This window comes from Gorilla gorilla, chromosome 1, assembly GCF_029281585.2.
Source record: "Gorilla gorilla gorilla isolate KB3781 chromosome 1, NHGRI_mGorGor1-v2.1_pri, whole genome shotgun sequence".
Classification (NCBI taxonomy): Eukaryota; Metazoa; Chordata; class Mammalia; order Primates; family Hominidae; genus Gorilla; species Gorilla gorilla.
In genome coordinates, this window is record NC_073224.2 from 100,845,715 (window position 1) to 101,093,638 (window position 247,924).

General features: G+C 45.9%; 7 protein-coding genes, 1 long non-coding RNA gene, 2 other non-coding genes and 2 pseudogenes across 49 annotated transcripts in view; 6 read left to right on the forward strand and 6 right to left on the reverse strand.

Moving 5' to 3' along the window:
- Nucleotides 1–37,720, forward strand: part of ARHGEF2 (Rho/Rac guanine nucleotide exchange factor 2) — a 62,137-nt gene extending 24,417 nt beyond the window's left edge. For 2 of the 21 annotated variants that reach the window (XM_063694169.1, XM_055361751.2), the window contains 24 exons: nucleotides 220–337; nucleotides 1,217–1,256; nucleotides 2,450–2,543; nucleotides 16,365–16,509; nucleotides 18,774–18,841; nucleotides 19,182–19,245; nucleotides 19,896–20,025; nucleotides 20,244–20,353; nucleotides 20,524–20,667; nucleotides 22,451–22,701; nucleotides 22,916–23,041; nucleotides 23,412–23,529; nucleotides 23,721–23,969; nucleotides 27,238–27,314; nucleotides 27,748–27,917; nucleotides 29,607–29,674; nucleotides 31,759–31,959; nucleotides 32,352–32,471; nucleotides 32,601–32,668; nucleotides 32,811–32,846; nucleotides 33,054–33,104; nucleotides 33,315–33,758; nucleotides 34,105–34,318; nucleotides 36,555–37,720. In XM_063694169.1, coding sequence (XP_063550239.1) covers nucleotides 274–337; nucleotides 1,217–1,256; nucleotides 2,450–2,543; nucleotides 16,365–16,509; nucleotides 18,774–18,841; nucleotides 19,182–19,245; nucleotides 19,896–20,025; nucleotides 20,244–20,353; nucleotides 20,524–20,667; nucleotides 22,451–22,701; nucleotides 22,916–23,041; nucleotides 23,412–23,529; nucleotides 23,721–23,969; nucleotides 27,238–27,314; nucleotides 27,748–27,917; nucleotides 29,607–29,674; nucleotides 31,759–31,959; nucleotides 32,352–32,471; nucleotides 32,601–32,668; nucleotides 32,811–32,846; nucleotides 33,054–33,104; nucleotides 33,315–33,758; nucleotides 34,105–34,318; nucleotides 36,555–36,628 — 3,126 coding nt within the window. In that variant the 5' untranslated portion in view covers nucleotides 220–273 and the 3' untranslated portion in view covers nucleotides 36,629–37,720. Of the gene's footprint in view, nucleotides 1–219; nucleotides 338–1,216; nucleotides 1,257–2,237; nucleotides 2,285–2,449; nucleotides 2,544–6,328; nucleotides 6,739–7,049; nucleotides 7,287–7,488; nucleotides 7,585–15,178; nucleotides 15,697–15,749; nucleotides 16,132–16,364; nucleotides 16,510–18,773; nucleotides 18,842–19,181; nucleotides 19,246–19,895; nucleotides 20,026–20,243; nucleotides 20,354–20,523; nucleotides 20,668–22,450; nucleotides 22,702–22,915; nucleotides 23,042–23,411; nucleotides 23,530–23,720; nucleotides 23,970–27,237; nucleotides 27,315–27,747; nucleotides 27,918–29,606; nucleotides 29,675–31,758; nucleotides 31,960–32,351; nucleotides 32,472–32,600; nucleotides 32,669–32,810; nucleotides 32,847–33,053; nucleotides 33,105–33,314; nucleotides 33,759–34,104; nucleotides 34,319–36,554 lie in introns of those variants that run through there. The other 19 variants (XM_031010803.3, XM_031010807.3, XM_031010813.3 and 16 more) reach the window with 19 other exon arrangements.
- On the reverse strand, nucleotides 2,662–7,012 carry LOC109026329 (uncharacterized). Its single transcript, XR_010129381.1, has 3 exons — nucleotides 6,957–7,012; nucleotides 3,866–6,331; nucleotides 2,662–3,758 (listed from the first exon to the last, which is right to left on the reverse strand). It is a non-coding gene; the product is annotated as an uncharacterized lncRNA (long non-coding RNA).
- On the reverse strand, nucleotides 37,355–42,878 carry RXFP4 (relaxin family peptide/INSL5 receptor 4). The gene has a single exon (XM_004026936.4). It carries the CDS (start codon nucleotides 42,876–42,878, stop codon nucleotides 41,754–41,756), a length of 1,125 nt encoding a protein of 374 aa, XP_004026985.1. The 3' UTR covers nucleotides 37,355–41,753.
- Nucleotides 42,879–51,901: 9,023 nt separating this feature from the next.
- On the forward strand, nucleotides 51,902–73,642 carry KHDC4 (KH domain containing 4, pre-mRNA splicing factor). 2 transcript variants are annotated; one of them, XM_031001551.3, is made up of 14 exons: nucleotides 51,902–52,015; nucleotides 52,502–52,718; nucleotides 56,512–56,640; nucleotides 56,977–57,056; nucleotides 59,177–59,229; nucleotides 59,495–59,658; nucleotides 60,490–60,701; nucleotides 62,658–62,718; nucleotides 64,147–64,204; nucleotides 64,437–64,690; nucleotides 68,875–69,048; nucleotides 69,809–69,921; nucleotides 70,585–70,676; nucleotides 72,366–73,642. In XM_031001551.3, exons 1-14 carry the CDS (start codon nucleotides 51,978–51,980, stop codon nucleotides 72,563–72,565), a joined length of 1,845 nt encoding a protein of 614 aa, XP_030857411.1. In that variant the 5' UTR covers nucleotides 51,902–51,977; the 3' UTR covers nucleotides 72,566–73,642. The 2 variants fall into 2 exon arrangements, with proteins under 2 accessions (XP_030857411.1, XP_055217672.1); XM_055361697.2 differs by having other exon boundaries at nucleotides 69,837–69,921; nucleotides 70,585–73,642.
- On the forward strand, nucleotides 60,247–60,375 carry LOC115932360 (small Cajal body-specific RNA 4). The gene has a single exon (XR_004068649.1).
- LOC115932352 (small nucleolar RNA SNORA42/SNORA80 family) lies at nucleotides 66,022–66,158 on the forward strand. The gene has a single exon (XR_004068640.1). It is a non-coding gene; the product is annotated as a small nucleolar RNA SNORA42/SNORA80 family (small nucleolar RNA).
- Nucleotides 73,643–75,266: 1,624 nt separating the features above from the next.
- RIT1 (Ras like without CAAX 1) lies at nucleotides 75,267–87,959 on the forward strand. Of its 4 annotated transcripts, none has more exons than XM_019024057.4 (6): nucleotides 75,267–75,419; nucleotides 75,888–76,036; nucleotides 76,186–76,242; nucleotides 81,868–81,941; nucleotides 82,170–82,361; nucleotides 86,086–87,959. In XM_019024057.4, exons 2-6 carry the CDS (start codon nucleotides 75,931–75,933, stop codon nucleotides 86,314–86,316), a joined length of 660 nt encoding a protein of 219 aa, XP_018879602.1. In that variant the 5' UTR covers nucleotides 75,267–75,419; nucleotides 75,888–75,930; the 3' UTR covers nucleotides 86,317–87,959. The 4 variants fall into 4 exon arrangements, with proteins under 4 accessions (XP_018879602.1, XP_063550284.1, XP_055217689.1 ...); XM_063694214.1 differs by having other exon boundaries at nucleotides 75,346–75,443; XM_055361714.2 differs by lacking the exon at nucleotides 75,267–75,419 and adding an exon at nucleotides 75,435–75,456.
- A 4,398-nt stretch (nucleotides 87,960–92,357) lies between these two features.
- Nucleotides 92,358–92,463, reverse strand: LOC115932081 (uncharacterized; annotated as a pseudogene).
- Nucleotides 92,464–101,579: 9,116 nt separating this feature from the next.
- Nucleotides 101,580–127,278, reverse strand: SYT11 (synaptotagmin 11). 2 transcript variants are annotated; one of them, XM_019024042.3, is made up of 4 exons: nucleotides 126,957–127,278; nucleotides 118,006–118,832; nucleotides 106,160–106,280; nucleotides 101,580–105,582 (listed from the first exon to the last, which is right to left on the reverse strand). In XM_019024042.3, the coding sequence occupies exons 1-4, from the start codon at nucleotides 126,988–126,990 to the stop codon at nucleotides 105,272–105,274; spliced, it is 1,293 nt and encodes a 430-aa protein (XP_018879587.1). In that variant the 5' UTR covers nucleotides 126,991–127,278; the 3' UTR covers nucleotides 101,580–105,271. The 2 variants fall into 2 exon arrangements, with proteins under 2 accessions (XP_018879587.1, XP_004026984.1); XM_004026935.5 differs by having other exon boundaries at nucleotides 106,157–106,280; nucleotides 126,957–127,265.
- A 47-nt stretch (nucleotides 127,279–127,325) lies between these two features.
- On the forward strand, nucleotides 127,326–237,623 carry GON4L (gon-4 like). 15 transcript variants are annotated; one of them, XM_055361629.2, is made up of 34 exons: nucleotides 133,403–133,518; nucleotides 149,835–149,866; nucleotides 152,621–152,743; nucleotides 154,097–154,215; nucleotides 160,016–160,207; nucleotides 164,688–164,878; nucleotides 165,616–165,690; nucleotides 166,504–166,554; nucleotides 170,899–170,949; nucleotides 171,262–171,357; nucleotides 172,708–172,827; nucleotides 173,351–173,521; nucleotides 182,228–182,420; nucleotides 192,199–192,300; nucleotides 201,955–201,995; nucleotides 203,228–203,331; nucleotides 209,525–209,723; nucleotides 210,879–210,965; nucleotides 212,190–212,361; nucleotides 214,158–214,302; nucleotides 216,159–216,309; nucleotides 219,815–219,931; nucleotides 220,647–222,356; nucleotides 223,781–224,036; nucleotides 224,976–225,160; nucleotides 226,711–226,908; nucleotides 229,302–229,445; nucleotides 230,013–230,156; nucleotides 230,259–230,378; nucleotides 232,854–232,967; nucleotides 233,925–234,135; nucleotides 234,752–235,379; nucleotides 235,470–235,572; nucleotides 236,608–237,623. In XM_055361629.2, exons 5-34 carry the CDS (start codon nucleotides 160,027–160,029, stop codon nucleotides 236,755–236,757), a joined length of 6,210 nt encoding a protein of 2,069 aa, XP_055217604.2. In that variant the 5' UTR covers nucleotides 133,403–133,518; nucleotides 149,835–149,866; nucleotides 152,621–152,743; nucleotides 154,097–154,215; nucleotides 160,016–160,026; the 3' UTR covers nucleotides 236,758–237,623. The 15 variants fall into 15 exon arrangements, with proteins under 15 accessions (XP_055217567.2, XP_055217576.2, XP_030866644.2 ...); XM_055361601.2 differs by lacking the exons at nucleotides 149,835–149,866; nucleotides 152,621–152,743; nucleotides 154,097–154,215 and adding exons at nucleotides 127,401–127,448; nucleotides 129,058–129,265 and having other exon boundaries at nucleotides 132,988–133,518; XM_055361626.2 differs by lacking the exon at nucleotides 149,835–149,866 and having other exon boundaries at nucleotides 133,371–133,518.
- LOC109028224 (26S proteasome non-ATPase regulatory subunit 7-like) lies at nucleotides 141,059–142,291 on the reverse strand (annotated as a pseudogene).
- MSTO1 (misato mitochondrial distribution and morphology regulator 1) lies at nucleotides 237,149–241,499 on the reverse strand. The gene is given in 14 exon segments (XM_055361681.2): nucleotides 237,149–237,419; nucleotides 237,711–237,820; nucleotides 237,911–238,015; nucleotides 238,534–238,717; nucleotides 238,773–238,923; nucleotides 239,196–239,345; nucleotides 239,426–239,560; nucleotides 239,642–239,759; nucleotides 239,915–240,053; nucleotides 240,139–240,193; nucleotides 240,451–240,526; nucleotides 240,633–240,702; nucleotides 241,188–241,323; nucleotides 241,416–241,499. Coding segments are annotated over 14 exon segments (1,728 nt in total). The 3' UTR covers nucleotides 237,149–237,204.
- Nucleotides 241,500–247,924: the final 6,425 nt, after the last annotated feature.

The window sequence follows — 247,924 nt, forward strand, 5'->3', positions numbered from 1 at the left end:
ATATACTAAGAAAGCCTGGGCTTGAACTGCAACAGAGTAATGACTGCAAAACAGCGGAGTAACTTCCCAACTATTTAAAGTGCAATATCCCAATATGGGTTTTGGAAAGGGGTGGGAGGCCTGGATTTGAAGAGAGGCCAAGCTGTGGGGAAGTAAAGAGCATGAGGGGAGGACAGATGAAGCCTGCCCTTGGTGTGAGGACTCTTGACATGATTCCAGGATCAGGATTCCTGTCATCCATCTGCTGGCCCTTTGGACCACTCGGCCACTGGTATGCTTTCCAAGTCTGTACCCGTGAGTGGCATCAACTGTCTCTTGGACCATTCGGATCCAGATGGTGAGCAAAAGTAGGGAGCAAAGCAGGGGTGGCCCCTTCCCCTATACATCTTGTTGCCACTCCTCATAGCTAGCTGTTCAGGGTCCAGATGTCCTGTATTATGTTTAGCCACATACCCTTGGAACTCCTAGAATGGCTTTCTTTTTTTTTTTTTTTTTGAGACCGAGTCTCACTGTGTTGCCCAGGCTGGAGTGCAGTGGCGCAATCTCACCTCACTGCAACCTCTGCCTCCCGGGTTTAAGTGATTCTAGTACCTCAGCATCCTGAGTAGCTGGGACTACAGAAGCGCACCACCACACCCGGCTAATTTTTGTATTTTTAGTAGAGAAAGGGTTTCACCATGTTGGCCAGGCTGGTCTCAAACTCCTGAGCTCAAGTGATTCGCCTGCCTTGGCCTCCCAAAGTGCTGGGATTACAGGCGTGAGCCACCATGCCTGGCCTCAGAATGGCTTTATTCAAATAAGCAATCTGAATTCTGGACTTTGGAATTCTGAAACTCCTACCAATGAAAGCGGACATAGGACACAGTGAGGTTCTCCAGCCTCCCCTGTCACCAGAGATGCAAGACAGTTACCTGCAATATACCTTGTCCTCAAGATGGAGTATTGGGAGCTCTGGGTGAAACCTCTGAAACATCAGTCTCCCAGCCACTGTCTCCACATAACCCGGTGCTCTGTTCCCATGGCTCCTAAATTCTTCAGCTCTGCCCTGCTTAGACCCCGCCCTCTCTCCCTGCTGCTCACTGCCCGCCCTCAGGAATAGCGTCACATGCACCTGCAGCTTGCGAACCTGATCCAGGTGAAGCGGGTGGGGGAGGAAGCCCTGGGCACCTTTGTCTGGCTTTAGCTAGACACTTCTCATCTCCTTTTGTGTTGGCAGGGAATGTATCCCAGTCCTCTGCCATTGACCTCAGGAAACGGTGAGTGTGGGGGACTCAGAATCCTTCAAAAGCCTCTATAGGGGAACAGCAATAGGGTCTAGGCTATGGTTTTGTAGCCCCAGGGGGTTCCCTGCTTCCTGAATCATTCCTCCCCTTAACATTTCTGATCTAAGACCTCCAAATATCCTTCCCTGAGCTGCATAGAATTCACCCTCTCTTCTTTGGTTTGGGTGGGCTCACCAGGTTCCCGGTAGCTGCATGAGATGGGGGGAGAAATTAGGAGAAAAGGAGTATCCAGGGCACAGGGTGTCCATTGAATAATAGAGCATGGGAGTTGCTTGCTGTTGTCAGTGGTATAGGGTGAAAGGGCAGATAGACTGTTGAACAGTCTTAGTGAGGGACAATGACCAAGGACCATGGATCAGCTTAGGATGGCTCAGATAATAGACCAATGGGGATTGGCCCTAAGGAGAGCTGGGCAAGGGCTGTGGAGCTCCCAGCAGAGGGCAGGGCCTGAAGGCAGAGTTCAGGTCTGGAGGTGGAGGCTGGGAGATTTGAATAACTATGTAAATAAGCATGCAAAATCAGCACCTGCTTATTTGGCTCCTATGGCTGAAGCCTGATTAGAATGGGTCAGCCCTCTAAGACAGTGTGGATGTATAAGCAAGTAATGGTCCCTTTAAGATATCAGGCTCTGCTTTGTGGTCCTGAAAATCTCTAGCTGACACATCCTCCTGGCTCTGGGTTTGGGATTAGCTCATGGGATGGGGCTGATGAAATCCCAGGAAATTCAGTCCTTATTGGCTTTAGGCCCAGAGGCCTTCTTCAAACAGCAGAGAGGGTCGTACACAGGGCTCTTGTTCTGAGAGGAGAAAATGCCCCCCGGGAGAGCCTCCGCCCCATACCACTTCCGTTGGGGAGCAGCATGAGGAGGCTGGGCCTCCCATCCTGAGCCTGGATTAGGTAGGAAGGAGGAGTCTGTATTTATCTGGGTGGAGCCTGGAGTTTTCTTCCTAAATAGAGGGGCCTGGGAAACTGAAATGCCCACATCCAGGAAGTCCTAGGAGGTCAGTATGGGGGCTTATCTTTCTCTCCCAATCCTTCCTCTTTCTTCCTTCCCATTCTGGCTCTGCTGGTCATGGCACCTTCATCCACCATCTCTCAGGAAGTTATCTTTTTCTTCATTTCCAACATTACCTCCATCTCCTCATGTCTTCTTTTTCTCTATGCAGCTGCAGCCAGCTGGAAGGACATTCAGGTACCTGGGTAGGCTCCTCCCTGCGACAGACCTTCAGCTTCCTCTCGGGCATGACCAGAAAGGCCAAGGTAGGAGTCAGCTGGGGAAGCAGGAGGCTTGGGACCCACTGCCCTCCCCAGTTCCCTTTCTCCCATCCCACCATCACCACCTCCCACCACTCCCCCTATTAGAAACTCAGAGCAATGGTTCCATTTTTTATTTTTTTATTTTTTTAAGAGAGGGGGTCTCTGTCTCCCAGGCTGGAGTACAATGGTACAATCATAGCTCACTGCAGCCTCTAACTCTTGGGCCCAGGCAATCCTCTTGCCTTGGCCTCCCAAAGTGCAGGGATTACAGGTGTGAGCCACTGTGCCCAGCCAAATGCTTCAAATTTTAAGGAAACACATGCTATCTCTTCCAGCCTGTGTCTCTGTGTCCCAGTAAATCACCTTTTCTCTGCTTTCCCCTACGCCTCCAGCTTAGCAGTCAGCTGTGGACAGATGGAAGGGGAAAAGGGCCAGGAACCTCAGAAGCTGAGGAATGGCCTAGCCCTCCCTCTCTTTAGGCCTCACATAGCTGACAGGTGGGCAGCAGAAACCTCAACCATTGGACATAATAATGATAATAATTACAGCACTACTTTTTACTTCTTCATAGAGTATCAGGGTTTGTAAAGTGCTTTTACACTCATAATTTTATGGGTGGGTACAGCAGCTGAAGGAGTTGAAATTAGACCACAGGCAGAGTAGAAGCTGGGAAAGTATATGATTATGGAAGCACATGCATACCCGTACATGTGTGGCCATGTGCTGTTCTGATCCCAGGAAGTGAAGGCACATTGTTCTCATCCTTATTACCAACCGTTGGGCTCTGGTGAAACCAGGAGCTCTGCCTGCTCCTTGAATTTGTTTCCACTTTCTTCATTTACTGTCAGAGTGAGCCGCCCCCCTTTTCCTACCCTGGCCTCCCCAAGTATGCATGTGCTTTCCAACTCGGGGCGGCTTCTGAGTATTGAAAGAAACCCCAGGGAAATCATCATCATATTCACCTTGAAGAGCCATGAGATTCTCACCAGTAAGGTTGCCTGGGCTCCTCCCAGCCCCACCCGCAGTGCCAGGGTTTTCCCCTCTTCCAGCCTTTTTTTAGCCAAGATTCCCTTTTCTCTGGGTGGGCTGGGAAGGTCAAGACGAAAGCAGGTCATGTTGTTAGCACCTCTCACCACAGGCCATGGGTCAGGAGTTGAGGCTAATGGAGGCATGAGACTGGGTGAGTCTCAGAAGAGGAGCAGCTGGAGAATCTGAAAGCTGATGGGAGGGGAGGGCAGGTGGGACAGTGAGGTTTGTCTCCCATGGGGGAACGGAGATATCGAAGGAACAAAGCAAAAGCAGAAACCTTGGGGTCTGAGTCTCACCTTCCTACAGGCTGTCTCACTGCAGGGTAGGGGAGTCTGCTAGTGGAATCACTCCCTTTTCTTGCCGTGGGAATGGTAGGGGAAGTCAGTACTGCCCAGGGGCCATCCAGATCCCGGTTGGTCTGTTTGTCCACCCTTGACCTAACAGTCTGATGGAGGGTTGAGCAACATGGTGAAGGGGAATGAGGGCAGAGACTCTGGAGCCCAGATGGGAAAGAGGGAAGCGCCAGAGTGAGTCAGGACATTGCCTCGCTCAGCCTTTCCTCCCCACGTCTGTCATCCTGTCTTCCTCTGTTTCCCTCTCCGCCATCTCCTGCTACATCTTCCTTCCACCTTCATGAATGTGTGGGCCTGCTTCACTTAATCTCTTTCTCCATAAGCAGTAAACATCAGGGGGTGGGGCTGGAGAGAAGCTCAGTCAAGCAGTGAGAGAAGGAAGTAGCTTAGTCCCTCCTACTTGAGTAGCATTGCACACTTGATGAAACACTCTCAACTCATTTAATTCTTATAACAATTCTGGCAAAGATAAGTATTTCAATCTCAATTCTACAGACAAATACTTAAAGGTTAGTTACTTTGCCCAAGATCTCACAGCTCATAAGAGGTGGCGCCGTATTAGAAACTCAGGGCTTTGGCTGTGTATTGCCACTGTTTCTCTCAATAGCCCTAACACAACAGTTCATTCCCTCTCATCCTTCCCTTCTTCCAGCTTCTGGCTGGATGGCCACTTAAGGCAATTTGGCCGTAATCACCTCCTCCCAGAATATACAAGGTCCAGACCAATAGAAGAAAGAAGAAAAACAAACCACCTTGGGACAGCGTAGAGCTTGGGCTTGGGTATCCTCGGGAGACCCATCTCTTCTCCAATTGGCCAAGACTTTGGCAACCAGGTTCTTCGCTGGGACCTCCTCCCTACCCCTGAAATGGGAGGGACACATTTCATCAAGTTAAATGGGCTAAAGAAGGTGGTGGCTATTTTTAGATCCTGGTAGAAATGTTTGTTTCTGTGTATCTAAAAAAATTATTTCTGAAAATCTGGAAGATATCACTGGATAGGAGTAGAGGGGACGCTGGAATGAAGAAGGGTCTTGGAAAAGGGGGGCAGGTGACACCAAGGAGAAGGGAAAAGTGTTCATTGTTCAAGAGGATATAGAAAACGGAAACTGAGTCAAGCTGCAGGCCAAGCTCACTAAACACAGGTGTTTTTAAAGGCAGAACACTTTTCTTTTCCCTGTCCCTAGTCCCTTTCCTTGTTATTCATCTCCTAAGGGGAAGAAGAGGGCATAGGGTGAGGGGTAGGGTAACAGCAGGTGGGATGGAAAGTAGACTGAAGGTTGGGGTGGGAGACAGAAAAGAGTTGGAGGGTCGGGTCCTCTTCTTTCATAGAGACCTTCTTAGTTGAGTTGAGGGACCGTGAGGTCGCTTGAAAAACCCCAGGGTTCAAATTCTATGTTTCCTGGGTACCCAGGCTGGAGTGTGGCCCTTTAAGATTCTATCCATAGCTTGCAGCACCCTCCTGCCCCAGGCCTGGGAGAGAAGCTGAGGTCCCACCCTAGATCTTGTCTCTGGGCCTCCAGTGGGTGGAACCTTGAGGCCAAGATTCTAGCCTCTGGCTGTCTGTTTTTAAATTTAGTACATTCCTGAGTCTTGGCTGCCCACCTCAGGGGAGGTGAGTCTGGAGTTCTGGGGCCAGGAGCCTCAGGCCTCTTGGTTTGGGGGAGTTCCTACACCCTCCCCGTAGGTATCCTTGGCAGGTGCAAGCCAGAAAGAACAAGCCGTGGCCCTGCGGAAGTCCTTCCTGCTTTCTAATGTCCATCCAGCCTGAACTGGGCACGGTTTATTTCCTCTCCCTTTTTCCTGGTCTTTGCTATTTAAGGATTCTAAACAGGGGAATGGGTGAAGAAGGAGGTGAAGGAGTTGCTAGGAAGGAGGGGAAGCCGGAGGGACAGTGTGGGGGTAGTGCTGGGGGTGAGGAGCCCAACCAGCTCAGCCAGTGGTGAGGTAGTGGAGCCCAAAAATAGTGGCAGAGGCTAAAATTGGCACCTACAAGAGTGCTGAGTTGGGCTTGAAACCTGCAGCCTGGCCCCACTGCTGAGCCAGGGCAGAGAACTGCTGGATCTAGGTTGGGTCTCCCCTCCCTCCCTTCTTCTCCCATGCCCTTTGGGGCCAGAATCAGGCAGGACCCTGCTAACCCAAGGCTCTGTCCCAGGCCTCTCTGTGCTTCTGGTTTCTCCAGAGAAATGGGAGACCCTGAGAGGCAGAAATGAACTTCATTGTAAGTGATCATAGTTAGACTGGAGGAGGAATTTTCCCGATAGCAGGAAACTCACCCAAAGGCTGGCTCAGGCTGGGGAAAAGGGTCCAGAGAGATGAATGCCCCACCTTACCCTGCTTCTTGTGGAGAGGCTGGTTGGGCCCTAACTTTCTTTGACTAGGGCAGGCTGGTTTCTGGTCTTTCAGTTCCGGCTTAACTTGCAACAGAGAGAACTGGAGTTAGACACATGGAAGGCCTTCGGTAAAAGTGGAGAATCCCAACCTAGTCCCCCAAAGTAGCTGGCAGAGGCGGAGCTAGGAGGAGGGCAGAGTGGGGTCAGGAAGGCCCCAGAAGGGTGGGGCATGTGGGAGAATTCTCTCCTCTCTATTCTTCGACCTCTGGGAGTGAATCCTACCCTTCCCGTGTACTGAAGACCCAGCGTTTAGTTCTCCTTTGATTTCCTCTCCCTCTGGCCACCCGTGTCCCCAATCGTAAAAGGGGTCAGTCTGCTCAGGCCTGCTTTGATGGGACCCCGAAGGCCAGGAAGGAACTGGTCCTGGGTTTTCTAAGAGCTGGGGGCGGATGGAATCCTCCTGCCTGCGGGTCTTTAAAGACTGAGGTAACGCAGTAGGGGAGGGAAAAAGGGAGGGCGAGGGGAGAAGGGAAGAAGGGGAGGGGAGAGGGGAAAGGGCCAACCTGGGTCCGGCGAGGGCTGCGGGGCTGGGTTTTAGGAAAAGAAGAGCTAAGAGGCGGGTCTCTGGGGCTAGAGGGCGCCCCCAGGCGCTGGAGGGGAAATAGGCAGAGGGGCCCCTCAAACCTGTCCTAGGACCCTCGTACCTCTCCGAGCTGCCGCCACACAAACCCTGGCGTCCCGTCCTGCGCGCCGGCACCCCGCCCTCCCTCCGCTCCGCCTCCCCCCTTCCTGAGCTTGGGCGGGGGAGGAGACTCGGGTTTGAGGAACTGGTGCTGGGTGCCGGGCGAGGGGAGTCAGACTTCCTGTCCCTGAGACCAACGCGTGCGGGCCGAACCCCTCCCCCCGCCTTCCCCCCACAATACAGGACGCCGGGGTCCGCGCCGCGTCCTCCCTGGTCCCCCCGTCCGATTATGTCTCGGATCGAATCCCTCACGCGGGCGCGGATCGACCGGAGCAGAGAGCTGGCGAGCAAGGTGGGCTCGGAAACCCCTCTCCTTTCGCCGCGGTCCTCGGGTGCTCCCCGAACCCCGGCACCCGAGGTGTATCTCCTGTCTCCCCGCCTGCTTTCTGGGCGCCAAAATCGGGCGCAGCGGTGGATCAGCGAGCGGCGGGACGGGGTGGGTGGGGACTGCGAGCGAGTGGGTAGGGGTGGGGGGAGCGGCAGACGCGACGGTGCTGGGATCCCGGGAGGGAGCGGAGCGGACCTGGGCTTGGTCGCCTCCAAGCCGGCGGGACCGAGTGCTTTAGGCCGCTCGAAAGAAAGTTGCTCCGGTAAGGGACGGAGCGGGAAGAGGGAGGTGTGTGTCTCGCGGGTGGGGGCGGTGGAAGCTCCGGCACCTCCTCTCCCCCCAGGCCCCACCGGCTTGGGCTTGGCGTGGCGACCCCCCATCACTCCCCAATCGCTGGCTTGGTCGTTCCCCCTTTGTCCCCGCCATCCGGCGGAGGGGACGGGAGGGGGTGGTTTCCTGGCTTCCTCCCACCACCACCACCACCCCTCCAAGACAAAAGTCAGCTCCTCCTCTCCTCGCAAATGGACTTTCCAGCTGTGATTCAGTTCTCCCCTCTGGGTGGGCGGGTGGCTGGGGTCGGGACGGCCGAGGGACGGCTTACTTCCCCCAAGCCATCACCTCTAGGTGAAGGGAGCAGAGGTCTTTGTGTAGCTGGGCTCCTTTCCTCCATCCTGAGCCCTTCTGCCTGGAACATAGGGCCTCCATCCCTATCTGCCCCGCCAGCCTCCTAGCTCCTCCTCCTCCCAACCTGAAACCCTTAGGCTGACACACCTGGCACTGTGCATTGTGTTCCCTGCCCTTCCTCCTCCTCCCCCAGCGCTCTCATTCTCTTATCTGCTCGTCTTGGGGTCCCCTCACCTAGCATTTCATGAGTCTGGGTGTATAATTATCCACACGCCTCCCCCATCATGACCTCTTGGCCACTCCTCTCCAAGTACCCTTTATCCCTGCCTTTGTACCCAGCCCCATTCCCAAGTGCCCTGACCTTTCCACACCCAGACCCCAGGAAATGATGAAGCTGACTTGCAGGTGAATAAGTCAGAGCTGAAAGGAAGGTGGTGCCTGCAGACAGCACCTCCCAGCTCCTTTGGGGCCCCCGCACTGTACCCATTATCAGAAAGGACAGGTCCCAGCCCAGAGCTGGTTTAATCTCTGGCTTCTCTCCGACCTGAGTGCCCTACTACCCTGGTGCCAGCCTATGCTGATCACCAACTTCAGCCAAGGGAGCAGTACCCCTTAGGAGTCCTTAAGGGTGATGGAAAGCCCTCCCCTCCACCTCCCTGGTAGTTCCTAGCCAGGCTACCTGTCTTGATGCTAAACTGGGAGAGACAGAGGTTCCATCCTGGGTTGGGGGTGGAGGGCCAGGGAAAGCAGCTTTAAAAGGACTTTCCTTAGGGGGTTGGGATTAGATTTTGCTATCCGGAAAGCAACTAGGGATTCGAGTAGGGCCTAAGACAAACAGAGGGCTGGGGTGAGGTGGCTGAAGTGTGGTGGAACAGTGGGGTGGCAGACAGGCTCTTCACAGCCTGCGCCAGGCCAGGCCCCAGCTCCAAAAGTCTGTTTATTTTTTCAACCGTTTGAGCTGAGACCCTGGAGTAGAGCCAAGGGGGGCGGGAGAGGTTTTTTGAAACCGCAGAAATTTGGTTCCACCCTAAAAAGGAAAGCCATGGGGGAGCCGGTTGGGGGAAGACCTGGCTAGGGGGTATAGAGAGCAGCTCTGGGGGGGCAGGTAGCTACTGGGATCCCTTTTCCATTATTGTGGGGAGCTGGGACGTCAGACATCTGGGTGTTCATGCTCTGTTTTTGTTTTTGTTTTTGGTGGTGGGGGGACTGGCTCTTCTTTCTACTATGGGGGCTGGCTGTGTGGGGCAGGTAATTTGGGAATCTGGCTGGCAGCAGGGAGTCGGGGGCTGAGTGGGTGGATCTGAGAGGGCAAAGAGGCCACCGGAGAAGGGTGGTTGTCAGTTTGGGCCGGTCGGAAGGGGAGGGCCACCTCCGGAAAACTGTGGTTACGGAAGGGGGAGTTGGTTCTTAGCCAACAAACCCTGGATCCCCTCTCCCCCTCCCCCCAGCACACCAGCTGTCTCCTTTCTTTTTATACTGTGGTGGGAAGTAGAGGGGCACCCGCTGGAAGAGACATTATTTGAAGAAGATGGTCTTCCCTGCTACCTCCTTGGGGGGATGGGTCACAGCTAAGCCCTGACACCTCAGCCCCTCCCCATTCCTTGCCTCATTCCCTGGGAGCTCCTCCTAGGAGGAGGAATGTAAGTTTAACCTGCCCCTTTCTCTGTCCCATCCTCACAGGATCTCTCTGTGTAGCCCCCTCCATGCTTCCTTTTTCTTTTCACTCCATTTCTGTTCTCCCAGGCTGTCTTCAGTCCTCCACCTCCTCTGTTCTCTCTGCTCTACTTCCTACCTCCACAAGCCCCAAACCTCACAGGTCCCCTTTCTCTCTTTAGTCCCCTGTTCTTCCCTTTCTCCTTTCCCAAACCCCAACCATCATATCCCTTAGAACAAAGGGTCCTTTTCTGCCGAGCAGGGACCAGAGGTCCAGGGATGGCTGTGGAGGCTGGGGGTCCCCTTGGAATCTCTGTGGTGGGCAGGTGGAGTGGGGAGTGTGCAGAGCGACTATTTCTTTGTTCTGAGGAATGGAGAGGTGGCCGGCTTTGTGCGCAGGACTAGGAGTGCAGTGGAGAGGAGAGCTGGGGGAGCCCAGGAGGGAGCTGAGAGGGCTGACGGTGTTGGAGGAGAGTGGAAGAATGGGGGGTCCTCCTGGTGGCTGAGGCTTCTGGGGACATAGACAAAAATTCTAGGGGTCGTGGAGGTTAGGGAGAGAGTTGAGGGGGAGGGGAGAAGTGAGGATAGGGGAAGGGAGTCTAAAGCTTAGGGAAGTCACTGAGTGACTTGCAGGAGGTTAGATGGGGCCTAGAGAAGGACCTGCTGAGGCCGACCAGAGGAGTTACGGTGGGGTCTGATCTCAGCCACTCTGGCTGTGGAATTTGACCTTGGAATCAAGGAGGGGACAGATGTGAATGTGTGCATCCCCTGTGTGCATGTTACTGGTGTGCTGGTGTGTCAGTGTGTCTGTCTGCCTGCCTGCCCTCCTATTCTGTACCCAGATGCTCTGGGCTACTGTTTTGAACAGTGGTCAGCAAAGTAGGGGGTTTGTGCTCTCTGGCCACGAGGAAGTAGCTTCATCTTTAGCTTCAGTTTCTGGTTGGAAATATCATCTAGGAGCTGAGTGAGCGGATTGGTCAGGATTTCTGAAGCTGGTAAGAGAAGAGGCTGAGAGGAGCTGGCTGGACCCTTCCGGGTTTGTTTATGTCTCTTTGGGAGAGGGTGGGGGTGGGGTTGCAAGCAGCAGCTGCCCCCCTCCCAACCCAGCCGGCCTGCCTTGTGCCAGGAGGGCAGGGAGTCCTGGCACAGCTATTGTTCACTTGCACAAATGCCTGTCTGTTTGCATCGCTTACCCCCCTCTCTCTTTCTGCTTGTCTCTCTCTCCTGGCCTGACAGGTGTGGCCGGGTAGGGGGCAGGCTGGGTTCCAGGATGCTTGGGTCTCAGGATCCCTAACCTGATTTATTCCTTGTGGCCCTTAGCAATCCTCTTCCGTTTCACCCGTACCCACCCCCATTGCCAGTGTCTCATCTTCATTCACTAAGCAAGCATTTATTAAGTGCCTTTGTGTGTGCAGTGATGTCTTTCTGTGTTGTTTCTGGCTTTGGCATTAGTGTTTCCACTTGGCTGCCTGCCCCTCTGCCTCCTGTCTTCATCTTGTCCCTGGAAGCTCATAAAGGAGCAGGGCCCGGGTGAGACCACCCCAAGCCCTCTTCTCAGTCCCACCCCCAGCAATCCCTCACCTCTTCATTTCCCAGCCCTATAGCTCCTCCTCCAGGACTCAGTGCCCTTCATAGCCAACGGCGCCTCTGCTGTCCAGGGGCTGAGCCACAGGTGATTCGAATCCCGGTGGAATGCTCCACAGGCTCTCCGGTCACTATTACAGAGGGTGTGGACAGAGGTGTCACCATCTTGGGGAAGGGGCTGCTGCCAGGTACAGCTGGAGGAGAGGTGATTCTGAGTACTCTGTGACTCTCCCAGAAGTCTTGATTTGGACATACCTGAGAGAGAAGCAAAGGCAGCTGAGAGAGCTGGGCACAGTGGCTCGCACCTGTAATCCTAGCATTTTGGAAGACCAAGGCAGCTGGATCACATGAGCTCAGGAATTTGAGACAAGCCTGGGCAACATAGTGAGACCTCATCTCTACAAAAACATTAAGTTTTTGAAATCTATTATTAAAAAAAAAAAGTCAGATGAGAGCTTAGGGCTTGCTTGGAGAAGCTCTACCTCACCTGGGTGGATCTGCCTGGCCTTGCTGCCTGCTGGGAGCCCAGGAAGCCAAAATCCTAGCCTTGGCATTGCCTTCCCCTCCATGTACGTCACTGTTTCCTCATCCCTTATTCTGGGAGACAAAGTGGAGAGAAGAGGGGAGACTGTGTTTGCCTTTGAGCTTTTCAGTAGAGATCCACAATGCCCTCTGCCATTGCTCCAATCTTTCTTTCTTTTTTCTTTTCTTTTTTTTTTTTTTGAGACAGAGTCTCGCTCTGTCACCCAGGCTGGAGTGCAGTGGCATGATCTTGGCTCACTGCAACCTCCACCTCCTGCGTTCAAGCAATTCTCCTGCCTCAGCCTCCTGAGTAGTTGGGATTACAGGTGCCCACCACCATACCCGGCCAATTTTTGTATTTTTAGTAGAGATGGGGTTTTGCCATGTTGGCCAGGCTGGTCTCAAACGCCTGATCTCAAGTGATCTGCCCGCCTCGGCCTCTCAAAGTGTTAGGATTACAGGCGTGAGCCACTGCTCTCGGCCTGGCCCTGTCTTTCTTTCCCAAAAGTGACTGAGATCTGGGATGACAGTGGAAGGAAGTTTGGGGTTGGTCTTCTGACTTCCAGAGGAAACCCTCAGGGTCTAAACTCAAAGGAAATAGGAGAGAATGGCTTAGAGCCCTTCAGGAGGAGGGAGAAAAGAGAAACAAGAAGAGACAGAAGGTTCTAAAGCTCTGATAAGGAAGGAAGAGGGTTTCCAGAATAGGGGCCAGGGTGCTACTGAGACCCCATGTCTTGGTGTCCATACATCCTTCCTTGCTTCTTTGCTTCCTTCCTTTTCTTTCATTTTGAGACATGTATTGGGTGCCTATTGTATACCAGGTATTGTGCTAAGGGCTTTCATATTCTTTATTTATCCTTGATGTAGCAGTAGTGTGGATGAAGGTGTGTAGCAAGAACTTCCCATGGGATTTGTGAGAAAGAGACAGAATGACTCTAGGGCTGAGCGTGGTGGCTCACACCTATAATTGTAGCACTTTGGGGAGGCCGGGGCAGGAGGATCACTTGATCCTAGGAGTTCGAGACCAGCCTGGGCAACATAGCAAGACCCTGTCTCTACAAAAAAAATTTAAAAATTAGGTGAGCATCATGATGCATGCCTGTGGTCCCAGCTATTTGGAGGGCTGAGGTGGAAGGATCACTTGAGCCCGGGAGGTCAAGGCTGCGGTAAGCCATGATCATGCCAATGTACTCCAGTCCAGGCAACAGAGTGAGACCCTGTCTCAAAAAAAAAAAAGAAAAAAAAAAGTCTCTAGATGCTGGAGAGCAAAGGACTGAACCAAGCAGGAAGGGCCTCTGAGCACTGGGGTGGGTGTTATGGATTGTGGAGTAATGGGCCCTTTTTCTTGGTGCATAGGTTGGGTCTTGGAGGTAAAGGGCTGTCCTACTTGGGCATGGGTAAATGGGAGACCAATGTGATTATCTTAAGAATACCTGGAAAACAGTAGGACAAAGAACCAAACAAGCCCACTCACTCCACCTCTGGAGCAGGCACCCCTGGTAAGCAGGCCCTATGTCCTTCCATCCTCAGAAGCCTGAGACCTGGGGCGGGCACAGGCAACCTCCGGGACAATAGCACTAGGCAGTGCCAGGGTCGCTTGCTGCTGGGCAGTGCCCGTGCTAGGATGTGCTGCTGCTGTGGCTGCTGCCCGCTGCTGGCCCACCTAGAGCAGGGGTCACTTCGAGAGAGGGTGAGTGTTGGGAGGTGGAGGAGGCAGGGCCCAGAGTACCAGGGCTGTCTGTGGAGCATTGATGCCAGAGAGAGGAAGGGCCACTAGAGACCCTGTTCTCTGGCTGCCCCAGTCTTCTCCCTCCCTTTGCCACTCCATCTGAGCTGGTCAGACAGATGAATGTTTGTGGATGCCACAGGAGGAGGGTGGAGGGCAAAGGACAGAGGTCAGGTGTGGAAGAGAGTACTCGTAGCAGCACTGGGGCAGAGCTGCAGCACTGCCCATTCTGGAGTGACCCTGGTCCAGCCATGTTGTTTTTTTTAATAGTATTTTCAGCTTGCTTGCTTTTATTTATGTGTATATATATATATATATATATATATATATTTTTTTTTTTTTTATAGAGATGGGTCTCGCTGTGTTGCTCAGGTTGTTCTCAAACTCCTGGCCTCAAGCGATCCTCCCACCTCAGCCCCCCAAAGTGCTGGGATTACAGGTGTGAGCCACCTCACCGGCCTCTTGCTTTTAATTCAAATGTAATACATGCTCAAACTTTTGGTTTGTGTTATATAGAAGGCTGGGAGGGCAGGAGAGGAGGAGAAAAGGGAGAGTATATGGCAGTGGGAAGAGATTTTTGGACTTGGTGTTTGAGGTCCTGTGAGGTTATTATTCAAAGGTGAATTTGAACTTTTTTTTTTTTTTTTTTTTTTTGAGACATAGTCTCACTCTGTGGCCCAGGCTGGAGTGCAGTGGCCCAATCTCAACCCACCACAACCTCCAACCTCCCCGGTTCAAGCAGTTCTCCTGCCTCAGCCTCCCAAGTAGCTGGGATTACAGGTGCCTGCCACTACGCCCAGCTAATTTTTTGTATTTTTAGTAGAGATGGGGTTTCACCATGTTGGTCAGGCTGGTCTCGAACTCATGACCTCAGGTGATCCACCCGCCTCGACCTCCCAAAGTGCTGGGATTGCAGGTGTGAGCCACTGCACCCAGCCTGAATTTGAACTTCTAAAGAGGTATAATTTGGTGCAAGATAGGTGGAGGTTAGACCAAAGGGAGCATTTTCTAGTGGTCCGGGTATGTAGGTGCCAGAATAGAAAAAAGGAGGCCAGAACATTTTAGAGGTTTGAGTTCGAGGCTAGAGGCAGCTCAGCTTCCTGAATAAGCCTAGGTAGAGGAGCAGTTGGCCTGCGTGAGGAGGAGGGGAGGAGAGGCTGTGGGCGGGAGAGGAGAACAGTGGCGGAGAAGCAAGGCTGAGAAAGGGAAGGCAGAGCGGGAGGAGCCTAGGAGGGAGACCCTGAGAAGAGAAGGGAGGACAGAGAGAGCAGGAGACAGGAGGAGGATGCGAACAATGGATGATTGGGGATGGGGAGGATGCATGAGGGGAGAAGGGATTGACCCCAAGACCTCTGGGCTCTGGACATCATCAGGCAAACCTGGAGCTTGGGAAGAGAGGCAGGAAAGAGAAGGATCTTGGGCCCAGGCACTGCAGCCCCATGCCCTCTGTCCCTGCACTGTTGACTCAGCCCCTCCACACTTCCCCTTTCTTTCTACCATTTTCTGCCCCAAGCACCAGGCCCGTGCATCTCTTCCCCTCCTCCACCTCTCAGCTGCTGGCGTGGCCTCGTGGCCTCGGCTGAGGCAGTACTGGTCTCCTAGAGTCCGGGCTGAGTGCTTCCCGCTGAGCTGTAATCCTCTGTCCCCAGTCCAGGTCCTCTGACTTGGGGCTTCTACCCTCAGCCATCTGGATCCTGATTTTTGATTTCTGAGAGCCTGGGAAACCTTGGAGGGAGTGGTCTTCTCAGCTTCTAGTCCTGCTCCAAGAGCGGAGGGAAAATCCAGAGATCAGAGTCACAACTAAGGAAGGTCCTAGAATAGTGAGAAGAGTGATATCCCCCTCTTCTCACCTTCTCAGGCTTTTTGGGAATCACAGGGGCTTGAAGAGGGACAGATTGGAGGTCAGGGAGAATGACTTGACTTGCAGAGGCAGGGGCACTGGGGGAAATGGGAGACAGCAGAGATGGAAAATGCGGCTCAGAGGCTCCGAGGAAGGTGTGCGCCATCTCTGCGGAGATCAACACTGAAGGATGGAGGGTAGATGTCAGAAAGGACTTCCTAGGATGGGAGAGACCAGTTGGGTAAGGAGCAATAGAGGAAACTCTCCTAGGTTTTAACTCTGGAAAGTAGTATGAGAGGGATAAAAGTTAGACTGCAGGAGAGATTTTCCGCTGGAAGCAACCAAGATGGCTGGCTGAGCTTCCTTACTTAAAGATCCCAGAGTGGAAGAGTGACCCAAAGGCAGCTAGCTGCCTTTGCCTCAAGGTTAGTAGGGGACATGCTGCCTCCCAGACAGGCCCTGTGTGCCGTGGCTGAGGGTTGGTGAAAACAGTTAGAGGTCTGGGATCCTGACCCCTGGGTTGGGGGTGGCAGGGGAGGCATTCTGCCCCCTTCAGCCAATCTAATAAGGGGATCTCCTGCCCCCCCCACTGTGACTGCCACAGAGACAGCAGATCCAACACTGGTTGTCATGGTTATAAGAGGAGCTAACTCCCATAGATTGGAAAGCGCTGGTGAGCTGGCACCCTCCGCTTCGCCTGCTCTCCCCTCCTCTCTGCGCATCTTCCCCCTAGCACAGAGAAGAGAGTACAGCAGCTCGGGGGCGAGCAGAGCTAGGGCTGGGAAGGTGGAGTGAGGACGCAGAGACCTAGAGCCAGGGAGATGAGTGGCAACAGGAGGCAGCCCAGCCGTAGGGGCCAGGTAGGTCAGGGACCCAGAACCCATCCGGGCTGGCTGCCCCAGAGCCTGGCCTGGTCACTCCCGGACAGCTGCCTCTGACACCCAGTTGCAGGCTCTGCTTTAGGAACTGGTGTCTTTCCAGCATCCTCAGGCTGGCATTTTTTCCTTGCCTCTGCCCCCAGCCTGTCTCTCTGGACTCCAGGCACCCTGGCATTTTCCAGCCTCACTTCCTCTCCCTCTCATCCCTTCCACAGACCCGGGAAAAGGAGAAGATGAAGGAAGCCAAGGATGCCCGCTATACCAATGGGCACCTCTTCACCACCATTTCAGTTTCAGGCATGACCATGTGCTATGCCTGTAACAAGAGCATCACAGCCAAGGAAGCCCTCATCTGCCCAAGTAAGTTGTTTGGACCCTGAGAGTCACCCAGACTCGGTGCCCACTGACCCTGATCTTTTCATCTGTTTTTTCTGCCTGGATCCATGAGGGTCACTCTTCTCTCTGATCCCCAGCTGGGCCCAAATGCCAGGGCCAGTTGCTTGATCCCTTGCTCCCTGTCCTCACTCTGAGGGGTGGTGGCTGTTGGAATATGGCATAAGCCGGACTATCTGGGAATGTGGGGGAGGGGAGGCTGTGCTGGCTCCTCTTGCAGCTGTCATCCACCAGGCACCCCCCTTGCTCCCCGAACAGCTGCTAAGGGTTAGGGGAACTGATTGGAGAAGGAGCAGGAATGTTGTATGTGTGGAGGGGGTGGGGTGGGGGGTGACAGAGGAACTGGGTGGAAAGCTGCCAGCCTTGCAGCTGGCTCTGCCTGTCTTCCTGGGCAGAGCTGGGCATTCAGGACTTCACAGTCCCCTTGCCCCTTTCTTTCTATTGACTATGGGTGGAGCCTGAAATCTCTGCTGTTTCAAGCAGAAGATGTGATTAGGACCCTTCATCTCAAATTTCTAGTGAGAAAGACGGAATGTAGCAGGGATGTGTGTGTTGAGGGGCAGGGGTTAGAATTCCTGCCCTTCATCCACGTCTGAGTGTAGCCCTGTCTTTAGGGAGTATAAGCCAGGAATTCTTTCCTTCCCCAGTATACAGAGGGCTCCTGCTGCCCCCTCTCCCTCAATTCCTCCTGAAGTTATGGCAGAGATGCCTCTGATTAGAGCAGGATTGAAGGTATTGTGACCTGCTACTGAATAGCGGACAAAAGCTCTAGCCTGTAAATCCCTATGAAACTTGGGGAAGGAACCCCCAGAAAGGACCAGTGATGGGCAACCCGCTCGGGTCCCCTTCTACGCTGTGGGAGCTTTGTCATTTTGCTCTTCACAATAAAGCTTGCTACCGCTCAAAAAAAAAAAAAAAAAGAAAGAAAAGAAAATCAGTGAAGCCTCCCTACTTTCCTCACTGTTCAATTTAGAGTTGTGAGGATGAGGAGGGAACCCCAATCTAGATCCCTATAGAGACCTGACAAAATTCCCAATCCGGAAGCTTGTTGCCAGGGGAACAGGGGAGGCGGGCAGCACTATTTTGAGAGCAGGTGGAAAGCGGAGGTTCGATCCAGAGACACTGAGTGTTGGGGGTAGGAGAAGGGAGCTCCAGGGGGGTGGGGGCAGCTGCAACCCCCACTTCTGTCTGCCCCCTCTGCTCCACCCTGTTTGCCTTGTATTTGTGGAAGTGAGCGTGGTGCTGGGTATTGTCTGAAAGAGTTAGCAGAGTTTCCGGTGTTGTTGGATGGGGGAGGGGAAGCTGGAGAGGGCCGGGAGCTGAGGGCATGTCTGGGAAGGGCACGGCCAGGGTCCCAGTGCCTAGGCTCAGTGAATCCTCCTTTCTTCTTCTCTCCTACCCCATGGCAAGGTGGGGTGGAGGATGGCGGAGAAGCAGATGGAGTGTGGGAGCTGTGGATTTGCCTGAGTTGGGGGAACAGGACTCCCTGGGCCTGGAAGGGAGAAGGCCAGGCTTGGTAGGGAGTTGCCTGTCCCTTCTTTACCACTGGAGCCATCAGCCTTGGAGCTGCTGAGGCCCAGCCAGAGTCCAGGGCATGTGGTGCGAGGGAAGGAGCACGGCCTTTGGATTCAGGCCCACCGGAGTGTAAACCCCACCTCTCTCACTGACCGTGTGACCTCTGATGGACGATTTAGCCACTCCAGGACAGGTTCCTCATACATGAAATGAGGATAACTGAACCTCCCTCCACGGGTGGTTAGGATTAAGTAAATGTGGAACATTTACTATTATAAAAGCTCAGGGAATGTAAATTTCCCCCCTGCCCCTAGCCCCCATTCTGGCTGCCTCTGTGCCATCTTCTGTTCTGTGGGAGTCCTCTCTTCCATCTGCCATTCGCAACCACCTTCGTGCTTCTTGAGCTCATCTCTGGCAGCCAGTGACCCCTGTTCCCCTCTGGTCCGCCCTTCAGGCCACCTTGGGGTCAGGATTGCCCATCCCACTTGATTGTTTAATTTCATTCAGCACCTATACCCCCCTCACTTCATTTCCTGCTTGAAGGAAGAGGGAGGTGGGAGGAGAGGGACTGGGGTGTGGTAATGGCCCAGAAGTCGGGGAAGGGGGGAGAGTCCCCGAGGACTGTGTGGCCAGGAGGAGATGGGTGTCTGCATGTGGGTGTGTCCCCTCCTGTACCACCCGGCCCTCCCTTCACCCTCTCTACCCCACCCTCCCAGCCTGCAATGTGACTATCCACAACCGCTGTAAAGACACCCTCGCCAACTGTACCAAGGTCAAGCAGAAGGTGAGACGGCAGGGAGGGCAGAGGGCTGGGGGAGAGGGTAGTGAGTATGTGGTACCCTCATGCCTTTTCCATTCATTCCCTACCCTGTGTTTCTCACCACCCACCTCCTCACCAAGGGGCAGCCCAGACCCTCAACCCCAGGCCTCGGGCCCCAAGTAGGCCAGGCCTGTTGCTGCAGACATGTCCCCGCAGCACTGGGCTCAATCACCCTGATCCCCTTAACCATAGTGCCAGCTTTCTCCTAAGGGGGCCAGCCACCTAGCTCCTGTCCCATGCCTCTGGGGGTGATCCTTGGGTGACAGCCATTCTTGGTATCTCTCTCCTGCTCTCTGTCTCACAGCAACAGAAAGCGGCCCTGCTGAAGAACAACACCGCCTTGCAGTCCGTTTCTCTTCGAAGTAAGAGTGAGTAGTTGGGGAGTGGAGGAGGTCCCCTAAGACCCTGGACCCCAGGCTGCTCAACCCATGGGCTCTGCTGCCCCACTAAGGTTGTTCCCAGGCATAGCACCTTCCTCTTCTCGATTGGAAGCAGATAGTGGGGGCCTAAGGGAGGGTTCAGACTCTTGGACTTAGAGGCAGGAGGGGAGAGTCCGAATGGGGATGAGGGCTGGGGATGGGTGGTCGCCTGAGCCTGGCCACAGCCTGCATTTTTATCAGTTATTTACACTGCATTTCGGGAGTGTTGGTAGCAGCTGTCAGGTGTCAATTCAGACAGCTTTGGTGTAACAGAAAGAGCATGGCCCTTAGGTATAAAGAGCAGAGCCTCAGTCCCTGCCTAGCCATTACCCAAGTCACCCTGGACAAGTCTTTTTGTCTTTCTGAGCTCCTGTTTGTTTATAGGCTTATGTCAGGGAGGAGATAAGTAAGAAAAAGCTCTTTGTGAACATTAGAGTATGGCACAAATGTAAGGTGGCATTCTCATTATCATCTTCTTGACTAGAGGGGCTGAGGTGGAGTGAGAGGATGCCTCATTCCTCATTGAGGAGCCTGGGAGGCCTCAATCCTGGGAAGCACCAGAGTCTGATGTTTGCCTGCTGGGCATCTCTCCCCCACAGCAACCATCCGGGAGCGGCCAAGCTCGGCCATCTACCCCTCCGACAGCTTCCGGCAGTCCCTCCTGGGCTCCCGCCGTGGCCGCTCCTCCTTGTCTTTAGCCAAGAGTGTTTCTACCACCAACATTGCTGGGTGAGCCTCTGTTTGGGGAAAGGGGCAGCCAGAGAGTGTGGCAGTGGAGGCCAAGGGGGTGCTGAGAGGTCCCTTTCCATCCCTGAGTTCAGAACTGTAGACAGACAAATAAGGAGAACTTAGGGGGACCGCCTCTTGGATCCTGGCTTTGGTTCCCTACCTGGGAAGGGATCTTTTGCCCGACTGGGGGTGATGCAGACAGCCTCCACTTTCTTCAGACATTTCAATGATGAGTCTCCCCTGGGGCTGCGCCGGATCCTCTCACAGTCCACAGACTCCCTCAACGTGCGGAACCGAACCCTATCCGTGGAATCCCTCATTGACGAAGGTGAGCAGGCCTGGGCCAGGGGAGCCCTGAGGAACATGAAGAGGGGCTGGGGGATGAGAGGCTGGTGGGAGTAGCCTGGAAGGACAAGAAGGGAAGGGATCTAGAGAAGGGCCAGGGACCCAGGGAAGGGAACTCAAGACCTCTGAGTTGCTTGCCCTGCAAATGTCCAGCAGAGGTAATCTACAATGAGCTGATGAGTGACTTTGAGATGGATGAGAAGGACTTTGCAGCTGACTCTTGGAGCCTTGCTGTGGACAGCAGCTTCCTGCAGCAGCATAAAAAGGAGGTGATGAAGCAGCAAGATGTCATCTATGGTAAGCCAAGACCACCCTAGTCTTCCTCTTCCTTCACCAGGTCCTGTTTATCTACTTCCTTCTTTCTTTTTCTTTTTTTTTTTTTTTTTTTGAGATGGAGTCTCACTCTCTCAACCAGGCTGAAGTACAGTGGCATGATCTCGGCTCACTGCAGCCTCCACCTCCCAGGTTCAAGTGATTCTCATTACAGGCGCCTGCCACCATGCTGGCTAAGTTTTGCATTTTTAGTAGAGACGGGGTTTCACCATGTTAGCCAGGCTGGTTTCAAACTCCTGACCTCAGGTGATCTGCCCGCCTCAGCCTCCCAAAGTGCTGGGATTACAGGCGTGAGCCACCATACCCGGCTGTGTCCTTCTTTCTACCAGCCCCTACCTCTCAAAACCCTTTCCCTCTTGGCCTACAAGACCCTGCCTGGTATCCCACAGGTTGCCCACTAGGTCCCCACCTCTTGATGCTGTTGGTCTCCAACACCCTCTGTTTATCCCTTCTTTATCTCTGTCTTCAGTCTTTACTCTGTGCTTGTTCCATGCTTAACACCGTGCTGGAGACTGTGGGGAGCCTCGACATGTAGAAGACATATGGTTCTTACCCTAAAATAGCTCACAGCTTGAGATGATAAGGTGTAAAGATAAAAAATGGAACTGGGCGTGGTGGCTCATGCCTATAATCTCAGCGATTTGGCAGGCTGAGGTGGGAGGATCACTTGACGCCAGGATTTTGAGACCAACCTAGGCAACAAAGCAAGACCTCTGTCTCTAAAAAAAAAAAAAAATATATATATATATATATATGTATATATATATATATATACACATATATTTTTGAAGCGGAGTCTTGCTCTGTCGCCCATGCTGGAGTGCACTGGCGCTATCTCGGCTCACTGCAACCTCCGCCTCCCAGGTTCAAGCAATTCTCCTGCCTCAGCCTCCCAAGTAGCTGGGATTACAGGCGCCTACAACTACACCCGGCTAATTTTTGCATTTTTAGTAGAGACGGGGTTTCATCATGTTGGCCAAGCTGGTCTCGAACACCTGACCTCAGGTGATGCACCCGCCTCGGCCTCCCAAAGTGCTGGGATTATAAGCATGAGCCACCGCGCCCAGCCGTCTTTAAAAAATATTTTAAAAAACTAGTCAGGTGTGGTGGCATGTGCCTATAGTCCCAGCTACTTGGGAGGCTGAGACAGGAGGATCGCTTGAGCCCAGAGGTTCGAGGCTGCAGTGAGTTATCATTGTGCCACTACACTCCAGCCTGGGCACCAGAGTAAGACCTCATTTCTGGAAAAAAATAATAATAATAAAATTTTTGAAAGATAAAAATGAGGGCCGGGTGTGGTGGCTCATGCCTGTAATCCCAGCACTTTGGGAGGCCGAGGTGGGGAGATCACGAGGTCAGGATTTCGAGACCAGCCTGACCAATATGAAGAAACCCCATCTCTACTAAAAATACAAAAATTAGCCGGGCCTGGTGGCGCGTGCCTGTAATCCCAGCTACTCAGGAGGCTGAGGCAGGACAACTGCTTGAACCTAGGAGGCGGAGGTTGCAGTGAGCCGAGATCGCGCCATTGCACTCCAGCCTGGGCAATACAGCGAGACTCTGTCTCAAAAAAAAAAAAAAAAAAAGATAAAAATGATTAGAAAAGTATCTAAGATCATAATAATGCAGAATATTAACCTGGAAGGGACCTTGAAAACCTCACGTGAACTGTGAGGTCCTTATCCTAGGGCCCCACGAGTTTTAGCCAAGCCAGGGTAGAGGCCAAATGTCCCATTGTCCCCCACAGAGCTAATCCAGACAGAGCTGCACCATGTGAGGACACTGAAGATCATGACCCGCCTCTTCCGCACGGGGATGCTGGAAGAGCTACACTTGGAGCCGGGAGTGGTCCAGGGCCTGTTCCCCTGCGTGGACGAGCTCAGTGACATCCATACACGCTTCCTCAGCCAGCTATTAGAACGCCGACGCCAGGCCCTGTGCCCTGGCAGCACCCGGAACTTTGTCATCCATCGCTTGGGTGATCTGCTTATCAGCCAGGTGGGAAAAGGCAGGACCCCTGGGTGACATTCATGGAAGGAGGTGTGACTGGGTTGGGCATTTCTTGGGTCCAAATTCTAGGGGTTGGAGGGAAGCCAGGGAGAGCTGGAGAAACAGGAAGCCAGCCTGTTTGGCAGGAGGCCAGAGGTGTGTCTAGTGGGTAAAGTGTGGCTTTGGGGGAATGCTGACCTAACGTTACTCGACCAACTTCTAGTTCTCAGGTCCTAGTGCGGAGCAGATGTGTAAGACCTACTCGGAGTTCTGCAGCCGCCACACCAAGGCCTTAAAGCTCTATAAGGAGCTGTATGCCCGAGACAAACGCTTCCAGCAATTCATCCGGGTGAGCGGACCTCTCCAGATCCCATGCTCATGGCCTAAACCCACCCTCCCCAACTCATGGGGGTAGTGCCTGTGAGCTGCACCCACATGGAGGTCAGGCATTCGCCACCCATGCGGACCATCCATACACAGATCCTGTCAGCAGTAACCCCTCAGAATGCTAGAGCACGTTGCGGTAGTTTCCCAAGTACTTTTTGCTCCTTCAGTTGGTCCTCACAACAAACCTGTGGCGTTGTTATCCCCATTTTCCAGATATGTCACCTAGGCAAGCATGAGGTAAATGGCCACGCCAGGGCCAGCACCAGAGCTCAGGCCCCAGGCCTTTCTGTTGCCCTCCCCTCTGGCCCTGAGCCCTGCCTCCTCCCTTGTAGAAAGTGACCCGCCCCGCCGTGCTCAAGCGGCACGGGGTACAGGAGTGCATCCTGCTGGTGACTCAGCGCATCACCAAGTACCCGTTACTCATCAGCCGCATCCTGCAGCATTCCCACGGTGAGTAGGCAGGCCCAGGAGAGGGCCACTGGGAGACGGCCACCTGGGGTGAGGAAAGGCTCGGTATGACCACAGGAAGGGTGGGGTCGGGTGTGAAACCCTGGGCAGCCTCTAAATGTGGAATCAAGACACGATGGGAACTGGGGTGTGAGTGAAACTGAGCCGTTCCCCATGCCAACCCCCGGTGCCAGGGATCGAGGAGGAGCGCCAGGACCTGACCACAGCACTGGGGCTAGTGAAGGAGCTGCTGTCCAATGTGGACGAGGGTATTTATCAGCTGGAGAAAGGGGCCCGTCTGCAGGAGATCTACAACCGCATGGACCCTCGGGCCCAAACCCCAGTGCCTGGCAAGGGCCCCTTTGGCCGAGAGGAACTTCTGAGGCGCAAACTCATCCACGATGGCTGCCTGCTCTGGAAGACAGCGACGGGGCGCTTCAAAGGTCAGACCTGCTCGGCAGACTAGGCAGGAATTCAAAGTCAGATGGAGAGTGGGAGATGCCTGCAGGTCTTAGAATCAACCTCTCTTGGCCGGTTGCAGTGGCTCACGCCTGTAATCCCAGCACTTTGGGAGGCCGAGGCGGGCGGATCACGAGGTCAGGAGATTGAGACCATCCTGGCTAACACGGTGAAACCCCATCTCTACTGAAAATACAAAAAATTCGCCGGGAGTGGTGGTGGGCGCCTGTAGTCCCAGCTACTCAGGAGGCTGAGGCAGGAGAATGGCGTGAACCCAGGAGGTGGAGCTTGCAGTGAGCCCAGATTGCACCACTGCACTCTAGCCTGGGTGACACAGCAAGACTCCATCTTAAAAAAAAAAAAAAAAAAGAATCAACCTCCCTTTATGCAGCCCATACAACAGTGAGACTCAGTGGGAGAGAAAAATAGGATCTCTGTGGCAGAAAAGCCTGAATTCTGCAGTTAACTTTATGGACCATACAGGGTCTTCTCTATCAGTATTTTATAATTTCTTTGGTCCTTGCATGCCCAGAGAGCTACTAGTTTTACTGAGGAAGACAAAGAAGCTCTCAGACTGGAGGACAGGATCAGTTGATTCCCCCAGCTGGAATCCCAGCTACCAGGGATGGGAGTAAGCAAGAGCTTTGGGGAGCGCAGCCAGAGGAGGCCCAGAGGAGGGGACTGAGCCGGTGAAGGACAGGCAGGGAGGAGAAGAGACAGCAGGGCAGAGGGAGCAGATCAGGGGCCAGGGCACACTTTCCCAGGCTCTCTTTCCAGAATTTGTCTGCACTGGCAAAGTCTTTCTCACCTAAATCAAAGCAAGAGAATAGCAGGCCTTGGCTTTGGGGATGAGATGTGAGGGACAATAGGAAACTGTGATACCTCAGGCCAAAGCCTGCCTGAGCCTCTGTACCTGTGTCATGAAATCCCTGCTCCCTGGGTTTGGATATTGTCAGTCTTCACCAGCCTCTTTCCTTTATCCCTTTCTCTCCTTCCCATCCCTCCCACGCAGCAGCTAAGAATATAAACCATGGGGGATTAAAAATAGCAAGGCTGGAGAGTGTTATTTCTGAAGCATTTAGCAAAAGCCCTCCCCTTCTGTGTGCCCACAGTTTAGTAAAATCCCCAAGGGCAAAGGAGGAGTGTATGTTTTCTCTTTTTTTTTTTTTTTTTTTAGAAACAGGGTCTCGCTTTGCTGCTCAGGCTGGGGTGCAGTGGTGCAGTCATAGCTCACTGTAACTCAAACTCCTGGGCTCAAGTGATTCTTCTGCCTTAGACTCCTGAGTAACTGGGACTACAGACCTGCACCACCACACCCAGCACATTTTTAAATTTTTTGTAGAGATAAGATCTTGCTGTGTTGCCTAGGCTAGTCTTGCTCAAACTCCTGGCCTCAAGTGATTCTCCTGCCTCAGCCTCCCAAAGTGCTGGGATTGTAAATGTGAGCCACTATGCCTCGCCCTCTGTGTTTTCTTGATTGTGACATCCAAGTTTTATGGAATTGATCTTTGTTTCCTCCCTCAGTCTTGGAGTGCTGACCCCATAGGATCTGAGAGCTTGGAGTGTGAAGCAGAGAAGGAAATTGAAGCAGGGGCCTGCTGGGGTTGAAGGAGATGGGTGGGTGAGGGATGGTCTTTCAGTCCTCTGCGAGAGGAAGGAAACTTTCTCCCTCCCTACCAAGCTCAAAATTAGAAGTGGGAATATGCCAGGACAGGGAGAATTTAGGTCAGATAGCCGTAAAGGTCTTCCTTAGTTAGATATTAGAAATGGAATTTAAAGGCTAAAAAATGTGGTCCAGGCTGGGCACGGTGGCTCATCCCTATAATCTCAGCACTTTGGGAGGCTGAATCAGGCAGGCAGATCGCCTGAGGTCCGGAATTCGAGACCAGCCTGGCCAAGATGGTGAAACCCCATCTCTACTAAAAATACAAAAATTAGCCGGGCGTGGCAGCATTCGCCTGTAGTCACAGCTACTTGGGAGGCTGAGGCATGAGAATCGCTTGAACTCAGGAGGCAGAGGTCACAGTGAGCAGAGATCACGCCACTGCCCTCCAGCCAGGGCGACAGAGCGATACTTGGTCCCAAAAAATAAAAAATAGGCCAGGCGCAGTGGCTGATGCCTGTAATCCCAGCACCTCGGCAGGCCAAGGCAGGCAGATTACTTGAGGTCAGGAGTTAGAGACCAGCCTGGCCAACGTGGTGAAACCCCGTCTCTACAAAAATGCAAAAAATTAGCCAGGTGTTGTGGCGTGCTCCTTAATCCCACCTGCTCAGGAGGCTGAGGCAGGAGAATCGCTTTTTCCTGGGAGACAGAAGTTGCAGTGAGCCAAGATGGCGCCACTGCACTCCAGCCTAGGCGACAGAGTGAGACTCCGTCTCAAAAAAATAATAATAAAATCAAATTAAATTAAAAATAAATAAAAAATAAAAGTATGGTCCCTCTTGCTCTGGGGAACCTTATGAATCTCACAAAAATCTTGGACCCTGTCACCCAAAAAAATACACGAGTTATGTTAATATGTAAAACTATTTACACACCTTCAGAAGGTTTACAGAGCCACTGAAGCCTGACATCCCAGGGGGTCTGTAGGCCCTAGGTTAAGAAGCCTGAATCAGTCAGGTAGAAAGGGTTTTCTGTAAAGACACTGAGTGATCCCTATGGTTCCTGCTAGCCCACAACGCTGTTTTGTCTGATAGCACATGAATCTTTCTGCACCCTGCCCGCCCCACCCCCCCCACCCACACTGTTTTTAAGCTGTAAGAATGTGTGACCAGGCGCGGTGGCTCACATCTGTAATCCCAGCACTTTGGGAGGCCGAAACTGGTGGATAAACCTGAGGTCAGGAGTTTGAGACCAGCCTGACCAACATGGTGAAACCCCGTCTCTACTAAAAATACAAAATTAGCCGAGCATGGTGGCACACGCCTGTAGTAGTCCCAGCTCCTTGGGAGGCTGAGGTAGGAGAATTGCTTGAACCCGGGAGGCGGAGGTTGCAGTGAGCCAAGATTGCACCATTGCACTCCAGCCTGAACAACAAGAGGAAAACTCTGTATCAAAAAAAAAAAAAAAAAAATAGAATGGGTGAGGTGTGAGAGGTCTGAAAAAGTGCAAGCAGCCAGAGGGAAGAGAGGCCAGGAAGAGGGAAACTGGGAGCTCTAACCTGATGGGATAAGCCTGGTCCTTAGGAAAGAGGGAAACAGCTGCTCAGACCGTCTAGTGCTGACTGTTCTCCCACCTTCATCCCCTTCCAGATGTGCTAGTGCTGCTGATGACAGATGTACTGGTGTTTCTCCAGGAAAAGGACCAGAAGTACATCTTTCCTACCCTGGTGAGACATTCATTCTTCACCTTTCTCAGCACAGACAAGTGTTTTAGGCTCTTCTTGCTTTCCTGCCCAAGCCCACGAGAGCTCTGGAGTCCCCCAGAGTCAAACAGCTATAATTGTTACTATTACCGTAATAATAAAAAATAAGAGCAGCTCACAGGTACTGTTACTGTGCACAGGCACTTTTACACCTGTGGGAAAAGATTATTTTCGTCCTCATTTTATAGATGATGAAAGTAAAGCTTCAAGTCAGTTAAATTGTCAAGGGTTGCACACATTTCTAAGTCCCTTCTGGCTGGCACCAGTGCCTGGCTCTTAACTGGTATTGTAAGATGACTCTTCAGTCCTTTCAGTCCTCATCCAGAAGGATTGAAGGCCTAAATATGCCAAGGGACAGGATTCCCAGGCTTAATCCTTCCTTTCCCCTGACTGGCAGGACAAGCCTTCAGTGGTATCGCTGCAGAATCTAATCGTACGAGACATTGCCAACCAGGAGAAAGGGATGTTTCTGATCAGCGCAGCCCCACCTGAGATGTACGAGGTGCACACAGCATCCCGGGATGACCGGAGCACCTGGATCCGGGTCATTCAGCAGAGCGTGCGCACGTGAGTGTCTGCCTGCCGCCTGCATGTGCTTATGACCTCAGGGTACCTGCAGCATTAGATCCCAACCATAGAACTCCCTGGGAACAGAATCCAGCATTCAGAGGTGGGGGAAGAGGTTGAGGGAGAGACAAAATGGCCCAAGACTGGAAAGGTCACCTATGTTCTTATGTCCTGTAAAGCCACATTTTATACATTGCCAATCTCAACTCCCTTTCAAATTCAGCATGAGCTGACAAGCAAGGGAATACTTTGAGCTGTCACATGGTGGCATACCTGCCAGCCAACAGTACAATTTCAGCTGCATTCACATCTTCATCTGTAGGCAGAGGGCTGTTATTTGGATTGTATTGTATTTTACATTTATTTTTCTAAAAATGAATGAAAAAGAGGATAATGAAAGCATCGATACTAGAGAGGAACAAGTCTCATAAACAAACTCAACACAATAGAAGCAAGAAGGAAATCAGTGTGTCAAAGCAGCAAATCTTTAGCTTCTATTGGACACACATTAGATTTGAGGCAGTCAACTATGTGTCTAATTGTGATGGGAAAAAACATCAAATAAAGCACAGGTAAGATGTTTAAAATGGATTCTGGAAGATTATGCCTAAAGAATGAAGTGTAATTCTAATTCAGATTTTTACAGGTTTTCTTTCTTTTTTTTTTTTAATTTTTTTTGAGACAGAGTCTCGCTCTCAGCTCACTGCAACCTCCACCTCCTGGATTCAAGCGATTCTCCTGCCTCAGCCTCCCAAATAGCTGGGACTACAGGTGCCCACCACGACCCCAGGCAAATTTTTTTTTTTTTTTTTTTTTTTTTGGAGACAGAGTCTCTCTCTGTTGCCGGGCTGCCTCAGCCTCTTGAGTAGCTGGGACTACAGGCTCACTGGACTCCAGCTTGGGCGAAAGTGCAAGACTCTCTCTCAAAAAAAAAATTATAATTGTGGAAATTAATAATATTAATTGTAATTGATTTGTTGAGCTTCTGTTACGTTCAAAGCACTTTAACATTTCATTTAATCCTAATGAAAAACCTATGAGGAAGATATTACCTTCATTTTTCAAATGAGGAAATAGAGAGGTTACCACCTGGTAAACAGTGGAGCCAGGATTTGCATCCTGTTTGCTTGATGCCAAAGCCTGTACTTGACCCTCTGCACTGTGCTGCCTTTCCAAGCGACCTTTGGAGAGATACATCTCAGTAAACGCAGATAATCAGTGCTAAGAAATGGGAGAAGGTCGGCCGGGCGGGGTGGCTCATGCCTGTAATCCCAGCACTTTGGGAGGCCGAGGATCACCTGAGGTCAGGAGTTTGAGACCAGCCTGGCCAACGTGACGAAACCCCATGTCTACTAAAAATACAAAAATTAGCCAGGCATGGTGGTGCGTGCCTGTAATCCCAGCTACTCAGGAGGCTGAGACAAGTGAATCACTTGAACCCAGGAGGAGGTTGTAGTAAGCTGAGATAGCGCCCTTGCACTCCAGCCTGGGTGACAGAGTAAGACTCCGTCTCAAAAAAAAAAGAAAGAAAAGGGAGAAGGTCAGGACTAAATTAAAGCTAGGGTGTGAGGCTGAGGAGTCTTATCACAAGATGGAAGCATAAGGCATGTTTGGGAAGGAGGGAAGGCTGATTCTGGTCTATAACCTAGCTTCTGTCTCTCAATGGCATGCGACCTGTTACCCCTCCAGATGCCCATCCAGGGAGGACTTCCCCCTGATTGAGACAGAGGATGAGGCTTACCTGCGGCGAATTAAGAGTAAGTCCACCCACAAGGAGCTCCTTAGTAATTTATAATACATTCACACAATGGAATATTATGCAACTGTTAAAAAGATGAGATGGCTCTATGAGGGCTGGTGTAGATCCACAACTGAAACATATTAAGTGAAAAAAGCAAGGTTTAAAACAATGTAAAGTGTATACTACCATGTGTGTAAAAATAATATGGAAGACCAAGGTTGGGTGAGTAACTTACTTTTTCACTGTAAGGCCTTATATTAGTTAGGGTATGATTTAACTGCTATACAAAAAGACCACAAAAATCTTCTTCCTTAAAAAAGGAAGTAGATTGGCCGGGCACAGTGGCTCACGCCTGTAATCCCAGCACTTTGGGAGGCCGAGGTGGGCGGATCACGAAGTCAGGAGATTGAGACCATCCTGGCTAACACAATGAAACCCCATCTCTACTAAAAAATACAAAAAAAAAATTAGCTGGGGGTGGTGGCGGGTGCCTGTAGTCCCAGCTACTCAGGAGGGTGAGGTAGGAGAATGGCATGAACCTGGGAGGCGGAGCTTTCAGTGAGCTGAGATCACGCCACTGCACTCCAGCCTGGGCAACAGAGCGAGACTCCATCTCAAAAAAAAAAAAAAAAAAAAAGAAGTAGATTGGCTGGATGCAGTGGCTCACGCCTTTAATCCCAGCAGGATTTGGGAGACAGGAGGATCTCTTGAGGTCAGGAGTTCGAGACCAGTCTGGGCAACAAAACATACATAGCAAGACCCTGTCTCTACAAAAAATTAAAAAAAAAAAAAAAATAGCTAGGCATGATGGTACACACCTGTAGTCCTGGCTACTCTGGAGGCTGAGGTGGGCAGATTGTTTGAGCCCAGGAGTTCAAGGCTGTAATACACTATAATTGCACCACTGCACTCCAGTCTGGGTAACAAAAAAAAAAAAAAACCCAACAAGGTAGAATATTATTGCTGTCAACATAAAAGTTCAAAGTGGGAAGTGCAGAGTAGTGGTGTAGCTCTGCCATCTTTAACATGAAGTTTTCATCTCTATGTCATGTCTGAAGTGGCTACTCCAGCTCCCACTGTCACACCTGTATCACACCTAGCAAGGAGGAGTAAAGGAACAGAGTTTATACCCTTTTTTTCTTTTTCTTTCTTTCTTTTTTTTTTTTTTTTTTTTGAGACAGGGTCTTGCTCTGTCGCCCAGGGTGGAGTGCAGTGGTGTGGCGTGATCTCGACTCACTGCAACCTCCATCTCCCAGGTTCAAGTGATTCTCCTGCCTCAGCCTCCCAAGGAGCTGGGATTACAGGCATCCACCACCACTCCTGGCTAATTTTTGTATTTTTAGCAGAGATAGGGTTTCACCATGTTGGCCAGGCTGGTCTCGAACTCCTGGCCTCAAGTGATCCACCCGCCATGCCCAGCCTATACCCATTTCTTTTAAGAGCAGATCTGGAAGATGCTCATATCCATTGGCCAGAATGTAGTCATGTAGCAATATAGTCACGTGCAAGTCAGGCTGGAAAACATAGTTGTTAACTGGGCAGCCATGTGTGCCCGGATGAAACTTCTATGCATTTTCTCATTAAAGGAAGATGGAAAGAATGAACACTGTTGGACAACCTGCAACCCCTTCCACAAATCTTTTTTTTTTTTTTTTTTTTTTGAGACAGAGTCTTGCTGTGTCGCCCAGGCTGGAGTGCAGTGGTGTGATCTCGGCCTCACTGCAACCTCTGCCTCCTGGGTTCAAGCGATTCTTGTGCCTCAGCCTCCTGAGTAGCTGGGACTACAGGCGCGTGCCACCACACCTGGCTAATTTTTGTATTTTAAGTAGAGACAGGGTTTTGCCATGTTAGCCAGGCTGGTCTTGAACTCCTGGCCTCAAGCGATCCACCTGCCTTGGCCTCCCAAAGTGCTGGGATTACAGGTGTGAGCCACTACACCTGACCAACAGAAAGCTTTTTCTTTTTTATAAATGCCAAAATAACAAAATTAAGTCTTGCCACACTGCCCCACCCTACCACTCTCCCCTAGGGCTGTCCTCTGCTGGCGCTCCTGCATACCCCCTACGTCCTCTCATGTGCTCACTTGTTCCTTATCTGCAGTGGAGTTGCAGCAGAAGGACCGGGCACTGGTGGAGCTGCTGCGAGAGAAGGTCGGGCTGTTTGCTGAGATGACCCATTTCCAGGCCGAAGAGGATGGTGGCAGTGGGATGGCCCTGCCCACCCTGCCCAGGGGCCTTTTCCGCTCTGAGTCCCTTGAGTCCCCTCGTGGCGAGCGGCTGCTGCAGGATGCCATCCGTGAGGGTGAGGGAGCTCCCAGGGAAGAGTCCAGGCTCAAGCACTCACCATCACAGAATGTGGACATGTGACTAGACATGGACAAACACAGACAAGTAGGATGCCAACCCTATAAACCATAAACGGCCCTGAGTGCCTCTTCTGGGCCAGTTCCTGGGAAAGGCAGGGGAGGAGGTGTGGTCCTTGCTGCTGCTCCATATCGTCCATGCTGCATGGACTCTGCTGCCTCGTAGGCATTTACTGCCCTTTACCTCATCAGTGGTTGTGTGAGTGAAATCCCACTGCCAGTACAGGGGGCATTCCCCCAGATGCCCAAGTGTCCCACATGTGGGGGTGAATGGCATTCCCCTCAGGGTCCTGTGTCATTCCTGTTCTCACCTCTTCCTCTTTCCCCACAGTGGAGGGTCTGAAAGACCTGCTGGTGGGGCCAGGAGTGGAACTGCTCTTGACACCCCGAGAGCCAGCCCTGCCCTTGGAACCAGACAGCGGTGGTAACACGAGTCCTGGGGTCACTGCCAGTGAGTACCAGGGCAGGGGACCAAGGTAGTAGGTGGGAGGGGCCAAAGTGAGTGGAGTGGTACCAGGGATCAAGTGGTATCAGGGCCCCAGGGAAGTGAGCTCAGCCATCCTTTTCTCCTTCTCAACAGATGGTGAGGCCAGAACCTTCAATGGCTCCATTGAACTCTGCAGAGCTGACTCAGACTCTAGCCAGAGGGTAGGTCCTCAAGAGGTTCTGGGACTTGGCAAGAGGGTGGGAGAGGGACAGCCAGCCTCTGGATCCTCAACACAAAGCTGTCAGGGGCAGGCACCCAGGATTTGTGTGCCTGCTGACTCCCCATTCTTGCCCATTTCTGCAGGATCGAAATGGAAATCAGCTGAGATCACCGCAAGAGGTGAGATGGGAATTGATGGTATAGGAGACTGAAGGGAGGATGTTCTTAGTCTGAGTAGTTAGAGCCCAGTTTGGAGTGGGGTGGGGAAAGCATCTACATTCAAGTATGTCTCCGGATCCTACTGTCCCCACACCCACCCTTGTTCAACTTTTGGGCAGTTCTCCCATCCTAAAGCTGGGGCCCTGTTCCCACCCTGTCTGTCCTCAGGAGGCGTTACAGCGATTGGTCAATCTCTATGGACTTCTACATGGCCTACAGGTCAGTAGGACAAGGGCTTGAATGGGGAGGGGGAGGAGCCAGGCTAGAGATGCCTGTTTAGGTGGGGCATGGTCATCCCAACAGGCCTTTCTAAATACCCTCCCAATCCAAGCTCTCCAGGAGCGATGACCTGGGCCTTGGAGGGTGAAGGCGAGGGGTAGAAGAGCACAGGGGTTCTGATAAACCCTTCTGCCTGCATTCTACTCCCAGGCAGCTGTGGCCCAGCAGGACACTCTGATGGAAGCCCGGTTCCCTGAGGGCCCTGAGCGGCGGGAGAAGCTGTGCCGAGCCAACTCTCGGGATGGGGAGGCTGGCAGGGCTGGGGCTGCCCCTGTGGCCCCTGAAAAGCAAGCCACGGAACTGGCATTACTGCAGCGGCAACATGCGCTGCTGCAGGAGGAGCTACGGCGCTGCCGGCGGCTAGGTGAAGAACGGGCAACCGAAGCTGGCAGCCTGGAGGCCCGGCTCCGGGAGAGTGAGCAGGCCCGGGCACTGCTGGAGCGCGAGGCCGAAGAGGCTCGAAGGCAGCTGGCCGCCCTGGGCCAGACCGAGCCACTCCCAGCTGAGGCCCCCTGGGCCCGCAGACCTGTGGATCCTCGGCGGCGCAGCCTCCCCGCAGGCGATGCCCTGTACTTGAGTTTCAACCCCCCACAGGTAAGGTGGCCTGCAGTGGTGAATGGACCTGGGGTGGACATAAGGGTCCATGGAGCCCGAAAGAAATTGGGCCATTGGGGATTTGAGCCCAAATGCAATCAGTCAACTGACTTGAAGGATATTGAGATACTGGTTGGAGAACTGAAAAGAAATGTAGATGGGTGCAGGGGTGGAGGAAATTAACTCGGGTCATGGTGCTGAAAGAGGCCAGTTGGTGGTGGATCTCCTGAAGGGGACTCATGGGTGAGCCCCAGCGGGGAGAGCTGCTGCCTTCAGCCAAGCAGAACCTCCAATCTTCACACTACTCAGTCCCTGACCTGCTGTTCTTCCTGCCCACTGTCCACAGCCCAGCCGAGGCACTGACCGCCTGGATCTACCTGTCACTACTCGCTCTGTCCATCGACACTTTGAGGACCGAGAGAGGCAGGAACTGGGGAGCCCCGAAGAGCGGCTGCAAGACAGCAGTGACCCTGACACTGGCAGCGAGGAGGAAGGTAGCAGCCGTCTGTCTCCGCCCCACAGTCCACGAGGTGAGACCCTGGCGGAGACATGGACCAGAGGTAGAGTGCAGCCTGGGTACAGGCCGTTGGGCTGTGGCTTCCAAATGGGCCCTAACTGACCTGTGAGGCTTTTAGTAACTCTAGGGAGGGACTTCCTGTTTTGTCTGATGATGAATGGGTGGTGGAAGTCTAGGAAGCAGGAGGGGCCTCTCTCCTCCAACTGGTTGGTGATTCCCAACCTTTAGAAGTAAAAACAGATTCTTTTTTAAAAAGGCATGGTGGCTCATGCCTGTAATCCTAACACTTTGGGAGGCCAAGGCAGGAGGATCGCTTGAGCTCAGAATTTTGAGGCCAGCCTGGGCAACATAGTGAGACCCACCTTCTCTACAAAAAAAAATTCATTTATTTATTTTTTTATTTTATTTAATTAATTTATTTCACTATTATTTTTTTGAGATGGAGTCTTGCACTGTTGCCTGGGCTGGAGTGCAGTGGCGTGATCTTGGCTCACTGCAACCTCTGCCTTCCAGGTTCAAGCGATTCTCCTGCCTCAGCCTCCCAAGTAGCTAGGATTACAGGTGCCCACCACCATGCCCAGCTAATTTTTGTATTTTTAGTAGAAATGGGGTTTCACTATGTTGGCCAGGTTGGTCTTGAACGGCTGACCACGCGATCCACCTGTCTCGGCCTCCCAGAGTGTTGGGATTACAGGCATGAGCCACCACGACCAGCTAAATTTTTTTTTTTTTTTTTTGAGATGGAATTCTCACTCTGTCGCCAGGCTGGAGTACAGTAGTGAGATCTCCGCTTACTGCAACCTCCGCCTCCCAGGTCCAAGTGATTCTCCTGCCTCAGACTCCCGAGTAGCTGGGACTACAGGCACATGCCTCCACGCCCAGCTAATTTTTGTATTTTTAGAAGAGATAGGGTTTCACCATGTTGCCCAGGCTGGTCTCAATCTCTTGACCTCATGATCCGCCTGCCTTGGCCTCCCAAAGTGCTGGGATTACAGATGTGAGCCACTGCACCCGGTCTATTTTATTTTATTTTATTTTATTTATTTATTTAAGATGGAGTCTCACTCTGTCACCCAGGCTGGAGTGCAGTGGCACAATCTCAGCTCACTGCAACCTCCACCTCCTGAGTTCAAGTGATTCTCCTGCCTCAGCCTCTCGAGTAGCTGGGATTTACAGGCATGCACTACCACACCTGGCTAATTTTTTTTGTATTTTTTAGTAGAGATGGGGTTTCACCACGTTGGCCAGGCTGGTCTCGAACTCCTGGCCTCAGGTGATTCACCCACGTTGGCCTCCCAAAGTGCTGGGATTACAGGTGTGAGCCACCATGCCTGGTCCCCCAAAATTTTTTTAATTAGCCGGGTGTGGTGGAGTGAGCCTGTAGTCCTAGCTACGGAGAGTGAGAGTGAGGTGAGAGGATCACTTGAGCCCAGCAGGTTGAGTTGACAGTACTCCGTGATTGCTCCAGCCTGGGCGACAGAAAGAGACCCGGAGACCCAGACACAGGATCTTGCTCTAAAATTTTTAGAGAGGGTCTTGTGCTGTTGCTGAGGCTGGACTCAAACTCCTGGGCTTAAGTGATCCTCCCAAGTAGCTGGGGCTACAGGTACATACCACTGTGCCTGGGAAGGTATAGTTTTTTGTTTTGTTTCGTTTTGTTTTTTTTGAGACAGTTTTGCTCTGTCACCCAGGCTGGAGTGTAGTGGCACAATCTCAGCTCACTGCAACTTCCACCTCCCAAGTTCAAGCAATTCTTGTTCCTCAGCCTCCCGAGTAGCCGGGATTACAGGCGCATGCCACCACATATAGCTAATTTTTGGCGTTTTTAGTAGAGATGGGGTTTCACCATGTTGGCCAGGCTGGTCTCCAACTCCTGGCCTTAAGTGATTCTCCCACCTTAGCCTCCCAAAGTGTTAGGATTATAAGCATGAGCCACGGGGCCAGTTTTTAAAGTAAAAAAAGTTTCAAAGAACTTCAGGTTTTTACAGTTGGTTCATGAAATAAAAAATTACCAAAAGCTTTAACCTTAAAGTATTTTGTATTTTCCTAATCAAATTGTATCTTTGGATACTGTAAAAGTGTATCCGGTACCTAGGTATGGATACCTTGCTTACTTTGTTGCCAAAGGTTTTCCTGTCACCCAAGAATTTACAGAACCCTGTCATCCCTTCACAGCCCCAGAGCCCCCTGAGCCTGCAGATGGGGAGGCATTAGTCTAGGGGTACAGTTCCTCATGGGAGTCTCTGCTAACTCACTGGCTTTGTCCTGTCCCCCTTCAGACTTTACCAGAATGCAGGACATCCCGGAGGAGACGGAGAGCCGCGACGGGGAGGCTGTAGCCTCCGAGAGCTAAGGGGGCCCCTCCCCCCTGCCCCGTGCCCCACTGAAGAACATTACTGAGGGGGCTAACCTTGGGGACTCCAATTTGCCAATGATGAGGGAACATTTGAAAGAACTGCAAATTGTCCTTGCCAGCTCTTGGGATCCTTGGATACCTGGGGCCATTTAAGAAGCTAGGGGAATTAGGCCACAACACCCCCTGGGACATCCGAAAGCTACACCACAGATGCCAGTGGTTCATGCCTTCTTCCCGCAACTTTAGGAAAATTTATTTATTTATTGTTTATTAGTTATGGGGGGGAGAGGGGAGATTTAAAGGACCAGGGACATGGGAACCAAGCCATAGGGATCAGAGGGCCTTGTCCTTGAACACTACTGGGGTATATTCAGGCTCATCCACGCAGCTGCTGGGTTCTTGCCCTAACGGCCCTCCCCTGCAACATCCGTCTTGGAGGAGAGGCTGCAGCCACAGCACCCTACTGCCCTTTAAATAAAGGAGGGCTGTGGACAGGGCCATGTCCCTTTCTCCTCTCCCCTCAACCTCTTACTGCTGTTCTCCCTTTCTCCGTCCTTCATGGAAGCCCTGGGAGATAACCTGGCTTCCTGCAGTTGATGGAATAAAGGTTGGGGTGGCCATAATGGTTTGTTGGGGGTGAGGGAAAAAACCCACAGGGACCAGAATGTTTTGTTGTTCTTTTGTTTTCTTTTTTGTACCAAAGTCAACTGCACGTGTTTTATATTTTTAAGAGATCGTAGGCAATTAGAGATCGAAGCCTCCTATCTCCACATTTCTGAAGAAGTTGAGGGGTGGGGGAGAGAATGACTTCTGCCTTCATCTGCAGTAACGGGGGGACCTATACTGACCTCTTCCCCAACCATTTAGAAACAAGTTCTAGGGTGGGTTGGAAAATCTCCAAGAGCCCTGACCTCATCTTCCACCTCAGCAACCATGACCTGAAACCTCAGCGTGAATTTGGGGGATTTTTCAGTGGAACCCCTGCCCCCAAATGTCGACCAGCCCCCAAATGTCGAAGAATTTTCTTCTTGCCAATTTTCTTGTTTAAAAAAAAAATTCAGGGAAAATTAAAAACCTGGAACTCCATAAGGTACTGTCTTCCATAATGTCTGCCAATTCTGAGGAGGATGGTAGTAGAGAGCCAGGCAGTGACCTAAGTTCCTCTGAAAGGGGCCTTTTCCTCTCACCGCAAGGACAGCCTCTGCCTCACTGAAGAGAGGGGGCACTAACAAAAGTAACCACTGCAAATCTTTTTTTTCTTTTTTTAATTCACAAATACAAGGATAAAAACAAAGGGGCACACAGGTTCCAATGTTGGGAATTCCGGTATCAGGAAAAGTGTGTTCATCGTATTTGTATGCCATACTCAGCAATCACCTCCACCTATTGCCCCCATCCCCAGTGTCATTCATTGTCAGATCCATCCCCCACTAGGCCCTTGTTGATCTCCATGATGTCGGGCCCTGGGGTTACCCGTCACAGGAGCTGCTCATTTACTGTCCCTCTTTGAGAGGCAGTGAGAGATGAGCTGGTTTCAGTTCTTGGTTTTAGTTGGTTTTACTTCCTGTTCCCAGTTGGTACTTACTTTGGGGCTGTGGGGGAGGGGAGGAGGTGAGAGTCTAGGGTTGTATAAATGCTGGTATGAATTCACATCCCTGTTGGAGCCTGTGGGGTCAGATCAGAAGGGGGCTCAGGCCCTCAGCTAGAAAGAGGAATTGAAGTCACGTGGGGAGCAGGCTGGGGGAGCAGCCAGCACCCTCCCCTTCTGTAACTCATCCACCAGCATCAAGCCTTTACAAGGTGCTTTCTCAGCCATTACGGGGATCCTGAGAATGGGGAATTGTTCTCATTTTATGGGCCGGGAAACCTAGGTGCACGAAGCTTGCCAGGCCAGGAGGGGGCCGGCCTTCTTAGTTCCAGTCCACCACTTTTCTCTCTTGGCTACTCTGCCTAAAAATACCAGGGCTGGCTGGGTGCAGTGGCTCACGCCTGTAATCCCAGCACTTTGGGAAGCTGAGTTGGGTGGATCACTTGAGGCCAGGAGTTCGAGACCAGCCTGGCCAACATGGTGAAACCCCATCTTTACTAAAAATACAAAAATTAGCCGGGCGTGATGGCGGGCACCTGTATTCCCAGCTACCTGGGAGGCTGAGGTGGGAGAATTGCTTGAACCCGGGAGGCAGAGGTTGCAGTGAGCCGAGATTGTGCCACTGCACTCCAGCACTCCAGCCTGGGCGACAGAGCAAGACCCTGCCTGGAGAAAAGAAAAAAAAAAACCACCAGGGCTTCACATTTCACACGCAGGGACACAGGGCTCAGCAGCTGTCTTCCAGGTCAGCTGGAAGTAGCTCCGACCCAGAGCTGTGAGGGTGGCATCTTTAGGTGGGGAAGGAAGGTAGGTGGGGGTAGGGTGAGGATATTAGACAGCATGCAGAGACCACCAAGAAAGGGGAATGCAGGCTCTCCCAGAATGCCCCACAGATCCAATGAGAGATGCTGGTCAGCAGAGAACATGGAAACCTGGAGACACAGCCCAGAGTGGGTGTGAAGTCCCCCGCTGCTTTCTTTGAAGCAGTGCTGTCCCTTCTGCCACCCCGTACCAACCCCCTCCACACACACACACACACACACACACACACACACACACACACACACACATCTTCAGCCCCAGAACATGGGGCACAAGCATTTGTCTGATGTGTCTACTCCTGAGAGCTAGGCCTCTTCCTCACATCTTTGACCGTTGTGTCCCCTGTCCCCTCCCTAACCCACTTTTGGGAACCCACAGCCTTAACCTCTGTCCCTCCTGCTGAAGTTTCAAAGCCATTTGGCTTGGTGTTCCAGGGAGCCAGGGCCCAGGTTCTCACCAAAACATTGCCTTCCCTCCGTTCCAAGGGGAGCTCCAGGCCGCCTGCTCTGCCCAGCCCTCCCTTCTCCATCCTCCACTGCACCCTCCTCGTTCCACTCCCCCACAAGAGTAGGTCTTTGTGCATGTAATTCATCTCTAACTTGGACCTGTGTACACTTTGTCAATATTTACCTCTGGGGCCCATAAAGCAGAGATGCCCCCAGAGGAGCCAATATCCGGAGCCCAGCAAAGCCATCAGAGGGAGCTGCTGGGGTGGGAAGATGGGTGCTTAGGTGGGGAGGGATTTTCCATTGCCTGCATGGGCTAGGAATAGACCTGGAGTTTTGGAACTAGTTTAAACATCATCAAAAAGAGGAAATTAAACAAGAGGCTAATTAAGTTCCTTTCACATTGCTTAATCTGTTGTGAATTGGGTGCCTCTTTGGAGCCTCCTCTGCCCAGCAATTAAAGGAACTGGGACAGGGGGCACCTGGAGGCACTGTGGCCTCCCCCTTCACAGGGCACTCTGCACTTAATAAGGCGGCACTGCTCCCAGCTGCTGCCTCAGGAGCCTGAGCAGCCTGTGTCCTCATAGGTTACAAGTCATGCCAGAGAGCTTGGGGCGGGGCGGGCCGGGGGGGGTTGGGGGGCAGTGGAAGTGGGAGCTCTACCTCATCTTCCCTCTGCCTCCCTCCTTTCTAGGGGCTGCCTCCCAGAGAATCCTTCTGATGGCTAACCTTTATCATTGATGCATCTCAATACAGGAACCAAAGAGGAGCCCCTGTCCTGGAGAACACATCTTCAAGAGGGGCTTAGGGGCCAACCTCTGAGTTCTTTATGTGAGACTTTCATTATACCCCACTTCAGAGCATATACAACCATTCCAGCTGAGACATGGTTCCCCATCCCCATCTCCCAGCTGCACGCTTATTTCCTCCCATCTCTCTGTCTCCATTTTACACAGGGTATAAGAATAATAGCTCGACCGGGTGCGGTGGCTCACGCCTGTAATTCCAGCACTTTGGGAGGCCGAGGTGGGCAGATCACTAGAGGTCAGGAGTTTGAGACCAGCCTGGCCAATATGGTGAAACTCTGTCTCTATTAAAAATTACAAAAAATTGGCCAGGCGTGGTAGCGGGAGCCTGTAGTCCCAGCTACTCGGGAGGCTGAGGCAGGAGAATCGCTTGAACCCGGGAAGCAGAGGTTGCAGTGAGCTGAGATCACACCACTGCACTCCAGCCTGGGCGACAGAACGAGACTCTGTCTCGAAAAAACAAACAAACAAACAAACAAAAAAGAATAATAGCTAACAGTATATTTAACTGTTAAATCTTTAGTAGCCCATTTTACAGTTGAGAACAGTGAGGTACAAAGAGGTAAAGTAATTTGCTGGAGGTAAAGCTGTGAATCCAGGTGCTCTGACACTCAAATTGATACTCTGGGCTTTGCATTTGGGGCAGGGAGGACTAGCACCACTTTCTGAGGTCTCTGCTTTTCTGGCTCTACCTGCAGCCTGTTCTCCCAGCCCCCTCCCCTCTTTAATCGCTCACCTCCCTTCACCCCACCCATGTCTTTGACTTGTCATTATCTTCACTTCTTTCAAATCCTGATTTAAAGGGAGACACACAGGCACTCCCATCAGCACCAGGGTTTTACACCCAGGGCCTGGCAGGTGCTGGAAATTCCAGCAATACCCCACACCTGGCATCTCTTCAGGGGAACTACAGCTTTTGCAGCTGAGGCCTCTGCAGGCAGCAAGTTTCAGTGGTCACCACTGAGATGGTAAGGTGAGGACAGGGGAAGCCGGCATTTTTGGCCTTGATACCGGAGAAAGACAAGGGATACCCTGTTTTGAGGTGGGGGGTGGGTACAGAGAGAGATGGGCACTGACCTCTGATTCATTAGCCTAGAACCCTTAGGGAAGTTTTCCTAGGTATTCTTGCAGAAGGCAGAAATGGAGCAACGAATCCTTTTGTTCCATACTGAACTGGAGGTGGAACTGGGATAAAAGGTCAAGACAATTTGTGGATAATCCAGAGGTTTATTCTCAGATCCTCTTCTTTCCCATCTCCAAATAAAGACTTAAGCTTTGTCACATCCAGCTCTGATCTGAGCCCCCGCCTCCCCCATTCACCACACCCAGAGTTGGGGATCAAAGATCAGACTTTTCCCTGAGGGCACTGCAGCCTGGCAGAGAGGGCAGCTTCTCCCCAGGACTCGAGGATCCTACACTTGGTGGATCTCAGAAAGAGGAGCGTGTTCAGCTTGCGCCCTTCACCCGGGTGTCCCTCTGTCCAGGTTGGTGAGCAGGGTAGAAGGGCGGCTCTCCCGGGGGTTGCTTGCGACCCACCGCCTGCCTACCTGCTTTAGGGCCACCTGTTGCACCCAGCCTCCGCCCTGGGGCCACAGCCTCGACCGCAGATCCCTGAAGGTGTCTGCCAGAGCCTGCCGGGGCTCCCGCCTCAGGAGACAGTACAGCACAGGGTTGAGGCAGCTATTGCTGTGTGCCAAGCAAGTAGTGACAGGGAAGACATACGTCTGGATAGTATAGAAAGTACTGTTCCAGGGCACCAGGTCAAACTTCACCAGGACACCCCAGAGAGTGACCACATGGTTGGGAAACCAGCAGAGGAAGAAGGAAGCCACCAGGATGCGGACAGAGCGGGCCACGACCCTGCTGTCCTGCCGCCGCCATTGCCGCCGCTGCAGGAAGGCCAGCAGCAGCAGGTAGCTGGTGGTGATGACGCCCAAGGGCACCATGAAAGCCAGCACCACCCTCTGCAGCTGGTAGGCCCCCAGCCAGTACCTGCTGGGGAAACGCAGCAGGCAAAGGCGCACACCACACACCTCACCCTCCACCCCGAAGACAGCTGTGGGCACCGTCACCAGGGCAGCCGCCACCCACACTGCCAGGGTGGCTATTCGGGCCCAGAAGAGTGAGAGGTGGGTGCCTGGCCCCGCAGCCATGGCCACCACCCAGTAGCGAGCAACGCTCAGCGCTGTGATGAGGAAGATGCTGGCATAGACGTTGAGGACAGTGGCCGTCAGAACCATCTTGCAGAGGGCACCTCCGAAGGGCCAGTGAAAGTCCAGTGCCGACTCGGCTGCCCAAAAGGGGAGAGTGAGTGCCAGTCCCAGGTCCGCCAGAGCCAGGTTGAAGACGAAGGTGTCTGAAGGTGGGCCAGGGGCTCTCCGGGCACAGTTACTCAGTACCCACAGCACCGCCAAATTTCCCAGCAAGCCAATGGCCCCCACAAGCCCATAGGCCAGGGCAACCATGAGCCTCAGGGCTAGGAATTTGACAGGCATCGGAGCATCATCAGCACTCAGCACACTGCCTCCGGAGGCATTGGCCCAGAAGAATGTGGGTGGAGAGGCAGAAGTATTGAGTGTGGGCATCGCAGGGCATCAGAGATTGGTCGTGCTGAGAAGAGAGGTCTGCAAGTGTCTGCCAGACTGGCAGAGGCCACTGAAGGCTCTAGGAAGGAGGCTGTAGAATTAAGTGCTTCTCTGGGGCCTCTGGTGAGCCCTGGCCCACGCCCACACCTCAGAGGGAGGGGTGTGGAAAGGACAACCCACCACCTTCCTGTTGGTCAAGATTGGTGGTAGGTGGGGCAGGGCGAGGCACAGCCTGAATGCCAGGGTATATGTGCATGTGCCCGCCTGTAAGAGGGGCTCTAAATGGCAGAGAGGGAGGGGAGAAGGGAGAGTTACCCCGCTATGGAGGGCAGCCCCAAGCCTCCACCCCAGGGAGAGAGCTGGAGGTTCCCTGTCCCAGAGATGACAGGAACCAAACTAGAGCTGCCTCTGTTCCTAACAGTGCAGAGGCCTCCCTCCTCTGCAGAAAGTGTTCCCTTGGGGCCCAAAGGAAGGGGCCTGGGAGGTGGCATAGAGGCAGGGAATCAGCATGGGTGTCCAAGAGAGGAAAGAGCGGAGGCTGCAGAGTCCCAGACCTGCTGCTCACTAGCCATGTGACTGGGAGAGTTACTTTACTCCCCTAAGCCTGTTTTCTTGCTTAAAATTTTCAGGTAAGTCTGCTTCACAGGAGTGGCATGATGCAATGAGAGAATACATGTGAAATAGCAATTTGTATGAATATTATTTCAAAGGAGAAGTTTGGGGTGTTTGTGGCAGAAGGGTACTGAGAGGCTATTACCATGCCCAGGGAACAGTGCCAACTAAAACAGGTTGGAATTCATCTCAGCAGCAGTGACCTTGAGGCTAAGAGCAGAGAGGGAAAAGAGAGAGGAAGTCACAGCTTCCTGTTTCCTCCCCACTGGGAACACTGGGCCTATGAGGGCCTGTGTGGACCTGGGCATGCCCTCAGTTCTGTTCCTGCTCCTGATAATTAAATATTCCTGCTAACCTCTATCGCCGCCTTTCCCCCCTTTCCTGCTCTAGTCTGTGGACAGAGCTCAGCGGTCCCCCTACTCTCTCCTGCAAACCCCATGTCAGAGCTAAGGATCCTGAGATACGCCCTCACCACACCTCATCCTGTCTCCCCATGATCTCAATCATAACTGGAAAAAAAAAAAATGCTTCATTGGGCCCTCCCCTTTCATTGCCTACATCTCTACCTACTGCAGAAGGAGCTGAGATGGGGACAAAGAGAAGGCAGGAGGTGGGTAGGTAAAAGAGTAAGGCTTTCTCAAGGATTCCAATATATTCAGCCCCTTCTTGCCCTCTGCCAGCTAATTAAGATAACATTCGATGTTCAGTTCCTTTGGAGTGCTGGGGGAAGAGAGGGGCCCTTTGCGACAATAAATCAGCAGTGGGCTTGTGAACACATAGGAGAAACCCAGAGGTGAGAGTGATACAGGCTGGGTGCCAACATGTTGGGGCTTTCGAACCAGGGATGAGTATAAAGGGGGTGGCAGAAGGGGAGTGCCCAGCCCAAGGTCAGGTGAGCCCCACAGGCTACCTTCTGGCCTCATGGCTGCTCCTGTGTGACTGTGTCATCACTGTCTCTCGGGGCCATGTCTACTCCTCTGCCCACCCAGAATCACCCTGCTAATCTGGCAATCAAGATAACTGCTTGGCCGGACGAGGTGGCTCATGCCTGTAATCCCAGCACTTTGGGAGGCCGAGGTGAGCGAATCACCTGAGGTCGGGAGTTCAAGACCAGCCTGACCAACATGGGGAAAGCCCGTCTCTACTAAAAATACAAAATTAGTGGGGCGTGGTGGCGAGTGCCTGTAACCACAGCTACTCGGGAGGCTGAGGCAGGAGAATCACCTGAACCCGGGAGGCAGAGATTTTGGTGAGCTGAGATCACACCACTGCACTCCAGCCTGGGCGGCAGAGTGAGACTCCGTCTCCCCCCCAAAAATAAATAAATAAACAACAACAACAAAAAACTGCTTAATGCTTTGGACTTATTTTCTTTATTGGCTTAGAGAAAAAGTGGGCCAGAATTCCAGGGTTCTGCTATTCATTTCAAACATCTGGTCCTCCAATCATTTCTTTACCTTTTTATCGTTTCTAGTCCTAAGCCTTTCCCTTAGTCTGAGACTAGCAACACTCCCTTGTGGTTATGTAGAGAGGTGATGCCACCAGCTGGCCTTGTCTAAGAACTTCATTTGTCTAGCATTTCGTTCATTCATTCATTCACTAATCACAGCATTCCCTGAACCTTTACTGTGTGCCAGGCACTGTGCTTAATGCTGGGAGACAAAAACAAAAAATATAGTCACACTCTTCATAGAAAATAATAAATTTTTTAGATGGAAGGGATCTTTCAGACCATCTCGTTCAACTTCTTATTTTATGTAGAATGAGAGTGATTTGCCCAAGACCACCAGGGAGGTGATGGTAGAGTCAGGGTTTGAGATAAAAGTCTCTCGACTCCTGGAATAGGACTCTTTTCCACTACATCGCTAACCCTGAGGGAAGCAGTGCCAGGATGTGGACGGAGGGACAGTGACAACACCTTTCGAGATGATTCTTCACTCACAACTGCTGGGAGATGAGGAGGAACTAGATTCAGCAAAAATGCTTGTGCTGTCCCCTACCTTCATATTACCCTGTAGAGCCAGACTTTGCCAGTGCCATTTTCTTGTCTGGTTGTTTTTACTAACTCATAGGCAGTGCACTCAGTCGGCCACCAGTGCCGTCTCCCATCTCAGAGTCCAAGGACCTGTAGTGGTAGATTATGGTGTCTGCCTTCGATAAAAAGGACTTCTAGGAGCCAAGCCCTCCCCTCAGTCACCTGAATAGCACACCTCCCTCAGCCCGCATCTCTCTCCAGCCCCACATCCCTGTCCCTGCCCTTCACAGCCCAGGCTATGGCATCTCCGAAAAGGAATTGGAGAGGAGGCAGAAGGGACTGAGTTATCACTCTACAGAGCACAGAGAGGAGGGAGTTTGCATTTGCATTTGTAGTAGAGGGGACAGAGACTAAACCCTTGGGGATACTATAAATGGTGGGAATAGGAAACCTACCCCTAATCCAAATCCCTAAGCTCACATCAACCCAAGCAGCCACCATCTCTACTCTGTCATATGTCTGCCAAGGTTCACTGAGGAAAAATCTCCAGTATTGGTAAGGGGTATGGGCAGCTCCAATGCTCAGGGGCAGGTTCTAAATCAGTCTCTCTCTCCCCCCACCACCTTCTAACTTTATGTTTTGGAATAGTTTTAGGTTTACAGAGAAATGGCAAAGGTAGTGAGAATTATATATCTCATTTATTTTCCAAAGTAAAACTGGCAGAGCATTAAAAAAAAAAAAAAAAGAAAAATACAACAAAGATGTGCAATCCCAGTAAACTAAATGACAAAGCATTGCAGAGGGAAATTAAAGAAGGCCCAAATAAATGGCATACTGTGTTCAGGGGTTGGAAGACTTTAAAAACATTTTTTTTTTTGGCCAGGCGCGGTGGCTCACGCCTGTAATCCCAGCACTTTGGGAGGCCAAGGCAGGCGGATCACGAGGTCAGGAGATAGAGACCATCCTGGCTAACACGGTGAAACCCCATCTCTACTAAAAATACAAAAAATTAGCCGTGCGTGGTGGTGGGTGCCTGTAGTTCCAGCTACTAGGGAGGCTGAGGCAGGAGAATGGCGTGAACCCAGGAGGCGGAGCTTGCATAGAGCTGAGATCGCACCACTGCACTCCAGCCTGGGCGACAGAGCGAGACTCCATCTCAAAAAAAAAAAAATTTTTTTTCTTTTTTTCTTTTTTTTTGGTTGAGAAGAGGTCTCACTCTGTCACCCAGGCTGGAGTGCAGTGGCACAATCTTGGCTCAGTGCCTCGACCTCCCCAGGCTCAGGTGATCCTCCTACCTCAGCCACAGGAATGTGCTACCACACAGGCTAATTTTTGTATTTTTAGGAGAGATGGGGTATCCCTATGTTGCCCAGGATTGTCTTGAACTCCTGGGCTCAAGCAACCCTCTCACCTCACCCTCCCAAAGTGCTGGGATTACAGCCATAAGCCACCACGCCTAGCATCAAAAATATTCTTGAAATGACCTCAGGTGATCCTCCTGCCTTGGCCTCCCAAAGTGCTGGGATTACAGGCATGTCAGGAGATTGAGACCATCCTGGCTAACATGGTGAAACCCCATCTCTAAAAAAAAAAAAATACAAAAATTAGCCAGGTGTGGTGGCGGGTGCCTGTAGTCCCAGCTACTCGGGAGGCTGAGGCAGGAGAATGGTATGAACCCGGGAGGTGGAGCTTGCAGTGAGCCGAGATCGTGCCACTGCACTCCAGCCTGGGTGACAGAGTGAGATTCCATCTCAAAAAAAAAAAAAAATCAGCTGGTCATGGTGACACTTCGGGAGGCTGAGGCAAATGGATTGCTTGAGCCCAGTAGTTCAAGACCAGTCTGGGCAACATGGCAAAACCCCATCTCTACAAAAGATAACAAAAAATTAGCCAGGCATGGTGGTTCATGCCTGTGGTTCCAGCTACTTGGGAGGCTGATGTGGGAGGATCACCTGAGACTGGGAGGTCAAAGCTGGAGTGAGCTGTGATCATGCCACCGCACTCCAGCCTGGGTGACAGAGTGAGACCCCCGTCTCAAAAAAAAAAAAACCCACAAAAAAACAAAAAAACACTGGGTAACCTCATGGTAATCCAAGCACATGGCACAAAGTATAGCCAGGCCTCATAGGGGCTAGAAATGGGGCTATATACTCTAATTCTTTTTGAATAGCTGCTCCATTATTCTTTTTGAATAGCTGCTCCATTATTCTTTTTGATAGATTTCCCCTTGTAAGAAAGTGGAAAAATATTTCTAAAACTATTTTTAGAGGTGACATCAGAATTCCTCACAGGAAATCTGCTTGTTTGGAAAAATTATTCAATAAATGCTTGAGGTAGTACCCCTGGGGTGATGTGGTGAATACTGGAGACATTGAGAAAGCCCACCCTCCATCTTTTCTTTTTTTCCCATCACAACTCCTACTGCTGTGAGAAAGAATATTAGGCCAAAAGAGCATGACCCAGTTTGGCATTTTCCAAGGTTGGGCTGATCTAAATGAGTTTGAGGGAGATACTCTGGAGACAGGTATGGGAATGTAGCACCACCATCTGGAGAAAAGGGGACTGAATCTTAGCTAGAAAGTGCCACTGAAACACAGGAGGAGTAGCAAGGAGAGGAGACTGACAGAGAGGTTATGGGACCTAGCTCTATGGATTTTATGTGCTCTCCAAGGTGTCACTGCTTTAGAGTTGGTAGTAAATGACCTAATAATACCTAAATGACCATTAGGAAAGAATAATTGATTCATATGTCAATTTTTTGACCATGCACCCGACAGAAAGGAAAAATGACCTCAGCCTAACATATCTCACTTTAGAGAGAGTTTTTCAATTAACAGTAGAACAAAGTGCTATTGAATTGAGTTTAGAAAATCAGATTCCGTTGTTCAATAGAGAAATGTTTTATTATTTTATGTTTCTTTGCTCTGTCACCCAGGCTGGAGTGCAGTGGTGTGATCATGTCTCACCGTAGCCTCAACCTTCTCGATTCAAGTGATTCTCCCACCTCAGCCTCCTGAGTAGCTGAGACTACAGAAGTGCCACCACACTGGCTAATTTTTATTTTTTGTGGAGATGGGGTCTCACTCTGTTGCCCTGGCCTCAAGTGATCCACCAGCCTCGGAATCCCAAAGTGCTGGGATTATAGGCACGAGTCACCTCACTTGGCCATCAAAAGAGAAATGTTATTGGTGAAATTAAGACTTTTATGAGAATTATAAGGCTGGGCACGGGGCTCACACCTGGAATCCCAACACTTTGGGAGGCCGAAGCAGGAGGATCACTTGAGGTCAGAAATTCACGACCACCCTGGTCAACATGGTGAAACTCCATCTCTATTAACAATACAGAAATTAGCCAGGCATGGTGGCAGACACCTGTAATCCCAGCTACTCAGGAAGCTGAGGCAGGAGAACCACTTGAACCTGGGAGGTGAAGGTTGCAGAGAGCTGAGATAGCACCACTGCACTCGAGCCTGGGCAACAAGAGTGAAACTCCATCTCAAAAAAAAAAAAAAGAATTATAAATAAGTGAACTAAACATTTAACTTAAGAAAATAAGGGGGGCCGGGCACAGTGGCTCATGCCTGTATTCCCAGCACTTTGGGAGGCTGAGGCAGGCGGATCATGAAGTCAGGAGATCGAGACCATCCTGGCTAACACAGTGAAACCCTGTCTCTACTAAAAATACAAAAAATTAGCCGGGCGTGGTGGCAGGCACCTGTAGTCCCAGCTACTTGGGAGGCTGAGGCAGGAGAATGGTGTGAACCCAGGAGGCGGAGCTTGCAGTGTGCCGAGATCGCACCACTGCACTCCAGCCTGGGCAACAGAGCGAGACTCAAAAAAAAAAAAAAAAAAGTAAGGGGGGAAAACAATATAAATTTTCCCAAAAGGAAGGCTGGGTGTGGTGGCTCACGCCTGTAATCCCAGCACTTTGGGAGGCCAAGGCTGACAAATTATCTGAAGTCAGGAGTTCGAGACCAGCCTGGTCAACATGGTGAAACCCCATCTCTACTAAAAATACAAATAATTAGTTGGGTGTGGTGGCGCGCACCTGTAATCCCAGCTACTCAGGAGGCTGAGGCAGGAGAATCACTTGAACCCGGGAGGTGGAGGTTGCAGTGAGACAAGATCACGCCACTGCACTCCAGCCTGGGCAACAAGAGTGAAACTTCGTCTCAAAAAAAAATTAATATGGAATTGATGAATAAAACTAAAAGCTAGGTTCTTTAACAAGGCAAAAAAAAAAAAAAAGAAAAGATACGACACAGGCAAGACTAAGGAAAGTAAAAAGAAAAAAGATTTTTAAAAAATTGAAAATATCAAGGGTCGGGGATGATGTGGAGTAATAGGAACCCTGGTACATTGCTGGTGGGCATGTAAAATAGTGTAGCCAGTTGGTTTGGCAGTTCCACAAAAGTTAAACAAGATGTCCATATGACCTAGCAATTCTGCTTCTAACATGTAAACCCTAAAGAATTAAAAACAGATACTTAAATACTTGTGAATGTTCACAGCAGCACTACTTACAATAGCCAAGAGGTGGAAACAACTCAAATGTTAATCAATGGATGAATGGATAAATTGTGGTCTATACATCCAATGGAAAAGAAATTCAGTGATAAAAGAGAATGAAGTTTATTCAGTGATAAAAAAATGAAGTTCTGACATATGCTACAACATGAATAAACTTTGAAAACACTGTAAGTGAAAGAAGCCAGATACAAAAGGTCACACATTGTATAATTCCATTTATATAAAATGTGTAAAATAGGTAAATCCAGAGAAACAGTAGATTAGTGGTAGCCCATGTCTTGCGGGGCAAGAGAAATGTGAAATGACTGTTAACAGGTGAGGGGTTTCTTTCTGGGGTGATGAAAATAATCTGGAATTAGATAATGATGACTGTGGCATAATCTTGTGGACACACTAAAAAACACTGAATTGTGCACTTAAATTTACTCTTTAAAAAGGGTAAATTTATGGCATAGGAGTTACATCACAAATTTTTTACAATGACAAATATAATAAATAATGTAATTTCAATCAGAATCCCAACAGCATTGTGTTTTGGGGAGAAGAGGAAAAGGGGCACTTTGGGGAGGCCGAGGTGGTAGGATCGGTTGAGCCCAGGAGTTTGAGACCAGCCTAGGCAAAATAGTAAGACACCCCCCACCCCCGCACCCCCTACCACCCCGGTCTCTTAAAAAAAAAAAAAAAAAAGCCAGGTGTGGTGGCCCGTGCTTGTAGTCCCAGCTACTTCAGAGGCTGAGGTGGGAGGATCAGGAGACTCACTGAAGCTCCAAGACATCCTAAAGGTTAGAAACCTTTAGCCTCGGCAGGGCGCGGTGGCTCACGCCTGTAATCCTACCACTTCGGGAGGCCGAGGCGGGTGGATCACCTGAGGTCAGGAGTTTGAGACCAGGCTGGCCAATATGGCCAAACTGTGTCTCTACTAAAAATACAAAACAACAACAACAAAAGATTAGCTGGACGTGGTGGCGGGCACCTGTGATCCCAGCTACTTGGGAGGCTAAGGCAGGAGAATCGTTTGAACCCGGGAGGCGGAGAGTGCAGTTAGCCCAGATCGCGTCATTGCACTTCAGCCTGGGTGACGGAGCGAAACTGTCTCAAAAAAAAAAAAAAAAAAAAAGAAAGAAAGAAAAAAAAAAGAAACGTTTAGCCTACAGAATCAACTCAAACTCCTCAGCATAGCATTCAAGGCCTTTCATCTTCTGGCCTCCCACTCCAGCCAGCTCAACCGTTAAGTACACAGATGCCAGAACAGGGTGCTCCATAACCTACGCTTGATCGCCTCTCCAGCACTCAACCGGCTTTTTAGCGTCCCATTCTTAAACGCTCCAGCAAGATGAGCAGCTTATCTTCTTCGACCTTTGCTTAATATACAACTCTATCATACATATTTGCCTGCGTACCTGCCTTGCCACATTGAGAGTACCAGAATGGCAGGGCCTGCGGCTTATTCATCTTCTTATTTTTATATTCCCTGCTTGGTGCACAGAAATGAAGCAAACAAACAGAGAAATTCTCCAAATGATCTTTGCAACGAATCCTTTTCCTTTTCCTAAGTAACAGAAACGTGAAACGGGCAAAAGCCGCGAGAAGGCTGTCTCCCCAGACAGAAACTAGGACTCAACACAAACGTAGCGGAATTTGAGGAGAAACCTGTTTAATCTCCTGACTCATGCATATTGTCTTCTAGTCTAACAACATGCCCACGATAAAGATGGATTCGGCTAGCCCCGATTCCGCATTTATAGTAGGCATAGCAGCCATCTTTCTTAAGGTTAAGGCGCAACCCGGAAGATCACACCCTACCTGCCTCAGAAACGCCAGATGCCTTTAAATCATCGAGAGTCCAATCGGAATCGACATTTTCACCGGAACCGCTCGGCCCCACGACCGGAAGAGGCTGTGCGTAAGAACGTTGGGGGCGGAAGTGACGAGAAGGTGGTAGTCGGATAGTTGGCGGGTGGTTGAGTAGAACCGGTCGCCATGTCCGCGGGGAGCGCGACACATCCTGGAGCTGGCGGGTACGGCTTCAGGGGCGAGGGCATCGGAGCGAGCACTGGGGCGCAGGAGAGGCGGAGGGACCCTGAGAAGCTGCGTATAGGGTGGAAGGGCCCTTAAGTGGGAAGTAAAGGGCTGGACGTTTGGGGAGAAGGATCTTGAGCAGGCCTGGGGCCCTTAAAGGGCCGGCGGGGATCCGAGGGAGGAGGCAAACGGGGACTTTTGGAAGGGCGAGCCAAGGGGAAGGCGTAAACTAGAGCGTGTAGGATAGAGTGGAGTCTTTCGATATAGGTGACAGTAGAAACGAAAGATTTTGGGGAAGGGTTGAAAGTGGGGGTTTGTTAAATAAGCAATAATTGTCTAAGGAGAGGGGAGTTTTAGATTTGGAAGGTGATTCGGAGGTGTAAATGGAATGTAATAGAGGGAAAATGGGGTGCTAAGGCGTAGTAAGGAAAGAATAACATACATGAAAGCTTTGGGGCCTAATGTTTTCCTTTTTCTCCATGTAGGCGCCGCAGCAAATGGGACCAACCAGCTCCAGCCCCACTTCTCTTCCTCCCTCCAGCGGCCCCAGGTGGGGAGGTCACCAGCAGTGGGGGAAGTCCTGGGGGCACCACAGCTGCTCCTTCAGGAGCCTTGGATGCTGCTGCTGCTGTGGCTGCCAAGATCAATGCCATGCTCATGGCAAAAGGGAAGCTGAAACCAACTCAGAATGCTTCTGAGAAGGTATTTGAAGTTGAAGGGTCTCCACTAATTGCGAATTTAATAGTTGTTTTGCCGGGCGCGGTGGCTTACGCCTGTAATCACAGCACTTTGGGAGGCCGAGGCGGGTGGATCACGAGGTCAGGAGTTTGAGACCAGCCTGACCAACATGGTGAAACCCCGTCTCTACTGAAAATACAAAAATTAGTCGGGCATGGTGGCACGCGCCTGTAATCAGTTACTCAGGAGGCTGAGGCAGAACTGCTTGAACCCGGGAGGCGGAGGTTGCAGTGAGCCGAGATTGTGCCAGTGCACTCTAGCCTGGGCGACCCAATGAGACTCCGTCTCAAAAAAAAAAAAAAAAAAAAAAAAAAGTTGTTTGTAATCCTGTAATCGCATAATAATTTGTGTTAGTAAAGGATAAATGGATATAGTAGTTGGGAGATCATTTAGTTTTGGAATGTTCCAGAACACATTTTGTTACAAATACATATTTACGAGGCGTTTTTGATTGGGCTGATTACATTTATGGACCAAATACCTTGTCTTGTCCTTGTTCACTTAGTTCAGCTTAAGCTGTATTTCCATAGTCATTTAAAGCAACATAACATGTTTTTAATATATGTGCTTTTTCCCTGAAGTCAGAGGAGTTCAGGTAAATCAAGTGAGCCCCATAGTGTCATCTCTAATTAGAACCTGTAGGGTTTTATTTATTTATTTATTTATTTTGACAGAGTCTCACTCTGTCACCAGCCTGAAGTGCAGTAGTGGGGTGATCTCGGCTCACTACAACCTCTGTCTCCTGTGTTCAAGTGATTCTGCTGCCTCAGCCTCCCGAGTAGCTGGGATTACAGGTGCATGCCACCATGCCCGGCTAATTTTTTTGTGTGTTTTTAGTAGACAGGGTTTCACCATGTTGACCAAGCTCATCTCTGCCTCCCAAAGTGCTGGGATTACAAGTATGAGCCACCAGGCGCAGCCTATTGTTTGCAAAGATTGTGTGAGTCAGTCATCCATTTCTAAGGTTTATGAGGAAAAATTAAAAGCATCTTGACAAAGATGTAATGCTCCTTGTATATTAAGATTTTTAATACTGATGTTAATCGTTTAAGCTCTTTTTTTTTCTTAAAATAATAATCTTTAGGTAGTTGCCTCAGCAGGATACATAAACACTGGATTTAGAATCATAAAACCTAAAAACCCAGAATCCACAGTTTGAAACCCAGAATCCACAGTTACTGGTTACATGGCTTTGGCATAACGAAACTCAGCTTTCTTGTTGGTAATATATACCTGCATTGTGTAGTGCAGTAGTCACTAGCTTCATGTGGCAATTTAAATTAAAATTAAGGGGCTGGGTGTGGTGACTCACACCTGTAGTCCCAGCTCCTCTGTAATTCTTCTTGGATTCTTAGAAGGCTGAGGTGGAAAGATCACCTGAGCATAGGATCTTGAGGTTGCATTGAGCTGTCATTTTGCCATTGCACTCCAGCCTGAGCAGCAGAGTGACACCTTGTCTAAATAATACAAATAATTAAATACTCTCAGGCTCCATAACTGTGAGAAATAAATTCCTGTTGTTTAAGCAAAAAGCAAAGCAAAACCAAAATACAATTTAAAATTTAGACCTTTAGTCACATTAGCCACCTGCCAAGTGCTCAAGAGACACATGTGGCTAATGGCTACCATATTCGACTGATAGACTAGAACCCTTGTCACCAAAAGTTCTCTTAGACAACATTGATAAATACTATTAAAGGCGGCCATAAGGATTCATTGAGATGATAATGTAAATGAATACTATAAGGGGTTAAATAAAGGTAAGGTGATATTGCTGAGTTTGTATTTAGTTTTGCCTCCACATTTAAAAAATGTATTTAATGCACAAAGTAAACAACAGTATGTTACCTTCTTGAGCAGATTTTCTAGACATAGGTTGGGGAGATAGGCCCCTGTAGTCCCAGCTACTCAGGAGGTTAAAGCGGGTGGGTGGATCACTTGAGGCCAGGAGTTCAAGAACAGCCTGGGCAACATGGTGAAACCCTGTCTCTACAGAAAATACAAAAACAATTAGCTAGGTGTGGTGCATGCCTGTGGTTCCAGGGTCTGGCTTGATTGCCCAGGCAGTGACTGTGCAGTGGCGCAGTCTCTTCCTCCCAGGCTCAGCCTCCCAAGTAGCTGCGACTACAGACGCATGCCACCATGCCCGGCTAATTTTTTTTATTTTTTGAAGAGATGGGTTTGCCATGTTGCCCACCCTGCTTCAGCCTCCCAAAGTGCTGGGATTACAGGCATGAGCCTGTTTGGTTCCTTCGTTCATTCGTTCTTTCTTTCTTTCTGTCTTTCTATCTGTCTTTTTTTTTTTTTGTGATAGAGTCTTGCTTTGTTGCCCAGGCTGGAGTTCAGTGGCACAATCACTGCTTACTGCTGCCTCAGCCTGCTGAGTAGCTGAGACTACAGTCTCATGCCACCGTGCCCAGCTAATGTTTTGTATTTTTTGTAGAGATGTGGTTTTGCCATGTTACCCAGGCTGGTCTGAAACTCTTGGGCTCAAGCGATCCACCCTCCTCAGCCTCCTAAAGTGCTAGGATTACAGATGTGAGCCACCGGTCCCAGCCTTTTTTTGTAATTTATATATTTATTTTTGAGACAGAGTTTTGCTCTTGTTGCCCAGGCTGGAGTGCGATGGCGTGATCTCGGCTCATTGCAACCTCTGCCTCCCGGCTTCAAGCAATTCTGCCTGAGCCTCCAGAGTAGCTGGGATTACAGGCACGAACCACCACACCTGGCTAATTTTGTATGTTTACTAGAGACGGGGTTTCACCATGTTGACCAGGCTGATCACAAACTCCATGTAGTTTAAATTGAAAGAAACCGGATCAGGTTTTACCATCTTACTGGTTTTTCATTCTTCTTTGTTCTTCTGTAATAGAGTGAGGAATTATTAGTTAGATACAATTTAAGGGTTTTTGAGAGCTTTACAAGGATGGAGTTAGTTGGATTTTATGTTAGGATTATAGGAGTGGCACAAAGACAACTTCCTATTGTATGCATGAGGTATATGTGTTGTAGGCATTGCTCCTCTACCTTCTATTGTGTTTTACTCCATGTACAGCCAACTAACTGAGCTATAGAGTATCATAACTTGGCCCTTTAATTTTCTTTTTGAAGGTTGTAGTTTCTAGTCCCTAGAGCTTCTGTAATTAGGTGATCATAAAAATGCACATAGGGCCAAGGTCACAGAGAAATCTTGATTGTGGCCTTCAAGCAGATTGACTTTATTATTGACTTTATTTAGTGTCATTTTAGTGAGGTTTTTGTTTGCTTGTTAATTCGTTTATGAAGAATGACCAACTGTGTTTACAGGCAGATGAAGGGAAGGGTAGGGAGGTGTGGGACTTGGGAAAGGATAGTTGTACATTGGATGACTAAAAGGCTTTATCTCAGCTGGGCACAGTGGCTCACGCCTGTAATCCCAGCACTTTGGGAGGCCGAGGTGGGTGGATCACCTGAGGTCAGGAGTTCGAGACCAGCCTGGCCAACACGGTGAAACCTCGTCTCTACTAAAAATCCGAAAATTAGCTGGGCATGGTGCTGCACACCTGTAATCCTAGCTACTCAGGAGGCTGAGGCAGGAGAATTGCTTGAACCCAGGAGGCGGAGGTTGCAGTGAGCTGAGATCATGCCACTGCACTCCATCCTGGGCGACAGACTCCATCTCAAAAAAATGAAAAAATAAATAAGTAAATAAATAAAATTAAAAAATAGACTTTATCTCATCATAAAAACTTTTTAATCTAATTTCTCTTTTTTCTAGCTTCAGGCTCCTGGCAAAGGCCTAACTAGCAATAAAAGCAAGGATGACCTGGTGGTAGCTGAAGTAGAAATTAATGATGTGCCTCTCACATGTAGGAACTTGCTGACTCGAGGACAGACTCAAGACGAGGTGAGGAGGCATTGAGACTCTTTGGGGAGGGCGGTGAGTGGATTCAGATAAAGAAGACCTCTAAATAGACAGGCGTCAGATATTTATTAGTGGGTTTGGGTCATAGTCTCTAAAGTCAGGATTGGGTTTAATTTAACTTCAGCGGAAGATAATGAAATGGATATAAATGAATTCTCTGGGTTGGTTTGAGTAAGAAACCATGGAATCAAAATTTCAGATACAGGAGAGAATTCTTTCCTTCTTTACTTGGTTGAATGAATGAATGGGAAGAAAATCTGTCTGCCATTGAAATCAACCAATTGCCACATTTTTTTAATTGAACATTTCCTTTTTTAGATCAGCCGACTTAGTGGGGCTGCAGTATCAACTCGAGGGAGGTTCATGACAACTGAGGAAAAAGCCAAAGTGGGACCAGGGTGCGTATTCTCTTATCTTGTTTATGGAAGGGTTGGGTGTATGACTCACGTTAGCCTCATGTTTTTTATCCTTAGGTAATACGTGTACACAATATTTGATTCAAGGTTTGAGGGGTATGTGTGTGCACACTATAGCAGAATTCTGGATATCAAACAGATACAAGATGTTGGGACCTGTTTTTGGACTTTTATTTCACATTTAATGTTTTTATTGGAGGAAACAAATTATAGGAAAGTGTAAAAGAAGATACCGCTAACATTTAATGTATATACTTTTTTTTCTTCTTTCTGTTCCATATGATCTGCAGAAATAATGTATGTCCTTTTTTTTTTTTTTTTTTTTTTTTTTTTTGAGATGGAGTCTTGCTCTGTCGCCCAGGCTATAGTGCAGTGGCGTGATCTCGGCTCACTTCAAACTCTGCCTCCCAGGTTCATGCCATTCTCCTACCTCAGCTTCCCGAGTAGCTGGGACTACAGGCACCTGCCACCACGCCTGGCTAATTTTTTGTATTTTTAGTAGAGACAGGGCTTCACCGTGTTAGCCAGGATGGTCTTGATCTCCTGACCTTGTGATCTGCCCCCCTCGGCCTCCCAAAGTGCTGGGATTAACAGGCGTGAGCCACCACGCCCGGCATTGTATATACTTCTTAACTTTTTTCTGTGGAAATAGTTCCCCTCACAAATGGGCTCTTTTTTTTTTTTTTTTTTTTTTTGTCTTTATGATGGTTATAGGTTGTGATTATTCAGGTAAAGACTTAATCTGTTTCATTTCATTCCTTCCATCATTCAGTGTTTGAGTTTCTCTTCACTGTCAGTTGATAGGTACTTAGGGAATGCAACATTTTTAACATTAGCTTAAACTACACAAAATAAGGTGGCAAAATTTAATTCCTACCCCAGGCCAAGAATTTATTTATTTATTTATTATTTATTTATTAGAGAAGGAGTTTTTGCTCTTGTTGCCCAGGCTGGAGTGCAATGGCGCCATCTCGGCTCACTGCAACCTCTGCCTCCTGGGTTCAAGCAATTCTCTGGCCTCACCCTCCCGAGTAGCTGGGATTACAAGCATGCGCCACCACACCCGGCTAAATTTTGTATTTTTAGTAGAGATGGGGTTTCACGATGTTGGACAGGCTGGTCTCAAAACTCCTGACCTCGGATGGTTCCCCTGCCTCGGCCTCCCAAATTGCTGGGATTACAGGCATGAGCCACCGTGCCCAGCCCCAAGAATGTATTTAAACTTTCTATATGTGTTGATTGCTGTTTTGAACTTTGTCTTTAAAAAGTTATTTTTACCTGCTACTTTTTATTAACTGTATATGGTTATTGATCACTTTATTGTAATTTAAGTCCTCTTCACATTTAAGATCTAAATTATCAGTTGATGTGGGCCTTAAGGGGTTTCTCTATATGCATGATCAATCTTTCCCCATTAATTTTGTGTGTGTGAGTGTGTGTGTTTTTTTTTTTTTTTGGAGACAGAGTCTCGCTCTGTTGCCCCGGCTGGAGTGCAATGGCATGATCTTGGGTCATTGCAACCTCCACCTCCTGGGTTCAAGTGATTCTTGTGCCTCAGCCTCCTGAGTAGCTGGGACTACAGGCGTGCCACCATGCCCAGCTAATTTTTGTAATTTCAGTAGAGATGGGGTTTTGCCATGTTGGCCAGGCTGGTCTCAAACTCTTGGCCTCATGTCATCCACCCACCTCAGCCTCCCAAAGTGCTGGGATTACAGACATGAGCCACAGCACCCAGCTTGCCCCATTGATTTGGATAGACGAGACTACATTTGTTTATAACCTATTAGACAACCAGCAAAAAGGAATTCTGTTCTTAAATATTGGGTTATCTCAATAGACTGGAAAATAATGGTAGTGAATCCATAAGAACAGATTTGATCTGAGCTCTGTGGGCCAGTTGACTTTTAAGATCAAGAAGTTTATTTGTTCCCCAGCTGTTAAAGCATGTTCTGAGACATTAGCTACCAAAACCCTTCTAATGTATATAGTCCCTTTTGGTTATTTGGAAACTTGAAACATTACAAATTAGATCTGGTGACGCATTTGACTCCTTTTTTGGTTTTGACCACATTGAGATCATCCTTTTTTGTTTCTCTTTATAGGGATCGTCCATTATATCTTCATGTTCAGGGCCAGACACGGGAATTAGTGGACAGTAAGTAATGTTTTTGGCTCACGTAGCACTTTTTGTGAAGAGCAAAGTACAGGGCTCTGTATAGCAAGTTGGCAAAGTGTCCCTGATGGCTGTTCTAACCCTTGTTCATGAACTATACACAAATTTATATGGGAGTTTAGAGGGATTGAGAGCCACATATTTGGGTAACGTATAAAGCAGATTTATGTGTGAGTAATTGAACACTGGCCTGCCTGGGCACTAGTCAGTTCATTCCATTCAGTTTTACTGTCTGTGTTTTTCTAAGGAGCTGTAAACCGGATCAAAGAAATTATCACCAATGGAGTGGTAAAAGCTGCCACAGGAACAAGTCCAACTTTTAATGGTGCAACAGTAACTGTCTATCACCAGCCAGCACCCATCGCTCAGTTGTCTCCAGCTGTTAGCCAGAAGCCTCCCTTCCAGTCAGGGGTATGTTTTGGGGAGGGATCATTAATAGCATTATCATTTCTATAAAAATGATATGTGCTGGCCAGGCACAGTGGCTCATTCCTGTAATCCCAGCACTTTGGGAGGCCGAGGTGGGTGGATCATTTGAGGTCAGGAATTTGGACCAGCCTGACCAATGTGGTGAAACCCCGTCACGAACATTACCTGGGCATGGTGGCAGGCACCTGTAACCCCAGCTACTTGGGAGGCTGAGGCAGGAGAATTGCTTGAACCCGGGAGGTGGAGGTTGCAGGGAGCTGAGACCATGCCACTGCACTCCAGCCTGGGCCACAGAGCAAGACTCCATCTCAAAAAAAAAAAAAAAAAAAAGTGCCAAGTAATACATATAAAGAAAAAAAAAATCGTGAAATTCCAAATTCCAGTCCCGAAAGTTACCTGCCATAGGTATTCTGTTAGTGTGTAATCCAGCTCTCCACGGTATAATGAACACCTGATCACACATTTCTTCATATTGATATATTCTAGAAAGGAGATTGATAGAGCAGAAGGTATACATGTTGTACATTTTGAAGTTAGTGGTTTTAATTTGTATTTGTAAACTCGATGACAACTGGAGGACTAAGAAGGCTGAGTCTGATGAAGTAAGACTTTGCTGATACATTCCTCCTAGAAAAAAGGGTTGGAGAGAGCAGCCTTCACTGAAGAGTATCACAGGGCTGACTGTACTACCCAACACTCTACCCCAGTTTTACAGGAGACTGTCTTTGCTATAATTTCTTATTGACTTATTTCAAAGATTGAGGATTTAATTATATATTCTGTTTAATCTGAAGTATTCTGTTCTTCCTACAGATGCATTATGTTCAAGATAAATTATTTGTGGGTCTAGAACATGCTGTACCCACTTTTAATGTCAAGGAGAAGGTGGAAGGTCCAGGCTGCTCCTATTTGCAGCACATTCAGATTGAAACAGGTGCCAAAGTCTTCCTGCGGGGCAAAGGTTCAGGCTGCATTGAGCCAGCATCTGGCCGAGAAGCTTTTGAACCTATGTATATTTACATCAGGTATGGATGGATAGGGCAGGGGACATGTGAATTCTTGTCAACTTGTTGGTACAGTCAGGAGTGATTCAGAAGGAGCAAGAGAAAACTGGGTGTAATTAATAGTAATGAGGGATTTAGATAAATGCTAGGAGTAATTACTTTATAATTAGTTAAAGAAATTGTAGAATTGGGGCACGGTGGCTCATGCCTGTAATCCCAACACTTCTGGAGGCCAAGGCGTAGGATCACTTGAGCCCAGGAGTTTGAGGCCAGCCTGGGCAACATAGCGAAACCCCATCTCTCCAAAAAAATTTAAAAAATTAGGCGGGCACGGTGGCTCACACCTGTAATCCCAGCACTTTGGGAGGCCGAGGCGGGTGGATCACGAGGTCAGGAGATCGAGACCATTCTGGCTAACAAGGTGAAACCCCGTCTCTACTAAAAATAAAACAAAAAAAATTAGCCAGGTGTGGTGGCAGGCGCCTGTAGTCCCAGCTACTCAGGAGGCTGAGGCAGGAGAATGGCGTGAACCCGGGAGGTGGAGCTTGCAGTGAGCCGAGATTGCGCCACTGCACTCCAGCCTGGGTGACAGAGCGAGACTCCATCTCAAAAAAAAAAAAAAATTAGCCAGGTGTTATGGTGTACACCTTAATCCCAGCTGCTCAGTAGGCTGAGGCAGGAGGATGGCTTGAGCCCAGGAGATTAAGGCTGCAGGTAGCTGTGTTTGCACCACTGCACTCCAGACTGGGTGACTGAGTGAGACCCTGTCTTAAAAAAAAAACCAGGTGCGGTGGCTCACACCTGTAATCCCAGCACTTTGGGAGGCCGAGGCAGGCGGATCACTTGAGGTCAGGAGTTCAAGACTACCCTGGCCAACATGGTGAAACCCTGTCTCTACTAAAAGTATAAAAATTAGCCAGGTGTGGTGGCAGGCACCTATAATCCCAGCTATTCAGCAGGCTGAGGTAGGAGAATTGCTTGAACCCTGGAGGCGGAGGTTGCAGTGAGCTGAGACTGCTCCATTGCACTCCAGCCTGGGCAACAGAGCAAGACTCCATCTCAAAAAAAAAAAAAAAAAAAAAAAAAAAGAGAAATTATTGAATTAGGAGACGGAATTATCTCTTTAGTATTCAAGTCCTTTGGTTTGTACAAGTCTGTACAAAAGTGAATCTTGGCCTGTAATCCCAGCACTTTCAGGGCCGAGGCGGATGAATCAGAAGGTCAGGAGATTGAGACCATCCTGGCTAATACGGTGAAATCCCGTTTCTACTAAAAATAAAACAAAAAAATTAGTCAGGCATGGTGGCAGGCGCCTGTAGTGCCAGCAACTCGGGGGCTGAGGCAGGAGAATGACGTGAACCCAGGAGGTGGAGCTTGCAGTGAGCTGAGATCGCGCCACTGCACTCCAGCCTGGGCGACAGAGCGAGATTCTGTCGCCTCCTGCCTCAGCGTCCCGAGTAGCTGGGACTATAGGCACCCGCCAACATGCCCGGCTAATTTTTTGTATTTTTAGTACAGACGGGGTTTCACCGTGTTAGCCAGGATGGTCTCGATCTCCTCACCTCGTGATCCGCCTGTCTCGGTCTCCCAAAGTGCTGGGATTACAGGTGTGAACCACCACGCCCGGCCAAAAAAAAACAAATCTTAAAGTGAGCTGTGATAAGTCTGAAATAATTTTCATTTAAATGTATGTCAATATTAATACATTTTATAGTAATTTTATGAACTTTAAACATTTTTATATCGAGAAGTACCATTGCTCAGAGAAAGACTAATAAAATATTTGTGGTAATGATAGTGGTTATATCTTAAAAGACTTACGTTTTGTGTTTCTGTTTTGTGATTTTCAGAGGCCTAGATTTGAGCTATAGTGAATGTATTAATGTAGATTTGTAAAATAGCATGGAAAATGAAAGCAGAATTCTGCATCTTTTATTTATTTTTCTCTCCTTTGAATTCCTGGTTATTTCTTTGCAGTCACCCCAAACCAGAAGGCCTGGCTGCCGCCAAGAAGCTTTGTGAGAATCTTTTGCAAACAGTGAGTTGTATTTGTCTGATACTCATTCAGAAGAGCAATTGCCATTTTGGAGTATGTCTTAGCTGTTTCTTTCACCTGTTTAGTTTCCTAGTACTGCTATAACAAGTTATGGCAGTTGGGTGGCTTAAAATAACACAAATTTATTCTGTCACAGTCCAGGAAGCAGAGTCCGAAATCAAGGTGCTGGCAGAATTTGTTCCTTCTGGAGTCTTTGAGAGAGAAATCATCCCATGCCTTTCCTCTCTCCTAGCACCTGGTCATTGTGTTGGTTTTCTTTGGCTTGTATTAGCATAACTCCAGTCTGAAGTAAGGGTAGAACTATAATAATTTAAAACCAGTTAGACATGTTTGGGGGATGATTGCGCATTTGATTATGCATTCTTTTTATTCTATAAACAACCAAAAGTTAAACCTTAGGACTGTCTTTATAGCACTTAGAGGAAATCAGGTTTTGCACTGAATATGTTCAACCTTGTGTTCTCTGGTGCCTTATTGGGTAGCTCATGGTTGGTCTTTTTGTTTGTTTGTTTTTACGTTTGTACTTATCACCTGATTTACCAACCCTTGTACCGGATAATTTTCTTGACTATTTGCCATCTTTGTTGGTACTTGAGGTTATGGACTTAATAATATATAGGAAGGAAGTATGAGGAAAATACGAAACCCTTACTAAATGTGAGCTCCTTGAGGAAAAGTCACCCAGTAAATGTGAATGAATGAGGTCTCACCAGTTATACTAACAACTTGGAAATTTCCTAGTTACTTAATTTCTGTGGCTTTCTAAATGATTCTGTACCCCAGAATTGAGTATGGTTTAGGGGATTCAGGATTATTCTCCTAATTCCCAAAATTGGCTTAATAATTTATAGATTTGCCTTATTAAAATGTTGAGGTGGGTTGGACACGGTGGCTCATGCCTGTAATCCCAGCCCTTTGGGAGGCCAAGGCGGGCGGATAATGAGGTCAGGAGTTCGAGACCAGCCTGGCCAACATAGTGAAACCCCCGTCTCTACTAAAAATACAAAAACTAGCTGGGTGCGGTGGCACGCGCCTGTAGTCCCAGCTACTTGGGAGGCTGAAGCAGGAGAATCGCTTAAACCTTGAAGGTGGAGGTTGCAGTGAGCTGAGACCACGCCATTGCATTGTAGCCTGGGTGACAGAGTGAGACTGTCTCAAAAAAAAAAAAAAAAAAAAAAAAAGGTTGCAGTGATACAAGATCGCGTCACTGCACTCCAGCCTGGGTGACAGAGCAAGACTCTGTCTCAAAAAAAAAAAAAAAATGTAGGTTAAACAAGTTTAAATTTGATTGGAACATTGGTAGATATATTTTAATTCCTAATGGCTTTGGTCCTAGAATTATGTAATCAGACCCTTGTAAATGCACAGCTTTGGCTGTCCCATGTTAATTTGTTTCCCCCTCTCTTTCAGGTTCATGCTGAATACTCTAGATTTGTGAATCAGATTAATACTGCTGTACCTTTACCAGGTGTGTACATCTTGAAGTGTTCAAAAAGTATTTTGCTAGTGATAGTTATGTGTAACTGTGATACTTGAGGCTAGACTGTGCCAGGGCACTATTAATGTTCCCTTTAATTTAGGGTAATTTGGAAAGCCATTCATGCCTCAGTATTTTTCTTCCCTAGATATTAAGTTTAATATTCAGCTAAATTGTCTCATTCTGCTGCAGCTGATTAAACACTTTTTTTCTTCCCCCTCAGGCTATACACAACCCTCTGCTATAAGTAGTGTCCCTCCTCAACCACCATATTATCCATCCAATGGCTATCAGTCTGGTTACCCTGTTGTTCCCCCTCCTCAGCAGCCAGTTCAACCTCCCTACGGAGTACCAAGCATAGTGCCACCAGCTGTTTCATTAGCACCTGGAGTCTTGCCGGCATTACCTACTGGAGTCCCACCTGTGCCAACACAATACCCGATAACACAAGTGCAGCCTCCAGCTAGCACTGGACAGGTAGGATGTCAGGATATGCAACAACATATTACTGAATTTAGGAAAAACTGGGGAAAGAGGGGAAGTAGTGGTATTCCAGAAATAAATCATGTGATGTGGAATGTCTTTTTCCTGCTGTCTTCTGTGTTCCTACCACCAACCTACCTGAATATTTTGGATTAGTGTGTATGTGTGTATGTCATCCTGAAGTTTATATTTTCACAAGTCTTGCACACCAAATAGCTGTTTAAAGTGGGGATGGTGGGCACACTTGCTATAAAGGGTCAGATGGCAAATATTTTAGGCTTTAAGGGCCATACATTCTCTGTCACAACTATCACACTCGGTGGTTGTAGTGCAGAAGCAGCCCGTGGATAATACCTCAATGAATAAGCATAGCTGTTGTACTCCAGTAGAACTTTATTTACAAAACAGGTGGCAGGCCACAGTCATAGTTTGCCATACCCTTTGCCATTGTTTGCCTAACCTTACCTTTGCAGTGTTAACAAAGTCCTCAAGGAGAATGGGGCTACCTTCACCACACCTCTCAGTAATTGGAACTGAGTTAGCATTTCAAATCTTAGAAGGAAACATAATCTCAGCATTTGGGGAGGCTGAGGCAGGATTGCTTTAGCACAGTTTGAGACCAGCCTAGGCAACATAGTGAGACTCCATCTCTACAAAAAAAATTAGCTGGACATGGTGGCACATACCTGTATTTCAGCTACTTAAGAGGCTGAGATGGAAGGGTCCCTTGAGCCTAGGAGGTCATGGATGCAGTGAACCAAGATGGTGCCAGTGCACTCCAGCCTCAGTGACAGAGTGAGACTGTCTCAAAAAAATTTTTAAAAAGCAACATTATGTAAGAGATATATAAACTTTTCAAATGTAAGGATTATAAATGCTGGTATGTTTCTTTTATAACTTAAGAAATGTATACTTAAAAAAATTTTTTTTTTGAGACGGAGTCTCGCTTTGTTGCCCAGGCTGGAGTGCAGTGGCGCATCTCGGCTCACTGCAAGCTCCGCCTCCCAGGTTCACGCCATTCTCCTGCCTCAGCCTCCCAAGTAGCTGGGACTACAGGCACCCACCACCACGCCTGGCTAATTTTTTTGTATTTTTAGTAGAGACGGGGTTTCACTGTGTTAGCCAGGATGATCTCGATCTCCTGACCTCATGATCCAACTGCCTCTGCCTCCCCAAGTCCTGGGATTACAGGTGTGAGCCACCGCACCTGGCCACAATTTCTTAAATCATGAAAGTAGAATTTTAGGAAAAGAGTAGATGTCTGGATAATAATCTGGATGGATTATATATACTGGTCTTGGAGGCAGGGGAGAGACTTAATGAGAGCATGGTAATGGATTTATGGTGGGTCCTTCTCTGTGGGCCTCTCATAGTGTACCCATGCCAGAGTAAATGGCAGCCTTGAACCATTGCCCAGTCCCCTTACCTGTGGGCTGTGAGCACTGAAGGGGGTTGCACAGTGTGTAACAAAAAAGCTATGAACTAAATTTTATTTGTGGTCTCTAGTCAAATTTATTTTATTTTATTTATTTATTTTATTTTTATTTATTATTATTGTTTTTTGAGACAGAATCTCGTTCTGTCGCCCAGGCTAGAGTGCAGTGGCACCATCTTGGCTCAATGCAAGCTCCGCCTCCCAGGTTCACGCGATTCTCCTGCCTCAGCCTCCCGAGTAGCTGGGACTACAAGCGCCTGCCACCACACCTGGCTAATTGTTTTGTATTTTTAGTGGAGATGGGGTTTCACCTTGTTAGCCAGGATGGTCTCGATCTTCTGACCTTGTGATCCGCCCACCTCAGACTCCCAAAGTACTGGGATTACAGGCGTGAGCCACCACGCCTGGCCTTATTTATTTATTTATTTATTTTATCTTATTTATTTATTTTTTTTGGGACGGAGTCTCGCCCAGGCTGGAGTGCAGTGGCGCGATCTTGGCTCACTGCAAGCTCCGCCTCCCGGGTTCAGGTCATTCTCCTGCCTCAGCCTCCTGAGTAGCTGGGACTACAGGCGCCCGCCACCACGCCTGGCTAATTTTTTTGTATTTTTAGTAGAGATGGGGTTTCACCTTGTTAGCCAGGATGGCGTCGATCTCCTGACCTCATGATCCGCCCGCCTTGGTCTCTCAAAGTGCTGGGATTACAGGTGTAAGCCACCGCACCCAATTTACTTTATTTTGAGACAGAATCTCACTCTGACGCCTAGGCTGGAGTGCAGTGGTGTGATCTTGGCTCACTGCAACCTCTACCTCCTGGGTTCAAGTGATTATCCTGCCTCAGCCTCCCGAGTAGCTAGAATTACAGGCACATGCCACCACGCCCAGCTAATGTTTGTATTTTTAGTAGAGATGGGGTTTCACCATTTTGGCCAGGCTGGTCATGAACTCCTGACCTCAGGTGATCCGCGGCCTCGGACTTCCAAAATGCTAGGATTATGGTGCAAGGATTACAGGCATAAGCCACCGTGCCCGGCCAAAATTATTTTAATTTTTATATTTAGCCAGCTCTGTAGGTCTCTACATTTGAGGGTCAGTCCTTTGTAATTGGGAAGCAATACAGCAGAGTGGTTAAAAGCAGGGAGTTAAGGCGGCCGCAGTGGCTCATGTAGCTGTAATCCCAGCACTTTGGGAGGTTGGGGCGGGTGGATCACTTGAGGTCAGGAGTTCAAGACCAGCCTGGTCAACATGGTGAAACCCTGTCTCTGCTAAAAATACAAAAATTAGCTGGGCGCGGTGGCAGGCATCTGTAATCCCAGCTACTTGGGAGGCTGAGGCAGGAGAATTGCTTGAACCCAGGAGTCAGAGGTTGCAGTGAGCCGAGATCGCATCACTGCACTCCAGCCTGGGTGACAAGCAAAACTCAAAAAAAACAAAAACAAAAAAACTGGGAGTTAGAATTAGATTGACAGGGTTGATCTTGCTTTCCCATTTTTGAGCTGTGTGATATTGGGATGTAACTTGCCCTGTCTAGGGTTTGGTTTTCCTTAGATGTAAAATGGGCACAGTGATAAAAATCTCAGAGGTTTGCAAGGATTAAGTAAGATGATCCAATCTGTCAGTAAATGTTAGCTGTGTTATTAATACAGTCAGCCACCTTACAACGTTTTAGTCAGTGATAGACTGCACATATGATGCTTGTCCTGTAAAATTATAGTAGCATATTTTTACTGTACCTTTTCTACATTTAGATACACAAATACTTACCATTGTGTTACAGCATTCAGTACAGTAACATGCTATACAGGATTGTAGCCTAGAAGAATAGGCCATATCGTATAGCCTAGGTGTGTAGTAGGCTATTTTCATCTAAGTTTGTATAAGTACACATTTGTTAAATGACAAAATTGCCTTGCAGTGCATTTCTCAAAACATATTCCTACTCAGCGTAGTGGCTCACACCTGTAATCCCAGCACTTTGGGAAGCTGAGACAGATGGATCACAAGTACAAAAAAAAATTAGTTGTGCATGGTGGCACGTGCCTGTAGTCTCTCGGCAGGCTGAGGCAAGAGAATCGCTTGAACCTGGTAGGCAGAGGTTGTAGTGAGCCGAGTTGGCACCATTGCACTCCAGCCTGGGAGACAGAGCAAGACTGAGACTCTGTCTCAAAAACAAGACAAAACAAAACACGTATTACCATTGCTAAGCAACGCATGGCTGTATAGAGTTTTCTCTTCAGACCTGCCTAGTCCTCTGTAATATATACTGTCTTCTGATACCCCTTATTCCTTTTTGGAACAACATCTTCAAACATTAGACTTAATCTTGACATAGTAGCTTAGTAATAACTAAGGGAGTGGAAGATGAAATTGCTTCTTCCACAAGCATTAACAGCATTTATAAATAACAGAAAGCTTATTACAGAAAGCTAATCACGTTGACTGTCAGTGGTTGGAGTTCTGTTTGTTAATGGTCATGTTTACTCCTAGTAGCCCAAATGCATAACAGAGTTTTCTTAAAAGTTCAAAGCACTGTATATAGGTTGTCAATTTCATGTTTCCCTAGGATGAAGGTGAGAAGGCTTAGGTGATAATGTTACCAAATTATACATGAAGGAAACTAAGGACCTGAAGATGCAAAATTCATATGATACTTATTGATCCTTAAAGTATATTGTAATCATTGTTTACTTATTCCTTGGGCATTCTCACACTTTTTTTCTTCCTTGGTTTGTTTTGGTCCCAGAGTCCGATGGGTGGTCCTTTTATTCCTGCTGCTCCTGTCAAAACTGCCTTGCCTGCTGGCCCCCAGCCCCAGCCCCAGCCCCAGCCCCCACTCCCAAGTCAGCCCCAGGCACAGAAGAGACGATTCACAGAGGAGTTACCAGATGAACGGGAATCTGGACTGCTTGGATACCAGGTTAAATAAAATACCCTGTTTTCTTATCTTCACCTTATTCTTCTACTGTATTCTCCCTTTAAAAAAGATAAATTCACATCATTCTCCCAGTACTAGGATTTCTGCTTTCTGGAATTCATTTTGGTTAGGTTTTTTATCCTATTCAACAGACTCTTGAAAGCCTCTGAGAGTTCTTACTTTCTTATACATCTCACTCAAAGCTCTTGATCTACCAGTATGTGGTTTGTATTTAAAACCTTGGCTTTCAATGGTGCTCTCTCTTTTACCCTCCACCTAAAAAAGAGAGTGATATCTCCCTCCAGTCTCCCCACCCCTCAAGACTGCTAGAAAAGGAGTGATTCTGTACATGTAATTGTAAAGTTAGCCACTAAAGTTAAAAAGATTCTTAATTTGTAGTTTTGGTGCAATTTTATCAGAAATACCTTTCCATTTTGCCAGAATCCTTGAATCATTCTTTAAACCAAAGCATTTTTTTATAGTTTCTAGCTAGGTTTATAGAAACTAGTGGAGCTATGGGCAGTCAGTTAAAAACAGGCCATAGATAGCATAATGAATTATAACACCCCTGTCCAAGTCCTGTAGAGAAAAAAAAAATCCCTACTTTTGACTACAGTTACATAGCAAATCCCAAAGAGCTTTGTAGTAGTTTAACTTACTACAACTTATCAGAAAGATGAGGCACTTGACAGTTACATTAAGGAGCTAAAGTCAATACGGCAGTTGTAGATTTGCTAATGCCACTGTATTTTTCTGCTCATAGCATGGACCCATTCATATGACTAATTTAGGTACAGGCTTCTCCAGTCAGAATGAGATTGAAGGTGCAGGATCGAAGCCAGCAAGTTCCTCAGGCAAAGAGAGAGAGAGGGACAGGTAAGTTGGAATAATTATGCAAATGTATTCAGATGTTATTTGTTTGCACCATTAGTGAGAGTAATGATCATTGCTATGAGCTTAAGTATTCTGAAACTGAAATGAAATCTTTGAATCAAATATGCTTCTGTTTGTTGTAATTGATGCAATGAAGTAAAATATAATGATAGGCCTTTTACAGATTTAGAAGCAGTTATACTCGGCTTTGAATAATTTATTACTTGTTCAGACATCTTTCTTGACTTCCATTGTCTGCATCTTGGCCATTTTCCTAAGGGTAGACAGTAACAGAAATGTTACATAATTCAGCTATTTTTGCTACTTTAGAGTCATTAGAATATCATGGATGGAAGTACATGAATGTGGGAGTTCAGCCTGCCACACAGTGCTTGAATTTTCCTTTCTTATATTAGTATATTAACCTTCATAAGAAAGGAGCTGATATCTTTCTATAACAGTTCATTCGATTTTTGTCATGGCAATTGCTGTGTAGACAGGCCTTATACTTTTATAAAGGGGCTGGGGGAAGGTGGAAGGGATTGAAATTAATGGTTAAAATGAATTTGAAGGATTGTCTGCAGACATAATTGCACTTCTAATCCACTGGATAAGTTAAGAAAATTTAAATTGTCTGAAAGAAAGTTTCATTTTGTTTTTCAATAGGCAGTTGATGCCTCCACCAGCCTTTCCAGTGACTGGAATAAAAACAGAGTCCGATGAAAGGAATGGGTCTGGGACCTTAACAGGGAGCCATGGTGAGTGTGATATAGCTGGGGGAACAGGGGAGTGGCTAACTAAGACTGGTCTAAAGCTATTAGTTTTCTCAGCCGGGCGCGGTGGCTCACGCCTGTAATCCCAGCACTTTGGGAGGCTGAGGTGGGCGGATCACCTAAGGTCAGGAGTTCAAGACCAGCTTGGCCAACATAGTGAAATCCCATCTCTACTAAAAATACAAAAACTAGCGGGCATGGTGGTGGGCGCCTGTAATCCCAGCTACTCAGGGGGTTGAGGCAGGAGAATCGCTTCAACCTGGGAGGCAGAGGTTGCGGTGAGCCAAGATCAGACCACTGCCCTCCAGCCTGGGCAATAGAGCAAGACTCCATCTCATAAATAAATAAATACATAAATAAAGCTATTAGTTTTCTAACCTGATGTTCATTCAGGTGTTTAATCCAACCTCTATAATCTGTTGGCTAGTGAAAATACTTTTGGGCCGGGCACGGTGGCTCGCGCCTGTAATCCCAGCACTTTGGGAGGCCAAGGTGGGCGGATAATCTGAGGTCAGGAGTTTGAGACCAGCGTGGCTAACACGGTGAAACCCCGTTTCTACTAAAAATAGAAAAATTAAGCTGGGCATGGTGGTGCATGCCTGTAATTCCAGCGACTTGGAAGGCTGAGGCAGGAGAATCGCTTGAACTTGGGAGGTGGAGGTTGCAGTGAGCCAAGATCACACCACTGCGTTCCAGCCTGGGCACTAGAGTGAGACTCTGTCTCAAAAAAAAGAAAGAGAAAGAGAAAATAGTTTCTAAAAAATTGTATACAGACAACCTTTTATTTCCAACAAACGTGTGTCGAGAGAGAGAGAGAGAAAATAGTTTTAAAAAATTGTATACAGACAACCTTTCCTTTCCGACCAACGTGTGTCGAGAGAAAATAGTTTTAAAAAAATTGTATACAGACAACCTTTCATTTCCAACCAACGTGTGTCGAGACAGAGAGAAAAAATAGTTTTAAAAAAATTGTATACAGACAACCTTTTGTTTCCAACCAACGTGTATCTAGAAAAGAGTTAGTCGACTTATTTTATACATAGCATCAGTGAATACTAATGAGTGGTAGGTCATTTCAAAATCCTGTTGCCTATATTATGTGAATACCAGGAGGTCATCTGATACGGACTTAATAAAGGTTGATTTTGCTTTATATTGGGAGCTGAGCCACACCTCCCCTTATAACTCTATTGGTCAGTAATGGTCAGTTTGTGGCTGTTAGGAAAATGTTGCCTTTTAGCATTCCAGAACTCTAAATCCTGTAGAGGTACATGGGATATTTTATTCTTTGCCTGTACTCATAAAAATGAACAGAAGAAAATACGTTTTTTTCTTTTCTTAACTTCTTTTCTTTTAACTCTTTAAAAGGTGAAATATCAGCCCTCAAGAGACTCACTTGCTAACTTTCCTTTTTTTCTTTTTTTTTTCTTTTTTTGTGTTTCTTTTTTCTTTCTCTGTTTTCTTACATGGTTCTGGTGGATTCACATTTGCTGATGCTGGTGCTGTTTTTCGTGTGATCTTCAACGTTTTTGGGTGACCATTGACCCTGTGACCTCAAAATGGTGTCCAACTAACCACTTAAAATTAACATCTTTTTTTTAATTAACGAATTTATGGTATTTTTTTTTTTCCCTTGGCGGGGATGGGGTTGGGGTTGTTTTTTCTCTATTCTAGATTATCCAGCCAAGAAGATGAAAACTACAGAGAAGGGATTTGGCTTGGTGGCTTATGCTGCAGATTCATCTGATGAAGAGGAGGAACATGGAGGTCATAAAAATGCAAGTAGTTTTCCACAGGGCTGGAGTTTGGGATACCAATATCCTTCATCACAACCACGAGCTAAACAACAGATGCCATTCTGGATGGCTCCCTAGGAAACAGTGGAACAGAGTTTTGACCCTCAGTGACTCTTTTTAGCAATAATGCATGCATTTGATTTAACAAGACTCTGGGGCCTGTGCTGGGAACCATCTTGGACCTTTGCAGAAGTTAGAGATTCAGTGCCCCCCTTTCTTAAAGGGGTTCCTTAACAACAACAAAAATCCTTATTTCTGCAGTGGCATAGAATCTGTTAAAATTTAATTAGAATCACAAATTTATCTCAGAAGCTTTTTAACAGTTGGTGAAATGTGCTTGTCCAACAAAGCATCCTAACAGGGTCGTTCCCATACACATTTGACCTGGTCAGCCTTTTCCAAGTGAATAGCCCCAATTCTGACATAAAGAAAGTTTTATTTGTATTTTACTACTGTTTGGTCAATTTTGATATATAACTGGTTACAAACAGAGCCTTACTATTTATTAGTGGGGAAATGATTTTAAGACCGTCCTTTTCAGTATTTAATTCTGACAGATCTGCATCCCTGTTTTGTTTTGGATTATTTCTGTTTTGGAAAATGCTGTCTCATTTAAAACTGTTGGATATAGCTGGATCCTGGATAGGAAAATGAAATTATTTTTTCATTGTGTTTTTTAATTGGGGTGATCCAAAGCTGGCACCTTCAGGCACATTGGTCTCATAGCCATTACTGTTTTTATTGCCCTTCTAAGATCCTGTCTTCAGCTGGGTCAGAGAAAACTTCTTGACTAAAACTGGTCAGAACTCATCACAGAAATGAAATACAGTGGTCTCTCTCTCCCAGAACTGGTTGCAGCTAAAATAGAGAGATCTGACTGCTGGCTATAGGATTTTGGACTTAATGACTGAAATTGCAAATTGTCCTTTTTCTTGGCATTACAGATTTTGCCAAAATAACTTTTTGTATCAAATATTGATGTGTGAAAGTGAAGGAGCTAGTCTGCTGAACCAGGAATAGTTTGAGATATTGAATTGTCATTTTTGCACATTTGAATACTTTGCAGGCTGGCTTTGTATAAACTTATCCTCTGGTTTCCTATATGTTGTAAATATTTAGACCATAATTTCATTATAAATAAATCTATAAATATTCTGCTTGTGGTTTCTCTGTTTTCTTCCACAACCCATCCATACACTGAAATTCATAAACTTTTTTACTCATAGCACAATGCAACTATAACATTACCAGAAAAATAAATATACAGACCACAAGGTTTGCATATAGTTCCCAGAGTTATGTAACTGCAAAATGTACCCTTAAAGTTCAAATGAAAAGGTTAAGGATTATTATGCTGGATATTTTCCATTTTCATATTTTAGCCCTCCTTTATTTAACAGCGTATTAAAAGGACTTCATGAATGAAGCAGGTTTTAAAGGAAATACATTATTCTTGGAAAGACATTTTATTTTTTTTTTGAGATGGAGTCTCGCTCTGTCACCCAGGCTGGAGTGGAATGGTGCAATCCTGGCTCACCGCAACCTCCTGGGTTCAAGTGGTTCTCCAGCCTCAGTCTCCTGAGTAGCTGGGATTACAGGCACCTACCACCATGCCCAACTAATTTTTATATTTTTAGTAGAGACAGGGATTCACCATTTTGGCCAGGCTGGTCTTGAACTCCTGATCCTCAAGTGATCAGCCCACTTCAGCCTCCCAAACTCCTGGGATTACAGGCGTGAGCCAGCACGCCTGGCCAGAAAGACTTTTAAATTTTGAGACGGAGTTTTGCCCTGTTGCCAGGCTGGAGTGCAGTGGCACCCTCTCAGCCAGCTAACTGCAACCTCCACCTCCCAGGTTCAAGTGATTCTCCTGCCTCAGCCTCCCGAGTAGCTGGGACTTACAGGCGCATGCCACCACACCCAGCTAATTCTTTTGTATTTTTAGTAGAGACGGTTTTACATGTTGGCCAGGATGGTCTCTTATTTCTTGACCTCATGACTCACCTGCCTCGGCCTCCCAGAGTGCTGGGATTACAGGCGTGAGCCACCGCGCCCGCCCGGCCCAGAAAGACATTTAAAAAGAACAGTGGTAGGCAGAGCTGCATGAGAACAATTTTCGTGTCAGTTTCTTCTAGCACCTGTGCTACGTAAATAGAGGGGAATATGGTTATAGTGGCTGCGCTTCAGTTCTGTATTTAACTCAAGGCCGCTGTTAACTCAGAGCTCTCTTTCCTGCCAGAGTGTGGTACATTTATTTAAAACAAGTTTTTGTGTGTCTTATACGTGTTTAAAATACATACAGAACTCTGATTAGGGAGTGTTGTGAACATCTGGTTTCTGAGAATGAATCTAGGTTTCAATAGCCAAAGTCACTGTGGCCGCTCCTTTAGGAAAGTCATTTTTCTCCTATGAGTAGTCATCCCCGGTAGACTTGACTGAAATCCTGTGTTTTAGGAGGATTTGGGGGGTGCCCCTGTCCTCCCTTCCTCTCATTACATTGGGTCAAATTAGTTTTGGGTTTTTTTTTTTTTCCCACAGCAGCAAACAACCCTCGGTAAGTTGTTAATTTAAGTGTCCCTGCATGTCTCTTATCACGTACTCCCTTCCCTTTTGTGTAAATAATTTACTTTCTACTCGTGATTAAATACCCTTGTCTGTGAGTGCATACACCCTACGTTGGGTAGGTGACCAGAGGACCTTCAGCGGTGAGTCCCGGAACTGGGTTTTAGGGACCTGGGAAGGGCGGGAAGAGGGCGGGGCAGGCTGTGGGCGTCACTGAGTGGCCCCGCCCCTCCTTCCGCGACTCGGGCGCCGGTGGCGCCATCTTACCCGGTTGCGGGAGGGGTCACAGGTCAGTGCCGGAGCCTCCGCGAGTGAAGGAAGACGAAGTGCGTGACCCGACCGGCTGTGGTGTTCCAGTCCCCACTGACCAGTAGGAGCAGCAGGGCGTCGGCTTGTGAGGCAGAGGGGTGGGGAGTCTGGCGGCGGAGCAGCAGCTGGGGGTGGGGAGGGGGTTCGGAGGAGAATGGGGAGGGGGCGGAACCTCCGGGTACCGCAGACGTGAGAGAACCCCTGCGGCCTAAGGGGCCGCATCCCTTTCTTCCCAAAACTTTCTCCTTGTCCCTACTGTGCCGAGACCTAAATTTATTTGTATCTTTTTATTTTTCTCTTTGGAAAAAGTAAAACCTGTGATGTGTCATGTGACTGAACTGTCTAGGAGGGAGGGTGAAGATGTGGGGGGTTTCTTAGGGCCACCCGAAAGGGTGCAGTGGTGAGCAAGAGGGACAGGCCAGAGTAAGAGGGACAGGCCAGAATATGTATGGAAAGGTAAGGCACTGGCTTGAGGGCTGCCGCCGTGGTGTCTCCATCCTGGATTAAGCATTTCCTCCTCCTTTTCTAGGTGGCTTTTCCTCGGGGCAGCCCAGGAAGGCCCCAAGAGGACAATGGATTCTGGAACTCGCCCAGTTGGTAGCTGCTGTAGCAGCCCCGCTGGGCTCTCACGGGAGTACAAACTAGTGATGCTGGGTGCTGGTGGTGTAGGGAAGAGTGGTAGGTAACATTTTCCATTTGACAGGAAGCATGGATGAAAAGTATTTAAATGACCAGATGGGATACTTGCTATCTTGCAATGTTAATACTTAAAATTCTCTCTGTGGGTCACCTTTGTGAGGATTTGACTTTTATTTCTTCTTTTGAAGCCATGACCATGCAGTTCATCAGCCACCGATTCCCAGAAGATCATGATCCCACCATTGGTAAGCCAGATCATCACATATGTTTCCAAATATACCCCATAAAAATATCTTAATGAATATCAGTAGTTTCTAACTATTTATATTTTGAGCCTTTTTTGGAGTCTAATTCAGATTTATTTAGAAACAAGGGTATCAGCAGTTGGTAAGCAACTGAATATTTCTTTTTTTTTCAGACTTTATGTCATAAGCCATCTTTAGTCTTTGTCTCTTACTGAACATTAATGGGACAACTCTCTTTGTTGTATTTTTTTATGGTTGTATACAGGCCACTTAACGAAGCCTTTTCTTGCTGTCACTTCTCTAAGGGTATGACTTGAGACTCGCTCTGTAACTGTGAGTCAGCTGGTTTGAACTTCCACAAAAGGAAGCAGAGAAACAAGTAGAGCCAGGCTGCTGAACTCTTACAACCCAGACATGCCAAGCCTGGACATCTTGCACTTGGAGCTCTTCGTTTACTTCCTTATACCTTAAGTTCATTACGTAGTAATGTCTTCTCCCATGTCTGTTTGTTGTTTTTTTTTTTTTTTGAGATGGAGTCTCGCACTGTCTCCCAGGCTGGAGGGCAATGGCGCGATCTCCGGTCACTGTAACCTCCGCCTCCTGGGTTCAAGCAATTCTCCTGCCTCAGCCTCCTGAGTAGCTGGGATTACAGGCGTCTGCCACCACACCCGGCTAATTTTTGTATTTTTAGTAGAGATGGGATTTCACTATGTTGGCCACGCTGGTCTCAAAACTCCTGACCTCAAGTAATCCATCTACTTCAGCCTCGCAAAGTACTGGGATTACAGGCGTGAGCCACCGTGCCCAGCCCTCCGATGTCTTTTATGGTCCTTAACTCTTGTTGCAGAACGCTAGTAGAGTAAAAAAGTCATTTTGTTTGCTTTGACTTTTTTATTTTTTAATTGCTAGTCTCTACAAAGACTAAGAACATTACTGTCATTCCTAAACCATAAGGAAGCAGGTTTGATTCTAAGGGTTTATATCCTAATATGAAAGAAAAATGGATGTGGGAATGGGAGAGGGCACAGAAAGTCAGCTGTACTGTTATTTTCTTTTTTTGTTTTTTTTTGGAGACGGTGTCTCACCCTGTTGCCCGGGCTGGAGTGCAGTGGCACAGTCTCGGCTCACTACAAGCTCCACCTCCCAGGTTCATGCCATTCTCCTGCCTCAGCCTCCCGAGTATCTGGGACTACAGGCGCCCGCCACCACGCCCGGCTAATTTTTTTTTGTATTTTTAGTAGAGATGAGATTTCACCGTGTTAGCCAGGATGGTCTCAATCTCCTGACCTCGTGATCTGCCCACCTCGGACTCCCAAAGTGCTGGGATTACAGGCGTGACCACTACGCCGGGCCTTGTTATTTTCAGTATGTGACACTCTTTGCCATGATCCTAGTTCTCTAGGAAGGATTTCCATTGGGTCAGGCCTCTGCTGCTCTGTTTCCCGCAAAGCCAATAATGTTTTGTGGTGGCCCAGCTTTGGTATGGTCATTTCATACAGCACATGATTCCAGGGATGGGAAAAATAGAAAAAGTCTTGACTTTTTCATGTACTATATCAAATTTAGAACATTGTTCAGAGATTCAGGCCAGGCGCGGTGGCTCATGCCTATAATCCCAGCACTTTGAGAGGTCGAGGCGGGTGGAGCACCTGAGGTCAGGAGTTCGAGACCAGCCTGGCCAACATGGTGAAACCCCATCTCTACTAAAAATACCAAAACTAGCCGGGCGTGGTGCTGGGTGCCTGTAATCCCAGCTACTGCGGGGGCTGAGGCAGGAGAATTGCTTGAACCTGGGAGGCGGAGGTTGCAGTGAGCCGAGATAGTGCCATCACACTCCAGCCTGGGGGATAAGAGCAAGCCTTTGTCTCAAAAAAAAAAAAAAAAAAAATTGTTCAGAGATTCAAATTATGGCCGGAGTTCTAGGAATAAAATGAATTTAGGGCTTACACGTATTTACTTGAGAACTCCAAAAGCATCTTTTCCTTTCTTTTTTTTTGAGATGGAGTCTGACTCTGTCATCCAGGCTGGAGTGCAGTGGTGCCATCTTGGCTCACTGCAAGCTCCGCCTCCTGGGTTCACGCTATTCTCCTGCCTCAGCCTCCTGAGTAGCTGGGACTACAGGGGCCCGCCACCACGCCCGGCTAATTTTTTGTAGCTTTAGTAGAGACAGGGTTTCACTGTGTTAGCCAGGATGGTCTCGATCTCCTGACCTTGTGATCTGTCTGCCTTGGCCTCCCAAAGTGCTGGGATTACAGGCGTGAGCCACCGTGCCCGGCTGCGTCTTTCCCTTTCTTTAAAGTAAAACTCAAAATACTCGTCTCCTGTAAGAGTTATCTGTTTTTTTTGTTTTTTTTTTTGAGATGGAGTCTCACTGTCGCCCAGGCTAGAGTGCAGTGGCATGATCTCGGCTCACTGCAGGCTCCGCCCCCCAGGGTTCATGCCATTCTCCTGCCTCAGGCTCCAGCGTAACTGGGACTACAGGCACCCGCCACCTCGCCTGGCTAATTTTTTGTATTTTTAGTAGAGACGGGGTTTCACCGTGTTAGCCAGGATGGTCTCGATCTCCTGACCTTGTGATCCATCCGTCTCGGCCTCCCAAAGTGCTGGGATTACAGGCGTGAGCCACCGCGTCCGGCCAAGTTATCTGTTTTAATCAATTTTCCTCCAGTTAACTACTCTCCTGGCAATATTATCTGATTCAACAGCAAATACTTATGTCTTCTGAGTTTCTATTATGTGCCAAGCACTGCTTACCCTCAGGGTACAGTGGTGATCAAAAAGATGAGGTTTCTGTTCTTGAGTTTCTAATTTAGTGCATTTGATTTCAAGCTCTGGCTGTAAACTCAGAAAAACTTTACATTGTAACTGGTAGAAATATAAAAGCATACAAGGCCGGGTGCGGAGGCTTACGCCTGTAATCCTGAGCCTGCAATCCTGTAATCGAAGCACTTTAGGAGGCCAAGGCACCTGCGGTCAGGAGTTCAAGACCAGCCTGGCCAACATGGTAAAACCCCATCTCTACTGAAAATACAAAAATTAGCTGGGCGTGTTACTGCTGCATGCCTGTAATCCCAGCTACTCAGGAAGCTGAGGTGGGAGAATTCCTTGAACCCAGAAGGCAGAGGTTGCAGTGAGCCGAGATTGCACCACTGCACTCTGGCCTGAGCGATAGAGTGAGACTTTGCCTCAAAAAAAAAAAAAAAAAAGCATATGAATGTGTGCATATGTGTATATAAATTATATACACAAGCGCATGTGTATGTGTAGCTAAAATATTATGAAACTTTACCTCACTACATCTGGTGCACTCTGATATTTCTTTTCTTTTCTTTTTTTTTGAGACAGGGTCTCACTCTGTTGCCCATGCTGGAGTGCAGTGTTGTGATCTTGGCCCACTGCAGCCTGGACCTCCTGGGTTCAAGTGATCCTCCCGCCTCACCCTACCAAATACCTGGGACTGCAGGCGTAGGCCACTAAGCCCAGCTAATATTTTTGGTTTTTTAGTAGAGATGAGGTCTCGCTCTATTGCCCAGGCTGGTCTCAAACTCCTGAGCGCAAGTGATCCTCCCACCTGGACCTCCCAAAGCACTGAGATTACAGGTGTGAGAGCCACTGTACCTCACCCACTCTGGTATTTTCTTTCTTTTTTTTTTTTTTTTTTGAGACGGAGAATTTCACTCCTGTTGCCCAGGCTAGAGTCCAGTGGCACAATCTTGGCTCACTGCAACCTCCGCCTCCCAGTTCAAGCGATTCTCCTGCCTCAGCCTCCCAAGTAGCTGGGATTACAGGCGCCTGTGACCACATCCAGATAATTTTTGTATTTTTAGTAGAGATGGGGTTTCACCACATTAGCCAGGCTGGTCTTGAACTCCTGACCTCAGGTGATCCACCCGCCTCAGCCTCCCAAAGTGCTGGGATTACAGGCATGAACCACTGCGCCTGGCCTGGTATTTTCTATTTTTATTTAGGTTTCTGCTTGTTTATTTTAATGCTGGTCCTGGCCCATTAAGTAGATTTCACAACTCACTAATCCTAATGAATAATTGAGAAGCATTGATTTAATGAGCTCTTCATCTTTGAGGAAGAGACAGAAGCAGGAATTCAAGAAAAAATGTTAAAAGGAAATACATTGAGATGTAAGCAGCAGTTGTTAAGTGAATGAAATATTGCGTGGCTTTTTTTTTCTTTTTAGTTTTCTATATTTTCCAAGGTTACTATAGTAATATGCATAAAGAAATTTGCTTTCAGAAAAGAGAAATTACGAAACTGTGGATTATTTAGAAAATAGTCAATTAGACCGGGTGCAGTGGCTCACGCCTGTAATCCCAACACTTTGGGAGGCTGAGGCAGGTGGATCATTTGAGGTCAGGCGTTCAAGACCAGCCTGGCCAACATGGTGAAACCCTGTCTATACTAAAAATACAAAAATTAGCCAGGCAATAGTGGCATGTGCCTGTAATCCCAGCTACTCGGGAGGCTGAGGCAGGAGAATCCCTTGAGCCTGGGAGGCAGAAGTTGTGGTGAGCCGAGATCATGCCACTGCACTCCAGTCTGGGTGATAGAGTGAGACCCTGTCTCAAAAAAAAAAAAAAATAGTGAATTATATATTTTTTTCCTTTTTTGTAGTATTGAGGAGGAAGTATAACACATGGTTAATAATGCTTTTCAGTTCAGCAATCTTGGATTTTAATCCTCATTCTGTCACTAATTAACTGTAATTTAGAGAAGACATTAATATTTTCAAGTTGAATTTTCTTTAGCTGTAAAATGGAGGTAATAATGCCTACTTCATTGGATTATTGTGATCATTGAAGAATTAATATATATAAGTTACTTAGTATAATGTCTGGTAGATAATAACTATTTAATAAATGGTAAAGTTACTTTTCAGGCCTAATTTTTTTTTTTCCCCTAAGAGATGGGGTCTTGGCTGAGTGCAGCGGCCCACACCTGTAATACCAGCACTTTGGGAGGCCAAGGAAGGAGGATTGTTTCAACCCAGGGGTTCGAGACTAGCCTGGACAACATTGCAAAACCCTGTGTCTACCAAAAATACAAAAAAATTAGCCAGACATGGTGGTAGCACGCCTGTAGTTCCAGGTACTTGGGAGGCCAAGGTGGGAGAATCACTGGAGCCTGGGAAGTCAAGGCTACAGTGAACCGAAATTGCACCACTGCACTCCAGCCTGGGTGACAGTGAGACCCTGTCTCAAGAAAAAAAAAAAAAGATGAGCTGTTGCTGTGTTGCCCAGGCTGGTCTTGAACTCCTGGGCTCAAACAATACTCCTGTCTCAGTCTCCCAAGTAGCTGGGATTATAGGCAGTCACCACTGTGCCCAGATAGCCTAATTTTTTTTAAGAAAGACATCTTCTCAGAATCCTTTTTTAGCTTAGAATTGTAGGTGAAATCTTCAGCTGTGAATAAACTATATCATCACCTGTGTGGAAAAAAAAAACTTCAGTTGAAGACTCAGTTTATGTATCTCAGTGGATTTAGCATGCTTCCTGAGAAAATGTGGGCATTTAATGAATTTGGATACAATGTACTACTCTGTAAGATGAGTTTTAAATAGGCATTTCTTCCGGCATTTATGACTTTATAGTACACCTTTCTTCCCTCCTGTAGAAGATGCTTATAAGATCAGGATCCGTATTGATGATGAGCCTGCCAATCTGGACATTTTGGATACAGCTGGACAGGTATTAAATCCCAGAATGTTATGAGTAAAGGCTTTTTTACTCTAGCAAAGGGGAGGGGAAGGCCTACACAGAGAAGATCAATAGTTTATCTCTCTTAATTTTTCATGCACTCTGACTCAGGATAGCAGGTAATTGACATGCGTTTTCTTTAATCTGAAAGAAATAGCTAATTGTGTGTGTAGTTGGGCTAGATTGTGTCAATACATAATGACCCTTGTTTCCCTCTAGGCAGAGTTTACAGCCATGCGGGACCAGTATATGAGGGCAGGAGAAGGGTTTATCATCTGTTACTCTATCACGGATCGTCGAAGTTTCCATGAAGTTCGTGAGTTTAAACAGCTTATTTATCGAGTCCGACGTACTGACGATACACCTGTGGTTCTTGTGGGAAACAAGTCAGACCTCAAACAGCTAAGACAGGTGAGGATAGAGAAGAAAATACTGTCTATAATCTTATACAATTAGTCATTTTTGTTTCTTGGCTTACAGATTCTTGGCTTGGCTTACAGATTTTTTTGCCTTAAAATAGAAAATCAGGCTGGGTGAGGTGGCTCACACCAGCACTTTGCGGGGCCAAGGTGGGCAGGTTGCTTAAGGTCAGGAGTTTGAGACCAGCCTGAGCAACATGGCGAAACCCCATCTCTATAAAAAATACAAAAAAACATAGCTGGGCATAGTGGTGCATGCACATGTGGTCCCAGCTAGTTGGGAGGCTGAGGTGGGAGGATCCCTTGACCTGGGGAGGTGGAGGTTGCAGTGAGTTTGGGGCTACAGCTTACTGCAGCCTCTACCTCCCCAGCTCAAGCAATCATCCCAGTTCAGCTTTGAGGGTAGCTGGGACTACAGGCGTGTGCCACCACTCCCAGCTAATTGTTTTTACTTTTTGTGGAGACAGGATCTCACTATGTTGCCCAGGCTGATCTTGAACACCTGGACTCAAGTGATCCTCCTGCCTTGGCCTCCCAAAGTGTTGGGATTACAAGTGTCAGCCACAGCGCCTGGCTGGAAGTAGTTTGATAGTAGTCAAATTCATAATGCTTCTCTGTTAATCTCCATTGGAAAAAATTTTTAGGGATTTATATATAACATGTTCATTGCAAGACTATTTATGGTAGCAGAAAATGAGAAACAGTCTAACTGTCCAAAAGTAGAAATTATGGCATATCCATAATTAGATGTATCAATTATGGGCTCCTAATAGTTTTCAATATTTTAGTGTAAGCATATATCTCTTTCCCTTCCTTTGTGTTTCTTTTTTTTTTTTTTTTTTTTTTTTTTTGAGATGGAGTCTCACTCTGTTGCCTTGGCTGGAGTGCAGTGGCACAATCTCGGCTCACTGCAACCTCCTCCTCCTGGGTTCAAGCGAGTCTCCTGCCTTAGCCTCCTGAGTAGCTGGGATTACAGGTGCATGCCACCACGCCCAGCTAATTTTTTTTTTGAGACGGAGTCTTGCTCTGTCGCCCAGGCTGGAATGCAGTGGCACGATCTCTGCTCACTGCAAGCTCCGCCTCCCAGGTTCATGCCATTCTCCTGCCTCAGCCTCCTGAGTAGCTGGGACTACAGGTGTCCGCCACCATGCCCGGCTAATTTTTTGTATTTTTAGTGAGATGGGGTTTCACCATGTTAGCCAGGATGGTCTCGATCTCCTGACCTCGTGATCCGCTTGCCTCGGCCTCCCAAAGTGCTGGGATTACAGGCATGAGCCACCGCGCCCAGCCTAATTTTTGTATTTTTAAGTAGAGACGGGGTTTCACCGTGTTGGTCAGGCTGGTCTCAAACTCCTGACCTCATGATCTTCCCACCTCGGCCTCCCAAAGTGCTGGGATTACAAGCGTGAGCCACCGTGCCCAGCTTTCTTTTTTTTTAATTTTTATTTTAATTTTGTTGTTTTGAGACAGAGTCTCACTCTGTTGCCCAGGCTGGAGTGCAGTGGCGCGATTTAGGCTCACTGCAACCTCTCTGACTCCTGAGTTCAAGCGATTCTCCTGCCTCAGCCTCCTGAGTAGCTAGGATTACATGTGCCTGCCACCACATCCAGCTAATTTTTGTATTTTAGTAGAGACCGGGTTTCACCATGTTGGCCAGGCTGGTCTTGAAGTCCTGACATCAGGTGATCCACCTACCTTGGCCTGCCAAAGTGCTGGGATTACAGATGTGAGCCACCACACCCAGCGTTTTTTTGTTTTGTGTTGTTTTTTAGACAGAGTTTCACTCTTATCACCCAGGCTGGAGTGCAGTGGCATGATGTTGGCTCACTGCAACCTCTGCCTCCTGGGTTCAAGCAATTCTCCTGCCTCAGCCTCCCAAGTAGCTGGGATTACAGGCGCCTGCCACCATGCCCAGCTAATTTTTCTTTTTTTTTTTGATATAAAAGCATTTTTAAACTTTATTATTAATACTCAGGACATTAGGAATTTCCAGATTTTTTTCAGTAGCATTTGTAGAACCACTTTTGGTAACAAATACAGTAGTTAGGAATATGCATCCAATTCAGAATGCATAATAATGTTTATCCTGAATCCTTTCCGGCTAAAAACAGGGCTGGCACTGTGATGAGATATAGAACGAGAATCTACAAAAAACACTGTAACATGTTTGTTTTTTCCCAGAGGCTACATCCTCTTTTGCTGGAATACTTTATAAATACATATTAAAAAGCAAGGCAACAACTCCAAACAGTCCAAGCTGTTTGCTCAACTCTTTTCCCAATTAGATTTGCAATCTCGGCGATCAGTTTCATGGTTGTATTGTTTAGTGTTTCTTTCTTATTTTAGTAGAGATGGGGTTTCACCGTGTTGGCCATGCTGGTCTTGAACTCCTGACCTCAGGTGATCTGCCTGCCTGCTTCAGCCTCCCAAAGTGCTGGGATTACAGGCGTGAGCCACCGCACCCAACTTTTTTTTTTCTTGAGACAGGGTCTTGCTCTGTCACTGAGGCTGGAGTGCAGTGGCGCAAACATGGCTTACTGCAGCCTTGACCTCCTGGGCTCAAGTGATCCTCTTACCTTAGCCTCCTGAGTAGCTGGGACCACAGGTGTATACCACCACATCCAACTAATTTTTTTTTTTTTTTTTTTGAGACGGAGTCTGGCTCTGTCACCCAGGCTGGAGTGTGACACCTGGAGTGCAGTGCCGCGATCTCGGCTCACTGTAACCTCCGCCTCCCAGGTTTAAGCGATTCTCCTGCCTCAGCCTCACGAGTAACTGGGATTACAGGTGCTCAACACCATGCCCAGCTAGTTTTTTTTTAGTGGAGACAGGGTTTTGCCATGTTGACCAGGTTGGTCTCGAACCCCAGACCTCAAGTGATCCACCTGCCTCAGCCTCCCAAAGTGTTGGGATTACAGGCGTGAGCCACCGCTCCCGGCCCCAGCTAAATTTTTAAAAATTTTGTAAAAATAGGGTCTCACCATATTGCCCAGGTTGGTCTCAAGTTCCTGGGCTCAAGCAATCCTCCCACCTTAGCCTCCCAAAGTTCTGGAATTACAGGTGTGAGCCACCAAGCCCAGCCTATTTATCTTTCTTAAAATAAAAAGTATGGGGAAAATTAAGATTGTGTATTTGCTATCTAAAACTATTCCCTGTTCCAAAAAGTATCTTAAAAATAGACTAGAGACCGGGCACGGTGGCCCACACCTGTAATCCCAGTACTTTGGGAGGCCGAGGTGGGCAGATCACCTGAGGTCAGGAGTTCACAACCAGCCTGACCAACATGGAGAAACCCCGTCTCTACTAAAAATACAAAATTAGCCAGGTGTGGTGGCGCATGCCTGTAATCTCAGCTACTCAGGAGGCTGAGGCAGGAGAATCACTTGAACCCAGGAGGCTGAGGCAGGAGAATCACTTGAACCCGGGAGGCCGAGGTTGTGAGCCACAATCATGCCATTGCACTCCAATCTGGGCAACAAGAACGAAACTCTGTCTCAAAAAAAAAAGTAGACTAGAAATAGAATCATATCATTTGAAGGCAGAATAAGAAACCTTAGAAGTAATCTAGCCTCCTAAAATTACAAAAATTAGTGCTATATGCTTGAACACCTCCAGAGTTGAGAAGCTTTCTTTGTGTTAAGGTGGTGGTGCATTCAGGTTTTTGGACAATTTAATTGTTTTTCACCGTTATCTTTTCTCACATTTTGCCTTTAAAGGTCACCAAGGAAGAAGGATTGGCCTTGGCCCGAGAATTCAGCTGTCCCTTTTTTGAGACATCTGCTGCATACCGCTACTATATTGATGATGTTTTCCATGCCCTTGTACGGGAGATACGTAGGAAAGAAAAGGAGGCAGTACTGGCCATGGAGAAAAAATCTAAGCCCAAAAACAGTGTATGGAAGAGGCTAAAATCACCATTCCGGAAGAAGAAAGATTCAGTAACTTGAAGAGAAGATGTGAAGTGTTTATCTGTGAACTGCAGTGCTGTATCAAAGCAGTCCAGTAACCTGCAGTACTGAGTATGGTGCTTGCTCTTTCACCTAACTGATAAGAGGGACATGCCTACTAGGAGTTTTTAATGATGTGGTATTTAAAGTATTGTCTCTTAGTTAAGTATGATTTATTAACCCAGTGGAGCACTGTCTGCTTTTAAATTGTCACATTAGAATTTGATCTACCAATGTTTTGGGTTCTGTTGCGCTATTAATTAATGTAAATTTGTTTATACCCAGGAGAATATGATACCATGTGTGTTTGACTAAGTTCACAAGGGAAGTTTTTGGCTCTGCACTCCACATTATCCTTCAATCTCAATTTCCTGGGACTATCCCAGAGAAAGACCTCAGTCTCTTCTATTCACACTATGCTTCCTAGAGACAGAACAAAAATCATGTAGGGAAATTGGGGCTAATGAGATCAGTGCCAAATTTCAGCAGATACCTGTGAGGCTGACACCTGTTGCAGACTATGGAGTGGTGAGATTTGGGGAAGTTGGGCTGTATGTTTGCAGGGACTTAAAAAGGTAGGTTCAGAACAGTATTCTCAGTACAAGCTTCGCTTTTCTAAGAAGTACACATTTGGCCCAAATTCACCAGGATAAGTGAGAACAGCCAGAAGCATGTAAAATGTGATGAAGGGTTCTCCTGGGAACCTTTTTTACTCTTCATTTCAGGGTTTTCTTTTTTTTTTTACCTTCAAAGGTAGACATTTTGGGAATCATAACTGTATTACTAAACGTGTTTAATCAAAATTCATAGTTGGATCAGCCATTGCCTTGTACAGGTTTATTTTTTCCCCACAGATGCACACACCAACACATTTATATTAATTGCTTCCTCCCACTTCGTGCTCTGTAAAACAGCTACAGCTGGCAAGATGTTTTTTCGGCCCTTCATCACTGATTGCATTTTCCATACAGAAGTGACATCAGGGGTAGGGTAAAATTGTGTGTGTGCCTCCTTGACGTGGACAATCACTAGACTCAGTGCTCTGAGAAAATCTGCTATTTCTGTTTAATGGGTCAGTCTTAAAGCTTTAAAATTCACATAGGTGGAGTTTCCCATCTGAAGATTTCTTTACAAGGACTTTGCTAAGTTCATCTCAGGGTTATCTGAGCCTTGACCAAGTTTATCCTAAGGGAATACCACTTCGCTCCCTGTGCATAGTTTAGGAACTGTAGTCCTAGGAGGAAACAGCTTTAAATATTGGTAGTGAGTTGTCTAAGATCAGGACTGTTTTGATATCTGACCTTGTTATATGCGGAGAGTAAATGCAAAAATGCTAAGGGTAATGCATCATGTATTGAATATTAAGTGTCACTGAAGCAATGTTTGTGTCGACTAGAAACGTAAGATGACTTGTGTAGCACCTCTTTATAAGCACACAGCTCATCTTAATATTTTCCATTTTTATTAGACGAAGTAGGACAGAGTTGTGTTTTTCTTTATAAACAAATGATAAACTAGCTTTTTTAAAAAGTGACTGTTAGAACTTTTTTAGCTCTGAGTAGTGGTCCCTTTTTAAACTCCTGGAAACATTTTTGTTACCAAATAAATCATGTTTTATGGTACTCAGCCATCCAAAAGTGAAAGACCTAGAATTTGATTCTGTGCAGGACACAAATCTCACAGGAACTATAGCACTTTGGAAAAGCATCAAAGTAGAAAAGAAATACAGTGCAATTCTATTATGAGAATGTTTTACATTTAAACTGGTTTAGCACCTTTTAAGTTTAAAGCCCATAGCTTCTTATTGCTAGTGACCTAGGGAATTGTTATTAACATTAAGATATATATATATATATATATATATATATATATATATATATATATTTTTTTTTTTTTTTTTTTTTTTTTTTTTTTAAATAGAGATGAGGTTTCACTATGTTGCCCAGGCTGATCTCGAACTCCTAGGCTCAAGCAATCCTCCCAATATGCTGGGATTACAGGCATGAGCCACCACCTGGCCCAAGCAAGAAATTGACACTATATAATTATTTAAGGTAGTCAGGCAGTAGAAACATTGCCAGAAGGATAGAAAGGAATTTGGATTATATATAAGGAAAATAACAAATTGGTGTTTTTAAGACTATCACTGTCATATATTAGATCCTTGTATTAGTCCATCCATTAATATTAGTTCTATTCGTGGTGCTAGGTAGTTTGACAGGTATGATATGCATAAGTCATAGCTCTATTCTTAGTGTCATAAAGTGTAGCTAATTTATAAGCTCTAAGTAATCAGCTTTATCTAATTTGAGGGCATTAAAATTACTGCCTAGAACTTTGAGAAGAGAAAAATTCAGGGATAAGTTGAAAGGCACTGGAACTGTTCATGTCCATACCAGACTGGTAAATTATAAGATCCAGATGTTAGTATCTAGAATTAGCTGTTTAGAATTCAGAGGGGACATATGTTTTAACTTTGTCATATATTAGCAAGAATTGGTCTACTGTGATGTTTGGGGAGGAGGAGGGGGGAAAATTTTTTTAATGCACTTGTATGTGAAGACAGTTTGTATGACATAATACAAAACTTTTAAACAACTTGGGCTTTCCTTTGCTTCCCTATCAGTGGGTAGAGTTTTTGGAATCATTGCAAAAGAGTTGTTTTCAGAAAAACATAACCATGAGATGTGATATTCTGGAAAATATGAATTCAAAAAATTTGAGTGCCCATCATGAACAAGACACCCATGTCAAGTGCTAGGGAGCATGCCATGGAATCCCCCTTCATTTGAAGAGATTACCTCTTGGGAGGAGACAGGAAAAACACATATGGAAAATGACAGCACATTTGCTACCTGATCAAGGGTTACTTAAAGTTGTTATAAGTAAATACACTAAATGAAAAGTGAAAGAATGATTTTTTTTTTTTTTTTTTGAGACAGAATCTCGCTCTGTCGCCCAGGCTGGAGTACAGTGGCGCGATTTCGGCTCACGGCAAGCTCCGCCTCCTGGGTTCACGCCGTTCTCCTGCCTCAGCCTCCCGAGTAGCTGGGACCACAGGCGCCCGCCACCACACCTGGCTAATTTTTTGTATTTTTTAGTAGAGATGGGGTTTCACCATGTTAGCCAGGATGGTGTTGATCTCCTGACCTTGTGATCTGCCTGCCTCAGCCTCCCAAAGTGCTGGGATTACAGGCGTGAGCCACCGCACCCAGCCAAGAATGATAACTTTTTACCTGAAGGTCATTTAATCTCCATTACTGTAAATGGCCACCAGTGTTGGTAGAGAGGACCTAATTTGAACGTTAAACAAATGGATTTTTTTGTTTTGAGACAGAGTCTTACTCTATCACCCAGGCTGGAGTGCAGTGGTGTGATCTGGGCTCACTGCAGCCCCTGCCCCCCAGGTTCAAGTGATTCTCCCATCTCAGCCTCCTGAGTAGCTGGGATTACAGGTGTGCACTACCACGACCAGGTAATTGTTTTGTATTTTTATTAGAGATGGTTTCACCATGTTGGTCAGGCTGGTCTCAAACTCCTGACCTCAAGTGATCCACCCACCTCGGCCTCCCAAAGTGCTGGGATTATAGGTGTGAGTCTCGCCTGTCTTTGGTTTAAAAAAGACAGTCTCCGTCTGCTAGGCTGGAGTGCGGTGGTGTGATCATGGCTCACTGTAACCTTGAACTCCTGGGTTTAAGTGAAAGATCCTCCTGCCTCAGCCTCTTCAGTAGCTGGGACTACAGGCACATGCCACCATGCCGTGCCAAATTTTTACATATTTTGTAGAGGCGGGTCTCAAACTCCTGGCCTCAAGCAATCCTCCTGCCTCAGCCTTCCAAAGTGCTGGGATTACAGGCTTGAGCCACCTCACCTGGCCCAGGAGTGGATTTTTATGTCCTCATTATTATTTAAGTTTTTTTTTTTTTTGAAACAGTCTCACTCTGTCGCCCAGGCTGGAGTGCAGGGACACCATCTCAGCTCAGTGCAGCCTCTGCCACCCGGGTTCAAGTGATCTTTGTGCCTCAGCCTCCCAAGTAGCTGGGATTACGAGCATGTGCTACCACGCCTGGCTAATTTTTTGTATATTTAGTACAGACAGGGTTTCACCATGTTGGCCAGGCCGGTCTCAAACTCCTGGCCTCAAGTGATCCGCCCGCCTTGGCCTCCAAAGTGCTGGGATTGCAGGTGTGAGCACTGCACCCTGCCTATTTAACATTTTTGAATGGTCAGTAACTGTCAGTGTCCACTAGAAACAGGTACTGGAGGAGTGGCATTCCATTTTTCTTTCCGTCTCTTTTTTTTTTTTTCTTCACTTGATTTAAAAAATCATTCCCCTGGTCGGGCACAGTGGCTCATGCCTGTAATCCCAGCACTTTGAGAGGCCAAGACAGGTGGATCACGAGGTCAGGAGTTCAAGACCAGCCTGGCCAAGATGATGAAACCCTGTCTCTACTAAAAATACAAAAATTAGCCGGGTGTGGTGGTGGGCGCCTGTAATCCCAGCTACTCGGGAGGCTGAGGCAGAGAATTGGAATTGCTTGAACCCGGGAGGCAGAGGTTGTGGTGAGCTGAGATTGCGCCATTGCACTCCAGCCTGGGCAACAGAGCAAGACTCCATCTCAAAAAAAAAAAAAAAATTGTTCCCCTCTTTGATTAAATTACTCATACTTAATGGCATTCCATTTTCTAATGTAACCTCTGTTAGAATAAGTAATGGAATTTCAGGTGAAGTATTTATAAGCCTCTTCCATGTATTAAGCACTGTTTTAAAGAGCTGTGAAGGATTCAGAGGAATATAGAATACGGGCTGGCATAGTGGCTCATGCCTGTAATCCTAGCACTTTGGGAGGTGGAGGCAGGCAGTTTGCCTGAGCTTAGGAATTCGAGACCAGGCTGAGAAACATGGTGAGACTCCATCTCTACTGAAATACAAAACAAAAAATTAGCTGGGCGTGGTGGCCCACACCTGTAATCCCAGCTACTCTGGAGGCTGAGGCACAAGAATCACTCGAACCCAGGGGGCGGAGGTTACAGTGAGCCAGGATCGTGTCACTGCACTCCAGCCTGGGCAACAGTGAGACTCTGTATTTAAAAAAAAAAAAAAGTGTGTATATATATATATATATATATATATATATATATATATATATATTTTTGGTACATGTATATTGTATATATATATACACCAAAAATATATATATATTATCCCTGCTGTGGAGCTTAGATAAAATTTATATATGTAGCCAGGTGCGGTGGCTCACGCCTGTAATCCCAGCACTTTGGGAGGCCGAGGTAGGTGGATCACGAGGTCAGGAGATCGAGACCATCCTGGCTAACATGGTGAAACCCATCTCTACTAAAAATACAAAAAAATTAGCCAGGCGCGGTGGTGGGCGCCTGTAGTCCCAGCTACTCGGGAGGCTGAGGCAGGAGAATGGCGTGAACCTGGGAGGCAGAGCTTGCTGTGAGCTGAGATCATGCCACTGCACTCCAGCCTGGGCAACAGAGCAAGATTCTGTCTCAAATAAATAAAATAAAATTTGTATATATAAAACAGCTAGAGGTCAATCTTAAAGTAATAAGTCATATGCTTCAAACTGGAAATGTTATAGGAATTCAAAAAGGAAGGAATTAGTAAATTTAGTAGACTCCTAATAAGTCATTGGTAGTGTTATGCCTTTTCCAGACTCGTACAGAAATTTGAAATCTTGCCAGGCACGGTGGCTCATGCCTGTAATCCCATCACTTTGGGAGGCTGAGGCAGATGGATCACTTATGGTCAGGAGTTCAAGACCAGCCTGGCCAACATGGCGAAACCCTGTCTCTACTAAAAATACAAAATTAGCTGGGTGTGGTGGCATGCGCCTATAATTCCAGTTACTTGGGAGGCTGAGGCAGGAGAATCACTTGAACCCGGGAGGCAGAGGTTGCAGTGAGCCAAGATCATGCCACTGCCCTCCAGCCTGGGCGACAGCAAGACTCCATCTCAAAAAAAAAAAAAAAAATTTTTTTTCCAATCAACTTTTGTTTTTTAAGTTCAGTCTCCATAGAGATTGTCAAAAATTGCCAATGCCAGGGTACTGGGAAAAGTTTTCAATTAGCAATAATCATGCCTCATTGGCTATAATCCTGTCACTGTACAAAGCTGTCCAATCAACTTTTAAACATATGCCAGGCACAGGGCTCACGCCTGTAATCCCAGCAATTTGGAAGGCTGAGGTGGACAGATCACAAGGTCAGGGATTCAAGACCAGCCTGACCAACATGGTGAAACCCCATCTCTACTAAAAATACAACAAAAATTAGCCAGGCATGGTGGTACGCGCCTGTAATCCCAGTTACTCGGGAGGCTGAGGCAGGAGAATCACTTGAACCCGAGAGGTGGAGGTTGCAGCAAGCCAAGATTGCGCCACAGCACTCCAGCTTGTACGACAGAGCGAGACTCCATCTCAAAAACAAACAAACAAACAAAAAACCATGAGCTGGCCTTGAGACAAAATTACTGAAATGTTTTAGCTTTACCTAATAATGTTTGCTTAAAAAAAAACTCATGATGAGCAGCTTTTGGTTCAGTGCATACATTCCACAGCACACGTGATCATATCATGAAGTCACTCAGTTTTTTTAACAAAAGCTGCTGCAGTGGGGACATGTGTCATTTCCTGCCCTTCCTGGAGCTAGTTATTGCCAGAGTTTATTGCAGTTTGCTCTGAGCCAGAAGAAAAACTTTAGCTCCAAAACATCTCCCACAAAATGCTTTCCCTAGTTTCCCGGCAGAGGAGTGTGCAGGTGAGGGGGCAGAGGCAGAGAAATGTATGGCTTTTATGAGGATGGGTCCAAGTGCTCAATAATACACTGCAATCCAACATAAAATCTCTGCTGCCCAGGAAGGCATGTACATCAATCTAGTCAGCCAGAGAATTAAATTGTGCATTCCCACCCAAAACATTCTGGACACTCTTATTTTCATGTCCTTAGACTCCCGAAGAGAAATACATGGGTCTAGTTGCAATTAACACACACCTACCACCATCATCAAAAAAGACAAAACCAAAACCGATCATTATACCAAACTTCTTTTGAAACTCCAACTCAGAATAAGTAGGAAGAAGAGACAGCCTTTTCATGTTTGCTTTAAGTCTGCTTCCCAGACAATATTTTGTTCCCTGCCTGCCTGCCTTTCTTGGGTACCCGCTGCATGCCAAGCAATGTGTTGGCATTGGGAATTCAACAGTGAATTTAAAAAAAAGCTCACAGTTCTTAGAGTCTCAGTTCTTTTCAGTGGGCACCTCTAATTCTAACGTGCAAAATCTGACACAGATTTGGATTGAATGGTGGGAGAATGAGAAGGAGTAAGGGACACATAGCAATTTCAACTGCTTGGTAAACAATAACTAAATGTTAACTTGGAAAAAAGCCTGAGAAGAAGCTGATTTGATGTGAGTGAATGTAAATCATGAAAATATCCAGTTTCATCCGGGTGTGGTGGCTCATGCCTGTAAACTCAGCACTTTGGAATGCTGAAGTGGTACGGTCACTTGAAGCCAGAAGTTCAAGACTAGCATAGGCAACATAGCAAGACCCCCATCTCTACAAAAATTTAAAAACTAGCTGGGTGTGCTGGTGTGTGCCTGTAGTCCCAGCTACTTGAGAGGCTGAGGTGGAAGGATTGCTTGAGCCCAGAAGGTGGATGCTGCAATGAGCTATGATTGTGCCGCTGCACACCTGCCTGGGTGACAGTGTGAGACCCTGTCTCAATAGATAGATAGATGATTGATTGATAAATAGATAGATAGATAGACAGACAGACAGATAGCTACATAGGCTGGGCGTGGTGGCTCACGCCTGTAATCCCAGCACTTTGGGAGGCCGAGGCAAAAGGGTTGCTTGAGCACAGGAGTTCCAACCAGCCTGTCTCCACAGAAAATTTTTTTTAAGTTAGCCAGGTGTGGTAGCACGTGTGTCGTGGTGGTGCATGCCTGTGATGCCGGCTACTCAGCTACTTGGGAGGGTGAGGTGTGAGGATTAACCAAGCCCAGGAGGCTAAGGCTGCAGTGAGCCATGTCACTGCACTCCGGACCGGGCAACAGAGCAAGACCCTGTCTCAAAATGTAAAGAAGAAGAAAGAAAATGAGTTTTTCTCCTTATGGCCCTGTCAGAGGCTTTCAATTAGATTGAGATTTAATGTACTGTCTGGGCATGGTGGCTCATGCCTGTAATCCCAACACTTTGGGAGGCTGAGGTGGGCGGATCACCTGAGGTCAGGAGTTCGAGACTAGCCTGGCCAACACGGTGAAACCCCGCCTCTACTAAAAATACAAAAATTAGCCGGGTGTGGTGGCACATGCCTGTAATCCCAGCTACTCGGGAGGCTGAGACAGGAGAATTGCTTGAACCTGGGAGGCAGCGGTTGCAGTGAGCTGAGATCAGGCCATTGCAATCTGGCCTGGGTGGCAGAGCAGGACTCTGTCTCAAAAAAAAAAGTAGTATTTGAGGTGAATTACCAGCTCCCCAGGCTTAGACACAAGACTTGCTCATGAATTCCCATACTTTTATTCAAAATTTTCTGTTAGCGCATCTAATCCTGGGCCTGTTGAGCCTTAGGACTTCCTTTAGGACTTTGTTTCCTGAAGGCCAAACAGAGTTTTGAGCATTTCTTAGAGGTGTCCAGAAGGTGGTATTGACCCTAGTATAGACAGTGTTAGGCAATTGGGATGTTCACCAGTTTACCGTCTCGTAAAAGTTATACTAGTTAAGAATCGATATTTTCTCAGCTTTCTGAAAAATGATGCCCTATGTGTAAACTTACATTGCTCTTGAACTATTCAAAGAAAAGCCCAGGCTGTTTGCCTTTTCAGACCACAAGGTATGGGGGATGGATGAGAGCAGTACTGGAGGCCCTTACTAGGTGGACACTAGTCCTTTTTTTTTTTTTTTTTTTTTTTGAGACTGAGTCTCACTCTGTTGCCCAGGCTGGAATGCAATGCTGTGATCTTGGCTCACTGCAACCTCCACCTCCCGGGTTCAAGCGATTCTCCTGCCTCAGCCTCCTGAGTAGTTGGGATTACAGGGTGTGCCACCACGCCCGGCTAATTTTTGTATTTTTAGTAGAGACGGGGGTTTCACCATGTTGGTCAGGCTGCTCTCGAACTCCTGACCTCGTGATCCACCTGCCTCGGCCTTCCAAAGTGCTGGGATTACAGGCATGAGCCACCGTGCCCAGCTGATAGTGGGCAACTCTTTTCTGGGAGTTTGTTATAAGGAGATCACATGAAAAAGCACCTTGGAGTGAGAGGTCTATAGAAAACAAGGTACAGTGGCTGGGCGCGGTGGCTCACGCTTGTAATCCCAGCACTTTGGGAGGCCGAGGTGGGTGGATCACAAGGTCAGGAGTTCGAGACCAGCCTGACCCTGGTGAAACCCTTTCTCTACCAAAAATACAAAATTAGCTGGGCGTGGTGGTGCAATGCCTGTATTCCCAGCTACTCGGGAGGCTGAGGCAGGAGAATTGCTTAAACCTGGGAGTGAGCTGAGATCACGCCATTGCACACCCGCCTGGGCAGCAAGAGCAAAACTCCATCTCAAAAACAAAAACAAAAAAGCAAACAAACAAAAATACAAGGCACAGTAGCTCCCGGTTATCCACAAGGGATACATTCATAGATCCCCAGAGAATGCCTGAAATCATGGATAGTATCGAACCCTATGTATACTTTTTCCTATACACATGTATCTATAATAAAGTTAAATTTATAAATTAGATTCAGTAAGAGATTATCAACAATCTAATAAAATAGAACAATTATAAAAATACACTGTAATAAAAGTTATATGACTGTAGTCTCTCTCAAAATAGAGTATTTTATTGTGTTGTACTGTGGGTAAGTGAAACTGCAGAAAACAAAACCCAGGATTAGGGTAGGGTGGACTACTGCAGTGCTCTTGGTTGGCTGCCCGCCCAGCATCTATTCCTCCTTCCAGAAAAACTGACATTTCATTCAAGAATTCACCTTTTTCCCATGCCCAGCTCCAGGACAGTCCTAAGCGATCTAAAGAAAATTCCATCCTCCTTGTCAATGTTTGGTTCAGAAATGACCGTGTTACATTTTGGATCAGGAAAAACAGATGAGAGGATTGCTAGAGGCTTTTCAGAATTTATTCTGGGAATAAGGCTCTCTTATTTTTCTGGGAGAGGTCCTGAGCCATCTCCTCTTTCCACCTGGAGGTGAATGAGGAAGCAAGAAACCTTGGGAGTGGTTCATCAGATGAAAGCCACAGGATGAAGCTGACATTGAATGTCAGGGGGGACCCACGGAAAGAATCTGAGTCCTTGACAGTATTAGTGACCCTTTGCAGAAGTCAACTTGGAAGGCTACCCCACCTTTGGACTTCCAGTTAGGTTAGCTGATGCATTTTCTTAATGTTTAAGCCAACTTGAAATGGGTTTCCTGTTAATTGTAGCCAAAAGTATGCTGAGTGCCAAGATAATCTTACCATCATTGTGATATGATGATGTTGTTATTTTTAAGACAGTCATCTAGAAAAAAGTAATATACAAAATTATATACATACCATGATTGCAATCATAAGTTAAGACAAATTGGAAGATGTGCCAAAATTAGCAATGCTTGCCTCTGAGTGGATTTCCCCCTATTTCTATGACTTCAACTTTATTTTACGTATTTTCTACATTGATTCTGAGTGATGTATCAAGAAAAATATGCACAGGAGATAAGCTCAGAAGACAAAATGGGCCCAGGCATGGTGGCTCATGCCTGTAATCCCAGTATTTTGGGAGGCTGAGGCAGGAGGATAGCTTGAGGCCAGGAGTTCGAGACCATGGTCAATAGAGCAACACCCTGTCTCTATTTATAAAAATAAGTAAATAAATATAAAAAATAAAAAAATAAAGAGACAAAGTAATTATTAAGATTTTGGAATCTTGACTTTTTTTTTTCTTTTCTCTATTTTCCAATTTTCTTTTCTTTTTTCTTGAGACAAGGTCTTACTCTGTCACCCAGGCTGGAGTACAGTGGCACTATGATGGCTTATAGAAGGCTTGAACTCTTGGGCTCAAGGGATGTCCCACCTCAGCCTCCCAAGTAGCCAGGACTTCAGGTACACACCACCATGCCTAGCTAAGTTTTTGACTTTTTGTAGAGACAAGGTCTCCCTGTTGCCCAGGCTGGTCTTGAACTCCTGGGCTCAAGCAATCCTCCTGCCCCAGCCTCCCAAGGTGCTGGGATGACAGCTGTGAGCTACTGCGTCTGGTTCCAGTTTTCTTTTTTTTTTTTTAAACGGAGTCTCGCTCTGTTGCCCAGGCTGGAGTGCAGTGGCACAATCTCAGCTCACTGCAACCTCCACCTCCCGGGTTCAAGTGATTCTCCTGCCTCAGCCTCCCAAGTAGCTGGAACTACAGGTGCGTGCCACCATGCCTGGCTAATTTTTTTGTATTTTTAGTAGAGACAGTGTTTCACCATGTTAGCCATGATAGTCTCGATCTCCTGACCTTGTGATCCGCCTGCCTCGGACTCCCGAAGTGCTGGGATTACAGGCGTGAGCCACTGCGCCCTGCTCCAGTTTTCTTATAATGTGCTTATATTAGTTTATAATTTGAAAATATTTTGTAGTTCCTTCACTGAAACTTTTAAAGAGCAGGAATTGATTCTCCTTCCATTCTCTCTTCCTCTCACAGGGAAGATAAATTACACAGAACAGAAAATATGAAAAGTGAATCACTCCAGACTTTAAGGCATAGAGAAATCCACAAAGAGCAGTTGCAAGGGTCATATTACCCCCAGTATATTACCCTAGAGTGTTGCATTTTCCTGTGTTTCTTTTCTTTCTTTCTTTCTTTCTTTTTTTTTTTTTTTTTTTGAGATGGAGTTTTGATCTTGTTGCCCAGGCTGGAGTGCAATGGCACAATCTTGGCTCACCGCAACCTTTGCCTCCCAGGTACAAGCGATTCTCCTGCCTCAGCCTCCCAAGTAGCTGGGATTACAGGCATGCGCCACCACGCCCAGCTAATTTTGTATTTCTAGTAGAGACAGGGTTTCTCCATGTTGGTCAGGCTGGTCTCGAACTCCCAACCTCAGGTGATCTGCCCGCCTCGGCCTCCCAAAGTCCTGGGATTACAGGAATGAGCCGCCGCACCCGGCCTGTGTTTCTTTTCTTTTAGAGCATTTCCTAATTTGTTATCATATATTTATTAGTGTAATTATTTGATTAATATTGTCCTCTGCTACACTCTACAAGAACGGCACTCTTGTTCACCAATGTATTGTATCTGTAGTGCCTGGCACATAGTAGACACTCAATAAATAAATATTTGTTGACTAATAAATGAATGAGAGGCCATTATCCTAAGCACAGGAACAGAAAACCAAGTACTGCATGTTCTTACTAGTAAGAGGGAGCTAAACATTGAGTACTTATGGACACAGAAACGGCAACAATAGAGACTAGGGACTACCAGAAGGGGGAGGGTTTAAAAACTATCGGCCTACACTTTGGGAGGCCAAGGCAGGTGGATCACCTGAGGTCAGAAGTTCAAGACCAGCCTGGCCAACATGGAGAAACCCCGTCTCTACTAAAAATACAAAAATTAGCCGGGCGTAGTGGTGCGGGCCTGTAATCCCAGCTACTTGGGAGGCTGAGGCAGGGAGAATTGCTTGAACCTGGAGGCGGAGGTTGCGGTGAGCTGAGATCGTGCCATTGCGCTCCAGCCTGGGAAACAATTGTGAAACTCCACCTCAAAAAAAAAAAAAAAAAAAATTAGCGGGATGTGGTGATGCATGCCTGCAATCCCAGCTACTCAGGAGGCTGAGGCACAAGAGTCACTTGAACCCAGGAGGCAGAGGTTGCTGTGAGCCAAGATCATGCCACTGCACTCCAGCCTGGGCAACAGAGCAAGACTCTGTCTCCCGGAAAAAAAAAAAAAAAAAGACCAGCCTTCCCAAGATAGTGAGGGCCACATCTCTACAAAACAAAATTTAAAAATTAGCCAGGTGGCCGGGCACAGTGGCTCAAGCCTGTAATCTCAGCACTTTGGGAGGCCGAGGCAGGTGTGTCACCTGAGGTCAGGAGTTCAAGACCATCCTGGCCAATATGGTGAGACCCTCATCTCTACTAAAAATACAAAAATTAGCCGGGCAAGGTGGTGCGTGCCTGTAATCCCAGCTACTCGGGAGGTTGAGGCACAAGAATTGCTTGAACCTGGGAGGCAGAGTTTATAGTGAGCCGAGATCGTGCCACTGCACTCCAGCCTGGGCGATAGAGTGAGACTCTGTCTCAAGAAAAAAAAAAAAAAATTAGCCAGGTATGGTGGCATGCACCAGTCTCAGTTATGTGGGAGGCTGAGGTAGGAGGATCAATTTAACTCAGGAGGTCGAGACTGTAGTGAGCCATGATTGCGCCACTCTATTCCAGCCTGGGCAATAGAGTGACTGTTTTAAAACAAACAAACGAACAACTGGGTACTATGCTAAGTATCTAGGTGACAGGATCATTAGGATCCCAAATCCCAGCATCACTCAATAAAGCCAGATAACAAAAGCCTGCACGTGTGTCCCCCCTGAATCTAAAATGAAAGTTGAAAAAAAAAATTATGGCTGGGTGTGGTGGCTCACACCTATAATCCCAACACTTTGGGAGTCTGAGGCGGGTGGATCACGAAGTCAGGAGTTTGAGACCAGCCTGACCAACATGTTGAAATCCTGTCTCTACTAAAAATACAAAAATTAGCCGGGCATGGTGGCGCCCTCCTGTAGTCCCAGCTACTCAGGAGGCTGATGCAGGAGAATCGCTTGAACCTGGAAGGTGGAGTTTGTGGTGAGCCGAGATCACGCCACTGCACTCCAGCCTGGGCAACAGAGCAAGACTCTGTCTCAAAAAAAAAAAAAGAAGAAAGAAAGAAAGAAAGAAAATTATTCAAGCCAAACACCAAACATTAACTTTTGCCATTTAATGTTTCACTCAGAAATTAAACTTTCATAACCCAGTGCAAGCTGCATAAAGAAAAAGATAATTTGGCTGGGCGCAGTGGCTCACGCCTATAATCCCAGCACTTTGGGAGGCCAAGGTGGGTGGATCACAAGGTCAGGAGATCAAGACCATCCTGGCTAACACAGTGAAACCCTGTCTCTACTAAAAATACAAAAAATTAGCCGGGCGTAGTGGCAGGCACCTGTAGTCCCAGCTACTCAGGAGGCTGAGGCAGGAGAATGGGGTGAACCCGGGAGGCAGAGCTTGCAGTGAGCCAAGATTGCGCCACTGCACTCCAGCCTCGGCGACAAAGCCAGACTCTGTCTCAAAAAAAAAAAAAAAAAGAAAAGAAAAAGGTAATTTATTAAGCCTTGGAACTGAGAAGGCTCAGATCTGTCTGAAGACACGGCTTCATCTGAGGTCAAAGATGTCATGGAGTCTGATTTCTCTCTCCCCCTGTTTTAGCTGTACTTCTGTGCAGGCTCCATTCTCAGCCTCTCTCCTCTCTGGGGCACAGTGACTACAGAAGCCTCAGCCCCACATCCTCCCATGTTCAGGTCTAGGGAGATCCTTCATAGCTCCTGACAGGCCTTGAGGCCGGGTGCGGTGGCTCACGCCTGTAATCCCAGCACTTTGGGAGGCTAAGGCAGAAGGATAACTTGAGGCCAGGAGTTTCAGGCCAGCCTGGCCAATATGGTGAGACCCCCATCTCTACTAAAAATACAAATATTAGCCAAACTTGGTGGCACGCACCTGTAGTCCCAGCTGCTTGAGATCGCTGGAACCCAGGAGGCGGATGTTACAGTGAGCTGAGATTGAGCCACTGCACTCCAGCCTGGGCAACAGAGCGAGACTGTCTTAAAAAAAAAAAAAAAAAAAAAAAAGTAAATGAATGAATGAGGGAACAGAATTGGCCTGTCTCAGGATTGCTTTTTGGGATAAATATTTCCAATTAGAGGGGCAGATTGATTCTCAGCACTACGAACCATCATCTCTCCCTCTGGTAGTGATGGTCTCAGAAATTACATTTCAAGAGGAAAACAGAAAGACCAGAAGTCCTAACTACAGCAAGCAGCAAACCAACTCACTTGTCAAATGAGAGTATCTAGGATGGGAGCCTGGAATCTGCATTTTTAAACAAGTGCCTCAGATGATTCTGAATCAAGTGGTCTGGGGACCACAGTTTGGAAAACATACCCTAGAACATCCTTTTGGAGTCTGAGTGTTAACCTCACTGAGAGTCCTCCAGCTTTTCAGAGAATCAGGCTGACATCACTGTGCCTATTTAATGTGAATCAGTCTTTATTTTGCACTTGTGTGGTGCATTAACAAATTCAACATACAAGATAGCATTACATATTGTAGATTAGCATTACAGCATTATGCAATTTCACACAATTCATGTTAGCTTTTTCAGTTTTTCTTTTTTTTTCAAAATTTGACACATTTATTTTATTTTTGAGTTTCATTTTTACAAGAGAAGACACAAGGTAAAGAAAGACAACCACTTTGGAGAGGGATCATGGTGAGGGCAATGTCACTGTCATGGCCATAGTACAAGCCTTCCAAGAAAAGGGACCTGTGTTATTCCCTCTCCTGAGCAAGCTGCCCCTGTCCCACAAACCAGTTCTATCTGTTTTCACATCTAGAGCACTGTCCATAAACATGTCCATCTTGGCTGTGCTCCAGTGAGATGAACTGAAAGAAGGAATAACTCATAAAGGGACCTTTGTTATTAAGAAAAATTCTTGTCTTCCCAAAGGAATCAAGATCTCTTCAGAGAAGGAGCAACTGTTGGAAAATCAGAAGTGACCATTCCCTAACCTATTCCTGACCACGAATGCCTTGTGCAAAAGCTAAGATGTGACTCTCTTGTCTTTCTTTCAACTGACTCTTAGGAGAAGGCATTCCTCCTCCACTCTTATCAGTTAGCTCTGGAAAGAACAAATGTGAAAGCCAAAGTCAGCTAAGAAACTTTGAGACGGCAAAGTCAAGGGCACGATGGATCAGGCCTGAGGTAGGAGGGAGGAGCCCTGCACTGTCCGCCTCTTTGCCTTTTTCTGGCAAAGACACTGAGGCAGTTCCTAGGCTACAGAACAACTGGTTCCTCCCCTGTCACCTCAGCACCCACTGCTCAGTAGACCCAAAGAATGCAAGGAATAAAGCTACAAGGAAATGGGGAAGAGAGAGGAGAGTGGGGTGAGGCTGTTTTCCCAGACGTTTGTCAGGAGGAGCTACAGAGGCACACACAGCAGGGCAAAGACCAGACTATCTCCACCTGTTGTTTTGCATTGTTTCTGGGAAGGAAACAAAAGCGGGTTTGCTCAGCGATTTCTGATCTTTAGACATTAAGGCGATGAAGAGGAACCATTTAAATTTTTTCCTAATGGGGCTTCGGAATGCTCCTGTCAGATTTACATTAAACTATCTCAAAATGCATTTTTAGAAAACAAAAATTATTTTCTTCTACTTATGATACAGTATTTACATTTCATGGGGTATAGGACAGAGACTAGTGGTATGACCCCAACTGATGGTGAAGTTGTGAGTCAGATTATGGGGGGTGGGGGTTGGCAGGGACAAGAACAGAGAGTAGGCTTTGTGACTGCTCAGAATTGCTCTGCATTGTCAAGAACATGGGCTGAAATCAAACAAAAGGTTTGGGGGGAGCAGAATGGTTTTAAATCCACAAAAGCTGAGGGAACACTGAAAGCAAGATCACCCCCCCGTCCATAGAGACTCAGCTTTCCGACTCCCTTCGCCAAAGCAAGGTTAAAAGTGATGTTCTTGTGTGGAAGTGAACACTTCAGTCTCAACGAACCTTTCACGCCCTGGATCAAGCTGTTAAGCAACAGCTTGACTGAGTTCCTCCTCAGGTGGGCAAAAATATCTACTGCCTATCCAAGTTTACCTAGTTTATTTTAATTAATTAATTAATTAATTTTTGAGACAGGATCTCACTCTGTTACCCAGCCCAGAGTGCAGTAGCATGATCATGGCTCACTGCAGCCTCTACCTCTGGGCTCAAATGATCCTCCCACCTCAGCATCCTGAATAGCTGGGACCACAGGCGTGCAGCACCACACCTAGTTAATTTTTTGTATTTTTGATAGAGATGGGGTTTCGTCATGTAGCCCAGGCTGGTCTTGAACTCCTGGGCTCAAGCGATCTTTCCACCTCGGTCTCCCAAAATACTGGGATTACAGGCGTGAGCCACTGCGCCCGGCCCCAAGTTTACCTATTATCCATGGAGTCTGTGCCATCTGCAAAGTCTCAACGTTGGAGACACAGCTGCTGTAGGAGTAAAGAGACTTGAATTCTAATCCCAGAAAGATGCTGAATCTCTCTCAACCTCTATTGCCCATTGGTAGAAGAAGAATTGCATCCTGTAGTTCCTCCATCCTTCCACCATGTGGTAAGACATAAATTCCAAGAACTATGCAGCTCGTTTTGAGGAAAAGAATGCTCTGAAAGAATCCAACTTATCTTCATTCACTCAGTCACACTGTTATTTTTTTAAAAGCTAAATTTTTATTGAAAAATTTAAGGAGAACTTCTGAGGGCCCCTGTTTTATGAAGCAAAGCTAACCTCATTACAACATCTAAGCTATTTGAGAAGACTCTAAAGCATCTCCATGGTCGGCATTTCCGGAAAAACAAAGGCCAGTGTAATTCTTCAAACCTCTGATGACTTCCAACCCATCAACCAAGAAATGGCTGTCACTATAGTAGATAGCTGCAAAGGGGAATGGCTGTCATCACTTGTCTCCTCTCCTTGTCCTTATACCTGAAAACAGCTTTTGGGATCAGCTGGATGTGTTCATTGGTACTATCCTATAGCTGAATTTGAAGTTTCCAAAGCTCCTTTTAGAGAAGTCATCAAGTTTGATAAAATCCAAGTTCTGATGTCTTGGATGCATAAGTCTGATGTATTCTCTGTGCTTCAGTTAGGTCTGTCAGTTAATTATAGACTGCCCTTTACTACTTCATAGCAGAAGAGCTGATAGCAAAAATACCCCATTTCTCAATTCCTCTTTCTCCTGCAAACCTTGCCTCATCCACCCCACCTTTGTTTCTTGGCTTACTGCAGACCTCTAGACCTTGAGGTCAAAGAGCAGAGATATAAGAGGCAATAAAAAGAAAAGATGGGAATGACGAAAACATGAGGTTTTATAAGAGCAAAATTTTCTTCTGCAGAGGTGGGGAGTGGGAGAAATTCTCCAGAGAAGCCCAATAAAAAGAAGCCAATTTCAGGTAATCAGCAAATACAATTCAGCACAAAACACAATTTCCATGGATTAAAATCTGCAACTTGATATTGGCAGTTAGGCTAATTTCTTCAGTTTGTATTAGACATGCAAGTATATGGTTACATTGTTATATATAGATTTATAGGGGTCTTTCCCTCTCTTTTGTCCCCCACTAAAAAAAAAAACAAAAAAAAAACCCAGAGGCCGGGCACGGTGGCTCGCACCTGTAATCCCAGCATTTTGGGAGGCCGAGGCGGGTGGATCACCTGAGGTCTGGAATTCGAGACCAGCCTGGCCAACATGGTGAAACCCATCTCTACTGAAAATACAAAAAATTAGCCGGGCATGGTGGTGGGTGCCTGTAATCCCAGCTACTTGGGAGGCTGAGGGAGGAGAATCGCTTGAACCTGGAGGGCAGAGGTTGCAGTGAGTTGAGATCTCACCATTGCACTCCAGCCCGGGCAACAAGAGCGAAACTCCGCCTCAAAAAAAATAAAGTAAAATAAAAGATTCTAGCGCCTTGCAAAGCAGAAAAAAAAACATCATTGCTAAGAACTGATCTGCAGCTGTGGTCATATAGGGTGTTCTTTGTGGAATTTGTTTTGTAAGAAATATTCTTCTACAACTAAAATGAGGTTTTGAGTCCACTTCTCTGTCATCTTTTTCCCCTCCACATCCCTCCCCAGCTTGGCCCCCGGGGATTAGAGGAGAGAAGAACAGGATTAGTACTCGCTCAGACTGTGCCACTTGGCCACAGGCTTGCGGGGGCTCTCGCAGACCTCTCTCCAGTGTTCAGCACCACTGGCTGTGACACTGTGTGCCCCCAGGATCAGCCTCCCCACCACCTCATTCTTGGTGGTGCGATCGAAGTCGATAACGAGGAACTCGATGCTGATATCAGGCAGGAGGTCAGTGGGGATGTCGTAGATGAAAGATTCGTTGAAGATGGGGTTCAAAGTGCACTTCTTCACATGGGTTTTCTTCTTGGCAATGCGCTTTCTGCCGTAGTAGACGTTCACCTTGACATAAGGATCTGGGGCCCCCAAAGAGATAAGAAAAAGGGAGACAGACCTATGACACAGTCCTCTCCTATGTAATGGTAATTTCATGTTGGGAAAGGGGGGGCTCTGTTGTTCGTATCTTTGATGGCCATCCCATGTGTTCTTTAGTGATTGCACAATAAACACACACTGACTATATGTGAGTCTGCCTGCCTGGATGAGGGGCCAAGGAAACCAAGCAGGAATAGAACAGAACAACTTTCTCAGGTTAGGTCTGAAGAAATCCCATGATACCAAGAAGTATATTAAAGGGCACAGAGACAAATGCCTGCAGCCTTTTTGAGAAGTCTCTCTTAGCACCTGGCATGAATATTATTTAGGATACCTTGCCAAATGTAAAGACCCCATTTGTTCAACTGAAGAATCTTCCTAGCCAGGGAAATCTATTGGACGTAGATACTCATCAGGAAGAGAATGTCTACAGAAAGAGGAGCAGATTAAAAGTGAAAGAGGCAAGGATCTTGAAGTGTGGAGGTCTATCTGGGCCACAGGCAAGGAGTCGGGGGTGGTTCAGACAGTAAGAAATAGGTTGAAGTAAATAGCTGCTACCTGAGAGACCGGTGATATCCATCTTCGGCAAGTGTCTGGCTTTGAGGACCACCACTGTCATTCTCTGTGCCACAGGCTGATATGACAGAGACACCTGGAGCTCCCCTCTGCTGATGCACTTCTGTGAGGAAAAAATGGCAGGTGAGAATCCTGGCAGAGGGTGCAGGGCAGAGCACAAAAAGTGTGCAGAGCAGTGGGAAGAGTCTGGGGGAGGACAAGTGCAGGGATGATAAGTTTTTTGGAAAGATGCTCATCCCCTGGAAAGGTGTTATGATTTTATTTAACAAGGAGGGAGAAAGGAAACATTATAACCATAATTCTAATATTAAATAATTTGCATGGAGAGCCCACATAGCCTTGGATTTATGAGCATGACCTCTGGAGCCAGATTAGCCTGGATTCAAATCCTGACTATTTCTCTTTTTTTTTGAGACAGGGTCTCACTCTGTTGCCCAGATTGGAATTCAGTGACGTGATCTTGGCTCACTGCAGCCTCCATCTCCTGGACTCTAGCAATCCTCCCACCTCAGCCTCCTGAGTAGCTAGGACTACAGGTGTGTGCCACCACATCTGGCTAATTTTTCTTTTTTCTATACACAGAGTCGCACTGTGTAGCCCAGGCTGGTCTTGAATTCCTGGTCTCAAGTGATCCTCCCGCCTCAGCCTCCCAAAATGCTGGGATTACAGGCATGAGCCACCATGCCCAGTTGCTATTTCTTATCTGTGACCTTGGACAAGTTACTCAACATCTCTGTACTTCAGTTTCCTCACCTATAAAATGTGGGTGAAAGGTTGTACCTACCACATAGCATTATCAGAAGGATTAAATAAGTTAAAATTTGTAAACTGCAATGGTGCCCAGCACATAGTGTGCACTATAGAAGCGCATCCTCTCATTTGGTTCTTATCCTTTAAAAAGTTCTGAAGACTGTACGGTGGGAGGTAGGAGAACTGGGTTTGAATCTTAACCTTGCCACTTACTCACCACATGACCTTGGGCAAGTCACTGAACCTGTCCCTGCATTTCACAAGGTGAATATCCACACCTGCTCTGCCCACCCCAATGTGCACTCCAGTGTACCTTCTCCAGCCAAGTCAGCTTCCTCCCCAGCACCCTGATCTTTGTTTCTCCATCTTTAAATGTGATGCTAGGCTCCATTTTGAGCTTGAAAAAACCTCTAGTCCTCCAATAACTTTTTTTTTTTTTTTTTTTTTTTTTTTTGAGACAGAGGCTCACTCTTGTCGCCCAGGCTGGAGTGCAGTGGCGTGATCTCGGCTCACTGCAACCTCTGCCTCCCGGGTTCAAGTGATTCTCCTGTCTCAGCCTCCAGAGTAGCTGGGATTACAGGTGCCCACCACCATGCCCGGCTGATTTTTGTATTCTTAGTAAAGACAGGATTTCACCATGTTGGCCAGGCTGGTCTCGAACTCCTGACCTCAAGTGATCTGTCTACCTCGGCCTCCCAAAGTGCTGGGATTACAAGCGTGAGCCACCGTGCCTGGCCCCTCCAAGAACATTTTAAAGAACATTTGCACAGGCACTGCATGCCAGGTTTTGAGGATCCAGAGCTGATGGGACTCAGTTGTTGCTCCCAAGGAGCTTACCACTCAGTAGAAGAGTCAGAGAAGTAAATAAACCTGTACGGGACTTGTCAGAGAAATGAGAAGCCTGTCTAAGTGCTCTGGGCACCTAGAGCTGGGAGATTCAGGGGAGGCTTTTAAAATTAATTAATTAATTAATTTATTTATTTATTTTTTAATTTTATTTTTTGAGACAGAGTCTCTCGCTCTGTCACCCAGGCTAGAGTGTAGTGGCGAGACCTCGGCTCACTGCAACCTCCGCCTCCCAGGTTCATGCCATTCTCCTGCCTCATCCTCCTGAGTAGCTGGGACTACAGGTGCCCGCCACCACGCCCAGCTAATTTTTTTTGTATTTTTAGTAGAGACGGGGCTTCACCATGTTAGCCAGAATGGTCTTGATCTCCTGACCTCGTGATCCGCCCGTCTCGGCCTCCCAAAGTGCTGGGATTACAGGCGTGAGCCACCGCGCCCGGCCATGGAGATTCAGGGAAGGCTTTACCAGCTGATGCCTGGACTGAGTTGATGGGGGTACAAAACCATGAAGCAATGGGCAGAGGGATGATCATATCAGGCAGATTGACAGAAATGGCTGGTACAAAGGAGTTGGGCCTGAAAAGGTAAGCTGTGTTCAGAGAATGGTTGAGAGGTGAATATGCCTGAAGTGGGGGTGGCTGTTAGGAGGGGTAGGTCAGGAACCTGGAAAGGTGGGCAAGGCTAGAGTAAAGGGCTGTTGGGACACTACCAAAGAGCAGAGTCAGCAGCACCCATACAAGAGGAGGGTGGTGAGTATAGGCGTGGCAAAGCTGTCATTTTTTTGAGTCAGGTTCTCACTCTGTTGCCCAGGCTGAAGGACAGTGGTGAGATCTCGGCTTTCTGCAACCTCCACCTCCTGGGCTCAGGAGATCCTCCCACCTCAGCATCCCAGGTAGCTGGGACTACAGGTGTGCACCAACATGCCAGGCTACATTTTGTATTTTTTGTAAAGACAGGGTCTCACTATGTTGCCCAGGCCGATCTCGAATTCCTGGGGTCAAGCAATCCGCCCACCTTGGCCTCCCAAACTGCTGGGATTGCAGGTGTAAGCCACCATGCCTGGCCAGTTGTCATCATTTTATTAAAATGATTATTATTTCAGAGAAAGGTGGAAAATGAGCTAAAGTCGAGGAAGACCAACATCAGAAAGCTCAGTTAAGAGGCCGCTATAGCCGGGAGCAGTGGCTCATGCCTGTAATCCTAGCACTTTGGGAGGCCGAGGCAGGCGGATCACGAGATCAGGAGATCGAGACCATCCTGGCACACGGTGAAACCTGGTATCTACTAAAAAAATACAAAAAAATTAGCTGGGTGTGGTGACTGGCGCCTGTAGTCCCAGCAACTGGGGAGGCTGAGGCAGGAGAATGGCGTGAACCCGGGAGGCGGAGCTTGCAGTGAGCCGAGATTGCGCCACTGCACTCCGGCCTGGGCAACAGAGCGAGACTCTGTCTCAAAAAAAAAAAAAAAAAGAAAATTAGCTGGGCGCAGTGGCGTGTGCCTATAGAGCCAGCTACTTGGGAGGACTGATTGAGCCCAGGAGATCGAAGCTGCAGTGAGCTGTGATTGAGCCACTGCACTTCAGCCTTGGTGACAGAGTGAGACCCTGTCAAAAAGAGGCTGCTGTGGCTGGGCGCAGTGGCTCACGACTATATATTCCCAGCACTTTGAGAGGTCAAGGCAGGTGGATCACCTGAGGTCAGGAGTTCGAGACCAGCCTGGCCAACATGGTGAAACCTCATCTCTACTAGAAATAGAAAAATTAGGCCGGGCGCAGTGGCTCACACCTGTAATCCCAGCACTTTGGGAGGCTGAGGTGGGCGGATCACGAGGTCAGGAGATTGAGACCATCCTGGCTAACAAGGTGAAACCCTGTCTCTACTAAAAATACAAAAAAATTAGCCAAGCATGGTGGCGGGTGCCTGTAGTCCCAGCTACTTGGGAGGCTGAGGCAGGAGAATGGCGTGAACCCAGGAGGCAGAGCTTGCAGTGAGCCGAGATCGCAGTCACTGCACTCCAGCTTGGGCAGCAGAGCAAGACTCCGTCTCAGGGAAAAAAAAAAAAAAAAAAAAGAAATAGAAAAATTAGCCGGGTGTGGTGGCGGGTGCCTGTAACCCCAGCTACTCAGGAGGCTGAGGCAGGAGAATCGCTTGAACCAAGGAGGTGGAGGTTGAGGTGAACCTTGATCACGCCACTGCACTCCAGCCTGGGCGACAGAGTGAGACTCCATCTCAAAAAAGCAGACTCCGTTGTTCTGTAGCAACGTGCTGCAGAAGAAATGATTGGGACTGGAACTAGGGCTATGGCAGAGGAGATGGACATGGAGGTAAAATATGTCTCAGGAAGAATTGTCAGGGGTTTTTAGGCTTGGGCAGTTAATTGGCTGTGAAGCGTAGGGAAGAGGGAGGAAAGGGTGGACTATTTCTTGTGTTTTTAGCTTTAGAAAGTGGGGATGAGGCTGGGATAAAGAAAACAAAAGGAGGTGAGTTTTGGCCGGGTGCAGTGGCTCACGCCTGTAATCCCAGCACTTTGGGAGGCCGAGGCGGACGGATCACGAGGTCAGGAGATCGGGACCATCCTGGCTAACACGGTGAAAACCCGTCTCTACTAAAAATACAAAAAAATTAGCCGGGCGTGGTGGCGGGCGCCTGTGGTCCCAGCTACTCGGGAGGCTGAGGCAGGAGAATGGCGTGAACCTGGAAGGCGGAGCTTGCATTGAGCCGAGATCGCGCCACTGCACTCCAGCCTGGGAGACGGAGCGAGACTCCGTCTCAAAAGAAAAAAAAAAAAAAAAAAAAAAAGGGGAGGTGAGTTTTGAGGAATGTAGAACATAATAAGTTAAATTTGGGACAAAATCATACCCCCACGATCACCCTTATTCCTTGTATTCTTCAAAGCCCCAAAGAAATGTCATCTACTCCAGGAATTCTTAAATTGAGCAAAAATAAACTATGCTCATCACCAACCTTATATACACCACACACCCACAAAAATGACTTGTTAGGCACTTATTAAGTGCCAGGCACTCTCTGCTAGAAGCTAGGGCTGAAAAGATGGATACTGAGGAATCCTACCCTTAAGAAGCTCCCAGGCTAGTTCACTATCTACTCAGGTATGTCTGGTGCAGGAAAGAACAGCGGCAGCAAATATGCCAATTAACTCATCAATAAAAAACAAGAAATAAGCCTAATAGTTTGTGCTTTGATTGTAGGCCTTAAGTCATCTCCAGGAATGAAACTGTGATATTTCACATGATTTTAAAAATTTATTGAGTCTATGTTTCGTCCTAGGAGCATATGGAAATGTCTCTCACAGGGCATAAAAAATAACTAACTAGGCTGGGTATGGTGGCTTACGCCTGTAATGCTAACACTTTGGAGGCCGAGGAGGGCAGATCACTTGAGGTCAGGAGTTCAAAACCAGCCTGGCCAACATGGTGAAACCCCGTCTACTAAAAATACAAAAAATTAGTGGGGCATGATGGTGCACACCTGTAATCCCAGCTACTCAGGAGGCTGAGGCAGGAGAATCGCTTGAACCCAGGAGGTGGAGTTTGCAGTGAGCTGAAATCGTGCCACTGCACTCCAGCCTGGGCGACAGAGTGAAACTGTCTCAGAAAAAAAAAAAATCTAACCAAAGTTTAAACCCACTCCTTAGCTTTTGAAATTGAAATACAAAAGGGGATCAACTTTAAAAATATTTTCATGTTTTTTCTCTGCTAGAGAGAAGCCCCACATTTTGTCCTTATCCATAACATATGTATTGTCAGCTCTTTTTTTTTTTTTTTGAGATGAAGTCTCGCTCTGTCATACAGGCTGGAGTGCAGTGGTGCGATGGCTTACTGCAACCTCCACCTCCTGGGTTCAAGCAATTCTCCTGCCTCAGCCTCCCAAGTAGCTGGGACTACAGGTGCATGTCACCATGCCCGGGTAATTTTTGTATTTTTAGTAAAGACGGGGTTTCGCTACATTGGCCAGGCTGGTCTCGAACTCCTGACCTCATGATCTGCCTGCCTCAGCCTCCCAAAGTGCTGGGATTACAGGCGTGAGTCACCATGCCCGGCCTATTGTCAGCTCTTAATTGTATCCATGGAAAGTATCCTCAGCCAGTTTTATTTTATTTTTATTTTTTTGAGACGGAGTCTTGCTCTGTCACCCAGGCTGGAGTGCAGTGGCGCAATCTCGGCTCACTGCAACCTCCGCCTCCCGGGTTCAGGCCATTCTCCTGGCTCAGCCTCCTGAGTAGCTGGGACTACAGGCACCTGCCACCATGCCCGGCTAATTTTTTGTATTTTTAGTAGAGACGGGGTTTCACCGTGTTAGCCAGGATGGTCTCTATCTCCTGACCTCGTGATCCGCCTGCCTCGGCCTCCCAAAGTGCTGGGATTACAGGCGTAAGCCACCGCGCTCGGCCTTATTTTTATTTTTGAGATAGGGTCTCACTCTCTTGCCCAGGCTGGAGTGCAGTGGTGTGCACTCACTGCAGCCTTGACATCCAGGGCTCAAGTGATCCTCCCAACTCAGCATCCTGAGTAGATGGGACTACAGGCATGTGCTACCAGGCTCAGCTAATTTTTGTATTTTTGGTAAAGATGGGGTTTTGCTATGTTGCCCAGGCTGGTCTCAAACTCCTGGGCTCAAGTGATCTATCCGTCTCAGCCTCCCAAAGTGCTGGGAATACAGGTGTGAGCCACCATGCTTGGTCCCTCAGCCAATGTGTTTTTGTTTTGTTTTGTTTGTTTTTCCCCTCGAGACAGGGTCTTGCTGTGTCACCCAGGTTGGAGTGCAGTGGCACGATCTCAGCTCACGGTAACCCCCACCTCCTGGGTTCAAGCGATTCTGGTGTCTCAGCCTCCTGAGTAGCTGGGATTACCGGCGTGAATCACCACGTCTGGGGTTTCCGCCACGTTGGCCAGGCTGGTCTTGATCTCCTGAGTGGAAGCCATCCGCCCACCTTAGCCTCCTTAAGTGCTGGAATTATAGGCGTGAGCCACCATGCCTGGCCCTCAGCCAGTTTTGAATTACAGTCTGGTTGCCCTTGCCAACCAGTATACTTCTGGGCTTTTTCCTTTTGCCAGAAATCAGAATGTAATCAGTGAATATAAACTCATTTTTACTATTAGTCACATCAAATGAAAAGTAATCCCATATGGAAAAGAAAATTGAATGGATTCCAAAACATTCAGAACTGAGCTATCCAATACAGTAGCCACTAGCTACACGTGCCTATTTACATTTTAATTTAAATTAAATAAAATTAAAATTATAGTTCCTCAGTTACACTAGCCACATTTCAAGTGCTCAATAGCGACATGTAGCTAGTAGCTACCACACTGCATGGTGCAAATATAGAACATTTCTATCATCATTAGACGGCACTGATCTAGAAAGGACTTTTGCATTGTTTTGGCTACTGCTCCCCTCTGTTTCCATGAATAATAATAAAATGTTAGCTAGGTTTGATATATCCATTTCTGGGGCCATCCTTCAATACTGAGTATCTAAATACTAAATATGCAGTCTTTAAATATGATTCTAACTTTATATACAGAGGAAGGATAGGTGAGGGGAAAAGCAACATTTGATTTCTTTTTTTTTGAGACGGAGTCTTGCTCTGTCGCCAGGCTGGAGTGCAGTGGCGTGATCTTGGCTCACTGCAACCTCTGTCTCCCGGGTTCAAGCAATTCTCCTGCCTCAGCCTCCTGAGTAGCTGGGACTACAGGCACGTGCCACCACGCCCAGCTAATTTTTGTATTTTTAGTAGAAACGGGGTTTCACCATGTTGGCCAGGATGGTCTCAATCTTTTGACCTTGTGATCCGCCTGCCTCGGCCTCCCAAAGTGCTGGGATTACAGGCCTGAGACACCGCGCCTAGCCGACATTTGATTTTAAAAGCACAGTTTTATTTGCAAGAATAACACGAATGACAAGATTATAGCTTAGGTTTCCCGAATACTTATTTAAAATTCTGTATCCTAAATCATCCATTCTAGGAAAATCTTCCTAATCAAAATCCCCATGCCTCTTTCCTAGTTTTTTGGGAAAGTTGACAACTTCTGGTTACCCTTTTCATTTTTTTCTCCCTTAAAATCACTCCTCAGGCAACTGTCCTCCATCTGATCCCTCCTTCACCTTGGGCCATCTCACACGGGCAGCATGCCCATCCCCACTCAGCGCCGCTTTGTGATGCCCAAGTCTGTAGCCACAACACCACCTGAATGCCACTCCATTCTGCATTGAAGGCAGTTTAATGTCATTCCCTCAAGCCCCCTCCCTTTCTCTTTCTACCCAATTCCCATTCCAAGTAGCTATGTCAATGGCTCTTTCTTTTGAAAGAGCCATTGAAGGCTGTGAGCAAGCTCTGTTTCCCAGCCCCTTGGCCTAGTGAGGCAAAGGCCCTGTTGGGGGGCAGGCAAGCAGAAGGACAAGGGGGAGAAAGGATTTTCTCATGCCTGACAGAGCTGCGGGGCTCGGCTCTCTGAGGTCAATCTCCTTGCTCCTTCAGTGGAACAGAGGAACAGGAACAGTGGTCCTAAAGAATACACTCAGAAGAAATAATACTTGGGCAAGGGATAGTCTGTTTTCCTATAATTAGCAGAACCTCTTTCAGAGTGATTTTCTAGCCAAGGAGCCCTTGTATTAGGTGGACCATCATAAGCTCAATAAACCCTTCTTGGGGCCAGATGTCCTGAGGGCCACCTCTAGCCTAAATCACAACCATGGGAAAACAAAACCTTAACATTCAATCCCATCCCCCTTTTCCTCCCTGCAATACACATACATGATCTGTTGCCCAGTCTGGAGTGCAGTTTGTGGTAATAGCTCACTGCAACCTCAAACTCCTGGGCTCAAGCAATCTTCCCGCCTTGGCCTTCCAAAGTGCTAGTATTACAGGGGTGAGCCACTGTGCCTGGCCATATTTTCTTTTCTTTTCTTTTTTTTTTTAATTTTTTATTTTGAGACAGGGTCTCATTCTGTCATCCAGGCTAGAGTGCAGTAGCTTTTTCCTGGTCTATGTAATCCAGACCAGGAAAAAGCCCTTTACAGCCAGTGTGGCATGGTCCATGGCAGCTCTAGCTCACGTTCACCAAGGGGAGATCCTACTTTGCTATGGTAGGGAGGATTTGGGATAGACATTCGCAGCCTGCACTTCTAGGGAACCTAGTGGATGAGTGACTAGGGAGATCACAGCCATGGCTCAGATGGAACATAGTCCTGCCTACGGGCGCTGGTTGGGAAAATGGGTTTAGGAAGCCTGGGAGGCTGGAAGGCTCTAGGGTGGGGCTGCACAGGCTCTGGGTATCCTATCTCGGGCCTCCTCCAGGGCATGTGTTGCTCAGGATCCTAGCCCTGGCTTATCCCTCCTCAAGGGAGTTAATAAAGTGGAAAGAAATGTGGCTCTTGCCAAGAGCCCCTGGCAGCTTAGCAAATGCCATTGTCTGTGCTGTGTCCAGTGCCCTTGATTTGAGGCTGTTTTGTTCCCAGCCCAAATCAGTCCCTTTCATTGCCAGTCTCTTCCCAGCTGCAGCTTGGCACAGAGCCATGTTCTACTCCCAGCCTTGGGCTGCAAGTGTATAGCTGTCTGGAGGAGTCCAGCTGGTTGGTGACTTTACCAAGGTTGGAGTCACAGGGAAGGGTGTATTGGAAAGGCTCCTCCTTCAAGGAGAGGTAGACAAGGGAAGGAGTGGAGGATGGGAGCTGCTGTGAAGGGAATACGGAAACAGCAGAATGGGTCGGCAGAGCCCTGAGGAAAAAAGATGGGACAAGGGAGGGGAGAGGAGGGGACGAAACAGGCCACTGCTTCCATTTCTGTTCACACCTTCTGATTCCAGTCTCAGAGGATGCGAAAACCCCTTCAGGGCTGGACTCTGGGATGTCTCATTGTATCCTGGCATTGAGAACCACAAGATGTGGCAGTGTCTTGTTTATGCTCTGACGTTCACCAAGTTTTCCTATAATTAGCAGAACCTCTTTCAGAGTGATTTTCTAGCCAAGGAGCCCTTGTATTAGGTGGACCAACATAACCTCAATAAACCCTTCTTGGGGCCAGATGTCCTGAGGGCCACCTCTACCCTAAATCACAATCATAAATGTGTCTAATATTCTTCAAGATTCTTGGACTTCCCTGGCCCCTGTGACATGGATCTGAGTGTGCCAGGTGGCAGTAGCAGTTCCTTCAGGCAATGAAAGGCAGGACCGGGCTGGCTGCAGGGGGACAGGTGCCTACTACAGAGCAGAGAAGGCAAGAATACACACACACAAAGTGTGCTCCCTGCTGTCCCCCACCCAGACTTGGCACAGTACCCTTCTTCAGCAGGCAAACCTTGTTCCTGGGTACTCACTGCACACTCTGCACCTGCTAACTTAGAAGCCTCTTCTATCCAGTCCTGAGCCTCCTGTCTACCCACTGAGTCCAGTGAGGACTTGCAGGTAAAAAAGGTATCAAGAAATAAGTATGATCTGCCCACAGGCAGAGCTCTTTCTGGGAGATGTGCAGTTGTTTCTAGTGGCCTCGAAATTCTTTCCTAACCTCCTTCACCAATTCCTCCCTTGTCTTCCTTCACTGTGTCAAAACAAAATATAAATATTTACAAACCACATGCATCACCCAGGTATCAAACTTGACTAATAATAGGAATAACAATAATAGTAACGGTCGCAATTTATTGAAGGCTCACTGTGTCCTAGTAGCTATATAAAATCATCATCCTACTCTATTCCCATAAGAAACTGAGACTTAGCAAAAGTGAAGCAGCTTGCCCAAGGTCATTTAGCTGGTAGAATTTGGATTTAAACTCAGGTCTGACTTCAAAGTCCTTGCTATTTTAACCACTTATGTTATACCCTGAAAAAGACATGAAACTCTAAGTTTAAAATTTCAACAACTTCTTTCATAGCACCTACCATACTCACTATACAGTAATTACAAAAAATATTTGTCTTTCTCCTTCAATAAAGTGAAACCTCTTCAAGGGCAATCATATGCCAGGCATATTGTCTCATTTGATTCTCTGTAAGGAAGACAATATTATCAGCTCCATTTTACAAATGAGAAAATAGAGGCTTAGAGGGGTCGAGTAACTCACCCGTGTCACACGGCTGGCAAGTGGTAAGCTGGAGAGTAAAGTCGTGCAGTCCAATTCTGGAGCCCAAGTGTTTAACTGCAGCATTTCACTGCCTCCCCAGTTGTGGAAGAAATAAATGAACTAATGGGGTTGGGTGGGGCTACACTTACTGTGCTCCTGAAATTACAACTCAAGAGCCAATGTCGGTCCAGTGGGAAGAGGGAGAGAGAAGGCAGGATGGAGGGCCCTCGTCCCTCTTCTAATACAAAGAGGGAGGACAGGAGAAATGGAGAGAGGGGAAGTGTCTATGGCAAAGGTTTGGGCCTAGAACTGGGTGAAGCAATTCATTGAATTGCATTGTAAAATGGTCATAAGAAGACATGTGCATGACGGCTGGGTGCAGTGGCTCATGCCTGTAATCCCAGTACTTTTGGAGTCCGAGGCAGGTGGATCACCTGAGGATAGAAGTTCAAGACTAGCCAGGCTAACATGGTGAATCCCCGTTTCTACTAAAAATACAAAAAATTAGCCAGGCGTGGTGATGGGTGCTTGCAATCCCAGCTACTCGGGAGGCTGAGGCAGGAGAATTGCTTGAACCCGGGCGGTGGGGGTTGCAATGAGCTGAGATTGCGCCATTGCACTCCAGCCTGGGCGACAAGAGTGAAACTCTGTCTCAAAAAAAAAAAAAAAAAAAAAAAAGACATGTACATGGTATCATTTACACCCCTAGGTTAGGGTTGGGAAAGGGAAGCTGAGGGAAAAATTACTGAATTATTGTCATAGCTTCTCAGCTGTGAAAAATAAATTCACTGGAGGAAGATCACATCATTTTGGAGAGGAAATTAGCCCCCATATCCCTGATATAATGAAGGATCTACAAATGGTAGGCCAGCCTGTTCCAAGTAAGCTGGACAGCATCAGGATGCCAACCACTAAGTGAAATGGTGAAAGCTATTGGACCTTCTCTCCTCAGGAAGTTGCTTCTTAGAGGAGACCTAATCTGCCAGGCCCTCTGTCTTACTCTGACCACTGCTTATCCTTGACAGCCAAGAACTTCCTCTCTATAGCCCTTCTTTGCCACCCAACCCACTCCCCTCCCCCTTCCATTTATCCCCTGAGATATTTTCTCCCCCAACCTACCATTGCTCCCCAACACACACTTCCTACTCACCTGGATATTCCTTTTGATGATGTCCCTGGTCAGTTGTACCTTGCCTGTGCTGGGGTCCACCCCTGCCAGTGGCACCATGACCTCGCCAATGACATCATCCCGAGAGAAGCGGTCAAAGCTGAGGACGAGGAAGTGCAGCACCAGGTCCTGCAGCTGGCTGTAGGGGATGCCATAGAAGGTGAAGGTCTCGTCAAACACAGGGTCCAGGGTCTTCCGCAGCACTCTGGTCTTCACCCGATGCCGTTTGTCAGGAAGGATGGTCATTTTGATGTAGGGGTCAGATCCCTGGGTCTGGTCATCCATCACTGGCAGCCCGTGGGCCTCCTGGATTGTCACCACCAGGGCTTTTTTCGGGAAGTTATAGTCCACTGAGAAGGTGAGGGATCCTAGCATGACATCCTCCTCTGGAGATGATGGAGAGGTGGTTTTGCTCTCCCCAGGGGTCAGGCTTGTAATAGGGCTCCTTAGTTCTTCCCCATAGTCCATTTTGATGGGTAATTGGTCTATACAAGATCCAGAGCTAGGCCCCCTGGGATCTTTGTCTTGGCTTAGCAGGCCAGCCTCTGCTGCGTCCACCAACAGGTTCCTACGTCCACCTTCCCTCCCAGGACCATCTTTGTCTCTCCGCACTTTGATGATTTTCTTCTTGTTGCTGAGGGTCTCTGGGTATATGCTGATGCCTTTGAGCATGTGAATAAACTTGTATGGTGGGTTCTTGTGCTTCTTCTCTGCCTGCTGGTGGCAGCATGACCAGACAAAGACGGTCACCGAGACACACACCACCAGCACAGAGGCCCCGATGAGGCCGGCCACCACCGGTGACACATCTGAAGGCAGAGATCAGAGATGTGTCAGGGCGGGTGGACTTTACCTCCTGTCTAGATCTCCCCTGCTCATTGCCACCGCTGGAGCCAAGCTAATCTTCAGTCTAGCCTCTAAAGCAAAATGTGCTCATCTGGGCTTCAGAATTTTTCCCTTCTATTAGAGGCACCCTCTCCCAACCTCTCCAACCACTCCACGGCTTTTCCTCCCAGCCTTCTCTAGAAAGCCTTCTCTGAAGCACCCCACTTGACTCTCTGTTCTTTTCTAGACCTTCTCTCAGCACTTATAGACTTGGTTTGCTCATACTGATTTGTGCTTCACATAAAGCTTCTCTGTACGTGTTCTAAGATCACCTTTTTACATGAGCACCTGTTCACTTCAACTGTTACACAAGATGTTTGGTTTCAGGATATTCCATAGCATCCAGAACAGGGCCTGCACTGACTGACTCGCTGTCAGGCTAAGGTGGAAGGGTGTGGAGCTGAGTTTAGATGGTCTTGGTAGGGTGTTCAGGGTAGTAAAAATGGATGGGTGCCAAAAGGAAGAATTCTGGGTTTATGTACTTTTAAAATATGTTCCAAAATTTTAGCTCCCAGGTATATAAAATACAAGGCTGGGTGCAGTGGCTCACACCTGTAATCCTGGCACTTTGGGAGGCTGAGGCGGGTGGATCATTTGAGGTCAGGAGTTCAAGACCAGACTGACCAACATGGTGAAACCCCGTCTCTACTAAAAATATAAAAAATTAGCTGGGCGTGGTGGCATGTGCCTATAATCCCAGCTACTTGGGAGGCTGATGCAGGAGAATCGCTTGAACCTGGGAGGCAGAGGTTGCAGTGAGCTGAGATCGTGCCACTGCATTCCAGCCTGGGTGATGGAGCGAGACTTCGTCTCAAAAAAAAAAAAAGGTATTCCTCCGGGATGAATATATCCATTGTAGGCAAAAAAATAGGTGTGTGTATGTATGTATATATATGTGTGTGTGTGTGTGTGTGTATATGTGTATATATGTATATGTGTGTATATATGTATATATGTGTGTATGTATATATATGTATTTATGTATACATATATTATTCTAAATAGGAAGAAATAGGGACTTTCTCTTTTCATTATTATTACCTTAATAAATCCTTCACTGGAAGAAATAGGGGTTTTCTTCCCTATTAGTGGAAAATGTCAGATCTCTGCTCAAATGTCACCTTCTTAGGCCTTTCCTGACTCACCTACTTAAAAGTGCAATCTTCTCCATCCTCACCACCCACTCTTCCTAGCCTTGCTTAATTTTTTTCAACATGCCCTGTCATTCTCGCTCTCTGATACACACACCCCTACACATGTAAGAAAAAAATATATAAAATACATACACAAATATGTAAGAATAAACACCCACAAGCATATTATTTTACAATTTATTATTTATCTTCACTAGAATATAAGTCTCATGAGGACAAAAATTTATGTCTGTTTTGTTCACTGCTGTACCCTCAGCACTTAAAACACATAGCAGGCACTATGTATTGGATGAACAAATAACTAAACAGAAATAGGCCGGGTGTGGCGGCTCATACCTGTTATCCCAGCACTTTGGGAGGCCGAGGCAGGCAGATTACCTGAGGTCAGGAGTTCAAAACCAGCCTGGCCAACATGGCAAAGCCCTGTCTCTGCTAAAATAAAATACAAAAATTAGCCAGGTGTGGTGACACACACCTGTAATCCCAGCTACTCAGGAGGCTGAGGCAGGAGAATCACTTGAAGCCAGGAGGCGGAGGTTGTAGTGAGCAGAGATCGTGCCACTGCACTCCAGCCTGGGCAAAAGACTGAGACCCCATCCCGAAAAAAAAAAAAGAGAGAGAGAGAAATAGATTTTTTTTTTGTTTCCCTTACCCTAGTCTTATCTTTTCCCACAAAAATTGGACCCTCAAGTTTCTTCGCGCCCTCAAGTTCACTGAGGCTAAGTTGGGTTTAGGCTTTAAAGGTCCAGATTAGGCCTATAGTTTTTTCCACTTTACTTTTTAGGGGACCACTTGGAAGGGAGGGAGAACTAAGGAAATAAATGTAGCCTGGGCAACATGGCAAAACCCCATCTCTACACAAAAAAATTACACAAATTAGCAGGGCATGGTGGCACATGCCTGTAGTCCCAGCTATTTGGGAGGCCAAGGTAAGAGGATCACTTGAGCCCAGGAGGTGGAGGTTGCAGTGAGTTAAAATCGTGCCACTGCACTCCAGCCTGGGCAACAGAGCGAGGAAAAAAAAGAAAAGGAAATAGACATAATTCCAGCATTTCCCCGATTCTTTCTGGAACATTCTTTTTTTTTTTTTGAGACGGAGTTTTGCTCTTGTTGCCCAGGCTGAAGTTCAATGGCGCGATCACGGCTCACCGCAACCTCCGCCTCCAGAGTTCAAGTGATTCTCCTGCCTCAGCCTCCCGAGTAGCTGGGATTACAGGCATGCGCCACCATGTCCGGCTAATTTTTGTATTTTTAGTAGAGACAGGGTTTCTCCACGTTGGTCAGGCTGGTCTCGAACTCCCAACCGCAAGTGATCCAATCGCCTCGGCCTCCCAAAGTGCTGGGATTACAGGCATGAGCCACCGCGCATCAGGCATCTGTGCAGCTCACTGCTTCACTTATTGTGAGCCTCGAACCTCACTGGATGAGGGAAATATTTCCTGTCTGCCCCAAGTAAGATAATGTCCCCATCACCCTTCCTTAATTTTCTTCATGGAGCTTATTATCCTGACATATATTTATTATCTGTCTTTGATCACTAGACAAGCTTAATAAAACAGCAACTTTGTCTGTTTTGTTCACTGCTATAGTCCCACGTCCCAGAACTATGCGGCATGTAGTAAGCGTTGAACAAAAGAGTCAGTGAATCCAAAACAGCCTCCGCAGATTAGAAAGAGAGGATTGAGGCCGGGTGCGGTGGCTCATGCCTGTAATCCCAGCACTTTGGGAGGCCGAGGTAGGCAGATCACCTGAGGTCAGGAGTTTGAGACCAGCCTGGCCAACATGGTGAAACCCTGTCTCTACTAAAAATTCAAAAATTAGCCTGGCATGGTGGCAGGTGCCTGTAATCCCAGCTACCTGGGAGGCTGAGGCAGGAGAATAGCTTGAACCTCGGAGGCGGAGGCTGCAGTGAGCTGAGATTGTGCTACTGCACTCCATTCTGGGTGACAGAGTGAGACTCCATCTCAAAAAAAAAAAAAAGGATTGAGTCAAGATGATTACATATATCAGGGATAAATGTAAATTTCTATTTGGACTCAAAAACCTATTTATAGTCAATAACCTCACTTGATGAGTCAAAAATGACTTAGGAATTTAGGCAACCACAATCTCGGACTATAATTAGTATAATGCCTACTGTTTTCCCTTCTATTAGAGGTATCCTCTCCTATCCTCTCCAACCAATCCATGGCTTTTTCTTCCCTCCAGACCTAGATGAAGGGTTTATCTTCTCTAGAAAGCCTATGAGCATCATGAGCACAATACTATGAGCATAATGTCCAGATTACATGAGAGGCAGGTATAATTTCATCTGCACTGGTCATAATATACATGTAATATTGTGTATAGCAGTGACAATAATAAAATTGCTATTTTTTATGTAAATTTATATGTCCCTGCCAGGCATTGTGGTAGAGCTTACTTTTTTTATTTCTTTTGAGACAGCATCTCATTTTATTGCCTAGGCTGGAGTGCAGTGGCACAAGCTTGGCCCACTGCAACCTCCACCACCTGGGCTCAAGTGATCCTCCTGCCTCAGCCTCCTGAGTAGCTGGGACTACAGGCACATGCCATCACACCTGGCTAATTTTCGTATTTTTTGCAGAGATGGAATTTCACCATGTCACTCAGACTGAAGTGCAGTGGCATGCATGATCGCAGCTTACTGAAGCTTTGACCTCTGCAGTTCAAATGATCTTCTTGCCTCAGCCTCCTGAGTAACTGGGACTACAGGCATGTGCCATCATGCCTGGTTAATTTTTTTTTTTTTTGAGATGGAGTCTTGCTTTGCCCAGACTTGAGTGCAATGGCGTGATCTCGGCTCACTGCAACCACTGCCTCCCTGGTTCAAGTGATTCTCCTGCCTCAGCCTCCTGAGTAGCTGGGATTACTAGCACGTGCCACTACACCTGGCCAGTTTTTGTATTTTTAGTAGAGACGGGGTTTCACCATATTGTCCACGCTGGTCTCGAACTCCTGACCTCAAGTGATCTGCCAGCCTTGGCCCCCCAAAGTGCTAGGATTACAGGCATGAGCCACCATGCCCAGCTAATTTTTAAATTTTTTTTAGAGATGAGTCTTCACTATATTGCCCAGGTGGTCTTGAACTCCTGGGCTCAAGCAATTCTGCTTTAGTCTCCACCAAATTGCTGGGATTACAGGTGTAAGCCACCATGCCTAACCAAGGAAGAGTTACATTTTATTTAAAATATATATTTATTGTTATTATTTTTTTAGAGACGTGGTCTCACTCTGTGGCCCGGGCTGGAGTGCAGTGGTGTAATCACAGCTGACTGCAGCCTTGAACTCCTCGGCTCAAGCAATCTTACTACCCTAGACTCCTGAATAGCTGGGACTACAGGACCATGCCACTATGCCTGGCTAATTAAAAAAAATTTTTTTTTAGAGACAAGGTGCTATGTTGCCCAGTCTGGTTTTGAATTCCTGGCCTCAAGATCCTCTTGCCTCAGTCTCTTGAGTCGCTGGAATTATAAGCATGACCCACTGTACCCGGGTACATTTTAAAATAATATAGATAAGGAGCAAAACATTATTAACAAAATAAACCAAGGTGACCATGTCTATATCCATACCGAATAATAATAGTGTTTAGTCTCAAAGTATTAAATGAAATAGCTTTTAGGGAAAGTTTTCACAAAATGGAGACAGCCTTGGTAGTAAGCTACTTGAAGGCAGGCAGGAACAATATCCTATGGATCTTTGAATCCCTCAAGAGTCTCTTGCTTCTAATAGGAGTTCAGTAAATATTTGGTTGAACAACTAATTGGATTCAGTTGCCATTAAGAATGGGCACAGCCTAAGGAAGTGGCTCTCCATTCATCAATCAGGTGCTTTCCTGCAAATTGTTTGCTATTCATTAGTGAAACTGAACACTGTCTCTATGAGAAGAGGAACACAGGAAACTACCAAGACAGGCATATTTTTTGGAATGATCATAAAGAGGGATCTGAAGGCTTAGATTAAGAGACATCTGGGCAATTCTTTTGGCTCTATCATAGATTTATTCCCTGCAGCAGTGTGGCGGGGGGCGGGTGGGGGGCAACCCACTGCTGCTTACGTATTTACAATGCATCAACTTCTATTGTTAGAAAATGGAGATAGGGTAGAAAAGAGAGAAGATGAAGAATTCTCATATTCAAGGAGGATAGAGAAGGAAAAGAAGAGAAACAGATGAACGCATCTTTGAATTATCTAGTTGTTCCCCCTGGTCTTGTTTCCTATTTTTGCTGTTCTTCATTTTAGTATTTGTTAACTCTTGCCTCTCTCCCTGAAACCAAGACAATGAGCTAGAATCATCAAAGATATTAAAACCTAAAGCTCTCTGTCTTGCTTTAGTCCAAAGCTTGGTGGGAAATGGAAGTTGAAACTAATGGCTGAAGTGAGTGTTTTAAAGTAGCTATAAATTGCAGTGACCTGTGCTTCTCGCTTCTTTTGTCCTCCATGGTCATGGATAATTGAGTGTTGGCTTGGTGTATCACCCAAGTGCTGTGGCATTTGAAATGAAGTACTCTATGAGATGTGAAAAAGTTGGAAGTGGTAGTTCTCTATGTAGGAGATCCTCTGTAATGGTTTAAAGACCTGCAAGACACATCTGGGCTATTGGCCAGCTCCTTCAGCTTCTGACCAGAACTGCTTTTATTGACACCCCCTTTCCTAAACATAGCCTTTCGCAGTCAAGTAGACAAATATAATACAATGGAATGAGAAGAAATTTTGGCTTCAGCCAGACATTGGTTTAAATCCTAGCATTGGCCAGGTGCAGTGGCTCACACCTGTAATCCCAGGACTTTGGGAGGCCAAGGTGGGCAGATCACCTGAGGTCGGGAGTTCAAGACCAGCCTGACCAACATGGAGAAACCCCATCTCTACTAAAAATACAAAATTAGCCGGGTGTGGTGGCACTTGTCTGTAATCCCAGCTACTTGGGAGGCTGAGGCAGGATAATCGCTTGAACCCAGGAGGCAGAGGTTGTGGTGGGCCAAGATCACGCCATTGCACTCCAACCTGGGCAACAAGATCGAAACTCCGTCTCAAAAACAAAAACAAAAACAAACTAGTGCTACCTTTAGTCATTTGTTTGGCTTTAGCCAAGTTATTTTATTTCTGAGCCTTGGTTTCCTTGTCTGGCAAGTATATATAATAATACATACACTCGAGGGTATTTGTTAGGATTAAATAAAATGTAGTATGTAACAGGCTGATATAATTTATTTTCCCTTTCCCAATAATAGTCCCTCTAAGAGAAATCACTATATTATGTTCCACACCATCTCCTTTTTTCAAGGATTCTGGAACTGCAGTTAGAGAAAGGAATCTGTTGGAAGGGAATAAGAAGAAAAAGAACAGGAAGAAATCATGGATTGCTCATGTGATCATGAAAGGGACTTTTGTTTTGGAAACTTAGAACTCAAAGAATAAAGATGCGGAAGGTGAAGTGGAAGAAAAAATACAATCAAGATTTAGCCTTGGGGAATAAGTGAGAACAAGTAGTTAATGAGTGTGAAGATCAGTTATCTGAACACATCTGATTTGATTTCTTCTTCCTTATTCTGAGGGGATAGAGCACACTGGATTCTGCTCATTTCACTGTACCTCTTATTCAGGAATGAGAAAAGCCATTTCCTAGCTGGATTGTGTCTCCACCCTAAAAACTGGAGTCCCGATGCTCAAACCTTCTGGATTGTCTGAGGGATAGAATCCCTGAAGGAATAAGAAGGTTCTTTGGCAGCAACTCTCACTGGCTTCCCCCATCTAAACTGAATCAAGGAGAAGCAGGGCAATTATATTTTATTTATTTGATCAGGAAAGCATAACACAGGAAGTTTGCTCCTTTAGCATATACTGCAGGAGTCCCCAAAGAGGAAAAAACTTCCTTCTCAAGCTTGTCTTTGCCACCTTCTTCCCTATTTTCCACTCCACTTTCTGCTCCAGGGAGTGTAAAACTAATCTTGGAGCCCACAGGGCTGGGTCGGGGACCAGCCGCTCTGAAATGACGTAATGCTTTCTGCGGTACACAAAGCGGCCTCCCCCGGGCTGGGCCTCTTTTGCCCCTCCCCCTCCGGCCTGGATCGCGCCCCCGCCAGCATCAACGCTGGTCAGTCCCCCTTTTTGAAAAGGCGGCCCAGGGAAACAGGGAACAAAGGCCCCGGAAGGAGAGCCTCGGCGCTGCCAGGAGGCCCAGAAATAGACATCACGTCATCCCCCAGCCCAGCAGCGCCAAGCGCCATTTGGTAGCATCGGATGGACCCCACCATTACGATGCGGAATGGAACTTGCAGGGCTCACGTTTCCTCCTAGCCCCAGCATCCAGCTGACCGGCTTAAGGAGTGGCTTCCTTTTTGCTCCCCACCCCCGCACCCCTCTTTCCCCAGAGGCCGCCGCCTCCCCTGGCTGCCAGCCACACGGCCCACAGTCTCCAAGCTGCCATCTTGATGCCCCATCCCCCTTGTCACTTCCCTCCCCCGCAGCCCTTAGGAATGGGAGGGGGAGGAAGGGGCACCGCCCTGTGTGCCCCAAGGGGGAGGGCTTGGCCTACCCCACCTCTCCTCCCCCAGAAGGAGGGGTTCACATCCTCCGCACGCTTGCTGTTTCTCACCTCCAGCAGTGCTGACAGTGCACCATACAAGGTTTTAGCATCCTGGACTTCCCCACCCTCGGTGTGGCTCAGGCCCTGCCAGTCCCTGCAGCCCATAGCTCAAGTTCATGCACTGTCAACTGCCCACTACCCACTACCCACCACCACAGGCCCGATTTTAGTGGGGCTGGCATTTTGAAGGCTCTGGTCTGGGCTGCATTCTCTGCCCTGCCGCTGGGCCCCCTTGGCCTTGCAACCGTTCTGACCACCTCAAGCTCAGTTTTCCCGAGTCTACTTACCAAAGCTAGGTCGGATATTGGTGATCTCAGCCATGTCGTAATCAGAGGCTGTTGCTATAACGTTTTTGCAATGGTGAGACAGCTCTGGGAACCCTCGGTCAGTACCGAGGCAGCAGCTGTAGAGCTCTAGGTCAGGGAAGGGGGAAGGTATCCAGCGGACGCCTCCTGCGGCGGTCCGGCCCCTAGTTGTCAGCTGCGCTCAGCTCTTAAGATGCTCCGGGGATGCTCTGAGCTAAGGATGCAGGTGCAGTCAGACTGGTCCTGATGCGAGGTAGGCTCCGCCTTCTTCCGAATGGTCCTCGGAAGAAGACTCCGCCTCTTCCGAATGGTCCTCGGAAGAAGACTCCGCCTCTTCCGAAAGATTACGGAAGTCAGGCCTCGCCCCCTTCAGGAAGCTCTCCCGGAGGGGACTCCTCCCACCGCCGAGTTTTCCCGAGAATGAGGCCCCGCCCACTGACGCGCTGTGGTTCCAAAACGAGAAAGTACTGAAGGGTAAGAAGCATAGGTAGATTATTATATGAAATCCTCTGATTTCAGTTTTCTGGGCTTTAATACAGCAGCAAAATGTTCTCGGTCCTGAGTTCCAGAATTTTGGGAAAATAAAATTCTGTACTGCCTGGATTTCAGTATCGACTGCCATCATTATGCATTTCTGAGACCGCTAAAGGTTATTACGGAACTTTTTTTTAGGCTTATATTTCACAGTGGATGGAAACTGTCTTAAACCTCAGAAACTCTGATGAAAGACCAAACCTGGGGATGGTTGCACAACTCTGAACATTTACTAATTTAAAAAAAACAGCCGGGCACGGTGGCTCATGCCTGTAATCCCAAACCTTTGGGAGGCCGAGGCGGGCAGATCACTTGAGGTCAGGAGTTCGAGACCTGCCTGACCAGCATGGTGAAACCCCCGTCTCTACTAAAAATATAAAGATTAGCCGGGCGTGGTGGCACACGCTACTTGGGAGGCTGAGACACGAGGATCGCTTGAGCCCAGGAGGTGGAGGTTGCAGTGAACCGAGATCGCGCCACTGCACTCCAGCCTGGGCAACAGAACAAGACTCTGTCTCAAAAAAAAAAAAAAAAAAAAAAAAAATTTGGTTGTACACGTAAAACAGATGGATATTGTGGTATGTAAAGCTGGGTTTTTTTAAAAAAACAAAAAACCAAAAAAACTAATGAAAAGTGCCAAAGTTAATCAGTGTTGAATTTTTTTCGTGAACCTCAAGTGCTTAGGGTTTCGTATGAGAGAGGCCAAACCGAAAGATCTGTGTATTCTGTAGGTCAAAGAACAACACACATGAAACTCCGAGCTTCTGGAGTCTTCCTTGGTATTTGGGAGAGTTGGTGTGATTCAGGTTAGAGTCAGACTACTGCCATGTTTGCATAAATTTCAACCTTCATTTTGGCTGTGGATAATTTCATCCGTTGGATTCTGTTTACAGATAGGATTAGTTCAAATGTATAAATCTGTGTTTGTGGTTTACCTGTAAAATGAGGGGGTTGAAAGTATTTTTCCACCTTTTGACATTCTGTTTTTATTTTAGTATTTTTTTAATCTCCGTGGATTCCAGACATTCTGTTTTTCTAGAAAAGTGGAAATAACATCATTTTAGAAGTCATTCATTCATTCGCTCATTCAAAAAGCACGTATTGAATTATTGAACATCTGTTACACCCCAGGCAGCCTCCTGGACACTGGGTCAATGCATTATTAGCTAGAGTTAGGAGACTTAATACCTGATTCTCCTTGATAGCTGTCTGTGTACCGTTGTGAAATCACCTACTCAGCTGAGCCAGAACTTTGTCCTGTGCAAACTGGAATATGATATAATAATCTTACAGTCTATTGTGGAGACCAAGTCACCTAAGAAAATGTGAGAGCGTTTTGTAAAATGCAGAATATTGTACATATATGAATAATTACTATAGCCTGAGTCCAAGAGTGCCTTAGTTTTAATCAGGAGCCTGCACTATTTGTAATTTAGAGACTTCTTTTTCTGGCATTTTATGACTTCTTCAGTCCCTTGGTCCTGTGTTCCAGGTGACTCGTAGGGAGAAAAATTAGTTGTTAATTTTTTTTTTTTTTTTTTTGATACAGAGTCTCACTGTCGCTCAGGTTGGAGTGCAGTGGCACGATCCCGGCTCACTGCAACCTCCGTCTCCCGGGTTCAAGCGATTCTCCTGCCTCAGCCTCCGGAGTAGCTGGGATTACAGGCGTGCGCCACCACGCCCAGCTAATTTTGTATATTTAGTAGAGACGGGGTTTCACCATGTTAGCCAGGCTGATCTCGAACTCCCGACCTCAGGTAATCCGCCCGCCTCCGTCTCCCAAAGTACTGGGATTACAGGCGTGAGCCACCGCGCCTGGCCCCCAAATTAGCTGTTAATCTAAACCACTGAATCTTAACCTCAGTTTTGAGTAGGATAACTCCATGGGCAGAGAAAGCCAAGTAGTGCCTTTAAATTTTTTTGCCAATAACTGACGCACTAACGTTGTGGCTTCACTCTGCCCTAAAATGGGATGGCGCATAGTGTTAGGCGCATGCTCCTTGATGCCCTGCGGCGCGGCGCTCCGAGGCTCGGGGACGCGCACGCAATTCGCTGTTGTTGGCTGACTTCCGGTGGTGCCAAAGCCGTTTCCGTGGAATCAGGCCGGCTGGTGAGGGTACAGGTTTGTGTGTGGTGGGGTGGGAAGAGGCAGGTGGGAGCTGGGACACCTGGACGAACGATGTCCAGGATGAGAAGGTCGGGTCTGAGGGTGGGCACTGGGTGCGTGGCGGAAGTTAAGGGCGTGAAGTCCAGTGTCTAGTTGGGAATAGGGACTGGAGCCAGCCCTGGGCACCGAGGTGGAAGCGCGGTTGGGACCCCTTTTGAAAATGTTTTCCTAGGAGAGGGCCGTGCCGGGGCTGCCTCCACATTGGCATTCATTCATCCTGCTGGTCCGACTTGGGTTCCCAAAAAAGTGGACTCTGTCGAGCTACTGCTGTGTTTGAGGTGCCTGGAGCTGAAGTAGCTGTCTTTCTTTCCTTCTTTTTCTTTCTTTCTTTTTCTTTTTTTCCCCTTTTTTTGATCTCAGTAATTATCTGTGAAATAAAAGAGCTGCCCTGGCTACTCCTATTCTATTTCTTATAAGGTCACCACCATCTCTCACAGGAATCAACGAAATCTTCATGTTTTATTGAGCTTTAATTACTGAGTTTTAATTACATCAGTTGATTGAGGGGATGGAGAATCTCCCCTAATGTCTTGGAGAAACAGAAGGGAGGTTTAAAACTAACTGTAGGTCGGGTGCGGTGGCTCACGCCTCTAATCCTAGCACTTTGGGAGGCTGGGGCGGGAGGATCGCTTGAGGCCAGGAGTTTGAGACCAGCCTGGGTAACAAATCGAGACCCCGTCTCTACAAAAAAAAAAAAAGAAAAAAAGTCGTTGAGGGTGGTGGCAAGTGCCTTGTAGTCCCAGATACTCGGGAGGCCGAGGCCAGAGGATCATTGGAGCCCAGGAGTCTGAGGCTGCAGTGAACTAGGATCTTGCCACTGCACTCCGGTCTGGGCAACAGAGCGAGACCTTGTCTCTGGAAAGAAAGAGAGAAAGAGAGAGAGAGAAAGAAAGAAAAGAAAGAAAGAGAAATCTAACCTTAGACGCTTAGAGTTACAAAGAACTTTTATTTTTCAGTTCTCTAGTTCAGGCTTTCATCTAGTACTCTGATAAGTGGACATTCAGGCTTCGCTTGAACATTGCCAGTGATCTAACACAAGGCGGCTTATTCTATTATTGGATCTATTTATGACAGTAAAGTTTTCCTGGGTAATAAGATGCCCCCCCCCCCTTTTTTTTTTTTTTTTTTTTGACAGAGTCTCCCTCTGTTGCCCAGGGTGGAGTGCAGTGGCATGATCTTGGCCCACTGCAACCTCCACCTCCCGGGTTCAAGCGATTCTCCTGCCTCAGCCTCCCAAGAAGCTGGGACTACAGGTGCCCACCACCACGCCCGGCTAATTTTTGTATTTTTTAGTAGAGACAGCGTTTCACCATATTGACCAGGCTGGTCTCGAACTCCTGACCTTGTTATCCGCCCGCCTTGGCCTCCCAGAGTGTTGGGATTACAGGCGTGAGCCACTGCACCAAGCCACTATCAGTTTTTATATAATGCTTAACATTTGGCCCAAATGCTGCACAGAATAAGTTGTTTAACCTCTGTTTCATTTATTATTCAGGGAGCATTCATTGAGTATCTACAATATTCAGTGACACATTGAGTATCAATACTCAGTGATACATTGAGTATCTACAATACCCAAATACTGAACTGGTGCAGTGGCTTGGACGGGACCGTAATCCCAATGACTTGGGAGGCTGAGGTGGGAGCATTGCTTGAGCCCAGGAGGTCGAGGCTGCAGCGAACTATGTTCGTGCCACTGCAGTGCAGCCTGGGGGACAGAGCAAGACCTTGTTTCAAAAAAAAAACCCAGATACTGCTGGATATTAGGGATATGAGTTGAAATAATCCTGTTTCTCGAAAAGCTGATAGTTTTGGAGGAAAGAGATGAGAAAGAGAAAGATGAGAGACCATTACAAAACTGATAAGTACTGTAAAAGAGATTTGCAAACAGATACTAAAAGAACATAGAGGATACCCTCTGGTTTAGGTCAGTAATGCCCTTAAAATGTGGTAACTAGAATTGAAGCAAAAAGCTGAGAAGTAACATAGCGCAGAGGATAGTAGGACTCTTATCTTCCTTGTTTCAACACAAAGTTTGTTGTTAATATAGCCTAACCTTTTTTTTTTTTTTTTTTTTGAGATGGAGTTTCGCTTTTGTTGCCCAGGCTGGAGTGCAATGGCGAGCGATCTCGGCTCACTGCAACCTCTGTCTCCGGGTTCAAGTGATTGTCCTGCCTCAGCCTCTGGAGTAGCTGGGATCACAGGCGTGTGCCACCACGCCCGGCTAATTTTGTATTTTTAGTAGAGACAGGGTTTCTCCATGTTGATCAGGCTGGTCTCGAACTCCTGACCTCAGGTAATCTGCCCACCTCGGCCTCCCAAAGTGTTGGGATTACAGACGTGAGCCATCTCGTGCCCAGCCAACATAGCCTAACCTTTTAAACAATCACACTTTGCTTTTGATTTGTTTCTATTAATGGAAATAACTGTTTATGAAAACAGCAATAGCAAACATGTATTGATCATTTACCATCTAATGAAGTAGATGCTACTATATTCCATTTTATAGCTGAAGAAACTGAGATTCAGGTTGAGTAACTTCCACAAGGTCATAAAGCTGGAGAGAAGGTGACTTGGGAAACATCCAGACAGTCTGACTCCACAGTTTACTCTCAGCATCATGCTAGTCTACCACCCTGATGGTAATAATAACAATGTTTGCTGGACGCGGTGGCTCACGCCTGTAATCCCAGCACTTTGGGAGGCCGAGTCAGGTGGATCTCAAGGTCAGGAGTTCGAGACCATCCTGGCTAACACGGTGAAACCCCATCTCTACTAAAAATACAAAAAAAATTAGCCAGGCGTAGGTGATGCATGCCTGTAGTCCCAGCTATTCAGGAGGCTGAGGCAGGAGAATGGCGTAAAACGCGAGAGGCGGAGGTTGCAGTGAACCGAGATCGCGCCACTGCACTCCAGCCTGGGAGACAGAGTGAGACTCCGTCTCAAAAAAACAAAAACAAAAACAAAAAAACACAAAAATTAACCCACAGTGTTTATTAATCACTTACTCTTTAATTGTAACAATTCTATGAAGTAAGAGCAATTATTTTTTACTGTTGAGGGTACTGAAGACTTGCGAGGTTAAATCACTTGGCCTAGGTAACAGTAGTCCATCAGTAGTAATCAGTAGAGTTGAGATTTGAACTCAGTCACTTAACCACTGTCTCTCAACTTCCACCTAAAGGGAAATTGTGCATTTGGTGTGAAGTATTGTGTTCATGATCGAACATGAATAAATGAAAAGATAATTGAGTAAATGTTATTACTTTTAATTAATATGAAGGCAGTAAGAACTTGTTTTTATTCTTTCAGAATGGAACAAAAGTGGGACTTTTAAAATGTTGCCCTGTAAGAAGAGAAGAACTACAGTGACAGAGTCCCTACAGCATAAAGGCAATCAAGAGGAAAACAACGTAGACCTAGAATCAGCCGTTAAACCAGAATCTGACCAGGTTAAGGACTTGAGTTCGGTGTCACTATCCTGGGATCCAAGTCATGGCAGGGTAGCTGGCTTTGAAGTACAATCTTTGCAGGATGCAGGAAATCAGCTTGGTATGGAGGATACATCTCTGAGCTCTGGGATGCTCACCCAGAACACAAATGTACCAATTCTAGAAGGTGTTGATGTGGCCATCTCTCAGGGAATCACCCTACCTTCCTTGGAGTCTTTTCACCCCCTTAATATACACATTGGTAAAGGAAAACTCCATGCTACTGGCTCAAAGAGAGGGAAAAAAATGACACTCAGGCCTGGGCCAGTTACCCAAGAAGACAGATGTGATCATCTTACCCTAAAGGAGCCTTTTTCAGGAGAGCCTAGTGAAGAAGTCAAGGAAGAAGGAGGTAAGGTATACAAGGTCTCTAGGTTACATTCTTGTCAATACCACTTTGCCATTGCTATTTCTGGGTACCTTTACAGAGTAGTATTTCTGAAAGGGGATATTGATTTGGTACGGAATTGGAACTGCTGTGTTGCTAAGGGTCAGCAGTGAACTTTCTTTTTTTCTTGAGACGGAGTCTTGCCGTGTCACCAGGCTAGAGTGCAATGGTGGGATCTTGACTCACTGCAGCCTCCACCTCCTGGGTTCAAGCGATTCTCCTGCCTCAGTCTCCCAAGTATCTAGGATTACAGGCATGCGCCACCACGCCTGGCTAATTTTGTGTTTTTACCAGAGACGGGGTTTCACCATGTTGGTCAAGCTGGTCTCGAACTCCTGACCTCAGGTGATCCGTTTGCCTTGGCCTCCCAAAGTGCTGGGATTACAGGTGTGAGCCACCGTGCCTGGCCAGCAGTGAACTTTATGAATGGATATAGACTTTCTTTTCCCCTCCCATTCCCTATATCCACTTCTGTACCCCTTTCTTCTTTCTTTTTTGAGATGGAGTCTCACTCTGTCGCCCAGGCTGGAGTGCAGTGGCGTGGTCTCGGCTCACTGCAAGCTCCGCCTCCCAGGTTCACGCCATTCTCCTGCCTCAGCCTCCCGAGTAGCTGGGACTACAGGCACCCACCACCATGCCCGGCCAATTTTTTTTGTATTTTTGGTAGGGGCGGGTTTCACTGTGTTAGCCAGGATGGTCTCAATTTCCTGACCTCGTGATCCGCCCGCCTTGGCCTCCCAAAGTGCTGGATTACAGGCATGAGCCACTGCACCCAGCCATTGTATCCCTTTCATTCCATTCTCTCATCCTTTATTTGGTGTGTCTGGAGATGTGTATGGTCTTTTGTGATTGGGCAGCAGCTTAAAGGGGGAGACTACTGCCTGGGACACTGGGAAAGGCTCTACTGAGATGAATGACCCTTCCAATTTGAAAGATGAATTGCGGTTTAACAGAAAGTGGTATGGGCATATAGGCCGAGAACAGTGCACAGAGATAGACTGGCAGAAAAGGATGATGACATGGTTGCTTGGAAGAGGTGGTGGGAGATGACTTCTTTTTTTTTTTTTTTTTTTTTTGTGACAGAGTCTCGCTCTGTTGCCCAGGCTGGAGTGCAGTGGTGTGATCTTGGCTCACTGCAACCTCCGCCTCCCATGTTCAAGTGATTCCCCTGCTTCAGCCTCGCGAGTAGCTGGGATTACAGGTGCCTGCCACCACGTCCAGCTAATTTTTTATTTTTATTAGAGACGAGGTTTCCCCATGTTGGCCAGGCTGGTCTCAAACTCCTGACCTCAGGTGATCCACATACCTTGGCCTCCCAAAGTGCTGGGATTACAGGCGTGAGCCACCACGCCCTGCCAAGATGACTTTAGAGTAGTAGATTGTACTAAGGTTGTGAAGGGTTTTGTTTTTCATACCAAGGCATTTGAGCTTTTCCTGTAGATAGGTGATAGTCATTTAAACGTCTAAGTAGAACACATTTATGCTTTAGAAAAGATACCAACTTCTCTTATTCATTTTTTTTTTGATACGGAGTCTCGCTTTGTCGCCCAGGCTGGAGTACAGTGGCGTGATCTCGGCTCACTGCAACCTCCACCTCCCCTGTTCAAGTGATTCTCCTGCCTCAGCCTCCTGAGTAGCTGGTATTACAGGCGCCCGCCACCACGCTCAGCTAATTTTTGTATTTTTAGTGGAGATGGGGTTTCACCAGGTTAGCCAGCCTGGTCCTGAACTCCTGACCTCAGGTGATCCACCTGCCTCAGCCTCCCAAAGTGCTGGGATAACAGGCGTGAGCCACTGCGCCCGGCCTAGATTGTGAAGGTTTTTGTTTTTCATACTAAGGCATTTGAGCTTTTCCTGTAGGTAGGTGATAGTCATTTTTTTTTTTGAGACGGAGTCTGGCTCTGTCGCCCAGGCTGGAGTGCAGTGGCGCAGTCTTGGCTCACTGCAAGCTCCGCCTCCTGGGTTCATGCCATTCTCCTGCCTCAGCCTCCCGAGTAGCTGTGACTACAGGCACCTGCCACCATGCCCAGCTAATTTTTTGTATTTTTAGTAGAGACGGGGTTTTACCGTGTTAGCCAGGATAGTCTGAATTTCATGACCTCGTGATCCACCTGCCTCGTCCTCCCAAAGTGCTGGAATTACAGGCGTGTGCCACCGCGCCCGGCCCTTTTTTTTTTTTTTTTTTTTTTTGAGGTGGAGTCTCGCTCTGTTGCCAGGCTGGAGTGCAGTGGCACGATCTCATCTCACTGCAACCTCCGCCTCCCAGGTTCAAGCAATTCTTCTGCCTCAGCCTCCCAAGTAGCTGGGACTACAGGCACACGCTGCCACGCTCAGCTAATTTTTTTTTTTTTGTATTTTAGTTGAGACAGGGTTTCACCATGCTGGCCACGCTAGTCTCGAACTCCTGACCTCGTGATCCACTGACCTCGGCCTCCCAAAGTGCTAGGATTACAGGCGTGAACCACCGCACCTGGCCTATTCATTCATTTTGATTGTTAAGATGTTTTGTTTTTTGCCGCATTTTAAGTCCACTTGTTCTTATTTTGTCCTACTGGTACATTCTCAGTATGTGGTTTTTTATTGTGTCTTGTGTGTGTTTATATTGAAGAATTTCATGTTTCTGACTCTGCTGTATTTGAAAACTGATGGAGTGCCCAAGATGAGGGAGTTTAGCAATAATCTTGATGGTATACTGTGTTGGTCACGCCCTCTCTGGCATGAGCTGCCTGAAGCACATTGTCAAAGATGAAAGCTCTTTTGGGGAAAAGTGCTCTCCTGTGGAATCATCCCTTGTCATAGCATATGGCTCTAAATTTTCAACCTCATTCACAGTAGCTTGCATTGTTGTATTGCTTTTGGAACACCTGTGTTTTATCTGGAAACGTAGACAGGAATAGCAGTTTTTTTTGTATGTGTATTATATATTGTTTCACTACTAATCTTCTACACAATTTTTTAGAATAAAAAAGGGTAAATAGCTTGTGCCATTTTGCTAATTACATGGATTTGACTTTTGATCACACAAATAAAAAATAAAACAAGGCAGGACATTGTCCTGCACATAGTTGATGTGGACAAATACTTTTTATTACTTTGAAATTCTTATTTTGATAGTTTTCCACTTAATGAGGCAAGTGCTTAAGCCTCAGTCTTTTTGAGTTCTCATTATTTAGACATAAAGAAAGGAGAAATGAAGGTTTTTCTTTATTCTCCCCATGCCTTTCCTTTTTTTCTCTTTTATTCTTTTTTTTTTTTTTTTTTTTTTTAAGAGCAGAATATATTAGATCAGGACAAATTAAGGTGATACTGGAATTTAGGTGTTTTTACTGGAAAAAAGGCATTTCCTTTGAGATAGTTTAAAGAAAATAGTAAGGAGATAAGAATCAGTTCAACTACTAATTCAGGAAGCCGGGAGAGATGTACATACAAAGCATAGGACAGAATCAAGTTTTCTTTCTTTTTTTTTTTTTTTTTTTTGAGACGGAGTCTCGTTCTGTTGCCCAGGCTGGAGGGCAGTGGTGCGATATTGACTCACTGCAACCTCTGCCTCATGGGTTCAAGCAATTCTCCTGCCTTAGCCTCCCGAGTAGCTGGGATTACAGGCACCCACCACCACACCCAGCTAATTTTTGTATTTTTAGTAGAGATGGGGTTTCACCATGTTGGTCAGGCTGGTTTTGAACTACTTTTTTTTTTTTTTTTTTTGAGACGGAGTCTTTCTCTGTCACCCAGTTTGGAGTGCAGTGGCACAATCTCGGCTCATTGCAAGCTTCATCTCCTGGGTTCACGCCATTCTCCTGCCTCAGCCTCCCGAGTAGCTGGGACTACAGGCGCCCGCCACCACGCTTGGCTAATTTTTTGTATTTTTAGTAGAGACAGGGTTTCACCATGTTAGCCAGGATGGTGTCGATCTCCTAACGTCGTGATCTGCCTGCCTCAGCCTCCCAAGTGCTGGGATTACAGGTGTGAGCCACCGTACCCAGCCCTGCTCGTTTTGAATTTCTGACCTCAAATGACCACCCGCCTCAGCCTCCCAAAGTGCTGGGATTACAGACGTGAGCCACCGCACCCGGCCTCAAAGCTTTTCAAGAGCCATGAAGGATCTCCCCAGACCTGAACATGGGAGGATGTGGGGCTGAGGCTTCTGTAGTCACTGTGCCTTCCAGTAAGCTGGTGGTAGACTTTTAGTAGGTGCTCAATAAATCCTTTTGAGTGACTGAGACCAACTTTGGGGTGTGGATTTTGTTTTCTTTCTTTTGAGACAAAGTGTTACTCTGTTGCCCAGGCTGGAGGACAGTGGTGTGATCTCGGCTCATTCTAACCTCTGCCTCCCAGGTTCAAGTGATTCTCTTGCTTCAGCCTCCTGAGAGCTAGGATTACAGGTGACCACCACCACATCCGGCTAATTTTTGTATTTTTAGTAGAGACAGGGTTTTACCATGTTGGCCAGGCTGGTCTTGAACTTCTGACCTCAGGTTATCTGCCTGCCTCGGCTTCCCAAAGTGCTGGGATTGCAGGCATGAGCCACCGCACCCAGCCCAGAACTACTATTAGTAATAGTATTATACAACCTCCTTGTATGATAAAAGACTCCACAAAAAGTATTCAGTGTGAATTAATGATAATTCTGTAGGTTTTTTTGTTTTGTTTTGTTTTGTTTTTTGAGACAGAGTCTCGCTTTGTCGCCCAGGCTGGAGTGCAGTGGCACGACCTCAGCTCACTGCAACCTCTGCCTCCTGGGTTCAAGCGATTCTTCTGTCTCAGCCTCCCAAGTAGCTGGGACTACCGGCAAGCGCCACCACACCTGGCTAATTTTTGTGTTTTTAGTAGAGACGGGGTTTCACCATATTGGCCAGGCTGGTCTCGAACTCCTAACCTCATGATCCGCCCACCTCAGCCTCCCAAAGTGCTGGGATTACAGGCGTGAGCCACAGCGCCCAGCTCTTTTTTTTTTTTTTTTTTTGAGATGGAGTCTGTTGTTCAGGCTGGAGGGCAGTGGCATGATTTTGGCTCACTGCAACCTCTGCTTCCCGGGTTCAAGCGATTCTCCTGCCTCAGCCTCCCGAGTAGCTGGGATTACAGGTGTGCATCACCAGGCCTAGCTAATTTTTTGTATCTTAGTAGAGATGGGATCTCATCAGGTTGGCCAGCCTGGTCTCGAACTCCTGACTTCAGGTGATCCGCCTGCCTCGGCCTCCCAAAGTGCTGGGATTACAGGCGTGAGCCACCGCGCCCGACCTACAATTCCGTAGTTTTAGTAAACCATTGCAGTAACCTAGAAAACACATTTTGATGTTTAACTTTATCTCTCAGATTTTTTTTTGTCTGAAAATGACAAAGAAATCCCTTGTTCTGAGTTTTGGTTTAAAACATAATCTCTATCTGTGTGACATTTAAAAGAAGCAGAAGACATAGTTCTAACCTCAGGAAGTTTAGAATCTTAATTGGGAAAACAACCATAAACATATACTTTTTGGAATTGGAGCTTGAAGGATTCACAGGATTTGATAGATTGTGAGGGAAGAAGTGGAAGTAGAATAGCATATTCTGCAAACATGTAGAAATGCTGTGTTTGTGTGGGAAAGTACTAAGGCTTCAGGTAGAAAGAGTAGATCCAGATTATGGAGAGCCTTGAAGCTTTCCACTTAAGACCTTAAGATTTAGAATAGGATGCTGGCAGTAAGGGTAGAGAAGAATGGGTACACCATAGACACATTACAAAGAAATGATTAACACTGCTCAGAGACTGACATGTAAGATATCTGGGGTAGGGGATGGTGATGCATGCCTTCATAGGGAAGGTATTTGAGAGTTTGAATATGAGTTCAGATTTGGGTATGAGTTATGCAGGTGAACCCCAAAATTGGGGCTCAGCCCAGGGGGGTTCTTGGCTTTGGTTAAGATTCATTTGCAAGCCAATAGAGAAAAAGGAAAGCAAGTTTATTAGAGCAGCAGAGTACAGGAAATGGCTGTCCCGTAGACACAGCAATAGCAGCAGCTCTTGTGAATAGATAGCTATTCCTTGATTATATACTAAATAAGGGCAGGTTGTTCATCAATTTTCTAGAAAAGGGGCAGGGAGTTCCCAGAACCAAGAGATCCTCCCGTTTTAAACCATATAAGATAACTTCTAGGGGTTGCCATGGCATTTGTAAACTGTCATGGCAGTGGTGGGACTTTTCTTCTTTGTATGTATGTATGTATATATTTATTTATTGTTTATTTATTTTGAGACAGAGTCTCACTCTGTTGCCCAGGCTGGAGTGTAGTGGCACGATCTTGGCTCACCGCAACCCCCGCGTCCTGGGTTCAAGGGATTCTCCTACCCCAGCCTTTCGACTACCTGGGACTACAGGCATGCACCACCACATCCAGCTAATTTTTTTTGTTTTTTGTTTTTTGTTTTTGAGATGGAGTCTCGCTCTGTTGCCCAGGCTGGAGTGCAGTGGCGCGATCTCAGTACACTGCAACCTCCACCTCCTGGGTTCAAGCGATTCTCCTGCCTCAGCTTCCTGAGTAGCTGGGGTTATAGGTACCCGCTACCATGCCCGGCTAATTTTTGTATTTTTAGTAGAGATGGGGTTTCACCATGTTGGTCAGGCTGGTCTCAAACTCCTGACCTCATGATCTGCCCTCCTCAGCCTCTTAAAGTGCTGGAATTACAGGCTTGAGTCACTGCACCTGGCTTTTTTTGTATTTTTAATTGAGATGCGTTTTTGCCATGTTGGCCAGGCTGGTCTTGAACTCCTGACCTCAGGTGATCATCTGCCCGCCTCAGCCTCCCAAAGTGCTGGGATTACAGGCATGAGCCACCACGCCCAGCCTGTTTTTATTTTTTAAAACCAATCCATTTAATTGTGTCTTTCAAGGTAAACAATTTATGGAGCCTGGATCCCAAGCCTGAGAGTGCTAGAGCTATGGGTCCAAAACTTGTGGTATTCTGAGTTCAGAAGGGTTCGAACTCACGGTGTTATGAGTCAGAGAACATGCGGAGTTTGTGTATTCCATTTAGCAATTTTGTAAATTACCAGAAACAGACTGAAAGAGTCTTTCAAGATGGGGAAAATCCAACTCCTGTGTTTTTTTTTTTTTTTTTTTTTTTTTTTTTTTTTTTTTTGAGACAGAGTTTCACTCGTGTTTCCCAGGCTGTAGTGCAATGGCGCAATCTCAATGGCCCCTGCTCGGTTGAAGCGATTCTTCTGCCTCAGCCTCCTGAGTAGCTGGGACTACAGCCGTGTGCCACCATGCCAAGCTAATTTTTGTATTTTTAGTAGAGACGGGGTTTCACCATGTTGGCCAGGCTGTCTCGAACTCCTGACCTCAAGTCATCCACCCACCTCGGCCTCCCAAAGTACTGGGATTACAGGCGTGAGCTACCGTGCCTGGCCCAGGACAGCTTTTTAACAAGCAGTTAAAGTGGAAAAGAACCCCCTAGTAGCACGCTGGTTTAGTTTATAAGATTTTAGTTTACAAATTAAAAAATCTATATGTTTTACATTTTCTCTTTATATCACTTTTTTCCTTTATCTTTCTCTTTGTCGTCTTTTCTGTCCTTTTTTGCTCTCTTCTTTTTCCTATCTTTTTTTTTTTTGGTGACAGAGTCTTGCTCTGTCACCCAGGCTGGAGTGCAGTGGCGCGATCTCGGCTCCCTGCAAGCTCCGCCTCCCGGGTTCATGCCATTCTCCTGCCTCAGCCTCCCGAGTAGCTAGGACTACAGGTGCCCGCCACCACGCCCGGCTAATTTTTTTGTATTTTTAGTAGAGACGGGGTTTCACTGTGTTAGACAGGCTGGTCTCGATCTCCTGACCTTGTGATCTGCCTGCCTCGGCCTCCCAAAGTGCTGAGATTACAGGCGTGAGCCACCGCGCCTGGCCGGTTTCTTTTTCCTGTCTTTCTTCTCTGCATCCCAGTTGGCAATCTTGTTGATGAGGTTGTGTAGGGTGATCACAGAATGGATCGGCGAGGCCAAGTACACTGCTACCATTTGGTTATTGGTCTTCAGGTAAAAGGCCTTGACAAACTCCTATAGGCTAATGACTGGCAGCAGCTTGAAGACCTGCAGCTGATAGATGAATTGGTGGTTGGTGGACAGTTTGCCTGTGGCAACTTTTTCCAGGTAGCTTCTGGTACCCAGAAGCTTGGAGTTCAGTCCCTTCAAATCCAGGACCTGGTTTGTGATACACTGGGAAAGAGTGCCCACTGTAGTGTCTTTGATGTCTTGTAACAAGTGTTTAACTCCAATTTCCTTAGCTTCCTCAGCTCCAGTTTCACTGGTCACATGCTCAAATGTTTTCAAGGCTGAAGTTCCATCTTCATAGGCTTCTACTGAAATATATGCTTCTGTAGGCAGCCCTAAGTCCTTTGGCTTCATATCACTAGTGACCAATACTGAGTTACGGCAGTATCTTTTCATGATTTCATTGAAGGCAGTGTCATTCTTGTGTAGTTTAGGGCCTATGTGGTACTACTCAGCTATTCTTTCCCTGGCATTCACCCTCTTAAACATTCTGTATGTGTTTTTCAAATAATCGTGGGCTAAAAAACAATTATCTTTGTCATCTTCATTAAAAGGGACTGTAAAACTGCTGGATACAAGTACTTTCATTTGCCATGACCACAAAAGCACATGAAGAATGCATTTCTGGTTTCCAACCTTGCTGATTCTGTTGAAATGATCCACATTGAGCAGTACCTGGGGGTGGACCACCACCTTCTGCACCACCAGGTCCAGCCTCATGATACACTCTGGCCACCAGGCCTGGCTCCCTGTGACCCACTGGAGTTTCTTTTAGCATGCAAATGCATTATAATTAGTGTATAATAAGCAGTGAGAGCAACCGAATGTCACTTTTGTTGCCATCTTGGTTGTAACTGGTTTTGGCTGCTTTCTTTGCTGCATCCTGTTTTGATCAGGGTTTTGTTCTTGTTTTGTTCAGCAGGGTCTCTGGCCAGTGCTTGGAAAACAAATCCTGCTTCTCTCCTACCTCACTCCCCCCACAGAGATTATATACTCTCCTTCAATCTTACAGGGTTTTAGAAGGGTGGAAGTCCATCTTCTGTGACTGCTTCCTGTTGATTTTATGGGCATTGGCCCTGCCTAGCACTGGAGGAGTAAAAATCTCTTGATTTCTCATCTAAGGGGTCAGAACAAGGATGTGTTGGAAGCCATGTGCTAGCATTATCTTCACATGGAAATTGTTGCAATCTAGAAGACACACACTACAAGGAGGCTAAAAGAGGCAGGGCCAAAGATTCATAGTTACAAGATAGCCGCTAGAGGTCCTAAAAAGAGTAGAAACCAGGTGAGACTTGGGAGGGTGTTTTTTTGTTGTTATTTTTTGGGTTTTTTGAGACAGGATCTCGCTCTGTCACCCAGGCTGGAGTGCAGTGGTGTGATCATGGCCCACTGCAGCTTCAACCTCCCAGGCTCAAGTGATCCTCCTGCCTTAGCCTCCTGAGTAGCTGGGACCACATGTGTGTGCCAGCAACACCCAGCTGATTTTTAAATGTTTTTATAGAGACACAGTCTCACTGTGTTGCCCGGGCTGGTCTTGACTCCTGAGCTCAAGTGATCCTCCCACTTTAGCCTCCCAGAGTACTGGTATTACAGGCGTGAGCCACTGTGCCTGGCCAGGAGGGTGTTTTTTATGGTCAACCAGATATAGTTGGGGTCAGTTCCCTGGTTATATATATGTAACCAGGTGGCTTGCTCTTAGAACTTTTGAATGTTAACCTCAGCCTGTCCAGAGTTGTTAATAATATGTGCAGCCGGTCTTATTGATAACAGTGCAGACTCTACCTTTTTCAGTCAGTAAACAATCCAAGACTAGTCTGTTGTCAGGGCTACAATTGCCAAAGAGTCCAGAGATTCCTGAATTTTTCTTAATGTCTGACTAGTGTTGGTGGCCAGAGATTCTAGGGCCTGAGTTATGTTTCTTAGCATTGACTTGTGGTATGCAAAGCCCCTGCCAAGGGGCCACCACCCCTATTGCTGCCCCAATTCCTGTACAAATTAATCCTATTGCTCTTTTACTTCTTGTTTTTCTAGGTTTTATGGGGTTATGAATGGATACCCCCTGAAGGGATAATGGTGGCCAAAATACATTCACTGGTGTTTCAAGTTTTTGATAAGCAAAATGGAAAGCTATTCCTAGAAGAATAAATGGTTCCCTACAGGGTTGGGAGTGGGTATGGGGTAGGATTTCTTCCCCTAAAGGTGAGCCCAGATGGGTCACAAATTGAATCCTTGCAAGTTATGCCGTCCATTTTTTATTGCCAAACTGGGTCTATAGAGATACCTTTTCCAGGTTCCAATGGGGGTGATTGAGTAGCCCTCGTTTTCCACCAGAGGGTGGTACCTCCATCTTCCCAAATTAAGCAGTCGTTTCTCCCTTGCATGTATTGGTCCTGGAGGAGGCACCATGTATAGTCTCCTTGTTTACCAGTGGGATCCCATTTGCCCTCCCATGGCCTTGGGAATTTGGCTACTAGGGTTGGGTCAGAGCATCGTGGGGAATTTCTGTCTCTGTGTCATTGTCACAACAATTTGTGCAAAAGATAGTATCATTAGTACACTGGAGCTGTAGATACCCAACATCCTAGGTCCAGGTAATAGTAGGGGGTAGGAGGGTGGTTGGAGAGGATCAGGTGAATCTGTTAAGTGTGGGAGAGAGCTGTTTTATAAGTAGGGGCCTAGGTACCAAAGGAATACTATGGCCAATTAGGAGGTTTGGGGAGATGGCTCTGAGGTTTGCAGGGTGCACCAGAAGGTGATGCTCTCTATCCTGAGGGTGCTGATGACAGATTCTGCAATCATGCAGGCTATTTCCTGATGCTATAATTCTAGAAATGTTTACTATGGAGTTTTGTTCCCATTCCACAGCGAGTTAGATTGATTAGGAGCAGGGAGCAAGAAGAACAGGGACAACTGAGTATCACACTGGGCTTTAGGGTGGTCCCTATACTCAATAAGGACAAGTAAGGTGTTTCTCAGGAGGAGGTGGTTGCTACTTATCTGTCTTGTGAAATAGCAACTTTAAGTCTTCCAGAGGTTTGCAGGTGTAGGTCATGGTGTCCTCCTCTTGTGCCTGTAGGGATTCACCAAAAACAGGTTTGTTTAATCCGGGACAGGTGTACCTAGCTAGTGATTTCCCCGAAGTTTAACAGCAGTGGGAGTGCTTAACAATACCTAATGGGGAGTGGGTGCCCTTCCATATTGTTTATATTATAATTGATCTTCAAGGAATCCTTCTTTCCAAGTTTTTTTTTTTTTTGAGATGAAGTCTTGCTCTGTTGCCTAGGCTGGAGTGCAGTGGTGCTATCTTGGCTCACTGCAACCTCCGCCTCCCGGGTTCAAGTGATTCCCCTGCCTCAGCCTTCTGAGTAGCTGGGACTACAGGCATGTGCCACTATGCCCAGCTAAATTTTTTGTATTTTACTAGACACAGGATTTCACCATGTTGGCCAGGATGGTCTTGATCCCCTGACCTCGTGATCCACCCACCTCGGCCTCCCAAAGTGCTGGGATTATGAGCCACTGGCCCGGCCCTTTCCAAGTTTTTTTTTTTTTTTTTTTTTGAGATGGAGTCTCGCTCTGTCGCCCAGGCTGGAGTGCAGTGGCACGATCTCGGCTCACTGCAACCTCCGCCTCCCGGGTTCACACCATTCTCCTGCCTCAGCCTCCTGAGTAGCTGGGACTACAGGTGCCTGCCACCATGCCCGGCTAATTTTTTGTATTTTTAGTAGAGACGGGGTTTCACCATGTTAGCCAGTAAGGTCTCCATCTCATGATCTCGTAATCCACTTGCCTTGGCCTCCCAAAGTGCTGGGATTACAGGCGTGAGCCACCACCCCTGCCCCAAGTTTTTAATAGGACTAGGTCTCCTGGTTAAACAGGGAACAATCTTTTCCTTTGTGGGAAAGGGCAATACTTTATTTTCGTATTCTTAGAGTGCCTTTTGAACCTGGTCTCTTAAGTTCCAAAGGGGAGGGGGGGAAGGTATAGTGAGGCTTGTTCAACCCCTTGTTTCTTGTCATGGCCTGAATTAGTTTTTCAAGTTTCTTTTTTTTTTTTGAGACAGAGTCTTGCTCTGTCACTCAGGCTGTAGTGCAGTGGCACGATCTCAGCTCACTGCAACAGCCGCCTCCCAGGTTCAAGTGATTCTCCTGCCTCAGGCTCCCAGGTAGTTGAGATTACAGGCGTTCGCCACCACGCCCAGCTAATTTTTGTATTTTTAGTAGAGATGGGGTTTCACCATGTTGGACAGGTTAGTCTCCAACTCCTAACCTCAGGTGATCTGTCTGCCTTGGCTTCCCAAAGTGCTGGGATTACAGGTGTGAGCCACTGCATCCAGCTGCCAGAGGCAATATTGCTGGCCAAGCTTTTATTTTGTTCCATACCAATGCTGAGGTGGTGTGCTACCTGCCCCAGGTCCATCATGTCCCTTGGTGGGACCCTGATGGCCAAGGGACTTAGATTCAAGTGACTTATAGCCAATTAAACATTGTAGGCCAGATGGAAGTGGAGGTAGGCAGGCACTCATTATTATCTCTTAAAACCCCTTTTAAGCAATATAAGAGCCAAAACCAGAAGCCAAAAAATAAGGTTATAAAACTGACTTATCTATAAATTCTGTGCATTGAACTATTGTAATCTTGGCTTGCAGCAATTAGGTTTACAAAACACAAACATTTTGTTCAGCTATTTAGGTATCTGTGTGCCTGTCCTTGATTTGGAAGGTCTGAATTAATTATATCCCTCAAAACCCAGCCCCTATAATCTCTCATGCCCACCTCTTCAGTAGTCCTTGGGCCTGGAGGAATTGAATAGTTTTAAATTCTGTAGATAAAACAACACATAAAGAATTAGCAATGTTTCAAACAAAAAAGTCATAAGCCCTGCCCTAGTTTTGAGAATGACAGGAAAGGAATCTTACAGGTACCTAAACATTTAAATTATTTAGTATCAAGGCATAGAATAAGTTATATTAATTCATAGAGGCAAAATTATTAAATGAATACAAGCTTGTCCCTGTCTCTCATTAAAGCAGTTTACTTTTTGTTTTTTTTTTTTTTTTGGAGACTGAGTTTCACTCTTGTTGCCCAGGCCGGAGTGCCATGGCATGATCTTGGCTCACCGCAACCTCCGCCTCCCGGGTTCAAGCGATTCCCCTGCCTCAGCCTCCTGAGTAGCTGGGATTACAGGCATGTACTACCACGCCCAGCTAATTTTTGTGTATTTTTGATAGGGACGGGGTTTCTCCATGTTGGTCAGGCTGGTCTTGAACTCCCGACCTCAGGTGATCCACCCACCTCAGCCTCCCAGAGTGCTGGGATTACAGGCGTGATCCACTGCGCCCGTCCTAAAGCAGTTTACTTTGCCCCTTTTGCCCAGGTCTAAAGACAAGGCTTTGGTTAACTTGAGTTTGGTGTTAGATACTGGCAAGAGTTGGTGCCTTCTCTAGATGAGCTGTCTGTACCCAGGAGTCAAAGCCCTGTAACTCAAATGCACATTGATTAGTTAATAGCACCCGATAAGGAACTTTTTAAAGGGCTGGCAGTGGTGATGCTGGAGTCCACAACCTGTCAGGAGGCTGTAAAAATATATCACAACCTTGCAGTGATTAGTTTTTATAGCTTTGATAAAGCCCAGCAACAAGCCAGACAATCAAGCTAGGATTCGATTCTGGGGGCATTTGTAAAAGATGTTAAAAAGCCCAAAATACTGTATTGACACAGAACCACAGGTTACTGTAAGTAATAGTTACTTATTTACCCAAAGTGGTAATCCCTCTGCAGTGTAATTGTCTCTCCTTATGGGAAGCCCACTTAACTAATCTTGAAGTTAAATTTGATGAAGAGAAAAATAATACTTGAATTTAATCAGACAAAGTATGTTTAAGGTTTTGAATATAGCAGGTGAACATGAAAAGTTTTCTGGTTACTCTGAAAATTTAGACACATCAAGAAAAACCAAGAGTATAGAATCAAGTTATACTGGAAGAAAACATTGCTTTTATAGACCTCTAAGCTAAAATATTTCAGCATCTGACTGTAAAAACAGAACTGGAAGAGAAAAAGTTACAGCAACTGATGAAAAGGTTGAAGGAGAGACTAATGTCTCAGGCTTTCTCAAGGGGAGAAAAAGCTGAAAGCAGTGAGATAGAACAGTTGAACTTATGAGATATGAGTCTGAGAAATTTTCAAAAGAAACAAGTTATAGAATTGAAAAGCAAATTTTCTTGTAATTTCATTAAGAGCAAATCAATACCTTGAAACCCTTACTTTAACGTAGGAGACCATTCTTTAGAAAGATTCCACTTTTAATTATAGCTAACTTAATCACATAAACAATTCTTTTTATAAATTCTCCTTTATAAATCTTATGACCTGCACAGACCATGTATGATATGGTTGAATGAACTTTCTGACTTGTCCAATACTACCTTTTTTTTTTTTTTTTTGAGACAGAGTCTCATTCTGTTGCCCAGACTGGTGTGCAGTGGTGCAATCTTGGCTCACTGCAACCTCCGCCTCCCAGGTTCAAGCAATTCTTCTGCCTCAGCCTCAAAAGTAGCTGGAATTATAGGCGTGTGCCACCACACCCAGCTAATTTTTGTATTTTTTAGTAGAGACAAGGTTTCACCATCTTGGCCAGGCTGGTCTTGAACTCCTAACCTCAAGTGATCCACGCACCTTGGCCTCCCAAAGTGCTGGGATTACAGGCATAAGCCACTGTGCCTGGCCTATACTACTTTTCCTAAATAACTAGTCATTCTACTACTCTAGAACAATACCATATAAGATCCTTTTTTTTTTCCCACTGAGATCTGCAGGATTCTTTCTTATGTAGAATTATTCTCTTTTATTTATAACCTTTCTTACCAAAAATACCTCTGAACATCCATAACTTTCTTTACCTATCTCTCCCCTACTTACTGGTTCCTTTCTACCTGGTTACATAAATAACCTTTTCAAGTCCATAATTTGATTCAACCTTTAGATAACTTTTGAATTAGACACAATTATTCTTTTTCTCAATAAAAACACATCTTCTTTGGTAAGTTTTATATAAACCTAGGAAGGAAGAAATCCTGAACTATCAGATATTAGCATTTTATGGATGAGAACCATTCCACAGTTTTTAAAGTTTTTTATTTTATTGTAAAATGTTTCCCTATATAATATTCTTTTCTTAATTGGAAATGACCCAGGCATCCAATAAGCATCCAAAACGATTTTAAGATTTTAAATTATACAAAAAGTTCACTTATAAGCATTTATCTCATTATATTTACCTAATTTATTATTATTATTTATAATTTTTTTCTTTTTTTTTTTTTTTGAGATAGAGTCTCGCTCTGTCACCCAGGTTGGAGTGCAATGGCATAATCTTAGCTTACTGTAACCTCCGCCTCCTGGATTCAAGAGCTTCTTGGGCCTCAGCCTCCCAAGTAGCTGGGATGCATGCACCACCACGCCTGGCTAATTTTTGTATTTTTAGTAGCCATGGGGTTTTGCCATGTTGGCCAGGCTGGTCTCAAACTCCTGACCTCAAGTGATCCACCTGCCTTGGCCACCCAAAGTGCTGGGATTACAGGTGAGAGCCCCTGTGCCTAGCTGGAACTATATTAGACAAAATTGGTCATTATTCAAAGTTATTTCCTGGTTAACCATTTTTAAACTCTGAACATTAGGTGAACCCCTAAGTAAGAATCTTAAACACATGGGCATTTTGCCAGTAACTGAGAAGATTCAGCTATTTTCATTGAGCCAACAATCTTAAATTCGTCTTATTTATACAATTCTGAAGACATTTCTATTTCCATCAATTATTTAATTTAATTAATTAATTTTTTGAGACAAGGTTTCTGTTGCCCAGGCTGGAGTGCAGTGGCATGATCACAGCTCACTGCAGCTTCCACCTCTTGGGGTCAAGTGATCTTCCACCTCAGCCTCCTGAGTAGCTGGGACTATAAGTGTGTGCTGTCACACCTGGCTAATTTTTTTTGTTTTGTTTTAGAGATGGAGTCTCACTATGTTGCCCAGGCTGGTCCTGAACTCCTGGGCTCAAGCAGTCCTCCCACCTTAGCCTCCCAAAATGTTGGGAGGTGTGAGCGACAGCACCCAGTCTTTATTAATAATTTGAAAACAAGTTTTATTTACCAAAGGATTCATGTGAACTTGAAAAGCCTTTGGACTTTATTAAAGATAGCTGGATTTAAATATTTCTGACAATTTTGAAACCTGTTCACACGGCTAAACTTTTTTTTTTCTTATAGGTAATCCAAGGAAACTGTAGACTAGAATTTGGGTAAGGTAGTTTTCATAACAGTTTTGATTTTAAAACCCTCTTTTATCCTTTTTTTCCCCCTTCAGCTTCAGAGGAGGAGGAGATGATTTAAAAGGGCAGGAAAGAAAAAGAGGGAAGGGAGGGAGAGTAGGGGGATGAGGGGTACCTTTCCCTTTGTTTCTCTGGTGGGGGAGAGAGAGAGAGAGAGATACAGCAAGCCAGAACACTCATTGATGGATGAAGGGGCACCTTACCATGACAACTTCAGGATCAGAGATCTTGGACCCAAGACCTTGGGACTGTCCCAGGGACCCACAATCCTAGAGAGACATGAACCAGTAGAAGTATAATAAAAGAAGACTGAAAAGGCGGAAAGGGAAAGGAAGCTAGGAAAAACAGGCTCCCGTAGCAGCAAATGTGAATTGGGGAAGAGAGGGGTTGTTGTTCAGGGCGTGTCCTTGGAGTCCCTGAGACAGTGGAGAACTCACCCATCAGTGGAGACACCAAAAAAAGTGTTCAGGCGGCTGCTTTTCTGCCATTGCAGGGAGTTGTCATTAGGTCAGGGGTTCAGGGCCTCCAGAAAAATGGGCTTGAACAAGGCAGCTCATTTGGGACCCTCATTTTGAGCAGAAAGAAAGACAGGAAGAGACCTGTTGCAGAAAAGAAAATTTATGATTTTAGGAGGGACTAGAAGAAGTTGCTGAAGTGGATGGAATGACAGAGTAAGGAAAAAAATGAAACGGCACCAAATGCTGAAAAACCTGGAGTGTCTAGACATTGGCCAGTGAGGGTCCCCATACCAAATGCTGAAAACCTGGGGGTGGCCAACAGTGAGGCCCAAAGGCATGAGACCTAACACAGTTGGGGCCATAGAATAATGTGACTCTGACATCCCAGAGTCAGCACAAAGGAATACCTCTCAAAATAACAAAAGCCTGCCTTACATGGAATAGAAACAACTGCCCAAATTGCCAAAACAGGGACTACAAACATGACAACTGGATAAACATAAGTGTGCATTTAGGCACTAAGAGCAGAAAAGTAAAATGACTGGTCATTAGAAGCTAAAGAGAAAAGGTCTGAGAGAGAAGGTGACAAAGTAAATTACAAAGGACGTGGATGTCCAGGTGTGCTTCTGTCTGGGGCACCCAGATGATGGGGGACAACGAACTGACTAACAACCCAGAGACACTATTCCCCATTTCCTGATTGATTTGAAAAGGTAAAGGGAGAGAGGAGAGTGAAAGAGAAAGTAAATCAGTTAAAGAACACCACATCGGCCAGGCGTGGTGGCTCACTTCTATAATCCCAGCAGTCTGGGAGGCCAAGGCGGGGGGATCACGAGGTCAGGAGTTCAAGACCAACCTGGCCAATGTGGTGAAACCCTGTCTCTACTAAAAATACAAAAATTAGCTGGGTGTGGTGGCAGGCACCTGTCATCCCAGCTACTCGGGAGGCTGAAAGCAGGAGAATCGCTTGAACCCGGGAGGCAAGGTTGCAGTGAGCCGAGATTGTGCCACTGCACTCCACCCTGGGTGACAGAGCAAGATGTCATCTCAAAAAAAAAAACGAAAACAAAACACACATTGAGGGGGAACAAAGGGGACACTCATCTTTTCGTGGAGGCCAAATGGTGCCAGTCAGTCTTTGGGTTCAAGCAATTCTCATGCCTCAGCCTCCCAAGTACCTGGGACTACAGGCGTGCACCACCATGGCTGGCTAATTTTTTGTATTTTTAGTAGAGCCGGGGTTTTGCTCTGTTGCCCAGGCTAGTATCGAACTCCTGAGCTCAGGCAATCCACCTGCCTTGGCCTCCCAAAGTGGTAGGATTACAGGCGTGAGCCACGGTGCTCAACCCAATCAGTCTTAATTTAGGGTCTGGCTAAAGGTCTCCCTCAGTTCCTTTTGGCTTATTATTGGTCTCTTCATGGTCACCAAGGAATGACACAGGTGAACCCCAAATTGGGGCTCAGCCCAGGAGCATTCTTGGCTTTGCACTGGAAGGAATCATGAATGGGCCAACAGTGAATTGAAAGTAAGTTTATTAGAGCAACAGAGGAAGGGAAATGGCTGCTCTGTAAGAGAAGCAGCAGCAGCAGCAGACCTGCGGATTGCTGGCTAGCTGTATGTATACAAAGACAACATGGAAAAAAAATGAAACGGTGCCAAATGCCAAAATACCCAGAGTATCCAGGCATCAGCCCATGAGGGTCCCCATACCAAATGACGAAAATCCCAGAGCACCTAGGGGGTGGCCAACAGTGACCCTCAAAAGCATGAGACCTGTATAGCCATATATATATGGCTATACTTTGATTATATGCTAAAATAAGGGGCGGATTTTTAATGGATTTTCTGGAAAAGGGGCGAGGACTTCCCGGAACTGAGAGTCCCTCCCCTTTTAAACCATATTAGGTAACATCTGGGGGTTGCCATGCCATTTGTAAACTGTCATGGTGCTCATTTGTAAACTGTCATGGTGCTGGTAGGAGGTTCTTTTAGCATGCAGATAAAAGGAGGGCAACAGGAGGTGGCTTTCATCACCATCTTGCTTTTAGCTGGTTTTGGCCGGTTTCTTTGATCAGCTCCTGTTTTGTTCAGCGGGGTCTTTCGAACAGTGCTTGGAAAACAAGTCCTGCTGATCTCCTACCTCAAATGGAATGTGAGGTGACAATAGGGCCAGCAAGCAAAAATAGAAATCTGAGATTGAAGTTTAGTAAGAGGCAAGGACTAGAAATGTTCAGTGTTAGTCATGGTTCTTCTCCATGGAAACAGATATGGAGGGGGAAGAGCAGTGGATTGAAGACAACCTTGCCTTGAGGAAGAAGATAACAGAGAAGGAACAACTGGAGAAGTAATAGTAAAAGTGAAAAGAGGAAGGAGAGCTTTAAGAACAAGGTACTTTAAAATGTAAATTTAAAATTTAGTAGCAAAGGAGAGATAAGGATAATACCTGAGAAAAAGGTTACATTTGAAGATTGATGATCTTGGAGAGTAGATTCAGGAGTTTGTTGGGGAAGGGACATTATATGAAGCAGTTAAAGAGGAAGGAATGGGGCTGGGAACAGTGGCTCACACCTGTAATCCCAACACTTTGGAAGGCCAAGGTGTGAGGATCTTGTGGCCAGGAGTTCAAGAACAGCCTGGGCAAGATAGCTAGGTTCCATCTCTACAGAAAACTTTTAAAAATTAGCCAAGTGTGGTAGTGCATCCCTGTAGTCCTAGCTACTCAGGAGTAGCTAGGGGGATAGCTTGAGCCCAGGAGTTCAAGGTTGCAGTGAGCTCTGATCGCACCACTGCATTGCAACCTGGGTGACAGAGCAAGACCTTGTCTGTAAAAAAAAGAAAAAGGAGGAGGAATGAAACCCCAGAGATTTTTCTTTCTTTCCTCTCCCCCATCCCCTTCCTCCCCTCCTCCCTTCCTCCCCTCCTCCCTTCCTCCCCTCCTCCCCTCCTCCTCTCCTACCCACTCCTCCCCACTCTCCTCTTCCCTCTTATCCCCTTCCCTCCCCTCCCCTCCCCTTCCTTCCCTTTTTTTTTTTTTTTTTTTTTTTTTTTTGGAGACAGAGTCTCGCTTTGTTGGCCAGGCTGGAGTGCAGTGGCGTGATCTCAGCTCACTGCAAGCTCCACCTCCTGGGTTCACGCCATTCTTCTGCCTCAGCCTCCTGAGTAGCTGGGACTACAGGCACCCGCCATCATGCCTGGCTAATTTTTTGTATTTTTAGTAGAGATGGGGTTTACCCGTAGCCAGGATGGTCTCGATCTCCTGACCTTGTGATCTGCCCGCCTCGGCCTCCCAAAGTGCTGGGATTACAGGTGTGAGCCACCATGCCTGGCCTTCCTTCTTTTTTTTGCAGTGGGAGAATGGGTGAGAAATAGCTAGAGAAGGCAGCGAGATTATTGCATATTTTTTCAAGATAAGTTGTCAGAGGAACTGGAGGAAATTATAAGATTAAAATGCTAGAGAAGGAATGGATAAATAACTATGGGTTCATAGTCACTCAGTTATTGATAAGTGTAATTAAGAGATTTTAAAAATCAGTTTACAGATATCCGGATTTAAATAAACATTTATTGTTTAGTATTATCTGTGATATCACTCCCTTTCATTAATCTGGAGAATTGAAAATTGATTATACTACTTTGCACTTTAATTAGTTGTATATACAAGTAATAGCAATAAAAGTACACTATGAGTGTCTCTCCAGAATTTTTCTTCAAGTAACTTTTTTTTTTTTTTTTGCCAATCAGATAATGTAACACAAAACAGAGAGGAAGAAAGAAAGATTGACAATTCACATATATCTACTTTGGAAAATACTGAAAACTTTAAAGGAGAAAATAAAAATCACCCGTAGCCCTGCTGTTTAGTACGTGTTTTTGTTGTTTTACTTTCTTTTAAGTAACATTTTAGTTTTCTGATTATGAAAGCAGCAGCATCATATACACTGTAGAAAAAATGAAAATACATAGAAAGATAGTTGGATTATTTTCAAGTATTGACATTTCGTTACAATTGATACCTTTTTGTTGTTGTTATTGTTTGTTTGTTTGTTTGTTTTTGAGACAGAGTCTCGCTCTGTCACCCAGGCTGGAGTGCAGTGGCATGATCTCGGCTCACCGCAACCTCCACTTCCTGGGTTCAAGCAATTCTCCTGCCTCAGCCTCCCGAGTAGCTGGGATTACAGGCGCCTGCCACCACACCTGGCTAATTTTTGTATTTTCAGTAGAGGTGGGGTTTCCCCATGTTGGTCAGGCTGGTCTTGAACTCCTGACCTTGTGATCCACCTGCCTCGGCCTCCCAAAGTGCTGGGATTACAGTGTGAGCCACTGCACCAGGCGCACCTTGCCGGGCAATACATTGTTAAATCATGTTTCTTTTTTCTTTTTTTTTCTTTCTTTTTTCTTTTTTTTTTTTTTTTTGAGACGGAGTCTCGCTTTGTTGCCCAGGTTGGAGTGTAGTGGTGTGATCTTAGCTCACTGCAACCTCCACCTCCCGGGCTCAGGTGATTCTCTTGCCTCAGCCTCCCGAGTAGCTGGGATTACAGGCATGTGCCACTGCGCCTGGCTAATTTTTGTATTTTTAGTAGAGATAGGGTTTCGCCATGTTGGCCAGGCTGGTCTTGAACTCCTCATCTCAAGTGATCCACCCACCTCGGCCTTCCGAAGTGTTGGGATTACAGGCTGGAGTGCAGTGGTGTGATTTCGGCTCACTGCAAGCTCCGCCTCCTGAGTTTGCATTGTCCAGCCTAAATCATGTTTCTTGACTGCAGGTGTTAGTGTTTAAACCTTTTATTTATTTATTTTTTTTAAAGAGATGAGGTCTCACCCTGTCATCCAGGCTATAGTCCAGTGGTACGATCATAGCTCGCTGCAGCTTCTAACTCCTGGGCTGAACTGATCCTACCAAGTAACAGGCACTATAGGCAGGAGCCACATCATCCAGCTAAAAAAAGCTGGGACTACAGACCTGCACCACCACACCCAGCTTTTTTTTTTTTTTTTTGACTTTTTGCAGACACAAGGTCTCTATAAGTTGCCCAGCATAGAAATGTTTTTTGTTTGTTTGTTTAACAGGTGAGGTCTCATAATTCACTGCAACCTACAATTCCTGGCCTTAAATGATCCTGCTGCCTCAGCCTTCTAAAGTGCTGGGCTTACAGGTATGAGCCACTGGGCTCAACTAGAAATAGCTTTTTATTTATTTATTTATTTATTTTTAAAGAGACAGAGTCTCACTCTGTAGCCCAGGCTAGAGTGCAGTAGCACAATAATGGCTCACTACAACCTCTAACTCTTGGCTTCAAGTAATCCTTCTGCCTTGGCCTCCCAAAACGCTGGAATTACAGGCATGAAGCCACACATAACTTTTTTTCAGACAGGGTCCCACCGTGTTACCTAGGCTGGAGTACAGCAGTGCAATTACGGCTCACTGCTGCCTTGACCTCCTAGGCTCAAGTGATTCTCCCACCTTAGCCTCCCAAGTAGCTGGGACTACAGGTGTGCACCACCATGCCTGGCTAATTTTTGTATTTTTTGTCGAGATAGCGTTTCACCACATTAACCAGGCTGGTATCAAACTCCTGAGCTCAAGTGACCTGTCCACCTCAGCCTCCCAAAGTGCTGGGATTACAGCCATGAGCCACCACGCCCAGCCCACAAATTACTTTTTAAACAAGCATACCAGAACTTTTAAATCTAAGCAAGTATTGCCCTTCAAAACACAGAGATTCACTTTGGTAGACAGAGCCTCTTCCACTGACATTTTTACTACTTAAAAAATATTTGGGGTCAGGCATGGTGGTTCACACCTATCCCTGCTCATTGGGAGGCTGAGGTGAGAGGATTGCTTAAGGCCAGGAGTTCAAGACCAGACTTGGCAACATAGTGAGACCCCATCTCTACAAAAATAAAATAAAATTAGCTGGGCATGGTGGCAGGAACCTGTAGTCTCAGCTACTTGGGATGCTGAGGTGGAAGGATCACTTGAGCCCAGGAGGTTGAGGCCGCAGTGAGCTGAGATCGTACCACTGCACTTCAGCCTAGGGGACAGAGCGAGACCCTGTCTCAGCAACAACAAAAAAATTGGAACTACTTGGCCAAGTGCGGTGGCTCGTGCCTGTAATCCCAGCACTTTGGGAGGCGGAGGTGGGCGGATCACCTGAGGTCAGGAGTTCGAGACCAGCCTGACCAACATGGAGAAACCCCATCTCTACTAAAAATACAAAATTAGCTGGGCGTGGTGGTGCATGCCTATAATCCCAGCCAGTCGGGAGGCTGAGCCAGGAGAATCTCTTGAACCCGGGAGGCGGAGGTTGCGGTGAGCTGAGATCGTGCCATTGCACTCCAGCTTAGGCAACAAGAATGGAACTCCGTCTCAAGAAGAAAAAAAAAATTGGAACTACTTTTTAAAACTGTCCCTGCAGGGCTGGGTGCGGTGGCTCATGCCTGTAATTCCAGCACTTTGGGAGGCCTAGAGGGACAGATTACCTGAGGTCAGGAGTTAGAGACCAGCCTGGCCAACATGGTAAAACCCCATCTCTACTAAAAATAAAAAATTAGCTGGGCGTGGTGACACACGCCTGTAATCCCAGCTACTCGGAAGGCTGAGGCAGGAGAATTGCTTGAGCCTAGGATATGGAGGTTGCAGTGAGCCGAGATCATGCCACCGTACTCCAGCCTGGCCCACAGAGCGAGACTCTGTCTGGAAACAAAAAAACTGTCCCTGCAAGCACATTATCAGCTGCACCACAAAATCATTTTTCATACTCTAGAGGAAATGTTCCTTTTTTCTACGACCTTTTTTTCCCTCTTGACTCCACAATGCTTTTCAATTTATTTCCCCTTCCTAGAGCCCTTTAGGACCCCACCTTCCTTTATAGATATGTTGGATGCTAAAAGACCTCAGAAAGAGAAGCTGAGCAGAATAAGAGAAATAGAGAAAGCAAAACCTTATTCAGAGCATATCTGTAACTTATGTACTGCCAGCCTGAGAACTGTATGTTGATAACATCAAAATTATTATTTTTTAATTTATATAGTTTGTTTTTTGGAGACAGTGCCTTGCTCTGTCGCCCAGGCTGGAATGCAGTGGTGCAACCTTGGCTCACTGCAACCTTGGCTCACTGCAACCGCTGCCTCCCCGGTTCAGGTGATTCTCATGCCTGTTGAATAGCTGGGATTACAGGCACCTGCCACCACGCCTGGCTAATTTTTTGTATTTTAGTAGAGACGAGGTTTTACCATGTTACCCAGCATGGTCTCGAACTCCTGAGCTCAGGCAGTCCGCCCACCTTGGCCTCCCAAAGTGCTAGGACTACAGGTGTGAACCACAATGCCTGGCTGATCATAACATCAAAATTAGCTGAGAACAGTACAAATCAACTAATTATAAGCTAAAATCATGCTACTCACTTTTAGGAGGCAAAGAAAGAAGAAGCATAAGTGGAAATTAGGGTATGTAAGTCAAATTCAGAAGAACAAGTAAAATTCTATTAGAATAAACACCATTAAAGCAGAAGATTTAGCTGGATGGTGTGATGGAAGTAAGCTATAACAATGCTACTGCACTCCAGGCTAGGCAACAGAGTGAGACCCAAGTATAAAGACTGGCCATGTGTTTTGAAAGAAAATGTTCAACTAAGTAATACACAAACTAGGGAAAAAATTCAGAAATATAAAAAGTACACAGTGAAAATTTAGGCATCCTTTCACTTTGTACTCTTGCTCCCCAAGTCCTCTTCCCAGGTAACTGTTAAACAACTTTTTGTGTATAGTCCAGGGATTTTCTGTATATATGCAAGCTATTTCCTTGATAGCCTGATTTCTGATGTTTACCTTTTTTTTTTTTTTTTTTTTTTGAGACAGAGTCTCTCTCTGTCGCCCAGGCTGGAGTTCAGTGGCGCGATCTCGGCACACTGCAACCTCCGCCTCCTGGGTTCAAGCAGTTCTCCTACCTCAGCATCCTAAGTAGCTGAGATTACAGGTGCCCGCCACCATGCCTGGCTAATTTTTTGTATTTTTAGTAGAGACGGGGTTTTGCTGTGTTGGCCAAGCTGGTCTCAAACTCCTGACCTCAAGTGATCCACCCATTTCAGCCTCCCAAAGTGCTGAGATTACAGGCGTGAGCCACTGTGCCCAGCATTCTTTTTTGGTTTGTTTGTTTGTTTTGTTTGAGATGGAGTTTCGCTCTGTTGCCCTGGCTGGAGTGAAGTGGCACTACTATCTTGGCTCACTGCAACCTCTACCTCCCAGGTTCAAGTGATTCTCCTGCCTCAGCCTCCCAAGTAACTGGGATTACGGGTGCCTGCCACCGTGCCTGGCTTATTTTTGTATTTTTTTTTTTACAGCCGAGGTTTCATCATGTTGGCCAGGCTGGTCTCCAACTCCTGACCTCAAGTGATCTGCTTGCCTCAGCCTTCCATAGTGCTGAGATTACAGATGTGAGCCACTGCGCCCAGCCTACTTTTAATACTACATGAATATTTCTTTGCGTGTGTGTGTGTGTGTGTGTGTGACAGTGTCTTGCTCTGACACCCAGGCTGGAGTGCAATGGCATGATCACAGCTCACTGCAGGCTTGAACTCTAGGGTCCAAGTGATTCTCCCACCATACCCTCCTAAGTAGCTGGGACCACAGGTGTGTACCAACACACCCAGCTAATTTTAGAGCTCTATATTTTTGTAGAGACAAGGTATCTCCAAATGTTGCTCAGGCTGGTCCTGAACTCCTGGATCCTGGCTCAAGCGATCTTCCTGCCCTAAGCGATCTTCCTGCCCTGGCCTCCCAAAGTAATGGGATTACAGGTGTGAGCCACCTGGCCTAGCCTAATTTTTTATTTTTATTTTTAGTAGAGACCAAGCCTTGATATGTTGCTCAGACTGGTCTCAAACTCCTGGGTTCAAGTGATCCTCCTGCCTCAGCCTCCCAAAGTACTGGGATTATAGTCATGAGCCACCTCATGACTATAAGCACCTGGCTTTTTTTTTTGTGTGTGTGTGTGTGTGTGTGTGTGTGACGGGGTCTTGCTGTGTTGTCCAGTCTGGGGTGCAGTGGTGAAATCGTATCTCCCTGTAACCTCAAAATCCTGGCCTCAAGCCATCCTCCCAGCTCAGCCCCCCCAAGTAACTAGGACTACAAGCATGCACCATCACCCCTTTTTTCTCTGTCTTTTTAATGCTAGCCTCACCTACTCCCCTCACAAAGGGAGTGTTTATGAAGTGTTGAGGTGAGAAAGTTGTCTAATGAACTGTAGAACCATATATTTACAATTTTATGGTGACAGTTACTCTTCTGCTCTGCCAAATTGATTTACAAAGTCAGGGCATTTTATGATTATATTTATAGTTGATGAAATGTGGTGTTAATGGTCATCTATATAAAATGTCATCAGGAATTTCCTTTACAAGTCTGATTTTTCATAGGAAAAAATGCAAAACTGAAAGCATATTAGAAATAAAAAGACCTCAGCAATTACCTAGTTTAACTCCCTGAGTTTACAGATGAGTAAATTGGATCTGAGCTTTGATTTAAGAGAGGAAAATTCCTATATAGTATATGCTTAATTCATGAAGTTGTCTACCTAAAAACACTATAATAAGATGCTGAATTCTACAACAGAGTATGATTGAGAATGGTCAAAGTGTGGAGCAATATTTGTGATTCTTCCAGGGAAACCTCAAATGAATTCTGAAGGGGAGATACCTTCACTGCCATCAGGCAGCCAATCTGCAAAACCAGTAAGCCAGCCCAGGAAATCAACCCAGCCAGATGTTTGTGCCTCTCCTCAAGAAAAGCCACTCAGGACTCTGTTTCACCAACCTGAGGAAGAGATAGAAGATGGTGGACTCTTCATTCCAATGGGTAGGCTTTCTTTTTCTTTTTAATTAAATGAAACCTCTTTATTGAAGTATAATATGTAGAAAACTGCACGTGTCCTAAGATATTCTGAATTCACTATATTTTCACAAATTTAATACACCCTTGTAAGCAGGACCCAGATCAAGATAGAGAATGTTATCAATACCCAGAAGTCCATCTTGTCTTCCCTTTCAATTACCCTCTACCCATAGGTTAACCACTATCCTGATGTCTAGCATCATATATTGGTTCAATTTTTTTTTTTTTTTTTTTTTTCGAGACGGAGTTTTGTTCTTGTCGCCCAGGCTGAAGTACAGGGGCATGATCTTGGCTCACGGCAACCGCTGCCTCCTGGGTTCAAGCGATTCTTCTGCCTCAGCCTCCGGAGTAGCTGGGATTACAGGTGCCTGCCACCACACCCGGCTTAATTTTTGTATTTTTAGTAGAGACAGGGTTTTGCTATGTTGGCCAGGCTGGTCTCGAACTCCTGACTTCAGGTGATCCACCCACCTTGGCTTCACAAAGTGCTGGGATTACAGGTGTGAGCCACTGCGCCTAGCCAGTTGTTCTTTTTGTCTTTTATTTGAATGGAATCATGTGTGTACATTTTATAACTGCCTTTTTTTTTTTAAAGACAGGGTCTCACTCTGTCACTCAGACTGGAGTGTAGTGGTGTCATCACGGCTCACTGTGGCCTTGACCTCCAGGGTTAAAGTGATCTTTTTGTCTCAGCCCTAAGTAGCTGGGACTATAAGCGCGTGCCGTCACAGCCAGCTAATTTTTTTTTCTTTTTTTTTTGAGACACAGTCTTGCTTTGTTGCCCAGGCTGCTGGAATGCAATGGCTTGATCTCAGGTCACTGCAACCTCCGCCTCCCAGGTTCAAGCGATTCTCCCGCCTCAGCATCCCTAGTAGCTGGGATTACAGGCACCCGCCATCATGCCCAGCTAATTTTTGTATTTTTTGTAGAGACGGGGTTTCACCGTGTTGGCCAGGCTGGTCTTGAACTCCTGACCTCAGGTGATCTGCCTGCCTTGGCTTTCCAAAGTGCTGGGATTACAGGCATGAGCCACCGCACCCGGCCCAGCCAGCTAATTTTAAAATTTTTTTTGTAGAGACGGAACCCCGCTATATTGCCCAGGCTGGTCTCAAACTGCTGTGCTCAATTGATCCTCTTGCCTCAGCCTCCCAAAGTGTTGGGATGACAGGTGTGAGCCACTGTGCCTGGCATTGTGACTGCGTTTATCTCTCAATTTTTTTTTTTTTTTTTTTTGAGACAGAGTCTTGCTCTGTCACCCACACTGGAGTGCGGTAGCGCTATCTCGGCTCACTGCAGTGTCCGCCTTCCAGGTTCCAGCGATTCTCCTGCCTCAGCCTCCTGGGTAGCTGGGATTACTGGCACGGCCACCATGCAGGGCTAGTTTTTTTATTTTTAGTGGAGACGGGCTTTCACCATGTTGGCCAGGCTGGTCTCGATCTCCTGACCTCAGGTGATCTGCCCGCCTCAGCCTCCCAACGTTTTAGGATTACAGGCGTGAGCCACCGTGCCCGGCCTCAACATTGTTTTATGAAATTCATCCATATTCTTGGATGTACTTGTAGATTGTTCATTTTTATTGCTGTATATCATTCTGTTGTTTGAATATTTTATGTATGTTTTCTTTTCTTTAATTTTTTTTTTAGAGATAGGTACTGCTCTGTCACCCAGGCTGGAAGTTCAGTGCCATGATCATAGCTCACTGCAACTTGAACTCTTAGGTTCAAGTGATCTTCCCACTTCAGCCTCCCCAGCAACTCGGACTCTAGGTGCACGCCACAATGCCTGGCTAATTTTCATTTTTATTTTATTATTATTATTTTTTTAGAGACGGTTTTCACTATGTTGCCCAGGCTGGTTTTGTATTTCTGGGCTCGAGCAGTCCCTCCTTGATCTCTCAAAGTGCTGGGATTACAGGCATGAGCCTCCTCACCTGGCTTGCTTTACGTTTTCTTTATCCATTCAACTCTTTGTTTTTTCTTTTTGCTTCCTTGTGCCCATTGTTACCCATTCAATTCTTCTTCTTTTTTTTTTTTTTTTTTGCGACAGAGTCTTTTTTTTGAACCAGAGTCTCACTCTGTCGCCCAGGCTGGAGTGCAATGGTGTGATCTCGGCTCACTGCAACCTCCGCCTCCCAGGTTCAGGTGATTCTCCTGCCTCAGCCTCCTGAGTAGCTGGGATTACAGGTGCGCTCCACCACTCCTCTGCTAATTTTTGTATTTTTAGTAGAGATGGGGTTTCATCATGTTGGTCTGGCTAGTCTCGAAGTCCTGACCTCATGATCCGCCTGCCTCAGCCTCCCAAAGTGCTGGGATTACAGGCATGAGCCACCGTGCCTAGCCTTTTTATTTATTTATTTATTTATTTATTTTTTGATGTGGAGTTTTGCTCTCGTCGCCCAGGCTGGAGTGCAGTGGTGCAATCTCGGCTCACTGCAACCGCTTCCTCCTGGTGGGTTCAAGCAATTCTCCTGCCTCAGCTTCCCAAGTAGCTGGGACTACAGGCACGTGCCACCATGGCCGGCTAATTTTTGTATTTTTTTTTTTTTTTTTTTTTAGAGACAGGGTTTCACCATGTTGGTCAGGCTGGTCTTGAACTCCTGACCTCAAATGATCTGCCCGCCTTGGCTTCCCAAAGTGCTGGGTCACAGGTGCAAACCACTGCACCTGGCCCCATTCAATTCTTGATGAGCATTTGGATACTTTTCAGTTGTGGGCTACTGTGAGTGGTGCTGCTGTGAACATTCTATAGATTTTTTGCTGAACATGTGTACTTCTTTTTTGTTGGGTGGAAATGCTAGCTTATAAGTTTGGGCATCCTTAAAATTCTTTTGAAATACTAAATTTTTTATTGTGAAAAATAACACACACATGACTAAAGACTTCTTTATTTGATTTAGCAAATGGTTTTTTTGTGTGTGTGTGTGAATCTTGCTCCGTCGCCCAGGCTTGAGTGCAGTGGTGTGATCTTGGCTCACTGCAACCTCCGTCTCCTGGGTTCAAGTGATTCTCCTGTCTCAGCCTCGTGAGTAATTGGGATTACAGGGACACACCACCATGCCCGGCTAATTTTGTATTTTCAGTAGAGATGAGGTTTCACCATGTTGGCCAGGCTGGTCTTGAACTCGTGACCTCAGGTGATCCACCTGCCTTGGGCTCCCAAGGGGCTGGAATTATAGGTGTGAGCCACTGCGTCCAGCCTCACTTTGGCAAATGCTTTTAAAATGGACACGTAATTTTTCTTATTGCATAATCTAGACCTTCATTACTATGTAGGTTATAAGTAGTAGTGGTAGTCGACATCTGTGTCTTAATTCTGAACAAAACAGGAAAATGTTCAGTATTCCTTAATTATATATGAGGATAGTTATAGGCTTTTCATAGAAATATTTTTTGGGTTAAGGGAATAATTTTCCTAAGTTTTCTGAGTTTTTTCATATATTGAATTTCATCAAATGCTTTTTCCTATCTCTATTAAGATCATGTTTTTTTCTCTTTCATTTTGTTAATGTAGTAAGTTTCATTAGGTTTATTGAGATATAAAATAAAATGTATCTGATGAGTTTTGAAAAATATGTACAGTTGGGCCAGGTGCGGTGGCTCACACCTGTAATCCCAGCGCTTTGGGAGGCTGAGGCGAGTGGATCACCTGAGGTCAGGAGTTCGAGACCAGCGTGAGCAACATGGAGAAACCCCGTCTCTACTAAAAATACAAAATTAGCCGGGCGTGGTGGCACATGCCTGTAATCCCAGCACTTTGGGAGGCTGAGGCAGGTGGATCACCTGAGGTCGGGAGTTCAATACCAGCCTGACCAACATGGAGAAACCCTATCTCTACTAAAAATACAAAATTAGCCGGGCATGGTGGCACATGCCTGTAATCCCAGCTACTCGGGAAGCTGAGGCAGGAGAATCACTTGAACCCAGGAGGCGGAGGTTGCGCTGAGCCGAGATTGCACCATTGCACTCCAGCCTGGGCAGCAAAGAGCGAAAACTCCGTCTCAAAAAAACAAAAGAAAGAAAAATATATACAGTTGTGTTAACTGCTACCACAACCAATGTGGAACATTTCTGTCACCCCAAAAGTTGCCTAATTCCCCTTTGCTATCCCCCTTTCTCAAACATTGGCAGGCACTGATTTCTATTTCCATAGTTTTGCATCTTCTATGCCAATGTTCTATACTTGTTATACTGTCATATAATATGTGTCCTTTTACATCTGGTTTCTTTCACTTGGCATAATGCTTTTGAGATTTATCCACTTTACTGTTGGCTTTCTGGGCTAACAATGTTCTATACTGGGTATACCGTCATATGTGTCCTTTTACATCTGGTTTCTTTCACAGCATAATGCTTTTGAGATTTATCCACTTTACTGTTGGCTTTCTGGGCTAAGTTCCTGGAGCAGCTATTTTGGAATTCTGATGATGTTCTTGGTTTATTTGCAGAAGAACAAGACAATGAAGAAAGTGAGAAAAGGAGAAAAAAGAAAAAGGGTACCAAGAGGAAACGAGATGGAAGGGGTCAAGAAGGGACCTTGGCATATGACCTGAAACTGGACGACATGCTTGACCGTACCTTGGAGGATGGTGCCAAGCAGCACAATCTAACAGCAGTCAATGTCCGAAACATCCTTCATGTGAGTAAGACTGGGGCAGCCATGTAAATGGAAGGGAACTTCTTCATGGAAAGCATATAAAAATGTTCAGCAAATTCTTGACTCTTGATACGTGGATTACCGATTTTGTGGGTTACCCGTGACAGAACATTTTACGTTTTTACATATTTAAGATAGCTTTCTCCTTGCACTCAGTACAAGTTTGAAATATGAACACATGTTAAAGAAGAATTTAATTGGAAATATAAACTGTTCCTGTTTCCTTCCACTGATTTTCATATTTACTGTATTGTTTAGTAGATTCAATGTTGATAATGTTCATAGTGGGTTTACTCTTGTGGGTCGATATGTCTAAAAAGATGCCTGGTTAATAGTTTATTGCACTTTGTACGTATGTAAATACTTTTCTTGATATGTAGCAACACAGCTATTTGCAGAGCCTTTGCTTTTGTTACTCTTTCTCTTAAGCATATAGTTACTTACCTCAGGATCTCCTTTTATGTGAGCCATTCCTGTTCCTAGTAGCAGCTAATGAGATTGGTTCATTTGCTGCTACATTGTTTGAAACTCTGTGGTTCTGGCCAAAACTTACTTCTGCCTTCTTTGCTTTCAGTTGCCTTGCTTTACCCCAGTCTGATGATATTCGAGTATATGGTTCTCATTTGTCCTGTACATAGGTCTAACAGTTACATGGAGAGATGAGTATTGTCTAGGTGACAAACCCTTGTTGCATAAAGTGAAATTTCATCTTTCTCCAGGAAGTAATCACAAATGAACACGTGGTAGCTATGATGAAAGCAGCCATCAGTGAGACGGAAGATATGCCAATGTTTGTGAGTAGTTGATTATCACTCTTTTAATGTCTTGGAACAGAGTTATCTGTAAACTGGCTAAGGGTAGGAGGTCACTTAGGAGTTCGTAAACAGTTTGGCAGCTGGGGTTAAAGTTAGCATCTCAAAACATAAGAATTACGTGGTAATTTTTACTTATTTGTTATTTTATTATTATTATTATTTTATTTTATTTTATTTTTTTTTGAGACGGAGTCTTACTCTGTCGCCCAGGCTGGAGCGCAGTGGCGCGATCTTGGCTCATTGCAAGCTCCGCCTCCCGGGTTCAGGCCATTGTCCTGCCTCAGCCTCCTGAGTAGCTGGAACTACAGGGGCCTGCAACCACGCCCGGCTAATTTTTTGTATTTTTAGTAGAGACGGGGTTTCACCACGTTAGCCAGGACGGTCTCGATCTCCTGACCTTGTGATCCGCCCGCCTCGGCCTCCCAAAGTGCTGGGATTACAGGCGTGAGCCACCGCGCCTGGCCTTGTTATTTTATTATTATTATTTTTTTAGAGACAGGGTCTTGCTTTGTCACCAAGGCTGGACTCAAACTCCTAAGCTGGACTCAGCGATCCTCCCAGTTCAGCCTCTTGAGTAGCTGGGACTACAGGAACATGCGACTATGCCCAGCTAATTTAAAACAATTTTTTTGTAGCGGGGGTGTCTCACTATGTTGCTCAGGCTGGTCTCAAACTCCTGGCCTCAAGCCATCCTCCCACCTTGGCCCCTAAAATGCTAGGATTATAGGCATGAGCCACCTCACTGAGCTGTGATTTTTATTGAGTATTTCCTTTCTGTTTTTTTCTCCTTAGGAGCCTAAAATGACACGCTCTAAACTGAAGGAAGTAGTGGAAAAAGGAGTGGTAAGTATTCTGTTTTTTTGTTTGTTGGTTTTTTTTTTTAGCTTGGTAAATAGGATCTAATTCACCCATAGGGAAAAATATAGGAAAGATTGTGGTCTGAATTTGCCTCTTTAAAGAAATATTTATAAAAGACAGTAGAATTGTTTCTACATGATCATAAGCTATGATAATCATAGTTTATTTTAGTAGATATGAAGCATTGCTTTTTGGAATTGCTAGATAGATAACCATTTGGAATGGTTGAAATCAATGGGTGAGACCAGTTTTTCTATTTATGTTACAACACATGTTGCAAAGTGTTTAGTATTTTTCATAGTGTGTTCCAGGGGCCAGTTGCATAAAAATCACTTTGGTGTGGGATCCCTCAGGCATGCTTATTAAAAATGCATACTTTTGGCTGGGTGTAGTGGCTCATGCCTGTAATCCCAGCACTTTGGGAGGCCGAGGCAGATGGATCACTTGAAGTCAGGAGTTCGAGACCAGCCTGGCCAACATAGTGAAACTCTGTCTCTACTAAAAATACAAAAATTAGCTGGGCGTGGTGGTGTGCGCCTATAATCCCAGCTGCTTGGGAGGCTGAGGCACAAGAATCACTTGAACCAGGGGGCGGAGGTTGCAGTGAGTGGAGATTGCACCACTGCACTACAGCCTGGGCAACGGAGTGAAACTGTCTCAAAAAAACAAAAACAAACAAAAAAATCTCCATACTTTTGAGCCCACCCCAGACCTGAGAATCAGGACCCATGGGCAGGGCCTTGGAATATGCATTGGCAAAAACACAACAGTTAATTCTTTTGAATACTAAAGTGTTGAGAACCACTTGAAGACATCTGAAGTATTCTGGTGCAGCAAGCTCTTTGGTGCTTGGAGCTGTGCTATATCCTTCTTAATAAGCACTTGACTAGTTTGTGCTTACAAGGCAGGTAATAGTCATGAGGGAGTTCATTATATTTCTGATAGTAAGGAAGATTTGCCTTACAGACCGAAAATATGTATCATAGGTTTTATCTGTCCTGGTTTTATTCCTTGGAGACTGATAGAAGAAACAGGTCTAGGCTGGGCTTGGTGGCTCATGCCTGTAATCCCAGCACTTTGGGAGGTGGAGGTAGGAAGATTGCTTGAAGCCAGGAGTTCAAGACCAGCCTGGGCAACGTAGTGAGACCGAGACCTTGTCTAGAAAAAAAAGCAAGAAAAGAAATTGGTGTATTCTTCCACATTACTTTTCCTACAGTTGAAGAAAACTAGTATGTTATTTCATAACATTCTTTTCTTGGCTATACATCCCCCAATTTCTCCCCCCCTTTTTTTTTTTGGGAGTCTTGCTTCATCGTCCAGGCTGGAGTGCAGTGGCACAATTCTGGCTCACTGCAACCTCTGCCTCCCAAGCTCAAGTGATTCTCCTGCCTCAGCCTCCTGAGTAGCTGGGATTACAGGTGCGTGCCACCATGCCCGGCTAATTTTTTTGTATTTTTTAAAATTTTTATTAGAGATGGGGTTGCACCATGTTTGGCCAGCCTGGTTTCAAACTCCTGACCTCAAATTATCTGCCCGCCTTGGCCTCCCAAAGTACTGGGATTACAGGCATGAGCCACTGTGCCTGGCCTTTTTGTTTTGAGATGGAGTCTCACTCTATCACCTAGGCTGGAGTGCAGTGGTGCGATCTCAGCTCACTGCAACCTCTGGCTCCCAGGTTCAAGCGATTCTCATGCCTCAGCCTGCTGAGTAGCTGGGATTATAGGCATGCACCACCACACCCATCTAATTTTTGTAGTTTTAGTGGAGATGGGGTTTCACCATGTTGGCCAGGCTGGTTTCCAATTGACCCATGTGATCGCCCGCCTTGTCCTCCCAATGTGCTAGGATTACAGGCGTCAGCCACTGTGCCCATCCCATATCCTTTTAAAAGTATGCCAAAAGAAGACTCTACTGAACCAGATGTGGTTTGACTAGTAGTTAGATTATCTCCACAGTGTTCCAGATTACATATTTCTCCTAATGTAGCCTAAGGTCAAATTGACCTTTGTTTTTGGCAATCACATCACTTTTTTTGGTCTGGTTGACTAACTCTTGTTGCATAAATTGAAATTTCATCTTTCTCTAGGATGTGTTCACAAATGAATAGGTGGTAGCTATGATGAAAGCAGCCATCAGTGAGGAAGTTCTATGAAGTCTACTTGACATATAGAATATAATTAACATGGCTGGGCACGGTGGCTCATGCCTGTAATCCCAGCACTTTGGGAGGCCGAGGCAGCTGGATCACCTGAGGTCAGGAGTTTGAGACCAGCCTGGCCAACATGGCGAAACCCCATCTCTACTAAAAATACAACAATTAGCCGGGCGTGTGGTGGGCGCCTGTAATCCCAGCTACAGAGACGAGAGGATCGCTTGAACTCAGGAGGGAGAGGTTGCAGTGAGCGGAGACCATGCCACTGCACTCCAGCCTGGGTGACAGAGCAAGACTCTGTCTTAAAAAAAAAAAAAAAAAAAAAAAAAAAGAATATAATTAACATTAATTCTTTATTTGATTTGGGGAAAAAAAATCCAAGGAGATCAAATTAGGCTCTGAATTATGTTTATTGGCCATGAAGAAGTTGGGCCATCCAAGACTGTATAGTTTACGTAGGAGAGCAAGTATTAAAATGTAGGTCTCTTGCTTCTTAATTCTTTCTTTTTTTTTTTTTTTTCAGTGACTTGCTCTGTTGCTCAGGCTAGAGTAGTGGCCTAATCATAGCTCACTGCAGCCTTGAACTCCTTCCTGTGCTCAAGGGATCCTCCTGCCTTAGCCTCGCAGACAGCTAGGCCTATAGGCATGTGCCACCATGTCCAGCTAATTGGTTTTTTTGAAACATTCTTTTGTAGAAATAGGGTCTTGATGTGTTGCCCAGGCTGAACTCAAACTCCTGGGCTCAAGTGATCCTTCTGCCTTGATCTCCCAACATGCGGGGATTACAGGCATGAGCCACTATACTTGGCCTTCTTAATTCTTACTAGACTGACTCCAACACACTTCTGAATGCTGGCTTGCCTTTCTGATGGATTTGGCAGTAGGTAGGAAAGGGAAATGGGCCTGAATCACATCATTCCCTTTACCCTATATTGGTCCCACCTACATAGCACTAGATAAATGGTCAGAACATAGCAGGGCTGATTTGATTTGAGAAGCTAAGACTCCTTTTAGAGACAGAACCTAATGGCCAGTTGGCTTTTGTTCATAAGGTGCTTTTGGTTGGGTTACAATTAAATGGTCAAGAAATTATACATGCTCAATGGCATTTTATCAGCAGTATATAAGAACTTTAAAAAAGTTCTTTAGGCTAGATGTGGTGGCTCACACCTATAATCCCAGTGCTTTGAGAGGCTAAGGTGGGAGGATTGTTAGAGCCCAGGATTTTGAGACCAGCCTGGGAAACCTAATGAGACTCCATCTCTACAAAAAATTTAAAAAATTAGTGAGGCCTGGTGAGGAGGCATGCCTGTAGTCCTAGCTAATGAGTAGGCTGAGGCAGGAGGATCGCTTGAGCTCAGGAATTTGAGGCTGCAGTGAGCTCTGATTGTGCTGCTGCTCTAGCCTAGGCAACAGGGCAAGATCCTGTCTCAAAACAAAAACAAAAACAAGAAAAACTTTCCCCCTAGCTCTTATAAAAATTTTCAAACATTCAAAAAGTTGAAAGATTGTTACAATGAATCTAAATTCCAAGAGTAATATTTTGCCATATTTGCTTTATATCTCTCTGTGTTGTTTTTTCCTGTACTATTGGAAAAATAAGTGTGGACAACATGAAACTTTGCCCTAAATGCCCTGGTAAAAGCTTTTTTTTTTTTTTTTTAAAGAAAAAAAAAAAAGCCCATAGGCAGAGCAGGGCTACCCCATAGGCAGAATAGTCCATAAAAACTTTTCATGGCTGGCTTTTTGGAGTTGTACTTATGGTGGATTCATGTAACTGATTACAAAAATATATTGCTGTTAAAAGACTACTGTAACCAAAATATCTTAGGTTTGTGTAGTTTAATAGTTTATAAATAGTTTTCACATCTGTTGTTCCATGTAAACCGCAGCTGTGATATGAACAAGGTAGACATTGTTTTCTTCATTTATAGAAAGAAGTGAGGCTTACCAGGTGTAAGGCAGAAATGCTAATGACAGTAATAGATTCTTTCCTGGTTTCTTCTTTCTAACTCTGACAAATAATTGAGAGTATACCCTCAGGGATAATCAACACCTCTAGATCACTGCAGTTACTTGTTAAGTATATGGCTGTTAGTGATGGTACAGAGGAAGTAAACATGAAAAACAATTATTTCAGTTAAGATAACTTAATTATTTATATTCTTTGTTGGTAGGTAATTCCAACATGGAATATTTCACCAATTAAGAAGGCCAATGAAATTAAGGTAAACTTGGAAGAAATAATTGTTATTCTTTTCCAGAAAGACTTCATCGGTTTTGAAACTTAAGTACTTCCTCTTTAACTTTTCTTGATCAATCTTTGTTTTAATTCCAGCTTTGTTTTTTTCCATTCTATTACTCTTAGGTTTGTATCTCATGGAATTCACTTTAACCTCTGCCTCGTGTTATTTGCTTTAGCTGTACATTATGCTCTTAGGATTTTTTTTTTTTTCTGCCCTGCTTCTTCCCCTTATTTTCCAAATATGTATGATTTGTGTTTCCCATTACTTCATTTCTTTCTAATTGTACTAATGTAGCCTCCTCAGTTTGTGGATATCCACCTTGAAGAAGATGATTCCTCAGATGAAGAATACCAGCCGGATGATGAAGAAGAAGATGAAACTGCTGAAGAGGTCAGTGAATGTTAGTTGGTAATATTTGTCTTAATAGAGCAGGGTATACTTTGCTTCCTTAGTAATGTCACTTGTAGAGAGGATTGAGACATGGTTCTTTTTTCAGCTCATTTCTGTGCTTTAAGCTGTTTTTCTGCCCTTTATACTCCCTTAATTTTAGAATTTGTTGTATTATGAAATACAGCATAGAAACGTGCATAGAATAAAAATGTATAGCTTTGGTTATTATAATGCAAATCCTCATGAAACTCATAGCAAAGTCAAGAAATATAACATTACTAGGACACCCCCGTATACCCTCCCCAGTCACAATCACCTCCCTCCCCCTAAAAATAACCACCACCCTGCCTTTTAGTAATTATTTCTTTGCTTTTCTTTATAGTTGTATCACCTCAATATGTATCTCTACACACTGTAGTTCAATTGTTACTGTTTTGAACTTTATATAAATGGACCCATGTTTATATGTTTTGTTCCTAGCTTTTTAAAATTCAACATTATGGTTTTGAGATTCATTTATACTATTGGTTTTAGCTATACTTTGTTCCCTTTCATTGCTGTGTTAATATGTTCTTTGACTTGTTTCTTAATGTGTTCTTTGAATTGTTTTGTAAAAGGATTTTAGACCAAGGCCTTACACTTTGTAATGCAGATTAGGATAGTGATCTGATCCCTGTCCCCACCTTTAGGATATTTTTTTTGAGTCTCCTCTGTTGCCCATGGAGTGCAGTGTGCGATGTTGGCTCACTGCCATCTCCATCTCCCAGGTTCAAGCAAGTCTCCTGCCTCAGCCTCCTGAGTAGCTGGAATTAACAGACGTGCGCTACCATGCCTGGCTAATTTTTGTGTTTTTAGTAGAGATGGGGTTTCGCCATGTTGGCCAGGCTGGTCTCGGACTTCTGACCTCAAGTGATCCACCCGCCTCGGCCTTCCAAAGTGCTGGGATTACAGGCATAAGACACTGCACCTGGCCTTTAAGTTTCTATTTAAATTTTATTTTCTGTTACTGTAACTAGTTGAGTGATGGATTTTATTTATTTATTTATTTATTTTTGAGACAGAGTCTCGCTCTGCCACCCAGGCTGGAGTGCAGTGGCATGATCTCGGCTCACTGCAACCTCCATCTCCTGGATTCAAGTGATACTCCTGCCTCAGCCTCCCGAGTAGCTGGGATTACAGGTGCACGCCACCGCGCCTGGCTTATTTTTGTATTTTTAGTAGAGACGGGTGTTCACCATGTTGGCCAGGCTGAGTGATTGATATTTTATGATTCCTTCTCTTGAGATACTTCAGACTTTGTGGAATGAGGTAGGGGCATAAATATTAAGGCGAACTGGATTTATTTTATAGAGCTTATTGGAAAGTGATGTTGAAAGCACTGCTTCATCTCCACGTGGGGCAAAGAAATCCAGATTGAGGCAGTCTTCTGAGATGACTGAAACAGATGAGGAGAGTGGCATATTATCAGAGGTAAATCGGCATCATACAAAAGAGATGTTAGACATAACTGTCTAAGTAGATTTTTTAACTGTATAAGTAGATTATTTATCCATGGTGATTCTGGGCTGTCACCCTTTTTCAAAGTTTCTTAAGTTAGTAAACAGTTCAGAGAAGGCTAGAACTCAGTGATAGCCGAAGAACTTTTCTGAGTTCTCATTAAGGGGCCAAAAATGTGCAACTAGCAGAGTTTCTTTTCTCCTACCCTTCTCTTCTTTCATATCTGTGCTTTTTAATATTGTCCTAAAGCCATTGTTATTAATTTCCCACATTTTGGTAAACTAAGTAGCATTCTGTTGACTTCTCTAGAAATAGGATGAAAACTAATTAGATCAATACACTTGGTGTCTTTGTTTTTATGTACCTCTAACTAGAGAAGAGAAAGGACAATGGTGTATGGAAAGTCTGCCTCTTTTTCCCTCTTTTTTTCCTTTTTTTGCTTTCTCTTTCTTTCTTACCTCCTTCCTTTTTTGATGCAGTCACCTCTTTTAATCAGGCTGAGAAAGTCACCACACCAGCCATCAGGCACATCAGTGCTGAGGTAGTGCCCATGGGGCCCCCGCCCCCTCCAAAGCCGAAACAGACCAGAGATAGTACTTTCATGGAGAAGTTACATGCGGTAGATGAGGAGCTGGCTTCCAGTCCAGTCTGCATGGATTCTTTCCAGGTAAATATTAAAACTGTACTTCACTGAGAAAGTCAAGTGGAGTAATGTAGTTGTTGCTCAGGCTGGGAAGGGAGAGGAAAAGATAACTACAATTTTATGTAAGTAAGAGTTAGTCTTTGATACTTTGTATTTGGCTAGTGCTATTTTCTGCTCAAAGTGACAATGGCAGTTTGGGGGTTTTTTTGTTTGTTTGTTTGTTTTTGAGACAGGGTATCACCCTGTCACCCAGGCTTGAGTGCAGTGGTGTGATCTTGGCCCACTGCAACCTCCGCCTCCCAGACTCAAGTGATCTTCCCACCTCAGCCTCCCGAGTAGGTGGGACAGGTATATGCCACCACACCTGGCTAATTTTTTAGCTTTTTGTAGAGATGAGGTCTCCCTATATTTTTGCTCAGGCTGGTATTGAACTCCTGGGCTCAAGTGATCCTCCCACCTTAGCCTCTCAAAGTGCTGGGACTACTGGTGTGAACCACCGTGCCTGGCTGAGAATGGCAGTTTCTAAGGAAGAAATGAACTATGTAGCAGAGAGCATTTTAAAATGTAGAACATAGGAAAAAGCTTCACCCAAATTCCCCCAAATTAACCTTTTACCACAATTGCTTGATGGTTCTCTTCCTCTTTCTCTGTATATACACATAGTATTTTCTAAATCATTTTAGAGTGTGATGCAGGCATGATGCCATTTTACCTCTACATGCTTTTGTGTATATTTTCTAAAAAAGAGTTTATTATCTTGTATTAACACAGTATAATAGTGTTAATCAAAATCAGGATACAGGCTGTGTGCGGTGGCTCGTGCCTGTAATCCTAGCACTTTGAGAGGCCAAGGTTGGTGGATCACTTGAGGTCAGGAGTTCGAGACCAGCCTGGCCAACATGGTGAAACCCCCATCTCGACTAAAAATACAAAAATTTGCCAGGTGTCGTGGCGCATGCCTGTAATCCCAGCTACTTGGGAAGCTGAGGCAGGAGAATCGCTTGAACCCAGGAGGCAGAGGTTGCAGTGAGCTGAGATTGCGCCACTGCACTCCAGCCTGGGCAATGGAGAGAGACTCTGTCTCAAAAAAAAAAAAAAAAAAAAAATCAGGATACAGTAATATTACATAATATATTAAAGTGCTTATTCTGGTTTTATCTGTTGTCCCAATAATGCCCTTTATGTTGGAGGAAAAAAAATTTTTTTTCCCTATTCAGCATTCAACCCTGGATTAAATATCTATTTAATTGTCTTGTTCTTTAGTCTCCTTTAATCTGGAACAGTTTCTCAGTCTTTGTCTTTTATAACCTTGACAGTTTTGAGGAGTATGCACCATTTATTTTGTAGAATGTTCTTCAATTTTTATTTTTCTAATATTTCCTCCTAGATTCAGGTTTTGCACTTTTGTTACAAATACTGGAAGAGTGATGTGTGTTTCTCATTGCATCATATCAGAAGGCACGTGATGCCTGTCATGTTAACTTTCATCACTTGGTTAAGGTGGTGTGTGCTTGGTTTTTCCATTGTAAAGTTATTATTTTCCATTTTTAATTAGTATATATCATGTGGGGATATACTTCAAAGCCGAATTCCTTTCTTTCTTTTTTTTTTTCCTAGATGGAGTCTCACTCTCTTGCCCAGGCTGGAGTGCAGTGGCACGACCTCAGCTCACTGCACCTCTGCTTCCCGGGTTCAAGTGATTCTCCTGCGTTAGCCTCCTGAGTAGCTGGGATTACAGGTGCCCACCACCACGCCTGGCTAATTTTTGTATTTTTTAGTAGAAATGGAGTTTCACTGTGTTAGCCAGGATGATCTTGATCTCCTGACCTCGTGATCCACCCGCCTCAGGCTCCCAAAGTGCTGAGATTACATGCGTCAGCCACCGCGCCCAGCCTTCTTTTTTTTTTTTTTTTTTTTTTTTTAGACAGAGTCTTGCCTGTCTCCCAGGCTGGAGTGCAGTGGTGCCATCTTGGGTCACTGCAACCTCCACTTCGGGGTTCAAGCAATTCTCCTGCCTCAGCCTCCTGAGTAGCTGGGATTACAGGTGCCTGACACCACACCCAGCTAATTTTTTGTATTTTTAGTAGAGATGGGGTTTCACCACATTGGCCAGGCTGGTCTCGAACTCCTGACCTCAAGTGATCTGCCCACCTTAGCCTCCCAGAGTGCTGGGATTACAGACGTGAGCCAATGCACCCAGCCCAATCAATCAAATTATTTTTCTCACACTAATATTGGCATCCATTGATTATTCTTTCTTTTTTTTTGAGATGGAGTCTTGCTCTGTCCTCTAGGCTGGAGTGCAGTGGTGCGATCTCGGCTCACTGCAAGCTCCGCCTCCCAGGTTCACATCATTCTACTGCCTCAGCCTCCCGAGTAGCTGGGACTACAGGCGCCCGCACCATGCGTGGCTAATTTTTTGTATTTTTAGTAGAGATGGGGGTTTCACCGTGTTAGCCAGGATGGTCTTGATCTCCTGACCTCGTGATCCACCTGCCTCAGCCTCCCAAAATGCTGGGATTACGGGCGTGAACCACCACGCTTGGCCTGATTTTCTTTCTTGAAACAGCCATTACTATGGTCATTGTCAAATGATGACTTTGTAATTCTAACATTTAGCGAGTAATTTTTTTTTTTTTTTGGATATGGAGTCACAGTCTGTCATGCAGGCTGGAGTTCGGTGGTGTGATCTCAGCTGACTGCAACGTCTGCCTCCCGGGTTCAAGCAGTTCTCGTGCCTCAGCCTCCTGAGTAGCTGGGACCAGAGGCACGCACCACTACGCCAGCTAATTTTTTGTATTTTTTAGTAGAGACAGGGTTTTATTGTTGGCCAGGCTGGTTTTGAACTGGCCTTAGGTGATCCACCCTTGTCAACTTCTTAAGTGCTGGGATTATAGGCATGAGCCACTGCGCCTGGCCTTAGCCAGTAAATTTTTTTTTTTTTTTTGAGACAGAGTCTCACTCTGTCGCCCAGGCTGGAGTGTGATGGCGTGATCTCGGCTCACTGCAAGCTCTGCCTCCCGGGTTCATGTCATTCTACTGCCTCAGCTTCCCGAGTAGCTGGGACTACAGGCGCGCACACCATGCCCGGCTAATTTTTTGTATTTTTTGGTAGAGACGGGGTTTCACTGTGTTAGCCAGGATGGTCTCGATCTCCTGACCTCATGATCCGCCTGCCTTGGCCTCCCAAAGTGCTAGGATTACAGGCGTGAGCCACCACGCCTGGCCTTAGCCAGTAAATTTTAATGTTCCAAGTTTCCCCTATCATTCTTGCAGGTCAATGAAAAATGTCTGTCCTAAAATTTTAAAGTATGATATAATAATTTAAAAAGAAATCCTAAAATTAAAAAATACAATTAAGGCTGGGTGCGGCGGCTCACACCTGTAATCCCAGCACTTTGAGAGGCCCAGGTGGGTGGATCACCCGAGGTCAGGTTTGAGACCAGCCTGGTCAACATGGTGAAACCCCGTCTCCACTGAAAATACAAAAATTAGCTGGGCATTGTGGCAAGTGCCTGTAATCCCAGCTACTCGGGAGGCTGCGGCACGAAAATCGCTTTAACCCGGGAAGCGGAGGTTGCAGTGAGCCGAGATGGCGCCAGTGCACTCCAGCCTGGGTGACAGAGCAAGACTCCACTTCAAAATATATATATATATAATTATATATATAATTTATAATTATATATGTATATAATTTATAATTATACATATGTATATAATTTATCATTATATATGTATATAATTTATCATTATATATGTATATAATTTATCATTATATATGTATATAATTTATCATTATATATGTATATAATTTATCATATATGTATATAATTTATCATTATATATGTATATAATTTATCATTATATATGTATATAATTTATCATTATATATGTATATAATTTATCATTATATATGTATATAATTTATCATTATATATGTATATAATTTATCATTATATATGTATATAATTTATCATTATATATGTATATAATTTATCATTATATATGTATATAATTTATCATTATATATGTATATAATTTATCATTATATATGTATATAATTTATCATTATATATGTATATAATTTATCATTATATATGTATATAATTTATCATTATATATGTATATAATTTATCATTATATATGTATATAATTTATCATTATATATGTATATAATTTATCATTATATATGTATATAATTTATCATTATATATGTATATAATTTATCATTATATAAGTATATAATTTATCATTATATAAGTATATAATTTATCATTATATAAGTATATAATTTATCATTATATAAGTATATAATTTATCATTATATATAAATATATAATTAAAAATAGAATATTGAATGGAATAGCTCTGAGTCATTTAATCACCATGCTTTTGAGTATGTAGTAGGAGGAGCAGTAATAGTTTTTTATGTAACCATTTATTTACCAAACACATACTGAATGGTTGAAGTTGAGAAACAACAGTGTAGAAGACAGAAAAAATTGTTCTTCATGGAACTTAGTCTGTTGAGGAGAGATAGACTATAAACATATAAACAAGTAAATTCGGATGTGGTTAAGTGCTATGAACTAAATTAAAATGAGGAAATATGAAACTTCCTGTCAGAGAACTTTAGATAGGCTGATCAAAAAAGACCTCCTTGGCTGCAATTCCATCACTTTGGGAGTCCTAGGCTAGAAGATTGCTTGAGGCTAAGAGTTTGAGACCAGCCTAGGCAATATAGTGAGACTCCATCTCTCCAAAAACTCAGAAAAATTATATAGGTGTGGTGGCGCATGCCTGTATTCTTAGCTGCTTGGTGGCTGAGGCAGGAGGATTGATTAAGCCTGGGAGTTTGAGACTACAGTGAGCCATGACTGCACCCCTATACTCCAGCATGGGTAACAGTATGAGAACTTTTTTAAAAAAAATTTAAAAAAACAGGGTCCGGTTTGGTGGCTTATGTCCATAATCCCAACACTTTAGGAGGCCAAGGAGAGCGGATCACTTGAGCCCAGGAGGTCAAGACAAGCCTGGGTAACCTAGTGAGACCTTGTCCCTACCAAAAAAACACAAAACTTAGCTGGGCATCCTGTTACACACCTGTAGCCTCAGCTACTTGGGAGGCTGAGCCTAGGAGATCGAGTCTGCAGTGAGCTGTGATCACGCTACAGCACTCTAGCCTGGGCCACAGAGCAAGACTGTCAACAAACAAAACAAAAAACAAAAAGAAAAAAGGCCTCTTTGAGGAGATGGCATTTAAACTGAGATCCAAATGAGAGGAAACCAGGCATGTAAAAGATCTGAGGAGAAAAAGTGCTCCATATGGAAGAAACAGCACATTCTAAGTCGCTAAGATAGAAACAACCTTGGCATGGTTAAGGAACAGAAACTACATGAAGGGTGGGATCGTGAAAAAGAGGTAGAAATGAGGTCAGAGAGCAAGGCAAGAAGAGCTAGATCATGAAGGTCTTAGGAAACCATGATAAGGGGTGTAGATTTTATTTTAAACATTAGAACAGATGCCCGGTGTGGTGGCTCATGCCTGTAATCCCAGCACTTTGGGAGGCCGAGGCGGGTGGATCACCTGAGGTCAGGAGTTCTAGACCAGCCTGGCCAACATAGTAAAACCCTATCTCTAACAAAAAATACAAAAAATGTCCTGGGTGTGGTGGCGCACACCTGTAATCCCAGTTACTTAGGAGGCTGAGGCAGGAGAATCGCTTGAATGTGGGGAGTGGAGGTTGCAGTGAGCTGAGATCATGCCCCTGCACTCCAGCCTAGGAAAGAGTGAGACTCCATCTCAAAAAAATAAATAAATAAATAAGAAAAGATTTTTGTGATATTTTTGGATTAATGTTAAAAATTCCTTTTGGTTAACGTGTGGGAAATGGACTAGAGTAAAGCAAGAGGGTAAACAGAAACCCATTAGGAGGTTGATGCAGTGTAGTCTAGGGAGAGCTTCCCAAATTGATCTACAGATTCAATGCAGTCCCTATCCAAATCCCAGCTACCATTTTTGTGGAAATTAACAATCTAATCCTAAAATTCATGTGGAATTGCACAGGCCCAGAATAGCCAAAGCAGTCTTTAAAAAGTACAAAGATGGAGGTCTCACACTTTCTGATTTTCTTTTTTTTGAGACGGAGTCTGGCTCTGTCACCCAGACTGGAGTGCAGTGGTGCGATCTCGGCTCACTGCAAGCTCTGCCTCCCGGGTTCATGCCGTTGTCCTGCCTCAGCCTCCTGAGTAGCTGGGACTACAGGCGCCCGCCACCATGCCCAGCTAATTTTTTGTATTTTTTATAGAGACGGGGTTTCACTGTTAGCCAGGAAGGTCTTGATCTTCTGACCTCGTGATCCGCCCACCTTGTCCTCCCAAAGTCTGGGATTACAGGTGTGAGCCACTGCACCCAGCCTCATTTTTTAAAAATAAATATTTTAAATAAGAGTCTTGCTCTGTTGCCCAGGCTGGAGTGCAGTGGTATGATCTCAGCTTGCTGCAGCCTCAACCTCCTCCTGTGTTCAAATGATCCTCCCACGTTGGCCCTTGCATAGCTGGAACTACAGGCATATGCCACCACTCCCAGCTAACTTTTTATTTTTTGTAAAGATGGGGGCCTTGCTGTGTTGCCCAGCTGGTCTTGAACTCCTAGACTCAAGCGATCTTATCACCACAGCCTATCAAGGTGCTGGGTTTACAGATGTACAAATGTGAGCCTCTGTGCCTGGCCCTGTTTTTTTTTTTTTTTTTTGAGATGTCTCTGTTGCTTAGGTTGGAGTACAATGGTGCAATCATGGCTCACTACAGCCTTGATCTCCTAGTCTCAAGAGATCCTTCTCTTTCAGCCTCCTAAGTAGCTGGGACTACAATTGGTGCCACCACATGCAACTAATTTGTTTGTTTGTTTGTTTGTTTGTTTGTGGCAGAGATGAGGTCTCACTATGTTACCCAGGCTGGTCTCAAACTCCTAGCTTCAAGCAGTTCTTCCTCGGCCTCCCACAGTGTTGGGATTGCAGGTGTGAGCCAATGCATTCAGCCAGCGGTATTATACTTAATTGCCCCACAGTGGAAACAATCTGAATTCCATCAACAGATAATTGGATAAACAAAAGTGGTATATCTATACAATGGGATATTATTGGGTGAAAAAAGGAATTCGGGGCCAGGCATGGTGACTGGAGTGCAGTGGTACATGTCTCACTGTCACCTTGAACTCCTAAACCCAAGCAATTCTCCTGACTCAGCCTCTTGAGTAGCTGGTACCACAGGCACATACCACCATGCCTTTAATCCCAGCAGTTAGGAAGGCCAAGGCAGGAGGATTACTTGAGCCCAGTCCAGGAGTTCGAAACTTGCCTGAGCAACATAGGGAGTCCCCCCACCCCCATCTCTACAAAAAATGAAAAAAATTAGCTGAGTATGGATCCAGTGGCTCACACCTGTAATCCCAACACTTTGGGAGGCTGAGCAGGTAGGTCACCTGAGGTCAGGAATTCAAGACAAGCCTGGCCAACATGGTGAAACCCCATTTCTACTAAAAATACAAAAATTTGCCAGGTGTGGTGGCACATGCCTGTAGTCCCAACTATTTGGGAGGCTGAGGCAGGAGAATCACCCGAACCCGGGAGACGGAGGTTGCAGTGATCCGAGGTCGTACCACTGCACTCCAGAATGGGTGACAGAGCAAGACTCCATCTAAAAAAAAAAAAAAAAAATTAGCCGAGCATGGTAGAACATGCCGATAGTCCCAGCTACTTGGGAGGCTGAGGTAGGAGAATTGCTTGAGCCCAGGAGTTCGAAGCTGCAGTCAGCTTTGATTGTGCCACTGCTGTAGCCTGGGTGAGAGATTGAGACTCTGTCTCTTAAAAAAAAAAAAAAAAAACGCCAGGCATGGTGGCTCACAACTGTAATCCGAACACTTTGGGAGGCTGAGGTGGGCAGATACCTGAGGTCAGGACTTCGAGACCAGCGTGCCCAACATGGTGAAGCTCCGTTTCTAGTAAAAATACAAAAATTAGTCAGATGTCGTGGCTGGTGCCTGTAATCCCAGCTCCTTGGGAGGCTGAGGCAGGAGAATCACTTGAACCCAAGAGGCAGAGGTTGCAGTGAGCCAAGATGGCACCACTGCATTCTAGCCTGGGCAACAAAGCAAGACTACGTCTCAAAAAAAAAAAAAAAGTATTGATAGATATTACAACAGGATGGGATTTAAATGCATTATGCTAACTGAAAGCGGCCAGAGACAGGCCACACATTTTATGATTCCATCTAAGTGAAATGTCCAGCAGAAACAAATCCATAGAGACAGAAAATAGATTAATGCTTAACAGGGGCTGGGAGGAGGGGGAAAGGGAAGCGACTACTAATGGGTATGGGATTTCTTTTTGGGGTAATGAAATGTTCTGAAATTAGATAATGGTGATGGTTGTATAACTGTGAATATATGAAAATCCTTTCAATTATACACTTTAAAAGGGTAAATTTTATGGTATGTGAATTGTATATCAATAAAGCTGTTATAAATTTTCCTAAAATGTTGGTTTCAAACTGATGTCATTTATTTTATTTCTTTTTTATGTCGTGTTTCTTAAAGTTTCTCAAACAATAATAAATCCAAATTGTTTAGAGGAAGGATCCTGTTACTTAAGCTAAGATGAGAAGAAAAGGAGTGATGATGAGGTTTGGAAACATCACTCACTCAGTGACTTTTCTTTCTCCATTGTCCAGCCCATGGATGACAGTCTCATTGCATTTCGAACGCGTTCTAAGATGCCCCTGAAAGATGTTCCCCTGGGCCAATTAGAGGCAGAGCTCCAAGCTCCAGACATCACTCCAGATATGTATGACCCCAATACAGCAGATGATGAGGACTGGAAGATGTGGCTAGGGGGACTTATGAATGATGATGTGGGGAATGAAGGTAAGTTTTGGTTTGTGATTTATTATGTATACTGTCCATTATCTGTTGTAAAATTTTTAGTATTTGGAAGGGTATAGAATGGAATGGTTTGGGTTAATTGATTTAATTTGTATTTAACTGATAATTTATCTTAAATCAGTAGTTAATTTTTCTTTTTTTTTTTTCCTGAGACAGGGTCTCACTCTGTCACCCAGGCTGAGTGCAGTGTTGCAGTGTTGCAGCCTTGACCTCCTGGGCTCAAGCAATCCTACCCCTTATCCCACTGAGTAGCTGGGACTACAGGCACATGCCACTGTGCCCGACTAATTTTTTATTTTTTGTAGAAACGAGATCTCACTATGTTGCCCAGGCTGTTCCCAAACTCCTGGCCTCAAACAATCCTCCTACCTTGGCCTCCTGAATGCTAGAATTACAGGCATGAGCCACCGTGCCTGGGCCAATTCTTAACATTTCTTTTTCTGGGTAAGGAATCTTTTGAATCCTAAGATTGTTGAATGCTAAGGTTTGAATCCCTTGAAACATACATGCACATGTAGTTTTGTTGTTGTCTTTTGTTTTTGAGACACTGTCCCAAAACAGGGTGTTGCCCAGGGTGGATCACAGTGGGGTGATCATAGCTCACTGTAGCCTTAAACTCCTGGGCTCAAGAGATCCTCCTCAGGTCTCAGCCTCCCAAGTAGTTGAGATTATAGGCACGCACCACCTTGCCTGGCTAATTTTTTAAAAATTTCTGTAGAGAAATGTTGCTCAGGCTGGTCTTAAACTCCTGCCTCAAGTGATCCTCCCACCTTGGCCTCCCAAAGAGCTAGGATTACAGGCATGAGCCACTGTGCCTGGCCCACTCAAAATTTTATGTATGATTTCATTAGGGTTCGATGATTTACCAAAAGAACACTGTGTTAGTTAAGGGTCTTCATGATGCAAGTGAAAGAATCCTAACTCTATCTTGCTGGGGTGAAATGAAACCAGACTTTGGGAAGTGTGGTAAATCAGCAGTGGAACTGAGGCACTGTTAGGATCCCCCGTTCCTCTCTATTTTACTTCCTTTTGTCACTCAGCTCCATTCTCACATTTATTTTTCTACAAGGTTAGAGCTCTGTTCATAAACACTCCGTGATTACTTGTTGCTTTGTCTACACTTCAGGACTCTCCCTGCAAGCTCCAGTTATAAAATCCAGGGGAACAAGTCAGATCGACTTGGTTTGATCTCATGCCCAGTCTCTTGGTACTGCATGGGATTGATAGGGAGACTGTTCAGCATGGAGTCTGGTGATTGATAGCACCTCATAGAACAGTGTGGTTGAAGTATGTGGTGACCCTAAAGAAGTAATGGTATTATCAGAAATGGGGAAGAAATATTGATCAGATAAAAGTTTGGATGGAAACAGACTAAGTAGGCTGGGCGTGGTGGCTCACACCTATTATCCCAGCTTTTTGGGAGGCCGAGGCGGGCGGATCACAAGGTCAAGAGATTGAGACCATCCTGGCCAACAGGGTGAAACCCTGTCTCTACTAAAAATACAAAAATTGGCTGGGCGTGGTGGTGCACGCCTGTAGTCCCAGCTACTCAGGAGGCTGAGGCAGGAGAATCACTTGAACCTGGCAGGCGAAGGTTGTAGCGAGCCGAGATCGCGCCACTGCGCTCCAGCCTGGCAACAGAGCGAGACTCCATCTCAAAAAAAAAAAAGAAACAGACTGAGTAAATGGCTGGGTAGGTAATTCTAGGAGTAAGTCAGGATAAGTGAATGAAAGAAAATAACAGGTCCTTGAATGTACCTTATGATACTATTAATAGTTATATAGTATATCATTTGGCAAATGTTTGAGTACTTTCTTTATACAAGGCATTGTGCTAGAATCTGTGAGGGATAAAGGAGCATAATCATTTGGTCATGGAATAAAAGCTTTATGAATGACAGGGAGCCTGGCCCATTGTTAGGTTCACAATACATTGTACTTTTTTTTGTGTGTGTGAGACAGGGTCTCACTCTGTCACCCAGGCTGGAGTGCAGTGGTGAGATCTTAGCTCACTGCAGCCTTGACCTCCTTGGCGCAAGCAATTCTCCCACCTCAGCCTCCTAAATAGCTGGGAATACAGGCTTGTGCCATCATGCCCGGCCAATTTTTGTATTTTTTGTAGAGTTGGGGTTTTGCCGTGTTGCCCAGGCTGGTCTCGAACTCCTGCGTTCAAGCGATCCTCCTGCCTCTGCTTCCCAAAGTGCTGAGATTACAGGAGTGAGCCATCGCGCTCAGCCAGTATATTGTAAATGAATGAAGTTGTTGAATAAACTCAGATATGCCATCAAAGTGGCATAAATGCTGTTGTAAGATTTTAGAAGAGGACAGGGTAACTTTGGTTTAGGATGATCAGAGACAGCTACATGAAAGAGCTGGTAATTGAAATGGACCTTGGAAAGATTTTTGAAAACAGTGACAGGGAAGAGAGAAGGCGTCTGAGTAGAAGTGACATGATATACTCTATATGCTGGGTTCTGTAGGATATATTCTTTCCAGAGTTTTCTCTTTTTTCACTGTAAAACTGTAAGAGTAATATATGCTTGGTATAAAGAAATCAAATATTACAGAAATAAAACAATTAAAGCCTTCCCCCCCCCCAAGGAAAATGTACATATCTACATACATGAAATTTTTAATATGATTTTTTTGGGGTTTATGTATCTCTTGGAGTTTATTTATTGGCACTCCATTTTCCTACCAGTCATTTCCAAAGCCTTTGACACCAAGGTTCAAGTTTGGTTCCCCAGAGGGACTACTGATAATACTTTGGTATGCATCTGTGAGAGTTTTCAATGTGTAGTTACTTTTTAGTTTTCCACATTAATGTGGGGATAAAAATAATTAAATTTTAGTCCTAAATTTAAATTTAAGACTTTTCTCAAACATTTAGAAAAGATAGTCCAGGCGTGGTGGCTCATGCCTGTAATCCCAGTACTATGGGAAGCCAAGGCATGAGGATTGCTTGAGGCCAGGAAGTCAAGACCAGCCTGGGAAACAGTGAGACCTCATTTCTATTTTTTTTTTCTTCGACAGTCTCGCTCTGTCGCCCAGACTGGAGTGCAGTGGTGTGATCTCGGCTCACTGCAACCTCTGCCTACTGGGTTCAAGCGATTCTCCTGTCTCAGCCTCCCCAGTAGTTGGGATTACATGCGCCTGCCACCTTGCCTGGCTAATTTTTGTATTTTTAGTAGAGACAGGGTTTCGCCATATTGGTCAGACTGGTCTCGAACTCCTGACCTCAGGTGATCCACCTGCCTTGGCCTCCCAAAATGCTGGGATTACAGGCATGAGCCACCGCACCTGGCATTTCTATTTTTAAAATAAAATAAAATTTCAAAAAAGAGAGAGAAAATAACAAGAAGCAAATTGTTTTAAATCTTATCATATTTCTTTTTTTTACCCACCCTCTGTAGTAGAGGGGCTAACACGCCACAAAATGAAAAAAATTGTGTAAGGAGAAAAAGATTGAGTTTGAAGCTGAGTCATTAACATGCAAAGTATAGAATCAGTTCCTTCATAATTAGCAACTGATATATTATCCCATTAGTCATTCTGATAGGAGTCTAAGCTTCTGAGTTTTCCATTACTCACCCCTTTGACAATCTGATGAAAACTATGCAGCCTTCCCCCAGAAAATATCCAAATACATGAAATTTTTATATGATTTTTGGGAGATACATATCTTTTAAAGTTTATTGACACTTCCTGTTTCTACCAGGTTCAGAAATCTCCACAAAAAGGAATAGACAGGACAGAGAGTTCTTTTTTTTTGAGCAGCAGCAAGATTTATTGTGAAGAGTTAAAGAACAAAGTTTCCACAACGTGGTAGGGGACCCGAGTGGGTTGCCCAAGGACAGGTAGTTCTAACCACTTTGTAGGCAGTGAAATCTCAGAGAAATTCATTGTCTTGCTCAAAGTTACAGAATCAATTTGTTATACTCCTAGGAGTAGAACCCAGTTTAATATTCTAGGAACATGTCTCAATCAGACAGGTTTCACGGTAAGTTAAACCTTTTTTTTTTTTTTTTTTTTTTTGAGACAGAGTCTGGCCCTGTTGCCCAAGCCAGAGTGCAGTGGCACAATCCCTGCTCACTGCAACCTCCGCTCGGGTTCAAGCGACTCTTCTGCCTCAGCCTCCAAAATAGCTGGGACTACAGGTGCGCGCTACCATGCCCGGCTAATTTTTGTGTTTTTAGTAGAGATGGGGTTTCACCATATTGGCCAGGCTTGTCTCGAACTCCTGACCTTCTGTTCCACTCGCCTCAGCCTCCCAAAGTGCTGGGATTACAGGCTTGAGCCACCGCACCTGGCCTAAACCATTTTTTTTTTTTTTGAGACAGAGTTTCACTCTTGTCCCCCAGGCTGGAGTGCAGTGGCGCGATCTCGGCTCACCGCAACCTCCGCCTCTCAGGTTCAAGCGATTCTCCTGTCTCAGCCTCCCAAGTAGCTGGGTTTACAGGCATGTGCCACCATGCCTGGCTAATTTTGTATTTTTAGTAGAGTCAGGGTTTCACCATGTTGGTCAGGCTGTTCTCGAACTCCTGATCTCAAGTGGTCCACCCACCTTGGCCTCCCAAAGTGCTGGGATTACAGGTGTGAGACACCATGCCCAGCCTAAACCATTTTTTAAAAGTATATGACTTTTCATAATGAGCTGTGTTTTTTGTTTTGTTTTGTTTTTGAGACGGAGTTTTGCTCTTGTTGCCCAGGCTGGAGTGCAATGGCATGATCTCAGCTCACCGCAACCTCTGCCTCCCAGGTTCAAGCGATTTTCCTGCCTCAGCCTCCCAAGTAACTGGATTACAGGCATGTGCCACCATGCCTGGCTAATTTTGTATTTTTAGTAGAGATGGGGTTTCTCCATGTTGGTCACGCTGGTCTCGAACTCCCAACCTCAGGTGATCCGCCTGCCTTGGCCTCCCAAAGTTCTGGGACTACAGGCATGAGCCACTGCTCCTGGCCTTCATAATAAGCTGTGCTTTTTATCTTTGGCCCAGGCTAATACAAAATAATTACATTAAGAAAGTCAGGTTCTCCTAGCGTTATTGGTAGCAGCAGCTTTGGTGCTTATTTTCATCACTTTGGTTCAAAGGCCTGAGATGGTAGCTATTGGGAAGGAAAGGCCAGGCAGAACTGACTTTCAGGATTTTGTTTCTCATAATTTGGTTCCGAGAACTTGAATCAGAATTGAAGAGTGTATGGATATGTAGGGTGATGTTTATTAAAGATACAGATTTCAGGGCTTCACCCCTTACCTACTGAATCAGAATCTAATGAGTATGGTCTAGGGATCTAATTCTGATATATCTAAAGGATTGGAAACTACTGGTCTGGGAAAGGTAAGAGTGCATGATAAAGGTTGATTGGGGAATTGGACTAATGGTTAGGGGGAGGGTGAAAATCCTCTTTTCTTAAAATAAAACTTCAGTTTGTTTTGTTTTGTTTTGAGACAGGGTCTCACTCTTGTCACCCGGGCTGGAGTACAATGGTGCGATCTTGGCTCACTGCCACCTCCACCTCTCAGGTTCAAGCAATTCTTCTGCCTCCACCTCCCTAGTAGCTAGGATTACAGGCACATGCCACCATACCCGGCTAATTTTGTATTTTTAGTAGAAATGGGGTTTCACCATATTGGTCAGGCTGGTCTTGAACTCCTAACCTCAGGTGATCCGCCCGCCTTGGCCTCCTAAAGTGTTGGGATTACAGGCGTGAGCCACCACGCCCAGAAACTTCAGCATTTTTGTATGTGCCTATTCGGACAGATTTTTAAAAGAGCACACAAAGCCAATGATTAGGATGGGTGTGGCCTCCAGATCTACCAGTTGAGTTAAAAGACAATACAGGAGGGGTATATCAGCTGGGTAAATACTGACATTGTTAATAAGTCAAAAAAGTGATTAAGCTCAGAGGACATATTCCACAATCAGGGTACTAAAAGCTAAGCAGAACTCAGAAGAATCCCCCCTAAATGATTTTTCAGCATCTTTGTTAAATGAGTGCTCTAAGAATAATACTGGCTGACCCATTTGTGTGGTGTGGGCAGAAGCTATCTATTGCAGTTCTTGCATCCAAACAGATGGAGTCCAAACCTGTGCACACTACTCATTATTATGGGCTCTTCCAGAACTTTAATTATTCAGCAATGTTTGTTAAGAACTTTTTGACCAGGCGCAGTGTCTCTCACACTTGTAATCCCAGTGCTTTGGGAGGCTGAGGCAGGCAGATCATGAGGTCAGGAGATTGAGACCATCCTGGCTAACACAGTGAAACCCCGTCTCTACTAAAAATAAAAATAAAAAAATTAGCCTGACGTGGTGGCGGGTGCCTGTAGTCCCAGCTACTTGGGAGGCTGAGGCAGGAGAATGGCGTGAACCCGGGAGGCAGAGCTTGCAGCGAGCCGAGATCGCCCCTCTGTACTCCAGCCTGAGCGACAGAGTGAGACTCCGTCTCAAAAAAAAAAAAAAAAAAAAAACTTGCTGTGAAGAGACTTATATAGAAAGTACTATAGAGATTATGAATTATGAAGACAGTATTCTATTCCTAAAGAAATAAAGAATCTGTACTGATAAGTTAAACCCACAAATAGATGAAAAAGATTTGATAATTAAATAGTTATGTGTAAAGAATGCAAATTAATGTATTATAAGCTGAGTATAAATGTTGAGTAAAGAATTATCAAGTTAGATTAGGGTTTAATCAGCACAGATTTTTCAGTGATTGTGAATTTTAAATGTGTGTCTATATAAGTATATATATATTTATATATATTTATATTTATATAAAAAATATATATTTGTTTTTGAGACAGGGTCTCACTCTGTCACCCTCGCTGGAGTGCAGTGGCGTGATCATGACTCACTACAGCCTCAAACTCCTGGGCTCAAGCAGTCCTTCCAGCTCAGCCTTCTGAGTAGCTGGGACTATAGGCACACACCACGACACTTGGCTAATTTTTAAAAAGTCATTTGTAGAGATTGGTTCCCACTGTGTTGCCCAGGACATGTGTGTGTGTGTGTGTGTGTGTGTGTGTGTGTGTTTTGTATTTTTTTTCTTGTTAGACGGAGTCTCACTCTTGCCCAGGCTGGAGTGCAGTGGCATGATCCCAGCTCACTGCAACCTCTGTCTCCTGGGTTCAAGTGATTCTCCTGCCTCAGCCTCCCAAGTAGCTGGAATTACAGGCACGCACCATTACTCTTGGCTAATTTTTGTATTTTTGCTAGAGACGGGGGGGGGGGGGGGGGGGGGTCTCACCATGTTGGCCAGGCTGGTCTCGAACCCCTGACCTCAAGTGATCTTCCCACCTCGGCCTCCCAAAGTTCTGGGATTACAGGCGTGAGCCACCATGCTTGGCCCCAGGCTGTATATGTCTGTTTATAACAAAAGATGTTTATTTATGGCCAGGCATGGTATCCAGTCTGGGCAACAAGAGCGAAACTCCCTCTCGAAAAAAAAAAAAGATGCTCATTTATTATGAAAAGTTAAAACATTATGGAAGGGGCGCCAGACTCTGTGGCTCACGCCTGTAATCCCAGCACTTTTTGGGGGCCGAGGCAGGTGGATTACCTGAGGTCAGGAGTGTGAGACCAGCCTGACCAACCTGGTGAAACGCCATCTCTACTAAAAATATAAAAATTAGCTGGGCATGGTGGTGCACATCTGTAGTCCCAGCTACTCGGGATGCCGAGGCAGGAGAATCGCTTGAACCCAGCAGGTGGAGGTTGCAGTGAGCCGAGATCGAGCCTCTGCACTCCAGCCTGGGCGACAGAGCGAGACTCCACCTTAAAAAAAGAAAAAAAAAAAAACATTGTGGGAGGGTACACAGAGAAATCTTTGTTAATAGTTTTATGTGTTTCTTTCTAGATACTCTGTGGGTGTTCAGTCAAGCATGTATTTATCTCAAACAAGAATTTTTTTCCACAAAAAGAATCATACTATACATATTGGTCTTCATCTGCAACTTGCTTCTTTCACTTAGCAGTATAACATATATTTTTCCATTATAATACATAGAGATCATCTCTTCTATTTAATGGATACATGATAGTAAGAAATTTAGGTATTCTCTTTTTGGTCTTTTTTTTTTAAATCAGTTCCTCAGTCACACTAGCTGCATTTCTCAAGTCACATGTGGCTAATGGCTACTGTATGATACAATACAATACATGTATAGATCATTTCCATCATCACAGAAAGTTCTGTTAGACAACACTGATCTAAAATTATCTGGAGAAAAATATTACCTTAATATATAATAATTCCATAATTTAATGACTCCTTCATAATTTTTACTTAGTAATTGAAAAGACAGTTTAGCATTAACATTAAAGAAAATTAGGCTGGGCCCTGTGGTTCACTCCTGTAATCCTAGCACTTTCGGAGGCCAATGCAGGCGGATCACCTGAGGTCAGGAGTTCGAGACCAGCTTGGCCAACATGGTGAAACCTTGTCTCTACTAAAAATAGAAAAATTAGCTGGGCGTGGTGGTGGGCATCTGTAATCTCAGTTACTTGGTAGGCTGAGGCAGGAGAATTGCTTGAAGCTGGGAGGCAGAGTTTGCAGTGAGCCAAGATCATGCCACTGCACTCCAACCTGGGTGACAAAGTGAGACTCCATGTCAAAAAAAAAAAAGAAAAAAGAAAATTAAAAGGGAGAAAAACATCCATATTTCTATTATTCTAACCTAACAAATGTTTATTATTTTTGTATATTTTTAGTTATTTATGATTCTTATTGTAAGGATATAATTTTTCATGCTTATGATTATTATGTATATATTGTACTTTTGTCATACATGTATTGAACTTTTATAGAATGGTTACATATTCACATTTTATATGTGTACATGTTGAGTATCCCCTTCATCCAAAATGCTCAGGACCGGAAGTATTTTGGATTTCAGATTTTTTCAGATATTAGAATATATGTATTATTATACTTAACAGATAAGCATACTAAATTTGAAAATTTGAAATCTGGGCAGGGTGCAATGGCTCACACTGTAATCTCAGCACTTTGGGAGGCCGAGGCATTCAGATCGCTTGAGCCCAGGAGTTCAAGACCAGTCTGGGCAACATACCAAAACCCTGTCTCTACTAAAAATACAAAAATTAGTCGGGCATGGTGGCATGTGCCTAATCCCAGCTACTTGGGAGGCTGAGGTGTGACAATCGCCTGATCCTGGGCAGTCAAGGCTGCAGTGAGCCATGATCGTGCCACTGCACTTCAGCCTGGGTGACAGAGTGAGACCCTGTCTCAAAAAAAAGGAAAAAGAAAATTTGAAATCTGAAATGCTCCAATGGCTATTCCCCTTGAGAGTCATGTTTGCACTCACAAAGTTTCAGATTTTGGAGTTTTGGATTTGGAATGCTCAACCTGTACTATTTTATACTAAGAAATTATAATTATATAGTCATTCTCTAATTGTTGGGAATTTGGGCTGTTCCTTTTTTCACTGTCAGCTTCACTGTACAAGTAGCTTTTACAGAAAGTATTATTTTCATGGAATATACTACACAAAATTAGCTGGGTGTGGTGGCGTATGCCTGTGGTCCCAGCTACTCAGGAGGCTAAGGTGGGAGGATCACTTGAGCCCGGGAGGCGGAGGTTGCAGTGAGCTGAGGCTGTACCACTGCACTCCAGCCTGGGCGACAGAGTGAGACCCTGTCTCAAAAAAATAAAGAATAAATGTGCTTTATTGGAACAGATTCTTAGAAGTTTGAGAACAGAGTTAATGAGCATCTGAAACACTTTTTTTTCCTAGATGAAGCAGATGATGATGATGATCCAGAATATAATTTTCTGGAAGACCTTGATGAACCAGACACAGAGGATTTCCGGACTGACCGGGCAGTGAGAATCACCAGTGAGTCTGTGTTTATTCTAAGTCCTGCTCTTGACTGCTTTGCAGCTGTCTTTGTTTACTTTGTAGATTTTTAGGGGTGAAGTTTGCAGCTCATCCATGTTAAGACATTTAGGTTTCCTTTACCCATTTATTGATCTGATTCTTTAAATTTAGGTATATATTCAGAAAGCCCATTAGTTATTCATTTGTATATCCCACAGTCGTGTATTCAGTCCTTACTGTTTGGCAGGGATTGTGCAAGATGAATAAGACATGGCATCTGTGCTGTAGGAGTTCAGCCTAGTAGGGTGATAGAAACAGAAAAAGTTACAATACAAAGTGATAAATGCTGTAACAGGTTTTACATAAGGTATAATAATGACCTAAAAGAGAGTGTCATCTCCTAGTGTATGATATGGACTAGGATAGGAGAACTTAGGAAAGAATTTGCAGAATGAAATGGCTTTTTATCTTAGTTTTGAAGGAGGAATAAGAAATTTGGTGAATAGGGACAGAGAGGAATATTGCAAATAGAAGAGCATCTGCAAACCACAGAATTGTAAAACATCAAAAAAGTATGTTTGGAAAATAGTAAGTACTTTGGTGGTGGTGTATGAGTGAAAAGACAGAGAAGTGGTAGATAAGATTAGGTAGTGTTTACATCATGGAGGATTTTTAAGCTCTCAAAATGAGGTTTAAGGGTGGGCATGGTGGCTCATGCCTGTAATCCCAGCACTTTGGGAGGTGGAGGCAGGCAGATCACCTGAGGTCAGGAGTTCAAGACCAGCCTGGCCAACATGGCGAAACCCTGTCTCTACTAAAAATACAAAAATTAGCCAGGCGTGGTAGTAGGCACCTGTAATCCCAGCTACTCCGGAGGCTGAGGCAGAAAAATTGTTTGAACTCAGGCGGGAGAGGTTGCAGTGAGCCGAGATCACGCCAATGCACTCCAGCCTGGGCGACAGAGCAAGACTCCGCCTGAAAAAAAAACGAGGTTTAAGCAGTAAATCGGTAGGAATTGATTTGGATTTTAGAAAGATCACTTTGATTTAATACCAGTTTAATGTATTAATTTGTTAGGTAAAGTGAACAAGACTGGAGGTATGGAAAATAATTATGATAACTTGGCCTGAGTTATTTCTATAAAAAATTATATCATTGAGCTAGGAGTGGTGGCTTACACCTGTAATCCCAGCACTTTGGGAGGCTGGGGCAGGAAGATTGCTTGAGCTTAGGAGTTCGAGACCGGCATAGGCAACATAGAGAAACTTTGTCTGTACTAAAAATTTAAGAAATTAGCCTAATGTATTGGCACGTACCTGTAGTCCTAGCTACTCAGGAGGCTGAGGCAGGAGGATTGCTTCAGCCCAGGAGGTCAAGGATTCGGCAAACTATGATAGTGCCACTGCACTCCAGCCTTGGTAGCAGAGGGAGATCCTGACTCAAAAAAAAATTATATCATTTGCTAGTGTGTCAAGCATAGAAAACATACATTTCATCCTGAAGAAATTCTACCTATGGGGAGAAAGAAAAATAAAAAATATATTTCATAAGCCATTGATTTTTATTGCATGTATGCATGACCCTGTACTGGAATAATATACACGACATGGAGAAGGTAAGATGCTGGCTCTTGACCAGGTTATGCAGAGAGCTTTATAAACATCCAAGATATACCTAATTAATGCAGTTCTTTGTGTAAAGAGAATTATGTAAATACAATCCTTTAGAACTTACATTTTATTTTATTGCTTTATTGTGCCTTTCACCTTGCTTTTAAGATTAGAATACCATTTCCTTTGTGAAGATCTTTCATTTATTTTGATATATTATGACAGGGATAGTGGAAGCATTGAAAGGAAAGCACCAGGAATTAGAGAAAATGTAGAATGAAAAGCTTTGAGGATTTAGGCTTTGAGAAAACTGAAAGGAGAATCTAGGAATGTACAAGAAAAACCTAGAAAATCTAGTGTCGTAGAAACCAAAGGAAGAGTCTTTTGGCTGGGGCACAGTGGCTCATGGCTATAATCCCAGCACTTGGGAGGCTGAGGCGGAAGGATCGCATGAGCCCGGGAGTTCAAGACCAGCCTGGGCAAGATAGTGAGACATTGTCTCTACAAAAACATTTTAAAAATAAAATGAAAATTAGTTGTCGTGGTGCATGCCCGTAGTCCCAGCTACTTGGGAAGCTGAGGTGGGAGGATCACTTGAGCCCAGGAGGTGGAGGCTGTAGCGAGCAGAGATCCCAACACTGTACCCCAGCCTGGGTCAGAGCAAGACCCTGTTTCAAAAAAAGAGTCTTTCAAGAAGGACAGAATGGTCAGCAGTGTTAAATGCAAGTAAAGAAACATCTGCTTAAAGCACAAAAGTAGATCTTAAGTTCAGCTATCATCCTGGAATATATTTGCCTTCCCTTTTTGATTGTTACTTTCTTCAGTTTACGTATAATTTCTCAGGGAGATCCTCCTTCGTTAGGATTGATCTTCTTGCTTTGCATTCCCGTACCACTCTTTTTGTCCTTTTATATACTGATCACCTCATAATTGCTTATTTAATATCTGTCTTCTCCCCTAGACTGTGAACTTCTCAAGAGCTTTGTTTTGTTTATTGCTGTAAAGCTGGTGGCAATATTTGCCAGTCAAATAGAGATGGGTAAATGAAGGGCAGTCTTTCTAGTCATACAGTTCTGTGATGATAGTGAAAGCTGGAGTAGAATTTTTAATTTTTTTTTCTGCCTCTTGTCCTCTTGTGTCTCATTGTCATATTTGATTATAATCTCTTTAAAATGACTTATCCTTATATGGATAACTAAAATAAAAAAATTAAAAAGCATAGAATCACAGAGTTTGAAAAGCTCCATGTGGTCACATGTTTTTTGCGCGCTTGAGAATTTGTTTACACCTCCTCTGAGGTGGCCTTTTTAGTCTCTGTTTGTATACCTTCAGTGACAGGGAGCTCAACAATTCTGCAGATAGTGTATTGTAAACTTGAACACCTCCTCAATTAATACTTTCCTTATTGAACCCAAATCTGAATGCAAATTCAGATACTTTCCTTATTGAACCCAAATTTGAATGCAAAGCAGGAAGATCAATCCTTTTATATTCCTCCTATTTGTCTTTATGTTATGTTATGTTATGTTATGTTATGTTATGTTATGTTATGTTATGTTATGTTATTTTTGAGATGGAGTTTTGCCGTTGTCGCCCAGGCTGGAGTGCAATGGTGCGATCTCAGCTCACTGCAAACTCCGCCTCCTGGGTTCAAGCGATTCTCCTGCCTCAGCCTCCAGAATAGCTGGGATTACAGGTGCCCGCCACCACGCCCAGCTAATTTTTGTATTTTTAGTAGAGACAGGGTTTCACCAGGTTGGCCAGGCTGGTCTTGAACTCCTGACCTCAGGTGATCCGCCCGCCTCGGCTTCCCAAAGTGTTGGGATTACAGTCATGAGCCGCACTGCGCCCAGCCTCCTATTTGTCTTTTGTTGTTAAAAAAAAAAAAAAAGCAATTTATTCCCAAGTGTACATATTAAAAGATGTTTCTTAAGTTTTTTTGTTTTTGTTTTTTCCCTATGCAAAACATAGGAAAGTTTCAAGTTTCTTCTGCCAGGTTTCTTCTTCTCCAAAGCCTTGGTGTCCAGGCCTCTCACCATGCACTTTACTCTTCTCTGGATTCTAGCATTTATTTTCTTTAAACTTTTCCCCTGTTACATCTTATTATGAAATTTAAAAATATATATAGAAAAGTTGAAAAATTATACAGCTAACATTCATATACTCACCACCTACTTTTTTTTGAGACGAAGTCTCACTCTTGTTCCCCAGGCTAGAGTGCAATGGTGTGATCTCGGCTCACTGCAGCCTCTGCCTCCCAGGTTCAAGCGGTTCTCCTGCCTCAGCCTCCTCAGTAGCTGGGATTACAGGCGCCTGCCACCATGCCCGGCTACTTTTTGTATTTTTAGTAGAGAAGGGGTTTCACCATGTTGGCCAGGCTTATCTCAAACTCCTGACCTCAGGTGATCTGCCCGCCTCAGCCTCCCAAAGTGCTGGGATTACAAGCGCGAGCCACTGCGCCCAGCCTCACCACCTACTTTCTATAGTTTGTTGTTTTTTTTTTTTGAGACGGAGTCTCACTCTGTCTCCAGGCTGGAGTGCCGTGGCGTCATCTCGGCTCACTGCAACCTCCGACTCCCTGGTTCAAGTGAATCTCCTGCCTCAGCCTCCCGAGTAGCTGGGATTATAGTCACGCGCCACCATGCCCAGCTAATTTTTGTATTTTTAGTAGAGACAGGGTTTCACCGTGTTGGCCAGGATGGTCTCAATCTCCTGACCTTGTGATCCGCCCACCTCGGCCTCCCAAAGTGCTGGGATTACAGGCGTGAGCCACTGTGCCCGGCCAAACTTTCAATAGTTTTAATATAAACTGTGCGCCTTTCATATGTGCGGGTTTCACAGCTGCAGATTCAACCAACCTTGAAAATATTCTGAGAAAAAAAAATACAACAGCAAAAAATAATACTAACTGGGCGTAGTGGCTAACATCTGTAATCCCAGCACTTTGGGAGGCTGAGGCAGGAGGATCGCTTGAGCACAGGAGTTTGAGATCGGCTGGGCGACATACTGAGATCCCATCTCTACAAAAAACTTTAAAATTATCTGGGTGCAGCCGGGCGTGGTGGCTCATGCCTGTAATCCCAGCACTTTGGGAGGCCAGGGTGGGCAGATCACGAGGGCAGGAGTTCGAGACCAGCCTGGCCAATATGGTGAAACCCCATCTCTACTATAAATACAAAAATTAGCCGGGTGTGGTGGCTCACGCCTGTAGTCCCAGCTACTAAGGAGGCTGAGGCAGGAGAATCGCTTGAACCTGGGAGGTGGAGGTTGCAGTGAGCCGAGATCGTGCCACTGCACTCTAGCCAGGGCAACAGAGTGAGACGCTGTCTCAAAAAAAAAAAATTTTCTGGGTGCATTGGTGTGTGCTTGTAGTCCCAGCTACTCTGGAGACAGAGTCAGGAGGATCCCTTGAGCCTAGAAGTTCAAGGTTGCAGTGAGCTGTGATCATACCACTACCACTGCACTCCAGCCTGGGTGACAGAGTGAGAGCTTGTCTCAAGTAAATAAATAAAAAATAATAAGGTATAACAAGCATTTACATTGTATTAGGTGATAAGTAATCTAGAGATAAGGTATACAGGAAGATGTGTGTAGATTATATGCAAATACTACATCATTTTTATATAAGGGACTTGAGCATCCTCAGATTTTGGTATCCATGGATACGAAATGGTTCCAGGAGATTGGCTCCTGGAACCAGTCTCCACAGATACTGAGGGATGACTTTATTTGCCTTATCATGCAGCTGTCCATCTCCCTGTCCGTCTGTGGATGCATCTTAGTTTTCAAATGCATTTCAGAGTAAATTATACTTCACTTTTTTTTTCTTTTTTTTTAAAAATTCAGACGAGGTCTATGTTGCATGGGTTGGTCTTGAACTCTTGCGGTCAAGCGATCTTCCCACCTCAGCCTCCTGACCAGCTGAGATTACAAGCGTGCACAATGGCACCTGGCTATACGTCACTTTTTTTTTGTATTTTTAGTAGAGACGGGGTTTCACCATCTTGGCCAGGCTGGTCTCGAATTCCTGACCTCGTGATCCTCCCACCTCTGCCTCCCAAAGTGGTGGGTTTACAGGCATGAGCCTATACTTCACTTTTAACCACTTCAGCACGCATATAATGAACTAGAGCTCAATATTTGTTTATGATTTCTTTTTATAGGTAATTTTACACACAGTGTATCACACACATCTCAAGTGTACCATTTAATGAATTTTGACATGTGTGTACCTATGTGACCCAAATCCCTATCAGGATATAGAATCCTCACCCCAGGAAGTTTCCTCATGCCCCTTCCAAGTCAATCCCCACACCATCCCTTCAGAGGCAATCACTGTTCTGATTTTTTTTTTTTTTTTTTCCAAGACGGAGTCTCGCTCTGTCACCCAGGCTGGAGTGCAGTGGTGCGGCTCACTGCAAGCTCCGCCTACCGGGTTCACGCCATTCTCCTGCCTCAACCTCCTGAGTAGCTGGGACTACAGGTGCCTGCCACCATGCCCGGCTAATTTTTTGTGTTTTTAGTAGAGACGGGGTTTCACCGTGTTAGCCAGGGTGATCTCGATCTCCTGACCTTGTGATCCACCTGCTCTGGACTCCCAAAGTGCTGGGATTACAGGCGTGAGCCACCGCGCCCGGCTTTTTTTTTCTTAATCACAGGTTATGTTTGCCAGTTTTAGAACCTCACATAAATGGAATCATATAGGATGTGCTTTGTGTGTAAGGCTTCTTTCACTCAGCATAATATTTTTGAGATTCATTTGTGTTGCATGTGTCATTAGTTTGTTCCCTTTTATTGTTGAGTAGAATTTCGTTGTGTATATATACTACAGATTATCTATTTTTGTGTTGATCACCTGGGCTATTTTTAATTTTGGGTAATGAATAAAGCTGCTCTGAACTTTTTTGTGCAAGTCTTTGTGGAAATGCTTCATTTCTCTCTCTCTTTCATTTGTTCCCACCTATGAGTTAGAAAAGCCGTATTTCGTTTATCTTGGGTCAGCTGTATAGGAGACAAATCACTGGGTCACAGGATATGTTTAGTTTTATAAGAAATTGCCAGACCATTTTCCAAAGTGGCTTTCCATTTTACATTCTTATCAGAGTTCTGGTTGCTCTACATCCTCAGCAACATTTGGATTTTAATTTTTTTTGTTGGCTGGGCATGGTGGCGCACACCTGTAATCCCAGCACTTTGGGATACTGAGGCAGGCAGATCACTTGAGGTCAGGAGTTCAAGACCAGCCTGGGCAACATGGTGAAACACCGTCGCTACTAAAACTACAAAAAATTAGCCAGGCGTGGTGGCGCATGCCTGTAGCCCCAGCTACTTATGAGGCTGAGGCATGAGAATTGCTTGAACCTGGAAGGTGGAGGTTGCAGTGAGCTGAGATCGCGCCACCGCACTCCAGCCTGGGCAACAGAGTGAGACTCAGTCTCAAAAAAATAAAATAAAAAATAATTAAATTACTTAAATGATTTTGTTTTTGTTTTTGTTTTGTGTTTGAGACAGAGTCTCACTCTGTCTCCCAGGCTGGAGTGCAGTGGTACTATCTCTGGTCAGCGTAGCCTCTGCCTCCCGGGTTTAAGAGATTCTTGTGCCTCAGCCTCCCAAGTAGCTGGGATTACAGGCATGTGCTACCATGACCGGCTAATTTATTTATTTATTTATTTTTGAGATGGAGTCCTTGCCCTGTTGCCCAGGCTGGAGTGCATTGGTGCTGTATTGGCTCAGTGCAACCTCCACCTCCTGGGTTCAAGTGATTCTCCTGCTTCAGCCTCCCGAGTAGCTGGGATTCCAGGTGCATGCCACCATGCCTGGCTAGTTTTTGTATTTTTAGTAGAGACGGGGTTTCACCATGTTGGTCAGACTGGTCTCGAACTCCTGACCGCAGATGATCTGCCTGCTTCGGCCTCCTAAAGTGCTGGAATTACAGGCGTAAGCCACTGCCCATGGCCTGGATCTTAATTTTTTTAATGTCCTCTTAAGAAGGGCCTTTATAGAATTGTTCACAGTCCTCCAGACATAGTGTTAGACTCTGCTCTAGTTCAGTGATATGTTTGCCTTGTTGGTTATGAGCCCCGTTTTGGAGCAACTGTGTCTTATTGAACTTGATATCAACCAAAGCTTTTTTTTTTCCTCAGATTCTTGTAACAACCAAAACTTTCAGGTCTTTTTCACATTATTTTTAAGCCACGTCACCTTTTCATGCAGTTAATAAACTGATCTTTAAAACTCTTGCTGGGCGCAGTGGCTCACGCCTGTACTCCCAGCACTTTGGGAGGCTGAGGCGGGTGGATCACGAGGTCAGGAGATCGAGACCATGGTGAAACCCCGTCTCTACTAAAAAATACAAAAAATTAGCCAGGCACGGTGGCAGGCGCCTGTAGTCCCAGCTACTCAGGAGGCTGAGGCAGGAGAATGGCGTGAACCTGGGAGGTGGAGCTTGCAGTGAGCTGAGATCGCGCCACTGCACTCCAGCCTGGGCGACAGAGCGAGACTCCGTCTCAAAAAAAAACGAAAAAACTCTTAACTGTAGGACTGGGCACCGTGGCTCACACCTGTAATCCCAACACTTAGGGAGGCCAAGGTGGGAGGATCACTGGAGCCCAGGAGTTTGAGACCAGCCTGGGCAACATAGCAACATGCTGTCTCTATTAAAAAAAAAAATTCTTAAACATAGAAGTTTAAATTTATCCGTATATGTTGCATCCAGTTGATTTGAGAAAATATAATTTTGAATTTTCCGTCTGTTGGATTGGCAGTCCCTTTCAGCTTTACATCATCTACAGATTTGTTAGGTATGTTCTCTGGGTCTTCTAAGTCACCGATGGAGTTCTTGAATAGTTCAGATCCAAAGACAGCGTCCTATAAAACCCTGCTGGAAACTTGTCTTTCTCTCTCTCTTTTTTTTTTAAGACAGTATCTTGCTCTGTCGCCCAGGCTGGAATGCAGTGGCATGATCTCGGCACACTGCAGCCTCTGCCTCCTGGACTCAAGAGATTTCTCTCACCTCAGCCTCTAGAGTAGCTGGGACTGCAGGTGTGCGTCACCAAGCCCAGCTAAATTTTTTTGTAGAGATATGGTTTCAACATTTTGCCCAGGCTAGGAGACTCATCTCTTGATTCCATTCAGTACTGTGTGGATTTGGACAGGTCATCTAATTATAAAATCATCTAGCTCACATTTTCTCCTGTCTTCTTCCTTTTAGAATTTAAGCTTCATGAGAATAGAACTCTCTCTCTCTGTCTCTCTCTCATTCTCTCATATATCCCAAGCATCTAAAACATGGATTGAAGCATAGTGCTCAATAAATTTGTTGTTGTTGTTGTTGTTGTTTTTTGAGACAGTCTCGCTCTGTTGCCCAGGCTGGAGTGCAGTGGCGCAGTCTTGGCTCACTGCAAGCCCCGCCTCCCGGGTTCACGCCATTCTCCTGCCTCAGCCTCCCGAGTAGCTGGGACTACAGGCGCCCACCACCACGGCCGGGTAATTTTTTGTATTTTTAATAGAGACGGGGTTTCACCATGTTAGCTAGGATGGTCTCAATCTCCTGACTTCGTGATCCATCCGCCTTGGCCTCCCAAAGTGCTGAGATTACAGGCGTGAGCCACCGCTCCCGGCCTCAATAAATGTTTTTGAATAAATGAATGAAGGATAGCCAGTCATGGTGGCTCACACCTGTAATCCCACCATTTTGGGAGGCCGAGTTGGGCTGATCACTAGAGCTCAGGAGTTCGAGACCAGCCTGGTGAAACCTCATCTCTACAAAATATACAAAAATTAGCCAGGCATGGTGGCATGCGTCTGTGGTCCCAGCTACTTGGGGAGCTGAGGTGGGAGGAGCGATTGGACCAGGGAGGGGATGCGGAGGTTGCAGTGAGCTGAGATCGTGCCACTGCGCTCCAGCCTGAGTGACATAGTGAGACCCATCTCAAAAAAAAGAGGGATAAATATGAAGAATTTGTCATGCCTTGTTGAAAACATTATACATTGTCTTCATCGAATTCCTCCTTATTGTAAAATCTAATTTATACCAACAACATACTGTCTGGCTTTCTTGCAGAAAAGGAAGTAAATGAGCTGATGGAAGAGCTGTTTGAAACTGTGAGTAATGATCCTCGAGTGAGAACATGGGATTTTAAGTCAGTTCTCCAGCAAGATGTGTCATTTGGTCTCTGTGATGCTCCCTCTAAGAGAGGGGGTCTGACTGAACCAATTCTCCTTTTAGTCTACCTGGGAAAGAATATAATGACAAGGGAATTTTGCTAACTACTAGACTCTTGATTATATACATGTATGTTGTTCTTATTAACATTTTCCTTGAAACTTCTTTTTGTTTGAGGGGGGTCTTGCTCCATCACCCAAGCCAGAGTGCAGTGGTGAAATTACAGCTCACAGCAGCCTTGACCTTCTAGGCTCAAGCAGTCCTTCGTCTAAGCCTCCTGAGTAGCTGGGACACACCAACACACCCAGCTAATTATTTTATTTGTAGAGACAGGGTCTTACCACATTGCCCAGGTTGTTCTGGAACTTCTGGGCTCAAGCAATTTTCCTGCCTTGGGCCTCCCAGTGCTGGAATTATAGGTGTGAGCCAGCATGCCTGGCCCCTGGAAAACTTTTGATGACTTCCCCTACTGTCATTTGGTGTGTCCTTAAAGATTGTCAACTAGTTTTAAACTACTTTGTGTACAAATAATTAACCTTTTTCATAAATTTGTTTCAAAAGATTTTTCGTTTTAAGAGATTGATCATTTTGAGGCTGGGTGCAGTGGCTCACGCTTGTAATCCCAGCACTTTGGGAGGCCACGGCAGGTGGATCATCTGAGGTCAGGAGTTTGAGACCAGCCTGGCCAACATGATGAAACCCTGTCTCTATTAAAAATACAAAAATTAGGCATGGTGGCAGGCACCTGTAGTCATGGTTACTGCAGAGGCTGAGGCAGGAAAATTGCTTGAACCTGGGAGGCGGAGGTTGCAGTAAGCCCAGATTGTGCCACTGCACTCCAGCCTGGGCAATAGAGCAAGACTGCAAGACTCTGTCCAAAAAAAAAAAAAAAAAAAAAAAAAGGAGAGAGAGATTGATAATTTTGAGTTATCCACGCTCTGTCCTTACTGTTACAGGTTGACTGGTTGAATGACTTCTTTCTTGGCATAATAGCTATCCCAAGTGTGGGTTTGTGGGAATCCTGAAGTGAGAAAGTTCTGACATTGGCTCTTTCTGGGTGCCAGCATTATTAAAGTCTTGTAATCTATAGTTTTCACTCTTCCTTCCCAATACTGGAGCAACATTCAGAGGCCCATTCCCCAGGAAAACCCTCCCTTTCCTTTGCCCACAGTTCCAAGATGAGATGGGATTCTCCAACATGGAAGATGATGGCCCAGAAGAGGAGGAGCGTGTGGCTGAGCCTCGTCCTAACTTTAACACCCCTCAAGCTCTACGGTAGGCTAGTTGAAGACCTTGAGATTTGGAATAGAGGAAAAGTTTATTTCTGAAAAGGTTTTCAGAAGTTGCAATTGATAATTTTTCATCCCAAACCAGCTTCTGTTACTGATGTAAGGATGCAGAGCCCTGTCAGGAGTTAGGTGTCAAATGAAGTCTTCTTGTTATGGGGCAGTGCAGCTGTAGGCCAAGCTATATCCGTTTGGGAAGGGAGAAAAAACAGTAGCTGGCATCCATATCCACTTCTCCAGGTGAGTGGTGCTGGAGAGGTATGTAGGACTCAATGTGGCCAGCCACACAAACTACCCCATATTGTAATATCCAGTCTGTCCCTTTTGTTCTTTTTATGTGCCATTAATATCTGCTAAATGTGACTGAAAATTTGTTAGTCACCTAGGCATTAGTGGAGCAAACCCTGAAGCACCTGCAGTAAGGAGTCTGAAACATACGTGCTGACCTTTTTGCCTAAAGTTGGCACTTGTGTTACAGCATCCAGAAAGTAGAGGCTTTAATTTTTTCCTCATTTTGTGGTGGATTTGCATCTGCACTTTATTCTATTGTTATCCATTGCGAGTAGCAGCATATAGTCATTAGATGGATGGCTAGATGTCAGGATGCAGTTTGTGCCATAAGTGGAACAAAGCAAAGAGAATAGTCCCTGTAATTAGTCCTGTGTTTGAACCTAACAGCATTACTAAGCAGAGAGCTTGGGATCCATCTGAAAGCTAGACCTTTAGGGATTTTTCAATTTAGTGAAAAAAGATAAGATATGCCAACCAATGTCTAAAAACTAGAAATACCAGTAATTCTCCATTACAACAAATATCACAATACAACTACATCAAAAACCTCAAGATTGCTAAGTCAGTATTTGACCCATTATTTTAAGTTACAGCTCATACAACAAAATTCTGTTATAGCAGAATGGAACCATTCATCCTGGGAACACATAATGGGATTTGATCTATAAACGTGTTTTGGTTCTGCTGATTGACTCTTTGTAACTTCTTAAAATTTGGGAAGTGTAGGCTGGGCGCAGTGGCTCTTGCCTGTAATCCCTGCACTTTGGGAGGCTGAGGCAGGGGGATCACCTCAGGTTAGGAGTCGAGACCAGCCTGGCCAACATGATGAAATCCCATCTCTACTAAAAATACAAAAATTAGCCAGGCATGGTGGCAGGTGTGTGTAATCCCAGCTACTCAGGAGGCTGAGGCAGGATACTCACTTGAACCCGGAAAGCGGAGGTTGCAGTGAGCCGAGATGACAGCCTGCTTGACAGAGAGAGACTCTGTCTCAAAAAAATAAAATAAAATAAAATAAATAAAATTTGTAAAGTATAGAAATAATTTCAAACTCATGTTAGAATTCAGTTACCTTCTGGTATTCAGTAGAATACAGTCATATATCATCTCATGGTGATACATTCTGTGAAATGTTATCATTAAACGATTTCATCATTGTGTAGAAAGCACTTGGATAAACCTAGATGGTTTAGCCTACTGCATACCTAGGCTATACAGTATAACATATTGCTCCCAGGCCACAAACCTGTATAGCATGTTATTCTGCTGAATATTGTAGGCAGTTGTAACACAATGGTAAGTACATATGTATGTAAACATAGAAAAGGTACAGTAATCTTATGGAGCCATCTCTGAATATGTGGTTCATTATTGACTGAAACATTATGTGGCACATGACTGTACTTGGGCAGCTGTTGCTTCTCTTTCAGTTGCAAATGCAAACCTGTTATAATCTTTGACTAAATAAAGCATCCTGGATTCTGTAAGTCCATAGATAGTAAAAACATCTTAAAACACAATAAAGAAGAGAGAGGAAAAAAAAGAACAAAACAAAAACCCTGGGAAAGTGAGTTATCTGTGCTTCCCTTGTCAGTTAGCCAAGTAATTCTTATTAAAACTAGGTGCAAGGCCACGTGTGGTGACTCACACCTGTAATCTCAGCACTTTGGGAGGCTAAGGCAGGCAGATCACCTTAGGTCAGGAGTTCAGACCAGCCTGGTCAACATGGTGAAACCCCATCTCTACTAAAAATACAAAAATTAGCTGGGTGTGGTGGCAAACGCCTGTAATCCCAGCTACTTGAGAGGCTGAGGCAGGAGAAATGCTTGAACCCGGGAGGCGGAGGTTGCACTGAGCTGAGATTGTGCCACTGTACTCCAGCCTGGGCGACAGAGTGAAACTGTCTCTCAAAAAATAATAATGGGCCGGGTGCGGTGGCTCACGCCAGTAATCCCAGCATTTTGGGAGGCCAAGGCAGGCGGATCACAAGGTCAGGAGTTTGAGACCAGCCTGACCAACATGGTGAAACCCCGTCTCTACTAAAAATAAAAAAATTAGCCAGGCATGGTAGCACTCGCCTGTAATCCCCAGCTACTCAGGAGGCTGAGGCAGGAGAATCGCTTGAACCCAGGACGCAGAAGTTGCAGTGAGCCAAGATCATGCCACTGCACTCCATCCTGAGAGAGAGAAAAAGACTCCATCTCAAAAAATAATAATAATAATTATTATTATTATTATAGATCAGGCGTGGTGGCTGGCACCTGTAATCCCAGCACTTTGGGATGCCAAAGCAGGCATATCACCTGAGGTCAGGAGTTCGAGACCAGCTTGGCCAACATGGTGAAACCTTGTCTCTACTAAAAATGCAAAAAAAATTAGTCAGGCGTGTTGGCAGGTGCCTGTAATCCCCGCTACTTGGGAGGCTGAGGAAGGAGAATTGCTTGAACCTGGGAGGCAGAGGTTGCAGTGAGCCGAGACCACTCCATTGCACTCCAGCCTGGGCAATAGGAACGAAACTCCATCTCAAAAAAAAATAATAATAATAGTAATAATAATAATAATAAAAATACAACTACGTGCAGGCTATATTTCCATTACCTACTTTTTTATGCTTCTGGTCTTCTGTTCCTTCAGTGGTAGTAGTGCAGGTGATCAGGTTTTCAGTTCTCAGAAGATTGTATAAGACAGTCCCACAGGCTTTAGGTTTTTACCCTGTGCTGCCCAAACCCACAGTAAATACTATAAAAGAAAGAATGATTTTTATCCCCAATAGATAAATGATAACTTTTTAAAATTAACTGTTGAAAACACTTATTTATCTATTGCTGTAATATTGGAGATTACTTGAAATATGATAACCTGCTTGTTGTAGCTACATCAGCAGGTCTTATCCTGATTGCATAGGGTATCAGCACGTGCTTAATCACTTAAGTATCTTTTTCTCCTTTTACTTCAGAACTGTCATGCTGGGTTTTTCAGTTTTTTCTTCAGCCCTGGAAACAGTCTCTCAGGAGGGTAGGGGTGGGAAGTTAGGGCTAGGAACCTTAGAAGAGGAATTTATTTTATTTATTTATTTATTTTATTTTATTTTTTTGAAATGGAGTCTTGCTCTGTCGCCCAGGCTGGAGTGCAGTGGCGCGATCTCGGCTCCCTGCAACCTCTGCCTCCCGGGTTCAAGTGATTCTCCTGCCTCAGCCTCCCAAGTAGCTGGGATTACAGGCACGCATCACCACGGCCAGCTAATTTTTGTATTTTTTCATAGAGACGGGGTTTCGCCACGTTAGCCAGGCTAGTCTCGAACCACTGACCTCAAGTGATCCACCTGCCTTGGCCTCCCAAATTGCTGGCATTACTGGCGTGAGCCACCGCACCCGACTGTTTCTTGACCTTTTAATAATTGTCATTCTGACTGGCAAGGCTTGCTTTCTTAACAAGTCAAAAATCTCCTAGCATGAAGCAGGAAAATGATATACTAAAATAACTAAAGTAATGATAGTTTACCTGAACAGAACTGAGTGGTTGGTTCAAATATTACCCTAGTGCTCTCCATGAAGGTATTTTCTTTTAGCCCTTTAAATTCCTCTTCCTGGCTGGGTGCAGTGGCTCACTCCTGTAATCCCAGCAATTTGGGAGGCCAAGGCAGGTGGATCACTTTGGGTCAGTGGTTCGAGACTAGCCTGGCTAACGTGGCAAAACCCTGTCTCTACAAAAAAATACAAAAATTAGCTGGCCGTGGTGATGCGTGCCTGTAATCCCAGCTACTCTGGAGGCTGAGGCAGGAGAATCACTTGAACCCGGGAGACAGAGGTTGCAGTGAGCCGAGATCATGCCACTGCAGTCCAGCCTGGGCGACAGAGCAAGACTCCATTTCAATAAATAAATAAATTAATTAATTAAATAAATAAATAAATAAATAAATTCCTCTTCTAAGGTTCCCAACCCTAACTTCCCACCCCTACCCTCCTGGGAGACTTTTTCCAGGGCTGAAGCAAAAATTCAAAAACCCAGCATGTCAGTTCTGAAGTAAAAGGAGAATAAGATAGCTAAGTGATTAAGCACGTGCTGATACCCTATGCAGTCAGGGTAAGATCTGTTGGCCAGGCGCGGTGGCTTACGCCTGATTCTAGCACTTTGGGAGGTCGAGGCAGGTGGATCATGAGGTCAAGAGATCGAGACCATCCTGGCCAACATGATGAAACCCCGTCTGTACTAAAAATACAAAAATTAGCTGGGTGTGATGGCGCGTGTCTGTAGTCCCAGCTACTCAGGAGGCTGAGGCAGGAGAATCACTTGAACCTGGGAGGCGGAGGTTGCAGTGAGCCGATATCATGCCACTGCATTCCAGCTTGGCGTCAGAGCGAGACTCCGTCTCAAAAGAAAAAAATATCTGTTTATATAGCTACAACAAGCGGGTTATCTTTCTTTTTTCTTTTTTTTTTTTTTTTTTTTTTTTTTTTTTGAGACGGAGTTTCGCTCTGTCGCCCAGGCTGGAGTGCAGTGGCGGGATCTCGGCTCACTGCAAGCTCCGCCTTCCGGGTTCACGCCATTCTCCTGCCTCAGCCTCCCGAGTAGCTGGGACTACAGGCCCCCGCCACTGCGCCCAGCTAATTTTTTGTATTTTTAATAGAGACGGGGTTTCACCGTGGTCTTGATCTCCTGACCTCGTGATCCGCCCGCCTCTGCCTCCCAAAGTGCTGGGATTACAGGCGTGAGCCACCGCGTCCAGCCAACAAGCAGGTTATCATATTTCAAGGAATCCCCGATATTACAGCAATAGATAAATAAGAAAATGTAGTATCCCACCAGGGAATACTATACAGTCATAAAAAGGTATGATATCATGTCCGTTTCAGGGACATGGATGGAGGTGAAGCCATCAGCAAGCTAACGTAAGAACAGAAAAACAACACCGCATGTTCTCACTTATAAGTAGGAGCTGAACAATGAGAACAGATGGGCATAGGGTGGGGAACGACACACGCTGGGGCCTGTTGGGGAGCGGGGGAAGGGAGAGGATCAGGATAAACTGCTAATGCAGCTGCACTTAATACCAAGGTGATGGGTTGATAGGTGCAGCAAACCACCAAGGTACGCGTTTACCTGTGTAACAAACCTCCAGGTCCTGCACATGTATTCTGAAACTTAAAATTAAAATTTTGAGGGCTAGGCATGGTGGCTTACGCCTGTAATCCCAGCACTTTGGGAAGCCGAGGTGGGTGGATCATGAGGTCAGGAGATGGAGACCGTCCTGGCTAACACAGTGAAATCCCATCTCTACTAAAAATACAAAAAATTAGCTGGGCGTGGTGGCACGTGCCTATAGTCCCAGCTACTTGGGAGGGTGAGGCAGGAGAATTGCTTGAACCCGGGAGGCGGAGGTTGCAGTGATCTGAGATCGTGCCACTGCACTCCAGCCTGGGCGACAGAGCGAGACTGTGTCTCAAAAAATATTTAAATTTTGAAAAAAGAATGCAAGGCAGTGCAGCCTGAGTGGATAGGGAAATGAGACAAGCTGAACCTGGGATGGGAGTGACAAGTAAATGAGAGAAGAAATGAGAATGATGAGTTCCCACCAGCTCCTTGGCTGCTTTCTTATCCAGATATTTCTCTGTTCCTAGCATTTTAATTTTTTCTTTATTTGTATATTATTTAGAAGAGGAATTGTAGAGGAATGGGATGGAGTGTAATATAGAATCATCATATTTGATGCATGCTAACTACTTTGGCAAAAGATTTGTAAAAGGCTGAGAGTTTGACTGTTGGCTAAAGTGAGATGGGGGATTAGTAGGGAATGAAAATTGTTCAGGCTCTTTGCTCATCATTGGAACGAATTGGATGTGTTGTGGACCTACGGAAACACTCAAATTCAGTCATCTCCCTGTTGGGAATAGGTTTGAGGAACCACTGGCCAACCTGTTAAATGAACAACATCGGACAGTGAAGGAGCTATTTGAACAGCTGAAGATGAAGAAATCTTCAGCCAAACAGCTGCAGGAAGTAGAGAAGGTTAAACCCCAGAGTGAGAAGGTTCATCAGACTCTGATTCTGGACCCAGCACAGAGGAAGAGACTCCAGCAGCAGATGCAGCAGGTAGGACTTTTCTTGGTCATGTTAACATTGAATTTTTTTTTTTTTTTTTTTTTTTTTTGAGACAGAGTCTGGCTCTGTCTCCCAGCCTGGAGTACAGTGGCCCGATATCGGCTCACTTCAACCTCTGCTTCCTGGGCTCAAGCATTTCTCCTGCCTCAGCCTCCCTAGTAGCTGGGACTACAGGCGTCCACCACCACACCCAGCTAATTTTTGTATTTTTAGTAGAGACGGGGTTTCACCATATTGGCCAGGCTGGTCTCGAACTCCTGACCTTGTGATCCGCCCGCCTCAGCCTCCCAAAGTGCTGGGATTACAGGCATGAGCCACTGCGCCTGGCCGTTAATACTGGATTATACCAAGGCCTAACTCTGAGGCCAGAAATTAACAGCTTTGTAAAAGTCAGAGATAGTTACCTTACCACCTCCTAAAACCATAGTATCTTCACATCATTAGGAGCTCGAGAAGTCATCATGTTCATGTCTTATGGCTCAAGGAAGAGAGCACACAAGGACACTAATGGTATTCAGAAATATAGATTTCAAAGAGTCCTTAGTAATCTATTCTGAAATTTAACAACCTTCACTGTGAGAAGTAGGTTTATTTTTCCTTTTTCTAACCTCAGTCCCTCTGGATTGAGGTTAAGCTTCCTCTGGTTCTGTCATTTTGTTCAAGGGAACATGTCTGAGAGATTTATGCCAAGATCCTATGTTGTTTTCATACTCCTTTCAGAAAGCAAAATATATGTGATAAAGTTGCAAACATCTTGGTTATTGTCTCTCTGGCGGCTGGGTTACGGTGGCTCACACCTGTAATCCCAGCACTTTGGGAGGCTGAGGTGGGAGGATTGCTTGAGCCAGGGAGTTCGAGAGCAACCTGAGCAACATAGTGAGACCCTGTCTCTACAAAAAATAAAAATAAATTAGCCAGGCATGGTGCCATGCATCTGTGGTCCCAGCTACTCAGGAGGCCGAGGTGGGAGGATTGCTTGAGCACAGGAAGTTGAGAGGGCGTGGAGCCATGATTGCATCACTGCACATCAGCCTGAGTGACAGAGAGAGATCCTTTCTCCAAGAAGAAAAAAAAAAAAGATCTCTCTGGATTCCTGAAATGACAATGTGGTAACATGTCACTTCATCATTTTCTTTCCATCCCCAGCACGTTCAGCTCTTGACCCAAATCCACCTTCTTGCCACCTGCAACCCCAATCTCAATCCAGAGGCCACTACCACCAGGATATTTCTTGTAAGTTTCCAAATATCCGTAACTCTAAAGACTAGAGTATGAAATTAGCTTGGCAGGTTATTTCTCAGTTATTCACTGATCATAATCTATATTTATTCTTCTCTCGGGTATTTTTGATTGCTTTGTCTGCTTTCTGTTAAGGCTTCCTGTGTTTGCTGAGAGAACGTAAGCCACTGATTCCCATGAAAGGACAAGGAGTGTATTCAATTTTCTTAATACTGTCCTTCTGATATTTTTATTGAATCCTCCTCATCTTTAGATCCAACCTAACTTCTTAGGTTTTTGGTACCACTGTTCGTTTTATAGATGTTGAGACTGGGCACGGTGGCTATGCCTGTAATCCCAGCACTTTGAGAAGCCAAAGCAGGCAGATTGCATGACCCCAGTAGTTCGAGACTAGCTGGGGCAACATGCCGAAAGCCCGTCTCTACAAAATACAAAAATTAACCAGATGTGGTGGTGCGTACCTGTAGTCTCAGCTACTTAGGAGGCAGAGGTGGAAGGATAGCTTGAGCCTAGGAGGTGAGGGTTACAGTGAGCTGAGATCGCGCCACTGCACTCAAGCCTAGGCGGCAGAGTGAGACCCGGTCTCAAAATAAATAAATAAATAAAATAAAAGTAATAGTCCTAATTCTTGGCTAGGTGCGGTGACTTGTGCCTGTAATCTCAGCACTTTGGTAGGCTGAGGTGGCTGGATCACTTGAGGTCAGGAGTTCGAGAACAGCTTGACCAACATGGTGAAATCCAGTCTCTACTTAAAATACAAAAAATAGCCGGGCGTGGTAGCGGGCGCCTGTAATTAATCCCAGCTACTCGGGAGGTAGATGGAGAAGAATCGCTTGAGCCCGGGAAGTGGAGACTGCAGTGAGTCAAGATCGCACCACTACGCTCCAGCCTGGGCGACAGAGCGAAACTCCGTCTCAAAAAAAAAAAAAAAAAAAAAGAGTCCTCATTCTTCATAATCTTACTGCTAGTTCAGGAGCTAGACCATATATTCCTTAGTGTTTCTCACTAAGTCTAAAAGTAAAACAAGAATACAATCCCTGAATATCTGGGAACTCAGGCATAATCTTAACAGAGTAGTTTATTGTGAAAGACTTTATGATGATTTTTACCTGTTTTTATCCCGTAGTAGGAAGATCAGCTTCTCATTTAGATTCTGAAGGCTATTGGTATTAATTGTCTGGAATTGTCTTAGATCTTCCTTGTGTCCTGTTTTCCCAGAAAGAGCTGGGAACCTTTGCTCAAAGCTCCATCGCCCTTCACCATCAGTACAACCCCAAGTTTCAGACCCTGTTCCAACCCTGTAACTTGATGGGAGCTATGCAGCTGATTGAAGACTTCAGCACACATGTCAGCATTGACTGCAGCCCTCATAAAACTGTCAAGAAGACTGGTAGGAGACAGATGTGTCAGCTTTAAGTTTTTACTTGCGGTGAGAGGTGGTGGGAATCTTATCCCATAGATAAGTTCCTAGGATACTTGCCTAGGAATGGAGGACACAGGACATTTGTAATTTCTTCCTTCTCTGTTTTATCCTCCCTTTGTACTCATTATCCAAGTTCTAGAATTACATGATAATCTCTGGGCCTGGGTAAGGGGTGGAGGCAGTGGACAGTATAGGAATATGGGAGGTAGAGATCTGAGGCTCAGTGCTAAGAATTGGACTACAGCAATATGAGGGGTAAGTATTAGGAGTCAGATCGAGATAAACTGGGGCCTGGTAAAGATGAAAGTCAGGTGGTAAAGTTCGGTCATGTTTAGCTTTTTACTGTCTTCATTAAGATCAACTAAGGCCAGGCGCGGTGGCTCACGCCTGTAATCCCAGTACTTTGGGAGGCGGAGGCAGGGGGAACACAATGTCAGGAGATGGAGACCATACTGGTGAACACAGTGAAACCCCATCTCTACTAAAAATACAGAAATATAGCCAGGCGTGGGGGCACGCGCCTGTAGTCCCAGCTACTCGGGAGGCTGAGGCAGGAGAATCGCTTGAACCCAGGAGGCAGAGTTTGCAGTGAGCCAAGATTGCATCATTGCACTCCAGCCTGGGCGACAGAGCGAGACTCCGTCTCAAAAAAAAAAAAAAATCAACTAACTTTATTTACCATACTGACTGCAGCATAAGTGATATCTCCATTCTGAATGAAATATTGACTTGCAAGTTAGGCATAAGTTAGAGATTATACATTTGCCATGTTCAGTATTTTAAAGAAATTTGCAAGTTTAGATTCTACCTTGCATTAGTTTAGTATTTTTTAGAAAATACTTGCTATTTACTTAAGCCAAATATTTGCTTCTGATTTGTTTCTTGATTTAGCAAATTAGTTGTGGTTTGTTCTGGATTTGGGTTTGTCTTTGGATTCTATTTTAAATCCCTGAGTCTTATCGTTAAGTTGAAAATAGTTGTATTTAAGTGTATTATATCATAGACACGGATCCCAAACTGCTTTAATAGCTATATTAAATGATATGAAATGGTAATGAAAACTTGATTTAACACCAAATTATAATATCTTACACATCTATTGACCTGTTGCTTTCTTCTGGGGATATAAAAATAACACTTATGGAAGGAGAAATATGGATATAGTAGTTTTGTCTCTAGAAATGCAGAGGTGCCTGAAAGTGAGAGGCTGAGAGAGGGAGAGAGAAATGAATGAGACTGAATTGTCTCCTTCCTTTTATGGTTCTTTTGTTCCCAGCCTCAGGAGGAATCTGGGAGAACTTAAAGTTAAGTAAGAATCAAATAAAAGTAAAATTTGGAATACCAGATTTGTGAGGGAGATTAAAGAAGTTGGAATCTTATTCTGGAAGAAAGAAAGCATTGTTGAAGGTCTCTTATCCTTCAAGTATTTAAGGGGGGAAGGAGGTAAAACATTTTTGAGCATACGCTATTGTTAGCACCTTATTTTACTAGGTGCATTTTAAGTGTTTGTTTTACTTAGTGAATAAAGTGTTCCACGTAAGAAAGAATGAGTCAACTTTTATTGCCATTGAATGGGACTCCCTTTAGATATAATGTTAGCTTAAGAAAGACTGTGGAAACTTTTGGGGGGATGGTGGGCAGATGGGAGGGAATCAAGTTAGATAAGGATAGCTCCTACCTAAATGCAAAAATGCATTCACAGGCTTTTATGAAGCCCTCTTTTGTCCTAGAAGTTGATTTATCCGAGATTTATTTTCTTATAGCGAATGAATTTCCCTGTTTGCCAAAGCAAGTGGCTTGGATTCTGGCCACAAGCAAGGTTTTCATGTATCCAGAGTTACTTCCAGTGTGTTCCCTGAAGGCAAAGAATCCCCAGGATAAGATCGTCTTCACCAAGGCTGAGGACAAGTAAGTGTTTACTCTGGGGGATCAAAACAGCAGAATATCCCAAGGAGAAGACGTAGTTCCTTTGAGGAGTTTAGGGGAAGTAAGACTTGTATAATAAGACACAGACACAAAAGACAAAAGGAAAAGCAGTATAGATGAACAGAGCCCTCTAGGACGTGCTTGTTCTAGCAGTGCCAAATACTGCTTTTTGGGAGATGTCACACACATTTTTAAAGCATTTTAGACTGGACATGGTGGCTCACACCTGTAATCCCAGCACTTTGAAAGGCCAAGGCAGGAGGTTCACTTTTATTTTATTTTATGTTATTTATTCATTTATTTAGAGGCAGAATCTTACTGTGTCACCCAGGCAGTCACAGCTCACTGCAGCCTTGAACTCCTGACATCAAGCGATCCTTGCACCTCAGCCTCCACGGAGCAGCTGAGACGACAGGCGTGTGCCACCATACATGGCTAAATTTTTTTTTTTTTTTTTTTTTTTTGTACAGATGAGGGTCTCTCTGTGTTATCCAGGCATCTCTCAAACTCCTGGACTCAAGGCATCCTCCCACCTTGGCCTCCCAAAGTGCTGGGATTACAGGCATGAGCCACCACACCCACCAGATTATGAACATTTTTATGGCCCTTTGTATGTATTGCCACACTGTTATCAGCACATATGTGTATATGTAACCACGATTATATATGTTGTTAGAGGGTAGTATTGGTGCCGGTTTAAGTTGTCTGACAGGGTACCTATTCATTTTGTATTAGTTTTATTAGAATTATTCTCCTTCCTTTCTATTCTCTTTGAACTTCCTTTGTATTGTTAGTATACAGCTCATCATGATACAGCTCATCATGATCTCACGTTTATTAATGATTTATGCCTAGTTTCTTATGTTCCCACATAATTGTGAAGTATTTGATTTTTTTTTTTTAAACGGAGTTTCACTTTTGTCACCCAGGCTGGAGTGCAATGGTGCGATCTCGGCTCACTGCAACCTTCGCCCCCCGGGTTCAAGTGATTCTCCTGACCAAGTAGCTGGGATTACAGGCGCCTACCACTACATCTGGCTATTTTTTGTATTTTTAGTAGAGACGAGGTTTCACCACGTTGGCCAGGCTGGTCTCGAACTCCTGACTCAGGTGGTCTGCCTGCCTCGGCATCCCAAAATGTTGGGATTACAGGCATGAGCCATTGCGCCTGGCCTTATTCTTATTCATAATACTTAATCAGTACTCACTAAGTATCTGAAATTTTCTGTTGAGTAGTCACCAACTTGTACAAGAATTAGATTTACAGAAAGTAGATTGACCAGGCATGGTGGGCTTACAACTGTAATACCAGTACTTTGAGAGGCTGAGGTAGGAGGATCGCTTGAGGCCAGGAGTTTAAGATTAGCCCAGGCAACATAGTGAGAACTGGTCTCTACAAATAATGGAAGAAAAAAATTAGTCCGGCATGGTGGTGAACGTCTGTGGTCACAGATACTTGGGAGGATGAAGTACGGGAATCGCTTGAGCCCAGGCATTCAAGGCTGCAGTGCGCTGTAATCATGCCACCCGCTCTCCAACCCGGGCAACAGAGCAAGACCCTGTCTGAAAAAAAATGAAAAGGTAGATTGGGCCACACACCATGGCTCATGCTTGTAATCCCAGCACTTTGGGAGGCTGAGACTGGAGAATTGCTTCAGCCTAGGAAGTAGAGGCTGCAGTGAGCTGCGATGGTGCCACTGCACTCCAGCCTGGGTGACAGCGTGAGACCTTGTCTCAAGAAAAAAATGAAAGAGTAGATTGTAAAATGTGTTAGTCTGGGGAGGCCCTTTAGAAGGAAGGACTGTGAAGTGAGATTTAGTGTCATTCTCCTTTCTCAGTTTGTTAGCTTTAGGACTGAAGCATTTTGAAGGAACTGAGTTTCCTAATCCTCTAATCAGCAAGTACCTTCTAACCTGCAAAACTGCCCACCAACTGACAGTGAGAATCAAGAACCTCAACATGAACAGAGCTCCTGACAACATCATTAAAGTGAGTGTTTCCTGCATGCGCCATCTGGGCACCTCACCAATATGTACCCATTCTTTTATCTTGTTATTCTCAAAGAAAAGAGGAACCTTCTTTTATCTAAAGCTAATTTCTCCCACTTTACACTAGATTAATTCCCCTATTGCCTTTTGGGCAATATTCCGCTGGCAGTATTCCACTTATTTGCTTTTTTTTGTTGTTGTTAGACAGACTCTTGCTCTGTCACTCAGGCTTGAGTAGAGTGACACAATCTTGGCTCACTGCAGTCTTTACCTCCCAGGTTCAAGCGATTCTCCTGCCTCGGTGTCTCCTGCCTGAGCATCCCAAGTAGCTTGGATTACAGGCATGCACCACCACACCTGGCTAATTTTTGTATTTTTAGTAGAGACGAGGTTTCACCATGTTGGCCAGGCTGGTCTTGAACCTCTGACCTCAAGTGATCCACCTGCCTTGGCCTCCCAAGGTGCTGGGATTACAGGCATGAGCCACCGCACCTGGTTTCTTCTTTTTTATTTAGATATTTATGTTGTGTTTTTAGAGATGGGTTCTTGCTCTGTCATCCTGTTTGGAGTGCATTGGCACAGTCATAGGTCACTGTAGCCTCAAACTCCTGGGTTCAAGTGATCCTTCCACTTTAGCCTTCCAAGTGTCCTGGACTACAGGCGTGTTCCACCAAGCCTAGCTCATTATTTTATTTTGTGTGGAGATGCTGTGTCACTTTGTTGCCCAGACTGGTCTTGAAGTTTTGACATGTGTCAGTCCGCCTGCCTCAGCTTGGCCTCCCAAAGTGTTGGGATTACAGGCGTGAGCCACTATGCCCAGCCTTTTGTTTTGTTTTGTTTTGTTTTTGTTTTTTTCTTGAGAAAGGGTCTTACTCTGCTACCCAGGCTGGAGTACAGTGGTACAGTCATAGCTCACTGTAACCTCGAGCTCCTGGGCTCAAGCATTCCTCCCACCTCAGCCTCCCAAGGAGCTGGGATTATATGCATGAGCCACCATGCTTGCCTATTAATTTTTTTTTTTTTTTTTTTTTTTAAGAAATGGAGTGTCCCTATATTGCCCAGGCTGGTCTCGAATTTTTGGCCTTAGGCATTCTCCTGTCTCAGCCTCTAATTGCTACTTCGTGGTATATTGGATTTAGGCCTTATTTGTTAACCATTAACCATAAGCCAAGGAAGCTGAGGATTTACCTGTCTCCTCACTCCCTTACTCCCACCACAAACATGCACATTTTCTGCTCTCCAATCTCCTCGCCAGTAATTATGTCACAATTTTGGTTAGGTTGTATTCAGGGTTTACACTGTAAGATTTTAAGGACTGTATAAATGCTCTTCACAGCTATGTTATTGTGATACCTTGCCTTTCCTGCTGAACATTTTGTTTCTCTTGGAGTAAATAATCGCATTTTTAGGGGGATGGGGCTGGACTTGATTTTATTATGTAATTATTCCCAGGTCAACAGTAAAGATTACTTAAATTTTCTTAATCTCCTTTCAGCGTGTCTGGCCTTCTAGATATTCCATCACTTTCATCTTGAAGGAATTGCTCCTTGAGCCCTCTGACACTATTCCACTCTAAGCGTGTTGCTCTCTGGGCTTGCTGCACTGATGTCTTGGGCTTTTTCCTCCCCATCATCCTGGGGATTCTTTTTGCCTCTTACTGTATTGGATCTTCTTATTTCCTGAATTCTACATCTGTGTTTTTGTTTTACTTCCTTCCTTTAGTGAAACACATTCTAGTAGCATTTTTTATTTTAATTTTTTTCTAAATTTTTAAAAATTGAGGCCGTACACGGTGGCTCAGGCCTATAATCCCAGGTCTTTGGGAGGCTGAGGCAGGCAGATGACTTGAGGCCAGGAGTTCAAGACCAGCCTGGGCAATATGGTGAAACCCCGTCTCTGCTAAAAATACAAAAATTGACCAGGTATGGTGCCACTCACCTGTAATCCCAGCCACTCGGGAGGCTGAGGCACAAAACTCACTTGAACTAGGGAGACAGAGGTTCAGTAAGCGTGGATCACTCCCCTGCACTCCAGCCTGGGCGACAGAGGAGTCTCTGTCTCAAAGACCAAGAAGCAAAGAAACAAACAAAAAGTACAAAGATGTGCACAGAAAATGACACACAACTCAAACGTGAAGGAAAAAGATTTTTCTGCAGCAGATTACGGTTTATCAAGTGCCTTAGCACCACGGATGAAACTAGACAATTCTAAGCCATATTATCATGAATTTTCAAAACATTGGAGCCAAAGGAAAAATCTTACATGCTATCAGAGGTTGGGAGAAACAGGTGTTACATGAATATTCAAGAGTTAAATGGGGCTGTGGCTCACGCCTATAATCCCAGCACTTTGGGAGGCCAAGGTGGGAGAATTACTTGAGCCCAGGAGTTCAAGACCAGCCTGGGCAAAAAAGTGAGACCTGTCTCAATTTTTTTTTTTTTTTTTTTTGAGATGGAGTCTTGCTGTGTGTCATCCAGGCTGGAGTGCAGTGGTGTGATCTCGGCTCACTGCAAGCTCCGCCTCCCGAGTTCATGCCATTCTCCTGCCTGAGCCTCCTGAGTAGCTGGGACTACAGGCACCAGCCACCACGCCTGGCTAATTTTTTGTATTTTTTAGTAGAGACGGGGTTTCACCATGTTAGCCAGGATGGTCTCAATCTCCTGACCTCGTGATCTGCCCACCTCAACCTCCCAAAGTGCTGGGATTACAAGGTGAGCCACCGCGCCTGGCCTATTCTTTTTTTTTTTTTTTTTTTTTGAGACGGAGTCTCACTGTGTCACCCAGGCTGGAGTGCAGTGGCACTATCTCTGAGCTCACCTCAACCTCCACCTCCCAGGTTCAAGCAATTCTCCTGCCTCAGCCCGCTGAGTAGCTGGGATTACAGGTGCGTGCCACCATGCCTGGCTAATTTTTGTATTTTTGTAGGGATAGGGGTTTTGCCATGTTGGCCAGTCTGGTCTTGAACTCCTGACCTTAGGTAATCTGCCCACCTCCGAAAGTGCTGGGATTACAGGCATGAACCACCACGCCCAGCCTTCATTTACTCTTAAAATTGAACTTTCTCAGGCTCTTTTTTTTCCCCCTTCTCTTCTAATGCCTTTCACACCATCATTTGCTTAAAAGGAAGCTTTCATGTGTCCAAGGTGTAGATTACGATGTTGTTTTGCAGCTGTTGATCAAGAACAAATCTTACATAAGATTGCTCTGAGCATCTGCTTCCTTTTCTCTCTGTGACCTAAACTCTCCCCTTCCTGGCAACCAGAATGGAGATCATCAGTTAGAAAATATTGAATAATTGTGAAATATTTAAATAGAGATTAGTTTAATTTGAAATGTACAAGTATTCAGCATATGCTATTCGTATATGTGTGTTCATGGATGTTTGTGTATGTGGTCTTGTGTGTCTGTGTGTTTCTCTTGATCCACCACCCACCCCATTCACCAGCCTGACAGAGGACAGTGTTTCCAGAAGGAATGTAATTCATGCGCATTTTTTTCATGTTAAGTTTTATAAGAAGACCAAACAGCTGCCAGTCCTAGTAAAATGCTGTGAAGAGATCCAGCCACATCAGTGGAAGCCACCTATAGAGAGAGAAGAACACCGGCTCCCATTCTGGTTAAAGGTACAGCCCTCTTCCTTGAAGTCTGTAGGAGGCAGAAGGTCACTGAAAGTTCTGAGAGAATATCAAGGGCTTCCTTAATCATCTAATGCTTTAGTTGTAGAACTAGGACTTTAGAAATCTTCCTGATTCACCTTTCTTCCCTTACTTTTCTGCCCTTCTCTGGGTGATTCTACAGCATTTTCAAAATAATAGGTAAAATAATAATTTGCTAAAGGAAATTCACAGAAGTTTCTAAAGTGTATAATTAGAATGTGGTCTTTGTAGATTTGATATGCAGAGAGACCCTTCTTGGAAAGATGCCTTGAGACTGTCTAAGGTCTCTAAAACCTAGAAAGCCCTATTGTTTTTCCCAAATTCTTTTTTTGTTGTTGTTTTGTTTTGTTTTTGAGACAGAGTCTTGCTCTGTCCACCCAGGCTAAGGTGCGATCTCGGCTTCTCGCAACCTCTGCCTCCCAGGTTCAAGTGATTCTCCTGCCTCCGCCTCCTGAGTAGCTGGGATTACAGGCACATGCCATCACACCCAGCTAATTTTTGTATCTTTAGTAGAGACGGGGTTTCACCATGTTGGTCAGGCTCATCCTGAACTCCTGACCTCAAGTGATCTGCCCACTTCAGCCTCCCAAAGTGCTGGGATTACAGGCGTGACCCACTGTGCCAAGCCTCTTTTTCCCAAATTCTGACATATGCTGGATCAGAGTGTTCTTGTTTCCAATAGGCCAGTCTGCCATCCATCCAGGAAGAACTGCGGCACATGGCTGATGGTGCTAGAGAAGTAGGAAATGTGACTGGAACCACTGAGATCAACTCAGATCGAAGCCTAGAAAAAGACAATTTGGAGTTGGGGAGTGAAACTCGGTACCCACTGCTATTGCCTAAGGGTATAGTCCTGAAACTGAAGCCAGTTGCCACCCGTTTCCCCAGGAAGGCTTGGAGACAGAAGCGTTCATCAGTCCTGAAGCCCCTCCTTATCCAACCCAGCCCCTCTCTCCAGCCCAGCTTCAACCCTGGGAAAACACCAGCCCGATCAACTCATTCAGAAGCCCCTCCGAGCAAAATGGTGCTCCGGATTCCTCACCCAATACAGCCAGCCACTGTTTTACAGACAGTTCCAGGTGTCCCTCCACTGGGGGTCAGTGGAGGTGAGAGTTTTGAGACTCCTGCAGCACTGCCTGCTATGCCCCCTGAGGCCAGGACAAGCTTCCCTCTGTCTGAGTCCCAGACTTTGCTCTCTTCTGCCCCTGTGCCCAAGGTAATGCTGCCCTCCCTTGCCCCTTCTAAGTTTCGAAAGCCATATGTGAGACGCAGACCCTCAAAGAGAAGAGGAGTCAAGGCCTCTCCCTGTATGAAACCTGCCCCTGTTATCCACCACCCTGCATCTGTTATCTTCACTGTTCCTGCTACCACTGTGAAGATTGTGAGCCTTGGCGGTGGCTGTAACATGATCCAGCCTGTCAATGCGGCTGTGGCCCAGAGTCCCCAGACTATTCCCATCACCACCCTCTTGGTTAACCCTACTTCCTTCCCTTGTCCATTGAACCAGTCCCTTGTGGCCTCCTCTGTCTCACCCTTAATTGTTTCTGGCAATTCTGTGAATCTTCCTATACCATCCACCCCTGAAGATAAGGCCCACGTGAATGTGGACATTGCTTGTGCTGTGGCTGATGGGGAAAATGCCTTTCAGGGCCTAGAACCCAAATTAGAGCCCCAGGAACTATCTCCTCTCTCTGCTACTGTTTTCCCGAAAGTGGAACATAGCCCAGGGCCTCCACTAGCAGATGCAGAGTGCCAAGAAGGATTGTCAGAGAACAGTGCCTGTCGCTGGACCGTTGTGAAAACAGAGGAGGGAAGGCAAGCTCTGGAGCCGCTCCCTCAGGGCATCCAGGAGTCTCTAAACAACCCTACCCCTGGGGATTTAGAGGAAATTGTCAAGATGGAACCTGAAGAAGCTAGAGAGGAAATCAGTGGATGCCCTGAGCGTGATATTTGTGATGACATCAAAGTGGAACATGCTGTGGAATTGGACACTGGTGCCCCAAGCGAGGAGTTGAGCAGTGCTAGAGAAGTAACGAAACAGACAGTCTTACAGAAGGAAGAGGAGAGGAGTCAGCCAACTAAAACCCCTTCATCTTCTCAAGAGCCCCCTGATGAAGGAACCTCAGGGACAGATGTGAACAAAGGATCATCAAAGAATGCTTTGTCCTCAATGGATCCTGAAGTGAGGCTTAGTAGCCCCCCAGGGAAGCCAGAAGATTCATCCAGTGTTGATGGTCAGTCAGTGGGGACTCCAGTTGGGCCAGAAACTGGAGGAGAGAAGAATGGGCCAGAAGAAGAGGAAGAAGAGGACTTTGATGACCTCACCCAAGATGAGGAAGATGAAATGTCATCAGCTTCTGAGGAATCTGTGCTTTCTGTCCCAGAACTCCAGGTGAGAGCTGGAGAATATTCTCAAGTATTTCGTGGACTCAGTAATATGTTTCACTTATTGGCATGCCACCTGCTTGCTTGCTGCACTATGGATAGTCCTAAAATCATTTGTATTTGATTTGTGAATGCATTATGGGACATGATTGTGGCGTTGAGGTGAAATGAGATGGAAAGGATGAAATTTTACTTATTATATTAAACTCATTTACACATTAAATTGAATCACCTGACCATACTTTAAATGCCTTAAAAAATAGTAATAGGCTGGGCTTGGTGGCTCACTCCTGTAGTCCCAGCACTTTGGGAGGCTGAGGTGGGTGGATCACAAGGCCAGGAGTTTCAGACTGGCCTGGCCGACGTGGTAAAACCCCATCTATATTAAAAATAACAAAAATTAGCTAGGCATGGTGGCGGACACCTGTTAATCCCTGCTGCTTGGGAGGCAGAGGCAGGAGAATCGCTTGAGCCCGAGAGACAGAGGTTGCAGTGAGCCGAGATCACGTCATTGCTCTCCAGCCTGGGCAACAGAGCAAGGCTCTGTCTCAAAAAAAAAAAAAAAAAAAAAAAAAATAGTAAATAGCTGGGCACGGTGGCTCACGCCTATAAATCCCAGCACTTTGGGAGGCCAAGGCGGGCAGATCACCTGAGGTCGGGAGTTCAAAACCAGCCTGACCAACATGGAGAAACTCCATCCCTACTAAAAATACAAAATTAGCTGGGCATAGTGGCACATGCCTGTAATCCCAGCTACTCAGGAAGTTGAGGCAGGAGAATTGCTTGAACCGGGGAGGCAGAGGTTGCAGTGAGCCAAGATTGCACCATCGCACTCTAGCCTGAAAACTATCTTCAGGTTACAGAAGTTTGTAAAAAGGAACTTCTTCCCCTCTCCTGCTGTCAGGCCGAATGTCAGCTATCACTGGAATTTCTTTTTTTTTGTCTTGTTTTGTGTGTTTTTTTTGTTGTTGTTGTTTTTGTTTTTTTTTTTTTGAGATGGAGTCTTACTCTGTCTCCCAGATTGGAGTGCAGTGGCATAATTTCAGCTCACTGCAACCTCCACCTCTCGGGTTCAAGCAATTCTCATGCCTCAACCTCCCAAGTAGCTGGGATTACAGGCATGTACCACCATGCCTGACTAATTTCTGTATTTTTAGTAGAGATGTGGTTTCATCATGTTGGTGAGGCTGGTCCTGAACTCCTGGCCTCAAGTGATCCACCCACCTCGGCCTCCCAAAGTGTCAGGATTACAGGCATGAGCCACTGTACCTGGCCCATTGCTGGGATTTCATAACTCAAGGAATTCCCCTCAAGACAGCTGTAGTGGGCTCCCCATTGTTTAACTTCAGATTATCCTGATACAGCTTTGTGTTGTTTGCAATTCATGAGCCACTAAGAGCCATTATAAGTACTCTTTGGAGGGTTTTACAGGAAACAATGGAGAAACTGACTTGGCTGGCATCTGAAAGGCGCATGAGTCAGGAGGGTGAGTCTGAAGAAGAGAATTCTCAGGAGGAGAACTCTGAGCCGGAAGAAGAGGAGGAAGAAGAAGCAGAAGGAATGGAAAGCCTGCAGAAAGAGGATGAAATGACGGATGAAGCAGTTGGAGACTCTGCTGAGAAGCCTCTTTCTACTTTTGCTTCACCTGAGACTGCTCCAGAAGTGGAGACCAGCAGAACTCCACCAGGTGAGCTAGACAAACCTATACTGAAGGACCATTCTCACTTAACCTCATTGTCTAGAGGACAGTGTGCAGGGTGGGTAGCTTATAAACCAGGTGGAGGATTTCCAGAGGAAACCCTCTGGATCTCTTCTGCAACACCCCTCCCCCAAAACATGTTTAATGTGGTATCTTTGTGGAGAACAGATACTCAGAAATTTTTAATTTGATTCTCATCCGTTGCTAGATTTATATTAGCTTCGTTCACTTTCTTTCTTTTTTTTTATTTTTTTATTTTTTTTTTTGAGACGGAGTCTTGCTCTGTCGCCCAGGCTGGAGTGCAGTGGTGCGATCTCGGCTCACTGCAACCTCTGCCTCCCAGGTTCAAGCGATTCTCCTGCCTCACCCTCCTGAGTAGCTGGGATTACAGGCATCTGCCCCCACACCCAGCTAATTTTTGTATTTTTAGTAGAGATGGGGTTTTACCATGTTGGTCAGGCTGGTATCAAACTCCTAACCTTATGATCCACCCGCCTCGGCCTCCCAGAGTGCTGGGATTACAGGCGTGAGCCACTGTGCCTGGCAGTTCACTTTGTTAAACTGATTGTTACCTTATCTGTCATGTGTGGGGCTAAGACCCATGTTTATTTCAGAAAACACTGCTTGTTCCTCATCAAGACATAGTCTCTCAAAAGCACTACAGAAGCCACACTTGCTCTTTAGACTTCCTTTCTCAATATGAAGTAGCTGATTATCTTGTTGTCATCCCAATTAAGGCAGTTACACTGCAGACTCTGCGTAAAGCTGACTTGACGGACTTAGTTCTCATACCATTTTCCCAAAAACCTTTTCCTTGAATTGCTCCATAATATTGAATAGGATTTGGCTGGGGTGGTGCATGTGGTGGAATGGGAAGAGCAGGGGTTGCAGGGACAGGGAAACAATCCTTTTCATGTGTGCTACAAGGAGAGAGCATCAAAGCTGCTGGAAAAGGCCGGAACAATCATCGAGCTCGCAACAAGCGGGGAAGTCGGGCTCGGGCCAGCAAGGACACCTCCAAGCTGCTGTTGCTGTATGATGAGGACATTCTCGAGCGAGATCCACTAAGGGAGCAGAAGGACTTGGCCTTTGCCCAAGCTTATCTGACCAGGGTAGGCAAATGCTGCTTCCTGTTATTGCCAGTCTCTATGAATGTGGCTGCTTCTTCAAGGGAGATGTTTTTCAAAATAAAGTCTGTTTTTCAGGCTGTGCAACAGGCTTCATATTCCTCTATCTTGGCTTTTCTGGCAAAAGATCTCTGTGACAGAACCACAAGGAGACATAGAATTCAATCATAAGTATGTTTATTGTTAGTACCCTGCCATCATCCTTCTGTTGACCAGAGATTGGCAGAAAGATGATACCACCATCATCAGTGGGAGGTTGTGACTTTACTGGGTGTGCTGATAAGGACCTTTATAGAACCTTTGGCTTGAGAAGAAAGATAGTGGGTACACTGGCCAGCAAGTGGATTTCAGGGAAATACATTGCTCTTAAGACATGAACCAGCTCGGCGTGGTGGCTCACACCTATAATCCCAGCACTTTGGGAGGCCGAGGTGGGTGGATCACCTGAGGTCAGGAGTTAGAGACCAGCCTGACCAACATGGTGAAACCCTGTCTCTACTAAAATACAAAAATTAGCCGGGTGTGGTGGTGGGCGCCTGTAATCCTAGCTATGGGGGAGGCTGAGGCACAAGAATCACTTGAACCTGGGAGACGGAGGTTGCAGTAAGCCGAGATCGCACCACTGCACTCTAGCCTTGGTGACAGGGCGAGACTCTGTCTCAAAAAAAAAAAAAAAATGAACCAGGCTGGGCGTTGTGGCCCTTGCATATAATGCCAGCACTTTGGGAGGCTGGGGTAGGAGGATCCTTGAGTCCAGGAGTTCAAGACAAGACAAGCCTGGGCAACATAGGAGACCTCCATCTCTACAAAAATTAAAAAAAAAAAATGAGCTAAGCATGGTGGTGCATGCCTGTGGTCCTAGGTACTTTGGGAGGCTGAGGTGGGAGAATCACTTGGGCCCAGGTGGTTGAGACTGCAGTGAGCCATGATTGCATCAGTGCACTCCAGCCTGGGCAACAGAATGAGACCCTGTCTCAAAAAAAACAAAAAACAAAAAAAAACCACACATAAGCCAACCACTTCTTGGTAGTGTCCTGGAGAACTATGTCCTTCTGTTGGTAACCACCTGGTTCCTTTATCCCCCTGGAAAGCAGAATACTGGCAATGATAGTCATAGCTTTTTCTTATCTCCTAATGTTTTACTGACATTCCTAACTTATATATTATTTACTCTCAAATTACGCCCATGCTGAAATACATGTACAAACACATGTTACCTATTTCATTATGGGGCTGTAATCAGTAAGGAAAGGTTAGGGCTGTGACCTAGAGAAAAGCATTGCTTGGTTTTGTGGGTAGAGCTGTGGAACTTGGAAGATGATTTTTCACTTGCTCACTCCCAGAAAAAGATCTTTACCTTGCCTATTGCTCTGTGTCTTCCATTAACAGTCAGATGTTAAGACCTGTTGGAGGCACAGCCTCTGATGGATAATTCTTGGAGCTCTCTAACCATAACCCTGCCTTCTCCCTTGTACCCTTATTGCTTGTTGTGGCCCAAATAAAGGGTGTTGATGATTGAAAGTCTTCCCGTGTAGGTGCGAGAAGCCCTACAACATATCCCTGGCAAGTATGAAGACTTCCTTCAAGTCATCTATGAATTTGAGTCAAGTACCCAGAGACAGACGGCTGTAGATCTCTACAAAAGCCTGCAAATTCTGCTCCAAGACTGGCCTCAGCTGTTGAAAGACTTTGCTGCTTTCCTGTTACCTGAGCAAGCTCTGGCCTGTGGATTAGTAAGTGAATGGGGAAAAAAAGTACACTAGGACTTCTGGGTCAGAGTGAGACTGGGATTGAATGGGGTTGAATAAGACTGTTTCAGTCTCCCAGCTCCTTCCAGACACACAGCCATCCCCTGGCCCAGAGTGATAAAAGCCTCTGTCTTTTCAGGGTATTATCTTTCCAATCCCATTCTCCCATTTTCTTTACATGATAAATGAGAGGGTTTTACCTGTAGTTGCCAAAGGACACCTTAGGTGAGTCATATGCTCTGCTTCTCACTAGTATCAAGGCAGACATTCATTTAACAAATATTTGTTAGGTGCCTCCTAACTGTCAGGAATTCCTAGCAATTCCTGACCTCAATTGCTAGGAATATAGTAATTACAAAAGACTAAAATTCCTGCCCTCGTGGAGCTTACATTATCATGAGGAAGTTCAGATGATACTCCAGAAAACATATATATATATATAGCATATATAAAATATAAATTATAAAAATAAATATAAACAGCAAAATATATAGTATACAATGTTTTATAGTGATCATGTTTTACAGAAAAATAAAGCAGGAAAGGAAACTAGAGGGGTGGTTTTATACACAGCAGTCTGGGAAGGCCACTGTGGTATGGTAACATGTGAAATGTTGCAGAATAGGAGGCTAAACATGAGGGATATCCCAGTAGTCCTGGACTTATTGTCATAAAAATAGGAACAAAGGGAGGAACGGGATTATTCTAAGAGTTTTATTGGGGTTAAATGACAGTGGGGTAGTTCTGCATATAATGTGTGATGCCCATTTTCTCTTCTGGTATTATTATGAGGTTCCAATCAGTGTATATGTGAACAAAAAAAAAATTTTTTTTTTTTTTTTGAGATGGAGTTTCACTCTTGTTGCCCAGGCTGGAGTGCAGTGGCGTGATCTTGGCTCACTGCAACCTCCGCCTCCTGGGTTCAAGCGATTTTCCTGCCTCAGCCTCCCGAGTAGCCGGGATTACAGGCATGCGCCACCACGCCTGGCTAATTTTGTATTTTTAGTAAAGACGGGGTTTCTCCATGTTGGTCAGGCTGTTCTCGAACTCCAGACCTCAGGTGATCTGCCCACCTCGGCCTCCCAAATTGCTGGGATTACAGGTGTGAGCCACCACACTTGGCCACAAAAATTTTTTAAAGAGATAATGTCAGCCAGGTATGGTGGCTCACACCTGTTATCCCAGCACTTTGGGAGGCCAGCCTGGACAACATAGCAAGACCCCATCTTTACATAAAATAAAAAAATTAACTAACTGGGTGTGGTGGTGCACACCTTTGGTCCCAGCTATTTGGGTGGCTGAGGTGGGAGGACCACTTGAGCCTGAGAGGTTGAGGCTTCACTCAGCCATGATTGCTCCACTACACTCCAGTTTGGGTGACAAGAGCAAGACCTTGTCTCAAAAACAGAAAAGAGAGAGACAATGGCCAGGCACAGTGGCTGGCATCTGTAATCCCAGCACTTTGGGAGGCTAAGGTGGGAGGATCCCTTGTAGCCAGGAGTTTTGTTGTTGTTGTTTTATTGTTATTGTTTTTTGAGGCAAAGTCTCACTCTGTCACCCAGGCTGGAGTGCAGTGGTGCGATCTCTGCTTACTGCAACCTCTGCCTCCCAGGTTCAAGTGATTCTCCTGCCTCAGCCTTCCGGGTAGCGGGGATTACAAGCATGCACGACCGCACCTATCTAATTTATGTATTTTTAGTAGAGATGGGGTTTCACCATGTTGGTCAGGCTGGTCTCGAACTCTTGACCTCAGGTGATTTGCCTACCTCGGCTTCCCGAAGTGCTGGGATTACAGGCATCAGCCACCACAGCTGGCCTGTAGACAGGAGTTTGAGATGAGCCTGGACAACACAGGCCCCTGGGATCCTTCTGCCTCAGCCTCCCAAGTAGCTCGAGCTACAGGTGTACACCATGACCCCTGCCTAATTTTTAAATTTTTTTGTAGAGACGTAGTCTCAGTATGTTGCTGTTCTTGAACTCCTGGCCTTAAGCGATCCTCCTGCCTTGGCCTCCCAACATGGAATTACAGCTATGAGCCACCTTGTGCAGCCTGAAAATTCTTTGTAATATAAACTCTAAAGTATCATATGAATTTTGGTGTCTGATTTCACAATCCATAAAACAGCAAACAACTTGAAATATATACATCTCTTGAAGCTGTTGCTCACATCTTAATTGCTTTGGGTGGCTACCCACCAGTGGCCCAAGGTGGATGGAGGTTAGGGTTTTTAATTAGATCTCATAGTTGTAAACTAGAATTTTAAACCAGGGTTCTGTCATCTCTTGTGTCCTAGTCCACTAGTTCTTATCCTTAGAACCCTCAAGTCCTGCTCTAGCTGTATCATGACTCCTCTTTTGCCCACTTTCCACTCTGGTAGTTTGAGGAGCAGCAGGCTTTTGAGAAGAGCCGCAAGTTCCTTCGGCAGCTGGAGATTTGCTTTGCAGAGAACCCCTCACACCACCAGAAGATTATCAAGGTCCTCCAAGGCTGTGCAGACTGCCTTCCCCAGGAGATCACCGAGGTATTCTTTCCTGTCCTGCTTTCTTCCTGTTGTCTTCTGTGCCTTAGGCCTTTCCCTTATCTCTTTCCCCAACCTACTCCATACCTTTTTGCCTCTGGAGGCTCATGGGCTTCCTGGAAGAGATGAAAAAGGCAAGGACTTTTCAGGCTCACCCAAAGCATAAAGCACTGGGATAGGGAGGGATTGCTACCTGAAACCGGAGCCTGTCTGATCTTCACAGGCTCAGGAATGCCATGGATGTGCTGGAAGGGATGTTCAGCGAAGGAGGTTCTGGGACCTGGGAGGGGCCTTACCTCCTTGCTCTGCTTGGAATAGTGCCCTAGCTGGAGATCAGTAGGGTGGAGTGGAGAGTGGAATCATTAGGAATCAAATCTAGTATTAGTACCCTTCCCCTATAGGCAGCTAAGGAGGAAGAGAAAGTTTTAGTATTCTTTGTTACCAGGCAGAGTCTCTGTGTGTTTCCCAGTTGACTGGGAAAGCAGAACATGGAAGTATGTGGGATTGATTGGGAAGGGCAACCTAGAGAGGCTCTGGAGACTTCCTGTTTCCCTCTGTGACTCTCCTCAGCTCAAGACACAGATGTGGCAGCTCCTCAAGGGCCACGACCACCTGCAGGATGAGTTTTCTATCTTCTTCGACCACTTGCGCCCAGCAGCTAGCCGGATGGGTGACTTTGAAGAGATCAATTGGACTGAGGAAAAGGAGTATGAGGTATAGGACCTAAGGCTGCTGTAGCCTTATGAAGGGGGAAGGCCACACGTGGGAGGGATATTGGCCTGGTGTCTGTGCTCAGCAGCACCAACTCCTTCTCAGTTTGATGGCTTTGAAGAAGTGGCCCTGCCTGATGTGGAAGAAGAGGAGGAGCCTCCCAAGATACCCACAGCCTCAAAGAACAAGAGGAAAAAAGAGATTGGGGTCCAAAATCATGATAAGGTATTTTCTTTGTTTATTTGTTTGTTTTTGAGACAGAATCTCGCTCTGTCACCCAAACTAGAGTGCAGTGGCGTAATCTTGGCTCACTGCAACCTCCACCTCCCAGATTCAAGCGATTCTCCCACCTCAGCCTCTCAAGTAGCTGGAATTACAGACAGGCGCCAGCCACCACGCCCAGCAAATTTTTGTATTTTTAGTAGAGATGGATTTTCACTATGTTGGCCAGGCTGGTCTCGAACTCCTTACCTCAAGTGATCCACCCGCCTCGGCCTCCCAAAGTGCTGAGATTACAAGTGTGAGCCACTACGCCTGGCCTAAAATCATGATAAGGTATGCCAAGTTATTGAAAATTATCTATGTTTCATGAATCAAGCCTTGCGTTTTCTCACTAAACATTTCTGTGGCTTACTATGGCCCAAGGTTTCTAGTTCAAAGGCTCTAGGATCTGAGACGATCACGGAGAACAAACTAAAGGTCAGGCTGATACAGACATGCAGTGCCTTTGGGAAAACTGCAGTTGTTGCAGGGGCCCCAGATTCCCTAGTTAGAAGGATTTGTTTCTTCCCCTTTTCTGTCTAGCTCAGAGTTATTACCCTTAATTCAACTTTTTTCATTTTTGCTCATGTGAGAAAATAGAGCCAATTGAGGATGAGCTTGTTATTAAAAAAAGAAAGTAGAACCAAGATTCCCCATATTAATAATAATGATAGCAGCTAATACTTAGTTGTATTACAAAGTGTCAGGCATTCTGGGAAGTATTTTAATGGATTATTGACACATTTAATTCTCACAGTAATCCTATGGAGAGATTGCTCTTGTTTGCATTTTACAGAAGACATAACTGAAGTGCAGAGAGGCTGTTGTCAGGTTCTCATATTTAGTAAGTGGTGGTGCTAGGATATGAACTCCTCAGGTAAGCCAGCTGTGGAGTCTACTGGTTGTCACTGCTCTTCAAGCAGTATTTTTTTTTTTTTAATTCATGTTTCCTGACCAAGCGTTTTTTCTCTTTTCTGGGGAGAAACTGCTTCTTAGTAGCTGTATGACCTTGGGAAACGTATTTAACCTCTCTTTGTTTCAGTTTCTTCATCATAAATTGGGATGATAATGGTACTTACTTACGTCTTGGGTTTATTAAACAGTGTCATTGAGTAGGCTTTCCATGGGTACAGAGTTCTCTCTGAAGGGGATTGGAAGAGATGGGAGAGCTGAAGGCACAGAGAGACAGAAACAAAGACATTATATCTCATGATGGAGCTCTCCAGTGATTTTGCCTCAGATTATGTCTGACTTAAATATTTCTTGAAACATCTGGGGCAATTGGGATATGTCAGTCTTTAGGTCATTTAGGGATTGTTTCAGGGATTCATAATAGGCCTTAATCTCGTTTGGGCTATTGATTTCCCCAGGCAATGTGAGGAGTTGATACATAAAAGAGGAAGGGGTCCGGGCGTGGTGGCTCATGCCTGTAATCCCAGCATTTTGGGAGGTCGAGGTGGGTGGATCACTTGAGGACAGGAGTTCAAGACCAGCCAGAGTAACACTGCGAATTCCTATCTCTACTAAAAATACAAAAATTAGCCATAGGCTAGGTGCTGTGGCTTACACCTCTAATGCCAGCACTTTGCAAGGCCAAGGCAGGCGGATTACTTCAGGTCAGGAGTTCAAAACCAGCCTGGTCAACATGGCGAAATCCCATCTCACTGAAAATACAAAAAAAATTAGACAGGCTTGGTGGCATGCGCCTGTAATCCCAGCTACTTGGGAGGCCGAGACATGGGAATCGCTTGATCCCGGGGAGTGGAAGTTGCGCTAAGCTGAGATCACGCCACTGCACTCCAGCCTGGGAGAGAGAGCGAGACTCCATCTCAAAAAAAAAAAAAAAAATTAGCTAGGCGTGGTGGTGTGCAGTCCCAGCTACTTGGGAGGCTGAGGTGGGAAAATCACTTGAGCCCAGGAGGCAGAGGTTGCAGTGAGCCATGAATGTGACACTGCACTCCAGCCTGGGTGACGGAGCCAAACCTTATCTCAAAAAAAAAAAAAAAAAAAAAAAGCATGGGGAGAGGGTGGGCTGTGTTGTGTTCATGTGGCTCACAACTTTAGCTTCCTCTCTTGGTACCAAAAATACGGCCAGGCACAGTGGCTCATGCCTGTAATCCTAGCACTTTGGGACGCTGAGGGAGGGCAGATCAAGAGGTCAGGAGTTCGAGACCAGCCTGACCAACATGGTGAAACCCTGTCTCTACTAAAAATACAAAAATTAGCTGGGCATGGTGGCGCATACCTGTAATCCCAGTTACTCAGGAGGCTGAGGCAGGAGAATCCCTTGAACCCGGGAGGCAGAGGTTGTGGTGAGCTGACATCGTGCCACTGCAACCCAGCCTGGGCCACAGAGCGAGACTCTGTCTCAAAAAAAAAAAAAAAAAAACAAAAAAAAAAAAACAACTTGGCAGCTAATCAAGCCCAAGTATCTCCTAGGAGACTGAGTGGCCAGATGGGGCCAAGGACTGTGCCTGCTCCTGCCATGAAGGAGGTCCAGATTCCAAGCTGAAGAAGAGCAAAAGGCGGAGCTGTAGCCACTGTAGCAGCAAGGTGAGGAAAGTATCAAGGGTCCCGAGGGTATCAGAGCTGCTGGGGGATTGTTTGCTACCAAGAATTGTACCTTACTGAATTCCTAAAAAGGCACATATGTAAATAACATTCAGTATACACATATGTGTACATATGCAAAATAAATGGAATCTGCTAGAAATACGTGATAGATTTTGTTTTTTAAAGAGAATTCTGTGAGTAAAGCTTTTGGAATTGGAAAAACAAAATACCAGTTAAAATATTTCCCTCAGATATTAGAAAATGAAATAAACCTCTGTCGTGAAAATAGTCTCTACAAGTAATCCTGGTTCTCTAGAATGGAGTTGGTTGGCAGGAAAAACACAGTTCTTGGTGAGAGAAGGAGTTGTGGAATCCAATACTCTATTCGGGGCCATTTAAAATCCTTGGAGCAGGGAGGCAGAGGTTGCAGTGAGCCATGATGATACCACTGAGCTCCAGCCTGGGTGACAGAGTGAGACCGTGTTTAAAGAAAAAAAAAAAATCAAATCCTTGGAGGAGTAGCTGGCAACAGGGCACTCAGGAGGCTCAGGTGGGAGGATCACTTGAGCCCAGGAGTCTGAGGCTGTAGTGTACCACCATGGTCATGCCTGTGTAAACAGCCACTGCACTCCAGCCTGGGCAAGATAATCTGTGTCATCTGAGACCCTGTCTCTGTCTATCTTTTCTTTTTGTTTGTCATTTGAGACAGAGTCTCACTATGTTACCCAGGCTGATCTTGAACCCTTGGGCTCAAGTGATCCTCACACCTTAGCCTCCCAAGTAACTAGGTTTATAGGCATGTACCACTGCACCCAGTTGAAACTCTGTCAACAAAATTGTTGGAGCAGACATGCATGTGGGTTGACTTGGTGAGCATCAGGCAGGGCTTCTTCCTTTGGTGGGCCCCAAAGGCATAGGCGGTCAGGACACCTTTGACCCGGAAGACCATCCCTGCAGGTCTGTGACAACAAATCCTACAAGAGCAAGGAGCCCCATGAGTTGGTGGGCAGCAGCCCCCACCGAGAGGCTAGTCCTATGCCTGGTGCTAAGGAAGCTGGGCAGGGCAAGGATATGATGGAAGAGGAAGCCCCAGAGGAGCGGGAGAGCACTGAGGCCACCCAGAGCAGGACTGTCAGGACCACCAGAAAGGGAGAGATGCCTGTTTCAGGTGAGTGATTTGCCAACGCAGCCCTTCTGTTCCTCAGTCTCGTTATCCTGTACTCCAGACAGGAACCTCCATGAGCCTGGATAAATAGCCTTTTCAGGGATGGATATACCACCTCTTTCACTGATGGACCCATAGGAAGCCCTTCTGCTGTTCAGGCTTTTTCTGTCATATGGCCTCACTCCTCTTGCAGAATTAAGAATGCCACAAATTTCATGCAATTCAACATTGTCTTGTGTTTTATTCCAAAAACCCTTCCCCCTATCTCCAAATCTAGTGTAATCTATATCCTAAAGACTGGGCCATTCTCAGCTTTGGCAGTAGGACTTTATATCTTTGCATAAGTGACATTATGCCCCCCATCTCCACCCAACTCTTTTATTATTTATATTTTCTTGTAGAGATGGGGTCTCACCATATTGCCCAGGCTAGTCTCAAACTCCTGGCAGTCCCACCACTTTGGCTTCCCAAAGTGCGGACATTATAGGTGTGAGCCACCATGCACAGCACTCTTTTTTATTAGAATTTTTGCACAGTACCTGGCCACAGGTAATTTCTCGTGCTTAGGTGCATCTTGATCCTGACAGTACCCTGAGATCCTTATTTTCCTCCTAAGCAGGATTGGCAGTGGGGGGCACTTTGCCATCCCCTCGAGAAGTGACTCTTACAGAACGACGCCTCCTGGATGGCCCACCACCTCGTTCACCAGAGACTCCTCAATTTCCCCCCACAACTGGAGCTGTACTGTACACTGTTAAGAGAAACCAGGTTGGGCCTGAGGTTCTCTCCTGCCCCAAGGCATCCCCCAGACTTCAGAAAGAGAGGGAGGGCCAAAAGGCAGTGAGTGAGTCAGAGGCTTTGATGCTGGTCTGGGATGCATCAGAAACTGAGAAATTGCCTGGTACCGTGGAACCCCCTGCTTCCTTCCTGAGTCCTGTTTCCTCAAAGACCAGAGATGCAGGGAGAAGACATGTGTCCGGGAAACCAGACACTCAAGAGAGATGGCTGCCCTCAAGCAGAGCTAGGGTGAAGACAAGAGACAGGACGTGCCCTGTCCATGAATCTCCATCAGGAATTGACACCTCAGAGACTTCTCCCAAAGCCCCTAGAGGGGGTTTGGCTAAAGACAGTGGAACACAGGGCAAGGGTCCAGAGGGGGAGCAGCAGCCAAAGGCCGCAGAAGCTACGGTGTGTGCCAACAACAGCAAGGTCAGCTCCACTGGGGAAAAGGTTGTCCTGTGGACAAGGTAGGTAAGGGTGGATGACGTGTGTTTGGAAAAGAGCATAGACCACATCCATGTGGCTCCCTAGGGTTAATCATGATACCTGGGTTACAGGGAAGCTGACCGTGTGATCCTCACCATGTGCCAGGAGCAAGGGGCACAGCCACAGACCTTCAGCATCATCTCCCAGCAGCTGGGAAATAAGACCCCTGCTGAGGTAGGTGCGGGTTGGGGTGAAGACCTGGCAAAAAGAGGTCAAGGTGGCCAACTAAGAGACAGAAAGGCCAAAGAAGGAGTTTTCATATCCAAGATAATAAGTGGTTTTTGTAAAGGTTTGATCTAAGGAAAGGCTTGACTCATCAGGGTGGTAGTGGTTCTAGAAGAGAAAGGACACTAGATTTTGAGGATTTTTAAATTTTTATTTATTTATTTATTTTAGACACAGTTTCACTCGTCGCCTAGGCTGGAGTGCAGTGGCACAATCTCAGCTCACTACAACCTCCACCTCCCAGGTTCAAGTGATTGTCCTGCCTCAGCCTCTCCCAAAGTAGCTGGGATTACAGGCACCCACCACCATGCCAGGCTAATTTATTTATTTTTAGTAGACACGGGGTTTCACCATGTTGGCAAGGCTAGTCTTGAACTCCTGACCTCAGGTTATCCACCTGCCTCAGCCTCCCAGAGTGCTGGGAATAGGTGAGATACTGCGCCCGGCCAGGATTTTAAAGTGGAAGCCCCAGTTTCCATTCCAGTTTTGTTTTTAGGAGGCATGTGACTTTGGGCAAAATATTTAGCCTCTTGAGTTTCCTTATCTATAATGACATAGCTCTCCCAACCTTGCTGTGCGGAATAAACAAGAGATTTTTCAAATCAGTATATAGTGCTTCATAAATGTTAACATTGTTACAAAGCATCAGTGAGGCTGGGCGCAGTGGTTCATTCCTGTAATCCCAACACTTTGGGAGGCCGAGGTGGGTGGATCACCTGAGGTCAGGAGTTTGAGACCAGCCTGGCCAACATGGTGAAACCCTATCTCTACTAAAAATATAAAAACTAGCCAGGCGTGGTGGTGGGCGCCTGTAATCCCAGCTACTCTGAAGGCTGAGGCAGGAGAATTGCTTGAACCCAGGAGACGGAGGTTGCAGTAAGCCGACACAGTGCCACTGCACTCCAGTCTCAGCAACAGAGAGAGACTCCGTCTCAAAAACAAACAAAAAAAAGACCAGTGAATACAGCCCTCCTCCTTTCTTAGGTTTCCCACCGTTTTCGAGAACTCATGCAGCTCTTCCACACTGCCTGTGAAGCCAGCTCTGAGGATGAGGATGATGCAACCAGTACCAGCAATGCAGACCAGCTGTCTGACCATGGGGACCTTCTGTCTGAAGAGGAGCTGGATGAATGAGACTCTGGGAATCATCTACACAGGACCAAACCCAACAGGCGCCCTGGCACTGGGGAGGCGGGTAGTTGTACTCTGCTTGTACAGTCCTTGAGCCCAGTTTACAGATCTGGAGAGCAGGAGGCCAGGACAAGGACAAAGGCTGGAGGATGGAGTAGGACCCAGGGGCTCTGCCATCCTAGGCATCATTCAAGGTCTTTTACGAAGACTTTACAGATGTCCTCTGTAAATAGCATCGAGAGTGGAGTTCAGCTCCTTTCTCTACTTTTTTTTGGTCTGATGGCACATATTTATTGTTCTGTGGTCTAATCACAGTGTTTCTAAATGTAAAAAGTGCATATGTTAGTGTAGCTAGTCCCGCGACATTGAGCTCCTCTGCACGAAGACACTGGGCTCCTGCATCCAGCTGTTTTTATTGCAAACTAGCTCCTTTCTCCCACACTGGGAACTTTAGTCCACGAGGCTGTCACCATCCTGGTAGCACTGGGCCAGACTTTGTAGCTCCTGCAGCAGCTCTGCTACGTCATCGTGCTCCACTCCAGCATCCATGAAGCTGGCCCAGCGCCGCAAGTCGAGTTTGGTGAGGTCTCTGGCCAAGGCTTCCAGGGTCTGGTGCAGGGACGAAGAGGAACACAGTGCCCCAAACACTGGGATGCTCTCCACTGCTGTGGAGGGAGAGGAAACAGAGACCTGTAGATGGATGATTATTCTGCCCTGGGACTCGCCAAACTGATAAGGAAGTCCAACCTTAGTAGACTTGATTGTAAACTCAACAAATTTGGTGTATTGTCCCCTTAGTACACCAGTACTCCAGAGGAAGAATGCTTTTCTTGGGAGCCATAGGGTGAATAAAGGAATGTTTAACTGTGGACTTTTTCAGCACTTTTAATCCAGGAATGGAGATAGTAAAAACTCTCCCATACTTGAAATCTCAGTTTTCTTCACCTCCTACATACCTGCTCCCTTGGGGGAACCATCCAGAACCATACCCGGTGGACTGCAGCTTGAGAAGAGGTGGGGGTAAGGAGGAGCCACCCTGCAGGGAGTCAGCAGCAGATGGGAAGAACTGTGGGGGCAGAGAACAGCCATTAAGTGCGTAAGAAGTCAAGGGAGGGTTGCGGTTGGCAAGAAGGGCAGGAGCAACCGTTACACTGACCTCATGACTCCAGGCTGCTGCTGTTGTAAATACTGAGCCAAGATTTCTTCCCCAGTGGTACATGCATGAAGGGCAGAGAGTGGAGGTGTCCCTGGGGTGAGCTGGCTGCCAGAACAAAGCCAAAACCACCATTAGCCTGTGGCAGCATGAATAACAAACTAAGAATTCTTTTTCTTTTTGAGACAGAGTTTTGCTCTTGTTGCCCAGACTGGAGTGCAATGGTGTGATCTCGGCTAACTGCAACCTCCACCTCCCAGGTTCAAACAATTCTTCTGCCTCATCCTCCCAAGTAGCTGGGATTACAGGCATGTGCCACCATGCCTGGCTAATTTTATGTTTTTAGTAGAGATGGGGTTCACCATGTTGGTCAGGCTGGTCTCGAATTCCTGGCCTCAGGTGATCTGCCCACCTCAGCCTCCCAAAGTGCTGGGATTACAGGCGTCAGCCACCATGCCTAGCCCAAGAAACTTAAGAATTTTTATGTTATCAGGCCATCAGCTGGATCAAGATATTCAAAGCCCTTTTTTTTTTTTATCCTTTTTAAGGGGTGGGGAGGGAACAACATCATTAGAATGCCCGAGAAATTAGGGGGAAAAGGACTCCTAAGGACCAACAGCTCTCACCTTGTGTGGCATGCTCTGTCTGTACCCCTCAGCACCACTGACTGCGTAAAGCAACGTGTTCCAGAAGGCTCCCCACATGCAGACAGTGGGGTCCATGGGGTGGCTCCTCCAAACTGCATCAGGGAATCAGGAAGGGACTGGTCTGGAGCCAAGGGGAAAGGGATGATTGCTCCTGCTGTCACCACTTAAAGAGAAGGAAGAGAACACGTTATAGGACATTTTCTCAGCACTGACCCAACCCCTCACAAAGCTTCATACCTTTTTCCCACAGAAGCTCAGCATGTCAGCCAGATGAACCATGGAAACTGGAGGGGAACACAGGCGATAAGGAACAGTGACTGTGTCCAGGGCTGTAGCCAGGATGGCACTGCAGTGGAAGGGCAGAATGGCCTGTAAGAAGACACCAAGAGGGGCACTTGGCCTCAGGCCTGGAAAAGAATGTGTGGAGGCAGAATGTTAACACCAGAGAGACCCAGGGGACGAATCAGGGGTATGTTTGACCCCAGGCTGGACAAGCATAGGACAGTGTGATCTGAGAGGCCACATCACAGCTGAGTTCAAGCTCGGGCCTCAGGAACAGAGCCAGTACAGACAGCAGCTGACTGGGAGCATGAGAAGGCCCTGTAGCCTGCTGCAGTCAGAACAAGAGCACCGAGACTTACATCATAATGCAGGTAAGGGAAGTTGACAGGTGGCTCAGGTCGCAGGCCCAGGTCCCACCCAAGGACAAGGGGCAGACGAGAGCTGTGAGCAGTCAGGTGCACCAGACCAAAAGCTGTGTTTAATAGACAATAGATGTTTCTCTGGGCCTCCTGGTGAAGAAAAAGAGCAGTTTGCATTAAGCAACTCTCCCACTGGGATTCGAATGTTTACTCCTCCAAGTTCCACTCACTCCACGATGGTAGGGACCAGGTAGCAGGCCCCAAGTTATTATTCCCCATCCTGAATATTCATCTTGTAGCAGCTCTGCCGCCTTCGCGCCTACCCCAGAGAAGCCATCGTGCAGGTCACACAGGATCTGGAAGCCCTGGGCGGAGGTGAGTGATGAAAGATAGTTAGCAGGATGAGAAGAGCTTCCACCCTGGAGTGCACATTGCCATGCCGCTACCTGCAAGTAGTCACATTCCTCCACATAGAAGTGCAGCCTGTCCTCCAGCTCTTCCTGGTACTTGGGTTCCTTTAGGACACTTTCCCCTTGGCCAAAAGCCTCCAGCCGACCTGCTTCCCTGCCACAAGTAAACACGATCCAAGACTTAGATCTCTTCCCTCAACTCCTCAGCCTCTTGTCCTGGGGAAGGGCAGGGAAGATGGCCTCAAGAGCCTCATCCTGCATTGGTGGGGACCCATGTTTCTTGCCTCAAAGCCTCTGGGGTCCCCATACCCATCGTGCTTGTACTTCTGAATCATACGGATGCTCCGGGGATGGAGATGGACTCTGAGGAAGTCTGACCAGACCCTGATGCTGGCCTCTGTAGGGATAAGTGGTTTTGGAGTTGTAGTGGTGGTGAGTGGTGAGGAACCTGAAGACAAGCAGAGGAAATGTACCTTTCTCCACGTTTCTGCTCTACCCAAACCCCCATCCATCAGTATCTGGAGAAGTCTCACCTTTGCCATTGGGAATGGATTTGACCCTCCAAACACCATCACTACTCAGCACTCCCTGGGAGGGGTCAGAAAAATCTACATTTAGTTCCAGGCAGTTTAGAGGCAAAGGTTGCTTCATCCTCCTTGAGTTGGCTGGCCACACCGCATAGCCTCCTTTCTGTTCACCGAGTCGCAGTCCTTAGGAAAAGGAGTGCTTTTTCCCAAAATACCATTCTAAGACATTTAAAATGATTAAAATCCCCGTTTACCCGCCCCTATGGAGACCCTCGGGTTGTAGCACTGGGTTAAAAAGTTCAGGACGGAGGCCCTCACCTCTGCACTCAGAAAGTCTTGGAGATAAGGGTTCTTGGGATAGAGTTCCTCTTTGTGTGTGGTGAGCTTCCCCTGCCTGAAAGAGTTTGGAGATTGATCAAAGAAACTGCACTCTGATAGAGTTATCCAGCGTTCTGCGTACATACACGATCCCCACCCTTATCCATACATCAGTTACACACCATGCTATGGCAGCATCCAACTGTTTGTCCCTGTAGAGTCCACCTTCCTCTTTTAGGGAGCTCAAACTACCTGTACAGAAATAACAGAGACAATGTTAGGTCAAAGCCTGGGCACCCTCCCCCTCTAGCTAACCTTCCTCTCATCTGACAACCTGCTGTCACCATCTCTCCAGCACTTGGCTCTTCCAAGCTTTCTGGGATATACACTAGTTGGGGGAAAAACCTTGGCTTAGGAGAATCTAGATTCCCTCTTTCGGTTCCCAGCTTAGTCATTAGCTGTGGGACCGGGGCGGGGAGGGGGGGGGCGGGGGGAACCACATCCAGGGGTCTGACAGGAGTGCTGCAGTTCAAGTCCTCACTGTCTCCAGGGCCTAGCAGCCTATTCCCGAAATGGCTCTTGAGCAACTGTCGTGGGCCCCTCGAGTGTTGGCATGTTGTGCTCAGCTCCTCATCTCCGGTCCTGGAGCTCGGTAAGGTGGGAGGGTCTTGAAGATAACAGCAGCGCAAGGACTAGGCACGTGGAAGGGAAACGGGCTGACCCTGCCACCACTTCACCCTTCAGATCCATAAAGATGAGTCGCGGCGTGTAGGTCTCCTGGCCGTGCAGCGTCCGGCCCGTACGATACAGGACGTCGGGGCACAGCTCTCCCGGGGGCTCCTTGGCATCGGTCGCTCAGCCCAGCGCAGCATCCTGGGGAAGCAGAGAGGACGAGGCAGGCCGGCTGAACGTCGGGAGTGTAGATCCCGAAGGGCTCCTAGGGGACAGCTGCCGGCTGACCTCACCTGCTGGTTCCACCAGTGCGCGCCCACGAAACCGGCAAAATGTCCCAACTGCAGTGTGAGCACCTCCCGGGCCCCGCCCGCCATACTGCGCTGGTCCACGGGGCCGCAGCGCCCCAGCCCCGCCGCTCGCTGCTCCTAGCCGATTGGCTTGGCAGGCGCGTGGGCGGGTGTTATTCTCGGCGACTTATTGGTCCGCGAACACATCCTTTCCCATTGGAGAAACGATGCGCCGATCCTTTCCTACCTCTTCCTAGACGTGGCCCAGTCCGGCTTCTCTGTGGTTGCCTGTGAGGGGCGGGACTCCACGGGCCACGCCGTTGCTCCTGCTCCACGCTGGAGTGGGGTGGGCGCCGTCTCTGCCGCTGACTTGGGGCCGCCAGGGCGCGGGCCGCGGAAGGCTCTGCCTCGTACTTCCCTTGAGGTCTTATCTCTTCTTACAGATCTCTCCGCTGGCTGATAGCTCCCCAGGCAAAAATGAAACCTTGCCAGAATAGCGGAAGCTCCGCTAAAGCCTCCCATGCCCCCTCATCTCTTCAGAAGTCACACGGATCACGACTCTTCAGAAGTCCACAGATCCCTGTGGACTGACCTAGCTATCATATCTGTATCATTTACATGTATTAATCTATCTCTGTGTATGTAACACCTTATGTAAATAGAGTATTGGCGTCTGTCTTTTGCTCAATACGGTTTATGCAATTTATGTTTTTGCATATATATTTTTCATCTCTGTGGAATAGTCCATTGTGAATACACCACCACTAATCTATTCTAAAGAATGAATATATTCTGCTGATAATAGCTTTTGGGATTGTTTCCAATTTTGGCCTATTAGGTGCTATGATTAACATCCTTGTGTATATTTAGAAAGATAAAGCAAATATTGGCCGGGCGCTAAGCCTCATGCCTGCATTCCCAGGTTTTGGGAGGCTGAGGCAGGAGGATCGCTTGAGTCCAGAAATTCCAAACTGGGCAACCTAGTGAGACACCAGCCCCCAACTCCCTATAAAATAATATTTCAAAAAGTTAGCCAGGCGACTCACATCTGTAGTCCCAACTGGAGGCTGAGATGGGAGGATTGCTTGGGCCCAAGAATTCGAGGCTACAGTGACCTATGATCGCACCACTGCACTCCTGTCTGGGCGACAGAGCGAGACCCTGTCTCAAAAAAATACAGATAAAACAAAAAATAAAAAAAAGAAGTGGCCAGGCGCGGTGGCTCAAGCCTGTAATCCCAGCAGTCTGGGAGACCGAGGTCGGCGGACCACTGAGGTCAAGAGTTGTAGACCAACTTGGCCAACATAGTGAAACTTGTCTCTACTAAAAATACAAAAATTAGCTGGGCATGGTGTTGGGCGCTTGTAATCCCAGCTACTCCGGAGGCTGAGGTAGGAGAATCGCTTGAACCCCGGAGGTGGAGATTGCAGTGAGCTGAGATAGCACCACTGCACTCCAAACTGGGCGACAGATCGAGACTCCGTCTGAAAATAAAAAATAAAATCTTAGACTCTCTTGTCTATTCTGAGCTCCTTGTAATTCCATATTTATTTAGTCTTATTTATTTATTTTGAGACAGGGTCTCACTCTCTTGCCCAGGCTGGTGTGCAGTGGTGCAATCTCGGCTGACCGCAGCCTCAACCTCTTGGGCTGATGCGATCCTCCCACCTCAGCCTCCTGCATAGCTGCAATTACAGGCATGGACCACCACCAACCACCTGGCTAATCTTTTTATTTCTTGTACATATGGGGTTTCACCGTCTTGCCCAGGCTGGTCTCAAACTCCTGAGCTCCTGAGCCCAAGTGATCTGCCCACCTTGGCCTCCGAAAGTGTTGGGATTACAGGTGTGAGGCACTGTGCGCAGCTACCATTTCACTTCTAAGTATGATGTGGGCTGAAAAGTTTCTGTAGGTACTCTGACAGCTTAAGGAAGTTCTGTATTCCTGTTTTGCTAAGAATTTTGGTCATGAATAGATTTGAATGTTTTTTACAGCTTTCTCCACACTAACATAATTACATTATTTTATCATTCCTTTGTTGCACTAATGAATACATCTGATTTTCATATAATACTATCTTGCATTCCTAAAATTATCCCAAACTCATTTATGTTGATTATCCTTTTAAAATATTGGATCTGGGTTTGGCATAGTAGCTCATGCCTGTAATCCCAGCACTTTGGGAGGCTGACGCGGGTGGATCACCTGAGGTCAGGAGTTCGAGACCAGCCTGGCCAACATGACAAAACCCCCTCTCTACTAAGAATACAAAAATTAGCCGGAGTCTCGTCCTGTCGCCCAGGCTGGAGTGCAACGGCACGATCTCAGCTCACTGCAACCTCCACTTCCCGGGTTCAAGCGATTCTCCTGCCTCAGACTCCTGAGTAGCTGGGATTACAGGTATGTGCCACCACACCCGGCTAATTTTTGTATTCTTAGTAAGGGTTTCACTATGTTGGCCAGGCTGGTCTCAAATTCCTGACCTCGTGATCTGCCAGCCTCAGCCTCCCAAAGTGTTGGGATTACAGGTGTGAGCCACCGCACCTGGCCAATTTTAATATTTTAAAATATTTAATTTTTAATTTAATTTTTTATATTTTTTTGAGATAGGATCTTACTTTGTTACTCAAGCTGGAGTGCAGTGGTACAAACAGCTCACTGCAACTTCAACCTCTTGGGCTCAAGCCATCCTCCCACCTCAGCTCCTGCAAGTAGCTGGGACTACAGGCATGTGCCATTACGAATCCAGCTAATTTTGTTTTTTTTTTTTTTGAGACTGAGTCTCATTCTGTCACCCAGGCTGGAGTGCAGTGGCGTGATCTCAGCTCACTGTAACCTCTGCCTCCTGGGTTCAAGCAATTTCCCTGCCTCAGCCTCCCGAGTAGCTGGGATTACAGGCGCCTGCCACCGCGCCCAACTAATTTTTGTATTTTTTTAGCAGAGACAGGAGTTTGCCATGTTGGTCAGGCTGGTCTTGAACTCCTGACCTCAGGTGATCTGCCCGCTTTGGCCTCCCAAAGTGCTGAGATTACAGACGTGAGCCGCTACGCCTGATCAATTTTTGCATTTTTGGTAGAGATGAGGTTTCACCATGGTGCCCAGGCTGGCTTTGAAGTCCTGGGCTCAAGCAGTCCTCCCGCCTCGGCCTCCCAAAGTGCTGGAATTACAGGCCTGAGTCACTGTGCCCTGCCAGCCAGTATTTTCAACGTACAAAATTTTTAAGTTTTGTGTTTAGTAATTTCACAATCATTTAATTTGAATTACTTTCTCATTTCCATTCTGATCTTTTTTCCTGACCAATGGGCACATCAGAAAAGTATGTTTTAATTTCCAGACACGTGAGGAGTTTCTACTTCTCTTTTTGTTACTGGTTTCTAGTTTAAATTGCGTTAGAATCAGAGTACACGGCTGTATGATTTAAATTCTTTGAAATATATTGAGCTGGTTTATGGTCCATTGTCAGTCAATTTTGAACAGGTTCTTTATGTGCTTCAAAAGAAAGTACATTCAGAAGTTTTGGGATTTGATAGGTGGAAGGTGAGGCCAGAAAGGCAGGCCCACTCCGTATAACTTCTATTGAAAATGATCTGCGAGGCCGGGCTCGGTGGCTCACACCTGTAATCCCAGCACTTTGGAAGGCCGAAGTGAGCGGATCATCTGAGGTCAGGAGTTTGAGAACAGCCTGGCCAGTATGGTGGCACCCCGTCTCTGCTATAAATACAAAACTTAGCCGGGCGTGGTGGTGTGCACCTTAAGCCCAGCTACTAGGGAGGCTGAGTCAGGAGGATAGCTTGAACCAAGGTTGCAGAGGTTACAGTGAGCCGAGATCATGCCACTGCACTCCCGCCTGGGCAACAGAGCAAGACCCTTTAAGAAAAATATATATGTGAATAAGTGGACCCATGCAGTCCAAAAACGTTATTGTTTAAGGGTCAACAATAATGACCTGATGTATTTTCTACTTTTTAGAACAACAGATGCTTATTAAATTAGTAATATGTTTATTAAAGCATTATTTCATAATCTGCCTTTCTAGAAGTTTGGTGATGTCCAAGTTCAGCTTTAGGCAACTTAATTTGCTCTCTTTTCTCTCTGCCTTCCTGGGTTAAAGAAAAGGATAACTGTAGTTAGGCTATTAAAAATAAAGTATATTATGTGAATGTAAAAGAGCTTCTACCAAAAAAAAGTTGTTTGGGGATTCAATTTTTAAAAATACTTCCATTAGGACAAGTGTTAATCATGCTACTGAATCTTTTACATCCTTACTTTTTTTTTTTGAGACAGAGTCTCACACTGTCACCGGGCTGGACTGCAGTGGCACGATCTCGGCTCACTGCAGCCTCCGCCTCCCAGGTTCAAGCAATTCTCCTGCCTCAGCCTCCCAAGTAGCTGGGATTACAGGTGCCCGCCACTATGCCCAGCTGATGTTTTTGTATTTAGTAGAGACGGGGTTTCACTGTATTACTCAGGCTGGTCTCAAACTCCTGACCTCAGGTGATCCACCCACCTCGGCCTCCCAAAGTGCTGGGATTATAGGCGTGCACCACCACACCCGGCCCTCTTTTGAATTTTTACTTGCAATTTTAGATTTGTCTCTTGAAGGGTAGCATTGCGTTTGGGTGCATTAGGTCTTCCCAGAAACAGACGATGGGGTTATAGCCTGGCCAAAGTCATTCAAGCCTATATGCCCAGCAATTTGGGAGGCTGAGACAGGTGGATCACTTGAGTCCAGAAGTTTGAGACCAGCCTGGGCAATATAGTGAGATCCCATCTTTATTTAAAAAAAAATCAAAATTAGCCACGTGTGGTGGTGTGTGCCTGTAGCCCTAACCACTCGTGGAGCTGAGGTAGGAGGATTGAGTCCAGAAGGTCGAGGCTGTAGTGTGGCCTTACACTCCAGCCTGGGTAACAGAGAGTGAGACCCTGTCTCAAAATAATATTAATAAAAACATAAACTTTAGGTCAGTTTCCCTTTTTTATTTCCTTTTTGTTTTTTGAGACAGGGTCTTACTCTGCAGCTGAGGATGAGCAGTGGCATGATCACGGCTCACTGAAACCTCAACTCTGGGGTTCAAGTGATCCTCCTGCCTCAGCCTCCCAAGTAGCTGGAACTACAGGCGCATGCCACCATACCTGGCTGATTTTTGTATTTGTTGTAGAGCCTAGGCTTCTCCATGTTGCCCAGGCTGGTCTCAAACTCCTAGGCTCAAGTGGTCTGCCCACCTCGGCCTCCCAGCGTGCTGAGATTACAGGCATGGACCACCGTGCTTGGTCAGTTTTCCAGTTTTGCAAAAAACCTTCTGAAATTTTGATAATGATTGCATTGAATCTATAGGTCAATATGGGAATAACTGCCATCTTATTACTGAGTACTCCAATCAATGAACATGGAGAATCTTTCCATTTAGTAAGATCTTTTAAATTATCATCAGGAATATGGTTTCTAGGCTGGGCGCGGTGGCTCACACCTGTAATCCCAGCACTTTGGGAGGCCGAGGTGGGTGGATCACAAGGTCAGGAGATTGAGACCATCCTGGCTAACACGGTGAAATCCTGTCTCTACTAAAATTTCAAAAAATTAGCCGGGCATGGTGGCGGGTGCCTGTAGTCCCAACTACTCGGGAGGCTGCGGCAGGAGAATGGTGTGAACCCAGGAGGCAGAGCTTGCAGTGAGCCAAGATCGCACCACTGCACTACAGCCTAGGTGACAGACCGAGACTCCGTTTCAAAAAAAAAAAAAAGAAAAAAAGAAAAAGGAATATGGTTTCTAGTGTACATTTAGCAGCTATTTTGTTCAAGTTATTTATTAGAGATTGGGTCTCACTCTGAGGTTTTGCCATATTGCCTAGCCTGGGAAACCAAGCTACATTCTGTCTCTACTGAACACTAAAAAATTAGCCAGGTGTGGTAGCACACACCTGTGGTCCCAAGTTACTAGGGAGGCTCAGGCAAAAGGACTGATTGAACCCAGGAGGTGGGGCTGCAGTGAGCTGTGATCATGCCACTGCACTCCAGCCTGGGAGACAGGGCAAGACTGTCTCTTAAAAATATATAAATATAAATTAAAAATATATTATATATATAACATATATAAAATATATACAAATATATATAACGTATATAATACATATACATCATATATAGGACCCAATGAGTAATATACTATATATTCTCATATACAATATATAATATACAACCTATTAGTATACTACTTTGATAGTAATATATTACTATCAAAGTAAACATATTTTTAATATGTATCTAACAACATATTAATAGTAATACTAATATAAACATAATATATTTTAACATAATATAAACATAATATACATAATATATATTATATATACATATAACAGACATAATATATATACATATGATATGCATATATATATGTATATATACACACACACACATATATATATTCTTTTGAGACAGAGTCTCTATCAATCACCCAGGCTGGAGTGCAATGGCATGATCTCGGCTTACTGCAACCTCTACCTCCTGGGTTC

Bases quoted from the DNA above. Each gene is read 5' to 3' on its own strand.
- SYT11 (XM_004026935.5), bottom strand. From the start codon at position 126,990: ATGGCTGAGATCACCAATATCCGACCTAGCTTTG. The intron at 118,833-126,956 runs GTAAGTAGACTC...CTCTGCCTTCAG, and splicing joins CAATATCCGACCTAGCTTTG to ATGTGTCACCGGTGGTGGCC. The intron at 105,583-106,156 runs GCAGCTATTTAC...TGGGGGCCCCAG, and splicing joins TATCACCGGTCTCTCAGGTA to ATCCTTATGTCAAGGTGAAC.
- RXFP4 (XM_004026936.4), bottom strand. From the start codon at position 42,878: ATGCCCACACTCAATACTTCTGCCTCTCCACCCACATTCTTCTGGGCC.
- GON4L (XM_055361592.2), top strand. From the start codon at position 133,014: ATGTTGCCCTGTAAGAAGAGAAGAACTACAGTGACAGAGTCCCTACAG. The intron at 192,301-201,954 runs GTGAGTCTGTGT...GCTTTCTTGCAG, and splicing joins CCGGGCAGTGAGAATCACCA to AAAAGGAAGTAAATGAGCTG. The intron at 201,996-203,227 runs GTGAGTAATGAT...CTTTGCCCACAG, and splicing joins TGGAAGAGCTGTTTGAAACT to TTCCAAGATGAGATGGGATT.
- RIT1 (XM_004026934.5), top strand. The intron at 76,037-76,185 runs GTAGGTAACATT...CTTCTTTTGAAG, and splicing joins TGGTGGTGTAGGGAAGAGTG to CCATGACCATGCAGTTCATC. The intron at 76,243-81,867 runs GTAAGCCAGATC...TCCCTCCTGTAG, and splicing joins AGATCATGATCCCACCATTG to AAGATGCTTATAAGATCAGG.
- KHDC4 (XM_031001551.3), top strand. From the start codon at position 51,978: ATGTCCGCGGGGAGCGCGACACATCCTGGAGCTGGCGG. The intron at 57,057-59,176 runs GTGCGTATTCTC...TTCTCTTTATAG, and splicing joins AAAGCCAAAGTGGGACCAGG to GGATCGTCCATTATATCTTC. The intron at 70,677-72,365 runs GTGAGTGTGATA...TCTCTATTCTAG, and splicing joins GACCTTAACAGGGAGCCATG to ATTATCCAGCCAAGAAGATG.